At 43.7% G+C, this 207,922-nt stretch overlaps 3 protein-coding genes across 4 annotated transcripts; 2 read left to right on the forward strand and 1 right to left on the reverse strand.

The window, feature by feature from the left end:
* The first annotated feature begins 22,971 nt into the window (after nucleotides 1-22,971).
* NWD2 (NACHT and WD repeat domain containing 2) lies at nucleotides 22,972-80,870 on the forward strand. Of its 2 annotated transcripts, none has more exons than XM_083630046.1 (7): nucleotides 22,972-24,550; nucleotides 52,217-52,305; nucleotides 57,836-57,938; nucleotides 67,262-67,465; nucleotides 71,122-71,266; nucleotides 72,007-72,596; nucleotides 75,462-80,870. In XM_083630046.1, the coding sequence occupies exons 4-7, from the start codon at nucleotides 67,328-67,330 to the stop codon at nucleotides 79,398-79,400; spliced, it is 4,812 nt and encodes a 1,603-aa protein (XP_083486172.1). In that variant the 5' UTR covers nucleotides 22,972-24,550; nucleotides 52,217-52,305; nucleotides 57,836-57,938; nucleotides 67,262-67,327; the 3' UTR covers nucleotides 79,401-80,870. The 2 variants fall into 2 exon arrangements, with proteins under 2 accessions (XP_083486172.1, XP_083486171.1); XM_083630045.1 differs by having other exon boundaries at nucleotides 24,245-24,550; nucleotides 57,836-57,952.
* An 8,843-nt stretch (nucleotides 80,871-89,713) lies between these two features.
* Nucleotides 89,714-150,792, forward strand: PGCKA1 (PDCD10 and GCKIII kinases associated 1). The gene is made up of 4 exons (XM_083630766.1): nucleotides 89,714-89,908; nucleotides 139,476-139,533; nucleotides 144,645-144,699; nucleotides 145,761-150,792. Exons 3-4 carry the CDS (start codon nucleotides 144,668-144,670, stop codon nucleotides 146,674-146,676), a joined length of 948 nt encoding a protein of 315 aa, XP_083486892.1. The 5' UTR covers nucleotides 89,714-89,908; nucleotides 139,476-139,533; nucleotides 144,645-144,667; the 3' UTR covers nucleotides 146,677-150,792.
* A 4,989-nt stretch (nucleotides 150,793-155,781) lies between these two features.
* Nucleotides 155,782-180,978, reverse strand: RELL1 (RELT like 1). The gene is made up of 7 exons (XM_083630767.1): nucleotides 180,748-180,978; nucleotides 166,781-167,008; nucleotides 165,708-165,779; nucleotides 165,006-165,063; nucleotides 163,533-163,772; nucleotides 160,987-161,243; nucleotides 155,782-159,943 (listed from the first exon to the last, which is right to left on the reverse strand). The coding sequence occupies exons 1-6, from the start codon at nucleotides 180,836-180,838 to the stop codon at nucleotides 161,024-161,026; spliced, it is 909 nt and encodes a 302-aa protein (XP_083486893.1). The 5' UTR covers nucleotides 180,839-180,978; the 3' UTR covers nucleotides 155,782-159,943; nucleotides 160,987-161,023.
* Between the last annotated feature and the right edge of the window lie 26,944 nt (nucleotides 180,979-207,922).

Below are 207,922 nucleotides of genomic sequence, written 5' to 3' on the forward strand. Positions count from 1 at the left end.
GGAAAAAATTATTCTGTATCGCTTACCAACTGCACACAAAGCTTGGTGACTGAGAATTAGGAATGAGCAAATAAGTCCTTCTGCTGAGGTAGTGTGAATTATCATTTCTAGATCAGTGATCTCTGGTATCCAGCTCAAGACAAGGCCCTACCTCTGCAAGACAAGCTTTAGTCTGTCTTGATCCATTGTGATATGATGGCCCCAGCAAGAGGAAGACTGGTAGGTGCTGGAATAGACTGGAAGCATAAGGTGAGGAAAATCAGGACCCTGGACAAGGACTGAGTTGCTGGTTTGGGACCACAAGTAGCACACCTGCAGCTGAGGGTCTAGAAAAGTTGGTTATCAGTGGTACAAACAATAACACATCCCCAATGGGTTTGCCTGTCTCAGACTGAAGTTATCATGGTTAACTTGATTTATGCCTCAGGATATCAGTCTCTGAGATTCAAGCATCTTTTCAATATGTGTTGCTGAAAAGCATGCATCAAAAGAGCAGCACCTGGTAGCACTGGGTGGAAGATGTAAATAAAGAAGCAAAATAAACAGGTGGGAAACAATCTGAAGTGCTTTCATGTACAGAAATGTTTCGGCATCAGTTGAAGGTGAATAGAGATGAATGATTAATAGTGAAATCATTTGCATGTCTGACCAGAAGAAAGTCCCACTGAAGTCAATGGGGCTTACTTCCAGTATGAGAAGGGTTACAAACATTACTGGGTGAACTGGAGGGTAGAAAAAGTTTACATGTATGCTGTGCTATTTTTCTGGGGTGACACAGGGGTACGCATACCCCTAAACATTTTGTGAATCTAAGTTTGGCCTCATTGTGGGGCAGTATTTCCATATCAGTAAGAAAATGAGCCCCTTCATGAATCACTGCCTTGCCATGGCGAAGGGGCTTGAATAACTCAGAGAAGCTATGAGCTATGCCGTGCAGGGCCACCCAAGATGGACAGGTCATAGTGGAGAGTTTTGACCAAACGTGATCCACCTGGATAAGGAACCGGCAAGCCACTGTAGTATCCCTGCCAAGAAAACTCCATGGACAAAGACAACAGGCATATAAAAGTTATGACGCTGGATGATGAGCCCCTCAGGTCAGAAGGTGTCCAACATGCTACTGAGGAAGAGCGGAGGACAAGTACAAGTAGATTCAGAGCTGATGAAGCGGCTGGGCCAAAGCCGAAAGGTCGCTCAGTTGCGGATATACCTGGAAGCGAAAGGAAAGTCCAATGCTGTAAAGAAAAATATTGCATAGGAACCTGGAATGTAAGAACCATGAACCTTGGTAAGTTGGATGTGGTCAGAAGACAGGAATGCCTGGCGTGCTCTGGTCCATGGGGTCACAAAGAGTCGGACACGACTAAATGACTAAACAACAACAAAAGGAAAATGAGAGTACCCCTAAACATTATTATTTTTTAGGGGAAAACGCACTGCACATATGCTTTGACATGTCAAAGACAAGTAGGCATGTTCCAGCTCAACGCTTCCTAGAATTCTAGCAGAGTCAGTTCACACATGTATGTTTATAGTTTTAGGCTGAAATCTTAACAGTTACATGAGTGTAAGCCCCACTGGATTCGGTAGTGCTGAATGCTGAGCAAACATGATTGGATTCCCCGTTATTGGCTGTAACATCAAAAGATGACTTGCATGTGTGAATGCGACAAATCATCGTGGATAGAATTGTGCTATCGCCTATTGTCACTCAAACTCCTTGCTGTTTGATGTTGACAGTTAACAAGAAAAAAAGAAGATGCATGAGTCTCTTTTGAGTTCAGTACTTTTCTCCCACCACCTGTCCTCTCAAATTTCTGAAAAAAACTTCAAATATGCAAAGCTTTCGTAAACAACCTGATGGTAGCTTTTGAATTTTAACCATCTCCCTCTGAAGTTGTCCCTGACACAATCTCTTCTTGCTTCCTAAGAAGAGGTAACTAATCTGGACATTGACATTTTACCCACAGGGGCTCGGATAAAAACTGGAATGCAAGATCTGACTACTACAAGTATGCTGGCAAGTGTTTCCTCCAGTATTCTTTATTAATAATAACATATTTATTGTGCACAAAATAAGATGTGCTTTTTTCAGAATTCGGACTGGAGGCACTTCTACCTTTGACAAGATTTATTTTAGGGTCAAACTCGACAAGATGGCAATCAAGCAATTGGCAATTGTGTATGTAAATTAAATTACATACAAATGCGGGACATGGGTGGCGCTGTGGGTTAAACCACAGAGCCTAGGACTTGCCGATCAGAAGGTCGGCGGTTCAAATCCCCACAACAGGGTGAACTCCCATTGCTCGGCCCCAGCTCCTGCCAACCTAGCAGTTCAAAAGCACATCAAAGTGCAAGTAGATAAATAGGTACCGCTCCAGCGGGAAGATAAACGGCGTTTCTGTGCGCTGCTCTGGTTCACCAGAAGCGGCTTAGTCCTGCTGGCCACATGACCTGGAAGCTGTACGCCGGCTCCCTCGGCCAATAAAGCGAGATGAGCGCCGCAACCCCAGAGTCGGTCACGACTGGACCTAATGGTCAGGGGTCCCTTTACCTTTACGTTTTACATACAAATGCAGAGGGTAAACCAGATTGGGCCCCTGGCAAGGGAGGCAGGGAGATAGGTGGGGTTCCAATCTGGATTTGGGGAAGGCAATGACTGCAATTACACATTCTTTTTCAGTTGTTTGTTTTTTTTAGAATATACATATTTATCTGACTTTTTAATGGAATGATCCTTCATGTGGCTTACAACAGCCTGCCACAACACACACACTTGACCCAAACCCATACAACCCATTCTTATCTCCTTGGCAAACGGATGGGGCCAGAATGTTCTTTCCTTCTGCTCTTCAGTCCCAGGTCTACTGACAGTTGGAGCCAAGAGTCTTTTCTTGCAAAGGGAGGGAAACAAAACTCTCCATCTGCACCTTCTCTGTCTGATGAACAGTCACACTCTTTCTTCTTGGGAGGCAGAGGGTACAGACTAGCTGCTGCTGCTGCTGCTGCTACTACTACTACTGCGCTAGTGGACAGAGACAAAAGAGTTTAAAGGGTATAGGATTTCAGTTTGGATGATGGGAGCAAACGGGGAAATTGTCAGTTTTGCAAACTGGAGAGGGAGGGCCAGGGAGAAGAGGGTGGTTTCTTTTATGCAGTGCTTTTTTTCCCTGGGGGGCGCAGGGGTATGCATACGCCTAAACATTTTGGGAATCTATTTAAAAAAAATAGTTTCTTCTCTAGCATGGTGAATCATCAGTTCCGTTGAATAGCACAGTGAATCGTCAGTTCCGTTGCTACCCCCAAAGGCGGCCTCATTTCCTGTCACGGTGTTTCCTGAGTCTGAGATGGAAGCGAGCATTTAATGTGTGAAGTATGAATTGGAATCTAGCACGGTGACTAGTCAGTTTCGTTGTTACCACCTCTCATGGCAGCTTCATTTCCTTTCCCAGTGTTTCCTGAGCCTCAGACGGAAGCAAGCGTTCAATGTGTGAAGCATTTACTGTATTTATTTTTCCCGATTTGAACTATAAAATGGTGATTTTCTTGAGTCAAAATGAGAGTATCCCTAAACATTTTTAGAGGGGGGGGGAGCACTGGTTTTATGCTACAGAGAGAGTTAGACACAATGGAATTGCAGCCTGCAGTAATGGAAGGAACAGAACCCTCTTGGTATGTGAATGTTCTGCACTCTCTCCATCTAAGCTCAGGTTGTATGTATGTGTGTGTAAATAAACCATATATCATAAAGACACCACAGTCTCTGCTGTGCCTACTGTCCAAAAGGAAACACAGACCCTGGGTAAAGCCCTTCTGCAACCCCTGGACTCCCACAGCACTTGACGATTGGGGTGGCATGTAACACTATCTTGATGGATGCCCCACCTCAAGATCTCAATATTATTGCAGAAAACTTGGAGGAAAAGGAAAGAATGGTGACCATGCTCAGAAAGACCTCTTGTCAATCTAGGCCAACACCTCAAGGTTCCTGGGCCTGATTTAACATGTGGGGTTTTTGGGAGGAGGGTCACAAACCAAACGTCAGCTAACCCATTACAGTGGTACCTTGGTTCTCAAACGGCTTAGTTGACAAACAAATTGGCTCCTGAACACTGAAAACTCAGAAGTAAGTGTTCCGGTTTTGAAACGTTTTTTCGGAAGCCGAATGCCCAACGCAACTTCTGCTCGTGTGCAGGAAGCTCCTGCAGCCAATCGGAAGCCACGCCTTGGTTTTTGAATGGTTTGGGGATTCGAACAGAATGGATTGAATTCGAGAACCAAGGTTCCACTGTATTTTTAAAAAACCCACATAATCTGCTAGCAAGCCAGTAATATCTCATTTAAGTAGCTTCACCCGCTATTACTACAGACTTGCTGCATTTTAAGCATGCTGAGCTGCTCCCTGCTGCTGCGTGGGAAATTAGTAGGTAGATTTCTGGATTTAAAAATGGGTTCTCTTTTAAAGGGTGCTGCGGCATATCACAACATTCATGAAGACAAATCTTCTCAATTGGGAAACCTGCCCTTTCAATGGGCAGCTTGCCCAAGCAGAAAGCCTCCCTTATCAACTATAACTAATGGCTGCCTCTCTCACCTGTTCCCTTCAATTATTTAGGTGTCCCCAGCACTTAGATTGGCTTCCTGCTGACAGCATCCTGGAGCATGTCTATTAATCATTGACTGTCCTTGTGCTCCTTCTTCTTTTTCGCAATGGACTCAACCAAAAATAGAACATTATTTTTCCGTCCAGATGAACAAGTGACAGTTGTGTGCTTCAAGATTTCACACCTCCTCCAAAACAGGCGATCCATGAATACCCTAACAGGCATGTGCCATAATGTGAGCTGAATGTATATCAAACACAGTATGAGGCATGAACAAGATAATAAATACCTAGGACCTCTATAGCACACCTTGTTTCTGTACCCATTGTAGTATGTTTCCTAGATGACCGTTGTGGTCCCTTCCAACTCTGTGATCCTTTGATTCTATGATTCTACATACTGTAAACATTGAGGAGGTTGGCTGCAGTCAGTGGCATAGCACTGGGGGGGCACACAGGGGTGCAAAATTGTTAGGGGTGCAAAATTTCAACGTCAGGTGCTGCCTCAATGGAGAGATAGATGATAGATAGATAGATAGATAGATAGATAGATAGATAGATAGATAGATACCTGGCTGGCTCTTTGGCAATTCTCCCCCCAAACTTAAAACCTCGTCTGTATCAGCTACTCACAGTATACAACCATCAAGAAGCGTCTTGGTTCTCAAACGCCAAAAACCTGGAAGTTTGTGTTCCAGTTTTCAAACGTTTTTCGAAAGCTGAACGTCTGAGGCGGCTGTCGGCTATTGTTTCCAGGGCGCCTGCACCAATCAGAAGCTGCACCATAGTTTTCGAACATTTCGGAAGTCAAACGGACTTTCAGAATGGATTAAGTTAAGCTCTTTCGTGTTTGCTATTTGCGTTTTTGTTTTTGAGGCTTTTCAAGTTAATTTGTTTTTGTGACTGTGTGGAACCCAGTTCAGCTACTGATTGATTGTGTGACTGCATAAATGGATAAAAGCCCCCCCACCCCATCCAAACGATGACTATCATCAGTGCAATTTTTATCTTCTACAATACTGTCTTATTTATTTTATAGTACAGTACATTGATTATCGCTTTCATTTTATGGATCAATGGTCTCGTTAGATAGTAAAATTCATGTTAAATTGCTGTTTTAGGGGTTGTTTTTAAAAGCCTGGAACGGATTAATCCATTTTCCATTGCTTTCTGTGGGAAAGCGTGCCTTGGTTTTGGAATGCTTTGGTTTTGGAATGGACTTCCGGAACGGATTACGTTTGAGAACCAAGGTACCACTGCATATACAAAGAATCTAAGTTCATGAAAGCGTACAAGTTTGCTTTGGCCCAGTAAGGTCAATAAGGGAGGGCTATCTAGAATGAGAGAGCCAATTAGAGGGCAAGAAGCTCTATGTCCTGCCCACACCTTTTATGAGTGAGAGATACATGAAAGGTAATGTAAACACCCAACAGAGTTTGGGGGTTCAGGTGTGTGGGCATGCAGTACTGGGGTGGGGGTGAAGAGAGCCACTTCTTTTTTTTTTATAAATATTTATTGAATTTTCCAATTTTATACAAACACAAAAAGAAAAAGAAAAAGAAAAATATTAAAAACAAATCAATTTCAATAACAGTTTTTCAATAACATGTTTCTTTGACTTCCTCATACCTCCCCTTCTTGTTTTCTAGTTCAAATTGTTAATCCAGCAAATCCTAATCTCTTAACATTCCTTTTAACTAACACCTTATTTTCCAATCAACTTTTTAAATTTTATGACTTAAACAATATTAATCCCAGTTATTTTTATCATAACAGCTAGAGACCACATAAGTTCAATCCAGCATCTTTCAGAGTTCATTAATTTTGTAGTATTTCTGTAAATAGTCCTTAAATTTCTTCCAATCTTCTTCTGCCGACTCTTCTCCCTGGTCGCGGATTCTGCCGGTCATTTCTGCCAGTCCTATACAGTCAATCAACTTCATCTGCCATTCTTCCAGAGTGGGTAAATCTTGCGTCTTCCAGTGCTTTGCTATAAGTATTCTTGCTGCCGTTGTAGCATACATAAAGAAAGTTCTGTCCTTCTTTGGCACCAAATGGCCTACTATGCCCAGGAGAAAGGCCTCTGGTTTCTTCAAGAAGGTATACTTAAATACCTTTTTCATTTCATTATAAATCATTTCCCAGAAAGCCTTAATCTTTGGGCACGTCCACCAAAGGTGAAAGAATGTGCCTTCAACCTCCTTACATTTCCAGCATTTATTATCAGGCAAATGGTATATTTTTGCAAGCTTGACTGGTGTCATGTACCACCTATATATCATTTTCATAATATTCTCTCTTAAGGCATTACATGCCGTAAATTTCATACCGGTGAAAGAGAACCACTTCTTATGAAGGTGCAAAGTCTGAGGTGAGGTGCGCATGCATATATATATATATATATATATATATATATATATATATATCCAAAATTGGAATAATGTGAGGCTACTAAGAATACAGTGGTACCTAGGGTTACAGACATTTTGGGATACAGACGCTTCGGGTTACAAACTCCACTAACCAGGAAGTGGTTGCTCCAGGTTAAGAACTTTGCCCCAGGATAAGAACAGAAATCACGCGCCGGCAGCACAGCGGCAGCAGGAGGCCCCATTAGCGAAAGCACACTTCAGGTTAAGAACCGTTTTAGGTTAAGAACAGACCTCTGGAATGAATTAAGATACCACTGTAGAAGAAACATATGGATAAGTTGCCTGGAATGTACCTGACAGGCAAAAAAAAAAGTTACTCAAAGAAGAAGGCCAGCATTCCATCTGAAATGAAGAAAATTCTTTAAAAACAGGAACAGAATCTCATGGCACCTTGAAAACGAGTTTCGCTGTGGCATACATTTAAAAGCAAGAGTGAATCACCTTTTCTCAGAACTTCCGGAGACAATGTCAACCTGATCCAGAGATTTATGCCTAGAGGGATTTTGCAAAATTATTTTTCCAGGAATCTGGGCACTTTCAGACAAACGTTAAGTGCTACATTTCTTTAAAAACCACAAGCATTTAATATTAAAATACATGTTCCATAGCACAGCTTTCTTACATAAATTATGTGTTTTAGAATAAATGTTGAAAGTGACTCTTTGCATAGTTTGAAAATACCCGTTTTAGTCCCTTCTCCACCAGGGAAAATTGCTTTTTAAAAGCACATTCCCTTACCTCCAACAATTATCCCCAGCAGCTACCTGGAGGTCATATTGGAGCTACCTAGAGATCAGAACATCAACTGCCTTTTATTTCATTGCTTTCTTTAGTTATAAACTGTTATTAACACTCACAACCTCCAAGCCAGGGGTGAGAAGCCTCTGGTCCTTCAGATGCTGTTGGACTCCAACTCCCATCCTCCATAGCAGTTGGGTACCACACAAAACAAAAAATTTAAATTAGCAGCCAGTGTCTAGGAAAGCTTTGGTAAACATGTACGTTTTTAAAGAGGCATTTAACGCGCATTAGTGTATCTGCCTCGTCAATTGCTTAAGGGAGGGCATTCCAGATTTTGACACAAGAAGTAAAATATAATCCTCCTCCTGACTCATACATTTGGAAAAATGGAGTTCATGAACTGTGCCCCAAGGAGATGGTCCAAGGAGGAAAACGAGGTGTCCAAACATCTCCAGCAATGACCCAGAACAAGATATGAAGGTCTTGTTCTTCAGACTCACTTTTTCAATTCCCTCACATTTCACTCTTGTAGTAGCACCAGAGCTGAAAATCTTTCAAGGCTGATTCCAGATTCAAGGGGATAATGGCATGAACCACCATTGTGCCTCCCCCCATGTTGGTGACTGACTCTCCATTCTGGTTCTTATTTAACTAGATGTTAAGAGAGAGGCAGGACATACCTGAGGAGAGGGATGATGGAAGCAATGATAGTGGCATTCTTCTGAGGAGCACCTGTGGTGGACCTGCACCTGCCTGAGGATGCTGAGGAACCACCATTGCTGATGCCACAAGAGATGCTGTGATCTCTTTTCTGGGACACTGCTGAGCACAGCGTGGTCACCTCTATAATTGTCAACGTTCTTACCCACTTTTCAGTTAAACTGCATAATTGTACGCCGACAGCATGTTTGCGTTTGAATCAAGCAGCCTCTGATTTCATGTAAACAGCTTAGAAGCCCATCTTGGCAATTAAACAGTATATAAATTAAATTGTAATAATGTTACATGTGTCAGAATAATACAGTTATAGTGCTGAAACCCAATTTAAAGTGTTTTTTAAAATCACACGATACAGGATACGTTTCTGTAAAATGTTCTATTATTAATAACTGGAGCAACATTTTGTGTGATCTCAGAAGTAGTTAACAAGCCACTTACAGAGATAAATGTTTCATTTGCAAAAAAAAACCACTTTTGGATTTTGTTCTCCCCTGCAGTTTCCTGCCATTTTGTAGGGATGTTTCCAGCTCACAGCTACAATGTCTTAACCTTGCAATGACAGCCGTGCAACCTTAGCTATTTGCTCAATGGATTATCTGGCAGAGAGCAGTGTCTGAGCAGTTTGGCTGGCCTCCTTCCTTGAAGATTAAACAAACAGTCACTTTGACATCCATCCCCCTCCAACATTTCATGGATGAATATAGGAACATTTGTATCTTTGTAACACCTATTCTCATACTAAAATCACTACTGAGGGACCCTCCAATTACACACTGAGGCTGTTTTCTGCTTGCTTTATCCTTCTTTGTTATTCTACCTTGTAATATCCTGTCCTGCTCTGACTTAGAGGTTCTGTTAGTTGTTGTTGTTTAGTCGTTTAGTCGTGTCCGACTCTTCGTGACCCCATGGACCAGAGCATGCCAGACCCTCCAAATTGCCTCCTGCAGTTTGGTCAAACTCATGTTGGTAGCTTTGAGAACACTGTCCGACCATCTCGTCCTCTGTCGACCCCTTTTCCTTGTGCCCTCCATCTTTCCCAACATCAGGGTCTTTTCCAGGGAGTCTTCTCTTCTCATGAGGTGGCCAAAGTATTGGAGCCTCAGCTTCAGGATTTATCCTTCCAGTGAGCACTCAGGGCTGATTTCCTGCAGAATGGATAGGTTTGATCTTCTTGCCATCCATGGGACTCTCAAGAGTCTCCTCCAGCACCATAATTCAAAAGCATCAATTTTTCGGTGATCAGCCTTCTTTATGGTCCAGCTCTCACTTCCATACATCACTACTGGGAAAACCATAGCTTTAACTATACGGACCTTTATTGGCAAGGTGATGTCTCTGCTTTTTAAGACACTGTCTTAAAAAGCAGATTTGTCATTGCTTTTCTCCCAAGAAGCAGGCGTCTTTTAATTTCGTGACCGCTGTCACCATCTGCAGTGATCATGGGGTTCTGTAGTAAAGAGACCGTAATCACTTCCTAAGAAAATTTCAAAGTTAACCTGATTTGAACTCCCCAAAGCACCTTGAACTATACTAGTCTAGCATAGCTACCTTGTGGGGAAAACTGATTAAAAGTGTCATTATTTATAAGTTGAAGGAGCTGGGTATGTTTAGTCTGGTAAACAGGAGACTCAGAGGCAGTGGCGTAGCGTGGGGGGCGCAGGGGGGCCCGGCCGCACCGGGCACAACATCTGGGGGTTAGGGTTAGGGGCGCAAATCCATGGGTTAGGGGGTGCAAATCCACGGGTTAGGGGGCGCAAATTACTTGCCTTGCCCCGGGTGCTGACAACCCACGCTACGCCACTGCTCAGAGGAAACAGAACAGTCATCTTCAAATATCTTAAGGGCTGTCAAATGGAAGATGGAACTAGCTTGTTTTCTCCTGCTCTGTAGGATGGGACATGAATCAATGGCTTCAAGTTACAAAAAAGGAGATTCTGACTAAACATCAGGAAGAATGTTCTGACAGTAAGAGCTGTTCAGCAGTGGAAGAAACTCTCACAAGAGATGGTGGGTTCTCCTTCCCTGGAGGATGGATGGCCATCTGTCATGTATGATCTAGCTGAGATTCCGGCATTGCAGTGAGTTGACTAACGGACTCTCAGGATCCCTTTTAACTCTTCATTTCTGTGATTCCTAACAGCACAGAGCTGAATCTTTCTGGTCTTTGGAATTGGGTAGTCTCCATGAACCAATCTCATGCCCAGTGTCAATTTTACAGCTCTAAAGTCTACTATCCTCCCTGAATCTGACAGTGAAAGAAGCCAGGAAGTGATTCCTCCATACCTCTGGACTGTTTCTGCCTACATGAACCTTCTACTTTTCCTGGCATGTGCCAGATTGACATCTGTTGCAGGTATGACATCGCCAGTAGCACTAGAACAGGCATGTCCAAAGTCTGTTTCAGGGGTTTAATCCAGCCCCTGTAGCAGTTTATTTCCTGAGATAAAATCCTAAAAAAACCTCAACAACTCCAACCCTAAAAGAAGCTCAACAACTTCAATTCTAAAAAAAAAAAAGTCAACAAAGTTGTCTGGGCGGCCCTTTGGTAATACAGTGGTACCTCGGGTTAAGTACTTAATTCGTTCCGGAGGTCCGTACATAACCTGAAACTGTTCTTAACCTGAAGCACCACTTTAGCTAATGGGGTCTCCTGCTGCCGCCGCGCCGCCAAAGCACGATTTCTGTTCTTATCCTGAAGCAAAGTTCTTAACCTGAAGCACTATTTCTGGGTTAGCGGAGTCTGTAACCTGAAGCGTATGTAACCTGAAGCGTATGTAACCGGAGGTATCACTGTAGTAATAATAATAATAATAATAATAATAATAATAATAATAATAATAATTTATTATTTGTACCCTGCCCATCTGGCTGGGATTCCCCAGCCACTCTGGGCGGCTTCCAACAAAGATTAAAAATACATTAAAATGGTTGACCCCCACGGCCCTTCACTTCATCAAATCTGGCCCTCTTTGAAAAAAGTTTGGACACCACTGCACTAGAACACCAGCACCCCATATCTTCCGTCACTGGGCCCTAGTAGAGATCAGTGCAAATCTCCACTCTGGATCTTCAGAACGAGGAAGCACTAGTGAATCATGAATCCCTTGCTGGAAACCATTGTAATTCAGCCCTCAGCCTTGTCTAGGTACCAAAAACAAAGGAAGTTTTACTTGAGAAATAAGGTGGTGAAGCAAAAAATGAGAGGCGAAAGGTTCTGTACACACTTCCTCTGATGAATCATTCCATATTCAAGAACTTTCTGGTTTAGTCTGTAAAACTAATATAAGGGAAAGGAAGCATGAGAACAAATTCATTAATCTCTTTGAAGGATTGAGAGGACCATCGCATAAAGGACTATAAATAATAAAAGCCAGAGGTACCGATCAACAACAGAGGTAGCTGAACAGAGGGAGGGAGGCAGTGTAAAGTTCTGGTTCCTCACAGTAAAAGCTGGATTCATCCCAGCTATACATAGAATGTCTGATGAGGGGCTCGTAAGTTAGCTCAATAAAAATATCACTTTACATAAGTTGTCTTCTTCAGAGATACTGAAACAGTTTAAACTGATCTTTTTATATTCCCTTTTTTTGTTATAAATGGCCCCAGGGAACTCATGGTAAAGGGTGGGTGGCTAAGAAATCATACAAATAAATACACAGTGCAAACCAGAGGGGCAAATGGCTCTTTCCTGAGGTTTGGCTGCCAACGATGAATGGAAACACTGCAAAGAGGCATTTGGCATTGCCATATGCTGTAACCTTCAAGATCAGCCTCTGAAATACAGCTCAGTCCAGCCTGAAAGAGAAGTACCTGACTGGTCCAAAATGTCAACATGCCAGCCATGCTCTAGTTCCTTCACCTATAGTACCCGGAACCAATCTGTAGCCTAAGAGGAGTGGCCATGGGTTTCTCCACTTCCGTATAAGACATCAGTTGCTGAGACATGTTCCATTATCTTCTCCCCAGGTTCTTTTCCCAGAGCACCAGTGATCTCAGTTCCATCAAGAACTACAGGTAATGGCATTGATCCACTAAAAAGGACTGAGTTGAGGCAGACCTGAAATTATTGCTGGCTTTTATATTTTCAAAGGGAGAATGTCCATGTGTCTCTGAACATCTATCATAAAAACAGAGGTAGGGCAACTCATCCATTTTGAAGGAAATCAGCCCTGAGTGCTCACTGGAAGGACAGATCCTGAAGCTGAGGCTCCAATACTTTGGCCACCTCATGAGAAGAGAAGACTCCCTGGAAAAGACCCTGATGTTGGAAAAGATGGAGGGCACAAGGAGAAGGGAATGACAGGACGAGATGGTTGGACAGTGTTCTTGAAGCTACCAGCATGAGTTTGACCAAACTGCGGGAGGCAGTGGAAGACAGGAGTGCCTGGCGTGCTCTGGTCCAGGGGGGTCACAAAGAGTCGGACACGACTAAACGACTAAACAACAACAAATTGATTTCTGGGGTAGGGGAACGACTTCATGTTTATAGCTCTACAATCAACAAACAGCAGCAAAGGGCAACTCAAACTGAGACCTGAGTAAGGGAGCAGAATGGGTTTGACCTGACAGCTCTGCCCACCTGGATATTGGATAAAGACCAGATATAGCATTGGTAAACCTGTGGCCCTCCAGACATTGCTGGACTTACAATTTGCATTATCCCTGACCACTGGCCGTCCTGGCTAGATGTGACGAGAGTTAGAAGCATTAGAATTGTAGAGCTGGAAGGGATCTCAAGAGTCATCTAGTCCAATGTCAACTAAAGTTGTAGCCTAATAACATCTAGAAGGCCACAGATTAGCAACTCTTGATGAGGAACACAGCCTCAGAGCTAGCCCTGTAGAAGGCAAGCTGTAGAACAGACTTCTCCAAACATCATGTCTGCCTTCTCAGGTGAAACTGGCTGAACCTTATCCAAGCAAATGTATGCGCACATGAAACAAAATAAAAAAATTCCTTCCAGTAGCACCTTAGAGACCAACTAAGTTTATTATGTGCACATGTTTAGTTATATTTATATGAATCTATCTTCTGACAACCTTGTGTCAACTAGTTCCCCAATCCCAAAATATTCCTATTCATTTCAGAGGTAATAATTGCACATCTTAAAAAGCAGAGACATCACCTTGCCAACAAAGGTCCGTATCGTTAAAGCTATGTTTTCCCAGTAGTGATGTATGGAAGTGAGAGCTGGACCATAAAGAAGGCTGATCGCCGAAGAATTGATGCTTTTGAATTATGGTGCTGGAGGAGACTCTTGAGATTGCAAGAAGATCAAACCTCTCCATTCTTAAGGAAATCAGCCCTGAGTGCTCACTGGAAGGACAGATCCTGAAGCTGAGGCTCCAATACTTTGGCCACCTCATGAGAAGAGAAGACTCCCTGGAAAAGGCCCTGATGTTGGGAAAGATGGAGGGCACAAGGAGAAGGGGACGACAGAGGACGAGATGGTTGGACAGCGTTCTTGAAGCTGCCAGCATGAGTTTGACCAAACTGCGGGAGGCAGTGGAAGACAGAAGTGCCTGGCGTGCTCTGGTTCAGGGGGTCACAAAGAGTCGGACGCGACTAAACGACTAAACAACAACAACAACAAATTGCACATGGTCTGAGAAACTGCATGCAGTGCAGAGTATGATCTCTATTGCAATGATTTGAGCAGAAAGCTGGATAATGTTGTTCCCTTCCTGAAGCAAGCTTTTTGCTGTTAAATCCAAAAGATATGCATTTGTGAAATACACCATTGAATGTGGATAGACTTCTAGCTTATTCGTCATATCCAGGCTTCCCTTTGGGGGAAGTGGAAACTCTTTCCAGATGTCTTGAGCAAGTGAGCCAAGCCATGTGCTATGCTAGAAGGCAAATGGTTGATTCAGTGTTTTTTCCTATCCTAGTCCTCCCTTCATCACATTTCAGAGCACAACTCTGGCACAGCCACGCTTGCAGAACATATCCAAGACGGCATTTAGTAAGGCAGTGCAGCATGCTCCATCAGCTTACAGAAATCTCTATTAGGTACAGTAGACTTGAGCCAGAAATCCTACTGATTATTATTTCTGCCACAGGGGGAAAAGACAACCTAGAATCACACAGTGAAATTCCTAGTTGATTGCAAGGATTGTCTCTGAGATTAAGTGCTTTGTTCCAGATCTGGAACAGGTGTAGAGGCTTTTTGGCACATCTGCAGCAGCAAGTCACGAGATGGGCAATGAAAAAGGATAACCTAAACACACAGCTAAATGAGTGTAAAAATACTGGCAGCTGTTACATTGGATTCCCCAACTGATTTCACGAACCTTAGCAGATCTGGAGAAGCTACCCTAGAAATGAGCAGGACATTTTCGATGAAGATGACACTTCTCTGAACATCTTTGCAGGGGTGTCCACAGAAACTATCATGAGATATTAACATGGTTCTTTATCCACCTTTTATTTATAGTCTAGCCTGTTGACTTGGAGGTAAATCCCCTTTAGTGAATCTTATTCCCAAATAAATGTGCATAAGGATTGCAACCTCAGCAAAATGGTAGAACGGTTAATTTAACAGTGATATAATTGTATATATGTGCATAGATTTTTAAAATATGTATATAGTTTTAATTCTATCAATGTTTACTTGTTTTTAATTATTGTTTTTCCCCATGTTTTTAGCAGTTCTTACTTTTATCTGTAAGCTGCCTTGAATCCCTTCAGGAAAAAAGGCCAGGTATAAATAAAGGCAGGCTAATAATAAAAATAACAATAACAATAATACTGACCTGTATTTTTTTAAGTGTGCGCTTTGAATTCTGCTCATAAGCTTATTAACTGAATACTATTTTGTCTTAAGTACGTATCACAATCCAAAACCATATTTGTGTCGGGGTGCCATTTGTTTTAAATGAGCACCCTTCTTCTTCAAGTAAAGATGTTTAGGATTGCAGCTCTAAATTACCAAATGTACAGAAGGTGCAGCTCAGTTAAACTAGAGGAAAATGCTGATGATATTCTCCATAACAGATGGTCTTCTCTTAGCTTGACTGCAGGCATGTTATGTGCTCTGTGGATCTAGCATCTTCCTAATTGCCATTTCAAATTCTGTTGTAAGATTACTTGCCATAACAATTTTCTTCAAGAGCGGGGACAAAGCAAGATTGAATGAAGTGCATGAGAACATTTTCGTGAGCTTCCTTTCCCTGGTTTTATATCCTAACTGAGCTCTGATTCCCTATTGTGCCACCTTAGATAATCTGCGTGGTCTGGGTCAAAGTCCTACCTTTGCCATGGACTCAGTAAGTCACTTCCTCTAAACATCAATTTTCCCTTCTGTAAAATGGGAATAGTAACCTGAACCAGGAGGGGGGGGGACATGTGATGCAAAGGCTATAAACCAGGGGTCAGCTAACTTTTTCAGCAAGGGGCCGGTCCAATGTCCCTCAGACCTTGTGGGGGGCCGGACTATATTTTTTTTTGGGGGGGGGGGGAATGAACGAATTCCTATGCCCCACAAATAACCCAGAGATGCATTTTAAATAAAAGCACACATTCTACTCATGTAAAAACATGCTGATCCCCGGACCGTCCGCGGGCTGGATTTAGAAGGCGATTGGGCCGGATCCGGCCCCCAGGCCTTAGTTTGCCTACCCATGCTATAAACTGTAGCTATAAACCATAGCTACGGCCCAGGGGCCGGATCTAACCCAACTGCCTTTAGGATCCAGCCCGCGGACGGTCCGTGGGGGATTCTGATTGTTCGGGCTGCGCCATCCCCCCCCCCCCCACCACGGTGGCGCCTCCTCCCTCCCTCCTCCTGGATTCTCCCCGCCCTGCCTAGAGTAGGAAGGGGGCTGGGCTTTGTTGAGTCGCTGTTGACTGAGCGCCATTTTATGCAGCCCCTCTCCGGAGTCAGCCTTCTCGCACTGCTCATCATCCTGCCGCTTGCAAGGCACAGGTAAGCAACCACGGGGCCTCGGCCGGTGCTGTGGAGAACGGAGGGGAGAGTTGGTGGGTTTCCCCCCAAAAAAAAATAGTCTGGCCCCCCACAGGTTCTGAGGGACAGTGGACCAGCCCCCTGCAGAAAATTTGCTGACCCCTGCTATAAACTATGGGGACTTCTCCTACTGGCACAGGAAGCAAAGGACTTTTGCTTATTCCTCCTCCCTCTGCTACCTCCTCACACACTGTTCAGTAGCTACTGGGGTAGGGTGGGAAATTGGTTAAATTTCTGAACCATTGCATTACCTCCAGCAGGGGGGATTTGAGGGGCAAAAGGGGATTGATGGCTTTGGTACCACTTTTGCCCCTACCCACTGGGCTGCCAAGTTGTTGCAAGGTTCTGTGACATCATGAGAGCTTGGCAGCTCAAATCATAGCTGTCAACTTTTCCCTTTTCTTGGACAATCAGACCAGAAATTATTGAAAGAATGGGGATGTGTTAAAGAGTATATGAAAAAGCACTGTTCTGGAGTAAGCATTTTGGTATGTAATGAATGATGCTTTACAGGGTTAAAGAAAAAGAAAAATGCCGTTAAAAAATATCAAGATAGAAGTAATCTACATTAGACACAACCATTTAGAAAGAGTAAAATTTTTGAGGTCTTAGAACAAAGGAAGGAAGTCAATATGTGTATATGTATGTAATGACTAGATTAGAATGAAGATATGGTTTTATTTATAGATGTGTGCCTTTTCTTTTGTTTTTTGTTTTCTTTTTTGTGGGTTCTGTTTTTCTTTCTTGTTTGTATAGTATTATTTTGGATTCAATGTTTGTAATTTTTGTTGTAATTCTGCACTGAAAAGAAAATTTTAAAAAAGAAAAACTTTTCCCTTTTCTCGTGAGGAATCCTATTCGGAATAAGGGAATTTCCCTTTAAAAAAGGGAAACATTGACAGCTATGGCTCAAATCCCGTAAGACCTGAGATTTCAGGATCTCGCGAGATTTGTGGAACCCTCTAGAAGGGGCCTGCACACATAATACCTCAAAACTACTACCCATTTGATTGCCTCCCATTTTTACTGCCACCATTCCATCCAATTAATCCAGAAATAGAATTAAGTTTTTGGCACTGCATGCCATCCCCATCGTTGCCTTTCTCCAACAGGAATCCCCTGCTGGATAATAATAATAATAAAGTTTCCATGGACAGAAAGAGCCTTTCCATTTGCAGAAGGTGAAGCCTAGATCCAACTCAATAATACCTTTTCTTGAACACAAATATTTAGAAATTTGAGAAACGGCATTTGTATTAAAGCCATAGAAACATTTTAAAGCAGGAGGGGGATAAGGATAAAAATGCTTACATATCTAGACTACAAATGGTTCCTTACCTAAGGAGTTAACAATCTAGGGCAAGATTCAGTTCTTTAAAATCCCTTTGATTTAAATGACGGCTATTCAAGCTCTCAACGAGATCCTTAAATGCTTAACTTTGGCTGGATCATATCTAAATTTGGCATTGGGGAAGACAACCGATGTAGGAGGGGGAAGGGGGGAATGACTAAAAAGAAAACAGAGAAGGGGGAGGAATGGACAAAGCACCAGTAACAAGGGATGGATGCGAACAATATTGATATGATTTAAACACCTATGTTTAGAATTTGAGGAAAACATGGTGAGCTTTTACTTATCTAGCTTCGAAGGGAGCTGAGAATTTTAGACCCCCGCATTTCTTCCTTTCCTCCTTTTTTTGAAAAGGAAAAACAACTCCGTTTGACATTTTACCAACACTTCTGCAGTTACAGAAGATACGGCAGATTTTCTTTAAAGCTGAAGATGAAATAACATTGCTTGTACCACTGCCAGCTGGCAGACCATACTAGAACTTAGAAATGAAAGGGGGAATATTTCTGCATTTGCATTTCAGCAGCAGTAGCAAAGAGAAGTTCTGTAGTGCTTCTTTCTTGGGTTTGGTCTGTTTCCTAATATGAAATAATTCAAATATTAGATCTGAAATGTTGTCGTGCTTCATGACTTCATAGGAATATTTTTCACACATCTCTTGCACAAGTGTTGTTGTTTTTTAATTGTTTTGTTATTATGTTTATGTTGTTGTTGTTTAGTCGTTTAGTCGTGTCCGACTCTTCGTGACCCCATGGACCAGAACACGCCAGGCATTCCTGTCTTCCACTGCCTCCTGCAGTTTGGTCAAACTCATGCTGGTAGCTTCGAAAACACTATCCAACCATCTCATCCTCTGTCGTCCCCTTCTCCTTGTGCCCTCCATCTTTCCCAACATTAGGGTCTTTTCCAGGGAGTCTTCTCTTCTCATGAGGTGGCCAAAGTATTGGAGCCTCAGCTTCACGATCTGTCCTTCCAGTGAGCACTCAGGGCTGATTTCCTTCAGAATGGATACGTTTGATCTTCTTGCAGTCCATGGGACTCTCAAGAGTCTCCTCCAGCACCATAATTCAAAAGCATCAATTCTTCGGCGATCAGCCTTCTTTATGGTCCAGCTCTCACTTCCATACATCACTACTAGGAAAACCATAGCTTTTACTATACTGACCTTTGTTGGCAAGGTGATGTCTCTGCTTTTTAAGATGCTGTCTAGGTTTGTCATTGCTTTTCTCCCAAGAAGCAGGTGTCTTTTAATTTCGTGGCTGCTGTCACCATCTGCAGTGATCATGGAGCCCAAGAAAGTAAAATCTCTCACTGCCTCCATTTCTTCCCCTTCTATTTACCAGGAGGTGATGGGACCAGTGGCCATGATCTTCGTTTTTTTGATGTTGAGCTTCAGACCATATTTTACGCTCTCCTCTTTCACTCTCATTAAAAGGTTCTTTAATTCCTCCTCACTTTCTGCCATCAAAGTTGTGTCATCTGCGTATCTGCATATCTGAGGTTGTTGATATTATGTTTATACCCCATCCTAACCCATGGGCTCAGCACAGGTCATGGTAATTTTACCAAAGTTACCACTGCTCCTGGAGGGCTAACAATTTAAGGGAACGTTCCCACCTTTGGCATTCAATGGGTCTACAGTCGAACACTGCAGTTGAGCGCTATCTGTACTGCCATGTCAGCGAGAAGGCAGCTGAATTGGCAGGGCAGAAACGAAGCACTTTACTGTTGGAACCATTTTCTACTGTTTTAGAGTCTAAGTTCAAATGCTTTGTAAGTAATGGGTATGGATTGTTTTATTATTATTTATTTATTACATAATCTACATTTATATCCCAACCTTTCCACCTAGGAGCTCAAGGGGGTCTGTCCGCATGGTTCTCCTCCTTCCCATTTTATAATCACAACGACCCTGGGAGGTAGGTTAGGCTGAGAGTGAGTGACTGGCCCAAGGTCACCCAGTTAGCTTCATGGCTGAGTAGGGATTCGAACTCAGATCTCCCATGTCCTAAAATGACATGCTAACCACTACAGCAGGGGTCAGCAACCTTTTTCAGCCTTGGGCTGGTCCACCGTCCCTCAGACCATGAAGTGGGCTGGACTATATTTTGAAAAGGAAAAAAAAATGAACGAATTCCCCTCACCCTGAGGGGGTGGAGTCACGCTCTGTTGTTTTATCCAATACCTAAGCCAATACCTCTCATACGCTGTAATCAATAAAGTTGTGACCTTTTTTAGCCCATTAACCTAATATACCGTGTCCATGTGTCTTTCTTATCCTCAAGCAGGTGGCAGGTCCTCAAATCCCAAAGCACAGCCCCTTTTCACTGCTCTTGTGTAACTGCAGCTTGCCTTTCATTCTGAGCCGCCTTGGAAGAAAAAGATAATGCTCTGCAAATACATCTTCAGGTACAATAATATGACATGTAGCTGAATTATGTGTTTTCATTGTTTCAAGAAGCTGCTGTTAGGTAAGGCAGAACACACTAGGAAAATGACTTGTTGCTGACAAGATGTTTCAGCAGCAGCTGAATGCAACTACCCAGTAAGATGAGGAGGGGGGAAATGAACAGCATCATTAGAGTAACTACTATCTCATTGTGTGCCTTAGATCTGCAAAGCTAAGCAAAGGTCAGCCGTGCTTCATTCACCGGTTCATCAGAAGTGTTTTTTCCCTCCATTTCATACAAGGCCACAAAGGGAGTGACAGTAGCTCTCTCTAAAAGACAGGGGACCTAAAGGCCACATCTAAACTACGTAATCCATTATTAATCATTTACTGAGGTTTCCAAAATACAAAATAAAATCCAAAACCTGTGTGGATTCTATGTATGCTGGGAAGACTGCTATGCTACACTTTATAGGCATTAATAATATCAAATAACACCAGTACCAAGCCACTCCACTTTCAAGGACATATTATAAAACATTTAACAACGTTTATCAATAGATGCATATATGGTGGGAGTAAATGTTTATATTCTAATGGTTGTTAATGTTGTTCTAGTGGATTGTCTTGAATTAATATCTTTTACACTGCCTTGGTAACTTCTGGTTTATAAATAATGTTAATCAGCAAATAATATGTGTTTATAGCAAAGTATAAAGTCAATGGAGTTAAATAAAAGAAGAGAACGACAAAAAGGATGGGAGAAGCTGCTTGGTTGTGTCCCTTTATCATCTTTAATACATGCCTAGATTTGAAGAAATGTATCTTCTGGTTTGTTTCTTGAACACTACCTGCTACCTGGCTGAATGGTTTGTCATCTGTTTCAGCCATAAATAAAACGATGGTGTAGACTTGGATTTCTAACTGCTAGGATTACTGTATGACTTCAACCTTTACTATCCATCATCTACACTGTTCTAACATTAAGATCCATGTGCCATGCAAGTTCAAGTTTCAAAAGAACAATGATAATACAATGAGCTGTTTAATATATGTCTACCGAGGCTTTTAAAAATATATTTAAATATCTCCTTAGAAGAGAAAAGTAATCTTGAAGCACTTTATATGAATACCTGTATGATATGTATCTCCAATAATAAGACTGATACTTCCAGGTAAGGGTCCACAGGACGGACATATAACATTTGCCTAACCTTTCCAGTGTTCAAGTCTGAAGTATGGGATTTAATATGGGATTGGGAGGAATTGAGAGCCCTTCTACTGCAGACTGTATGTTTTAGCTGCATTGTGATCTTAGCCCAACCCTACCTTCTGTGTCTTACCCTGCTATAAACTGAATGCAAAAAGGGCTTCTAGGTTTGCATAGGGCCATAAGAAATTATGAAGAGCCCTGCTAGATCAGGCCAGCATCTCATTGAGCCCAGCATCCTGGTTACACCATGGCCAAACAGATGCCTATGGGAAGCCCGCAAGCCGGGCGTGAGCAGGGGCCGACTTGGGTCTTTCAGATTTCAGCAGCACTCTGTGCAAGGCCAAAATTCACACCCCATACACACACCTCGCCTTCTGTTCTGCTCAGTTCACTATGTCATAGTTGTGATGCCCTGCAGTGTGCCCAGTGTGGTGAAACTGGTCACGCTGCCCTAAATTGCACCTCTGGTGTGAGAAGAAGAAGAAGAGTTTGGATCTGTGGGGTAAACCACAGAGCCTAGGACTTGCCGATCAGAAGGTCGGCAGTTCGAATCCCCACGACGGGGTGAGTTCCTGTTGCTCGGTCCCTGCTCCTGCCAACCTAGCAGTTCGAAAGCACGTCAAAGTGCAAGTAGATAAATAGGTACCACTCTGGCGGGAAGGTAAATGGTGTTTCTGTGCGCTGCTCTGGTTTGCCAGAAGGGGCTTAGTCACGCTGGCCACATGACCCGGAAACTGTACGCCGGCTCCCTCGGCCAATAAAGCGAGATGAACGCCGCAACCCCAGAGTCGGTCACGACTGGACCTAATGGTCAGGGGTCCCTTTACCCTTTAAGGAGTCTCAAAGCAGCTAACATTCTCCTTTCCCCTCCTCCCCCACAACAAACACTCTGTGAGGTGAGTGGGGCTGAGAGACTTCAAAGAAGTGTGACTAGCCCAAGGTCACCCAGCGGCTGCATGTGGAGGAGCGGAGACGCGAACCCAGTTCACCAGATTACGAGTCTACCGCTCTTAACCACTACACCACACTGGCTCTCAAGCCCAGCAGCATTTTCTCCACTTGTGATTCAGCCATCTCTGTGGCGCAATAGGTCAGTGCGTCTGGCTGTTAACCAGAAGGCTGGTGATTAGAGCCCACCCAGGGATGGCTGTGGGCAGGTTTCCTGCATTGCAGGGGGCTGGCACAGATGGCCCTCCCTTCAAACTCTATGCAAGGGTGCCAAGTGGAATAAGTGGGGGGGCAGGTAAATCGCACCCCACATAATCAATCACAATATGCAATGCACACACACACCATTGGAATGGCAATGACCATCAGCTTGGGGTGGGGGCTCAGCCCTCTCAAATATTTTATTGAGGGGAACTTCAGCTCCTAGGAGTTGACTGCTATGAAATTTCTAGCAGATTCAAGGAGATCACCCACAACTTTCACCTTTGGAAGTTTGGGTTTCTTGAAAGCCCAAAGTGCTCCCGAAAGCAGCTGAGCAACTGCAAAGGCTGCGTGATGCTCCTCTGCACCCACTTCCTTACCCTGCCCGTGCCCAGCTGATCTGATGCCAGAGCTCACAGTCTCTCTCTTGCCTCCAGGGGAAACACTCAAGCCCTGCAGACGATTCCAGATCGGCGCCCCCCTTCTTCTCGCAGCGGATCATCCGGGCCAGGCTCTCCTCGCCGCGGTCTTTTCCTGGCACGCTTTGCGACTGGGGGCCGGGCAGGCGCCTCCGCCCCCTGGAGGAAGCGCAGGGGTGTTTCTCTGCGTATGGACTTGTGTCTCGGCAATAGGAGGCTGGCAAGGCGGCGGCGGCGGCTGTCTGAGCCCGGCCAGACATCATCAACCTTTCTGCATATTTCATTGGAGCTGCTCGCCGGGACACCGGGACACTGACCGCTGCAAAGCAGCTCGCCGGCTTCCATTGTGCGCGCCGCTTCCTTCCCGTCTGCTGCTTTGACGCTTCAAAGCGGGCTTTTCTCTCGCTTGAATACCTAACCTTTGCTGCTTTCCGCGCGCTCGCCGTGCCCTTGCAACAAAACATCCAAGGGGGTTCTCTGAACTCTTTCCTCCTCCCCTTCTTTTCTTTTCTTCCCCCCATTTGGAGCGCCCGAACCGTGCAGGACTATAAAAATATCTCGTTTGCAGGAGAGAGATTGCACGAGCAACTTCGACGAGAAGACGACTTGGAGGAGAGAGAGAAGAGTTGCAAAAGGAAAGCTCAGCCGGAGCTTGCTGGCTGGCTTGCCTGCCTGCCTGCCTGCCTGCCTGGCGATTTCGAAGTGGCATTGCAATTCAGCCAAACGATTTCGCAGCCTTCCCAACGGCTCGGCGCCGAGAGGGAAACCGCAGCAGCGGCTAGCGCCTGATCCAAACATCTCCTTTTTTTGCTTGTGCGTTTTTGCGCGCGAGAAGAGACTGGCGTCGTCTGTCGAAGCGCCGCTTGCATTGACCTAGAGCAAGAGTTGCAAGACTTGAGCGGCCTTGGAAGAGCAGCGAGCGCGGCGGGGTCGAGCAGGGAACCGGCCCCGGCGTGGCCCTGACATTGCAGCGCGCCCCTGCCGGCCGGGCAGCTCCTCCTATCCCCCGCGCCTCGACGACGCGCCCCAGCGTTTGGCCCGGGGCGCAAACTTTTCCTCTCCGGCCGAGAGCGCTGCGCTCTTGCTTCTCCCGAAGCCGCCGCCGCCGCAGCGCCGCCTGAAAGCTCCCCTCTTCCCGGTCGCCCCGTGACCTCCCGCCGCCCCCGCCGCGGCTGGCCCCCGAGGGGAGCTGGCGGCGGTGCGGCGGCGGGCTGACGAGGACCCGCATGGCCGGAGAGCGCCGACGGCGGTGGTGAGCCGGGCGGGCTGCGGAGGAAGAAGAAGAAGAGGCGAGCGCCCTGAGGGAAGCTGCGGCCGCCGCTTCCTTCGCCCTTCCGCGAAAGGACGGCCGGGAAAGGAGGACGGCGAGGCGGAGGAGGAGGAGGAGGTGGAGGAAGAGAGACGGCGACGGCGATGTGGCCGGGCGGCGCGGCCGGCAAGCTGCCCTGCCCGCGGGACTCGGCGCTGCGCAGGGCGGCGTTCTCCGGGAACCTCTCGGCGCTGCCCTTGCACTTGGCGCCCAGCGGGAGAAGCGTCAGGGTTTTCATCAGCGCCAATCCCGAAGGTAAGCTTGCGCGTCCCCGAGGGGCTCGGAAGTCTTGGCTGCAGCCCCGTCCACCGTCCCTTTTTACCTCTGAGCGGATGCTCCGCGCTTGGCGGAAGGCTTAGCGTGGCCCAGGCGCGTGGGCCGCCTCGCGGGGCTGCTGGGCGCGCTCTGGATGCCCCGGAGCCGAGCCTGGAGATGATGATTATGACATCATCATCATCATCATTATTATTATTATTATTATTATTATTATTATTACTTACTACTGCACCGCCCATCTGGCTGGGTTTCCCCAGCCACTCTGGGCCACACTCAACAGAAAATTAAAAGCACAATAAAACATCAAACATTAAAAACTTCCCTAAACAGGGCTGCCTTCAGATGTTTTCTAAAAGTCAGCTAGTTGTTTATTTCCTTGACATCTGATGAGAGGGTGCTCCACAGGGTGGGTGCCACCACCGAGAAGGCCCTCTGCCTGGCTCCCTATAACCTCGCTTCTCGCAGCAAGGGAACCTCCAGAAGGCCCTCGGCGCTGGACCTCAGTGTCCTGGCTGAATGATGGGAGTGGAGATGCTCCTTCAGGTATACTGGGCCGAGGCTGTTTAGGGCTTCAAAGGTCAGCACCAACACTTTGAATTGTGCTCGGAAACGTACTGGGAGCCAATGTAGGTCTTTTAGGACCGGTGTTGTATGGTCTCGGCGGCCGCTCCCAGTCCCCAGTCTAGCTGCCGCATTCTGGATTAGTTGCAATTTCCGGATCACCTTCAAAGGTAGCCCCACGTAGAGCGCATTGCAGTAGTCCAAGCGGGAGATAACTAGAGCATGCACCACTCTGGCGAGGCAGTCCGCGGGCAGGTAGGGTCTCAGCCTGCGTACCAGATGGAGCTGGTAGACAGCTGCCCTGGACGCAGAATTGACCTGCGCCTCCATAGACAGCTGTGAGTCCAAAATGATTCCCAGGCTGTTCACCTGGTCCTTCAGGGGCACAGTTACCCCACAGTTACTTCAGAGCGGCCTGCTCTGCGCTTGGTGGGGGGCTTCACACAGCCCAGACGCATGCGTCACCCCTCAGGGTTGCTGGGCATGCGCTCTGGACACCCGAGAGCTGAGCCTTGAGAGGCCGCTGTGCCTCTAACAGCCCACATGGCGACGTTTTGTCCCACGTGCTGCTTTGGTTGGGGGTAGGGGCTGGATGGAATGCTGGCCTCTGTCACGAGATCAGCTTCCTGTCCTGACATATAATAATAAATAATAATAATTTATTATTTGTACCCCACCCATCTGGCTGGGTTGCCCCAGCCACTCTGGGCGGCTTCCGACAAAATATTAAAAATACAATAAAACATCAGACATTAAAAACTTCCCTAAACAGGGCTGCCACTGGCCTCATCGATATTGCCCAACATGTGGACAGCAGGGGATAAAACAATGGTGTGAAGCTAGAGCAGGGATTCCCAAACTTGGGTCTCCAGCTGTTTTTGGACTACAATTCCCCTTATCTCTGACCACTTTTGCTTTTTTGGGGGGGGGGGGAGATAAACTTCCAACTAGTTTTATTATTTATTTGTGTGTCCGTGGACTACCACGTTTCAGCTTTCTGGGTGGCCTACAAGTGTTTTCCCCCATTTTGGGGTAAGCCTCTAGCCTCCCCCCTTCTAGGGAAAGGGAACGTCTCCTTTTCAAATTGTTTTTATTAAAGATTTTCTGGGGTTATAAAAGCAGTACTTCTCTCTCTCTCTCTCTCTCTCTCTCTCTCTCTCTCTCACACACACACACACACACACACACACACACACATATATATATATATATATAAGTTTAGTGGTACTTTCATTTTGGCTCAAGAAAATCACCATTTTATAGTTCAAATCGGGGGAAATAAATACAGTAAATGGACAAAAGTACAAAGATTCACAAAAATGTTTAGGGGTATGCGTACCCCTGCGTCCTCCCCAGAAAAAAGCACTGTATAAAAGTACATGCACTGTCTCAATTTTCAGATCATACAGTCCTCTCTACAGATCAGTTATATTCGATGTTGTATGCAGTATAAGGTTGGGGGATAAGAGAGGTGGGGGGGTGAGAGATAAAGGGGGTAGTAAACTTTTTATCTTTTACCTAATATATATGTGAGGTTTTTGTGGGTAGGTGAACTCATCCGGGTGTCCTTTTTATTGTGCCTTCATGTTGTTGGGGGGGGTGTTGGAAGGGACCACAAGCATCATCTAGTCCAACCCCTTGCAATGCAGGAATCTTTTACCCAGCCTGTGACTCGAACCCACAACCCTGAAATTAAAAGTCTCATGCTCTTCCAACTGAGCTATTCCACTTACGGTACTTTGTTTGCTATCGTTGCACATCCTATAACTTCCTGCTAAAATCCTGTAACTTTTTATAGCACAAATCTTCCAGTTTATTCCCCCCCCCCTCCTGCTTTTATTGCGCTATAGTGCAAGAGTGCCCCTCCAGATGGCAATAATGTGACAACAGAACAACTAATAAAGTGGAATGGATGTGTGGATTGCGCTATTATTGCACCAATGACATCTTGTAGAATACACCTGGCCCAAAAAAACAGTCTGGAGGGGCCTTTAGACTTTTTGTGTAATCCTAGTGTTGTGTTTGTACTTGAACGCCTGGCCTGGAATCACCCTAATCATTTCGCTCCTTGCCCTTCATTTCTAATCTGCACATTTCCCCCTTTCAAACTTCTAGTAAAATGGGGGGGGGGGAAATCCCTTGGACTGTGCATGGCCCAAATTTGAAGGGTCTAGCTAACCTGAAAGAACCTTTGCAATTAAAGTGCCATTAAGTCAGTCAGTAAGTGAGGCAATCATTAGATTTAGAGCGGGTTGCCACTTGGGACTTGTATAGTATTTAAAGGGAAATAGCTTGCCTTACAATTCCACTTCGTTATGTATGTCAGTGAGTACCTTCTAAAGTTAGAATCCAATAGACTTCATTTGGCAGTTTATGGTATTTATTCTGTGTGGACATGCATATTAGTATAGATTTGTGGAGCACTCCGGCACGTGAGTGTCATATTTAAACGGGCAGATTAGGTCAGTTTTGAAATCCTTTCCGAACCTATGTAGAAGACAAACTCCATTAAACGCTTCTTCGTCAGTTTCCTTCGGGGATAGACACTCCGCTATTCCCCATCCCCATTTTACTTCAGCCTTGGCTGATAAAGCACACTAAATAAGGAAATATCCTAATCAATCTGGTGGCCTTGCTAGCAGGAGACCTCCTCACTTGCCTGCCTTTTTATTGCCATGCTCATTTTCCTAGTTTGAGACAAAAGCACAGCTAAAAACTGGGACCTTGGTGGCTGCAGTACATGGTGTCCCAGGGAGCACTGGTGCCTAGCCTATTACTTACAGGAAGAGTAGTGGGGAATAAGAGGAAGATGCTTGCAGTCTCTCTTGATGAACCTCCTCAGTTCTAGTATGTGGAACATCTGTGCATTTAGCTGCAGCCACGTGTGTTTGTGTGTGTGTGTTCTTCCTTGTAATAGTTACTGCCTCTGAAGCAGCCCCCAGTGCTGAGTTGAGTTAGCACTCTCATGACCCTCCCTCGCTGCTCATTCCTGCACAGCAAACTGCACTTGCCCAAGAACGCTCTTCCATAAAGCCGTTGAAGGTATAGGAGCCCTGTCCTGCTTTGCATCTGTTCATCCGTAAGGTAGAGACGGAAAAATAGTTCCAAAATGTGAGTCCTGTGCTGCCGGGTCAGCTCAGGTTACAAGTGGTTCTGCATTCTGAAAAAAAAGATGACTCTTAGATTGGTTAACGTGGTTCTCAACCTGTGGGTCCCCAAGATGTTGTTGGACTACAACTCTCATCATCCCTGACCACTGGTCATGCTGGCTAGGAATGATGGGAGTTGTAGTCCAACAACATCTGTTGGACCCACAGGTTGAGGAAGACTGAAGGGTGGCAAACCGTGGCCCATTAGGCTGAGTCCAGCCTGCCAAACCACTACAAGTGGCCCGACAGCTGCCAGTGATTTGAATCACCATCACAGCACCAGGCTGAAAAAGAAGTTTAAAGTTCTCCTCTCAACATTATGAAGGAAGCATTGCCCCATTGAATTGCTAGGATGATGGGAGGGGCACTTTGAATCTTCACTGTAGCGGGGGAAAGTGTTGTGTGTGCGAGTGAGTTGATGTGTGTTTGAAGATAGGAGTGTGAGAAAGTGAGTTTTCCTTCATCTATGTGTGGTGTGTGTGTATATTGTGAATTTGTGGTGTATATCTCTGTGTGTACACAACCACTTTGGCCATGATCACTCTTGTTCCCATGCTGGCAAAAAGCTTTCGGATGACTGGCCAACTTGAGCCCAATCCTTTAAAAAGGTAGCAGCAACCCCGCTTTAGTTGATTACCAGTTACGCTGATTAAAGGTTGCCACTCTAGAAAGCAGTTGTAGATGAAGGCATATAAAAATATTGTTATTTTGGTTACTTTATTTATTGGTGACCTTTTGCTTGTAATAGCTCCCAAGCTCACAATGAAAACAATTCACAAAGTAGTCCAAATCTGAGGAAATAAATCCACTCGTCAAGAAGCCTGCCCAATTTGCAAATTACATACCAGTTTGCACTATTAGTCAAATTCGAATGTGATGCATTTTCCTAGCTGGATAGAACTTTCATTGTAACCCACATATGGGCCATTATTTCTGCAATTGCATATTCCATCATATATTTTGCTACATGAGCTATCAGCCAAATATGTAACACACAGGAATTGGGGCAGAATTTCTTACACAGAGGTAATATCTAGGTAAGGAATTTATGAATCTGCCATATACATCCCTGTTTCAGGTATAATGCTAAACCATAAAAGGCTGCAATGAGGAAGTTCAAAGCATCCACTTCCTGTTTTTCACTAACTTCAGTTTCCTGGTACATCACACAGACTGTGATTAGTTTAAACCATATCTCAAACTATGGTTTATGAACCTGGCTTGTTAATGAACTATAATTTAAACCAGTGCTTTTCAGACTTCAGGCTTGTGGGATCTACAATGTGTTTTTCCTAGAAACCAGGGCCAGGTGCAACATGGTGGCTCATGGGCTGGAATTGTCTGACATAAATCATACACTGGAATAACCTGAAGATATGAGTACATATCTACATCTTCGTACAGATCAGGGGTTTGGAATACAAAACTTTGTGCCAACAATATATGCACAAAGACCTGGTCAAAGGCAAATGATTTATATTCATATTTTACAGGAGAGGAACACAGAGACTAAGAAGTGACTAGCCCGAGGTCATTAAAGACAGGGAGATAAAATTTTACTTGCTATGGTTAAATTATTGGGAGTCAGAAACCCTTGCTGATCTACTGTAAGTCATCCAGAGAACTACCATTAGAACCTTGTCTATGTTTTGCCTTCCACTAGTTTAGACTAGCCATAGTTGGCACCATTTTTAGACACAATAAACAATCGTTAGTGAAAGGCAGGAAATGGATGCTTCCAAACCCTCACAGCCAAGGGGAGTGTATGAGCCCAAGGTTAATGCCCACTCATTCATAATTTAGTGTTATGTCAAAATCGGCCACTGAGCCAAACCACTGATACAGCTACTCATTAACTATTTTGGTTGGCTGTGGCTGTCTCAAGGCCACAGGCAGTCCTGCTTCTTGTGGTCCTCTAACTGGAGGTAACAGGGATTGAATTTGGAACCTTCTGCATATAAAACGTGTTATGTGTCAGAGCTGTTCCCTCTCTGCAATCAGGATTCAAACCTATGACTTGTGGCACATTTTCAAAGTGAAAGCCCTGTGCTTTTCACATAGCGCTATGCCTTCATCAGGATCTTTGATTTCATCAGTCAAAATATATATCAATAGTGCAAACAATAACTGAATATAACACTTAAAGTGATAAAGCAATAGGCAAGGATAGCAAAGATCCTAAGATTTAATGGCTGTCATGCAGTTATTCTGCATACACAAATTTAGGAGGAATTTCCATTGTACATGCATAAGTCAAGGACAAAGATAACCAAGTTATCTTGTCAACTCACTTAGACAATTTCATTGTCGGCCATCAGTGTTTGGGAATCCTAATTCTGGAATTGCTAATTACAAAACTTTCTAAACATTTAGGGAGGTGTTCATGTCCAATTTGGATAGGGTATATACCAATTAAACCAAATCATTTATATTCATATGATAGGTCTACAAGAGAAACTACTGAATACTTGTAGACTTGATATATTTGGATGCAGTGTATACCGTATTTTTCGCTCGATAACACGCACCTGACCATAACACGCACATAGTTTTTAGAGGAGGAAAACAAGAAAAAAAAATTCTGAATGAAACAGTGGATGTATCATTTTTGTGCTTCATGCTGCGGCCACAGACATGTGATTTGACGGTGAGTTTGGGGTAGCCCAATGCAAAGATCCCGAGGATCCATGTGGATCCATGCTTTGTAACCACGTTTTTGCACCATTGCAGCCCCAGGCAACAGTGGGTGCGTGATTTTTTTGGTGCAGGCTGTAGCCATGGACATGCTATGTGATCTGAGGGTGAATTTGGGGTGACCCAATGCAAAGATCCTGAGGATCCATCTGGATCCATGCTTTGTAACCACGTTTTTGCACCATTGCAGCCCCAGGCAACAGTGGGTGCGTGATTTTTTTGGTGCAGGCTGTAGCCATGGACATGCTATGTGATCTGATGGTGAATTTGGGGTGACCCAATGCAAAGATCCTGAGGATCCATGTGGATCCATGCTTTGTAACCACGTTTTTGCACCATTGCAGCCCCAGGAAACAGTGGGTGCATGATTTTTTTGGTGCAGGCTGTAGCCATGGACATGCTATGTGATCTGATGGTGAATTTGGGGTGACCCAATGCAAAGATCCTGAGGATCCATGTGGATCCGTGCTTTGTAACCATGTTTTTGCAGCATTGCAGCCCTGTTTTTGCATCAGATCATTGCTATGTGATCTGATGGTGAATTTGGGGTGACTCAATGCAAAGATCCTGAGGATCCATGTGGATCCGTGATTGGAACCACGTTTTAAGTAGGGAGGGAAGGAAAAACATAGAAGCGACAAGGAGAGGGGTGTGCAGAGAAGCAGCTGGCTAAGAATGCAGGAGAGGGGTTTTACCGGAGGGAGGAAAGGAAGGCAAAAGTCCCCCCCCCCCCACAAGCCAACCAGCTCTCTCTCTCCCCCCCCCCCAACCTGCATGTTGCCTTCGAGTCCCAGACGCACGGAGAGGAATCTGTTTTCCACTCTGCTTGCCTGGAGGGGAGGGGTTTTCTCTGCTCTTTGTTCCGTCTGAGCAAACACAGTAAGGAAACAGAAGCCGGTGGGCAGTAAGACCCTGAGGCAGAATGCAGGAAAGCCGCAGCTTCCTCTTTCCTCCCTTCTCCGGACGATTTGATATTTGCCTGCTTTTTGCCTTCACTCACGCTTCTCAGCTCCAGGGACCACACATTCGCTCTATAACACGCACAGACATTTCCCCTTACTTTTTAGGAGAAAAAATCTGCGTGTAATAGAGGGGAAAATACGGTATGTCAGCACAATTACGTATTCACTAGTTTAGCGTGCATTAGACAAGCTGCTTGTTGCCATTTTCATTTGCAAGCTACTTCAGAATAATCAGCAATGAATTAGTTTTAAAAGCAGGCAGTTAGTTTCAATCCAGCCAAAGTCAGTCTCAGCTGAAATCGACGAGACTTGAGTTAGGCTGCAAGCTTGTTCATATGGATTTGGGAATTAGACAGAATAAGTATTTAGTACCAAGCAGACACGCATAGAATTAGGCTGGAGGTCGCAAGTAACTTGTACCCCCCAAAAAGCTCAATAGTGAAAACAATAACTGCAGGAACTTAAAATGATAAAGCAATCTGTCATTGTTGGCAAAGATCCAAAGATTTATTGACTGTAAGGCTGCAGTCCTTTATAGGGCAGTGAGAACTGCAGCCTGATTCTATGTAGATTTACTTGGAAGTAAGTCTTCACTTAATTCAACAACCTCAGATATGCAGATGACACAACCTTGATGGCAGAAAGTGAGGAGGAATTAAAGAACCTTTTAGTGAGGGTGAAAGAGGAGAGCGCAAAATATGGTGTGAAGCTCAACATAAAAAAAAGAAGATCATGGCCATCTTAAAAAGCAGAGACATCACCTTGCCAACAAAGGTCTGTATAGTAAAAGCTATGGTTTTCCCAGTAGTAATGTATGGAAGTGGAAGTGAGAGCTGGACCATAAATAAGGCTGATCGCCGAAGAATTGATGCTTTTGAATTATGGTGCTGCAGGAGACTCTTGAGAGTCCCATGGACTGCAAGAAGATCAAACCTATCCATTCTGAAGGAAATCAGCCCTGAGTGCTCACTGGAAGGACAGATCGTGAAGCTGAGGCTCCAATACTTTGACCACCTCATGAGAAGAGAAGACTCCTTGGAAAAGACCCTGATGTTGGGAAAGATGGAGGGCACAAGGAGAAGGGGACGACAGAGGACGAGATGGTTGGATAGTGTTCTCGAAGCTACCAGCATGAGTTTGACCAAACTGCGGGAGGCAGTGGAAGACAGAAGTGCCTGGCGTGCTCTGGTCCATGGGGTCATGAAGAGTTGGACACGACTAAAGGACTAAACAACAACATGTGAGCCAGAAACTTTGTTCAGGCTCATCCACATATGTAGCTCCTAAGCATGGTTTAGTGTTGTGTGAGAATGTAGCTGCTATACTGCCTACTGTGCTCAGTAATTTGCATAAAATTGGAGGACAGTATTCTAATGGAGTTTAGGGATACTGTGTTTTGAACGTTTTTATGAATGAGCTTAGCAAACGTGACTGCTTTGCTTTGATCCAACAGTGCATGTTTAGTGTTGTGTATTTAAATTGCTTAATGTAAATGAGATCTGAACTGGAGCTTTGCATACTGAAGAAGTGCTGGAAAAGCGATAAATAACAATTTGAAGATCAAGCTTGTGCGTTGTTAATCATGTCTTAAGTTAGACATTGCTTTCACGCTTCGGCTCAATTAGCATTTGGTCCTCATCTTTTCACATGCAAATTGTGGTGAAATATTTATTAGGGAGCGTCACAAAAGATTCAAGTCGTAATAATAAATGGCATAGTTTAGGTTATGCAGCTAGGAGGGAAATGTTTCAATCAATATTTTGAGAGCACAAGAGTATGTTTCATTGCCTAATGGAACAGAACACAACATTGTCTCTGAGTAATCAGAAACAAGCATTAAATATGCAAATTCCTTTTTTGGCCTTTAAACAAAACAAAAAAAGTTCTTTCTTCAGTGAATATATATCATAAAGACCATTCCAGACCTGAAACATGGAATACACTTTTAAAAATTACAATATATATCCTCCTTTCTCTTCCTTCTGTCTGAATTTTCTTCTCATGCATGCATGCACACACACACACACACACACACATTTCTGCTACACCTGCTGAAATTCCTTCCTCACATCTATTAGAGTTGCAGGAGCCAGGTCCTCTTCTGCAGCTGACCACCCTACAGATTCTGGTCCCTGAGGCAGTGAGAAGCCCATTTCAGCCCTGGGACAGTTGCTGGCACATCCTCACACGGCAAGTCCTTCTGCACTCTCTGAAGTTTAATTGTAGCCATACCATCTGCACAAAGGGATAGCAGCGCCCTTCCAGACAATAGGAAATAGAGCAGGAACAAGTGACAGTGGCCTTTTGTCCTTCAGATGGCACACACCGTTCTCACTGGCTGACTTGCTCTCCAGAAGCAAACTTAAGCACACCTTCCAGGGAGTAAGTCCCATTGCACAGTATAGACCAACAAGGAGGAGTAAATATTACCAGTGCTCCATAAAACTAGCTCAAGGATGCTAAGTATTAATGTTTTTCTTCACTTCTATTAATGCTTAGGCACAGCACAGGCACTGTAATTTTTAAAAAAAATCCTTCACCATAGGAGAGGCTGCAGTCCTAAGAAATATGTCTTCTTGCACTGAACAGGACTTCTTAATAAGCATTCTTCAGAACTTACTGAAATCCGAGGTCAGCAGTACCACCCACTTTTTGCATCTCCCACTGCACACATTTTGTGGATATTAACGATGATAAAAGTGCCATTTGGAACCACAGTTATAATTGCCTTTCCAGCTTGTTGTGGCAGATCAGTGTTTCAGCAATGCTAAAGAACCCTTGCATTTAGAGGGGTGTGTACATTCAGAATCAAGAAAGAACATGGCGTAATGGGGAAAGGGTTCATTGGACAAAGTGCTGTGTATCACTTAACCTCTGACCTTGCAGGGCGAATTTTAAAAAAGCCATTAAAAAAAGTAATCTTATATGCTTTCTTAAGAAAAGCAGATTTTAAAATTTCAACTTGTAGAAAGTGTCTCTTTTTCAAAACAACCTGCTCGTACTGTTTGACTCTTTCTGGCACTTGTAAGTCTTCCTTACTTAAGGTTGCCATCAACTTGTCTTGAGAAAATCTCTGTGACTTCAATATTTGCATGACTGACAGAAATTCAACATGTGTGTCATCTCCCATCTCTGTGTCAGGAAACACTGCACTTATTCCATTTCTGCCTGTCAGTTATATGCTAAAGATTCCGAATTTCTGTTGGAAGAAGAAAAGTGGCAATCCTACTTCAGATTAACATGATGTTAACCTTTGAGGGGGAATATATTATTCACATCTTTAAATGTGTTTACCTCCTTACGGCGAGAGGCAGAAGGCTGCTGTGGTTTTGACTACAGCGTTCCTTAGATCCACCTATTTCATATATTTTTCTTAATTCCCAAGTGCAGGTTTCTACACTCCCACATGATGGAAGATACAAAACTGACAGTTGCTTTGTTTCCAGATTCTTGTAGCTCTCTCCCTGGGGTTTTTGAGAAATACAAGCACAGTCTCCAGGTACTTTTGAAGTATAAACACAAACAGCACCTGCCTGGATCTGTATTGATCTGAAGCGACAGAGAAAGCACTGCCAATCTTTCTTTACACAGAGAGGTAATGATTTTGTGCCCCTCAGTAATCCCCTCAACACAAAAGCCCCAGCTTTTAATGGGAAGACATAATGTATAGGGAGCAAAAGAGGCACATCCTCTTCTGGCAGATCATAACAAACAGCCAGTTTCCCCATAGTCTACAACAGAGTGCCCTTTCTGCCGAATAGTTGGCCCACTTTTGGCCCAATTAATGAGGATTTCCTGGACCTGTTCATCCTTAAACATCCATGTGTAGTGGCACAGTGGGTTTCGTTCATCATAACTGCATGCACAGCTGCATGTAAGAGCAACAAAACATAAATAAACCTCACAAATAAGGCAACTGACATTGCAGAGAGAAGAATTCCATTCCTTTTGTAGTGGCTGCTTCAGCAAAGCAACTTTTATTTATTTCCTTATTAAATCCCCAACAGCCATATGCTAAGCTGTTAACAAATATTTTATGTTTAGATGCAACATGGAGATCTTTACTATCTTGCTGGCTTTCTTAGAACACAAATTAATAAGTAGGACATGGAGACAAGGTCGTATAAAATTGTTCTAGTCATGCTTCTTTGAGTTATTGAGGGTGGGATATCTCACTCATCGTTGTTGGTGGGTTATAAACATATAAAACCATAGCATATCATAAATAATACAGTGATACGCTAGAAGAGCAGATAAGCACACCTGAAAAATTCATACTAAAGCCAACAGATACTGTTGTCTGTTCCCTAAAAATACATCATATACATCACATAAAAGCTTGCCAAAATAAGTAGGACTCCAGCTGGTTCTGTGCAATAGGGTTCCAGCCTACGCTGAAGCCTACTTGCATTGAGGACTTTGCACATGGGATTCACCAATGCAGACATCCATGGTAAAGCATGGACAGCAGGTGTGTGGAAGGCATACAGTGCCAGGGCCGAGCCAGTGGCATTGTCCCACTGCCTCTTTGTATATGTACAGCCCCTTCATGCGCTTGACATGAAGGGAACGTCAGCCGTGGGCATTTGGAACCTATTGCACAATTCTTCAGATCCCAATCTGTCTGGTGGTGGTGGTGGTGGTGGTGTTGGCATCGGCATCCATCTGCCTCAAAAGACAGTAGAGTGCATCTCTGGGGGTGAAGTCAAACTGCTGTGTTAGCAGTACTGAAGTTACCTCCCCATGGTACAAGGCTGGGCAGTATGTATGGAGGTCCTGGGCTGATGTGGTCCAAAGGAAAGCAGAGCAATATGTTTGGCACCAACTTGGCTGCAGTAGTCATCAGAAGGATGTATACAAGGTGCCATCCAACCATCTCAGGGACGCCACTCCAGTTTTGTGTAGGGTTTACTCCTTAGCCTTTTTTCTTCCCAGTATATCCCGCATAGCAGCAGAGGTTTAGGATCAGAGTTTTCCTTCTCCTAGGTGGACTACCTTCCCCGGCTGATGATCTGCCCCTCACTTTCCTGTACAGCTTTCAGAAACCCCCTTCTTGACCATTGGGCCCCCTATTAGTCTTATCTGGTCAACCCACAAGAGCCTGTCTTTGTATGCAGGGGAATTCCCTAACTCACCGAGGGTTTGAGACCCATTGGCTACCCTCACCTGGTTTAGCCAGCCAATTGAAGCCATTTCCTGGGATGTGGCCACTGTCGAATGCTGACAGCTTCTTGGAGCCACAGGTGGGAGTTGAGTGCAGGGTGGGACCAAAGCATTGCTGTCAACTTTTCCCTTTCCTTGCAAGGAATCCTATTCGGAATAAGGGAATTTCCCTTAAAAAATGGGAAACATTGACAGCTATGGACCAAAGGTGGACAAACTACTCCAGAAGAAACACAGCATGTCCCCCACCAGAGATACTACTATCCTTTCTCTAACAACCCCCCACCTGTTATTTACCGTATTTTTTGCTCCATAAGACTCACTTTTTCCCTCCTAAAAAGTAAGGGGGAATGTGTGTGCGTCTTATGGAGCGAATGCAGGCTGTGCAGCTATCCCAGAAGCCAGAACAGCGAGAGGAATTGCTGCTTTCACTGCGCAGCGATCCCTCTTGCTGTTCTGGCCTCTGAGATTCAGAATATTTTTCCCTTGGTTTTCCTCCTCCAAAAACTAGGTGCGTCTTGTGGTCTGGTGCGTCTTATAGAGCGAAAAATACGGTAGATAGTTTTATGCTGCTTTTCGCCTAAACTGGTTACCATTTGCCATGAATAGCATGTAATAAATCCACAAACAATTGTCTACAAACAATTCTTGCTTGTGTATTGTATGTTGTTAGCTTGGCATCATTGCTGACATGTGCCTTTGCACCCATATATTGTTGGAATCTGGTTGTGGGTGCACACAAGCATATGATTTGAGCACCAGGATTTTCAGTTTGAAATGAAAGACATTTCCTTTGTTGATTTTAATTTCATAAAATTAAAGTGCCCAGCAGATACACTTCTGATAAAAAAGGCTTCTGGGGGAAAACGTGATCATTGTATAGGTCCCTGTAAGCATTATTTTTAGTGGTGGCAGAAGAATTAGCACATGTCATGTTATGACTTCCCTAATAGCATTGGAGTAGCTCAAGATGCTTTGGTGCTTATAATCTAGGTTACAGGGAAAAGTTTGATGATTTCAGCCAGAATAATAATCGAGGAATATTTTTAGAACTTGGAGCATTTTCCTTAATGTAAGCAGAGTTTAAGATAGCTACTTTATCCTCTTTTCTGGGGATTTAATTAAGGGAGGATAACAGAGGATCAGATCGGAGGGCAGAGTCAGTCATGCTTAAATTCAAATAAATCTAGAATAACTCATACAAGCATAAAGTTGGAAAGGACTTCATGGGTCATTTAGTTCTGTTTACTGCAACTTGAGTCATCAGCCATTGTGCCCAATTATTGACTTACGTATGTGGGCCTCATAAGTGATGTTGGTGGTCATCACTGGGCATCCTGGGGGTGGGGCGGAGTACCTGCAATTTACATTGCTAGTGATTGCTTCAGAAAAGAGATGGCCTTGCTTCCTGATGTACCCCTGGCATCAACACATCCAACTCCTATCACAGTGCACTCTTAAACTACCCATTATCATTTCCTGGCCCTTGCATGCCTTCTTTGTGTCTTCCTCAAATCACTCCTTAAAACTCTCTCGGCGGTTCGAATCTCCGCGACGGGGTGAGCTCCCGTTGCTCGGTCACTGCTCATGCCAACCTAGCAGTTTGAAAGCATGTCAAAGTGCAAGTAGATAAATAGGTACCGCTCCGGCGGGAAGGTAGACGGCGTTTCCGTGTGCTGCTCTGGTTTGCCAGAAGCGGCTTAGTCATGCTGGCCACATGACCCGGAAGCTGTACGCCGGCTCCCTCGGCCAATAAAGCGAGATGAGCGCCGCAACCCCAGAGTCATTCACGACTGGTCCTAATGGTCAGGGGTCCCTTTACCTTTACCTTTAACCAATCTACAATATTAAAAGCAACTCCAGGGGACATCAGTAATAGGGCTACAGAGAATGGAAATGGGCTTTTAGCCCTTTGTCTATGATATCTTCCCTTTGGAAATCACACATCAAACTGCTAACAGCACCCATAGCGGTTTCCTCCAAGGGCTTGTAGTTGTGGTTATTAATAATGATATTTAATAATAATATTAATAGGAATTCTTCCTCACCTTTCACTATAAATAAAAAAATGCCTTAAATCAGCCTTAAAAAAAAAAAAAATACCACCAAGCAGAAAAATGGGGTGGGTCCTTAAGTATCTCTCATGTGTCAAAAGCCACCTGGCACAAGGAGAAGATTTGGAGTGAGTCTCACTGAAGTCAAACAGACTTGCTTCTGAGTAGACATGGTTAGGGATGCCTTGTGAGCGTGAGATTGCATTGGTGTAGCAGCTAGTTTGGCACCCAGTTTGTTATTAACTCCTGGAGCAAGTAGCAAACAAGCATAAAAACATGTAACTTTTCATCCTGTTATGTTTAGCGTTTTGTTTCTATATATTGAAAGGTACCTTTTAACATTGTTAATGAAGAATTTATTAATGCTACATAGTATCTGTGGACTTGTAGAATTATTTTTTAAAGATGTGGTTTAAGGGAATGGCATATGGAGTTGGTGTCTTTTAAGTGTGCAAAATGAAAATCAGGAAGGACTGAAAAAAACACTATAGTTAAGAGCCTCCAAGCAAACCAAAATATGAAGCGATGGTTTAAAGCTGGTTTCCAGGTCCTGGTTTGTTTGGAAGCTATTAGCTATCACTCCTGGTTCAAACATAGCAGGAAGATATGATATTTTGCTGTATTAAGCTAAGATTTGGTGGACTATGGCCACTATGGTGTTTTGTTTTGTTTTAAGTCATGCTTACGACAAACAAGTTTGGTATTTTTTATACATTTATAATCGGCTAATTCAGTACAGTCGTACCTTGGAAGTCAAATGGAATCTGTTCTGGAAGTCTGTTTGACTTCCAAAGCGTTTGGAAACCAAAGCGCGGCTTCTGATTGGCTGCAAGAAGCTCCTGCAGCCAATCAGAAGCCCCATCAGACGTTCGACTTCCAAAAGAACATTCAAAAACTGGAACACTCACTTTTGGGTTTCAATTGTTCGGGAGCCAAAATGTCTGAGAACTAGGCTGTTCGAAAACCAAGGTACAGCTGTACATGGTATTTGAGGCTGCGATCCTTAAGACTGGTTAGAGTTGTGCTGCAAGTGCGTCTTCCGGAATGTAGGCATAATTACTTTTTATTAACGAAGCAGGGATTTGGCCATCTCCAATGGCCTAACTGAACATCCCAACCACCACGGCAGTAGGTTTTGTTCAGTTAGGCTGCTCAAGGGTCCCCAATTCATGTTTGGAGCAAGCAACCTGATACTTTGTTGTTGTTGTTTAGTCATTTAGTCGTGTCCGACTCTTCGTGACCCCATGGACCAGAGCACACCAGGCACCCCTGTCTTCCACTGCCTCCCGCAGTTTGGTCAAACTCATGCTGGTAGCTTCGAGAACACTGTCCAACCATCTTGTCCTCTGTTGTCCCCTTCTCCTTGTGCCCTCCATCTTTCCCAACATCAGGGTCTTTTCCAGGGAGTCTTCTCTTCTCATGAGGTGGCCAAAGTATTGGAGCCTCAGCTTCACAATCTGTCCTTCCAGTGAGCACTCAGGGCTGATTTCCTTCAGAATGGATAGGTTTGATCTTCTTGCCGTCCATGGGACTCTCAAGAGTCTCCTCCAGCACCATAATTCAAAAGCATCAATTCTTCGGCAATCAGCCTTCTTTATGGTCCAGCTCTCACTTCCATACATCACTACTGGGAAAAACCTGATACTTACCCAACTTTATTTTTTGTTGTACGTAGCAAATATACAGTTGGTTTCTTATGTGCCTGATATGCAGCATTATGAAAATGAAAAGATAGACAGACATAAAATTGAGGGAATTAAACCGGTACACTTTACCGACAGTGGCACATTGTGAAACTAGGAGTCTACTAAAAAAAGGCACTGTAATTAGGTCATCCCTGAACTGAAGCAGGGGCTTGCAACTCTTAAGGTATTATCTTCCCTCTGAGCACTTTTCACAACTACATTTACTGACTGTATTTAGCATTTCATGTGCTTTCTCATATGTTGCTCATTTTAAAAAGTGTGCAGTGGACTCCTGCTGCCACAGAGATTACTTTACCAAATTATGTACTTTTCTGAAACTTGTTGCATATGGAGGAAAACCTGGGTGAAACAATAGATGGTCAAAAACCGGGTGAAACCAAAAAGCCTATACTTTGTGTCAAGCCCATAAAATGATGCTTATAACTTTCCTGATGCAGAAAAGGATATTGTATTGCAGGCACAGCCTCGCATGTATGTAGTAATTGTCTTGGCCATGACTGCAGCCTGGAGGCCAATATTATTCAGCAACCGTAACCCCCATCCAGGTCCTTGAGTGGGAATATATTTGACAGCAAGGTCAGCTTCCTTGTGAGGAGAGAACACTGGAGATCTATTACGTGTTTGTCATATTTGCAAATGTCATATATTTACAAATATGTAGATGAAGTAGAAGGGACGCGGGTGGCGAAGGGACGCAGGTGGTGCTGTGGGTTAAACCACAGATCCTAGGACTTGCCGATCAGAAGGTCAGTGGTTCGAATCCCCGCAATGGGGTGAGCTCCTGTTGCTCGGTCCCTGCTCCTGCCAACCTAGCAGTTCGAAAGCACGTCAAGTGCAAGTAGATAAATAGGTACTGCTCCGGCGGGAAGGTAAATGGCATTTACGTGCACTGCTCTGGTTCGCCAGAAGCAGCTTAGTCATGCTGGCCACATGACCCGGAAGCTGTACGCTGGCTCCCTCAGCCAATAAAGCGAGATGAGCGCTGCAACCCCAGAGTTGGTCACAACTGCACCTAATGGTCAGGGGTCCCTTTACCTAGATGAAGTAGAAAGCAAGCGGACACACAAACAGGCATTGTTAGTCCTAAAGCAGTGTCAGATCCGATATGCGACAGCACAGTTTGAACCTCCCCAAAGTTGCATCTTGTCAGCTAGCTCCAGCAGCCCAAAGTACTTTATTATTGTCATTTATTTATTTATTATGGCCCTTTATATAATGCCATTCAACAATCTGCATTAACAAAAATAATATAAATAAAATCAATATTTTTAAATAAAATAAAATTAATATGATTAATATATTAGCATGCCTTCATTCCTGAGGGAATCCTTTCCCTAACCTTCATATGCACACCTTAGCGTGAACCTTGAGCTCTTTGAAGAAAAGTCTACAAGGACCACAATTACCGCAATCAAAATTAATTTGTAAAAACAAGTACTCCTTGTACTCAGAATATGTTTCCTGGGTGATTTATAAAAGGAAAAGAAATGTGTGACAACAACATAACGATAATCAGAAGTAGTATTGCGGTTAAAAAGTAGATGAATGCAACGAACCAAATCTATTGAATTAACGAGACACGATGTATTTGTATTTAAAATACAGAAGGGTTTTATTTTGAAACCTGAAAGACTGCATAGCATAAGTGTAATGCTTTTGTTATTATTCATTAATATTCTGCCAGCCCTCTCTCTTTCTTTGCACCAGTAAGCCAGACAATCTGAGCATGTAATAAAATGCAGGTGACTGATATAAAATTTGTAGATCATGAGGTAGTTGGTGGCTTTCTCACTGCACCCGGCCTTAATGTACGTAACAATGTTTTCTGAAGCATTTTGGAATGGTTCCGTTTGAATAGGGTGTTGTGCAAGGTGTCATTTGTTTTCTTCCTGTGACATCACAAATATCTGGTTCACAAGACTCTTAAAAAATATTTCTTGTTAAAGAATGAATGTGAGCAAGCCAAACACACAAACAGAATACATCTCCTTTTACATTATTTTCAAAGGGAAGGGCAAAACTGGTGAGTGAACCCATGTTTGATATTCTCATATGACATGTTCCAGGCAAGGTGGAATTATACTCTAGGTGAAAATCCCATTGTGAGCACTTTTAAAATCCCAAATCACTATGGGTATATTTAGTAATCTGCCACTCCAAACATTAATCTGTGCCTGGGTTTCTGCTCAGGAAAGGAAAGTTTGCACAGGAAGTGAATTCCTGAGGATAAGCAGCTTTCATATTCTAAAAGCAACCTTTTTGGTGAGTCAAGTGCACCTTCAAGTGGGGAAAACATCTGTTAGTTACTAGAGGTTTGGGGAAACACTTAGCTAAAACAGCAATGTACCGTATTTTTCGCTCTATAAGACGCACCAGACCACAAGACGCACCTAGTTTTTGGAGGAGGAAAACAAGAAAAAAAATATTCTGAATCTCAGAAGCCAGAACAGCAAGAGGGATCGCTGCGCAGCGAAAGCAGTGATCCCTCTTGCTGTTCTGGCTTCTGGGATAGCTGCGCAGCCTGCATTCGCTCCTTAAGACGCACACACATTTCCCCTTACTTTTTCGGAGGGAAAAAGTGAGTCTTATAGAGCAAAAAATACAGTATTCTCTTCCATGGTGAGTAAGGTTATCAAAAATGTTATAATTGATTCTCTAACGTCTCTAGAATAAAGAGGAGGGAGAAAGACAGACATCCTTTAGATTCCATTGAGTTCTGTTTATTATTATCAGGTTGAGGCCAACACAATTGCGAGTCCATGTGCTAACCCCCTGGCCCGGGAGCCACAACAACAAGTGTATGGGATCAAATTAGGCCAAAACTTTCAGATGTAGAAAACCTTGGCTTAGTAATAATAATAATAATAATTTATTATTTATACCCCGCCCACCTGGCTGGGCTTCCCCAGCCACTCTGGGCGGCTTGCAAAAAAAATATTAAAATACTGTAATGCATCAAACATTAAAAGCTTCCCTAAACAGGGCTGCCTTCAGATGTCTTCTAAAAGTCTGGTAGTTGTTCTTCTCTTTGACATCTGGTGGGAGGGCGTTCCACAGGGAGGGCGCCACTACATAGAAGGCCCTCTGCCTGGTTCCCTGTAACTTGGCTTCTTGCAGTGAGGGAACCGCCAGAAGGCCCTCGGAGCCGGACCTCAGTGTCCGGGTAGAACGATGGGGGTGGAGACGCTCCTTCAGATATACTAGTCCTTCAGATATACTGAGGCATTGGGCGACATCCCTCTCAGTCCCGGTTGGGTCTGGGGATGCACAGGGCAGACAGGTGTTGTGAAGGGGAGTGTAAAATGAGAATTTACGCAGTGTGCCCCCCACTTCACCTAATGTAGGGAGTTTGACATTATGTTCTAGGCCAGTGACTCCCGCAATCAACCCTTTAATGGGCCCTGCATACGCCGCCACATACGCCCCCCCCCCATTCTGAAGATAGACTATAGGATTCTATCCAAGGCCTAAAAACCACCAAAGTTGTGACAATTGCTACGGGCAAGGCAAAACCTGCAGAGCAGGGAATATTCCTTCCCGGCTCTGGGAAAAGGCAACCATCATGCGACCCTAGCAATGCCCATGGACCTGAAAAGGAAAAGATTAGCCTGCAAGAAAACCACATTAAAATTAGAGGAAGGGGTGGGTGTATGATGCTCCAGAGACCAAATGGAGAGATGGTCGGCTGGAGCCCAGCAGTATTTGGTCTTTGCTCCTCCCCCCAGCTGGCCGCCAATTGGGTAGCTGGGGAGGGGGCAGAGCAACAGCCAGCAATTAAAGGGGGGGGGAAGCCCACTCACGGTCGCAAACCCTGCCCCCTGCTTCGATGAGTGAGCGGTAATTACTTTCAGAAAGTCTGTTATGAGTGTGTACCTGGACTCGCATGTACACAGCCAGCACTATTGTATGTTCATATACACAGTGCTGAGAGGTTGAGGATCTTTTGCTGGAGTTATCGCTTGTGCTTGTTTTGGATGTGTTTTAATCTATGCCCACAAGAAGCTCTTGCACAAAGAAAGCTTGTTTATTATAGGAAACAGGAGTGACGGAATATATAAAAATGCTGCTATGGACAGCAAAGTTACAATATAAGCAGGTTTTGTTGTTGTTGTTTAGTCGTTTAGTCGTGTCTGACTGTTCGTGACCCCATGGACCAGAGCACACCAGGCACTCCTGTCTTCCACTGCCTCCTGCAGTTTGGTCAGACTCATGTTTGTAGCTTCAAGAACACTGTCCAACCATCTCGTCCTCTGTCATCCCCTTCCCCTTGTGCCCTCCATCTATCCCAACATCAGGGTCTTTTCCAGGGAGTCTTCTCTTCTCATGAGGTGGCCAAAGTATTGGAGCCTCAGCTTCAGGATCTGTCCTTCCAGTGAGCGCCCAGGGCTGATTTCCTTCAGAATGGAGAGGTTTGATCTTCTTGCAGTCCATGGGACTCTCAAGAGTCTCCTCCAGCACCATAATTCAAAAGCATCAATTCTTCGGCGATCAGCCTTCTTTATGGTCCAGCTCTCACTTTCATACATCACTACTGGGAAAACCATAGCTTTAACTATATGGACCTTTGTCGGCAAAGTGATGTCTCTGCTTTTTAAGATGCTGTCTAGTTTTGTCATTGCTTTTCTCCCAAGAAGCAGGCGTCTTTTAATTTCATGGCTGCTGTCACCATCTGCAGTGATCATGGAGCCCAAGAAAGTAAAATCTCTCACTGCCTCCATTTCTTCCCCTTCTATTTGCCAGGAGGTGATGGAACCAGTGGCCATGATCTTAGCAGATTACAATACATACGCGCCTTAATTAAAGAGCAAAGGATGCCATAACTTTTCTAAAAGGTCTACAGATACGTGACCATAGACTAGAACTAGAGATAAATGTGGGGAGGAAAGTATACCTGTCCTTAAAGCAAAACAGAAGTATCCTGAGTCCTGGGGAGCCCAGGTTAAATTCCGTCCTGTTGGAGCTATGAGAGCCAACTCACCTTTGAATCTACTGTATTTTTCCGTGTATAAGACTTGGTTATTTTTTCCTTTAAAAAAAGTCAAAAATTAGGGGGCATTTTATACTCTGGGCCATCTTCCCCCATTTTCTTAAATCTGAGTCCCCAAAAATAGGAGGCATCTTATACATGGGGGCATCTTATAGATGGAAAAATACGGTAATTTATATATATACTGGGTCTTCAACCAGGCACCTCTTGAGCAATGTGAAACATCAACCCCTGTGATTGCCAAGCAATCACAGTATGGTGAACTGTGGGGTCATCACCTAGGCCTCCAGCTCAGACTATTTTACTTGTTTGAAGGTAGCATACATCTGAAGATAGCTGGGAGGAGGAAAAGAAAGCCTGGAAGAACAGTGAAAAGAGAAGAAAAACCCACCCATGTACATCTCCCCTATGAAGTTTTTCCATATCTGTGACTTCCAATTGCAAGTGCTCTACATTTACAGATCGGCTCAAAATGGCGAAAGAAAGCTTTGCCAAAGCCTTAGATGGAGTTTGGACTTGGAGCTCAAGGATCTCCTGAAGGAAGGATGCTATACCTAAAAAAAAAGCAGTATTCTCTATACAATGTTAGCTCCTACAATTTCAGCATCTCTAATGTCGGGAAAGGGGGTTGAGAGATTCAGATGAAAGAGTGTGTAGAAATTCAGATAGCTGTGATTATTGGGGCATTATATGCAGAGACAACATTGCCATAACACTAGAAGACTGACAGCTTTATTTTCCTCGGTGGTGTTCAAAAGCTTTTTGTAACATGAGCAGCACACAGTGATTCAAAGCAATTTCTCTGAAAGAAATGCTGCTTAGTGGGAATTATTTGTTGCTGGATATTGTTGTGTGTGATTGAAATGTCACTCCCTGCCCCCTATACTTAACAACAGATTCAAGCCGATCTTTCCCAGTTACAAACAGCAGTGGACTGAATAGAGCATACACAACATGATATACTAATGAATGTAATTGGTGATCTATTTACTGACCTATTTATTCCTAGTTTTTCTTAGTTGCCCTTCACCTTAAGGTCCCAGGGTGGGTTCCATGAAGTAAAACTCAACCGTGAAATAATGCATAATGAACAAATCATAAAACCAGCAATAAAAACATGAAGCATAAACTGTAACTGATAACACCGTTTACAGGGAGGTCAGTGAAAAACTCACACTACACTTTTAAAGGCCAGGGTACAGTGGTACCTTGGTTCTTGGAGCTAATCCGTTCCAGGATTAATCCATTTGACTCCCGAAACCGTTCAAAAACCAAGATGCGCCTTCCAATTGGCTGCAGGAGCTTCCTGCACTCAAGCGGAAGCCGTGTTGGATGTTCAGCTTCTGAAAAATGTTCACAAACTGGAACACACCCTTCCGGGTTTGCAGAGTTCGGGAGCCGATTTGTTTGGCAACGAAGCCATTCGGGAACCAAGGTTCCACTGTATATAAAAAGAAGGCCCTGCCATGAGCTACTGCCCCCTGAGACATCTAAGGATGGCAGCACTGTCAGCAGGGCCTTTGCTGATCTCAGTACGACAACTGGCACGAGAGGAGAGGAGATGCTCCTTCAGATATTTGAGCCCCAGGCTGCTTATGACTTCATGCATTAACATAGACACCTTGAATTGGGCTCAGAAGCAATGCAGATGCTTCAGGTGTAATAGGAGTTTTTACAAGCATGGCGGACTTCGTTCTGGCTGCTTCATTCTGCACCATTTACAGCCTCCATGCTATTTATATGCCACTTACAATTGTAATCATCTCTAAGCTGCACGCAACAAACGTAGCAAATGCAATAAGGATAAAATCAATTAAAAACTACCCATAAAATCATAAATGACTTCAAATGCCTGCTGAAATTACTGATTTGTTGGGGGGGGGGGGACTTGTTATATTAATGAATGAATGAATGGGCAAGGGCGAATTTGGCATAGATAGATAGATGATAGATAGATAGATGATAGATAGATAGATAGATAGATAGATGATAGATAGATAGATAGATAGATAGATAGATGATAGATAGATAGATAGAGATAGATGATAGATAGATGATAGATAGATAGATAGATGATAGATAGATAGATAGATAGATAGATAGATGATAGATAGATAGATAGATGATAGATAGATAGATAGATAGATAGATAGATAGATAGATAGATGATAGATAGATAGATAGATAGAGATAGATGATAGATAGATGATAGATAGATAGATAGATGATAGATAGATAGATAGATAGATAGATAGATAGATAGAGATAGATAGATAGATAGATAGATAGATAGATAGATAGATAGATTGTGAGCAGCCTGCCTGCAGCATTGAGGACTGGGTAAGACTGATAACTGCGTGCTTCATTTTGCCAGTCTGTCATTCAAAATGGAGCCGGGACTGAACTAGGCTGCCACTAGCTGTGTAGCCCTTTTGTGAGTTCTGTTTTTGTGTTTCATCTCCTGTTGCTCGTGAGAAAGGCTATATTTTAATCCTTGCCTCTTAAGCGCAACGAGACAAACAGTGCAGTGTTTAGGTTGGTGGGAAGGTTGAACACAGGCAAAAAATAATGTCACAGGATCTTAAAAGCAGTAGTGTTGAGAATGAGTGGCCAGAAGCAAAAGTAGACAAGGACTTGTTCACTTTTAATAGGTGCACAGAAGAGGAGGCATTACAAGCTGCATCTGCTGAAATTCTCCCTTCTGCTTCTGCTCTATTTTTTGCATCTGCTATATTGTCATCTCTGATATAGTCCCTGCGCAAACATGTCATACTAAAGATTTTCAGCAGCTCAACCAGCCCTGTAGCTGTGCTTTTTTTAAACAGCAGATGACCTCCCAGAATTAGGTGGAGAAACATTATCGTTTGCTAATTGGTGCACATCACACTGCTGTTAAAGCTCCAACAGGAAGGGCCATTTTAAACTTGTACGATTGTTCTGTTACTCTGAAAAAAAACCTGTTATCTGTACACATTCTTATGTGACTTGAGACTTCAAAGACACTAAAAGATTCTTGGCACATAATTCTTTTTTTTTTTTTTTTACAAACAGGCTCCCATGCCCACTAACACGCAGATTTCAGAATGCCTAATTAACGTGGTACAAAAATAACTTGTGGTCCATTTCTATTTTGGCAGCAGGAAAAGGACATTTAAGTATGTATTTTCCTCTGCAGAAGGCTGGCGTTTGAAAACCTCCCTTCTGGCACAGCTCTTTCTTGTTTTATTTTAGAGTGAGCTAATCCCACAGACTTCTTATCATGAAAAGTCAGTTTAGATTTGTATGTAATTAAACCAGGTTATCTGTCATGCAACCTAATTAGTTCGTTCCATCTTAATTATGTGTCATTTCCTTGCCAAGCTCAGAAGCACCAGACCCTGGAAAGACAGGAGGGTGTGCAGGAATTTTTAACATACATACATACAAGAATTGTTAACACACTCTCTTTAAGCAGGAAGAGTTATTCTGCCTTTTAAGTGGTTTGCAGAATAAACACATGAGCAAAAGTGCCAATCCATAGCTGGTCCCTGCTTTAAGCACCAATATTCCCTTGCATTGGCTTTAATTGAAGTTGGCAACAGAGTGGCTCTTCCTCTGCAGGTGTGGCTGGAGCCAAGTCCACAAATGATTTTCTTGTGGTGAGATGATTCTTCTTGCAGGGGGTTGGACTAGATGACCCTCAGGTTCCCTTCCAAATCTATAATTTTATGATTCTATGGTGGCAGGTAATTGACAGGTGGGTAGTCCCATTCACCCATCAAAATCATCTGCAGGAGTGAAGATCTTGCCTTCTTTTTTTAAAAAAAAAATAATATTTATTAAAGGTTTAAAAATTACAGAAAAAATAAGAAAGAAAAAAATGAAAAGTTAAACAAAACAAAACAATACCTTACAATACATAGAAAAAAAACAAAAAACAATACAGCAAAACAAAAAGAAAAACAAAAACAATTAAAAGCACATCCAATATTTCCATATCTTTGTCTTTCATTTACTTGTTTCATCGACCTCCTCGCACCTCCCTTTTTTGTATTGTAATTCAATTAGCTATTTCAGCAAATCCTTTCCATCTTTCTCAATTTTTGTTCTATAATTTATCTTAACACAATCTAACCTTAATTTTTCCACTTTGGCCCATTAACAATCTATTTTTACTTAATTCTTTATAACATTTCTGCTAAAGCCATATAACTTCATTCCAGCATCCTTCTAACATTCATTAATTTTGCAGTATTTCTGTAAATAAACTTTAAATTTTTTCCAATCTTCTTCCACCAACTCTTCTCCCTGGTCTCGGATTCTGCCAGTCATTTCCGCCAGTTCCATGTAGTCCATCACCTTCATCTGCCATTCTTCCCGGGTGGGTAGATCTTGTGTCTTCCAATGCTTTGCGATAAGTATTCTTGCTGCTGTTGTAGCATACATAAAGAAAATTCTATCCTTCTTTGCCTTCTGCTTGATTCCGTTCTCGACTATTGTTTCAATCTATTTCAAGAGTACATGCTTAGCTTGGCCCACTATGAGGTCATAAGAAGAAACAAAGGATTTGCCGCTTGCATTTCTGTCCAGATGAACCACTTAAGCTTAAGCTTGTTCAACCGCTTCCACTCCAAAACCTTCTCTGGATAATTGATTGTTGCTGGAATAAGTCTGATTGTGGATTATTGGACGGTTCAAAACATTTTATCATTATTTATTTATGATCACTGTATCATTCTGATACACATTTGAGCTGACTGGCATATCTAGTTTTCTATTTTAGATGTCTCAGTGTGAGTGATGCTAGAGCAGGCATAGGTAAACTCAGCCCTCCAGATGTTTTGGGACTACAACTCCCATCATCCCTAGCTAACAGGGCCAGTGGTCGGGGATGATGGGAGTTGTAGTCCCAAAACATCTGGAGGGCCGAGTTTGCCTATGCCTGTCCTAGAGTCTAGCAAAGGGTATTTGCTAAGGATTTTGTCAGCCTAGGTAACCTTCACTTTCTCTTTCAGTTAAATGTAAAAATCTCCCATTCTTAAAATATTTTGTTTTTTTTATGAATATTTATTAGATTTTCCAATTTTACACAAACACAAAAAAAGAAAAAGAAAAATATTAAAAACAAGTCAATTTCAGTAACATTTTTTCAATAACATGTTTCTTTGACTTCCTCATACCTCCCCTTCTTGTTTTCTAGTTCAACTTGTTAATCCAGCAAATCCTAATCTCTTAACATTCCTTATTAAAATAACACCTTATTTTCCACTCAACTTTTTAAATTTGATGACTTAAACAATTTTAATCCCTATTATCTTTATCATAACAGCTAGAGACCACAAAAGTTCAATCCAACATCTTTTCAGAGTTCATTAATTTTGTAGTATTTCTGTAAATAGTCCTTAAATTTCTTCCAATCTTCTTCTGCCAACTCTTCTCCCTGGTTGCGGATTCTGCCGGTCATTTCTGCCAGTCCCATACAGTCAATCAGCTTCATCTGCCATTCTTCCAGAGTGGGTAGATCTTGAGTCTTCCAGTGCCCATTCTTAAAATATTTTGAAGTAGTTACTGAGAAAGACTGAATCTACTTTTATTGTGCTACGGTGAGCTACCGTGGTAGTTTGACACACTACTCATAGCAAACTCAAGTCTGGTGCTAAGAATGCCCTTAACAGGGCTACAGCCAATTCTGATGCATTAATGTTTATATGTGTATCATACCTTAGTTTTCAAACTCAGGTTTGTCCCCAGCTTACATTTGCAAGAGTATACAGTGGTACCTCGGGTTACATATGCCTCAGGTTACATACGCTTCAGGTTACAGACTCCGCCAACCCAGAAATAGTACCTCAGGTTAAGAACTTTGCTTCAGGATGCGAACAGAAATCGTGCTCCGGCGGTGCAGCAGCAGCAGGAGGCCCCATTAGCTAAAGTGGTGCTTCAGGTTAAGAACAGTTTCAGGTTAAGAACGGACCTCCGGAACAAATTAAGTATTTATCCCGAGGTACCACTGTACTTATAAAAAATGTTTATTAACCGTAACTGCTGGGCTGCTGCAAGCCTTTGGAATGTCTCTTCTTCCTTGCTAACTGTAATAATAATAATAATAATAATAATAATAATAATAATAATAATAATAATAATGTATTATACACAACAGCTCAAGGTTGAATTATTGGAGTGAGTGTTAAATTAAATATTGGTAAATGTCACAACAAGCATTTTGGCTCAACAAGATATTCCCTAGAGCATCGAATTCAGATTGCTGCATTAAGCTTGCGCTCACAGCTTTTAAGATTAGTGTTCTTTCCTGCATGAAACTACAGCGCTATTTAAGTCCACAGTTGTCACAACTATTGTTAACAAGCCTCGTTTCTTTGTTGCCTGCAGATACAGTAGCAGAAAGAAGTGCATTACGAGAACATGTGTATCCTAAACTACGAGAATTCTGCAGGGAAAACTACGGACTTGAATTTCAGGTAGCATTTTCCTCATTAAATATTTAAGTTGTGATGCACATGCAGGGAATCTTTTAGATTGATGCTGTACGGTGGACCTTAAGGTATCATTCTATGCAGAATTTGTTTAAAAAAATTAAAGGGGGTGTGATCATTCCACACGCAGGTGCAGCTACACTTGTGGGAAGGATCAGCTTGAGCTCATTGCAACCCTCTCTTCTCCTTCTCCTCCCTGGCTGACTCTTTGCTACAGATATACAGTGGTAGCTCGGGTTACATACGCTTCAGGTTACAGACTCCGCTAACCCAGAAATATTACCTCGGGTTAAGAACGTTGCTTCAGGATGAGAACAGAAATCGTGCTCCGGCGGCGAGGCAGCAGCAGGAGGCCCCATTAGCTAAAATGGTGCTTCAGGTTAAGAACAGTTTCAGGTTAAGTACGGACCTCCGGAACGAATTAAGAACGTAACCAGAGGTACCACTGTAGTTCCTTGGCTGTCTATTGTCTCCACAGGCTTGGTATCTTGTCATCAGTTTGAAAACTGAAATATACTCAGAGTCGCAAAGTGATTTCATGCTCTTTATTCAGCTCATAGTGGTGAGGAGGAATGAATGAATGTCCCCTCAAAGTATCTGCTTTATATACATTATTTACACAATGGGCTGCACATGATTGGCTAATTCCGGAATTCTACTGTAAGCCAATCAGGTTGTGGATTCACTTCTATCTGGAGCATGATTGGATGGTTCCTGCCAACCAATCATACTGCTGCATTGTTCTAGGACCAATCAGACTGCTGCATTCTGAATCCTATTGTTCTAGGACCAATCAGACTGCTGCCTTTTGGATCCTATTGTTCTAGGACCAATCAGACTGCTGCAGTTTGGATCCTATTCAACTCAGTACATAACAAAAACCCAGAACATTCAGCTGATCAGCCATAAGGAGCAAATGATTTTAATTCAGATGCTTCTCAGCTCCTGTTGGTTTTCCCCACAACATTAACATCGTAGGGCTGTGACACAGAAGCATCAGCTTTGCATAATTTTTAACGAACGAGGAACACGCACACAAAATGGGACTAGGTTCTTACGTTGTACAACAGAATGTGTGCATACCTAATCAGGCATCCAAGTTTTGCTGCTCAGTGGCCAAAAATACTGAATTGCAATGATGTGATTATGCTTGGCACATGGAAACCAGAACTGGGACAGTAGTATGCCAACTTACGCTGAAGGGCAGGCTTTTCGTTTGCAAGTTCCTCTCTTTTTAAAGGTCAACGAATTGCCTTTCAGTTGCACATTGTGTGAATACTGATGTTAAGTAGTCGTTGGTTTGGGGATGATTTTTGTTGCTGTTATTGTTACTTTACACCCTCCCTTCTCACTTGATAATGTAAAGGATTAGTGCAGTTACGTGTGTCTGATGCTATAGTTTGTGGCATTTATACATACCACCTATTTTTTCAGCTTCTTAGACATGGTTATATTATTGGATTCAGAAACATTAGCAAATTTGAATATTAAGAGGAAATCCCATCACCCATTACTGGAAGAAGTTCCCAATATAGCGACAGTAAAAATCCAGAGGTTTGCTGCCTTCAAGGGCAAAAGGGGGAAATCTGCACTTTTGACTTACACGTTTAGTACCTGTTTTCAGTGCCAGATGCCAGTGACAAGCAACAGAGCTTAGCTTTTATCGCCGTGCCCTGTTTGGGAACTCCCAGAGGCATCTGGCTGGCTATTAATGGAAAACCAGAATACATGGCCCCTCAATCTGATCCAAGAAGAGAATTGTTGTGTTTTTAATATTGGTACCTTCAGAGGCTTCCATACCATAAGGTTTTATTTCCACAAGCCTTGACTAGATCCCTTATTTGGGGGATTAGCCTGCAAACTATGTTCAATAGAAAGGAAATCCTAAATAAATCCTAGCATTATTTCAATAGGTCCTACGCTACATTAAGATACTGGTAATAGAGTTCCTTATCAGGCATGCCATTTCGAAAAAAAGGTTAGTCCCCCAACCTCTCACAATCTCTGCTTTCCTTCTTTAAATTACACATCCTTGAGATAATTAAAAGAGCTGTTTAATTCAAACCTTTCTGAATCCAAGAGTTAGCACATTGGCAGAAGCTTGTGATGCGCAATAGATGTTGAAGAATACAATAGTAGGCCATATTCAGCCAGAAAAAAATAAATAGCAGTAGTGGGGATGTAAATATAAACAAGAAAGATGTTCAAGTGCCTGTGCTGTTAAGAAGACCATGATCTTTAGCAAAACTGTTCTGCAGTCCTTATGCTATCCAGCATAAGGACACGCATACCCAATGCAGAAGCTATCATTCTGGCGATAGTATGCAAATCTTTGCAACTAATTCAAGGAGCAATCTGTGCACACTTAGTAGGATGCAAGCCCCACTGTATTCCATGGCATGTCTTCCAAATAAACTTGCACAGGATCCCCCCTTTTGGTAACTAAAAATTATTTAACTACAGTTGCTATGTTTTAACTTCTGGGAAGACTGGAGAAGCAGTAACATGGGCTATCCCTATTCTCTCATTCCTGCAAGAGTTGAAGACCCTCTCTATTTCAGTGACTGCTTCCCATGGTCGATAGCAACTGACAGAGCAATCCTTTACTTTCATCATAAGGAGACTGGAAATAGAGTTGCGATTTTATATTGTAAACACTGCCCTCAGATGAAGGATGGTATAGAAATTTAATAAACGGTAATGGTGATGATGATTGTGAATTCATCTCATAATGTAGTTTTTCAAGGTTTTGAAGGATGCAGTCCTTTAAGGGTACATCCCGTGGACTTAACTTCTGACTAAGCAGGCATAGGACTGTACTGTTGTTGTTGTTTAGTCGTTTAGTCGTGTCTGACTCTTCGTGACCCAATGGACCAGAGCACGCCAGGCACTCCTGTCTTCCACTGCCTCCCGCAGTTTGTTCAGACTCATGTTTGTAGCTTCGAAGACACTATCCAACCATCTCGTCCTCTGTCGTCCCCTTCTCCTTGTGCCCTCCATCTTTCCCAACATCAGGGTCTTTTCCAGGGAGTCTTCTCTTCTCATGAGGTGGCCAAAGTATTGGAGCCTCAGCTTCACGATCTGTCGGAGTTTCATTCCAGGCATCTGGAGCATATAGCAGACCAAAAAGTTTGTAGCGTGCAGCTTTTCTCCTGTTATGACTCATTTCATAGCACATTGTTGGCACCAGACAAACGATGAGCTGATAATAGCAGCTGCAACACCCCCTCTCAGAGCACTCCACATGCAGTCTCCTCTCCTGTTCCCACACCTTCCCTTGTTCCTCCTGTTGCACAGTCCTAGCCCCCACACCCTGCAAATATCCCCCATACTTCATCATGGGGAAAGGTTTTGGGGTTTTTTAGCTGATCTCCGCCTTTGGGCCCTAATGTGTAAATTTGATGTCAGAATTTGCAGGCACAGGGGAAACGGTGCAGTTCAGCAGCAGCAAATACAGTGGTACCTCTGGTTACGTACTTAATTCATTCCGGAGGTCCATTCTTAACCTGAAACTGTTCTTAACCTGAGGTACCACTTTAGCTAATGGGGCCTCCCACTGCTGCCGCATGATTTCTGTTCTCCTGCTGAAGCAAAGTTCTTAACCGGAGGTACTATTTCTCGGTTAGCAGAGTCTGTAACCTGAAGCGTATGTAACCTGAGGTACCACTGTATAGGCAAAACATACTGCCCGAAATTATTTTGCCAGTCTTTGCTCCTTTAAACACGGCAGTGTCCCTCTTTTCCATCTGAGCTAAATTATGAAGGGAAGTGATGCCACACTGTCTCACTTAATCGCTTTAAATAAATATAACAGCTCCCCCCCCCGCACAAACACACACGTACACTAACTTGCATCTTATTAACATTATTCAAATTAGATCCTTAGGCAAAATCGAAAGTCTAAACAGCAAGCCATCTGTCATTTTATATTCACTGGGACTATTGCTTCCAAAACAACAAAATATTAAATGGGGGAGGGCGGGGAATGGCATTATGGGGGTCTGAGTTGTAGTGGTTTGTCTTCTATGGAAGGTATAGTGGATGTTTCAAACCTGGCTTCTTTTTATTTTCCTTTGCTACGTTCATTTGTTTGTTCTTCCTTTTTAACTTTTGAGCCGCCTGCCGAAAGTGAGCAAGGCTGTTTCTTTCTTCTCAAACTGCTGGCCTTAAATGTAGAGACAGATTTGAGGCTGATCTTTCCCCAGAGTGATGGAATCCACACTCAAACCTGCCCCCAAATTCTGGACCTAACCAACACTAGCTCTATGGTTCCACCCAATGAACCCACATCAAGATCAGGCCCCAGAAAACACCAAACATTTTAAAAAATAATATTTCAAGACCTGAATGGCATATGCAAAATGTCATACAAAAGAACTTTTTCTCTCATGGGCACTTGGGATACTGAGAAACTTTATCTTTTTTCTTTCTTTTTTCATTTAAAAAGATTCTATTTTTTTAAAATGCTTTTTATTGAGTTTTCATTTTAAATACACCAACACCAACAAACAAAAACCTCAAGTCTTATTACATACATCCTACTTTATGCTCCATAGAGCAGTTGACTTCCCTCCTTCCCTTCCGCAAGTTTTCTTATTCCAATCTTTAATTCACAGTTTCATTAGTTAAAGATTACACCACGACATAAGATTTCATTCAGTCCTGCTAACGTCTTCAAATTTCTACAGTTCTCGCTTATATAAACCATAAATTTACTCCATTCTTTTTGGTACTTCGTCTCCTCCTGACTGCGAATTCTGTGTGTCAATTTTGCCATTTCAGCGTATTCGACCAACTTTGTCTGCCATTCCCTTACAGTTGGTATCTCCTGTGTTTTCCACTTCTGGTCTATCAAAACTCTAGCTGCTGTCATCGCGTACAGATATAATCTTTGGTCTGTCTTCTTAATATCCTCTCCCATCAAACATAGCAATAATTCTTCCGGCTTTTTTGGAAAAGTATATTTAAACATCTTTTTTAATTCATTATAGATCAATTCCCAAAACTCAATTCCCAAAAATTTGTTACATGACCACCACATGTGGTAAAAATCGCTGTCCTTTTCTTTGCATTTCCAGCAGGTTTTGCTACTTGTCCTGTACATTTTTGCTAATTTGGTGGGAGTAAGATACCAGCTCATTTTAAAAGATTCTAGCCCTCATAGTTATAAATGGTTGCTGGTGGCAATCAAGGCTCTGTACAGGGAAATAGCTTCAGTCTCTAGGATTCTGGGACGGCCCCCCAAATTGTTCTTGTTCTGTGCCGCTGGGGGCATAGCTGTCAACGTTTCCCTTTTTTAAAGTGAAATTCCCTTATTCCGAATAGGATTCCTCGCAAGAAAAGGGAAAAGTTGACAGCTGTGGCTGGGGGTCCCCTACCACCCAAGATTAAAAGAGGGCTCAAGCTCAGACAAGTAAACAAAGTCAACACCAAATCTCTGGTTGCTTCATTGTTATATGTTGGAATGTTAAATTGTGAAGCGTATTAACAACCACATTGTTTGTTGGATTTCCAGGTCATTGACCTATACTGGGGCGTGGAACCGGAAGAATGGGACAGACCAGAGTTGCAGAAAACTCGTATGAGGCTCCTAGAAGATTGCTTGAAAACATCTGCAGGTCCATGTTTTGTTGTGGGTATAAAAATAATGCTTTATCTAATTAACCTACAAGCCATAGTGTGGTTATAGATGCTTTCCTAAGGACATACCTTTAACAAACAACCTAATAGTTCACTTTATTTTAACCTCACTCTGCAGGCACTACAGAGTGCCTATATATCAGCAACTCTTCCAATAACCTCATGATGTAACTGACACCCCTGTGAAAATTAGTTATGTAAATTATGGTGCACAGGAGCTGATCTCAATCTTTGCTGCTTCATTGGAGGGAGTATATATTTTACGTAAAGCTTGCAGATTTGTTTTTAGAGCAACTTTTTCAGGTTTTGGATGGGGGTGAAACAGGGGTAGCCAGTCCTACAGATCTTGGCTGGACTTCAGCCTCCATCAGCCCCAGCCAAGATGGCCAGGGGTGAGGAATGATGGGAGTTGTAATCTGACAGCCTCTGGAAGACACCACACCAGCCACCACCACAATATTGCGGTAACCCACAAACAGATGCAGCAGAATAGCAAATTTTCAGCAGCAGAAGTCTTGCTGTGCTGTAACAAATTTGATACTTGGCCTTGCTGGCTGGGGCTGACGGTAGTTCGATTCCAACTGACACATGTTTCTCATCCCTGCTCTCGATGGGGTCTGTATCATCTGTAATCGCCACCAGCTGTATCTTCTTGTTCTCCTCCAGGGTTGCAATTGCATTGATGCCTGCTCTGAGCCCAGGAGCCCTCTGGGTAGAAGCATCTTTGCAGCATTTTGCTCCACTCAGGCCAGAATCATCTTCTCTTGCTTTGTCTCAGGCCTGTATTTGTGGGCCAGTTTCAGAAGCCAAGAACCTTGTGGGAGCTATTAACTGCCAGGGGCACCTTCAGACTTTTGCAGAGGATGGCTCCCTGGTCAGACCTAACAAGACCATTTCCCAAAGTGGGTCAGATCCAGTTCATTCATTTTCAGCTTTGTATTCTTGTTAATAATAATAATAATAATAATTTATTTATATCCTGCCCTCCCCAGCCGAAGCTGGGCTCAGAGCAGCTAACAACAGTAAAATAATACATGATTCTAAAATCGATTCATTCTAAAATCAGTTCAAATCAAATGAATGGCAACCATCAGGCTAGAGTTCTGTGAGGATTACCAAAGGAGGGGGTCAGGCTGTGTCTTGGCCAAAGGCCTGGTGGAACAGCTCTGTCTTGCAGGCCCTGCGGAAAGATGTCAAATCCCGCAGGGCCCTAGTCTCTTGTGACAGAGCGTTCCACCAGATCAGGGCCACAACCGAAAAAGCCCTGGCTCTGGTTGAGGCCAGCCTAACCTCCCTGTGGCTCGGGACCTCCAAGATGTTTTTGTTTGAAGACCGGAAGGTCCTCCGTGGGACATACCAGGAGAGGCGGTCCCGTAGGTACAAGGGTCCTAGGCTGCATAGGACTTCAGAGGTTAAAACCAGCACCTTAAATCTGATCCTGTTCTCCACCGGGAGCCAGTGCAGCTGGTATAGCACTGGGTGAATGTGATCTCACAGTGAGGACCCCGTAAGGAGTCTCGCCGCGGCATTCTGCACCCGCTGGAGTTTCTGGGTCAGTCTCAAGGGCAGCCCCACGTAGAGTGAGTTACAATAATCAAATCTGGAGGTGACCGTTGCGTGGATCACAGTGGCTAGGTCAGGGCGAGAGAGGTAAGGAGCCAACTGCTTAGCTTGGCAGAGATGAAAAAATGTCGCCTTTGTTATAGCTGCAATCTGCGCCTCCATGGAAAGGGGGGGTGTTGAAGATTACACCCAAACTCTTAACGGACGGTGCTGGCACTAATTGCACCCTCGCAAGAGATGGGAGTTGATGCCAAAGATCTTGGGCCTTTTCTCAAAGAGTGTGTTGACGGCCCTCATGGTCTCCTGCTTCTTGACCACAGCAGGAGCTGGGGCCACCTTCTTTGCCTTGGCCTGTTTTCTCCCTATGGCAGCTTGATGAGGGACGAAATCTGGCAGGTGAACATACTACAGGTGAACCTAATGGGAGTGTCAGGAAATAAGCAGGAGGTGTGTAAAAATTACCATAGTGATTGTGTTTGTGGCAGTGAATTTTTACCAGAAACACTGTATGTATCAAGAAGGAGATCAGGGGGAAAGGGGGCTGGGAAAATAGGTGCTGTGAGAAATGAGGCGAGGAGAGAGAGAAAGAAATGAGCAGATAAGCAAAGAGAGAAGGGGGAAGAGAGAGAGAGAGGCAGGCAAGAAGTTGGTGGAGGGAGAGAGAGAAATATACAAATAAACAATAAATCAAAATGGATAAACTAAATATTCTGGTAATTGTCACCCATGGTTTGCTCACATGCATACAATAGCTGAAAATTTGCTGTTTCATATGCTGCAGGCCTGTGGCTTTTAGAGATATATGCTTTTAATATTAGAGGGAGAAAGAGTAACCTGTTTTTTGTGGGAAGTTCAAGAACCATATTGGCTTTTTATTGTTTGAAGATGACCATCAATAGGAGTATATTAAAACTGCCAAATATAGCATAGGCTTCTTAGCCAGTGAGTTATCTTAAACAAGACAACTTCGCTAAGATTTTTGTGTGGCCATAAAGAGTTTCACCACAATTTCAGATCTGAAGGGGAAATGTAGAAATTGCCTTTGTCACTTGTTGGTGGTTTTTTGTGTTATGCAGACTTATGTTTGCTTTTAATTGCTGGTTATGCTAATGCATTCAAAGAAGTTGAGCTGTAGCTCATTTCTAACAATTTTCCAATCACAACTTAGAATTTTAATGCTCAGAGCGCAGAGATTAGCAGAGTGCTGAATCACAGTGGTTGTTAAAAGAACAATTCCATTCATAGATTATCCCATCTCAAGAAGTATTTGGAACAGGCTCAGTTTTGTGGAGATACTTTCATATTTTTTCCTTGTTGGATCTGTTAATGGGCATCCTAGATTACAAAGTTATAAGCAACAGATTCGTTTCATTAAAAAAAAAAGTGGAGAAATTGGAGGAAGAATTGTAGTACGGGACACTGATAAGCACTTAATATAGCTTTGTGTGAGTTTTCTTTTCTTTAAGGCTCTGTACCAAAGAATAGCAGGGAATAATAGGAAAGTAATAGAAGACATTTCTCCATTCATGTTTGTTGTGTCTTCTCTATTCATAGCAGCAAATTCAGCAAAGCAATTGGGTGGCAGGGGGCGGGTAGCAGCAACTTCCCTGCAGATATGTGTGCAACTAACCCAGAGATTCCCTGACCTCATGCCATCCCAATGAATGCAACACCAATTCAGTGGATTGACTTTTTCTTTCACAACACATTCAACAATCATGAGCTGCTTGTATAGCTCACCTCCATCTTTGAAACGTATTGTGATCGGCATGGCTGATGGTTGATTGTTAGATGCCAATACCATCTTCTGCAGTTAGGCAGCCACCTTGGAGCTTTGGACCAGCAACGTTGGCGAGAAAATTGCATTACCATTGCTGTTTGATCCATTTGCTTCTTTACTGCCTATAATTTTAACTTTGCTGGTAGGCATTTCTTTCCTCAATGAGGCTACCGTAAAGGTAAAGGGACCCCTGACCGTTAGGTCCAGTCGCGGACGACTCTGGGGTTGCAGTGCTCATCTCGCTTTACTGGCCGGGGGAGCTTCCAGTACAGCTTCCAGGTTATGTGGCCAGCATGACTAAGGCACTTCTGGCAAACCAGAGCAGCGCACGGAAACGCCGTTTACCTTCCCGCCGGAGCGGTACCTATTTCTCTATTTGCACTTTGATGTGCTTTCGAACTGCTAGGTTGGCAGGAGCAGGGACCAAGCAACAGGAGCTCACCCCGTCGCGGGGATTCGAACCACCGACCTTCTGATCGGCAAGCCCTAGGCTCTGTGGTTTAGACCACAGCGCCACCCACGTCCCAAAGGCTACCATAAAGGGTAAAGGGAACCCTGACCATTAGGTCCAGTCGTGACCGACTCTGGGATTGCACGCTCATCTTGTTCTATAGGCCGAGGGAGCCGGCATTTGTCCGCAGACTGCTTCCGGGTCATGTGGCTAGCATGACTAAGCCGCTTCTGGCGAACCAGAGCAGCGCATGGAAACGCCGTTTACCTTCCCGCCGGAGTGTTCCCTATTTATCTACTTGCACATGACGTGCTTTCGAACTGCTAGGTTAGCAGGAGCAGGGACCGAGCAACAGGAGCACACCCCGTCACGGGGATTCGAACCACCAACCTTCTGATCGGCAAGGCTACCATAGCTCTGCTCAAATGGAGTAGTCATTTCCTACAAGCTTTTGGTCACACTGCTGTTGAGAGGCTAATCTCTTTATGAGCCAGGTTTTTGTATAGCATCACGTGCTCTTCCAGCATCGCAATTTCAGTTTGTGCAGAAGTCGTCGTTCTCTCCCACACACAGATACCAGTATGTCACAAGGACACACTGATGCTTCCATTCTTCTTTGTAGCAGAAAGGTCGATGCCTAGCCATCCCTCACTTTGATCAAATGTCATTTCAAAAGATGAAGGCAAAATATTATTATTTTCAGGCCACATGTGCCTGAATTTTCAGAGAAACAAAACATGATTAAACAGAGAAACACCGAGCACTATTTTCTCATCTTTTGGTCTGACAGCCAAGAGGCAGAAAAGTATTGCTTAAGGGCCATGATGTCCTGTTATTCAAAGCCTCTCTTTAGCATTGGCTTGGATACTAACAGTGAACCCTAAATAAAAGGGAACTGAACTGAGAGCTGTTGATCCTTCAACCCCTTGATTGCCAGGATTGCTTGTGCTGGTTTGGGCAGGAGGCAGAGTCAGTGCAGCTGTTTTCCGAATCATGACCATTGTTTGTTCCAGACTATGACAAAGCAGAAATATACACTGGTGTGTTTTGTTTTTTAGGGAGGGGAGCTGAAAAATTAAAAGTCAAAAATTGAATTTCTGTAAAACCATTACTATTACTTATAAACTGCTAAATGATGTTCTGAATGCTAAACAATGAAAATGAAAATAAATCCCTGCTAGCTGGTTGCAGTGGAACAGACAAGAAACAAAAGGAATAGAAAAGGGAAGAGTGGGGGATCTGCATTGTGTTCTCAACAGACTCTAGATACTTGTAAAATTTGGTCACTGTGCGTAATGTTCTCCAAGTTCAGCTTGTTAAAATCCAAAACTTTTCTTCTTCTTCTAAACAAATCTTTGGCAGTATTTGAAACATCTGCTTTTGCTACAGGTGGTTTCAAACCAGCTAAGAAAATACCTTTTATTTCCTCAAGTTTTTCAATGGCTAGAGAATGTACTTTTCTTTTTAACATGTTGATTCTATGTGTTATTTGCATATTCCATCCTGCTTTTGTAAACCACTCTAGAAGCTGCGCAAGGGTGGCCTATAAAGCTTATATTATAAACCTTCTATAAGAAAAACTACTTCAGTAGTTCAGTGGGAACATTTTCCCATGATGTTTATGTTTTTAAAATTAGTGTGGTAGTGGATGGAATGTTCAAATCCCTACTCCATCATGAAACTTAGTAGTTGAATTTGGACTGATGACGTTCGCCCACAATAACCCACCTCATAAGTTGTGTTGGAATTTCTTGAAGGAATGCTGAGATAAAAATATAATAAATTGGTTTAAAAAGAAAGAAACTCATTTCCTTTTCACCTCAATAACTCAGTTGCTGAGATAAATAAGAATTTGTAATTATTTGCATAACAGCTTTTAGACATTCCTACTGTCTTTGAATATGATTTTTTTCTTTTTAATTTCTAAAAATCAACTAGTTCTAATAGAATGCCATCTAGTGGCTCAATATGATATGCTAGTTCCATGTGTGATTGCTGGAATTTTTAAAATTTGTTTAAGGGCCAATCTGCTCATTATGTTAAATACTGGAAATGTATACTCGATTCTGACCAAACTAAGCCTCCTGATGTATATTTTGCTCTATACACTTCCAGAGTTAACGCTAAATACATTACTTCTGGTAAATGATCCACCATAGCGGCTAGAGGGCTGTGAAAATTTGTGTCCCAGGCTCTTTAGACTCTACCTATGTACTATCTGAAACCAAAGGGTTGTCAGATTTGAAATATCTGGCTCTCCTTACACCGCTATTCTTACTACTGAATCCTGCATGTTTACGCAGAAGTAAGTGCCACTGACTTGGTGGCAGTTACTCAATAAAAAGAAATTCTACGTGGGATTGTTTCCATTATTTTTATAAATTACTTTTCCGTGCGTGACTGGAAGATTTGAACCTTATTCTGCTCTGGTTTCACTTCGCTGTCAGGAACATTTGTGGCAGGTTTTATTTTGGGAGCTAAGTTGTTTGTAGTCCCACTTTCCCCTTTGATTACGCTCATTAATAATCAACTGTACAGGAATCAAGTCAAGAGGGGCTACTATTATCTGCGTATAAATTAGGAAGATAATCTACCTCAAAGTCTGTAGAGTATGTGTGGTGCTTTTCATCAACATCATGACTCACCCGGGATATTAAAGCACCTCAGGATGAAAAGCCTTCTTGGGGCTCATCCAGACTACCTATTTATTGAGCATTCCTTTGGAATTGTTTGTGGGGAAGTTACATTGCAAAGAGCATGCATCCTGATTTACTGTATTTTTTGCTCTATAAGACTCACTTTTTCCCTCCTAAAAAGTATGGGGAAATGTGTGTGCGTCTTACGGAGCAAATTCAGGCTGCGCAGCTATCCCAGAAGCCAGAACAGCAAGAGGGATTGCTGCTTTCACTTCGCAGTGATCCCTCTTGCTGTTCTGGCTTCTGAGATTCAGAATATTTTTTTTCTTGTTTTCCTCCTCCAAAAACTAAACGCGTCTTGTGGTCTGGTGCGTCTTATAGAGCGAAAAATGCGGTACTTGTGGAGTATCTGTGTGTTTCCCTGTCACTTTCCTAACCACAAAAAGTCGATTATTATTTTTTAAGTGTATTTTTTGTTCTGCGGCAACAGAGCACCTTAATCCATCTTAATTCACAAATTTCCTGGTTATACCCTTGAATCCCTTCCCCAAAATACTGACAATCTGGAAGCGCCTTCAGATTCCACTTCTATTGTCATTTCAAGCTCCCCAGTAATTTAGCTTTAATTGCTTTGAACAATGGTTTTCAGCTTAAAATCTTAGCACTTTAAATTATTTCAGTTTGACTTTTCCAGAAGACAAAGAGGCACTTTTCAGAAATCCTTGCGAATTCAACTTTTATGTATTCACTGTGTTGTTTAATAGTGCCTTTTAAAATGTAAGTAGATAGGTAAGTAGATTTAGTAGTTATTAGCTTTGGCTGTTTAAGTCAGAAGTACCTGCTTCCCATTACTTGCCATTTTCCCAACTAACCAAAAGTCTGTGATTTTAAGCGGCAGACAGAAATTCAAATGGCGCCAGGTTGCAGGGGGTAGGTAAAAATACAGTGGCGTGGTTTAAAGCAAGCTATGGGGCTTATGGGAACAAGCAATGTGCTAACGCACAGTGCTTAAAAGTTCCCACAGCACCCACTTTCTCTGCTACCAAAACAAACCAGAGGATGGCTTCCATGTCATTTGAGCTCAGGCGCATGGCTTGCTTCCTCCAAACATACCTGTCAGTTGCTCGAGAGTAACCAGGCAGGACTCTGACCTGTTTTTTACAGGCTTTATTTCGGTGCAAACTATTTACAGTGAAGAGCATCAAAAGTTCATGTCTGGCTCAATCGCTAGCAGAATCCGGGAGTGGTCTGTTCTTGAACCTCCCCCAACATAAAAGTTTCATCACCCCCAGCCTTTGCCGCCCCTCCTTGCGCCTCAAACTACTGCGCATGACGGGCAATGGCAGGGGTGTGCTTCCCGCCTCTCTGGCTTGCTCAGTCGCGGTGTTAAGGCTCTTTCTAGCATCCTCTGGTTCCTGCCCCTCTTCTCCACTGGAGGTGGGGCTTTCCTCCTCGCTGGAAGAGGAACTGGTTCGCAAGATTTCCAGAGGCTCCCTGTAACACAACTCCCCCTCTGTCTCTCGCCTCTGAGCCGATGGCAGTTCCCTGACAATACCACAGATGGTAAGCAAGGTTTGTTCGTAGCTTACCACCTGTGGTTTGGAGAAAACAAAGCATGATCCCAGGTTTGGACAGCATGACAATCATCTTCTAGCCTGTTTCATCTGTGATGTAGCAGAACTAGAAGAGGAGCACTGTGGGAGCTTTAGAGAAGTGTGGGAATTTCAGTGTGGGAACTTCATCACACAGCTTGTTCGTTTTAAGCCATGGTTTGTTTTAAATTATTATCTAGTGTGATGTGACCTAGTATTGAAGGTGCGCGAGAGAATCACCAGTTACCTACCTTCGTTATGTAGAAAAATTGTCCTGTAAAGCTTCCCTTCTTGGTCTCTTCTTACCACACGCAAGCAGCCCAATTGCTATTTACAACACTGCTTTAAACGATAGCAACAGTCTGTTATTAAATTTTATTGATACATCTTTACTGCAGGGAGGGAGGAGGACCAACAACCAAAGAGAAGCAAAGTAGCAGCACACTCACGTTGTGCCATGGTTTGTTCATTCTAGCCATGGTTTAGTTTAGCATAATGTGCAAACCAGGCCTGTATCTGTCAGTTTGCATGAACATGATGCCGAGTTCCCCAAAAAATAGACCAGAGGAAATTGTACTTCATCCAGCAGAGCTTTACTTGCTACTGAAGGCAAATGAGCATAATGGTCACAAATCCAATACATTCAGGATTGCAACAATCCAGTGGTACCTCAGGTTAAGTACTTAATTCATTCCAGAGGTCCGTACTTAACCTGAAATTGTTCTTAACCTGAAGCACCATTTTAGCTAATGGGGCCTCCTGCTGCTGCCGCACCGCTGGAGCACAATTTCTGTTCTCATCCTGAAGCAAAGTTCTTAACCTGAAGCACTATTTCTGGGTTATCGGAATCTGTAACCTGAAGCATATGTAACCCGAGGTACCACTGTACAGTGGACACTCGGGTTGCGAATGTGATCCATGCGAGATGCACGTTTGCAACCCGCAGCGCATGCGCAAGGTGAAATTTAGCACTTCTGCACATGTGTGACCCCCGAAACCCGGAAGTAACCCGTTCTGGTACTTCCGGGTTTCGGTGGGTCCATAACTTGAAAAAACACAACCTGAAGCGTCTGTAACCCGAGGTATAACTGCACTTATAATAAGACTAAACCTTAACACTATAGCATACAGAACAGAACACCACAAAGCGTTTTTTCCTCCCCAATGGGCAACAGTATCTTCATAGCAAGCAAGACTTGCACAAACTAGGTAACTCAGACATCCTTTAATATGTCTTTAGCTTTGTTACTAAACTCTACTTTGTCTTGCACATCCACAGGGCCTTTTGGGAGAAAAATATGGAAGCATCCGAATCCCAGGAGAAGTGGAAGCATCTGAATTTGAAATGATTCTGGATGCTGCTATCGAGGCAAAGCTGGAAACAAAGATTTTGGAAGAGTGGTATTGCAGAGACGAGAACTCCGTGCCACCGATGTATTACCTCAAACCAAAATTTGAAATGCCAAGGAACAATCCCAACATGGTAAATCGCCTTCCTGAAATGTATTGGTTTTCATTTGTTTCATAGTCATTGGATGTCATAGTTGACTATAGTTAACAATTTACCACAGTTATGGAGATGACCTCTGCTTTACTTATTCCCCGGTGTGAGCAGGAGGAACAAACTGCATGGCTTAGTATTGCTTCCAAACTAGGGATCGTCTATTTTGCTCCAAACAATTCACAATGTGTGAAGCAAGGTGAAATATACTCAGAATCGAGAGTGGATTTCATGCTCTTTATTCAGCTCATAGTGGTGAGGAGGAATGGAAGTTCCCCCACAATATCTGCTTTATATAGATTATTTACACAATGGGCTGCACGTGATTGGCTAATTCCGGAATTCTCCTGTAGGCCAATCAGGTTGTGGATTCACTTCCACCTGGAGCTGGATTGGGTGGCTCCTGCGGACCAATCATACTGCTGCATTGTTCTAGGACCAATCAGACTGCTGCATTCTGAATCCTATTGTTCTAAGACCAATCAAACTGCTGCATTTTGGATCCTATTCAACTCAGTACATAACACAAGGTTTGGCCTATGACTTAGCAATCATATTTTTTTTCATAGAATCATAGAATTGTGGAGTTGGAAGGGACCAGGAGGTTTGCCGTGTTATGCGAACTCTGCAAATCTCTTCAAGAATCTGTTGGAATTGTAGGAGTGCAAGGAAACTAGAGGTCTCTAACAGAACTCGCAACATCCTACAGTTCTCAGGTTTTCATTGAGAAAGTTGTGGCAGTTACCGTATTTGTCGCTCTATAGGACACACTTTTTCCCCTCCAAAAATGAAGGGGAAATGTGTGTGCATCCTATGGAGCGAATGCAGGCTCCTTGGCTTCAGCGATAGCAATGCGAAGCCTCGGAAGCGCAGAGGGAGAGCTCCCCCTGTGTTTCGGAGGCTTCGCGTTGCTTTTGCTGAAGCCCCCGGAGCGCAGAACTGCTGCTGTGCTCCGGGGGCTTCAGGCAGCTATCCACAAGCCTTCAGAGTGAATTCCCCCACCTCATAGAAAAGCCCGCAGGAGCCGCGCAGCCTTTAAAGAGCGTGCCGCTCTTGGGGGCTTTTCCCCAAGGAGGGAGAAGGGACTGACTGGCTGAGTCAGTCCCTTCTCCCTCCTGTGGGCTTTTGCGGGAGATGGGGGAATTCCCCCACCTCCCGCAAAAGCAGGGAGAAGGTCTGGGAGAAGCGCACAGGCTGCGTGCAGCCTGTCCGCTGCTCCCAGAGCTGGGGGGGGGGAATCATATTTTTTTCCTTGATTTCCCCTCTGAAAACTAGGTGCGCCCTATGGTCAGGTGCGCCTATGGAGCGAAAAATACGGCAAATTGGTAAACTTACTGTGTAGACTTATGCTTAAACAGACCTCTCAAAGGCCCTTCTGTTATCACGATCTAGCTTCTATTACTGTTACATCTCCATCTTATTCCTCCATCTGTTTCTGCATCGGTTCGCTGGCCAGGAGCTGTGAGTGCAGTTCAACAGCCCAAGTCAGACCACCCTTGAATAAAAAGTTCAAACACTGCACTGGTTTGAAGAGATAGGGAGACATTCATACCTAGCGGCTGTTGAGCAAAATAAATCGTTGATTGCAATCCAGCTCTCAGCTGGCAAGAGTCCATAGCACACACAGAAACATGCACACCATCCCGGGGTTGGCATTCTTCCTGGCACTCAGCAGAGCAGCCAACGTTTCATGAGAATGAATTATCCTCTTATTCAGCTACAGAGTCAAGATACATTTGTAAAGCAGAACGGGATCCCTCCCTAAAGTTGTCCACAGCTCCTAGCAGAGTTGAAATCTGTAAACTAATAGGTTCAAAGGGCGATAACACTGTGCCAAACTAAATCCCCTTGAACTTCAAACTGATTTCAAACTTGTTCAGTTGTTAGACAAAGACAAAAGCAGCTTTCTTTTATATTTTTTTCGTTTTATCCATGAATGACTGTATTGAAACAAGAGTTAACCTGGTTAAGTTTGATTAATACGGAGATGTCAGGCTTTTGAGCTGCTCAGCGGCGCCAAGTATAGGGGGTGGAGGAGGCTTCAGTTCCCCCAATATTTTGGGGCAGAGAGCAGCAGCACCTCAATATTTAGGGGGCCACCACCCACCAGACGCCCCAGCTTCCACCTGGCAGCCCAGGAGCCAGGTGGTGGCTGGGACAAACAAGCACAGAGGTTGCCCTCTGCCACAATCATCTGGGTGGCATCACATGACGCATCATGTGCCATGTCATGTGACACGTCACCTGACCGCACCCCCTCAATGTGGGGGGCAAGTTGGCGCCCCTGGAGCTGCTACAGGAGATTTAAGGTCTGAAACAGAAGCCCAGTACACGGAGGCCTCTGATTCTTTTTCAGGCATAGAGAGTACAGGGATGCTGCACAATTTATGAATTGGACTCCTTGATATAACAACTAGGATTACGATTTTTATATCTTTTATGGGGGGGTCATATTTGACCTCCTGACCTGAGGTTCCCCACATCTGTTATTTTGGACTTATAAATTTTGTTGCTTTAAAAAAAGAAGAAGAATGTTACAGCTATGTTTGTTACTGGTTTTTTATCCAGATGTTTTATTCTTTTTCACATTTCTTAAGTTTGCTGAAATTGTGCATTACTTTGCAATCCCCCTTGAAGTCTGTGCTGAATATAGATGTATTTTGAATAACACTGTATGACATTAGATACATAAACTAGCCAGATATAAGGGTTTTTATGCAATGTTGATTTTAATGTGCGAGATAGAAGACTGGGTTTTCACTCCTTCCATTAAAACAGTGTTATTGTGCAATTTTATGATAATACGTGGTAGTAATTTATTGTGTGCTGTTAAGCCTCACACACCTATCACTCTCTAATCATAAGTCTTGCTCAAATTTGCATGTACATAACTCGGTTTCTGTACATTGATTGATCTATGTGTGCAGCAGAATAGATAGGGCCACTTCAAACCCAAAGTGGCTGAGGGAGAAATTTGCATTGCTTTTCTGAAAACAGAAAACTCCCACAGCAGGGAATGGGCTAACCTAGAACATTTCCCCCTGCTTTGTTAGCCTTTATTTTCTGTAATTTTTTAATGTGAGAGAGTCTTCAATGTGTGTGGACAGAAGTGGGACTGTTACCCCTTTCACCTCATGCTGAGCTAGAATTCTGAACTGGAAGTGTGTGTAGACTCAGCTTTGATAAACAGCAGCTAAATGTATGAACTGACTCCATTGAAATGCACTGCATATCAGGTGACATGAAGTAGCATGAAAGTTCTGCCTGAAATATTATATCACAGTTCTCTCTAGAGTATCTGATACCCAATTATAACATTCAGTTTGTCACTTGATGTTGCAGTAATCTTGTTAGGGATATGGATGTACAGACCAGCTCTGTAATGAGACTTTCCTTATTTTCAGTAGGTGTTATACTCCTCATTACCTATCCTTCATGGTGTAAGCCCCATCTATTCCAGGCATTCCTGGAAATAAGGAAAAATGAGAAATGTCTGACTATGGGGGAACTTCGTCTTTGCTATGTTATTTTAGCTATTGTTGCCTGATCTCTTAAATGCAACCCTGGTGGTTGGTGAAGAAATCGATGCTGGCATCTACATCTTTAATTAACTATTTGTTTTTGTTGTTGTTTTAAAGATGGAAGCATCTTCGAACCCTGTCAGTGACAGCAAATGGCAGGAGATATCAGAAGAGATTAAGATGATGATTAAGACAGCTGTGAAGATGCTTTATGAAAAGGGGAAAATGAAACACAGTCAAGCAAAGAGATATCTTTCCTCTGGTAAACATTGAATTCAGGCATGCAGGGTACAGATGGCCATACATATATTTCTGTGATCAGCCAAGTACATGCAAAAAAGGAAACATTTTCCTTTTATTTTGATTGTAATAGGTAAAGGTAAAGGGACCCCTGACCATTAGGTCCAGTCGTGGCCAACTCTGGGGTTGCGGCGCTCATCTCGCTTTATTGGCCGAGGGAGCCGGCGTACAGCTTCCGGGTCATGTGGCCAGCATGACTAAGCCACTTCTGGCGAACCAGAGCAGCACACAGAAACGCTGCTTACCTTCCCACCGGAGCGCTACCTATTTATCTACTTGCACTTTGATGTGCTTTCAAACTGCTAGGTTGGCAGGGACCGAGCAACAGGAGCTCACCCCGTCACAGGGATTCGAACCGCTGACCTTCTGATCAGCAAGTCTTAGGCTCTGTGGTTTAACCCACAGCGCCACCCGTGTCCCTTGACTGTAATAATTGTGTGTAGTTATTAATTGACTATGACCATGCCTAGCTTCTGTCTCTTGGTCATGGCGCTGAGCGACCAAGAGACAGAGAAGGCAATGCAGAGAATACAAAGTGCATCGATTCCTCCCTTGTGGAACCTTGTCACCAGCAACAGAATATAAGGGAAGGGTTGGAGGAAGCTTAGGTGGTCTGCTTCAGTGTTGAATGCGACCGAGCACTTTTCATTCTGTTTTGCTGGGACTTTAGATTTCCTCTTTGCTCTTTTGTTCCCCTCCCAGCTATCGAAGATGAATTTGATTTCGCCTTAGGAAAACAAACTCCAGCTTTCCTGAAGAAGTGCGTTTGCTACATTCGGAAGATTGCAAACATAGAACGTTTTGTTAAAGTTCCCGAGATGGAGAAATACATGGACGTGTTTCATACGGGCGGAAAGTTTCTGCGGGACCCGGAAGCGCTGGAGAAACTCATCAAACTCAGGGATGAATTTGTTCCTACCATTGTTGCTTCATCGAATTTGAGAGTCTACACCTCTGTCACTCATTGCGACATCAAACATGGTTACACCCAAGAAGTGGAGAACCACTATATTGAAGGGCTTGGCAAACAGTTCTATGAAGACATGGTGGATATAATCCAGGCAACCGTGCAACAGAATTTTGACATAGAGACAGACTGGCTGTATGATGAAGTCCTTCAACATTCCTCACTATGTAGAACCTACTCGTCATTCTATGAGTACAGATGTGATGCTAGGAATATTATGCACAAATACATTCTACCTAGGAAAATGGGCCACATTAACCCTCTTGTCATATATGGAGGACCATGCACTGGAAAAACATTTTTATTAGCGGAAGTGGCAAAGAAGGTAAAACACACGCAAACACCTATGTGTATTTATTTTGCTGCTGTAAATTTAACAGCAAAAATACTATGTTTTAATTTGTGTACATCTATAAACCCATATTTTTATGACAAGCTATCATTATAGATGCTCCTAAAGACTCCCACTGTGTTTCCTATTCTTAGAGCAGATTGGTACAAAAATTGCAGCTGCATAAATTCGTCAATTTCCTATGCGTCTTTTTCCTATGCTCTGAAGTTCTGAGGGTGGGTGGATTATTTTAGTGACCACATTCTTCATTTTGCTAAAAAATAAAAGTATGTTTTGTAAAGACATATTTGCTTTCTTTACATCTTTTTGAAGAAGGGGTACATTTCATCCCATATATAATATCCAGCAGTTTGGCAAATTGCCCTTCTTTTAATACTATTCTTTCTGCACCAAGAAACCCCTGAGTATGTGCTCATCTGGCACAGAAAATTCTTGAGCGTGTTCTAGGACCCCCAGTCAGTTCACATAAAGTAATATGCTGGCTTCTTATGCCTTAACATTGTGAACTGAACGTTTACCTAGGAATATCCAACTGTCCACCATGGCTTTCATTGAAATTGTTTTTCAGGAAAACCTATGGGCCATTATTTTTCTCATCACTGAGAAACCCCCCTGATTTTCTATTGCAGGCATTAAAATTGCTGGCATGCTGTGATCCATCAATTTCTTGTGAGGGAGATGCATGTATAGACTTCCTCCGCTGTTGAACTGAGTACCTGCTCAGGCCACAGCAGATAAGAAAAAATAAAATCCAGCTAGGCAGCCATACACTCACTTCATTAAATGTGCAAGAATTACACTTCCATTGCAAACAGTATTGCTCTTGAATTGTTAGCAGCACATTTAATGACTTGCCATATGCAACAGTGATAGAAGACTGGTTCCCATGCAACATTTGTCACTGTGGACAGGCTCCTGAAATCATTCTGGTGGAATGGTTAGCATTGGGGGCAGGTAGTGTTTCAGGGAAAATATATAGGTAAAAACATAATGTTTTTATCTGTATTGTATCTTTAGATTTATTGTTGTTTAATTCTAAATGGTTTTATTTCTTCTTATGAGCCACCCTAAGGGGTTTGGGGTTTTTTTTGCCACAGGGCAACCTATAAATACTGTTAAGAAGTACCGTATTTTTTGCTCTATAAGACTCACTTTTCCCCTCCTAAAAAGTAAGGGGAAATGTGTGTGCGTCTTATGGAGCAAATGCAGGCTGCGCAGCTATCCCAGAAGCCAGAACAGCAAGAGGGATTGCTGCTTTCACTGCGCAGCGATCCCTCTTGCTGTTCTGGCTTCTGAGATTCAGAATAGTTTTTTTCTTGTTTTCCTCCTCTAAAAACTAGGTGCGTCTTGTGGTCTGGTGCGTCTTATAGAGCGAAAAATACAGTAAATGCTAGTCAATTGTGTGGTGGAAGTAGCACCACAAAGTGATTTTCCTTCTCAGCTTTCCTGACCTAAAATAACCTTGCACAATATAGTAAAGTCGAGGCTTTATGGAAATCATTTTGTAGCACATAAGGATATTTTTCCCATTTTTTATAATGTGAAATTTGAGGAAGGTGAATCTTCCACCCCAGAAATAACCACATACCTTAACTCTAATGTTCTACCACCACTTGGTTATCTTTCCTAAAAATTATATATATCTGCATGAGTAAATGGATCCAACCCACTATTTTCAACATGACTACTTCAGTAGGATCCATGTAGAACCTGCCATTCAGTGAAGCCCTAAGGTCCTGCTTAGTTGCTACAATTTACACTGGCCAAACATGAATTCATACAAAGGTCTTGTATAGAATGTCCAGAAAAAATTAATACATCTCTGACTTTCCCATTTATTAAAAAGAGAATAAAAGAGAAAGCCACATGATGTAATTAATTAGCAATAGCGACCTGCAGACTTATACAATAATCCTTGCAATATTGCGGTCGCTCATTTGAGTATCACAGAATAGAATAATAATCGGGTTTGCAGTCTCCAGCACCCAACTTTGTTCACCTGCTCAGTGGGCCAGCCAAATGGTGGGTTATGGCTTCCAAAGTTATCGGTAGGGAAAGTAAGAAGGTGCTGACAAGGTTGAAGTACTAGGGACAGAGCCATGACACGCTTGGTAGTTAGCTGTGTAGCATCTACTTCCATAGTAGAGTGGAAAACCCCAACACAGACTTACAGCATACCTTGAATCAAAAGTAAGTCCTTCTAAATTCACTGAGGCCCACTCCCAGGCAAATAGGGTTAGGATTGCAACCTAAGGGTGGAGCGTTTCCACAGCCATCGTTCACTCCAGACACTGAGGTCCTGCTCTGAGAGCTTTCTGGCGGTTCCCTCACTGTGAGAAGTGAGGTTACGGAACCAGGCAGAGGGCCTTCTCAGTAGTGGCGCCTGCCCTGTGGAACACCCTCCCACCAGATGTCAAGGAAATAAATAACTAGCTGACTTTTAGAAGACATCTGAAGGCAGCCCTGTTTAGGGAAGTTTTTAATGTTTGAAGTTTTATTCTGTTTTTAGTCCTCTGTTGGGAGCCGCCCAGAGTGACTGGGGAAACCCAGCCAGATGGGCGGGGTGTAAATAATAAAATTAGTAGTAGTAGTAGCCAACTAAGTCATACTCAGAACAGATCCATTTGAATCAATGGGCTTAAGTTAGTCATTGACTTCACTGGATGAATATGATTTAGTTGGATATTACCCTTCAATCTGTACTACTTTATATTTGTTCATAAAACAGAGTGGACCTGCTTTATGTCTGTCACATTTTTATTGTTCTTTCTTTATTGTTTGATTTGCATTAGCTCTGCTAGTCCACATATTAATCTATTTATACTTCTGCATTTGTAGGCTCATGCTTGGCTAAAGGAAGAAATGGGACCAGAATCTGACCCTGTGGTAGTTATAAGGTTTTTGGGATCCACAGAGATGAGTACAGATCTTAGGAACCTCCTTCAAAGTATTTGTGAGCAGTTAGCAATTAACTACCGATGCCTCGTACAAAGCTACCCCAAAAAAATCCACGACCTTCGGGACTTGTTTATAAACCTTTTGAATGAGTCTTCATTTCATAGACCTCTGGTTCTGATATTCGATGCTCTAGAGCAGCTTTCGGATAACGATGATGCTAGAAAGTTATGGTGGCTCCCTGTTCATCTGCCCCGTTCGGTCCGAATCATTTTGTCAACACTGCCGAACAAACATGGAATACTGCAAAAACTGAGGTGCCTTATACACGACGATGATAACTATATTGAATTGACTCCTAGGGACAGGAAGATGTGTAGTCAAGTTCTCAAGCAGCAGCTGCTCCAAGTCAAGAGAAAAGTAACATCAGGCCAACAAATTTATGTCAACGAAGCTTTTTCCAAATGCACACTGCCCATGTTTGTAAATCTAACCTTCCGAGAAGTCCGAAACTGGAGATCTCACAAGGATGTTGATGAGTCTTCTCTCTGTGTTACTGTTCACGATAGCATAGAGCAGATGTTCTGGTCTCTAGAGACCAGCTGTGGGCCAAGGCTTTTGTCACGAGCCCTTGGCTACATCACCATGGCAAAATCTGGTCTGAGTGAAATGGAACTGGAAGACATTTTAGCACTTGACAACACAGTTATGTTTGAATTAAATGAAAGCATCAGGCAACACAACCCTCTGAGGGTACCTTACATCTACATTGCAAAGCTGAAAGAAGGACTAACGGGATACCTGATAGAAAGGCAAGTAAAAAACGTTACGCTACTAGTTTGGGCAAACAGGCACCTGCAACTTATAGCCCAAAAGATGTATCTTCACAACGAAGAAGACGTTCACGAAATGCATACCGTGATGGCAGAGTATTTTCTGGGTGTTTGGTCAGGAGGCAGAAGGAAATCTCTTTACAGTGAAGATCAATATCTGAATGGTTGCCTTGACAGCGACAGCCGGAGCATGAATGATGACGAGAGGCACATCATGGACCAGACAAATTTCGATAGGCAGTCACCTGATCAGCCTTGGGTATTCCAGTGCAACCCTTTGGAGCCTGACATCTTTTTTGTCAACCACAGGAAAATGACAGAGCTTCTGCACCACCTCACACGATGTGGGAAAACAGATGACATGTTGTACGGTGTCATTATGAACTTCAGTTGGCTGTACACCATGATCAAAATTGGGCAGTTTGACAAAGCCCTCTCTGATGTGGAGTTGGCCTATAACTACTCACAAGAAAAAGAGCTGAAGTTCCTTGCAACCACGCTCCGTGCTATAAAATACAAAGTGATGAAATACCCAGGGACTCTCTCCGCTGAATTGCAACAGAGGCTTCTCCCAGTTGCGAGCTCCTTGCCGAAACTGAGGCAGCTTCTTCTGGAATGTGACAAAGATGGCCCTAAATATTGCTCCATTGTTCCATTGCATTCCTCTATGGATGTGACTTACAGCCCCGAGAGATTGCCTTTGTCCTCCAGTTGCACTCAAGTGACAGAAATCCTGCCCACTTTTAATCCAAATACGGTCATTGTGGCTCTAGAAAACGGCTCCATCAGTACCTGGGATGTGGAGACCCGCCAGCTACTGAGGCAAATTACAACAGCTCAGTCAGTGATATTGGGCATGAAGCTTACAAGTGATGAAAAATACCTTGTGGTGGCCACAACAAAGAACACGCTCTTGATTTATGACAACCTAAATTCCTGCCTTCTGTCTGAGGTAGAGATTAAGGGATCAAAACACGGTGGGATTGGTGTAGGTTCTAGTTTTATAAATGGATTTACGTTGTCAGTAAACCATGCACTGTCTTGGCTGGAAGCTAGCAAAGATGTTACGGTGATCGATCTACTTTATGGCTGGCCACTTTATCAGTTCCATTGCTGGTATGAAGTGACTTGTGTCCAGTGTTCCCCAGATGGAATGTATGCTTTCTGCGGACAGTACTTGAATACAGCGTCTATATTCCATTTAGGTAGCGGGGACAAGCTGGCCACTGTGACCTCTGAGTTTTCCGGTGGCTTTGTCAAGTTCCTTCTTGTCCTAGATACAGCTCAAGAAATGGTGATGGTGGACAGCGAAGGTGGTCTTTCGATTTGGAACACGGAGGATGTCGCCAACCCCCAGCTAACAGATGACTTTGATTGCAAGAGAGGGGACAGTGACTTTGTCAGCTTTGAACTGGCTGAAGATCAAAGTGCAATTTTAATATGTAAGGCCCTCAATATAGAACTTCTTGACACAGCCATGTGGAAAATAGTTGAAAAGTTTAGAGCGAAACATAACGAGCGATTTGTATCAGCTGTACTGTCCAAAAATGGTGACTGTATTGTTGCTTCCATTGAAAATACCTCTGCCATTTTTGTTTGGAGGAGAGACACGGGGCAGTGCATGGCCAGCTTACAGGAAATCTCAGGAAACATAGTCAGATTAATTAAATCCAACCATCATAACATGCTGCTATCCTTATCTACCAGTGGTGTCCTTTCTGTATGGGATATAGATATCATAACTGCTATGTCCAACATTGACAAAACAGGCAAGCCAATTCAAAGATTGGTATTGTCTGCTCGGGGTGAAGTGATTTATACACTCGATGGGTCTGAAACTATACATAAGTGGAATTTTGGCACGGGGTTCATTGAAGCTGTATTTAAGCATGAAAGCATTGTTGAAAACTGTGTGCTGACTTCCACTGGTGATCTGATGATTACTTCTGATGATAAATGCAGCCAGTATGTATGGCACACTGGTTCGGGTGAAAATCTGTTCCGTATCAACGGACAAAAGATATGTCAGCTCTTGATAACACACAACGATCAGTTTGTCGTCTCCCTCTGTGAGCAAAACGCATCAAGAGTTTGGAGACTAGCAACAGGCCACAGAGTTTGCAATATTCTTGTAGCCTTACAGAATGCATTTATAACTACCGCTAACACATTTGTAGTTGGAATGACAAAAAATAAAGTCTTGGCAGTGAGTTTGTGGACAGGGAGTATAACCAAGAAGTTCTGTTGCGATGATGGCATTGCCATCGTCGATATTAAACTGATCCCAGATTGCCCCGATATTGTAGTCTTCATAACATCTACTGAAACTGTAAACATCTGGAGTCTTACTGAAGAAGTAATTTGTAGACGTGTGCAACTGCCCAACACTTTCTTGAAGACTTTGGAAGATTTTGAAATATCACCCAATGGAAAACTGGGCATCATATCCCGCGGCGATGAGAATATCAACGTCCTTGATCTTCACAGTGGCAAACTTCGCGTTGTCCATGCTTCCGGTATCATCTGGAGGCAGAAGCTGTCTCGGGATGGCCGCTACCTTGTATACATTTGTTTTCGCACTGGTGAAGAGGATGATGATAATGGTGCAATCTCTATCTTGATTGTAATGAGACTAGCAGATGGCAAAAACATTGGTGCTTGTTCCCTTTACAAAACACCAACTTTCCTTGCTCTTTCCCAGAGGCATTTGAACATCATTGTAGGTTTTGATGATGGAAGCATAGGCACTTATACTGTAGTGGATCGAGTGGATGCAGCGCTGAAAATTAAAATTGCTACTTCAAATAGCCGACAGATTTTCAGCAATGCAACACAAGTGATTAGACCGAAGTGTCACAATTATAATTTCAAGGTGACGGCAGACTGTATATGGAGGGAGTCTACAGAGGTGTTTGCAAGGGACAGTCCTATCACGGTGACAGACCCCGAGGCAGGTGAGGCAACTCCAACCAAAAAACACAACTATTGCTATGACAAAGTGTGCTCTGCCATAGATTGCAGGAGCCACGGGTTCACCCCTGACAATTGATCATAAATTAATAAGAAACTAGTTCAACAAATCTCTGCTTCTCCCATTTATATTTTACTACCAACAAATCAGGAAAGAGCAAATTTAAAGCAAGTTTAATTAGTGGCTGCAGAGTTTAGAAAAAAATGTTCAGATATAAGGCTTCCTGCAATGCCTTGAGTGAAAATTTCTAGCAATATCATTTATTATGCCAACCTAAAATGTTGGAGGAAGAAAATGTTGTAAAGCTTTCTAACAAGAAATGAAACTACATTTCATATTGGAATGAGGTGGTTCAAAAAATTTTAAATCCAGGTGGGCATAAGCCTAAATCTCTGGCTACTTCGAATTACTATCATGTGCAAAAAAAAAAAAAAAAAAGAATTTTATCCTTCTGATGGTGCAAATGACAATGTCACATGTCAGTCCGGATGCATTCTGTAAGCTTTTGAAATAGTAGCTATTTGTATTATGGGGGGAAATGGGGGCAAGCACAGTTCAGTCAGTAAACAGAACTCCAGGGTCTTGCTGATTTCATTCGGGTCAAATGCTTCATAGCAATTGCTCGCACTAAAATCAGTGAGACTTCACTTTGCTTGGATTGCGCCCATTGTACAGAAAGAACAGAGAAGCTGAGCATTGTGTCCAGTACTAGTAATACACACAGTAAACCCATTAAAACTAATGGACGTAGGTCCATTAATTTCAGTGGGTCTGCTCTGAGTACAACTTTGGTTGGCTACAACCCTGATAACCTACAGATCAAAAATAGGCACATGTAACACAACAAATCAGTCATAATAACAAACTGAAAGTTACAAAATTTCTACGTTTGGACTTCTATTCAAGTTTTTCTATTACAAATCATAGGAACTGCTAGATCATGTAAGAAAGGAACTTTACTCCTGAAATTGTGTTGTTTTCTGTCTCTTTCACACTGTATTTTAGTACTGTGTATAAAATAACATTTTCAACGAAAAAGGGCATTAAGAGTCAAACCCACCCACCCTGTTCCATTATATCTTTTGCTGTCAAAAAAAATGGTATCATTAGTTCTGTTGTCCCAAATACTCCTTGCAGAAGTCTGAACAGGAAGCATTCAGAAATGCTGTGTGTGTCGCTCTTGATTCTCGTAGTGTTTGCCTTACTATCATTCCTGTTCTTCCCTGTGTGAAACACAGATCAGATGACCAAATACTCTGGGACTCACATTGCGCTTCTGTATGTGCTGGGGGGGGGGCGAGATTCTGGCTGCCCCAAAGGGGTCTTTCCTGTTCGACTTTCTAATGAATTTCTTACTTCTATATAGAGTATTTATGCCTCTTCACTTCCTGCTGTAGGACTGTTCATGGCCTTTTTATAGAACTTTATCAATTTCAAGGCAGAAGTTGTGGGGATTCCCTTCTTTTTTTCTGATTGCTTGGCTCACTCAGTTGAACCCAGAAATGAGCTACATACATTCTGACGCCCCAATCCACAGCTCTATTAAGGGGAAAGTACCGTATTTTTTGCTCTATAAGACTCACTTTTTCCCTCCTAAAAAGTAAGGGGAAATGTGTGTGTGTCTTATGGAGCGAATGCAGGCTGCGCAGCTATCCCAGAAGCCAGAACAGCAAGAGGCATTGCTGCTTTCGCTGCACAGCGATCCCTCTTGTTCTGACTTCTGAGATTCAGAATATTTTTTTTCTTGTTTTCCTCCTCCAAAAACTAGGTGCGTCTTATGGTCTGGTACATCTTATAGAGCGAAAAATACAGTGCTTGGAAGGTAGTGGCCAATTTTTCACACTTCTTATGGGAGATGCAAACTACATGAGCTGCCTAAGCCTGAATGGCTTGTGTATGTGCTTGTGTGAGAGAGTGGGGGCCTCATCGAGGCCTAATCACAGCTCATATGTATTTTAAAGTGTGAGAGCTAAATAGCACACGCATGAGCCATTCCTGCCAGGCAGCATTTTGTAGTAGAATATCCATCTCTAAATATCAAATAACCCAGCCCTGGGTGTTGAGTCCCACATTTGTGTCAAAACAAAAAAAAATTTTCCTTCCAGTAGCACCTTAAAGACCAACTAAGTTAGTTCTTGGTGTGAGCTTTCGTGTGCATGCACACTTCTTCAGATACACTGAAGAACTTTCGTGCATGCACACGAAAGCTCACACCAAGAACTAACTTAGTTGGTCTTTAAGGTGCTACTGGAAGGAAAAAAAAATTTTGTTTTGACTATGGCAGACCAACACGGCTACCTATCTGTAACATTTGTGTCACTAATTGACTACAACCACAGATTCATCACAGGCAGACCATTTGTGTCTCCCACTCAACGACAACTCAGACTCAGTATTTTTCAATCCAGATACTTCACACATTCCACCGAGATTCATCAAGTGCTGAATTGTCAAGTGACGCGGGGTCAGACAGTGTACATGCAAGTGAGAACCAGCCCAACGATTTTGCTGCAAGTGCTTATATGATAAGCAATAACACCAGCACAATGTTCAGCAAACTGAAACACAGAGTTAGCATTACAGGGGCATTGAGTTGGTGTAAGCAGCAGATCAATGGAGCCAAGAATTTAGGATCAGGGTGTCTGTTGTAGGCAGTTTAATGGAGCTGTGGAATGGTGAGAGGTTTGTTTTCCTTACTGCTTATCTTAAATGTGGCATGTCCTTGGCACACGTTTCAAAGGATGTGAATGAAACTGATTTGCTTGTATTCTTAGATGTTGAAAATTGAACTCTGGCACTACTCGAGAGTAGGGTACCTGTTTGTTTAGGCTGGAGTCTGCCCTAATTACATATAAAGTGGCTTGATTTTTTCATTTATTAAAAAAGGGAAAAGGTTTCAGGAGTGGAGGTGCTAAACCTTTGCTCCCAACAACTATTTCTCCAGTGTCAATTCTTTCCCTTAACTGGGCTCTTAATGCCAGTCAAGATACAAACACCTTTGGCAAAAGAGGTTAACTATAGGTGCATCCCCAATAATATGCCCGTTGGCTTTAAAATTTGGACACACGCAAGCCACGCTTTATGCATGTTTGGGACAGACCCGAGTTGAAACAGATGGGTCTGCCACTATCACTTCTGTTTTGAGTCTTAGTGACCAAATTTCCAGGAAACAAATCCCTAAACTAGGGAATAACTACAGTGTGTGACTATTCTATGTAAAAGCCAATCTAGTGTATATATATATATATATATATCAAGTGACTTGAATGATTTTCCTAACTTGTTTGCAACCAATAGATCATATTGAATGTTTTTATGTAAACTTTGTATCGTTGGGGAAGAACTACCCAATCAGAGATTTATATTTTCATAAATGTTAAATTTAGTTAAATTTTGTTACAGAGTTGTTTAAATTAGAAATCTATTGCTGTCTTCAAACAATATACAGTCTTGTGTATGCATTGTTTGTATGAATAAATATAAACTACATAATGAAACTAGGGCGCGATTTCTACCTTGTTTATTTCGCAAAAGCAAATTTCCTCCTGGTGTCGGTCCAGATGAGTAGCACAGTGCAAATGGAATTTCAAAGTTCTCTGCCGGTGCCCCACAGCTTTGCTGACCAGTGGCAATGAGCAGTAATCATCACTTAGTCTGAATAAAATCCCATTCCCAAGGCTTTGTAACTTGCTAAAATCATGGTAAGGCGTGAAATCAAATGGAAGGATTTTCAGAGAGCTGAGGAGCACAGTTCCCAATGATACTCATTGAGTTCTGTAAGACAGAGAGCTACAGCTGGTTAGATTGTAGATGGAGGAGGTACACTTGCTCCTCTTAAAAACCTGGAACACTGATTCAAGGTTAAGGTGAAGCTAAGCCCCCGCCTCATGGACTATACAACTTTTATTCTTCCTGATCTAGCTACATTACTTTTCCGAGATAAATTAATGGCCGCCAGTTCCTCCTATAGAAAAAAAAGTACTTCACTTAAGGACTGCAGTGGAAGGATGAATCTGCCCACTGAGTATTACACTACAGTGGTACCTCTGGATGCGAACGGGATCTGGTCCAGAGCCCCTTCACATCCAGAAGCAAACGCAACCTGCGTCTGCGCGTGCATAGGTCACAATTCACCACTTCTGCACATGCGCATGATGTCATTTTGACTGTATGCGCGAGCAGTGAAACTCTGAAGTAATGCGCTCCGTAACTTCTGGGTCGCCACAGCACACAACCCGAAAATACTTATCCCAAAGCTACTTCAACCCGAGGTATGACTGTAAAATGATCAGCTGTTCCCTGATAAAGATCTCTCTGGAAATCATATATACCTGGCTGGACATGTTGCAAATATAATAGCAATACATGGTTTTTGTACAGCGAGCCTTTTCCTTAACTTTTCAAAGCATTTCACATATGCGGTCACGAAAATACCCTGTAAGAAGAAGAAGAGTTTGGAAGAGTTTGGATTTGATATCCCGCCTTTCACTCCCCTTCAGGAGTCTCAAAGCGGCTAACATTCTCCTTTCCCTTCCTCCCCCACAACAAACACACTGTGAGGTGAGTGAGGCTGAGAGACTTCAGAGAAGTGTGACTGGCCCAAGGTCACCCAGCAGCTGCATGTGGAGGAGCGGAGACGCGAACCCGGTTCCCCAGATTACGTGACTACCGCTCTTAACCACTACACCACACTGGCTCTAAAAGAAAGCCTTGTTCTGTTGTGCCCATATTAGCAACAGCTAGTTGTGACTTGGGGGTGTTAGGGGAGAGTTAGTACCTCTGGTGGGGGACACATCGTGCTTCTGGGGTAGTTAGTCCACCTTGGGTCTGCACCTTGCAGTCAGATCTCACCTGTGGCTCCTAGAAGGTGTCGGTGTACAACAGTGGCCACAACACGGGAACAGTTTCAACTGGTTGGCCAAACCAGGTGAGGGTAGCCGATGGGTCTCAAACCCTCAATGAGTTACAGGCTTCCTCTGCATGCAAAGACAGGCTCCAACAGATTGAACAGACGTGGCCAATAGTGGGTCCAACAGTCAAGAAGGTGGTTTCTGCACATGGTGTAGAGGGAAGTGAGGGGCAGATGGGGCTCATCAACCTGGGAAGGTAGCCCTTCTTGGAAAAGGAAAACGCTGGTCCTAAACTTCTGCTACCTTGTGGTATATCTTCAGGAGAAGGAAAGACTTCTTGTTGTTTAGTCGTTTAGTTGTGTCCGACTCTTCGTGGCCCCATGGACCAGAGCACGCCAGGCACTCCTGTCTTCCACTGCCTCCCGCAATTTGGTCAAACTCATGCTGGTAGCTTCGAGAACACTGTCCCACCATCTCGTCCTCTGTCGTCCCCTTCTCCTTGTGCCCTCCATCTTTCCCAACATCAGGGTCTTTTCCAGGGAGTCTTCTCTTCTCATGAGGTCGCCAAAGTATTGGAGCCTCAGCTTCAGGATCTGTCCTTCCAGTGAGCACTCAGGGCTGATTTCCTTAAGAATGGAGAGGTTTGATCTTCATGCAGTCCATGGGACTCTCAAGAGTCTCCTCCAGCACCATAATTCAAAAGCATCAATTATTCGGTGATCGGCCTTCTTTACGGTCCAGCTCTCACTTCCATATATCACTACTGGGAAAGCTATAGCTTTAACTATACGGGCCTTTGTTGGCAAGGTGATGTCTCTGCTTTTTAAGATGCTGTCTAGGTTTGTCATTGCTGAAGGAAAGACTACACAGATCCAGAGTGGAGTCCCTAAGACCGTTGGATAGTGTCTTGTTTGTATTCCTCCTTGTAGGCCAAGAGGTCTTGTCATCTGGGCAACCCAGGACCCCCATAGACACTGCCCAGGCTTGCACCCTGGAGATAGCACTTCAGTGCTGCCAACACAGAGGTTTGACTTCACCCCCGGAGGCGCACTCCATTGTCTTTTGAGACAGACGGATGCCAACAACATGTGGTGGCTTGGCTAAGGCCACCAGAGAATTGATGTGAACTTCGCAACTCGCAAATGGAACCACTGCAAACGTTCCTGGACTACAGATTGCAAAACGGTGGGTTGCAGTAGAGAAATGGGTCTTGGTAGACTTAAGCCCAGGCTGACAGCAATGCTTAGCAGGAGGGAAAGCAGAAGAAATTGTGGGGAAGTCACATGTCAAGAGTTCTACTGCCATGAGATATAGTGAAGATGTGGGTCACACCAAGCAGAGGCAAGAAGCTTGCCCTCCACCTTTGGAATGCATTTGCTATTGTGGCCACAATAATAATTTCGTTCTCCAATTCGTATGGAGGGTTTGGGATTAATAATTTTGGAGGAAAGGTAAACAGCTGTATATTGCAGCTAGATGGCGCAGTTGACTTGTTTTCCCCTCTCTGAACACCTGTCATGGCATATTCACTGAAGACACAAGTAAAAGGGCACTGCTTACCTGCCATTGAAGTCAGTGTCCAAACTCACAATCACTATAGCAAGTTGGGTCTGCCCTTGAAATATTCTATACAGTCATACCTTGGTTTTCAAACAGCTTAGTTCTCGAAGGTTTTGGCACCCGAACGCCACAAACCCGGAAGTGATTGTTCCTGTTTTTGAACGGATTTTGGAAGCCAAACGTCTGACGCAGCTTCCGATTGGTTGCAGGAGCTTCCTGCAGCCAATCAGAACTGCGCTTTGGTTTCTGAACGTTTTGGAAGTCAAACGGACTTACGGAACAGATTCCAAGGTACGACTGTATATCCATATGGAGATGGGGAGAACCAGATATCAAATCCTACTCAGCCTTTATCACTGCCAATAAAAACAGCCACGTGCAAGAGTAAATTTTAATAGCTTTTTTATTTTCCACAGTTTGGCATGATAGCCATTCCCTTAATTCATCAAGGATGTAGTCAGTGGAGTTTGGAGAACTAGAAACATGAATTCTCATAGCCAGGGCCAGCCAACCCATGAAATAACTGCCTCAGGTGGCAGGATCCACAGAGGCAGCAGATCCCAATGTAGATCCCCTTGTTTCTGATGTCAATCTTCACTCACTCCTTCTTCGGCGGAGAGAGGGGCACCATTTTGTGGTACTCCTCAAGCGCCAAAATGTCTTGAGTCAGCCCTGCTCATAGCTAAATTACTTACAGTATATTCCCTATTATCCTAGAGGCTGTATGCAGATAACACTCCTTTATTCATCCTCATGGGGGAAAAACATTGACTAGTTGCTGCTATTCCAACTTTACAACGAGAAGCTCAGTGAATGAGCCAGCTTTCCGAAAGCAACTTCTGGTGCCATTTACCAGAACCATACCTTGTTATGCCAGAGATTTCCAAACTTCCTTTCTATGAATATTATTTCCATTTTTTTCTGCAAAGGAACATTTATGGATGATTCTGGACTATATTCTAGGGCAGGGGTTAGCAAACTTTTTCAGCAGGGGGCCAGTCCACTGTCCCTCAGACCTTGTGGGGGCGGCAGACTATATTCTTTTTGAGGGGAGGGGAAATGAACGAATTCCTATGCTCCACAAATAACCCAGGGATGCATTTAAATAAAAGCACACATTCTACTCATGTAAAAACACCAGGCAGGCCCCACAAATAACCCAGAGATGTGTTTTAAATAAAAGGACACATTCTACTCATGTAAAAACATGCTGATTCCTGGACCGTCCGTGGGCCGGATTTAGAAGGCAATTGGGCCAGATCTGCCCCACCCCCCCAGGCCTTAGTTTGCCTACCCATGGCTTATGCAAAGGAGCATTCTGCTCAATGTAGGCTTAACATTTGCATTATTACCTAAATTAAAACAACAGCTGCTTTTTTAAAACCCATGAGGGTAGAAGTTCCTTAGCCTACAGCAATGGAAATAAAGAATGGCTCTGTGATTTGCAATTCTGTATCCCAGAAGCCCTTTCTTACTCCACACTCGCAGTCTTCATTTTCTTTTCTCTCTCTCTCTCTATATATATAAAAAAATAATATTTTTATTGGTTTTCATTATAACAAACATAACAATAAACATTAAGAAATAAACAAATTAAACAACTGTATCATTTTGCATAATGTTTGTACATTCAATACAGTACCGAAATATGGGATTTCTCCAATCCCCCGACTTCCCTCTACCCCCTCCATTATTTCATGGTTAAATCGCGCGTGTCCAAATCATATTTCCATCCATTCATATCTATTTTTATCTATTATGATAGTATTGCAAGTGTTTTTTAGAATCCTGCTGATGTATTTACTTGTATACCATGCTTTGTCATATATGCAATAAAAGTTCCCCATTCATTTTTAAATTTGTTAGCAATCCTGATTTCTAAGTCTACCAGTTAGTTTGGCCATCTCTGCATATTCCATTAACTTAATTTGCCCAAAAAAATGTGGGAATTTTCCCCTCTTTCCAGCATTGGACTATCAATATTTGTGCGGCTGTAGTCAAATAGATGAAAATATTTTTATTTATTTGTATTTCTCTTCCTATAATTCCTAATAGGAGGGCTTCTGGTTTTTTAACGAAGGTTATTTTAAACATTTTCTTCAGTTCATTATGTATAATTTCCCCCCAAAAAATTATACCTTAGCACTGCCACCACATATGATAAAATGTACCTTCTACTTCTTTACATTTCCAACATTTCTTATCTTCTGATTTATACATTTGCGATAACTTGACTGGTGGTAAGTACCACCTATACATCATTTTCAGTCTTCATTTTCTTCCGTCTGTACAGTGAAGGAGCTCTCATGCCGTCTGCCAAAACCAGCACCCAAATTTTGGCAACTCGTCGTGCAGAACTCTTGTGTGCCAAAAGGGTGCACAGGAACACCTCAGGCAACCGAGTTCCTTGTGTGACGTGTGCACCTTGCTTCCTTCAATTGTATCTCTTTGAAGCTACAGCCCTTACCTGGAAGGAGGTATGTGACTGAAACCAATGGCACATAATTAGCAGATTAATCATTGCTAGGCTCAAGGCTGTGAAAGCCAGTCTTTGCTTCTCATAGGCTTGCCAGCTCTTCAATCACCTCTGTAGCTATGTCTTTAATAGCAATTTGATGTGCAGATCATAGAGTTGGAAGGGACCCCAAGGGCCATCCAGTCCAACCCTCTGCAATGGAGGAATCCCAACTGAAGCATCCATGACAGATGGCCATCCAACCTCTGCTTAAAAACCTCCAAGGAAGGAGAGTCCGCCACCTCCCGAGGGAGACCCTTCCACCATCGAACAACCCTTATTGTCAGAAAGTTTTTCCTGATGTTGAGTCGGAATCTCCTTTCTGGTAACTTGAAGCCATTGGTTCGAGGCCTACCCTGCAGAGCAGGAGAAAACAAACTAGCTCTGTCTTCCATGTGACAGCCCTTGAGTTATTCACATGTGGTTACGTGTATACAGTGGTACCTCGGGTTACAGAAGCTTCAGGTTACATACCCTTCAGGTTACATACGCTTCAGGTTACAGACTCCGCTAACCCAGAAATAGTACCTCAGGTTAAGAACTTTGCTTCAGGATGAGAATAGAAATCGTGCTCTAGCAGCGCGGCGGCAGCAGGAGGCCCCATTAGCTAAAATGGTGCTTCAGGTTAAGAACAGTTTCAGGTTAAGAACGGACCTCCGGAACGAATTAAGTACTTAACCAGAGGTACCACTGTACAGTGGTACCTCGGGTTAAGAACTTTGCTTCAGAATGAGAACAGAAATCGCGCGGCGGTGGCACAGCAGCAGCAGGAGGCCCCATTAGCTAAAGTGGTGCTTCAGGTTAAGAACACTTGCAGGTTAAGAACGGACCTCCGGAACGAATTAAGTTCTTAACCAGAGGTACCACTGTACTATGGTTTTCTGCCCCTCGGGTTGCTGATAACAGTCACAAGTCCAGGCTGGTGTTTTGTTTTGGTCACCTGACAACCCTACTTGCTGCTGGTAGAAATAACACACTCCAAAGGCATTTCTTGTCCCAGGGTCTCCTCATGTAAACAATGCCGGTGGTATTCTTTGGAAGGGGAATATCCAATAGAGACTTCTGACATTGCTCTCCAGTGCTACACCTGTCTGCTCAGGTGTCCCCTTGGGTGGAAAGGAGATCATGGGGAGCTTTTATTTCCATAGAGCGCTGCCAAGAGTAGTGGTGTTTCCAGTTCCTGAGCGCAATTCACCCAGCAGGAAGAGAGCTGTCGATTTTGTGACTTCCAGAGGGGGGAAATTACCGAAAAGACACAAAAGCACGGTCACAAGAACCTTGCTCGGATTGCTACAGAAATAGCCATTGTGTAGTAAAGCCATCACGTGAGCTGCTGGATGTTTGTTTGCCCTCCCCCCCCCTCCACCCTGCAGGAGCAATGAAGTTTGGCAGGTTTCCTAGCTTGCAGGTAAAGGGTTACAGAGTCTAGGAAGTATTAAATGCAAACTTTAAAGGCTTTTATTTTCATCTTCCGTCACATGACTCCTGGGTGCCCAATGACACTCGCGACAGTGTCTCTCATTAGGAGGTCATGCAAACTCCCGCCTGCTAAAGGAGGCATTTGTTACATGTTTAGCATTCAAATGCAGAAGCCGGGCTTAAGCTATGGGAGATCCTAATCAGGAGCCAGCTCCGTTTCCCCAACAGCGCAGAAGCTGCAGGTAAGCGAAGCTCTTCTCTCTTTCAAAACTTCTGCCACTTTCCCTGCGAGGCTTTTGAAACTGAGACACCTGGCATAATGTTCTGTGTTGTAGCAGAAGGACTGTGATGCTACTTTCGGATAGAAACCTATTAAGAGTTTCACCTGTTGCTGCAAGAAGCACTCTTGGGTTCTACTTTAAAACCAGCAAGTACGTTCCTCTAGCCATCAGTGGCTCCAGACTTCTGAAAACTTCTCGTTTGTGCATTTCTTCAACAGATGGGTTGAGGTTGAACGGTGATGCTGACAGGTGTTTATCGTGGGAACAGGGCTACTCGTGCATGAAAGGCTTTTTACAGCACCCACACAATATTGAAAGCATCAAGTGCCAGCCTATATTTCCTGTCCCCACTCCCTGGCAATTTAATCCAGATTTACCCTTGGGGTGAGATCTCGTAAAGTGGGGGGACTGTCTGTTGTCAGAGACCTCTGTGTGATACTACCAGTTTGCAAATTAAGCCCCAGATCTGGAGCTGAATATCAGGTTGACAGACTCCTGACTTTAAATTGTAACATGCATGGGGATGGGCAGCAATTGTTGGGAATTGCTTGGGGGGGAAATAATATATATTTGGCACATGTCTCTCGAAAGTTTGTGATATGTTTTGTGTGAAAAGTGGCTTCGCCTATTGATTTCAAATTCCATGAAATTCAAGAGAATTCTTCTTACAATTGAAAAAGAAGTGAATGCATTAAATGCACATTTGCAAACTTGTGTGTGATAACAGATACAGTGGTACCTCGGGTTAAATACTTAATTTGTTCCGGAGGTCCGTACTTAACCTGAAACTGTTCCGTACTTAACCTGAAACTGTCCGTACTTAACCTGAAACGTAACCTGAAGCACCACTTTAGCTAATGGGGCCTCCTGCTGCCGCCACGCCGCCGGAGCACGATTTCTGTTCTCATCTTGAAGCAAAGTTCTTAACCTGAAGCACTATTTCTGGGTTAGCGGAGTCGGTAACCTGAAGCATATGTAACCTGAAGCATATGTAACCCAAGATACCACTGTATACAGATGAGGATCTCTGATGAGTGTGTGTTTGGCAGGGAACGTGGGCAAAAACATCTCGCATAAGAAGCTAGTGGCTGGGGGTGTAAATGGGATTTTAAGGAAGGCAAGTGAATAATGATAGAGTCTGAAAAAATAGCATGCTTCTGATTCTAAATCAGGTAGATGTACGAATGTGAACTTAGGCAATAATTGTCTTGAGTTGCTGCTGTCAAGTTCTACATGTCCGATGAAAGAAGGACAATGGCGGGAGAAAGGGAGATTCTCCCACCTCCTCCACCGGTGATTTCCATTTGATGTAACTTGGTGTCTTTTAGGAGACTGTTTTTGTTACGACCACTTTGGGAATGGAAAAAATGACACCTAACAGCACACAACCCATAGCCAAGATCTGCTGGCAAGATCAAGCCTGGAACAGACAGAGATGTGGGCTGAGCTCAGCTGAGGCCACATTGGCAGAACTCGCTCAACCCAGCTGAACCAGGTCTATACTGGCTCAGCCAGCTTAAGCCAGTGAAACTTACGCTGGAGTAAGTCCCCCAAAAGTGTGGTTTGGGGTATAGCAGGGGCAGGCTGGGCAAGGAGAGACTTACAACTACAGTCATACCTTGGTTTTCGAACAGCTTAGTTCTCGAACGTTTTGGCTCCCGAACGCCACCAACTCGGAAGTGACTGTTCCAGTTTGCGAACTATTTTTGGAAGCTGAACATCTGATGGGGCTTACGCGGCTTCTGAAGCTCCTGCAGCTAATCGGAAGCCATGCTTCAGTTTCCGAATGTTTTGGAAGTCGAACGGATTTCCAGAACAGTTTCCGTTCGACTTCCAAGGTACGACTGTATTCCAAACCTCTTTTAGCTCAGTCATGTGACATAGCAACCAAGAGTAGACTTCAGTAATCTTTTGTGATATGGCGCCCTATGTGAGGCCAAAATTTGGCGCCCCCAAATGGATCTTCTCAATTATGGATCTTCTCAATTTGGCACCCTGTTGGCTCTGTGCAGTTTAGGGGCAAATCCACCCATAGCGTCTGCCCTAAATCAGACACAACTGGTAAATTAACCAAATTTACATTGGCAAACAAAGTGCTGTAAGTCAAGTTCTATTGTAATGGCTTGTTTTCTTTCTGCCAGACTTGAGCCACCTCAGCTGTCAGTTGTCTCAATCCTGAATAGAGTTTGGAATAGGATGAATTTATGTTAGCATAAATTCCACTGGCTTCCTATACAGTACTTAGGATTGCTCTGAAACACACTTATTATGGCATAAGCTTTCACGAACTAGCATTGTCCTTTAGACATAAACCAATGAAAGTATGTGGTATATAATAAAAGTATTAGTATTTAAGATGTTGCCAGACTCTTAGTTCTGTTGCAGGGGAAAAAACAGTCACCTTTCTCCTTCAGGACAGTTCTGTTTTGGGAGTGAGCGGCCTATAAATCTAATGCTATGATTGTTCTAGAACACAATGCTGTTTTGCTGTGCTCAACTCACTGATCTTGTTAGTTGCTGTGTCTGACAATCCTGGTATCTATTTTTCTATCAGTTATTTCCATTGGGGATTTAAAGAGACTTTGTGCACATATTGTACAGCCTTGTAGATGTTTGCATTAAACATTTGAGGTGTCCCCTCGAAAAATTAGCTACAGTGTGTTACATACTGTAACTCATGCATTTGTAGTGGCTCTGGTGTGCATCTTAGAGAACTTTGCAAAACTCTAAAAAGAAAGTGTTGCTGTCTGAATTTAATAAACAATATGGGCATGCTGACTGCAGACCAATCAGTTAATCTCCTGGATCATTGATCTGAATCAGAAACCCTAGTATTACTGATTATTTTTATTTTTAAAGGGAGGGGTATCCAGTCATGAGGGACGTGGGTGGCGCTGTGGGTTAAACCACAGAGCCTAGGGCTTGCCGATCAGAAGGTCAGCGGTTCGAATCCCCACAGCGGGGTGAGCTCCCATTGCTCGGCCCCTGCTCCTACCAACCTAGCAGTTCGAAAGCACGTCAAAGTACAAGTAGATAAATAGGTACCGCTCCGGCGGGAAGGTAAACGGTGTTTCCATGCGCTGCTCTGGTTGGCCAGAAGCGGCTTAGTCATGCTGGCCACATGACCCGGAAGCTGTACGCCGGCTCCCTCGGTCAATAAAGCGAGATGAGCGCCGCAACCCCAGAGTCGTCCACGAGTGGACCTAATGGTCAGGAGTCCCTTTACCTAACTACATTAGAAATTTGCTTGGAACTTGCAGTTGTTTCAGAGTCATTAATTAATGCCAATATTAGTGAGCTTATTTCACCAATGCTGAAGGAACTGAGTTTCAAAGTGCTGGTCTTGTCCGTCAAAGCCCTATATTGCTTGGGCTCTGCATATCTTGTGAGATGTCTACTCCAACCTTCTGAGGTCTACAGGGGAAGCCCCTGATGTAGGGCAGAGCCTTCTCGATGGTGGCACCACTTTTTGGTACTAAGGAAAGAAAACAGGAGAGGAAGCTGGCAATCTACTCAAATCTAGGGCATGCTATGGATGAAGCCTTGACTTTGGAGTGATCTTGACTGCAGTTGTTGGCAGAACTGATGGTGTATCGTGGAATCAGTTTCAGCTTAGACTGGAACTATTAAATGGTATCAAACACAGTGGTATCTCAGGTTAAGTACTTAATTCGTTCCGGAGGTCTGTTCTTAACCTGAAACTGTGCTTAACCTGAAGCACCACTTTAGCTAATGGGGCCTCCTGCTGCTGCCGCGCCACCGGAGCACGATTTCTGTACTCATCCTGAAGCAAAGTTCTTAACCAAAAGCACTATTTATGGGTTAGCAGAGTCTGTAACCTGAAGCGTATGTAACCTGAGGTACCACTGTACAGTCATGCCTCAGGTTACAGACGCTTCAGGTTGCGTTTTTTTTGGTTACGGACGCGCCAAAACCCAGAAGTACCAGAATGGGTTACTTCCGGGTTTTGGCAGTCGTGCATGCGCAGAAGCGCTAAATCACACTTTGCGCATGTGCAGAAGCGCCGAATCGCAACCTGCACATGCACAGACGCGGCGCTGCAGGTTGCGAACTCTGCAGGTTGCAAATGTGCCTCCCGCACAGATCACTTTAAGGGAGGGTGGTGGTGCGGGTTGTGACAGAAAAACAGATCTATCAAAATCTGTTTTGCATGATACTGAAGTGGTATCTCTGTCTTCATAGTCTCTGAACACCAGATACAGGGAATAAATATCAGAATGGGGTTGTTGTCTTTTCTATGGCCTATTTGTAAGGTATTTGGAACCATGTGGCTAGCCACTGAATGCCAGGCGAAATGAACTCTCAGTCAGTTCTTACGTTCTTGGAACTTATAGATGTTTCCCACTGAAAAGTAAGGGACAAGAAGTGCTTAGCTCAATGGCCCCTATACATATATATATCTATTTAAGGAAATACAGACGATTGCTGCTACTGTTTGCTTGCTACGTCGCCAGTGTGGGGAGGGAGTGGCCACCAAGCTCTTTTATTGTGCCTTCACTTTTATTTTAAATAACGACTGTACATAGTGGCTGGGTGGGTCCTGGACATCCAGCATTGTAAGATACTCAAAGGTAAATGTGAGAGAGATGTTTAGTGACGTCATATGTTCCTGGAACACTTTAAAAGAGAATAGCAAATATTTGGTCAGGGAGGTAAATACAACTGTTCAATGTCTTTGGCACAACACCAATAAACCATTCCTAAGCGAATCTTGTCTTAGTCTGGATTTCATACCCACATTATTCAGAAGTGGGAAACAGAGCTTAGTGTAAACTGGCTTTTTATAAATCGTCTCCAACGTATATTGGAATACAGTGGTCCCTCGGGTTATAGACGCTTCAGATTACAGATGCTTCAGGTTACAGACTCTGTTAACCCAGAAATAGTACCTCGGGTTAAGAACTTTGCTTCAAGATGAGAACAGATATCGTCCTCCGGTGGCTAAAGTGGTACCTCAGGTTAAGAACAGTTTCAGGTTAAGAACGGATCTCCGGAACGAATTAAGTTCTTAACCTGAGGTACCACTGTAGTCCTTTTGGACACTATCTCTAAAGCGTTATGAAAATATTAAATGCATATTATCCAGAAGTGCTCTTCCTGTACTTGTAACTCTCCTTTTCTCCCTGCCTGAGGGCTTCCTTGCACATTGCAGAAATCACTTTTCCACTTCCTATGCATTTACAGTAATTTTCTCTGCACCAGCAAAACTTTTTTGAGTCCCTGCTGAAGGCATTTAAACATGCCTACCCAGATGTTTAGAAAGTTTGTAGGAGATTTAATTTGTTTTAGTCTATTTTATTGCCGTTTTAACCTTCTGCATGTTATCAATTATGGTTGTCAATTTTTTAGCAGTTATTTTTATTTTGTAAACTGCTCTGAGGTTTTTCTAAAAGCAAGCGGTACATAAATTTTGTGAAATAAATGAATAGCATCTCCTGCTCTGGCTTTCGGAGCAAAGTGTGTTGATAAACTGACCATAATGGTGTGTGGGTGCTGCTTTTAACTTACCAAGATTTAATAAAATGCCTAATCCCACAATGAAATTGCTTGTGCTTATTATAGCACAAGGGTGGCCAACTCCCAAGAGACTGTGATCTACTTGCAGAGTTAAGAGCCAGTGATCTACCTGTGATCTACCACAGACATCCAGTGATCTACCAGTAGATCACGATCTACCTGTTGGACGTGCCCGTTATAGCACAATTGCAATTCAAACACATTTTACTGTCTGTTGTGGAAAGTAGCCAGTGTGCTGTCATTCTGTAGCCATTGAATGTTGTTCATTGCATTATTTATTGTGGTTCACCTGCCCTTAGGATTTTATCCTTAGAAATAAAAGGTGTATACCCCACCCCCAAACCTCAGAGTGCTAATACCTTCCTCCTAGACAAAGGTGGTACTGGTGACTTGGTTACACTTGCATGAGCAAAGGAATGCTTAGAACTGGAACTACAGCAAATTACAGTGATGAATTTGGCACTTTAGCGCCAACAAATGCTGGTCCAAAATCTTTTCCCTGAGGCAGCCGCTTCACGCTGCCTCTTTACACAGGAATTCCCTTGATCTCTCAACCTGAGCCTCCTGGTCCACTCGCTGTGTTGTTTTAAGTGGATTGCCTTTTGATCTGTTTCACTGATGGATGTTTTTATTTTGATATTCGCATAACTGGTTTATACTACGTAGACTGCTTAACAAGGCTATTTTGGCAATCAAGTGGTAAAGGGGACCCCTGACCATTAGGTCCAGTCATGACCAACTCTGGGGTTGCGGCGCTCATCTCACTTTATTGGCCGAGGGAGCCGGCATACAGCTTCCGGGTCATGTGGCCAGCATGACTAAGCCACTTCTTGCAAACCAGAGCAGCTCATGGAAACGCCGTTTACCTTCCCGCCGGAGCAGTACCTATTTATCTACTTGCACTTTGACGTGCTTTCGAACTGCTAGGTTGGCAGGAGCAGGGACCGAGCAACGGGAGCTCACCCCGTCGCGGGGATTTGAACCGCCAACCTTCTGATCGGCAAGTCCTAGGCTCTGTGGTTTAACCCACAGAGCCACCCGGATCCTTTGCAAGTGGTACATATGTACAAAAAGGGTTCCTTGGAGTTGGCTGTGCTATGAAAGTTTTGCAGATTGTCTAATTCAGGGGTCAGCAAACTTTTTCAGCAGGGGGCCGGTCCACTGTCCCTCAGACCTTGTGGGGGGCCGAACTACCGGTATATTTTGAAGAAAAAAGAACGTATTCCTATGCCCCACAAATAACCCAGGGATGCATTTTAAATAAAAGCACACATTCTACTCATGTAAAAACACCATGCAGGCCCTACAAATCACCCAGAGATGTATTTTAAATAAAATACATTCTACTCATGTAAAAACACGCTGATTCCCAGACCATCCAAGGGCTGGATTGAGAAGGCGATTGGGCTGGATCCAGCCCCCAGGCCTTAGTTTGCCTACCCATGGTCTAATTCCCCGCTTTCATCACAACTGTGATTTTCACATTAGTCTGACTATCTGTGATTGTTATTCTCCTACAGACTGTGGTGAGTCAAAAAGCAGCCTTTTCATAGAATCATAGAGTTGGAAGGGATCACGAGGGTCATCTAGTCCAACCCTCTGCAATGCAGGTATCTTTTGGCCAGTTTGAGACTTGAACCCACAGCCCTGAGATTAAAAGGCTCATGCTCTACCGACTGAGCTCTCTCTTTTAACAAGTTAATTTTCCCACTACCATAATTTATGGCAGGAGGGAAATCTAAATGATCTGTTGCTGTCGTCCCTGACAATTGTTTCCATTGTGACTCACGCATCACCCGTTCCATTTCACACGGTCATAAATTCCAGAAACGTTCATCTGTGTGCAAAATCAAAGAAGGGTTTAAAAAGTTCTATATAGGCCAAGTAGGTGCTACGGAAAAATTAGCGTTCAATCTTAAATACAGTCAAGGGGCAATTCTCTGTTGCCCCAGAGTGCGGGTCTGGATCTAATGGGCTTAAGTTACAGGAGGGTCGGTTCAGGTTCAACATGCAGAGAAAAATGCTGTTTGCAATAAAAAATCATCAATCTTTATTACGGTCCAGAGACCCAACAAATCATTACAAAGCAATACACAATTCATACAGCCTACCTCCAGGTTAAGCAAGCATATTGTTTAGAATATAGGGATCATTTGTTCTTGCAACCACCAATAGAAACTTTGCCACTGCTAATGTTCTAGCATTTGTCCGGTCTTCCAATAGAAACCTGACATAGTGAGCCTCTGATTTTCCTGGGAAAGGTACCAGCAAGGATAGTATCAGTTCAGCCCTGGCTTGGTCATATTTTGCACAATGCAACAAAATATATTTTATGGAATCGAAGTCTTGAGCACACAAGCAAAGTCTGTCCTGTTAGGGAACTCCTCTCAACCTGCCGTCCGACACTGCAGAAGGAAAGACATTTAGTCTGGCTTTGGTGAAAAGCCTTCGATAGTTTGGTACTGTCAGGTTTTTAATGTAAGATGTTAACTTAAAGACATGCCCATATGGTATACACAACAAAAAATTGTGTGATAGGAACCTGCTACCCAGAGGACACACAGGTACGTGTACACAAGCAATCTTCCTTTTCAGGCTTTCTACTTTATATACAAAAGGTAGGCACAATGATGTCACCCGTATGAGGAAAGGAGGAACTTGTGGCATGCTATCTTCAGTTAATTATTTCTATAAATATAAATCTACTGCCCAAATTCATTGGACTCTGGTTGACTCTTAAACAAGTTTTAATCGATTAGCCGAGCCCTTTAAACATTGCAATCTTAATGTTTCTAAGTTTGAATCATCCGAGGGTGCCTTTCGTCTGCCACTGTTTTTTTTCTGGGCGAAGGCTCCGTACATTTAGCACTCCTGGCAGATGTACAACAGGGGCAGCATTTTCCTATCGCTGTGTGCTGAGGGAACCCTACACCCACTGATGGCAGAAGTTATTGTGCAGTAGTTAAAGGCACGAGGCTTGGAGAAAGAATTGCATGGCCAGACCCTCCAGCATTTCTCTCATGAAAATTTTGTTGTTCTTTAGTTGTTTAGTCGTGTCCGACTCTTCGTGACCCCCTGGACCAGAGCACGCCAGGCACTCCTGTCTTCCACTGCCTCTTGCAGTTTGGTCAAACTCATGCTGGTAGCTTCGAGAACACTGTCCAACCATCTCGTCCTCTGTCGTCCCCTTCTCCTTGTGCCCTCCATCTTTCCCAACATCAGGGTCTTTTCCAGGGAGTCTTCTCTTCTCATGAGGTGGCCATAGTATTGGAGCCTCAGCTTCAGGATCTGTCTTTCCAGTGAGCACTCAGGGCTGATTTCCTTAAGAATGGAGAGGTTTGATCTTCTTGCAGTCCATGGGACTCTCAAGAGTCTCCTCCAGTATAGACATCACTACCGGGAAAACCATAGCTTTTACTATACAGACCTTTGTTGGCAAGGTGATGTCTATACTTTTTAATATGCTGTCTAGGTTTGTCATTGCTTTTCTCCCAAAAAGCAGGCGTCTTTTAATTTCGTGGCTGCTGTCACCATCTGCAGTGATCATGGAGTCCAAGAAAGTAAAATCTCTCACTGCCTCCATTTCTTCCCCTTCTATTTGCCAGGAGGTGATGGGCCCAGTGGCCATGAGCTTCGTTTTTTTGATGTTGAGCTTCAGATCATATTTTGCGCTCTCCTACAACAACAACAACTTTATTATTTATACTCCATCCATCTGACTGGGTTATCTCAGCCACTCTGGGCAGCTTCCAACATAATAAAAACATAACAAAACATTAAACTTTTTTAAAATTAAAAACCTTCCCTATACAGAGCTGCCTTCAGATGTCTTCTAAAGGTGGTATAGATACTTATCTCCTTGGCTCAGGGGGGTCACATAACTCCATTCCCTCCAACATTTTTTCGATGAAAATAGGAACACCTTAAGCAAAAGTGGGACATTCTGGAATCAAATCAGAAACTGGGATGGCTTCTGTAAGTCCGGGGCCATCCTGGGAAAATAGGGACACTAGGAGAGTCTGCATGACAGGCTGGCTAATGGTGTAACTGGTTTTAAATGGTTGAAGCAAGTTAATACAGTCATACCTCGGGTTGAAATAGCTTCGGGTTGAGCGTTTTCGGGTTGCGCTCCGCGGCTACCTGGAAGTAATGGAACATGTTACTTCCGGGTTTCGCCACTTGCGCATGCGCAGACGCTAAAAATGATGTCACACACATGTGCGGAAGTGGTGAATCGCAACCCGTAGACGTGGGTTGCGTTCGCTTCAGGATGCGAACGGGGCTCCGGAATGGATCCCATTCACATCCAGAGGTACCACTGTAAAAGGAATTAATTAAAATGAGGCAGACTCTACACACTGAGTGACTGCAGTCGTAAGCAATTAAATGGATTAGGAATGTCTGCCAAAGCCCAAAATCCCTTTGCTTAAAGAGATGTTTGTGGTACCTGTGGTTGGTAAGAAGGATTTTGTGTTCTTTTCTTGACCTGCTATATGCCCTTAGCGGTTCTTATTTCCTCCCTGCTCAGTGACATCAGCTTAATGCCCACCTAGCAATGGTTTTCTCCCGTAACACCACACACCTGTCACATTTTAAAAGCCAAACAACAAATGTAACACCGTACACCCCTGCAAGTGAACTGCATGGTCGGAGACAATGTGATAATTAACAAAGAATAGCTTCTTACTGCCGGAATACCAAAGCAGAAAACAAAAGCTGAGCAGATTACCCAGCAGTACTTTTTCCTGGTTGCAAGTTGATGATTAAGAGCAAAGCAAGCACTTTGTTTTCGTTCTGGCAGAGTTCCTTTAACAGTTGCCTGACAGGTAGAAATTCAGTAAGGCGATTCTTTACCTGTCATTGTATTCCCATGCCAGGTAAGACTGCACCTGTAGTGTACGTCTTTTGTGTTTTGCTTGCCATTCAGCTATTAAAGGCACAGGAGTCCAGCAGGAAAGCTGGCGACCATTCAGAGCTAGCAGCGTTCAAAACTCCCATTGTTCTACACACGTTTTGTGACAGGGAATTTGATGAATGCGAGCAGTTTCTGAGCTCTGGGAGCAGTACTGCGCACCTAAGATTTCAGATTAAAACTGCCACTGCTGGAATGAAAGGAGGACCTTTTTCTGCCTCTCCACTTCCAGCCACTCTCTGAGGACTGGAGAAGGGACCCTCATAAGAATATTAGGGGGGCGGGCAGGGGAAGTAAGGCTTTGTTTTTTGCAGTCTTCAGATGAGGACTTGACCATGTTAAAAATGAATATAAGCCTTTAGCTGCAGTTCATTCATTTTCAGCTTTGTATTCTTGTTATAAAAAAGCGCGCCTAGACATTCTGTTGTTGCGCCCATAACCTAGGTTTAAGGTGCCATATAGCTCCTAGCTTTCATATCTCAGTTTCTAACACTGAGGGCTAGTATATTTAGAGTGGTTTTGCTTCCTTTTTTCCTCACCTGCTTTCGGCATTACATCTCCCATTTTAATATTAAATTTATTTAGGAAGTATTTCAATACTACTATTTTAGAACTGTTATATGATTGTGAATCACGTTCCTGCGAATTACAGTTCAGTTTTAGTTCCATATTCAAACTGTTCAGCCACTGCACTGACAGGATGCTTAACTAGATGGGGCCTTCTAGCAGGCTCCTCTTACGTAATTCTACAAAAGAGTACAGCGGTACCTCTACTTACGAACTTAATTCGAGAAGGCTACCATATTTAATCACCAAGAAAGCCATTTCCATTTGTTGTTGCTGTTTAGTCGTTTAGTCATGTCTGACTCTTCGTGACCCCATGGACCAGAGCACGCCAGGCACTCCTGTCTTCCACTGCCTCCCGCAGTTTGGTCAAACTCATGCTGGTAGCTTCGAGAACACTGTCCAACCTCTCGTCCTCTGCCGTCCCCTTCCCCTTCTCTTTCCCAACATCAGGGTCTTTTCCAGGGAGTCTTCTCTTCTCATGAGGTGGCCAAAGTATTGGAGCCTCAGCTTCATGATCTGTCCTTCCAGTGAGCACTCAGGGCTGATTTCCTTCAGAATGGATAGGCTTGATCTTCTTGCAGTCCATGGGACTCTCAAGAGTCTCCTCCAGCACCATAATTCAAAAGCATCAATTCTTCGGTGATCAGCCTTCTTTATGGTCCAGCTCTCACTTCCATACATCACTACATTTCCAGTTACCACCTGCCTAATGTCAGGTGGTGGGAAAACCTCAGTGAGAGCATCCTTCATCCTTCTCTGAGTTTGGGCAGACAGTCACGTTTTTCTACAAGGCCCCTGTGCCTTTTTAGCAAGTGCGTAACAAGCTGAAATTGAACAGGCAAAGCTGTTTCATCCTGGGGAAACCCTTTCCTCCATGAGACGTAGGTCATCATGCCATCTTTTTGCCCCTTGGTCTGCTGTACTTTTTAGGTTCCTAAGAAAACCAAAGAAGCTGTGAAGTCAATGCTGTTTCCATTTCTAGAGCTCCACTCAGCAGAGTTCTTTCATGGAAAACTGGATTTGGGCCTAATCGTCCTTCATGATCATAGCACTGATTATAGAATTGAGTGCTACAATACATCTATAAAGGAAAAGCCAAATATGGTGCCCTGGATTTCAAAGTTTTGCTGGATAAATAAACTTCACTTCTACTGTCTGAAAGAGGTTATTGTCTCTCTAAAACTTAAAAAAGTCCTTGTTATCAGCATGTATTTTTGGTTTGCCTCCTCTGGGTGTGGCATGGAAAAGACAATATTTGCCTGCCTTGTGGTTCTATTCTTTTCATGCTTGCATGTTGTATTCTCTTGCCCCACACCCCCAAATTGACCAGATGGATTTATGTCAGGCTTTTGTTTCAGTTGTCAGAATACAGTGGTACCTCGAGTTGCATACGCTTCAGGTTACAGACTCTGCTAACCCAGAAATAGTGCTTCAGGTTAAGAACTTTGCTTCAGGATGAGAACAGAAATCGTGCTCTGGCGGCGTGGCAGCAGCAGGAGGCCCCATTAGCTAAAGTGGTGCTTCAGGTTAAGAACAGTTTCAGGTTAAGAACGGACCTCCAGAATGAATTAAGTACTTAACCTGAGGTACCACTGTACATGGAACTGTTGATACATACATATATATATATATATATATATATATACATATATATATACATATATATATGCATTGTAAAGTTTTGTAAATATTAATAAATTTACCAAATTAGCATATGCAAATTTTATGCAAAACTGGGTTCCCTCCCCCCCCCCTTTTATGTTGCAATTCCTCTTTTTCAGTAACGCAGAATTGGGTACCACTTATTTTTTTCAGGCTTATCCACACAAGAATTTGGTGTGGGTTTGAAATTGCAGGTGCCTTGTTAAGGTGGAACATTCTCCACATGGGCGTTCATCCCCATCCACAGTGGCAAATTTAAATATATGTGCTCTTTTTCTTTTTCTCTCTCTGGGTTGCAACCCTGTTTCAACACAGGAATTATCTGAGCGAATGAGCATTCAACAAAATAATCGTTTTAAAAAACAGAATCTATCTCCTCTTTGCCCTTGTGTCACACATTTCGGAGCAAGAAATGGCAGGCTTGGAAACCTATAATGCATCATGTTGTGACAAGGAAGAAACATCACAGTGAAGGCTGGGTTTATTCCCTCCCATTTGCCTATAAAACAAGCTTCCAACAAAGCAACTTAAAACAATATAATCCTGAGACTAAAGTTACAGTTGCGTCGCTTGAAAAATGAAACTTCCTCCCAACCTTTGGTCTAGAATGGCATATCATAGATCATTTGTTTGCATGTCCTGGAAAGTGTCATTAAGGCGCATAATTATCATATGCACCCTAAGGTGAAATAATGTGGTATCTATATAAGTAAAGGTAAAGGTAAAGGGACCCCTGACCATTAGGTCCAGTCGTGACTGACTCTGGGGTTGCGGCGCTCATCTCGTTTTATTGGCCGAGGGAGCCGGCGTACAGCTTCCGGGTCATGTGGCCAGCATGACTAAGCCACTTCTGGCGAACCAGAGCAGCGCACGGAAACGCCATTTACCTTCCTGCCGGAGTGGTACCTATTTATCTACTTGCACTTTGACGTGCTTTCGAACTGCTAGGTTGGCAGGAACAGGGACCAAGCAACGGGAGCTCACCCCATCGTGGGGATTCGAACCGCCGACCTTCTGATCGGCAAGTCCTAGGCTCTTGTGGTTTAACCCACAGCGCCACCCGCGTCCCTCTATATAAGTAAGTGAAGCTATTACACGCAGTGATGGAAGTGGAGAGGAGCTTCCATACCTTGGAAGTCGAACGGAATCCATTCTGGAAGTCCATTCGACTTCCAAAACGTTTGGAAACCAAAGTATGGCTTCTCCTCCTGCAGCCAATCGGAAGCTGCGGAAGCCCAGTCCAACTTCCAAAAATAGTTCACAAACCGGAACCGTCACTTCCGGGTTTGTGGCTTTCGGTAGCCAAAACGTTTGAGAACTAAGTTGTTCGAAAACCAAGGTATAGATGAATGTCTTGAAAGGGTAGCAAATTCTTTGTTGCTTACTAACTGTGGTTGCCTTCTTAACAGCAGGTAGTGGGGAGAAGTATTTGAGTTATTTTTCTGCCTCAGAAGCCAAAATAACCCTGTTGACCTTGGATAATATGCGCCTTGACTTGGCACCATTTTGTCCTTTGCCTCAGGCAGCAAAATGTCTTGAGCCAACCCTCCTCATTGTTTTGAGGCAACCTGCTGTTAAAGGCTCAACTGGGAGAAAAACAAGAGGAGTGGAATAAAGAATAAGGGAGAGTATTTCCTTGTGTATACAAGCCACTCCTGTTCATTGGCACCGTGAAGTTAAAAAACAAGATCTCATTGGAAAAGTTTACATACTACTTCTGAGCATGTGGCATCACAAACTGCCCTCGCTAGGGGCTGGAGCCTCACTTTTTGTTGGTAACTTTAGGTGAACAGAGAGCCTATTCTTCTTGAGAGGGAAAAATGGATTAAATGGCTAGTTGGCTGGACTCCAGACAATGCTAAATCTCTTAAAGGAACAAATGTTTTCTTCAGCTTTTAAGCATTGTTCCACTGCAGGACTGCAAAAGACTGTAAATAACATTAAGATAAAGAAATCAAACACCTTTCCATTCAATAGCAGGATAGAAATAGAAACTGTGCTTCACATTATAGTCTTTCCCCTGTATATATGGATTGCAACCTGCCCCTTGGGTCAATTAATTGGCTTTGCAATTCACTAAGACACAATTGCTTGGATTTGAACATTTTACTCCAAATGGTTGTGGCTTTATAAGAATGCAAGTCCTCCTGTCACATCTCTTATAAATGTGTCAAGGAAATTCTTTTTGAGAGAGATAAATCAATTGGGGGAAAGTATCTTAGGTCTGAGATACAGATTAAATTATACGTTCTACACAGTTGTTGAACCCTGTCTTTTTGAACGTGATGTTGGACTGGGAATAGACCGATTTGAAACAATTTTCGTGAGAAAAGTATTGAGAGACCACAATCTCATACCTTCCAACATTTATCCAATGAAAATTACCTCACGATGTACAAGGGAAGGGAATGAAATAAAGTTTTTAGCTGTAAGCTAACTTGAGTCCCTGTCATGGAAAATGGCAGGGAAGAAGAAGGAGGAGGAGGAGGAGGAGGAGGAGGAGGAGGAGGAGGAGGAGGAGGAGAAGCAACTGTGAGAATGATCAGGAACATACCAGAAAGTAAATCCTATTGAACTCAGTGGGACTTAGTTCTAAGGGAAAAAATGTTTAGGGATTGCAATGTAAGACTGCACAATCTTTACCCAGTTACAGTACCTGGGAGTAAGCTCCATTGAATACAGTGGGACTTACCGTATTTTTCGCCCTATAGGACGCACTTTTTCCCCTCCAAAAATGAAGGGGAAATGTATGTGCGTCCTATGGGGCGAATACAGGCTTTCGCTGAAGCCTGGAGAGCGAGAGGGGTCGGTGCGCACCGACCCCTCTCACTCTCCAGGCTTCAGGAAGCTCTGTGCGACCCTCGGGAGCCTGGCACGAAGCCGCGCCGGGCTTCAGAAGGTTGCGCAGAGCTGCCTGTGCTCCCGGGCTCCGCGCAGTTCTGCGCAACCCTCGAGAGCCCGGCGGGAAGGCGCGCCGGGCCCCCAAAGGTTGCGCAGAGCTGCCTGCATTCCGAAGCCTCGGGCGCGCTGAAGAGCGCACTGAGCTTCGCACAGCTCTCCGCAAGCCTGGGGAGACCGGCGCAGCTCCCTAGGCTTGCGGATAGCAGGCTGTTCTGGGGGCTGGGGTCAGGGAAAGCTCGGGCTTCCCCCGCACCAGCCCCGTGCCTGGGGGGGAAATAATTTTTTTTCTTTATTCCCCCCCCCAAAAAAAAAACTAGGTGCGTCCTATAGGGCAGTGCGTCCTATGGGGCGAAAAATACGGTACTTCTCAGTAGACAGTGTAAGCCTCCATTTACAATAAAGGAATAAACACTCCACATGTTTCCTTAAAAATGGCTGGCAGCTGAAGCATTGCAGTGACATTTTCCTTCAAAATTATAGGAAGGGCTTCGTACGCTTTCAGGAATTTTATTTTCAGTATAAACAGAACTCAGTTTCTTGCACCTACACACACACACAACCACTTTTAATTGTTCTCCAAGATATAGAGGGAAGGAAAAAGAGAAGCCGGGACGTTCTGAGATCAAATCAGAAACTGGGGTGGCTTCTGTATTTTTGGGACTGTTCCTGGAAAATAGGGACATCTGGAGGGTATGCAATCTTTCTTTTCATGCTGAACAGTTGCTGGTGTGTAGACGGACTGGATGCGTAGGGATTGTGCCAAATGGAGAAGGAACTGGAAAGTCTTGTGTGTATCCCAAAGCACCAGTCTGTAACGTCCCCTAGGCCAGAGTGATCCATTGTGAGCTCTTCTTGGCCTTTGTGTTAGATGGTAAGGTAAAAAGGTAAAGGACCCTGGACAGTTTAGTCCAGTCAAAGGCGACTATGGGGTTGCGGTGCTAATCTGGCTTTCAGGCCGAGGGAGCCGGCATTTGTCCACAGACAGCTTTCCAGGTCATGTAGCCAGCAGGACTAAACCGCTTCTTGCGCAATGGGGCACCGTAACGGAAACCAGAGCACACAGAAATGCTGTTTACCTTCCCACCACAGCGGTACGTATTTATCTACTCGTACTGGTGTGCTTTTGAACTGCTAGGTTGGCAGGAGCTGGGTCAGAGCAATGGGAGCTCACTTCATTGCAGGGATTCGAACCACCAACCTTCCAACTGGCAAGCCCAAGAGGCTTAGTGGTTTAGACCACAGCACCACCCGCATCCCTAGATGGTAGGCTCAATGGATCATGGACTCATCTTGGATATTCACATTGCAAAGCACTTGTACACTGTGTAAAAAGAATTTAATTGCAGAGTGTGAGCAAGAACCAGGCTTTGTTAACAATGCAGCACTTGGACATGTCTTCAGTACTTGTCTTTATCTTACCTGATAGCCAATAACTCTGTCACTGTTTTCCTGCTCTGCAGAGGAATGGCCTAAAGCAGCAATTTGCCTGAGGCCATCCAACAGGAAAATAGCTAAGTCACAGATCTGAACCCAAGTTGAGGGTGAATGTTGTGTCCTCGGGGCCATTATTGGTTCCATGCCTTGTGCCCTTTAGTGGAAAGATACAGCTGAAGTTATCCTGCTGTTGTTGCCATTGTTTTAAACTATCCTGCCCATTTTTTCCTTAGCATAAGAAGCGATAAGTTTAGAGCAGGTGGAACTAAGTGTTCACAGTGCGTTCCAGTGAACCCCAGAAATATTTTCATTTCTGTTTACCTTCCAGCTTTGAGAGTTGATAGTAAATGACAGTACTCTCTCAAGTTTTGCAATCTGTCACACTGAAAATGCAATCTCAGCTGTTATCTCTGTCTCCTTAGAAAATAACAAAAAGTACTGTTTTCTTCTCTAACACTCACTGCCTCCATCTATATATCCTATTTAGTTTTTAGGGAGTTAGGATTATTTCTCCCCTTTCAAAATCCTGTTTAAGTCTCTTAAAGCATGTCTCATGATGTTTGGGTCTGCAAATCATTAGTTCTGCAAACTGCATGGCAAATCCCTTCCCCCGAATTTTGTTCTAGTCTGATGTGGAGAAGATGCTGAAAAATTGAAAATACTCATTTCATGTTCCTAACACAAGTTAAAACTGAATTATTCTAAACCTTCAATTTGCAATAGGTGCAGATAATCTCCTAGCAGTTGAGAGCTAAACCAAGGACAGTGGTACCTCTGGTTATGAACTTAAGTCATTCCGTAGGTCCACTCTTAACCTGAAACCATTCTTAACCTGAGGTACCACTTTAGCTAATGGGGCCTCCTACTGCCGCCGTGCCGCCACCGCGTGATTTCTGTTCTCATCCTGAGGTAAAGTTCTTAACCTGAGGTATTACTTCCAGGTTAGCAGAGTCTGTAACCCGAAGTGTTTGTAACCCAAGGTACCACTGTAAAGAGCTAGTATGGTTGCATTCTGTTCTATAAAGACCCTAGATGCATGACTCTTTGCTCTCAAATACAATGAAGTTCATCACAGATATTTCTTTGACTAAAGCAGTTTTATTTAGTCTCTCTTTCTGTTAAGTTAAGCTTTCATGGCATACCGTTTTGCTATAAGAGCAAAAGAGGGAATAAATAAAATTAAATGTCAATTTAACAAGTTGCAACTTGAATTGAATTGAATTGTTATGTATTCAGTGGTCTGTGTTTGCCTGAGCTTGAGTCTGGAGCCTCTGGACTAAGGAATCTGAGCCCCTGTGTTCTGATTCATGATATCCAATCACAGAACATTTCAGGATTTGGGCCTCTGCCATTGGCCCTTAAACTCTGACTTATGATTCACAGCTTGGAAGTTTGGACAGCCAATCACGTTGGGAGTGGGAGTGGCCCAGGCCTTCAGAAATGTATATAAGCAGTTGCTTTGCCCCTGTTTTCCAGTTCTGTTTGTTCAATAAAGATTCTTGCTGTTATCACTGTGTCTTGCCTTATGGGAACCCACCTACACTTCATAAATAATCAACAAAACCAGGCCTTATTTACTCTGCTGCTGAGGGTATAAAAAAGGCCCGGTTCACTATCCTGCTGACCCTTGAACTCTGTTGAACACTGGCCCATTTTTATTCTAACAACCTAATGAGATAGGCTAGATTGAGATGGATTTGATGATGTACAGCTGAATGTGTGTGGAACCAGCTCCACTGAAAAGCATTACTTTGGAGATGATGCAAGATGCAGGCTCTGTTCTATGACCTTTCACCATTCACACATGCAATCCATCGCATTAAGTCGCAGTGATCAAATAGTGTATACACACATGTGAACAAGACCTTGGTCTTATGAAGAGGTCTTTTGGTTGACTGACCCATTGAGGATCATGAGTAGTTTTGTAATATCGGAAGAATCAGGAAACATACAATATCTGTTTACTAAATGCTCCCTCTGATAGGCCTGGCTCCCTGAGGCACAGTGTGTGTTAATCAGTGTTTTACTCAAGAGCCACAGCCAAAGCAGTAATAATTATTCAGTGAAATGCGTGATTACCATCACAAATGCTTTCATTCCTAATTATTGCTATTATATTCATGAGTCGGAAACTGAGGCGACTTCTAGGGAAGCAGCACGCAAAAGGTTACATGGGAATCTATGCAGAGAATTAAGCTACACACCACCACCTCTCCCACAATGCACTATGTGTGCTATACTTTTCCTACTATAGTGGAACCTTGGTTCCCAAACAGCTTAGATGCTGAACAAATCGGCTCCCGAACGCTGCAAACCTGGAAGTAATTGTTCCAGTTTGCGAACGTTTTTCAGAAGCCAAACGTCCGGCACAGCTTCTGCGGCTTCCGATTGGCTACAGGAGCTTCCTGCAGCCAATCAGAAGCCACGCCTTGGTTCTCGAACCGTTTTGGGAGTCAAACTGACTTCCAGGGCGGATAAATTTTGGGAAAGTGTGTTCTCCTTTATAGAGAGCATGTGTTGCGGTGGGGTCTGACAGGCCACCCCTCTGTTGCTGGGCAGGTTAGTATGGATGACCATCCACAGTGATTGGGCAGTTGGGTTACTGGGCAAATGTTGGTGTTGCCATTTAGGGGGATGGGCCAAAGGTTATAAAATCAAGTCACGCAGCACTGACCGGGCTCTTTTGCTGCATGCATCGGATCACCCGCCCACCCTCCCTAATCTTGGGCTATTGTGTTGACCTTGCTATGCCTGTCATGAGGTTGTCTGCTTTTGGGACAGGGGCCTGGTAGGAATTTTGTCCATTTGGCTGATTGGCTGGTGCCATTTGGTTTTTGCCTACTGTGTAGCAAATCGTCACAACTTGTAAGATTGCGGTTAGGCATTGGTTAAAATTGGTTGGTGGAGGGGATGTGGTTGGCTGTGCCTGCCCCTCTAATGCTTCTGCTGCAAGGGAATTCCGTTAAAGGAATCTAGGGGCTTGCCATTCTTTTGTCCGTACCCCTGAATGGGGCTTAGGGCCACACAAGCCCCCGGGAGCATGCGGGGGGAGGGGCGATGAGGGTCTGGTGCCCGGCTCCATGCTCTCCCCAATATTGTTTTCCCTTATTGGCTTTCGCTGGAATCCGGAAGTCAGTTCTGTCCCTGGGCGTGGGGACAGATAGTCATAACCAATGCCTAAGCAACCACTCACATTTATGTATTTTGGCCAAAATTATGCCAGAAACCTTAAACAAAAATTATACCAAAAACCTTAAACAAAAATTATGCCAAAAACCTTAAACAAAAATTATGTGTGAATTATGTGTGCAGGCATAGATATATTTCTTGCTGTCTTGCTGTCTCTAGAAGGGTCTGTTCTCTCAAAGCCAAGTCTGAAGAGGCAGCTGGATTCCCAAAACCCAACATTCTCTTCCACTTGCAATGGATTGACTTGCTCTATATTCAAAAGACCACTTGCTGTTAGCATCAGTCTGTCTCAGAGGTAAAATCAAACCATTGTGGGGTTGCAGTGCCTGCTGTGGCTGTAGAGACCGATAACAGGAGAGACATGTTTTGTTGCAGCTGGGGCAGATGAAGGCGATTCTTCTCTCTCTGCTCCTCCCAGTTCTTCCTTCCTTCCATTCCTCCTCTGATCATTGCTGCAGATGCACAACCTGACTGTCTGTCTCCAGGTGTTGTAATCACCTGCAAGGGCTACACGGTCGATGTTGCCAGCCTTTGTGTAATGTTTGCAGACATCTTTATAACACAGAGTTGGTCTGCCAGGGGGACTAGTGCCCATAGAGCATGTCCTTAAGCATCCTGCCATCTCCTATTCTGCAGACAGGACCAAGATAGCATAGACATCTCTGACACAGGAGTGCGAAGCTGCTGCAAATGCAGTGGTTGTTTAGACGTTTAGTCGTGTCCGACTCTTCGTGACCCCCTGGACCAGAGCACGCCAGGCACTTCTGTCTTCCACTGCCTCTTGCAGTTTGGTCAAACTCATGCTGGTAGCTTCAAGAACACTGTCCAACCATCTCATCCTCTGTCGTCCCCTTCTCCTTGTGTCCTTTCCCAACATCAGGGTCTTTTCCAGGGAGTCTTCTCTTCTCATGAGGTGGCCAAAGTATTGGAGCCTCAGCTTCAGGATCTGTCCTTCCAGTGAGCACTCAGGGCTGATTTCCTTAAGAATGGAGAGGTTTGATCTTCTTGCAGTCCATGGGACTCTCAAGAGTCTCCTCCAGCACCATAATTCAAAAGCATCAATTCTTCGGCGATCAGCCTTCTTTATGGTCCAGCTCTCACTTCCATACATCACTACTGGGAAAACCATAGCTTTAACTATATGGACCTTTGTTGGTAAGGTGATGTCTCTGCTTATTAAGATGCTGTCTAGGTTTGTCATTGCTTTTCTCCCAAGAAGCAGGCGTCTTTTAATTTCGGGGCTGCTGTCACCATCTGCAGTGATCATGGAGCCCAAGAAAGTAAAATCTCTCACTGCCTCCATTTCTTCCCCTTCTATTTGCCAGGAGGTGATGGGACCAGTGGCCATGATCTTCGTTTTTTTGATGTTGAGCTTCAGACCATATTAATGCAAATGCAGTACAGAGTCTCAAATCTTTGTTTGAGACTCTTCCCTTCAATGTATGTTCACCACACTACCTGTCCTTGATAAAAGGCGGGTTGTGGCATTAACAAATCCTTATAGTAATATCCTTTTGGTTACTGTAATGTCCTCTGTAGAAGTAAACAGTAGCTTTCTAAAACTGAAATCGATTGTCCCAACAATGTGTGATAATTACAGAGCGCGAGAAAAGTTTCTAGTGTAGGTGGCTGCCACATGTCACAGCACTGACATTTCCTCCTGGTGTAGTTTCGCAAACCTATTTATCACTTGCAACATCAAATGATGGCTTGCACTTTTGAATAGGATACATCAGGTGTCACTCACAAGATGGTGTGTCTGTGTTGCTTCACATCACCTGAAATCCAAAACTTTTGAGCAGGAACATTCCACACATGCATTCTTTTAAAAAACTGAGTCTACAGCTTTCAATCTACACTCTATGTAGATAAACCGAGTGGTGTACCTAGATGTGTGAACCTATATGGCTTTATTCAACTTCTTTCCTCTTTGGCGATCACTCATAGCTGAGTAAGATTGTCTTCCATAAACACAGTTTTAACAGTGAGTCCGTAAGTGACTGTGGAGACCAATTCTGGATCCACACGTCCTTCTACAGTGGGGACATAGGTTTCCGGGCAGGAGTTGAACATGATGAGGGTTTACCAAGTGTGTCTTCCCCTTAGCACGTTTCTCCCTTTCCTCCTGAGTTTGAGCATCTTCAAAGCCCATGACACCTTTGGTAAAGGCTGTTCTCCAATTGGAGCGCTCGCAGGCCAGTGTTTCCCAGTTGTCGGTACTACATTTTTTAAGATTTGCCTTGAGAGAGTCTTTCAACTACAGTGGTACCTCGGGTTAAGTACTTAATTCGTTCCTGAAACTGTTCTTAACCTGAAGCACCACTTTTGCTAATGGGGCCTCCTGCTGCTGCCACGCCGCCGGAGCACGATTTCTGTTCTCATCCTGAAGCAAAGTTCTTAACCTGAAGCACTATTTCTGGGTTAGTGGAGTCTGTAACCTGAAGCGTATGTAATCCAAGGTACCACTGTACCTTGTTCCCAGCACTAGTGCAATAGAGCTTCCATCACACACACCCTTTGAAACCTCCAGATGTGCTCTGGCGGGGTCAAGAGAGCCCCAAAGCAGCATGCAGGGGCAAGAGAGGGGAATTTGTTCCAGTCGAGCAAGCAGAAATGCTTCTGCTGAAAGCACAATCTCCTTAGAGCTACTTTGAATTGCACCCTTAATCTCCAGAATATTCACGGAAGGTGGAGACAGGAAGTTCTTCCAACAAAGGAACTTCAAAGAGACGATACGAAACCAAATACCAAATACCTCGCCCCTGCTGAAGTATTAATTATGATTGATATGACTTTATTTAATTGTGAGCTCTTAATAATACAGGAGCAGCGACAAAACGAGAATCCGATCCAAGCACAAGTTGCCCACGCCCCAAATAACTCTCCACTTTAGGATAATGACAAGGTACAAAGAGCGACTTGAGACAAACAGGTGAGAATCACATGGAAGGAGGTTAAAGGGACGATAATTTATTCTCTGCTGTTTACACAATGAGGACACCACCTTCGTCAGTTGGGCCTGCAGCTGTTTCCTTCAGATTGCATCTCCAGGAGAGTGGAGAGAGAGAGAGAGAGAGAGAGAGAGAGAGAGAGAGAGAGAGAGACTTCACCCTTGGAATGCAGCCGGACTTGCTAAGCAATTGAGACAATTAGAGAGGGAAAACACTTGCCTGTCATGAACAGCAGCTCTGACTCCAGTAACCACGTAACTTCAGACTAAGGTACACAGCTTTTACCAAGCCCCTATGAGCTAGCATACCATGCCCTCCAACATTTCTCCAGTGAAAAGAGGGACAGCCTATTTCATAATCCTAATCCTAATAATTTCATTATTTGTACCCCATCCGTCTGAATGGGTTGCCTCAGCCACTCTGGGTGGCTTCCAACATATATAAAAACATAATAAAACATTAAACTTTTTTTAAAAAAACACCCTTCCCTATACAGTGGTACCTCGGGTTACATGCGCTTCAGATTACAGACTCCGCTAACCCAGAAATAGTACCTCAGGTTAAGAACTTTGCTTCAGGATGAGAACAGAAATCGTGCTCTGGCGGCGCGGCGGCAGCGGGAGGCCCCATTAGCTAAAATGGTGCTTCAGGTTAAGAACAGTTTCAGGTTAAGAACGGAGCTCCGGAATGAATTAAGTTCTTAACCCGAGGTACCACTGTACAGGGCTGCCTTCAGATGTCTTCTAAAAGTTGCATACTTACTTATCTCCTTGGCTCAGGGCTTGCATAACTCAATGTCGTGCAATATTCCTCCAGTGAAAATAGGGATGTCGTAAGGAAAAGCGGGACATTCCAGGATCAAATCAGAAACCAAGGCGGCTTCTGTAAATCCAGGACTGTCCCTGGAAAATAGGGACACTTGGAGGGTCTGGCATACTTTTCTAAGTTAAAATTTTGAAGCACACTTCAGTCATATGCCCTGAAAGACTTGTTTTGGGGAGTATAAACACACTCAGAAGAGCTGCCCCCATGTTTCTGCAGGGATCCCTGTTCTGGGTGTGCCTGCTGACTAGTAAAGGTAAATGGACCCCTGACCATTAGGTCCAGTTGTGACCGACTCTGGGGTTGTGGTGCTCATCTCGCTTTATTGGCCAAGGGAGCCGGCGTACAGCTTCCGGGTCATGTGGCCAGCATGACTAAGCGGCTTCTGGCGAACCAGAGCAGCACACGGAAACGCCGTTTACCTTCCCTCTGGAGCGGTACCTATTTATCTACTTGCACTTTGACGTGCTTTCGGACTGCTAGGTTGGCAGGAGCAGGGACCGAGCAACGGGAGCTCACCCCGTCACGGGGATTCGAACCGCCGACCTTCTGATCGGCAAGTCCTAGGCTCTGTGGTTTAAGTCTAAAACTTTCGGTAAACGATGGGCAGGCATTCTTCTTTGATGTCGGGTCATCTCTACACCGGAAGCGATCGAATGATTCACTGTCACATGCAGAGATGCAGCAGGATTTCAGAGCCAGATTGGAAGGAGAGGAAGGGATGTAGAGTTCAGTGCATGGCATCAACACCAGTACATGGTCCAAAAATCGGTATAAGGCAGCTTCCTATTTTCCAAGGAAGCAAGGCCAGAGAATTCATTTGTGTAAAGGTGCAGCAGACAAGTGTCTCTGTAGGTCAGTACCTTGGGCTCAGAGAAGCTCTGACGTTATTTATTTCCCTGACAGAGCCGGCTCAGCCATTAGGGAGACTGAGGAGGCTGTTCAGGCCCCATCGCCAATGCAGAAGTGGTGCCAATATTGGCCAAAATCACGTGAGATCTTGCAAAGTGGGCAAGACCTTGCGAGATGTCATCATCATCACCATCATCATCATATATTGATTTATACCTCACCCATCTGGTTGGTCTCCCCAACCACTCTGGGCAGCTCCCAACAGAATATTAAAAATACAATAAAACATCAAACATTAAAAACTTCCCTAAACAGGGCTGCCTTCAGATGTCTTCTAAAAGTCAGATCGTTGTTTATTTCCTTGACATCTGATGGGAGGGCATTCCACGGGGCAGGCACCACTACCGAGAAGGCCCTCTGCCTGGTTCTCTGTAGCCTCACTTGTCACAATGAGGGAATTGCCAGAAGGCCCTCGGAGCTGAATGATGGAGGTAGAGATGCTCCTTCAGGTATACTGAGCCGAGGCCGTTTAGGGCTTTAAAGGTCAGCACCAGCACTTTGAATTGTGCTTGGAAACGTACAGGGAGCCAATGTAGGTATTTCACGACTGGTGTTATATGGTCTCGAGCAAGATCTCGGCCAAAATTAGCGCGCTTCTCCACTAGTGGCAGAGGTGGCAGGCAGGGAAGTGGGGACAAACAGCAGCAGGTGAGCCAGGACAGGACAATGGACACTTCCCATTTCAACTGGTGGCAAAACAGGATGCTCCGACCCTGATTCCTGATTTGACCCTGCCCCGACTTAGCATGTATAATTGAGAGTTACTATCAATGGAAAGAACCCTTTTGGTAGTTCCTCCATCAGAACCTGGGGGTGGGGTGCCCTGTAAGAGGGCATTTACTGTGCAGATTCTTAAGTTGTGAGACTCCCCACAGAAGGGCAACTGGAAACTTCACGATATGATTTTCAGTGAACATTGATTACACACCTTTCTTTCTTTCTTCCTTTCTTCCTTTCTTCCTTTCCTTTCCTTTTATATATATATATTATTAAATTTTCTAAATTACATTTCAAAATATTCACTTAAACAACCTTAAATCAATGACTTCCCTTCTTCTCTTTCCAAGGTTCATTTTGCATACCATACATCCCTGCATATTTTACATGAACTAAACTGTTCCACTGTTGTTACATCCATCAAAACTTATTTACACTGCTGGATTTATCTTAATGCTACCAGCGTTTTTAAATGAACGCAATATTCACCCATATGTTCAGTAAACATTTTCCAGTCTTCTTTAAACACATTCTTCTTGTTCTCTTATTCTATAAATTAGATCCGCAAGCTGCACGTATTCCATCAGTTTAAGTTGACACTCTTCTTTGGTTGGGACCTCGCTCATTTTCCATTTTGGGGCTAACAAAACACGGGCCGCAGTAGTAGCGTACATAAATGGTCTTTTTTGACACCCGGGAATTTCCCTCTGAATTATCCCCAACAAAAAGGACTCTGGTTTTTTTGGAAAGGTACTTTTAAGCATTTTTTTCCATTCATTATATATCATTTCCCAATACTTTTTACCCTTTTATAAGTCCACCACATATGATAAAACATACCCTCAACCTTGTTACATCTCCAGCACAACACACCTCTTTCTCCTGAATTTTGATGTGTGCAGTGTATAGTTTTAAGATCCACTCTGTTTTTGTGATTGTAAGTTAGAATCATAGAATTGTAAATCGTACAAGTCCAAACCTCTGGAATGCAGGAAATGTTGTGTTTTGATTGTTGTAACCTGACCTATGACTTTAGGGTGAAGGCTGGGTAATAAATTAAAACAGCAGCCACAACAACAACAACTGTTGCAAAGCAACTGTGCAGAATTTTTTTTAATAAAAATGTGGAAATGTTTATTTTTAAATGCTACTTGATAAGCCAGCGTGGGAAAAACCACACTGCCTTGATGCCCTTTTAAGCCCTCTAAGCTAGAAGTTTTCCGGATGCTTGGCAACACTAATGAGGAGAACTTTGAACAAACACTCTTAAACTAAGCAATATAGAGAAGCTTATTTAATGGCAATATTTTGTGTGGTGGGCTTTTTAAAAAAAAAATACCCGTGAAGTTTACACAAAGCCATACTTAATTCTGAGTGAAAGCAAACATTTAAACTTCAATGGCTTTGGTCTAGGATACCTTAGGGATTAAGGGACGCAGGTGGTGCTGTGGGTTAAACCACAGAGCCCAGGACTTGCTGATGGGAAGGTCGGCGGTTCGAATCCCCGTGACGGGGTGAGCTCCCGTTGCTTGGTCCCTGCTCCTGCCAACCTAGTCGAAAGCACATCAAAGTGCAATTAGATAAATAGGTACCGCTCCGGCGGGAAGGTAAACGGCGTTTCTGTGCGCTGCTCTGGTTCGCCAGAAGCGGCTTAGTCATGCTGGCCACATGACCTGGAAGCTGTACACCGGCTCCCTCGGCCAGTAAAGCGAGATGAGCGCTGCAACCCCAGAGTTGGTCACGACTGGACCTAATGGTCAGGGGTCCCTTTACCTTTACCTTAGGGATTCTCCCCCCCCCCCAATACTATCCTGTTTCCTAAGATCAGAAGAAGAAATCTGCCTCCATGTTCTTCCTAGAGTGAAAGGGTGCGTAAGAGTCTGAGACTTTTCTCGGTGACTTTACCCATGTTATAGGACATCTTGTTACATGAAATGTGGTCCCCCCCCCCACCTCACACTCTTTTACACGTCACTGAAGACCTTTCCATTCCAGCAGGCTTTTACTTTATGAGGCAGATAGCATTTTATGAGCTTTATTTTAACTGTTGACCTTTATCTTTTCTGTGCAATTGTTTCATATATTTTTTAAAAGAAATGTTAATGTTTGATGTTGCAAGCTGCCCCGAGTGGTCCGTTTACACCAGCAGGGCAGGAAAGAAAAGGTTCAATAGCTGTTGCTTTAGCCACAGTGCAGAGAATACTACCTACATGCAAATATTAATTTATTCATCCACAAGGGGTAGGGGAAGGTTATTTTAAATGTATGCTGACTAGTACTGACATGGAAACATTGTTTTTTGAAAGCAGTTCAAATAGTAAAACAAAGAGCAACATTTGTCCCCACTACAGTGGTGGTTTATTTGTTTGTTTAACAAAATCAGTAATAGTAGTAGTAGTAGTAGCAGTAGTAATAATAATAATAATAATAATAATAATAATAATAATAAATTTAAAGGTTCTGCAAAACAATGCACAAAAAGCATGAAATTCCCATGCAGAAACAAGGAACTTGTTATTTATTATAATAAAAAGCCAGTGTGATATCTTTGCAAAGAAATGCTAAAGCTCCAAGTCTCCACTCAGTCACCCCAGCAATGATATTTTTTAAGAGAACAGAAATTAGACTTTTTTCCCTTCCCTATATGTTGCTCTATACAAACCCATGGTGCTTCCTCCTTTTATAACTGGGCCAGTTCATTTTTTCACACACAGGAAAAAACTTCACTATAGGGGGGACGATTATATATTTAGAGGGCTGCTGCAAGAATTACTAAATCAATTGATGTAAAGCACTTCAGGATTTGAAGATTGCTACATAAAATCTGAGCAGTTTATGATCAGTGTTAAAACATACCTAGCAAGTGTTCAAGACCATGGGACAACATAGTGTATTAACAGTCATTTGTCTTTTTCACTTAGAGTCTGTTATGGGAGTGGGAGATAGCGGCTTCTTCAAAACTATTATATTTTTTCCACATTGCACTTCCAAAAGAAATAACTATCCCCACAGCTGCGAGATGTATTGTGGATTGTTTAATAAAATCTCCATGGAACACATGTGCAAGCTCCGATCTTGCAACATCTTGGTGCCCAAAATAAATTTCCTTACCATAGCAAGCAAACTTTCAACACTTATGTATGCTGGTGTTTTGTTTTGTTTTTCCTTTTGAAATGCAGCTGCAATAGAAGCTAGCAATTGAGACCTTGTGCCTTTCTACTAGTCAGCATAATGCACCCTCCCCAAAAAATTCATTGCAAAATTCTGACCTTACATTCTGAAAGGTGAACTGTTCACATGCTGAACCAAAATAGAGTACCGTATTTTTCACTCTATAAGACACACCAGACCACAAGACGCGCTTAGTTTTTGGAGGAGGAAAACAAGAAAAAAAATATTCTGCATCTCAGAAGCCAGAACAGCAAGAGGGATCGCTATGCAGTGAAAGCAGCAATCCCTCTTGCTGTTCTGGCTTCTGGGATCGCTGCGCAGCCTGCATTCACTCCATAAGACGCACACACATTTCCCCTTACTTTTTAGGAGGGAAAAAGTGAGTTTCATAGAGCAAAAAATACGGTACATCTTAGGGTCCTTCATAAATACAGTTTCCTCACCCACAGAAGCAAACCAATTTGATTATGCTTTCTTGTAATTTCTTGGGAATTACATAAATATCTGCAGAACCTCATTTACAACTCGCCCTGCTGTTGTCAGAAACGAATATGACCTTATCTCAAAAAGGAGACAAATAAAAGGTAGATAGATGGTACTATAATGGTAAAGACTTTGAGCCCCACTTTGGGTGAAAGATTCCTGCCTTTCAGGGGGTTGGACTAGATGACTCATGTGGTCCCTTCCAACTCTACAATTCTTTGATCCTGTACATGGAGGAGCTAATCCAGAGGATGTGGAAATTATTGCATTCTATTGTCAAACCTTGGTTGTCGAACGTAATCCGTTCCAGAAGCCCGTTCGGTTTCCGAAATGTTCAACAACCGAGGCATGGCTTCTGATTGGCTGCAGGAACTTCCTGCACTCAAGCGGAAGCCACATTGGACGTTCAGCTTCCAAAAAATGTTAAAAAACCGGAACACTTACTTCCGGGTTTTTGGCGTTCAGGAGCCGAAACATTCCAAAATGGAGGCGTTTGGGAACCGAGGTTTGACTGTACCTGGTTCATGACAAAGTAGACATTTGATCCAAGGACACTAATATGTAGCTTAGCCACAACTTGTGGCACTTGTCACCTCGAGTGATTTCTCATTGTTTCAGTGCTTAGGAAATTCAGCAATGGCAATCGTAGATGGGAGATCCACCACTTTCTAGTTCCAAGCTGGAATTAATGGAACTAATTCAACAGAAAGAATTCTACACTGCTATCAGCCACAAGTCACTCAGTTGAAGGTGCTCTACACATGTTATCATGAGTGAAGTGGTCCTCCCTCCTGTACTTTGCTCATGTAAACCTGCATGCATGCAACCTGTCCACATCTTTAGAGAATGCCTTTGCCGAAGTCATATGCCTTTTCACAACTTATGCAGAACACACATACGGAGCAGGAATAAGAACAGATATATCTGAACAATTCAAAGTGTTGGTGCTGACCTTTAAAGCCCTAAATGGCCTTGGCCCAGTATACCTGAAGGAGCGTCTCCACCTCCATCATTCAGCCCGGACACTGAGGTTCAGCTCCGAGGGCCTTCTGGTGGTTCCCTCCCTGCGAGAAGCAAGGTTACAGGGAACCAGGTAGAGGGCCTTCTTGGTAATGGCACCCGCCCTGTGGAACGCTAACCCATCAGATGTCAAGGAAATAAACAACCACCTGACTTTTAGAAGACATCTGAAGGCAGCCCTGTTTAGGGAAGTTTTAATGTTTGATGTTTTATTCTGTTTTTAGTCTTCTGTTGGGAGCCGCCCAGAGTGGCTGGAGAAACCCAGCCAGATGGGTGGGGTATAAATAACAAAGTAACAGTAGTAGTAGTAGTAGTAGTAGTAGTAGTAGTAGTAGTATAATTCCATTACTATGAATACGTGTGAAGTTGCCTCTGGCTGCTTTGCCGGAAAAGGGAATTTCATCTGCTGTAATGAGGCATTTCCTGCCAGCCTAGCAGTTTGAAAGCACGTCAAAGTGCAAGTAGATAAATAGGTACTGTTCCGGCGGTGTTATGTACTGAGTTGAATAGGATCCAAACTGAGCAGTCTGATTGGTCCTAGAAAAATAGAATCCAAAAGGCAGCAGTCCGATTGGTCCTAGAACAATAGGATTCAGAATGCAGCAGTCTGATTGGTCCTAGAACAATGCAGCAGTATGATTGGTTGGCAGGAACCACCCAATCATGCTCCAGATAGAAGTGAATCCACAACCTGATTGGCTTACAGTAGAATTCCGGAATTAGCCAATCATGTGCAGCCCATTGTGTAAATAATGTATATAAAGCAGATACTTTGAGGGGACTTGGATTCATTCCTCCTCACCACTATGAGCTGAATAAAGAGCATGAAATCACTTTGCGACTCTGAGTATATTTCAGGCGGGAAGGTAAATGGCCTTTCCGTGCGCTGCTCTGGTTCACCAGAAGCGGCTTAGTCATGCTGGCCACATAACCCGGAAGCTGTACGCCGGCTCCCTCAGCCAATAAAGCGAGATGAGCGCCGCAACCCCAGAGTCGGCCACGACTGGACCTAATGGTCAGGGGTCCCTTTACCTTTACCTAATGAGGCATTAGTCTCCTGTTCTTTCCAACACTGAAACATAAATTATCAACGCTGGAATGTGATTTAGATACCCAAGATTGTCCTCTGGTCACACCAGTGGCGTAGCGTGGGGGGTGCAGGGGGGGCCGGCTGCACCGAGCGCAACATCTGGGGGTTAGGGTAAGGGGGCGCAAATTAACGCTTTAGGGGGCGCAAATTACTTGCCTTGCCCCGGGTGCTGACAACCCACGCTACGCCACTGGGTCACACTAAGCCCCTCGAAGACAAATATTCTTTCCTCGATTCTCTAAATGCTGCTCTTATTTCTGTGCCACTATTACACAGACTGTTTCCACAACTAGCTGTGGGGTTCTATTCCTCACCAACAGCAGTAGAAACTGATCGCTGAGGAGAAAAGTGGAGCAAAGAGCAAGTGCAACATCCTGTTCCTTGCAGTCCACAGGACTACAGCCTAGTCTCTGTGACCTGCTCACTGCCTGCATCTTCAGCAACTATCAGGTGGCTCCCTGTCTGTGTACACAGCTATTATAGCTGCTTTGCGATAGACAAGTATTCATCCAGTTCTGAAAGGGGATGGAACTGGGCCAGGCAGCAACTATCCCTGTCAGGCAAGAGGAGCCAAATGGTGAAAGCAGTTTGACCAGCTTGACGTGTTTTTTATGCTTTTAGCTCCGGGGAATAAGTTCCAACTGCGCCTGTTCCTGCCTCTATCTGAATGTCACATGTGGGGACAAGATGCTTCGATTCATAAAATAGTACCCAAAAGGATCAGAATACAGTGGTACCTCGGGTTAAGAACTTAATTCATTCTGGAAGTCCGTTCTTAACCTGAAACTGTTCTTAACCTGAGGTACCACTTTAGCTAATGGGGCCTCCCACTGCCGCCGCACGATTTCTGTTCTCATCCTGAAGCAAAGTTCTTAACCCAAGGTACTATTTCTGGGTTAGCGGTGTCTGTAACCTAAAGCGTCTGTAACCTGAAGCGTCTGTAACCCGAGGTACCACTGTACAGCAGGCTTGGGTTAATAGCCCTTGGCTGTAAATTGGTCTGGCATATTCTTCTCACAGTCTTGTCGTTAATCTTCAGGAAATACTCTGTGTGTTTTATGACAAAGCAATTCCTGTCCTGCTGCCCCCCTCATCTCCAGTTCTTCAGCTCCAGCTTTTCTGATTTGATGAGAGCTATCTGGGAGAGCTTTTTAAAAATGTTAACAAGCTAAAGAGAGGACTCTGTTTCTGAAATATACTCGGAGTCGAGAGTGGATTTCATGCTCTTTATTCAGCTCATAGTGGTGAGGAGGAATGGAAGTTCCCCCAGAATGTCTGCTTTCTATACATTATTTACACAATGGGCCCCACGTGATTGGCTAATTCCAGGAATCTCCTGTAGGCCAATCAGGTTGCGGATTCACCCTCCACCTGGAGCTGGATTGGGTGGCTCCTGTGGACCAATCAGACCGCTGCATTCTGGGTCCTATTGTTCTAGGACCAATCAGACTGCTTCATTCTAAATCCTATTGTTCTAGGACCAATCAGACTCCTATATTCTGAATCCTATTGTTCTAGGACCAATCAGACTGCTGCATTTTGGATCCTATTCAACTCAGTACATAACAGTTTCTCATTTATCTACCTCAGGAGACACCAGCAGCATGGTTCACATGTGCCTCCAGAGGTCTTCTCCAGAAACCACAAACCCTCCTTTCCCTGATGAAATTAGGCAACAAATGCTTGTTGCAGCCATTTAATATATGATATTTTAAGATGATATGCAATAATGACAGTGTTACAAATACGTATTATACGCAGATATGCTGATCAGAGGGCTAGTTTGGCTCTGGCTGGCTGTCAGGTGTTTACCTAGTGGCATACCTGGGATGCAGGTGGCACTGTGGTCTAAACCACTGAGCCTCTTGGGCTTGCCGATCAGAAGGTCGGTGGTTTGAATCCCCGCTACAGGGTGAGCTCCCATTGCTCTGTCCCAGCTCCTGCCAACCTAGCAGTTCGAAAGCACACCAGTGCAAGTAGATAAATAGGTACCACTCTGGCAGGAAGGTAAATGGCATTTCCGAGCACTCTGGCTTCCACCACGGTGTTCCGTTGCGCCATAAGTGGTTTAGTCCTGCTGGCCACATGACCCGGAAAGCTGTCTGCAGATAAACACCGGCTCCCTTTGCCTGAAAGTGAGATGAGCGCCACAACCCCATAGTCGCCTTTGACTGGACTTAACCGTCCAGGGGTCCTTTACCTTTACCTTTTACTGGTGCCTGGGGTTCCTACCACGTTATGTGTGAAACGTGTTTGGAGGAATCAGAGAATTGTAGACCATGAGAGCATCTAGTGCAACCCCCAGCAATGCAGTAATCTTTTACCCTTTGAACCCATGACCATGACATTGAGTTCCTTGCTCTCAGGACTGAGCTATAAAAGCTGATGTATAACTAACCCTCCCACAATGTGAGCAATTAAAATGCAATACTGCAAGCAAAGTGTAAATAGAAAATGGATTGTTGCCACAATTGGTTAAAGTACAGCCCCTCTGCTTTTATGCAGAATTGTTTTATTCCTGCTTTTGGTTTCAATGTATGATGCTGATATTAGATAGGGATGCGGGTGGCGCTGTGGCCTAAACCACTGAGCCACTTAGGCTTGCTGATCAGAAGGTTGGCGGTTCGAATCCCCATAACAGAGTGAGCTCCCTTTGCTCTGTCCCAGCTTCTGCCAACCTAGCAGTTCGAAAGCACACCAGTACAAGTAGATAAATAGGTACCACTACAGCGGGAAGGTAAACGGTGTTTCCGTGCACTCTGGTTTCTGTCACGGTGCCCCATTGCGCCAGAAACGGTTTAGTCATGCTGGTCACATGACCCAGAAAGCTGTCTGCGGACAAACGCCGGCTGCCTTGGCCTGAAAGCGAGATGAGTGCCAGAACCCCATAGTCGCCTTTGACTGGACTTAACTGTCCAGGGGTCCTTGACCTTTACCTTTCCTTTACCTTTTTACCTTATGAAGCTGATTTTAGTAATTTGAATGGCACTTACTATATTTTATTTCTTTTTGTAAGCTGCTTTGAGTTTTATTTTAAAAGTGGGGTATAAATTTTTGAAGTGCGCGCACAAACACACATAACATCAGGGATGAAAAGGTTAAGCTCTGTATTATTCCTCCTTGATCCTTACCTCAAAGGGATTCTGGTATGCTACTTGGTTGCAGAAAAGCACAAGCTGGTTTCATGTAACTGTGCATAACAAAAGAGCCCCAGTCTGGGGCCAGACTTCCTTAAGAAAAGCATTCCTTTAGGAAAGCAGGGAAATCGTTCTATAGCCTGCAAGAGAAGAGAGACCAACTTGAGCAATCCAAAACACTGGGATTTGATCCTAGGTGAAAATTCAACGCATCAGTGTACATCCAAGTCTTCCCTGCCCCAGAGACTGCAAAGGGTCAAACGCCAAGTCAACTGCGCCTTTGATGACAACAATTTTAGTTCATTCCTATGCTTTGAGGGGAGGCTGGGACATGAGCTTTAGTGCAGTGCAGCTCAGGAAAGTGCCAAAGCTGGCTTAGCATTTTTCATTGAGATTTTAACCATGTGACAAGGAGAGAACATATTATTCAGGAACAAAATGGAAGATTATAGCAAGTGCTAGGAACTGCCATCAACTAGAATTCCGTTTTTTTTAATATATAATCCTCATAGAAAGGTGCAGAAAAATCTCGGCAGTTTACAACACACACGCCATACATCTTCTCAAACCATTGACAGTTCCCACCAAAGATCTAGAGCAGGGTTTCTTCAGCTGTTTTTGGACTACACTTCTCATCATCCCTGACCACTGGTCCTGCTAGCTGGGGATAATGGGAGTTGTAGTCCGAAAACAGCTGGAGTCCCAAGTTTAAGAAACCCTGATCTAGAGCATGTGCTCATAATACATAGTATACCATATTTTTTGCTCCAAAAGACGCACTTTTTTCCTCCTATAAAGTAAGGGGAAATGTGAGTGCGTCTTATGGAGTGAATGGCGCTGTGCAGAGAGGTAGAGCTGCGCAGTGCCCCTTCAGCAAAGCGGGAGGAGGAACGGAGCCCCTTCTGTTCCTCCTCCCGCTTCGCTGAAGGGGCGCTGCACAGCTCTCCCTATCTGCGCAGCACCTCTCCATGAAGGCAGGGTGAGCCTTCATCCCGCTGCCTGAGAGAGGCTGCGTACGGCTATCCTATAAGCCAGGACAGCAAGAGGGATCGCTACACAGCAATCCCACTTGCTGTCCTGGCTTCTGCCTTAGCCCCGCGCAGCCTCTTCCGGGCAGGGGGAGCCTTGGCGCACTTATTCCAGAAGCCAGAACAGCCACACGGTATCCCAGAAGCCAGATCCCTCTTGCTGTTCTGGCTTCTGGGATTCAAAATATTTTTTCCCTTGTTTTCCTCCCCCCAAAACTAGATGCGTCCTATCGTCTGGTGTGTCCTATAGAGCGAAAAATACAGTAATCTACCTGCCCATCACACACCACATGCCCCCTAGGCCCTTCTCCACACGGCTTTGCATGCACAATTTTTTTTCTCCCAGGAACTCTGTAAACCTTAGGTTTTCTGCCTGTCACTTCCAGAGCATGTGTCTGGCATGCTGTTTGCTGGGTCAACACATTGCACAGGCCTGCCTTGCAGCATTCTAGCAAGGTAGATCAGGATCATCATTGCTTCAGTGCAGATATGAGGCTGAGATAATAGTGGCTGGTGCAAGGCTACCTGGTCCAATATGGCTGAATTGAGATCTGAACAGGGGTGTATTTGGGTAATATTTTGTCATATGGTGCCCTGTGTGAGGCCAAAATCTGGCGTCCCCAAATGGATCTTCTCAGTGCTATTTTTCTAGAAAAAGAGGTGCCATGAATGCCTCCCTTGTTCTCTTATAATGGAAATGGTGCCCACCTGAGAGGTGAGTTCCACTGTGTTCCAGCTGGAGGAAAAACCTGGATCTTCTCAATTATTGATCTTCTCAATTTTGAGTCCCCTTGGCTTGGCACGCTGTGCAGGGGAACGGCCCACACTGCCTGAAATCCAACGCTGATCTGAACTTTAAATTTCCCTGGTCATGTGTTCTCAACATCAAGTCAGCAGCCGCACTACTGATTTCAGCCAAGACAATGGACATCAAACATCTGTCAAAGGTCTTGGGCCTCTGCATGTCGGCCACTCATGTCACGCCTTGGTCAAGACGCCATACCAGAGTTCTTCAGTGGTTTCTGCTGCCCCACCAGTAGGCAATTACTCACAACCAGCGAAGACTGCTCAAAATGCATTGTGAGTGTCTCTGGGACTTTTGTCATTCGCAGTGGTTGTAGGAAAAATAATCCCACCCATGCAGTGATCAAATGATGGAAAAGGCTTTCGACATGGTAACATAGGCAGATCCATGGTCCATGTGGTCTTAACACATGCACTGCAGCAGCAGCCAACATGGTGCTCGTCTAGGGCTTGTTGAACTCCCATAATTCCTGGCCGCTGGCTATGCACACTGGGGGTGATGGGAGATGTAGTCCACAAACAACTGGGGGAGCCCATGTCGGTTACTCCAGAGTCTTCAGACTCTTCAGAGTCGTAAAAAGTGAAGATGGAAAGGGTCCATTCTGCATAAAGTCAGCCGGCCTCTATTCTGAAAGTCATTCCATTTTAAACCTATGCATGTGGGGGGGATGATGCGTGAAAGGCTCGCCTGCATTACTCAGATAAAAAATGTTCTGTTATTACTTTATATATTGCAGATATAGATCTTTACATTCATGCCAGGAGTAAGCTATGGTTCAAATTAAGCTGCAGTGAAACCTGTCAACATATAATCTAAAGAACATGCAGTGAGTGAGAAGGGGCAGAAATTTCCTCAAGTGTGATCTTGAGGCCAATGTGCCCCCCTCAAAAAAAGGATGCATAATTTCTGAGCATGTTTATTCTACTCAAATGTTTGTTGTCCCAACTCTGCTCTGTTGTCTAGCACCAGCGCTTTTGCCAGTCAGCAAATGATCTGGTGAGCTTCCTGTTTTTCAGACGTGTAACTTCCACATAGTGCAATATTTAGGACAAGAGATTGTGACTCAACAATTTTCGGTGGCTGGCGTATAGTATTTGCTGTGACTCTATGTCATTTGCCAACAAGTGATGAATGGAAGATCTTCTGTTGTGGGTTTTGTAACACCAGCTACGAAAGAACATTTCTACCAATGAAAATGATTCACCTTAAGGCAAACCTGTTACCTTCCACATGTTGCAGAACTCCAAATCCCATCATCCAACTCCAGTCTATAGGCCATACTGCCTAAGAGTAATGGGAGTTGGAGTTGAACAACACCTACATTTTCCCATTCTTTCTATAAAGAAGAGTCTTCTAGGAGGCTGTTATGTACTGAGTTGAAATGCAGCAGTCTGATTGGTCCTAGAACAATAGGATTCAGAATGAAGCAGTCTGATTGGTCCTAGAACAATAGGATTCAGAATGCAGCAGCCTGATTGGTCCTAGAATAATATGCTCCAGAATGCAGCAGTCTGATTGGTTCTAGAACAATATGCTCCAGAATGCAGAAGTCTGATTGGTCCACAGGAGCCACCCAATCCAGCTCCAGGTGGAAGTGAATCCGCGACCTGGTTGGCCTACAGGAGAATCCCGGAATTAGCCAATCACGTGGGGCCCTTTGTGTCAATAATGTATATAAAGCAGACATTCCAGGGGAACTTCCTTTCCTCCTCACCACTATGAGCTGAATTCCACTCTCGACTCTGAGTATATTTCAGAGGCATTCAGACTTATAAATATTTTTCTCTTTCATTGACAATGTGGGGTGAGTTTTATGTATTATAATGTGTTGTGCCTCACCTTTCTGGCTCATACGGGGCCTCCAGGGCTCATAAGCATGTCAGAATAAAATAATGAGGATCAGAAGGTGGAAACAAATTTCCAACACAGTATCACAACAAGGCAACACACCTACACATTCTCAGGACACCTGTTTAACGGAGAGATTGATCAACACTGTTTCCCCTGTTACCTGAAGATTATTCTTTACACCCTGAGTAATCCTAAATGTTCTTATATCTGTAGGGGGCAGAGAACTCTTGTGTTAGGCCTTCAGCAGACTCTCCAAGTCTCCCTATTTTCCAGGGACAGTCCCAGATTTACAGAAGCCATCCCAGTTTCTGATTTGATCCAGGAATATCCCGCTGTTAATTAGGACGTCCTTATTTTCATCAGAGAAATGTTGGAAGATATGAAGTTAATCTGACCCCCAAGCCACCTGAAGGCAGCCATGTATAGGAAAGGTTTTTTAATGTTTAGTGTTTTATTATGTTTTTATAGATGTTGGAAGCTGCCCAGAGTGGCTGGGGCAACCCAGTCAGATGGGTGGGGTGTAAATAATAATAATAGAAGCAATAATAATATGTCCTTTTTCATCGGAGAAAAGTTGGAGGGGATGCTTCAGTTCTCTGACATGAACGATTGAGTTCCCGGTCAGTCACTTGTCTGTGGAATATTTGCTTGAAGGAAGGAAGAGCACTGGGCTGTAATGAAACTGAAAGAACATATTTCATATTTTATCTTTTATTTTATCAGCAGGGGTAGTTTGTGTCTATAGCTTGCAGGAAGCAATATTCAACATAATGGGTATGCCTTAAGACAACAATAGCTTTTCTAGATAACTCTGAACTTGTCAAAATGGCCCAAGGCTATTCTTATCAGCTTCCTGGAAGAACATCAAGGAGTACTGGCAAGATTAGGACTTTGGGAGATATTGTAGATATTGTAGCCTTTTAATCAAAACTGGTTGTGCAGTTGCATATTACGGACTTAGCTTAGTTATAATCTTTTAAAGCTCTTAGAACCATCTCCTCCATATGATCCTACCAGGTCCCATCACACATAATTGATCACAAGATGTGGTGCACACAAACCATTTGAATGGCAATGCCCATCAACTTTGGGGGGACCTGGCACCCTCAAATATTTGGGGGCTGAAGGGACCTCAGCCCCTAGGAACTTGCTTCGATCCACACTGCCCAGGCTTGTGCGTGAGGTGGCAGTTATGAGTTAATCGGGTCCTCCCTTAAAGAGGGCATGTGTTGCGGTGAGACCTGGACAACCGACACCCTGTGTTGTGGGTGGGTACGTCTGGATAGCCACAACACCCGATTGGTAGGTCCCTTGATGCAGGGTTCAATCAGGCCAATGGGACGCCAGCTAAACGGATCAAGGGACCTATATATACCTATGCACATGACCCAGAGCTTCCTCATTCGGTTTGTGCATCGGAACACCCACCCACCTTTCCCTATATTTAGGGCTGTGCGCTCAACCTTGCTGTGCCGTCGTGTGTCGTCTGTCGTTGGGAAAGGGGCACGGCAGGAATTTTCCCCACTTGGCTGATTGGCTGGTGCCATTTGGGTTTCGCCTGCCGCGTAGCAAATCATCACAACTTGTAAGGTTGCGAATAGGCTCTGGTTCAGGTGATAGGGATGGGAGAATGCTCTTGCCATCCCTATGTGAAGGGTATTCCATTAAAGGAATCCAGGGACTCGATGGTTTGGTCAACCCCTGAGAGGGGGTTGTGCCCTTGCCTGAGTCCAGGGGGACATTTGGGTGGTGGAGATAGCCTGTTCCCGGCTTTCCGCTTATCCAGGTGTTCACCCTAGGCTGACCTATGCTGGTGCCCTGGGTCAGCACTACCTGCAACGGTGCAGGGAGCTAGTAAAACCAGAGCCTATGCAACTATTCACTTTTGTATCAATCCAGTATATTTTCTTTTAATTGTCAAATGATTCTATGATTGCGAATGATTGTGGCAGCCTTTGGCCATGTGCAATAAAACTGACTGACTGACTAAAGTTGTGGCCTAAATTCTGCCAAAAACCAAACCAAAATTTGAGTCTTGTCTGAATGTATTTAGGGGGGAGGTTTCTGGGTCTGAACACACAATTAAGCCCTCTGTGCAAATGTTTCAATGGAGGAAATGGCAGATACGAAGGACCCACTGACGGGCCCCTGCTGTCAGTGGGCCCTGGCAGGATATTAGCTTGCAGTGACAGTGTACCAAGCAATGTTTGGTACTCAGGTCTAGCTGATCTCTTAATTTCCCATAATGCCCCAGAATGATGCTAGGTTTAAAGGTCTCAACACGCAAAAGGTCTCTGCAGCTACAGCAGGTGCTGTGATTTTCCAGAGGTTTGACTTCACCCCCAGAGGCACACTCCATTGTCTCCGGAGACAGACTCACGCCAACAATAACAACAACCAATCCTTTGTCACACAAGGATCTTCTTGTGTAGGCATCACTAAGATTCCTTACGTCTGAAATTATATTGTCAGAAGGCGACAAGCGTAATAATCATCTGATTATTTTGCTACCTTTATCCCGAATTTTTTTTTTTTAAGGACGATATGAAGCCAGAAGTAGTGAGGCTGACCCAACAGGTTCAGAACAATGCTTCCTGTGTGTTTGTGTGCGGTGAGAGTTGTTGCTTGGAAATCCTGACAGTGATTAGCCTCTGGTACAAAGCTGTGGTGCTTTCAGATGGCAGCCAAATGGGAGCTCCAGTACTGGAAATGTGGCAGAAAATCCATCAAAGAACAAGTGTCCCAGCACAGGAGTTTGGTGTAAGTCATGGCGGAAATGAAGATGTTCTGAACTGCCTCCTGCCGTCACATGTTGGCTTGGTCTTATGGGAGTTGTAGTATAATCAACTGGAGGACACCAGGAGGGCTTTAAAGGCTCTGTCATCTGGTGGTGGTTTTGATTTGAAAACAAAAACAACCCGCACTACACCTTGGAAGCTAATACCAGTTTGCCGACATTGTAAATATTTTGGTTTGCTGGTTTTTAAAAATAAATCTTTTTTTTTTCTTTTTGCGTGTTCAGACCCAGAAACCTCCCCTCTAAATAAATTCACACAAGACTCAAATTTTGGATTTGGTTTTTGGCAGAATTTAGGCCACAGCTTTATTGATTACAGCAAGTGACTGGTTGTATCGGCTCTGGTTCGACTAGCTCCCTGCCATGCAGGTAGCGCTGACCCAGGGTTCCAGCATAGGTCAGCCTAGGGTGAACACCTGGATAAGGGGAAAGCCAGTAACGGGCTAACTCCGCCACCCAAATGTCCCCCTGGACTCAGGCATGGGCACAACCCCCTCTCAGGGGTTGACCAAACCATTGAGTCCCTGGATTCCTTTAATGGAATACCCTTCACATAGGGATGGCGAGACCATTCTCCCATCCCTATCACCTGAACCAGAGCCTATCCACAACCTTACAAGTTGTGACAATTTGCTACACGGCAGGCGAAACCCAAATGGCAACAGCCAAAAATCCAAGTGGGGAAAATTCCTGCCATGCCCCTGTCCCAGCGACAAACAGCACACGACGGCATAACAAGGTCAAGCACAAGGCCCTAAAAGTAGGGAGAGGTGGGCGGGTGTTCCGATGCACGCACCAAAAGAGGAAGCTCTGGGTCACGTGCATGGGCATTAATAGGTCCCTCGAACTGTTTAGACTGCATCCTATTGGCCAGATTGCACCCAGCTTCGAGGGACCTACCAATCGGGTGTTGTGGCTGTCCAAACGTACCCACCCACAACACAGGGTGTCGGTTGTCCAGGTCTCACTGCAATATGTGCCCGATTTACCATGCATTTATGATATTTTTAATTTGTAAACCGTGTTGTGACCATTTGGTAAATGTGGAAGTGTAATCTCTAAACACAGAAATAAAATGGGTGCTGGAGTCAAGAAGCAACAACCCTCCTCTTGAAAGTAAACTTCTAGATACCAGCATTGCAAGTTGAAACCTGCAGAACGCAACCTCATGCTGTATGCACACTGATCAAATTTTTAATAGGTGTCCCAACATCTTCACAAAATGTGACATAGAGAGCATGTTACCAAGGACAACTTCCAGAAAATAGAGACTCCCCAATAGTTAATAGGGTCAGTGGGGGCCCTGTGGTCTAAATCATGGGTAGGCAAACTAAGGCCTGGGGGCCAGATCCGGCCCAATCGCCTTCTAAATCCGGCCCGTGGATGGTCTGGGAATCAGCGTGTTTTTACATGTATAGAATGTGTCCTTTAATTTTAAATGCATTTCTGGGTTATTTGTGGGGCCTGCCTGTTGTTTTTACATGAGTAGAATGTGTGCTTTTATTTAAAATGCATCTCTGGGTTATTTGTGGGGCATAGGAATTCATTCATATATATTTTTCAAAATATAGTCCACCTCCCACACAAGGTCTGAGGGATAGTGGACCGGCCCCCTGCTAAAAAAGTTTGCTGACCCCTCCACTGAGCCTCTTGGGCTTGCCGGTCAGAAGGTTGGTGGTTCAAATTCGCCCGGCGGGGGGAGCTCCTGTTGCCCTGTCCCAGCTTCTGCCAACCAACAGTTCGAAAGCACACCAGTGCAAGTAGATAAATAGGTACCACTGCGGTGGGAAGGGAAACAGCATTTCCATGTGCTCTGGTTTCCGTCACAGTGTCCCATTGCTCCAGAAGTGGTTTAGTCATGCTGGCCACATGACCTGGAAAGCTGTCTGTGGACAAACGCCGGCTCCCTCGGCCTACAAGCGAAATGAGTGCCACAACTCCATAGTCGCCTTTGACTGGACTTAACCATCCAGGGGTCCTTTTTTATTTATTTACCTTTATATTGTCAGGGGTGTTGATTCAGCCTGCCATGGGATAATATAATAATTAAGCCATCCAATAAGCTGCCCAGGCCAGGAGACCAATATTATGAGGAAGCATCAATTAATCTCACATGGTCCATGAGCTGTGCCCCAGAAACCCTTGGGGTTAAGCAGAGGTTGCTGAACCCTAATTCCCAGGGCAACTGTTTGCAACTGTTGTACTAGATCTGAATATGCCTGTCATTTCCTGTAACTCTGTAGTTGCTGGAAGAAGCACCCTAAGTAGTCAACAGTACAAAATCCTCTCATTAGTTGATGAAGATGGTTGTTGTGTGCTTATGAGTCCAGGGAGTAGAATACGTGATTATATATATTTCCCACCACTGGAACCTCAGACTAATTATTTGTCTGAGTGGGAGAGAACAATAGCACCTGAAGGTCAATTCTCTCCTTCTGCTGGGAAAAAAATCCATTCCTGACACCCTTCTATTTCTAAACAAAATCAGATTAGAAATTGATCTTGTTTATATTAATTCTGGTTCACCAGAAGCGGCTTAGTCATGCTGGCCACATGACCCGGAAGCTGTACACCAGCTCCCTCGGCCAATAAAGCAAGATGAGCGCCGCAACCCCAGAGTCAGTCACGACTGGACCTAATGGTCAGGGGTCCCTTTAAAGGTAAAGGTAAAGGTACCCCTGCCCATACGGGCCAGTCTTGACAGACTCTAGGGTTGTGCGCTCATCTCACTCTAGAGGCCGGGAGCCAGCGCTGTCCGCAGACACTTCCGGGTCACGTGGCCAGCGTGACGAAGCTGCTCCGGCGAACTGGCACCAGAGCAGCACACGGAAATGCCGTTTACCTTCCCGCTATAAAGCGGTACCTATTTATCTACTTGCACTTAAGGGTGCTTTCGAACTGCTAGGTGGGCAGGAGCTGGGACCGAAAGACGGGAGCTCACCCCGCCGCGGGGATTCGAACCGCCGACCATGCGATCGGCAAGTCCTAGGCACTGAGGTTTTACCCACAGTGCCACCTCTACCTTTATATTAATTATTTATCCATGAGCTAAAAACTGACCCTGTTGCATGCTGAACATCACGCTGCATTTGCTTCTGTTCAGTAACCTCTAGGACAATCTGTATTTCTCTGTTACAGTTCCATGGTGCTTCAAAAATGCAAATAAAGACAGTATTCTGTTGATAATACAAACAGCAGAGTCCAAATAGAATCTATCTCATTTGCCTATTTACAGCAGGATTAGAAAGCTGGAAAGAGCAGGGGTACCTCAGACTGGAGCCATTAGCAGGAAGGCTGTGTAGTGTAGCCAAGGAAACCTGGGTTCAAATCCTGCTCCATTATGAAGTTCACTGAGATCATCTCTCGGGATTTTCGTCACTGGCCTGAGGAGGTTGGAGGAGAAATGGGATGTATATGTAATAAATAAAACAGTTGCTAGAACTGGAGGGTGAAGAATCAAGGCATATTTTATTCCTCTAAGACAGTGGGATGGAAAATTGGATGGTCCACACCATCCACCATTGCTGAAATAAGGAGAACCATGTCCTATTTCATACTGTCGAGCCTACTATGGCCATAGCCACACACCATCTAATATCTGAGATACTATGGTTGCCTCTGTTGTACAAAGAGTTGGTGATAACATTCTGTTATGTACTGAAGTTCTCACCTTGGGCCAGCAGGGGGATACTGTAGATAGTTATGCAAATGAAGGATCGAAAGTGACGTTCAGTGATTGGATAGTTTTAGAAAGTTGCTACAGTAACGTTGTACTGGAGCTCTATATAAGCAGGCTGACTGAGCCCTTCAGCTCAGTTCTGTCCTGGCCTGTGAATAAACAAGAGCTGTTTGAAGAATCGCTGTGTCGTCTGATATGTTCACCCACAACTTAACACATTCATATTTTTTATTTTTTAAGTTATGTTGCCAGTGGAACCATTCTTTGCAAAGAATAATTATTATTATTTCAGAACCTACAGTGAAATCCTAACCATGTCTACTCAGATGTAAATCCTACTGAATTCAGTGGGGCTTACTCCCAGATTAAGTGGGGTTAGGAGTGCCGCTCTAGCCATTTAAAGGAAAACACCAACATTAGTAAGCAACACTAGCTCCCAAAGTGGGGTGGGGAGACAGGCATAGGCAAACTCGGCCCTCCAGATGTTTTGGGACTACAATTCCCATCATCCCTGACCACTGGTCCTGTTAGCTAGGGATGATGGGAGTTGTAGTCCCAAAACATCTAGAGGGCCAAGTTTGCCTATGCCTGATATAGGGATATAAACATATAAGGAGTAGCAGAAGTAGCTTATTTTGGTTTCCTCTGTCACTTAAAGTTGCGGGGTGGTGTGTGTTGATGTTCCCATGTTCTTATTTTTTAAGTTACCCTGGTCATCCTTTCTCAAGCGTGTGTGTGTGTATAATTTTTATTAAATTTTCTGTTTTACAATTTAAAATACTTATTTTACATCCTGAAGATATCAATGACTTCCCTTCTTCTCTTTCCATGGTTCATTTTACATATCATAAATCCCTGCATATTTTACAAAAATGATACCATTCAGTCTTCCATTACTGCATCCATCAAAACTTGTTTACACTGTTGAATTTATCTTAATACTGCCAGCGTTTTCCCCTGTTCACAATTATTTCCCATATATTCAATAAACGTTTTCCAATCTTCTTTAAACGTATGTTCTTCTTGTTCTCTTATTCTATATGTTAAGTCTGCAAGTTGTGCATATTCGGTCAACTTACGTAAGTTGCCATTCTTCTTTAGTTGGGATCTTGCTCTTTTTCCATTTGTGGGCTAACAAAACGTGGGCCGCAGTAGTAGCATACATAAATAACCTTTTCTGACACCTGGGAATTTCAGTCTGAAGTGTTTAAAGCTGGGGTTGCAGCTGGAAAATGATAAGACTTCCTCAAGCTGAATGTTGAACTGCCCTGTATGGGAATCCTGTGCAAACCAAGCAGATTACGAAATCTATGTTCTTTCCTGCGCCTTCGAGAGATTCCTTCTGCTGCATATTTCTGCAATAGATGGAGCGTTCGCTACCCGGAGGGGGGAAACTCACCAATCAGCTGCTAACACTCAGGTTGCAACATGGCAGCCCAATGCTCTGTTGCCCTGCCACTGGCTTCAGATGGCGTCAAGCTGAGCTAGCAGAGGAAGAATTTATTCGTATAGACAGGTTGTCCTGAACCCTTAACCAAGCTGTCATACTCATGGACCCAAGTCATCTGACAGCCTGTTCTAGGACGTCCTGAATATTGCAAAGGCTTTTGAACGAGGAGAGGAAAGGCAGAAAAGGCTTTAAGACTGTACTCCAGTTACCTGGGAGTAAGCCCCACTGAACTGCTTAGTCGAACTGCACAAGATTGCACCACAAGCGTTAACCGTATTAACAGCATGAAGTGCGTGCAGAAAATACCATTTTTTTTATTTTGGGATCTGTGATGATTTGAGGCCAAGTAGTTCTTGAAGCCATCGTCAGGCTTCTTGTGTAGGATGGCTTTTTGTGAAAAGCATCGTTACATGTGCTTTGCTGAGGGGGGGCAGCTGTAAGTGGGCTGTCCACGTTGTAATGGGAAATGCAGTGTTGATAATAGCGCATGAGTGGAGTTGCTGGTTCTCACAGCCGCCCTTTGACATATATATTGCAATGTGGATATTTTTGCACTTTTACCCAAGCCACACCATTGCCCCAAAAACCATGGTTAAAAACACACATATTAAAAACTCTGTGAAAAGGGCTTGCTGATCAGAAGGTCAGCGGTTCGAATCCCCGCAACGGGGTGAGCTTCCGTTGCTCAGTCCCTACTCCTGCCAACCTAGCAGTTCAAAAGCACGTCAAAAGTGCAAGTAGATAAATAGGTACCACTCCAGCGGGAAGATAAACGGCGTTTCCGTGCGTTGCTCTGGTTCACCAGAAGCGGCTTAGTCATGCTGGCCACATGACCCGGAAGCTGTACGCTGGCTCCCTCGGCCAATAAAGCGAGATGAGCACCGCAACCCCAGAGTCGGCCACGACTGGACCTAATGGTCAGGGGTCCCTTTACCTTTTACAGTCATACCTCAGAAGTCGAACAGAATCCGTTCCGGAAGTCCGTTCCACTTCCGAAACGTTTGAAAACCAAAGTGCGGTTTCCGACTGGCTGCAGGAAGCTCCTGCAGCCAATCGGAAGCCACGGAAGCCCCATCAGACATTTGGCTTCCGAAAGAACATACGAAAACCAGAACACTCACTTCCGGTTTTCGATCATTCGGGAGCCGGAACGTTTGTCTCCCAAGGCGTTCAGGAGCCCGAGGTACTTATTTAGAAAAACACCAACCTTACTCTGATAAATGCTCATAAGGCCTGCAAGTGCTCCCATTTTTATTTTGCAGTTCCTGAGATAAGGCTCTCCGATGAACAAAACAGCGATGAAAAACAGGTTAGCTGAACAAAAAAGCAGCGCATGAGTCCATTAGCACTTGCAGTTCTGAGGTGAAACGATACGACAGCAGTATATTGGTGCTGTCAGCCCCTAGGAATGCTAGTCAAACAGGCTGTGCTGCTGGCACAGCTATGGTTCACCTCCAAACTGGCTCTGTGTTGCACGGTCCGGTCATGTATTTTTGGAGCTTTGATGCAATGTTGATGACCACCCTTGGTCTACATAGACCACATGCCTGAGCTTCCAGCAGTCACAGTGACTTTTGAGTGACTACTGTTGTTTTTTTCAAACTGTGTTTGAGGTGACCCTGGGGCCCGTAGGAGCTCATCGCTGAGAAGATTGGTCATGGCAGAAAAAGCTTCCTCTCCAAAGACCAGTAGGAAAAAGACAGACACGGAACTGAGAAATTGCACAAAACAAATGAAATACCGTGAAAATCCCTGAAACGAGAAGTAATCGACTAGAAATATTATCTTATGAAAATAAACTAAATAATAAAAATCAAAGAGTTTAAAGGAAAAATAAGATAGAACAAAGCCTTAATGGGATGCTGGCTACAAACCTCGTTTCACTGAACTCTTCAGTTTCCTCAGAAGGAAATAGAAAAATCATAAACCTTAAATGACCAAAATTCACAAGATGGGGGTAGAACTCCCAAAAATTCTGAAGTATTTATAATCCTGGGTCAACAAAAAGGTTTGTAAATTCAGTATTAGAAATTGTACCTTTGAGTCCTCAATCCTTTATTGCTGCGCTTTGCTTCACCTAGGTCGACCCAGGGCTCATTTCCTTATGAATGAAGAGGTTTGATCTTCTTGCAGTCCATGGGACTCTAAAGAGTCTCCTCCAGCACCAGAATTCAAAAGCATCAATTCTTCAGCGATCAGCCTTCTTTATGGTCCAGCTCTCACTTCCATACATCACTACTGGGAAAACCATAGCTTTTACTATACAGACCTTTGTCGGCAAGGTGATGTCTCTGCTTTTAAAGATGCTGTCTAGGTTTGCCATCGCCTTTCTCCCAAGGAGCAGGCATCTTTTAATTTCGTGACTGCTGTCACCATCTACAGTGATCATGGAGGCCAAGAAAGTAAAATCTCTCACTGCCTCCATTTCTTCCCCTTCTATTTGCCAGGAGGTGATGGGACCAGTGGCCATGATCTTCGTTTTTTTTATGTTGAGCTTCAGATGTTGAGCTTTGCACTCTCCTCTTTCACCCTCATTAAAAGGTTTTTTAATTTCTGCTCACTTTCTGCCATCAAGGTTGTGTCATCTGCATATCTGAGGTTGTTGATATTTCTTCCGGCAATCTTAATTCTGGTTTGGGATTCATCCAGCCCAGCCTTTCGCATGATGAATTCTGCATTTCCCATGATGAACTGGTTTTTGCCTACCATGTAGCAAATTGTCACAACTTTGTGAGGTTGGCGGTTAGGCATTGATTCATTCTTTGGTGGAAGGGATTATGGATTGGCTGTGCCTGCCCCTCATTTTTGTTGCTGCTGCTAGGGAATTCCATTAAAGGAATCCAGGGGCTCGATTTGCTCTGTCCGATCCCCTCTCAGGGGTAGGGCCAGGCCAGAGTTCCTGGGACCGTCTGGGGTGAACTAAGAGGCGGAAATCTGCCTCTGTGCTCCCCCAGTATGTTTTCCCTTACTGACCTCTGGAGGTTCCAGTTGTCAGTCCTGTTCCTGCTGGTGCAGGATCAGGTAGTCTGAACCCATGGCTAAGCAACCACTCACATGCTGTAAACAATAAAGTTGTGGCCAAATTAATGCCAAAAATCTTAAACAAATATTCTGCCTCCTGTGTGATTTATTTTGGAGGGGATTTGGGGGTCTTCATGCGCAACTTCTGGTCTAGCGCAGCAGGGCTCAGGAACTGGGCAATGCTGAAAATCTGACCTGCACTTGCCAGGTGTAGCACAGAGGAATCTAAAAATCTTGGAATATGTGGGCAGACTTCAATAGACATAGAATAACTTCGTTTTTGTGACTTGCTACTGTGCCCTGGCACGTAGTTTGGGATCTTGCATGAGGGTGACCGTATGCCTACAGCAGATGGGTATCTACTAATCAAATCACATCACTGTCATTTCAGATGCCTCTGCTCAGCCAGAAGTTAAAATCATGGTCCTTCAACTCTCACTGATTTATTGGTAAGTAGGATATTAAATTACATCTGCCGGTGGCCCCGCACAAAGTGTGTGTTTTGTTTACAATTCCAGCTGTCCCTCTTGTTTGATGCCTTGCTGAAATAATGTTTGTCTCCTCCTCTGAGGCACTAGTCTTGAGCTCTTCCCAAATTCCTGCTATTTTGGAGGCGGGGGGAGAGAATTAAATCACATACCAGGAAATTGAAGTGGTGCAGCTACAGCTGTTTCTGGTGCTGTTGTGCAGCAAACCCACTTCCCCTAAAAATCAGGGCAATGTGACAGGAAAATGCAGAGGAAAGTGATGAATAGCAATTGTCCAATGTAACGGTGTCTAAACTCTATGCAAACTAATTAGATGAATGCTCAAAAAAAGAGCTGGCGTTGTCTAAACTTCCCGCAACGTTTTGTGCAAACAAATTGGGATGAATGCTCAATAAAGGGGTTGTCTTAAAAGTGAACTATGTCTGGTTGAAGGAGATCAACAGTAAAGACCAAATAGTAAAGGAACTGGCCTCTAAGACCCTCAGATTAGAGCGTTTTTAGGGCAGCCGCTGATTTCAGGGAGAAAAATTTGAGAAGTAACAGGAAAGGTCAAAACCATGCACCTCTTCAAAGACCAAAGCTAGCTAACTAAAGAGAAAATGTATGAAGATTTCCCCAGAAAGCAGTTCTGTGGATCAAAAACCACTTCTCAACCTACCTAGTTGCAGAGAAAAGTAGACTCCAGGGCTGTGAAAACTCTCTACCTTTCACATTCTTTCCCTCAAAAAAACCCCGGGTGCCACGGTTTACCTCTCACTGAGTTAAAATTCTCAGTGACAGTGCCCAGAATTCTTTGAGGGCAAGAATGTGCCTCCAAGGCATAGCCTCAGTGTAAAATAATAGTGATAGCTTCTTCCCTGAGCAGAGGAAATACCGTATTTTTCGCCCTATAGGACGCACTTTTTCCCCTCCAAAAATGAAGGGGAAATGTGTGTGCGTCCTATGGGGTGAATGCAGGCTTCGCGGACCTCTCCGCAAGCAGCGGGAGCACTCCTGCTGCTTGTGGAGAGTTGCCTGCATGCTGAAGCCTGCGCGCGCTGAGCTCAGTGCGTCCAGGCTTCGCGGACCTCTCAGCAAGCAGCGGGAGCCAGCGCTGGGCTCCCACGGCTTGCAGAGAGCTGCCTGTTTGGGGGCTGGGGTCGGGGGAAGCTCGGGCTTCCCCCGCCCCAGCCCCGCGCCTGGGGGGGAAATAATTTTTTTCCCTTTATTTCCCCCCCAAAAAAACTAGGTGCGCCTTATGGGACGGTGCGTCCTATAGGGCGAAAAATACGGTAGCTATTAAGTCTGTGGTGTAAATATGTCCATAGATTTTCAGGCTCCATGGTAGACACTGTAGCCCCACTGGCTAGAGACAGGTCACCTCTCCAGATGAGTGGAATGAGGAATAAAGCAAATGTATGTTTGTGAACAACACAGAGCTTATCTGGGATTTTTTTGGTCAGCCAAAGGTTCGAAGCAGTAGGCCAAAGGTGGTCCAGGGACGGCCATGTCACCTAGACACATCTTTGATGCAAAGACGATCTGGCTTTTGTTAGCTTTTCGGTGGGAATAAAAGTGGGTCAACCAGCCGCTCTGTGAAAGATTAACTTATATGCAAACATGGTTTTGGTTACTCAGAAATCCGAGTATTCAAGGAAAAGGCTTACAAAAATATAAAAAAGAAAAATCCAGCTCCTTTAAAAAATCCAAAAAAATAAACCCTTAGTTCTGAACACCTGACAGAATTACATGTTTTCAAAATGTTCTCAGGGAAATTTGAAGAGCTTTCCAAGTTTGGAGGGTTATTTCATTTCCGACAAAAAGCCACGAAGTGCTAAGAAGCGGTTCGTGCCGGTATTTCAGATTTGAATTCTGCTCTTTCGTACCAACCTGGGTTAAAATTTGAACCAGTCCCCATACCTGCATTTGCCACGCTCCCTCTCTGATTTCTATCTTCACAGGTTGTGGTTGTGCGGATAAACAGGCCTTCGCCACATAAAGCGAAGAGCAGCTTTTTAATGAGAGTGGGCGAACGTTCCTAATGGTTGCTGAGGTGATGTAATTAGCATGCATGTAATTACAGAAGTCTGAATGTGCATCTCCCTACTCCCACCTCGCTTTTCAGGAAGAACTTCTATTTAATTTGAACTCCGGCTTCAGGGCTTGTTTGCAAGGTGGCGCTGGTTAATATTTAACCAAGGAAATACTCTCCATTTTCAGTTTTCTCCCACTGCACAACAAGAAAACACCTTTGCTCTTCATCTCCTACTTGACCCTTGCAATATTGCGGGAATCAGCATGTTTTTACATGAGTAGAATGTGTCCTTTTATTTAAAATGCATCTCTGGGTTATTTGTGGGGCATAGGAATTTGTTCTTTTTCTTCCTTCCAAAATATAGTCCGGCCCCCTACAAGGTCTGAGGGACAGTGGACTGGCCACCTGCTGAAAACGTTTGCTGACCCCTGGACCAGCTTGTCAAGGGATTTCCTGATTGTGCTCACATATTATTGCTTCCCTAGATTTTTATCTCAGAAATCTTTGAAACCCACTGTGGGGCTATGTTATCCTATTTCCCACCTTCATCAACACCCTTCTTTTATATATATATTTATTTATTATTTTCTTGCATGTCTATTCCGCCTTTCTTCCATCATGGAACCCAAAGGGGCATCCATGTAGTTTTAGAAGACATCTGAAGGCAGCCCTTTTTAGGGAAGCTTTTAATGTTTAGTAAAGGTAAAGGTAAAGGGACCCCTGACCATTAGGTCCAGTCGTGACCGACTCTGGGGTTGCGGCGCTCATCTCGCTTTATTGGCCGAGGGAGCCGGCATACAGCTTCCGGGTCATGTGGCCAGCATGACTAAGCCGCTTCTGGCGAACCAGAACAGCACACGGAAATGCCATTTACCTTCCCGCCAGAGCGGTACCTATTTATCTACTTGCACTTTGAGGTGCTTTCGAACTGCTAGGTTGGCAGGAGCAGGGACTGAGCAATGGGAGCTCACCCCATCGCAGGGATTCGAACCGCCAACCTTCTAATCAGCAAGTCCTAGGCTCTGTGGTTTAACCACAGCGCCACCTGCGTCCCTTTAATGTTTAATAGGTTATTGTATTTTAATATTCTGTTGGAAGCTGCCCAGAGTGACTGGGGAAACCCAGCCAGATGGGCGGGGTATAAATAATAAATTATTATTAATAATTATTATAGTTTCCAGAAGGTCTCCCATCCAAACACTGAGCAGACCCTCGCACTCCTTAGCTTCAGCAATGTGGTGGCCTCGTGCCTTTTCATCAACTATAAGCGCAACGTACACTTGCAAATTACATTTTCTACAGTTTCGAGCCTTTATAAAAGCTGTGGCCCTAGCTGTCTTGCCAAAGGCAAGGTGGTTCTTTTAAAATGAGATTCAGAAGCAAAACAAAATACACAAGTGAGTGAGAAGATTAAAGATGTTATTCTAAAGCAGCAAGCGATGTACAGTGGTACCTCGGGTTAAGAACTTAATTCGTTCTGGAGGTCCGTTCTTAACCTGAAACTGTTCTTAACCTGAAGCACCACTTTAGCCAATGGGGCCTCCCGCTGCCGCCGCGCCGCCAGAGCATGATTTCTGTTCTCATCCTGAAGCAAAGTTCTTAACCCGAGGTACTATTTCTGGGTTAGCAGGGTCTGTAACCTGAAGCGTCTGTAACCTGAAGCGTATGTAACCTGAGGTACCACTGTATACATACAGTCCTCAAGAAGCAGCGAAGTGACTCCCCCAGGTAGCCTCAGTTTGCACGGCCCTGCGACCAAGCAGTCTTTGCAAAAGCTTCCAAGAAATTCTGCCCAAACCGTCTGGTTTTATGCCTCACTTTCTCAAAACAACGTCCAACATCAAAGAAGGTACCCAGCATTATCCTCCCAACTGATTAAGGCAGCTGTGTGTGGGACTTCCCTTCCTCCCAACTGCTCTCAGGACATTAAAGACTGTTTTCACACCATCAAAAAACTTAACAAGAGGGAGGGAGGGTGAAGGAACAGAGGGAGGAAGGGCTCCCTGTCAGATCACTAGCTCCTCAGTACATTTTCTCTTCCGGAAGCATTTCCCATAACCTAGCCAATTTTACCATCGTGCTTTGTCAATGGGACAAGTTGAAATCAATGGGACTTCGCTTGAGTGCTGTTGGTTGACTGTCCTATTGATTTCAGCTGGACTTAAATTCAGCTGATTGGTCCAGTGCGACTGCCAGCGTGGAAATCATTCCCCAAATATGTCCATATTCAACTGCCACTGCAAGGAGTGGGGCAGATACGTTATGTTAAAAGAGCAGTAGCTCCCTGTTTGTGGAATGCTCTCCCAGGGAGGTTTGCCTGGCACGTTTATTGTGCACTTTTAGGCGCCAGGCAAAAATGTTCCTCTTCAACCAGGCCTTTGGTTGATCAACATCTGGTACGTGGGTGGCGCTGTGGTCTAAACCACAGAGCCTAGGGCTTGCTGATCAGAAGGTCAGCGGTTCAAATCCCCGCGATGGGGTGAGCTCCCGTTGCTTGGTCCCCGCTCCTGCCAACCTAGCAGTTTGAAAGCACGTCAAAGTGCAAGTAGATAAATAGGTGCCACTCCAGTGGGAAGGTAAACGGCGTTTCCGTGCGCTGCTCTGGTTCGCCAGAAGCGGCTTAGTCATGCTGGCTACATGACCCAGAAGCTGTACGCCGGCTCCCTTGGCCAATAAAGCGAGATGAGCACCACAACCCCAGAGTCGTCCATGGCTGGACTTAACAGTCAGGGGTCCCTTTACCCTTTTAAATGTGATGTGGGAGTCGGTGGGGAGAGGGGGATATTGGCTTGTTTTTGTTCTTGTTTTTAGTCTGTATTTTGTTTTGTTTTTAACTTGTATTTTTATGTTGTGAGCCGCCCTGAGATCTATGGATAGAGGGCATTATACAGACTTAATAAATAATAATAAATTAATATTACTATTTTATAATCTATAATCCAACAATCCCATTCAAAAATAAGGAGTCAGCTATTGCTGCTTCTTTTTGCAACATTTCACATCCTGCATGAAATACCTGATTTCTCATGTCCACTCTGCCTGTTTTCTGTCTTTTCAGATAATTAACAAAGAAGAATCCAGATGGGGTGCAGGTGCTGTAAAATGATACAAAGGTACAGGCAGACTGAGGCTGGATCTATACAGATATAAAAAATGCTATGGGGAGAAAAGATTGTGGGGGGGGGAGCTGCCAAGGCAATACTGTATGCCAGGCATCCCCAAACTCTGCCCTCCAGGTGTTTTGGGACTACAACTCCCATCATCCCTAGCTAACAGGACCAGTGGTCAGGGATGATGGGAATTGTAGTCCCAAAATATCTGGAGGGCTGAGTTTGGGATGCTTGCTGTATTTCATTGACTTTGGATTCCTCTCTACAGTGCCATCTAGTGTCACATTTTTATAATGCATTTTTAATGTTATACATTGACCTTTGTAGCTGAGTCCTGAGTGTCATTTGGGGTAGGGCGAAAATGATAATAGTTATATATCTGTAAGGATATCTCTGAAGCTGCACCAATGTTGCTGCACTCCGGATCCCATCAGCCCCAGCCAGCATGGCCAATGGTGAGAGGTGAATAGATATGTGGAACAGCAGCATCTAGAGGGCCTGGGATTCCTAGCATTATTTTAAGCTACCGTATTTTTTGCTCTATAAGACGCACCAGACCACAAGACACACCTAGTTTTTGGAGGAGGAAAACAAGAAAAAATATATTCTGAATCTCAGAAGCCAGAACAGCAAGAGGGGTCGCTGCGCAGTGAAAGCAGCAATCCCTCTTGCTGTTCTGGCTTCTGGGATAGCTGCACAGCCTGCATTCGCTCCATAAGACGCACACACATTTCCCCTTACTTTTTAGGAGGGAAAAAGTGAGTCTTATAGAGCAAAAAATACGGTTTATATCTGTAAGGATATCTCTGAAGCTGCACCAATGTTGCTGCACTCCGGATCCCATCAGCCCCAGCCAGCATGACCAATGGTGAGAGGTGAATAGAGATGTGGAACAGCAGCATCTAGAGGGCCTGGGATTCCCTACCATTATTTTAAGCTACGGTAAAAATTGGTGGCATTTCTGAAACTTTCAACAAAGACTGCATGTTTGGAGCACGAAACTGACCCTTTTTTTATTTATCACGAAAAGAAAATGCTAACTGCTGCTCTTAACCTTTTTCTAGTTACATCTTTGAACCCCAAGACGTGCCAACATCCGGGTACATCAATGAAATAAACAACTTCAAGTCCGACGAGCAAGACGGAGGCAAATTCAAATGCAAGCAGAACAACGACATCCAAGTACACAAAAACGAGCTGCAGACCGGGGAATTACAAACAGCAGCAAACAGGCACAAATTAAACAACAATAAAGAGGCCGTTCTGAACCACAGAGGCGGCGCTCTTCGTGATGAAGGACTTGGGAATCTTGCCGAAAAGTGCCATTTCAATGTGAATGGGATCCATTCCCATTCTGGTGCGAACCTTCATCCCAATCCCAGCACAAACCGAAACAGAGAGATCAGCACGCACACCTGCTCTGCTCAGCGAGCCGGTTTTTCAGCCCAAGGGTTGCCTCAGCCAAGCACACGCAATAACCATGAGATTCTGGAAACTGAAGTTCTCGCAAAGGCATCTTCAGAAAAAAGAAGTTCCCTATATGAGGAATCTCAGAGCGCTCCAGGAAATGACACACACCTGCCAGGACCCACTGATCCCCCCAATGGCGGCTACGCTGGAAAACAGAGAGCTGCGGGAAATGAGAGTCCATCAAATAACCACATACATACAGGCCAAAACACAGAACACACCATGTTAAGCAGTCAGCAGGACCTGCCATTAGGTGAGTCTAAAAGCTGGGATTCAACAGACAAAGCCTGTAGAACAGGCCAGCCAAAGGTGTGTTTCAAGGACAATGTAACCGACAGCATCCCGTCTCCAAGGACCAAGTCAGATGCGGTGCGAGAAGCTAGATTTGATTGCCATAATGACATTAATGGAGAACTGGAGGAGGAGGTTGATGCCGAAGTAGCAGAGGCTCTCGCAGCCCTGGAGGCTGCTACGGCAGGAGAAGATTTTGAGGAGGAAGAGGACTATTAGGTGACAACCAAGACGCCAGTAATAAGCCTCGCTTCTGGGGCTGCATGAAATGCTGTGTTTCCAAGGCTTGCCACTGCAGGTGTAAGCCTTTGCCCAGGACTCCCACAAATAGCAGAGCGGGATATATCACTAGGCCAGGTGAGCTAACAAGAGCAGCCAGTGTTGTGCCCGGTGCATTGCACCTAAGCTGATATATCACAATTAACATCAGCCGGTCTAATGCTTACGTACCAGCCCACCTGCACCATGAGGTACCTGCTACTGCCAGCCAAAGCAGTCTCTCTTGTTTGCCAACATGACCACTCTGGCTGCTATGAACGCAGCCAAGAATAGTTACCAAATATGTCCCACTCTAGGGAGAATATTGCCCTCTGGGTCAAGTTTGCTTCCAACTGGAGGAAAAGGAGGAAATATTTGGTTAAGGAAAGCCCCAAGCTTCCCTGTAGTCCAGTCACCAGGGAGTAATATTGATCTCTCAAAGAAGGTTTGTCCTTTTCTTGATCTACCAGGGCTTACACGCTAGGCTGTGCAAAATGTCTCAAAGCAAACCTGGAAAGTGGCACTTTTAAACAGAGCTCACCCAAAACTGCTGCTCTGTGTGAGATTTTTCAGCAGTGCCAAACGTGCCTCGCCTTTTTGACATCCTTCTCGTGCTCCAGGTGAAAATGTTTGTTTGCTTGTTTACGAGGACCTGAGTGACATCACCAGACAGACAAACCTAATTGAATGCGCCGGTTTATGGTGTCATCACACTCGCTGTTCAGTCACTAATGATTAACTCACGAAAGCTGGAAGCAGCCGCAACCAGGGTGCTCAAACGCATCAGGTATATAAATGGATATTTGCACGGTCTAAGGCTGCCTTCATATGATAGTTTATTCCACTGCCCTGACCTTTCCCTAACTGTTAATTTACACATTATATTTGAGCTTTCGTGTGATGTAAAAGCCACTTCTGGAGAACCAACAGAATATGGTACATGTTTAGTGCCCATTTCTGTGTTACTTGATTCCAGAAAAAAATACGTTTGAGGCCCCTTAACCTGGAAAATTGCAAGAGTAAAGTGACAAAACTTGGGCTGGTATACAGCTTTTTCCAGCTGTTGTCAAAGAGGCATCATGGGGGAACAAAAGCACACATGTGGAAAGGCTGAGGGGAGTAGTGGCATTGTCCAAAAATATTCGTTGTTGTGCCACAGTATGTTCACTGGTGTGAATGAAATTTAGCGTGACAGTCGAAGAGCCACAGTTCCATAACATAACAGGTACTGCAATGTGAAAGGAACATTCGAAAATAGGACACAAGTGCTAGCATTATAATCAGGAAAACTAATACAATATTCCCCACATCCGAATGCACGCAGAGCTTGCTTTGGGGAAACTTCTGCCACAGTGAAATAGTAGATGCTTCGCTGATTGCCGCACAAAAATCAGGGCTGGAGACATTTAGCTCTGTTCCAGTGCCATGTATTTCCCCCTTATAAAAGTACTTAAAAAAAAAAAAATCTTGATTAAACATTTATCTTGAACCACTGCCTACACATTCCCATTTGGTATCAAAGTATCAATCCAAGCTAATTATGCGCTACAAAAGTTCCACCCAATTGCAGCCTCCTTTCTGCTGATTTCTAATGGCACTTCCCATGCTGTTGGGAATGCGTCTTCGTGCGGCAGCAAGTGCCACTGAGCCACTGAGTTTCCTTAGGGCTAAGGATGACAAGTGTTAATTCTCAGCAATGCCAGAAACGAGCATTCCAGCAAGCTCACGAGATCCGCCCTGTGGAATGAAACAGCACGAGACCGAGGTATTTTCATGTGGCGGTCGGAAGTGCGATTAAGTGCAAATTAACACGAAACTCAAAATGTCAGATGGCTGCGAGCACAGGGCAGGTTTGCGCATGCATTTTGATTTCCGGTGTCCTTATCGCTCAGTGCGCTCACGGTGGAATGCCTCAAAGGACTCCGTCCGAGAGCATCATTTGGGACAATTTGAAAGCTCTGCCTCCGGTGTGTGTTTGAACATTCACACATGCAACTGTACTGATAGCAGCAAGCTGCAGAATCACGGTGCCTGTTGACCACAGGTGCTGCTAAGAACCGTATTTTAGCTCTATAAGATGCACCAGACCACAAGACGCACCTAGTTTTTGGAGGAGGAAAACAAGAAAAAAAATATTCTGAATCTCAGAAGCCAGAACAGCAAGAGGGATCGCTGCGCAGTGAAAGCAGCAATTCCTCTTGCTGTTCTGGCTTCTGGGATAGCTGCACAGGCTGCATTCGCCCCATAAGACGCACACACATTTCCCCTTACTTTTTAGGAGGGAAAAAGTGAGTCTTATAGAGCAAAAAATACAGTACTTAAAAGTCTTGGGATGGAGCTGTATGACACAGCTCCTCAAAGAATTTGTATATGCTAATTTATATGTATAGATGACTGGGGGATTAAATGGCAGGTGACTGGAATCTCACCTAGGCACCCTATAAGCAAATGTTTTAAATTGAGTTTTAAAGAGGGTGGGTGGAAGGGATAGATTATCTGGGGCCCACCACAAAAGACCTGTTCCTCAGATCTCATTGGGCCACCCCCTATCAGAGCCCCTGTTGTCAATTGCAGAAACATTCCCAGAAAAGCATTTTTAGACACCTGCTTTTATTGAAATTTAAATATAACACGACAAACAGAAACAAACATTTCAGTAAAGCAAGAATCAATGGAGGACAAGAATTTGGCACTTGTACACATTTTATTGTAATTGACACATCTCAGGATATTTTCCGCTGGGCAATCCTTAGAATGCTTTCCTGTGCCTCCCCAATCTGAAATAGTCCTGTTTAGGGCCAACTAAAATGCATTATTTTTAACAACAACAATAAGAATTTATTATTTATACTCCGCCCATCTGGCCAGGTTTCCCCAGGCACTCTGGGCGGCTCCCAACAGAATATTAAAAGCACGATAAAAGATCAAACATTAAAAGCTTCCCTAAACAGGGCTGCCTTCCGATGTCTTCTAAAGGTCAGATAATTGCTTATTTCCTTGACATCTGATGGGAGGGCATTCCACAGGGAGGGCGCCACTACTGAGAAGGCCCTCTGCCTGGTTCCCTGCAACCTCACATCTTGCAGTGAGGGAACCACCAGAAGGCCCTCAGTGTCTGGGCTGAACGATGGGGGTGGCCGAGGCCATTTAGGGCTCTAAAAGTCAGCGCCAACCAATTGTTCTCGGAAACGTACTGGGAGCCAATGTAGATCTTTTAGGACCGGTGTTATATGGTCCTGGCAGCTGCTCCCAGTCACCAATTTGGCAGCCGCATTCTGGATTAGTTGTAGTTTCCAAGTCACCTTCAAAGGTAGCCCCATATAGAGCACATTGCAGTAGTCCAAGCAGAAGATAACTAGAACATGCAGCTACTCACCTGGTCCTTTAGATCTACATTTTTCCTGTTCAGAACCAGGAAATATCCCTATCCCCTGGAAACATTGCTTCTGTTTTGTCAGGGTTCAATCTCAACCTGTTGACCACCACCCAGTTTTTAAAACTTCCAGAGGTTTAGGCATGTTAGTCTCTGTGTAGCAACAATCCTATAGAAAGGGTCTGGGGGCCATTTTGAAGATGAACCAATTTATTGTGGCACCAGCTTGCGTCTGGGCTAAGGGAAGAATGGTAAGCAATAAGGTTAGAAGCCGAGAGACAAAGATAAAGCCGATTTGTCTGAACTCTCCTGCTGCCTGATTTTCCCGGTTTCTCTCCCTCCTCCCTCCATGGTTTCTGCATCAAAATGGGGGTTGCTGACCAGCAAATTAAGCGAGTAGGCAAGGACAAGAGGGGTGTCCCAATGAAAGCAGCCTCCAAAACAGTACAATGAGGATTCATGAGGAAATGAACCAGTTTTCCTATGACAGTTTGAGTAGAGCCATAGAAACCTGGTCCCAAATTTAATTTACTGATATTTGAGAAACACTTGGCATACCGGAAAATATTTCTTCTTTAACTATTGGCCAGATATTCCCTGGAATTTCAAACTACTGTATTTAACCTCATTTCGTTAGCTCTGATTTTGTATTTGTCAAGAAAATCTACTGTAAACTTTTAATAAATTGTTTTAAATATAAATAAGAGATATCAGTTGACTTTTATCTTAAAGCCTCTCTTTTTCCCCTAAAATGTCCTTGTATGTGTGTGTGTTTCACCCCCATACTCCCCCAATCTATTTTATTGATTGAGAATGTGAAGACCAAACACTTTCATGACTGAACAAGGATTTGAATACAGATCTCTCACGTACTTTGATGGCGCTGTATCAGACAATGTAGTTGTTTTGCCAGCAGCAGCGATTTCACAAATGACTGCCTTTTCTCTGCTTTAATTACTCCTTGCACCCCATCTTCCCCATACATGAAAAAGGGGAACAGACAATAAATGCAGGGGGGCAGTATAAGAAAGGACAGGGGGGAGGCCAAGATTACTACTGTTTCCTAAAACAGCCCAGTCATCCAGCATTCCTTCAAAGCGCTCTCCTACACTCTAGGAAAAGCAATGTAGGAAAATGTTTTTGCGGTTCAATGCTACGAAAAAGGAAAATGGATAAAAACACCTGGTATTTTTGCATGCTCTACACAAGTTAATACAGTTGCCCAAACTCCAGATCATTTTTCTCCCAGCAGGTGTACAGCAGAGCCATCTGCAGGACTGAATAATTACTGCAGCTATTATCACATCTGGAATAATTCTAATGTGGTAGCGGTGAATCGTTTATTAAAGCAAGAGCCAGGGCTACCAGCTGGGATTAATTACTTTTAAAAGGTTCGTTAAAAAGCAAACGGTAGCTGTGCTGGTTCACAGGGAGGCAAAAAAAAAAAAAAAACCCTCCAAAATCCAACCAAAATGTCACAAAAGTGCATCTACAGCTATTGTGCATGAACAACACTTCCTTTGCCTTTGAACACTGGAAATAGAAATAATGAGGCATTGTTGTGAAAATGGGACTTTTAACCTTCTGAAGGCAGAAGCAGCAACTGGAACATTTTTTTTAATGATTACCAAAGTTTATTGATTGCTATTAAATATAACTACAGTCGTACCTTGGAAGCTGAACGGAATCCGTTCCGGAAGTCCGTTCGAATTCCAAAACATTCGGAAACCAAAGCGCAGCTTCTGATAGGCTGCAGGAATGTCCTGCAGCCAATCGGAAGCCGTAGAAGCCCTGTCAGACATTCGGCTTCCAAAAAGAGTTCAAAAACCAGAACACTCACTTCCGGGTTTCGATCGTTCATGAGCCGAAACGTTTGAGTACCAAGGTGTTCGACAACCAAGGTACGACTGTACATTTAAAGCGCATTTGAAGCACTTTCTTCCCTTCAAAAAAATCCTGGGCACTGAAATTTCCACTCACAGAGTTACCGTTCCCCGCCATCCTTTAAAAACTACAGTGCCCAGAATTCTTGGGGTGGGAGAAGAATGTGCTTTGGAAGTTCTTTGTAGTGTGTACACAGACTCAGGCTTCCAATTTAATATGAGATCCAGGAACGAAATGTAAAAAACTTTGCAAATAATAAGGAATCGTGTTTATTCAGGACCAGGTATGTGTCAGTTATTATTATTTCTTTGAATGCCAATTTCAGTTTTGTTTTTGTTTTTTTACTGATCTTTTTGCTAAAGCAGACTGTATCTGTGGCATGGGCCAATTTCGAAGAGGAAAGGTTAAACAGGTCAGCGTAGGGTCTCTCTATGTAATAGATGAAGACAGAAGAAACGTTAAAAATGGATCACAAAGAAAGTAGCAGAAGAACATTTCAATCCTGTGAGACTCACTCCAACATTAAGATCACTGTATTTAAAATAGAAAGTGACCTTAAGGTCAGAGAGAGAGGGAGAGAGGGGGAATCAGTCCCACAGGACTGAAGTGTTCCTTTGCTATTTCTCTTATTTTTAATGCCTGGTCTAAATCTATCCATTACACAGCATAGGGACTCCAGCTTGGCCCATGCAACATTTTGTCTTCCAAATTGCGTCATGACAAAATATGCAGCCTGCTTCAGCCAAAAGACTGCATTCGGGAAGAAAAGCTGGTGGTAATCATCATTTCCCAGAATTAGCCTTCTTCATGCGCACCTTAGCATACGAAGTGGTATGGTTGGAGTTCATCAGCAGTTTTAATTGAACTTGCATGGTTTCCTGCGAATGCAACCCATTTGAAAGGTGACTCTAATCTGGTGTGGATGTAACATTTGTTCCCCTTCACTCTCAAGCATGCCATGGCAGCGACAGTTGTCACTTCTTCTTTTATATATATAATTTTTATTAAATTTTCTGTTTTAGAATTTAAAATACTCATTTTACATCCTTAAGATATCAATTACTTCTCTTCTTCTCTTTCCATGGTTCATTTTACATATCATAAACCCCTGCATATTTTACAAAAACTATACCATCCCGTATGCCATTATTGCATCCATCAAAACTTGTTTACACTGAATTTATCTTAATGCTGCCAGCATTTTCAGCGATACACAATTATTTCCCATATATTCAATAAACGTTTTCCAGTCTTCTCTAAACGTATGTTCTTCTTGTTCTCTTATTCTCTCTGTTAAGGCTGCGAGTTGTGCATATTAACTTAAGCTGCCATTCTTCTTTGGTTGGGACCTCGCTCGTTTTCCATTTGGGGGCTAACGAAACAGGGGCCATAGTAGCAGCATACATAAATAACCTTTTTTGACACCTGGGAATTTAAGTCTGAATTATCCCCAACAGAAAGGACCCTGTTTTTTGGGGGGAAAGTACTCGATGGTTGTCACTTCTTTCTGATTCCCCAACAGATGGTGGTATGGGGATATATAATTTCTGACCATGGAGGTGCCATTTAGCTGTCCTTGCTACCCTACAGATTCTAATTCTGATTATACTATCTGAGTGTCAAATATGTAGTCAGTGTAGCATCATGCACACAAGAGAGAGATGTATTAGCAGGCCTGGGAGAACTTCGAGGTTTGCAAAGTACAAGAAAATATTTAGGGGAGTGAAGACGCTCAGGAGAAAAAAACCAGCAATGGATCAGTGAATACTGATTATGGGCATTGGGTACATAATGCTGAATAACGGTAAGGGCGAGGAAACTGAAAACTGGAGGACAGAGGGGTAATGAAATACAGTAGTACCTCGGCTCCCAAATGACTGAAAACGCAGAAGTGAGTGTTCCGGTTTTTGAACATTTTTTTGGAAGCTGAACGTCCGGCACGGCTTCCGCTATTGTTTCCAGCATGCCTGTGCAATCGGAAACCAATTGGAAGCCGCGCCTTGGTTTCCGAACATTTCAGAAGTCAAATGGACTTTCGGAATGGATTCTGTCCGACTTCTGAGGTACAACGGTATAATAATAATTTTATTATTTGTACCCTGCAAATGTAAAGGAGAACTGTGATAAGGAAATGGAGTTTAAGAAAGATTTTGAACTCCTTGATAAAAATTCCAAATAGGGAACAGAAGTCACCGAAGAATAGTAAAAATAAGGAAAAGTGATGAGCTGAGCACCTCTGAGAAAAGTGTTTGCAAGTGCTTTCATAACTACAAAGTGTGGAAGGCCGTCTGAAAGACAACGAAGTTTGTACCACCAAAGAAGAGAGACCAGCCTCAATGAAACATTTTCGTTCCAATTCTAGTCGTGAAGGTCCAACTACACTGGATCTGGATGGAGAAGCTGATCGTGCGACAACAGGTTGTGTTGAGGAGGTAGAGGCCGCAGATTAGTCGCTGCCAGACAGGTCAGGATGGGAAAAACCAAAGCCTCCGAGACCAAAAGATGCTACTAGTAGGTCTTCTTCCCTTTTCTCCCTCAGCTTCTTCAGGATGTGGGGAGAAGAGGGAAAGAAGGAAGAGCATAAAGATTTCCTAGAGGCCACAGTGCTGTGAGAGAGTCGACTGCTTCTGCTACTGGAACAGTGTGCTTAGATACTTAGCAGTTCATGAGAGACATGAAGACACCGGCTTAATTTTCTAGGCACAGTCCATTTTTGCTAGCATTTACCCAATGCTGCTAAGCTTTGGGAGCAAATGAGAGCACAAAAATGAGGCTTGCTTCTCAGCTTTGCAGGACGTGGGGCGGGAGGCAGTGGGAAGACAAAGAATTGAAGCCAAATTTCTTCCAGCCTGGGTTGGAAAGAAGAGAGGAAAATCTGAGGAATCTTTGTGCTTTTTTTTTTGTATTTTACATAAAGCAAACAAGTGGGAAGGCAAAAGCTGATAAGAAAACAAAATGGTGGGAAGGAGCCAGGGACTAAAGGAGAAAAAGGAACAAAAAGGCAGAAAAAAGTACCGTATTTTTTGCTCTATAAGACTCACTTTTTCACTCCTAAAAAGTAAGGGGAAATGTGTGTGTGTCTTATGGAGCGAATGCAGGCTGCACAGCTATCCCAGAAGCCAGAACAGCAAGAGGGATCTCTGCTTTCACTGCTCAGCGATCCCTCTTGCTGTTCTGGCTTCTGAGATTCAGAATATTTTTTTTCTTGTTTTCCTCCTCCCAAAACTAGGTGCGTCTTGTGGTCTGGTGCGTCTTATAGAGCGAAAAATACGGTATCCTCTATCGGCCTTTGGGTGTCTTGGGGACATTTTCAAACCACCACAAAAAACAAAACCACAGTAAAAAGGACAACTTTGAAGCAACACACTAGCAGGGAATGGAAGCCACTAAGCTAAAAGCAGAAACAGACTGGATTGCAAGGCCTCAGAAGTCTCATCAAAGTCAAACAGCAATTTCTGCCTCAGACCTTAGGAGGAGCTCAACTCCCATCTGATCTCATATTTCAGCCTCATTTGTTCAGTGTGCAGTTTCTATTCATTTGCTACATTAACAAGATCCATCATGCTTAATCCTGCCACACATTCATTCATTTAGAAAGGCAATGCCTGAAATGTGCGTTTTTATGTCCTGCTGCTTTGATCAATTCCCAACCCCCGTCTTTTCTGTTTAAATTAAAGTTGTACTAGGGGTTTTCTTTGGCTCAGTTAAAAAACACTTAGGCCAGGCCTTGCTTTTCCAGGAATTTAAAAAGTCAACATCTTATTGGAAAGCAAATGACGTCTGACTTGAAAAAAAGCAACAGGAGAACATTTTTTTAAAGCGTTTTGTATTTTTATTGTTCAAGTAGTACAAAATCTATATACTAACCTTATTGTTAAAATACATTTAACACAATGTGAAAAGCGAGCTTCAGCCTTACTATGTCAGTCCATATATCATACAATCATAATGATAGAGTTTCATGGGTTATAAGACAGTTCTGCAACACTCTTGTTCAAGCATAGCAGACACCACAGCCGCAATCCAAATATTTTTGTCAACTTCAGCAAATATACATACACACACAAGAGCATGAACAAACATTTCCCCACTAAACAGATCCTCAATGCAGTCTGCTCTAGGCCCAACCAATCACAAACCTGAATTAGGCATGGCAAAACTATTTGATTCAGTTCGCATTTAAAGGCAAATAAAGAGAATTCACATTTCCCGAAACGCTATGTGAACTGCCATCTTTCAAAATTCACACCTTTCCAGAATTGGCAAAGCAGTTCTCCAGCCAAGTAATGTGTACAAAAATGCATGTTGCGGGGATACAATTGTGAAAATGAGCAAAAATGCGTTATGTCAGGGAATATGTAAATATAAGGAAAACGTGGCTCACAAAAATATGTATATTAGGCAAAATCGCATACATACATGTAGGAAAAATTCACACTAAAATGCTGGTGAATTTTCAGAATTCTTAAAAAAAATATTATTGCAAACTGATGTAGAGAACTGAATTTAAGACTGGTAAAATGAGAAAGTGAAGCAGATTCACCAATCCCTTATCTGGAATCAGACCCTTCTGAAGAGGCATTGGATGAATCAGGTGTTAGATGCAAAAGTTCCCCTTCAGAGGTAGGATTGCATCCTGTTTCCACATGTAGATTAGGCTCCAGAATTGGGGGTTCACATTTTTTTTTGCATACCTAACACAATTGTTAAGCACAATAGCATTTTAAAATACCTTCCATTAAAATTGCAGGACTGTTATGGATGTAGTGCTTTCAGAAGGTGAAATGTTTTCTCAGCAACCCTTATTCACCTCTACTGGCCATTTTTTTAAAAAAAAATTAGCAATTTATGATACAGTGGTACCTCGGCTGTCGAACGTAATCCGTTCTGGAAGACCATTCGACAACTGAGGCACAATGGGCTATCAGCAAGTTCAATGGGGAAAATTGGGAAACACGCCTCGGAAGCCGTTCAAAAACGGAAGGAATTACTTCCGGGTTCTCGGTGTTCGGGTTCTGAATTGTTCGGCTTCCGAAATGCTCAAAAACCGAGGTTCCACTGTACTGAGACAAAGTGATCCTACCCAACCAGGAATCACATAAGCCAAAATCCTAGGCCACCCTTACAATGGTGTAGCATCTGTTGCTAACATCCAGGGTGGCGCCAGCCCTTGCCACCAACACTGCTGGAGCAATCCCACCCCCAGCGGAACAAAGTAGGGCCACGCTGAGCCGCCTGGGCAAGGAGGAGCCTGACCAGGCCACAGGTGGGGTCACCTGGTCATGCCTGCCCAAAAACTGTGCACCTGGCGGCCCCCTGGCACCCCCACACTACACCCTGATCCTTAACTCCTATGGGTAAAAGGTAAAGGGACCCCTGACCATTAAGTCCAGTCGCGGACGACTCTGGGGTTGCGGCGCTCATCTCGCTTAACTGGCCAAGGGAGCCATTGTTTGTCCTTAGACAGCTTCCGGGTCATGTGGCCAGCATGACTAAGCCGCTTCTGGTGAACCAGAGCAGCGCACGGAAACGCTGTTTACCTTCCCGGCAGAGCGAGACCTATTTATCTACTTGCACTTGACATGCTTTTGAACTGCTAGGTTGGCAGGAGCTGGGACCGAGCAACGGGAGCTCACTCCATCGTGGGGTTTTGAACCGACGACCTTACGATTGGCAAGCCCTAGGCTCAGTGGTTTAGACCACAGCGCCACCCGCGTCAACTCCCATGGGTAGGTGTGACTAATTCATCATACCCTCCATTTTTAAAGAGATGGGTTTGGTTCCTCGTGTAGCCCAAAGGACACCGTCTACGCATGAGAAGGAACTATGGAGCAAGTTTCACAGAACTATGATAAACAATCGCTTTCTTTGGATTTGCACCATAATTATTATGACAATGCAAGGTCACTATGCCACACTGTCAATCTTAGGTATGCGACAACATCAAAAAGCCAATTTGGGGTAAGGGGTATTCTTCATTCCCTCATTCATGGGCAAACGTTTTCTGCAAAAAGTGCTTTCCTCCTCCTGTTCGGCTCAGTCCTAGACAAATGTACTGGATATCTGGCAAGGGGTCTGTTTATTTAACCAAGTCATACCTAATTTTAAGGGAGCTATCACAATACAGTGCAACCTACATTTTCGTCTACTTCGAAGCCATTACTGTTAAGGGTTGCTGTTGTTATGATAAAATTTCAGGTTTATGAAGCCCACAGAACTTGTATTATGCTTATGTGAATAAGGCTTTTGGGTTTGTTTGTTTTTTGTTTTTGCTATTTTATTTTAAACCTTAAATGGAGGGACTAAAACTACATGCAGCATTTTCAAAACAGGCTTTGGTTTGTTTTATTTTACCTTATTTATTAAATTTATATACCACCCTTCACCCATAGAGCTGGTGGTGGCTCACAACAGAAAAATACAAGATAAAAAACACAAAACGCGTAATAAAAACAAGAACGAAAATGAAACAATAACCCCCTCCCTGAAACACATTTATAGGGTTTAGCCCTGGTTAAAGTTGAAGATTACTTCTCACACCTTTTATATGAGCCCATTTCCACTGTGCTACAAATATATTTTTTGATGTGCATGAATAATCAATTTCAGCTAGTAGATCCTAATTTAAACTACATAGAGGTAGGGAAAGTGCTCCCCAAAAAACAGAAATCTCTGAATTACAAACTCCTACTTTTGCTTGGTTCAAGCTGACAAGATTTTATTTACTGTTAGAGTGGACAGCTTCCTAATCTGGGCATCTTTATAAAATTAGTTATGTATATACAGCAAATCTGTTGCAAAGAAAAGAGTGAGGGTTTTTTTTTTTAAACTCTGATAGTCTAATCAGATAATGCCCTACCACTATCACGAAAAATATTCCTCACAGTTTAGAGGCCATTTGGCAATGAACGGTAGCAGCTTCTCTGAAACATGCCACTAGTGGAGAATTTCAGAAGGTTCATTGCCTTCAAAGTTTGCCTTGAAAAGCACCATCAACCAAAAGTAAAAATATTTCTCTCTATATATATTTGTTTATTTGTTTCATAAAATTCATACGCTGCTTGATTATACAAAAACCTCATAGCGGTTTACACAAAAAAACATAAAATTATCAATAAAAAAATTGACAATAATTTAAGGCCAATGCATGCAGAAAGTCATCAACTGCCTCCGCAGTAATTCAATCACAAATCTGCAGGAGCAGAATATGGTGTTTTGGGGTTCAAGATTTAATACAACATCTATCAAGGTTCATGACCAAAACAGGTTTGTTAGAGATCGTAGAGCGGGCTTTCTCCACCTCGGCCCTCCAGCTGTTTTGGGACTACAACGCCCATCATCCCTGACCCCTGGTCCTGCTAGCTAGGGATCATGGGACTTGTAGGCCAAAAACATCTGGAGGGCCGAGGTTGAGGAAGCCTGTCGTAAAGGTTGCTTTGAGCACAAAAACGGTAAATGTGTAAGTATACTGAGAAAATACAATTAAGCAATGCTTAATTTAGCAATCATTGGCATTTAGCAATAAATGCAAAATATAGCTCGACTTTGGTCACCTCCCTTACAGAAACAGCCAATGTATCAGACTTTGCTCCTTGGTACATCAAACACACGACAACACATTTTAACATTGCACTATGGCAGCAGAGGCATCTTGGCAAACTGATTATTGTTTGTCATTTCTAAGAAGGATTTCATTCAGTTCAACTTTATTCGAAGTGGAAAAACATAATGTTTTATAAATATAAAAATTGATGACTGTGTGCTCCAGTAACTTGTCAAATAACTAAACTGTCCTTAAAATTTTAGTTACTAGAGCACTTAAAATACCTGGGACCAAAACCTGCATGGATTCAGTCACAAAAATTATGCGCAGCGCTAGTGCATTTATATACTTCTCTTCAGAGACGTCAGTGTCCCAGTTTTGAATTTTCCCCAAAGCTATTGTGTGTGCTTTTCCTCAAAAGCCTCCATCTGCAAGAGAAGAGAAACAGAAACGTGCCTCACTTTAAGGGACAAACGGCCATTTTCCAATGTGCATCTCTTTGGCAGAGGGCCTTCTTGGTGGTGGTGCCTGCCTTGTGGAACGCCCTCCCATCAGATGTCAAGGAAATAAACAACTATCTGACTTTTAGAAGACATCTGAAGGCAGCCCTGTTCAGGGAAGTTTTTAATGTTTGATGTTTTATTCTGTTTAATATTCTGCTGTGAGCCGCCCAGAGTGGACAGAAACCCAGCCAGTTGGGCACGGAATAAATAATTTGTTGTTGTTGTTGTTGTTCCCTTAATATTAAACTTGGCCCAATAACTTTGATCATCGTACAAAGCATCAATATTCTGCAGTTCAGTGCTCACATTTTCAAGGGACACTTACTCAGAGTAGACCCACTGAAATTAATGAACATGACTACGCTAGGTCCATTCATTCCAACAGGTCTGCTCTGAATCAAAGTGATAATGCCACCCATTATCTCCATGCATATCCACAGACAGAACGTTAATAAAGGTAAAGGGACCCCTGACCATTAGGTCCAGTCATGACCGACTCTGGGGCTGCGGCGCTCATCTCGCTTTATTGGCCGAGGGAGCCGGCGTAAAGCTTCAGGGTCATGTGGCCAGCATAAGTAAGCCGCTTCTGGCAAACCAGAGCAGCGCACGGAAATGCCGTTTACCTTCCCGCCGGAGCGGTACCTATTGATCTACTTGCATTTTGACGTGCTTTCAAACTGCTAGGTTGGCAGGAGCAGGGACCAAGCAATGGGAGCTCACCCCGTCACGGGGATTCGAACCACCGACCTTCTGATCGGCAATTCCTAGGCTTAACCCTAGGTTTAACCCACAGCGCCACCCACATCCCAGAACGTTAATACCTAGAGACAAAAGACGTTTTTGGAGTTTATGTAATGATATTATCCCTCACAGACCTGAATTTTGTCAGAAACATTGCAATCTTGCGTTTTATAAACCCACCTACAAATTATTTAAAGTCCTACGTTCAGAACTGACAACATACTGACCTCTGCTTGGACTCCCATCACTTTCTGGGTCCAGCTGTCATGCTGAGCCGGATCTCGATCTATCCTCTTGCTTGGCAGGTGTGCGCGGCTGATCATCTGGTACCTGTTTGGCAGCAGGTGTGACTGGCGCCTCTTTCGAGGCTTCTTTGACAGGGGTAGCCGGCATTTCACCATTGACACTTTCGACGCCACTGACAGACATCAAGTTCTTACGTTCCTTGGAAGCAGATTTGTGTTCCACCTTTGTGACTCTAAACCTGTAGGGACAAAGCTGAGCTATTAAAGCAATCCAGCATTTCACTACCGCCTCTGCAAAATTAGGAAAGGTTTATCTAAATTTACAATTGTATTAGTTTTGAAATGACTGAGGGGCTTATTGCTTTGAAAGATGTCTTGATGATATTGCTGGGAGACTGTTTTGGGGGGACAGGGGGCGGACGGGTGGGGGGGACTCCCTGGTCCTGAATCGGGCAACTGTGCCCTTGAAGGAGCAGGTACGCAGCCTGGGAGTCATTTTGGACTCACAGCTGTCCATGGAGGCACAGGTCAATTCTGTGTCCAGGGCAGCTGTCTACCAGCTCCATCTGGTACACAGGCTGAGACCCTACCTGCCTGCGGACTGTCTTGCCAGAGTGGTGCATGCTCTGGTTATCTCCCGCCTGGACTAATGCAATGCGCTCTACATGGGGCTACCTTTGAAGGTGACCCAGAAACTACAACTAATACAGAATGCGGCAGCTTGACTGGTGACTGGAAGCGGCCGCCGAGACCACATAACACCGGTCTTGAAAGACCTACATTGGCTCCCAGTACGTTTCCGAGCACAATTCAAAGTGTTGGTGCTGACCTTCAAAGCACTAAACGGCCTCGGCCCAGTATACCTGAAGGAGCATCTCCACCCCCATCCTTCAGCCCGGACACTGAGGTCCAGCACCGAGTGTCTTCTGGTGGTTCCCTCACTGCGAGAAGCGAAGGTAAAGGGAACCAAGCAGAGGGCCTACTCGGTAGTGGTGCCCGCCCTGTGGAACGCCCTGTGGAAATAAACAACTATTGGACATTTAGAAGACATCTGAAGGCAGCCCTGTTTAGGGAAGTTTTTGATGTTTGATATTTTATTGTGTTTTTAATTTTTTGTTGGAAGTTGCCCAGAGTGGCTGGGGAAACCCAACCAGATGGGTGGGGTATAAATAATAAATTATTATTATTATTGTTATTATTATTAACTATCTAAACGATATGTGGAGAAGTAGGCGGTTAGAAATTATGGCTGCGCTTCAATTACAAATTCTAGAAGAGTAACTATGTTGACAAACTAATGGATGCTCTTTTAAGAATTTGTCCCACTAGAGCAGAGTCTCAAACATTCTACTGCTATGGTAGTTCTGAACACAATTCAACTGTTTTAATTCCCTAAATATTATTCCCCCACCTCTCTTTTGCACTTTAGTCACTGTTCTTACCAGCACTACAAACATGGGACTTCATCAGAATATAGATTGTAAGCCTAGAGCTTACCAACCACGCAGAAACAAATGTGTTATAACACACCTACAAATTTGTCTTTGGCTTTTTCCTGTACAGCACTTGCAGCAAGGGGTCTTGAGTCCTCTTTCAGTTTTGAAGCGGGCACGCCCAGCCCGACAGAGTCAGGATGCCCTAGAGTTCCCTGCACCAACGCAAAAACCTACGGGGAAACTTCTCCGTTCGCATGGAGCTTCCAAACTCATTTTCTGCACCAGTTCGTCCTCGAAAGAACCACAGACAAAAGGAACGATATTCCAGCTGCTGTGCATCTGGGATTACAAAGGGCTAGGCCTGCACAGAAAAGAAGCTGGCCAATTTCTGCTGAAGAGATAGACTGGCCTGTTTCACATTGTAGCTGAACTAAACTAGACGTAGGGTTGCCTTATCCTGAAGAGCAAAAAAGAGGACAGCTTGAGGCCTCTTTCCCCAGCTCGGGTTGGCAGAAGCCATGCCTGAGCCCACACCCAACAAACAAACAAACAACACCCCAAATGTTCAAGTTAGAAGGAGAAAGTGTGATGGACCTTTAATACCAAAATCCCAGACATTTCCTTTAAAATGTAAAAATCCCCCCCCTCCAGATGGGAATGCCCCCCAAAAAAGAGGGCATGTCTGAGATTTCCCAGATGTATGGCAACCCTAAACTAGAGTTTAAATGTGAAGGTGCACTACGATCACGCACGCCACCAAAACTGCGAATCCACCACAGTACTGAGAATCAAGAAGAGTTTGGATGAAGAGTTTGGATTTGATATCCCACTTTATCACTACCCGAAGGAGTCTCAAAGCGGCTAACATTCTCCTTTCCCTTCCTCCCCCACAACAAATACTCTGTGAGGTGAGTGGGGCTGAGAGACTTCAGAGAAGTGTGATAGCCCAAGGTCACCCAGCAGCTGCATGTGGAGGAGCGGAGACGCGAACCCGGTTCCCCAGATTACGAGTCTACCGCTCTTAACCACTACGCCACACTGGCTCTAGTCAAGTCATGGTTTCACCTAAAATGAAATTATAAATGGGCACACCTTCCAACAGACAACACTGTCACCTCCCCATGCCGGGCTCTTCTTGGTTCTTTGGCTTTTTTAGCTGGACTGAACAGGTGCCACCTCTTCTGATTGCAGCGGTTACAGTCACCCGTTCCGGCAATTCCACCAACCGTATGCAAATGGCGGCCTCGGCAAGTGTGTTTCAGCTGAGGACCTCCAGACGATGAGGGAGACACTGGACTTGTTGGACTGCCTGGCGTAGTCGGACTAGTAGGGCTATATTTAAAGAGCAAAAAACACAAACGTTACAGGACAGAAATGTAGTGTGGAATGGTGGTGGACATGTGGTGGACCTCCATGCACACTGCCCAGGTTTGTGCTCTCTCGAGGCAGAAGGATGCTAACAATGGTCAAGTACTGCTGAACTATGTATGGAAGTGAGAGCTGAACCATAAAGAAGGCTGATCGCCAAAGAATTGATACTTTTGATTTATGGTGCTGGAAGAGACTCTTGAGAGTCCCATGGACTGCAAGATGATCAAGCCTATCCATTCAGAAGGAAATCAGCCCTGAGTGCTCACTGGAAGGACAGATCCTGAAGCCGAGGCTCCAATACTTTGGCCACCTGAGAAGAGAAGACTCCCTGGAAAAGACCCTGATGTTGGGAAAGATGGAGGGCACAAGGAGAAGGGGACGACAGAGGATGAGATGGTTGGACTTTGTTCTCGGAGCTACCAGCATGAGTTTGACCAAACTGCGGGAGGCAGTGGAAGACAGGAGTGCCTGGCGTGCTCTGGTCCATGGGGTCACGAAGAGTCAGACACGACTAAACAACAACAATCTACAGTGCCGCTTGTACACATTCATCACCTTTTAGAAAAATATAACAACAATAAAAAATCTCTATTTAAAAGAGGAGAAAAACAATGCCAGCCGTGGAGGGCCGGTGCTGTCACAAGCACAAGTCAATCCACAGCTGGCTTCTCAACAAACTTGCAATGCCAATTTCTCCTGAGCAAGACCCTGGAGGGAAAATGGTTTGAACAGTGAGTCGGCTTCCAGAACAACTCTCCCCCATCAAATGTTTGTGTCTGTACAGAGCCTAAGTTCAAGTATGTGTAACCAGAAATATTCTTTCACCTTACCTATGTTTCCTTGCCTCCTCATGCTCTCTCCTGCTCCACTAGATGTTTAAATTGTTAAAGTTCGCCAGAGAACTTACCTTGATGATGCAATTATAGGTCCATGCATATGTGCGAGCATATTTCTTATCTCACACGGACAGGATTTTTGTAAAAAGATGCCGCTATCTCTAGCTTAATGTAACATGCACCCAACTTTTAAAGACACGTACATGAAACTTTAAGAACTTCACTATTACAGTACAATCTGTCTGAGAAAGCCTGCATTTGCAAACTTCAAACAAACCACCTTCTGCAACAACCTCAAAAACCACTAACATCTTGTCTCCACTGAATGTGGAGCATAAAATAAAAAAAAAGGTTTTACCTTTCAGGATCATATACAGAGTTATCTGCCACCATGGCCTTCAGAACATCAGCGTTAGCTGCAAGAATGACATAAATAAGAAACACTTAACATTTTGGAGTTGATCTCTTTGAACATGGTTGGCCTAACTTGGACATTACGCACACTTATATCAATAAGATAACATGCCGCAAATAACTTTCGTTCTACTCCTGACCCCAAAGCAGTTTGAATCCTTGGGGAAATATCTCTTTGGCATGTATGAATGAGAAAGTGTATACAATGCGTGCTGTGAATTAAAAGTCCTAAATTAAATGTCTTCACTACTTCCAAAGGTTGCATATTGGCGGTGAGAAGAGGCAATTCAAAAAGTGGGAGGGGGTCTCTCCCCCCCCTTTGCCCCCATCATTCCTCCTCTCTCTCATTTACACATATATCTTGAAGCCATTTTGATTGAGAAAAGCATTGGAGAGAAAAAAATGATTGCCAGGGGGTGATCTTTGTGGATCTAGCAGCATATGGTGCGGGGTGGTTCATAAATATTCCTCCCCCTTCCTTCTGGCTGCTGATACATGCCTAACTGATGCCTCCAATTGGAGCCAAAGGAAGCTTAATAAAAATGAGCCTAAATTCTGCAGATGTGAGGCATAGTGAGGAAGGGAGGCCGTGGGCCAGAGGTTCCTCATGACCTGCACATATTTTTTAAATAGCCGTATTGCATACCTTCATTTTTCATAATGTAGTCAACTATTTTCCCCACGGTGTCACCATTATCATTCGTACTTTCGTTCAGCTCTGGAAAGAGAAAGAAAGATTTGGCTTGTGGGCTGGATAAATAACCAACCAGGACTGGAGATGTAAAGAATCTGGTAAAGTTAAAGCTATGGTAGCTGGGGTGGGGAGCAATGTCTCCCTGAGCGGGGAGGAATAGAAAAATTGCAACAATGCCATGTTTTCCTCCTTATCAAACCTTACTTTGCTGCTTTATCATAAGATGCACTGTTTTTTACCATTTGACATATTGATGAAATTTACTCAGAGTGAAAGGTACGACTACTTTTATTGCCTAAAAATAAAATGTATGCACATAACTTTTTTAATAACTGAAGTCTTGCTTTCCCAGTGTGATGGATACGGCCTGTTTTTGTGGACAATTCTGTGAAGTTCAGGTGTAATGCTTATCAGTTCTGGCCTTGGATCATGTTCAGCAATACAGAAGTCGAACGGAATCCGTTCTGGAAGTCCGTTCAACTTCCAAAACGTTTGGAAACCAAGGCACGGCTTCCGATTGGTTTCCGATTGTGCAGGTGTGCCAGAAACAACAGTAGAAGCCAGTTCAGTAGAAGCCACGCCGGACGTTTGGTTTCTGAAACAAGTTCAAAAACCAGAACATGCACTTCCAGTTTTCGATCTTTCGGGAGCCAGAACGTTCGACTCCCAAGGCGTTCAGGAGCAGAGGTACAACTGTAATACCTTTAGCCGGGAAACAGTTATGGTAAATTAGTAAACTATACAGGTATCATATTATGAAAATCACAGGCCCTGGGCCAAAACCTTGCTAACCTGCTGAATGATCTGGCTGTGGTCATCAGGGAAATAAATAAATCAATTGCAAGGTTAAGTTCAGTTTTGCAAGTTTCCAAGGTCCACCTGAACAGAGCTTAGAGACCACCAGTGGTATACAGATCATAGTTTGAGAGCCTCTGATCCAAGCACTATAAAAATGGGGTTAATGCTTGCTGTTCCTTATTTCCCTATTAGCACAGACACCAGTCTTTTAAATCATTCTCGCCTACCTATCTTTTCCCCAAGCTGCTCCTCCTCTTGCTCAGATTCTGTTGTACAGCGATATCCTTTTTTCTTTAGCATATGGCAGATGAAAACCCCCAGGAGTCCCATGAGGAAAAAGACAGGAATCAGGAAATATGCAATATATTCGGGGTGCTGCCCGTTTCCTGACGATCCACTTTCAGGTTTATTTGCAACATCATCGGCGCTATGGCTTGCCAAGGTACGAGGGCCCCCTATGAAAGCAAGGGGTGAGAAAGACTACAAAATTAGTGAGATTTGTACAGCAATGCTGATATTTTATGCTTTCTACTGCCCTTCCCAGTCCAGAAACTAAATGTTCCCCAAAAGCAAGGCACCAGATGAGCAAAGCCTTGATACTGTAGCCAAGTATGTATTTCATTTTGATGGCAAGTAAAACTGAATTCTATAATGCAATTGTTTAAATTACTTTAATTTAGCTGTTCTGCTTAAGTATAATTACAGAGTTAACAACATAATTATAAATTTGATTTATCCACGGCATTGCAGTATTATGTGTTACAACGTTTTGTTATTTTTATGCATTAAAAGAACGAATTCATCAACAAGAAGTGGGCCTTGCTCGTGGAAATATATAATCAAACCTATTGACTCAATTCATACAATCACACCATACCACTTTGTCAAAAGTGGCCGGCAATGGTTCGCAGCTCTGTATGACAACCAGCACCAGAAAACCTTGCAAAAACCATTGTCACAGCCATGCCTCTGTCTCCAAAGGCACCATGGAAACAGGAGTGAAACTAAGAAAGCCAAGTGCTGAGAAGAATTGAAATGAAAGCAGACAAGCAGCTGTAAATCAGTTTGCTTATTCCAAATGCTAAAAAAGAAAGAAAATTGAGCCTGTACAAAGCCTCTGAGTGCTTCAGAAATGCCCAGAATGTAGTACGCAGTATTTCAAGTTATACCAGACTATCTTTGTACACAAAGAGAAAATGTGACATTTTAAGCAAAACTGGAATGGTTCACACCTTCTTTGAATTCTTCTCTTATTCTAGAAGGAAGCTAAGCTGTAGCCCTTTCTACTTTACACCTCCACTTAATTTCTAACACCCTAATATTTAATCATGCCTTCCTGACAAAACCACAGTACCAGCAGAGACACTTACTTACACAGAGCTTCTAAGGGTAAAGCCCAAGCAATATTTATAAATTCCCAATTTCTGAAAAAAACGTGACTTCCTGCTGAATATTCAGCATTGCTTCCAATGTTTGGGATAGATCAAACGGTCTGTTCGCAGGTGGGCAGAAATTCATACCTATGGTTCATCTGCAATGTGCTAATTATGAGAGCTGCCAGAGTTCACACCAATTCCTAGACAAAACTGTGGTTTTGATGTGTAGCTTCCATTTTCCCCCCTCCTTGGGTTCCTCTCTCTTTTTGACAAACAGAATCACATAAGGAATCCAACAGCGTAGTCAATCACATCAGAGACAGTTCAGCAGTTGTTGTTGTTGTCGTTTAGTTGTTTAGTCGCTTAGTCGTGTCCAACTCTTCGTGACCCCCTGGACCAGAGCACGCCAGGCACTCCTGCCTTCCACTGCCTCCCGCAGTTTGGTCAAACTCATGTTCCTAGCTTCGAGAACACTATCCAACCATCTCATCCTCTGTTGTCCCCTTCTCCTTGTGCCCTCCATCTTTCCCAACATCAGGGTCTTTTCCAGGGAGTCTTCTCTTCTCATGAGGTGGCCAAAGTATTGGAGCCTCAGCTTCAGGATCTGTCCTTCCAGTGAGCACTCAGGGCTGATTTCCTTCTGAATGGATAGGCTTGATCATCTTGCAGTCCATGGGACTCTCAAGAGTCTCTTCCAGCACCATAAATCAAAAGTATCAATTCTTTGGCGATCAGCCTTCTTTATGGTCCAGCTCTCACTTCCATACATAGTTCAGCAGTACTTGACCTTTGTTAGCATCCTTCTGCCTCGAGAGAGCACAAACCTGGGCAGTGTGCATGGAAGTCCTGGGCTGCCCAGGTGACAAAACCCCCCTCTCAGCCTCTCTGATGTGGTCCAAAGGAAAACAAAGCAATACATTTGGCACCAGCTTGGCTGCAGGAGTTGCCAAAAGGAGGCATACAAAGTGCCATCCAACGATTCCAATCTGGATTTGTGCAGGATTTACTCCTTGGCCTTTTCTTCTCCTTAAGATGTCCCGCAAGGCAGTGGAGGTTTAGAATCAGAATTTTCCTTCTCAAAGATGGGCTACATTCCCAGGTTGATGAGCCCCATCTGCCCCTCACTTCCCTCTGCAGCACATGCAGAAACTGCCTTATGAACCATTGAATCGGCTATTGGTCCCATCCGCTCAATCTGCCAGAGGTTGGCTTTGCATACAGAGGAATTCCCTAACTCACCAAGCATTTGAGACCCATTGGCTACCTTCATCCGGTTTAGATAGTCAAAGTCATTTCCCAGAGTGTGGCTGCTGTCACATGCTGACAGCTTTTAGGAGCTACAGGTGAGAACTGAGTGGAGTACAAAGGTGGACAAACAGAAGGAGAATGTGGTCTCTAGCTGTTATGATAAAAAGAAATGGGATAAATATTGTTTAAGTTATAAAAATTTTTTAAAAAGCTGATTGGAAAATAAGGTGTTAGTTAAAAGGAATGTTAAGAGATTAGGATTTGCTGGATAATCATTTTGAACTAGAAAACAAGAAGGGGAGGTATGAGGAAGTCAAAGAAACATGTTATTGAAAAATTGATATGGAAATTGATTTGTTTTTAATATTTTTCTTTTTCTTTTTCTTTTTTGTTTGTATAAAATTGAAAAATTGAATAAATATTTATTAAAAAAAAAACAGAAGGAGAATGACGTGTCCCCCAACAGAGGTACAGTGGTACCTCGGGTTACAGACACTTCAGGTTACAGATGCTTCAGGTTACAGACTCTGCTAACCCAGAAACAGTACCTCGGGTTAAGAACTTTGCTTCAGGATGAGAACAAAAATCACGTGGTGGCAGCGGGAGGCCCCATTAGCTAAAGTGGTACCTCAGGTTAAGAACAGTTTCAGGTTAAGAACAGACCTCCAGAATGAATTACATTCTTAACCCGAGGTACCACTATACTAGGTAAGGTAAAGGTAAAGGACCCCTGAACGGTTAAGTCCAGCCAAAGGCGACTATGGGGTTGCGGCGCTCATCTTGCTTTCAGGCCGAGGGAGCCAGCATTTGTCCACAGACCAATTTCCAGGTCATGTTGGCCAGCATGACTAAACTGCTTCTGGCGCAGCAGAACACCATGGTGGAAACTAGAGCTCACAGAAATGCCGTTTACCTTCCTGCCGCAGCGGTACCTATTTATCTACTTGCACTTTTTGGTGTGCTTTTGAACTGCTAGGTTGGCAGGAGCTGAGACAGAGCAACGGGAGCTCACCCCGTCACGGGGATTCGAACTGCCAACCTTCTGATCAGCAAGCCCAAGAGGCTCAGTTGTTTAGACCACAGAGCCACACGCGTCCCTCTAATATTACTTCCTCTTCCCTAATAACCCATACATCCTGGAGGTTCATATACCCCATCAGATATATGCCTAGGGTGGAGCAGAGGTGTAACAAAACAGATGTTTATATTGAAGTACAGTGATACCTCGGGTTACATACGCTTCAGGTTACAGATGCTTCAGGTTACAGACTCCGCTAACCCAGAAATAGTACCTATGGGTTAAGAACTTTGCTTCAGGATGAGAACAGAAATCGTTCTTTGGCGGCAGCAGGAGGCCCCATTAGCTAAAGTAGTGCTTCAGGTTAAGAACAGTTTCAGGTTAAGAACGGACCTCCGTAACGAATTAAGTACTTAACCCGAGGTACCACTGTATAGCCAAGAGGGGACAGTTCTCTTGACTGACTGACTGACTGACTATAATTGCAAAAATGAGACTTTCTGCACCACCACTGACTATAATTGCAAAAAGGAGACTTTCTGCACCACCACTGACTATAATTGCAAAAATGAGACTTTCTGCAGCACCAAGTATCTTTATTTTTCTACTAAAATATGAAGAAACTGCTCTCAGAGACCCAAGTTGACGAGGAGCAAACTAAATTAGACAGGTGATTAAAATCAGCCAGATTTTCATGCTGATAACCCACAAGTCTGTCTGTGCAAGCTGGCTAAAGTTAGACCTTTCTATCAGGAGGAAGTTCCACTCTAAGTAAAGGCACAAGGCTTTCCGCTCTTTAACAGCAGTAATGATGTCATTTCATCTTCCTAATCTAGCCCTTTAGGAAGCTTGGAGGCAGAAAACAAAAAGCTGGCAGACAAACGGCAAGAAATGTTTTCCACAGGGTGAGAAAAATGATCCTGATAAGTTCATAAGTTCTGTCACAAAAGCAACAAGAGTGAATAGCTGCTAGATACGTGTTTGTGTATTACTTTAAGGAAGTCAGTGGATTAAGCAGTTTTTAGCTGATTAACTACCTTCGTAGTTTGATCCTGCTGGGTACTGTTTCTCCAGCATGTCACCCAGGCAGTGGCAAAGCAGAACCCTCCAGCTAGCAGGATTGAACCCTCTGCTCATCAGCTGTTGAGCAGAGGGTTCAATCCTGCTAGCCCTGATCCTTCTGTACTTCCCTGTGGGGAACAAGCAATGCCTCCCCTTATCACCACCATCAGATGTTGGCCCACAGGGGTGGGTGGAGATAATAATCTGACCCACTGGACGATAGGAGTTCATCATTCCTGCCTTATGGACTAGATTCTGAATACCAGATTATCTCCCAGTTTCCTGGAACAATTGTCCTTCTGTAATTCACAGCTGACTTCATTTTATTTTTGACTGATCAAATGCCCAACCTTGCATGCGCTCTACAGCAGCTGGTGCTTACAAAAACTGAAGCAGTTTGCTGAGTGGCCTCTATGCTCCTATCAATTTACAAATTTTAACTTTGATGTTTACTGGCATTTTTATTTGTATATTTTCTTTTGTGCTCCAAATTTAACCAAATCGGTTGAAATCATGCATAAGCAGTATTGAGAAATCTGAGAGGGATAAAAAACAATAAAATCAGAGAAGCCATCTTGGTCCAATAGTGTGTGGTGAATATCTTTAGGAGGACCAACTTTATTTATTTATTTTTTTAAAAAAACAGACTATGGTTAGCGAGTTTTGAATTCACCAAAGCTCATCAGGATAGATGAAAAATATTGGGACATGAAAGAACTCTCACTTCTTTGTGAATTTTCAGGTCAACCCTGATAAATACAGCTTTTGGACTTTACAAAGATAGTTGGTGAAATTGATCTTGTCTTTACTAACAGAACAGCAAAATATAAGACGTATCATGCTGCTTCTGTTCCTGCTGAATTCGCTATTCAACGCTCAGCAAAGCTGATCTTTCTCTTCCAAAAAAACCCCCAAGATTCACTAAACACCAGACAGAAACAGAAGCTGCATTGTGGCTCCTTTTTAAAAAAATATAGCTGAGCACCTTGGAGAGGGAGTTATGTGAATATAAAAAGTGTAAGTGGCCTATTTTACAGGGTGCCAATAAGGTATTAAGTACAGTGGTATCTTGGGTTAAGAACTTAATTTGTTCCGGAGGTCCGTTCTTAATCTGAAACTGTTCTTAACCTGAAGCACCACTTTAGCTAATGGGGCCTCCTGCTGCTGCTGCGCCACCGGAGCACAATTTCTGTTCTCATCCTGAAGCAAAGTTCTTAACCCGAGGTACTATTTCTGGGTTAGTGGAGTCTGTAACCTGAAGCATCTGTAACCCAAGGTACCACTGCACATGCCAAGAAAACTATGACTACATCTGATGTAACACTAGTAATACATGATGGGAGAAGAGGCCTGGGGGTTAATCTGGTGAACCGGGTTTGCTTCCCCGCTCCTCCACATGCAGCTGCTGGGTGACCTTGGGCCAGTCACACTTCTTTGAAGTCTCTCAGCCCCACTCACCTCACAGAGAGTTTGGTGTGGGGAAGGAAGGGAAAGGAGAATGTTAGCCGCTTTGAGACTCCTTTAGGGGAGTGAAAGGCAGGGTATCAAGTCCAAACTCTTCTCTCTCTCTCTCGCTCTCTCAGAGTCCAGACTAACTTTGATTTTGGAACAGACTTCCAGAACCGATTAAGTTTGAGAACCAAGGTACCACTGTAACCCACAACCACCAGAGGGCACCAGGTTGACACAGGCAAGAGAATTTTTGAGAGCAATTTTCCTAAAAGCCAAAGTGTTCAATCTAATAGAATCAAAACAGTCACGCTCGGATTGTAGCACTTTAAATTGCAGGTGATGGATTTTTTTTATATAAAAAAAACTTCGCAATTAAAAAAAAAAACACATCTCAGCACCAGGTAAAGCTAAATTCCAGTAAATGATACATTCATCTCCCCTAGTGCCAAGATTTGCAGAAATCAGTCTGATGTTTAGAGAAAGCAAATCTTTGAACTTATTTAGATTTCCCTTCTCACACAAACATAAACCAACCATAAAATCACAACTCTCTTTGAAGTTCATCTTGCATCCTTTAGCTAGCCCAAAGGGGATTAAGTAATACATCTGTATGGTTAGTTAAGGATCAGGAAGTGATGGCCAAGAAAAGAAAAGCTGTAACGTGAGTCTCAAAAGGCAATTGTAATCAAGTTATCCATACTTGACTTCACGATTAAAATGGACCCAACCTCCCTTATGTAGCTATCCATTCAAATTCTCTTCTGTCCTTTGCCTCCACAGAAATGTGCTGCTTTCTCCTGCTGTCTCAACTTTTTCTCTCCCTGTTAGCTGTTCTCTCCCTGCAATGTAGCTTCTACCATTCACAGAAAGCACTAACCATTTTCTCACTGGTAAATCCAAGGGTCTCTGCAGCCTATGGCCTCCTCCTCCTGCTGCTTCCAGAACTCTCTGCTGCCTTTGATAATCGATCAAAGTTATCATTTGCCTAACTCTCTTTGTTCCCTAGGTCTTCATGATACTATCCTTCATTAATTTTATTTCTGTGCAATCAATTCTTTTAACGCTGCCACAAGTGAAAAGGCCAAGCCTGTTTTTTTTTCCTCCCCTCGTTCCAGCCGCCAGGTCTATTCAAAATTCAGCTACCGTAATCACTCGCCTCAGCCGCTATTCCAACCACAATTGTTCTACACAAGCACCTGCACTAATACCCTGTTCACTCCCAGATCCAGCACAGGCACTTCATTTATAGTTTCACGGTTCTTCAAAGCTTTCCATTAACCTGATTATCTCTTTGCTTTTATATCCTAGAATCATAGAATCATAGAGTTGGAAGAGACCACAAGGGCCATCGAGTCCAACCCCCTGCCAAGCAGGAAACACCATCAGAGCACTCCTGACATATGGTTGTCAAGCCTCTGCTTAAAGTCCTCCAAAGAAGGAGACTCCACCACACTCCTTGCCAGCAAATTCCACTGTCGAACAGCTCTTACTGTCAGGAAGTTCTTCCTAATGTTTAGGTGGAATCTTCTTTCCTGTAGTTTGGATCCATTGCTCCGTGTCCGCTTCTCTGGAGCAGCAGAAAACAACCTTTCTCCCTCCTCTATGTGACATCCTTTTATATATTTGAACATGGCTATCATATCACCCCTTAACCTCCTCTTCTCCAGGCTAAACATGCCCAGCTCCCTTAGCCGTTCCTCATAAGGCATCGTTTCCAGGCCTTTGACCATTTTGGTTGCCCTCCTCTGGACACGTTCCAGTTTGTCAGTGTCCTTCTTGAACTGTGGTGCCCAGAACTGGACACAGTACTCCAGGTGAGGTCTGACCAGAGCAGAATACAGTGGCACTATTACTTCCCTTGATCTAGATGCTATACTCCTATTGATGCAGCCCAGAATTGCATTGGCTTTTTTAGCTGCCGCGTCACACTGTTGGCTCATGTCAAGTTTGTGGTCAACCAAGACTCCTAGATCCTTTTCACATGTACTGCTCTCAAGCCAGGTGTCACCCATCTTGTATTTGTGCCTCTCATTTTTTTTGCCCAAGTGCAATACTTTACATCCCTGTCCAGAAAGTCTCCCAGCAACTGAATTAAATGCGCACTCACCATGTTTATCCCACCTACCATTTCCATCACCTTCCTTGGTTCTTTTCCCACGGTAAAATTTTAAACTGTAAGCTCCTCAGGGCAGGGACCTGTCATCAAATAGTTTGTATATACTGTACTGTTTTTAACACTTGATTGGGAGCCGCCCAGAGTGGCTGGGGAAACTCAGCCAGATGGGCGGGGTATAAATAATAAATTTATTATTATTATTATTATTATTATTATTATTATTATTATTATTATTGTAAAGCACCATGCCCAACGGGTGATCGAAAGGATCCCTTCCTCTGACATAAGAAGACTTCCACTGGAAGGAGGGAACTTTTGGATCCAACTCATTGCTTTCCCCTCCCCAAAAAAAGAAACTGTAATTATTTAAAGGTTTTTAAACAATAACACAATTCAAACCCAACACATTTACAATATGATTTGAAAGGTGATATACATACAAATGTGTAAGGTATTTTCCTGTTACAATGATCACCACACAACACAATCCACAGGTAAATTCACATTCACACCCACCCACGTTCCCCCATGATGTGGTACAGAGAGGTGAGGATCCACACGATTATCCATATAGTTTATAAAAGTGGAACAGAGCTTATCAAGCCTGTCCTAATAAACCCATTGATGGCAATATATTAGAACCATCAACTTATAAGCATGCATGAAATTTCAGGTGAACAAAGCAAGCCAGTGGGCATAATATATGACTAGACTTGTCCACTAAAAAAACCTCAAATCAGCTTTTTGTAGAATTACAACGTAGAGCGCTTAATCATAAACTGACACATATTTTCTGGCATGTGCCCCATTAATAACCTTGCAAATCAAGCTGTTCCTAATTTTCCATGTCCTCTTATTATTGAAAGAAAGCCTCCAATTTTTTTTAAAAAATATTGTTTGCCAATAGTTTTTTTTTTTTTTTAATCACATAATGGATAGTTTCCCATCTTAAAACATCCTGTTCCAGCACAATACATAAATCTGTCATGCACATGCAATAGTTTTATGGGACCAAAAAATAAATTCTCCATGACGAGGATTCTTTACAGAAGTTTCAATGACGTAGCTTTTAACAAATGCAAAAAGAATGCGCCACACATTCCCCTCCCCCACTGCTGCTGAGATGCACTCCTTTGCGACAAAGTACCTAATGAAAAAATAAATTAATGAGCATACTGTAGATTGATGCAAAATGTGTACATAGAAGAACAACAAGTTCCTATTTAAACATGTGTCAGTTTCAGCAGCCATATGCATAACATACTAATTGTGGGCCAATCATTTATTGCTTTGTTTAAATCCTGCTCTTCTTTCAAACGTAACAAAATTCTGGTTACAACAACGAAAAGAGCACGTTATGAAATATATCAACCCTGCAGAATATCATTAGATCAAACTGTGCCAAGAAAACTTAAGAGCAAAGCTGGAGGCTACAAAAGACAGAAGCATTTTTCAGCGCCTCAGTCTTGAATATAAAGGAGTAGAAAACTGAAATGAACCTTGAGAATCACACATTGGCTTGTTAGAAATTACTGGTGTTCGCTTTCAAAGGGCAAAACTCTATTTTGACACCAAGCAAAGCAGTCAGTATGTAGTTTCCATGTTTATCTAAGGAAAACAAGGCCTGGTTTATCCCCACCACCAGTTACTGCTTCTCATTCAACCTCACCTGTCCCAGAAATATTTCTAATTCATGGTTAGGAGAACCAGAGAGGGTACGCCCAATGCTATCCTTCTTGCTATAACTATTAAGTGCCACACTTTTTATTCCAATCAACTTTCATTAGGCTGGAGAATGGAAACAGAATCATTTTCCTGATCGTTGTTCCAAGAACCCTCAACACCTTCCTGGAATAAAAAAAAGGTAAAGGAATATGTATATTCCTGGAATATACAGATTCGTTCCAAGGGCTTGTCTAGTCACTTTCCCAGGAAAACCTACTGTTTCCACCAAATCAGAACAAACGGCAACAGTGATGTTCAAAATTAGCCAGGCGCAGGCATGTTTTGTGACTGGCAGGAGTCCAATTGCAACCACGTGGAGATTTTTCTGGATGCCAGGATGGCGACTGACATCTCTGGCTGGCTGGCTGGCCGGCCCCTCCAGCTTTCTTAAGCAGGTAATCAGAAGAGCTTATTTATTGATTTATATCCCATATATACAGTCCTTTTTCCCCCAGGGAGTACTCTAAGGGTATGAAGTACCGGCACATCTCCTTTTTTGTTGTCAAAAAGTGTGGCACTGTAACAACTTCATGGTGAGTACTAGCACCTATTTTACTAGGGGGGAAAGCACTGCATGGTTCACACCCTCCGCAGTTACACCCTACTACAACAACCCTGTGAGTTGCCAGTACTGTGACAGACCCAAGGTCAGACTAGGAGACTGTGACAGACCCAAGGTCATCCAGTGGGCTTCTTGACCAGGAGTCAGCAAACTTTTTCAGCGGGGGACCAGTCCACTGTCCCTCAGACCTTGTGGGGGCCAGGACTATATTTTGAAGGGGAAAAATGAACTAATTCCTATGCCCCACAAATAACAGAGAATTGCATTTTAAATAAAAGCACACATTCTACTTATGTAAAAACACCAGGCAGGCCCCACAAACTACCCAGAGGTGCATTTTGAATAAAAGGACACATTCTACTCTTGTAAAAACAAGCCAATTCCCGGACCGTCCGCGGGCCGGATTTAGAAGGCGATTGGGCCGGATCTGGCCTCCGGGCCTTAGTTTGCCTACCCACATTCTTGACTGAATGCGGATTTGAACCCTGATCTCCCAGGTCTGAGTCCAGCCCTCTAACCACTACACCACACTGGCTTCCTGGAGTACTTCTGCTACGGGGCAACTCTATAAATTAATTAGGTAAATAAATATGGGGAAAGCCAAATGCCACTTAGAGAAAGATCTAAAATATTTTCATTGAAATAATTTCCATTGTAACTTTGTTTTATTTGCGATTGTTTTGTTTGATGTTTTGATGTGTTGCAAACTGCTTTGAGACTTTTTTTCTTTAAAATATAAAGTGGTATAGAAAATAATAATAATGTGATTATATAGCCAAAATAAGGCAAGGAGCTTTCAGCATGACTGAGAGAGCCCAAGTCATTGCAGAAATAGAAATGATTTCAGGGAAAAAACCCTAAATTGGGAGAAAACCAAACAACGACTGAGCATGCTCAGAATTGTCAAGTGTCTGTTGTGAGGACTAAAAATAGAAAAACTGGGTTTGGGGGAGAAATATAATGCAGTGCCCTGAAAAAAGGCCAGGCTGGCAGGCAAACTTCAAACTGCAACATTCTGTGGCAGATCAGATCCCTCATACAGAATCATCTAATCAATGAATTGTAGAACTGGAAGGGACCACAAAGGTCATCTACTCAAAACTCCCTGCAATGCAGGAATCTTCGGCCCAATTTGGGGCCCAATTTGGGGCTCAAACCCACAACTGAGCTATTAGATGAAGCCGCCTTTTCAGTTAAATACATTTGAGACAACTGTAGCAGACTTTTAAAAAGAAACTTTAGTCTAAAGATGTATGTGCCAGCTACATGCATACATAAAACATAAGCTCCTTCTTTTAAAGTACAGGAAATGTCTTCATGTCAATACAGTCGTATGAGATACCCACAAGAAAAGCATGAGCTCCAGTTTAATCACTTTTTAACAATTTGTGCGATCCCTGACCAAATCAGTCCACAGAAAAAGTTTTGCAGATTTCCAATAACAACTTCCAATGTAACTCAGCCAATGAACAGTTTCATTTTCAAAACCCAACACAGTTTCAGCCCATATGTAGGCTCTCATTGCACGGTCTGCGTACTACAAGTAGATAGCTCAGGGAAGCTCAAACTACTGGGGGTGGGGGAAGTAAGGGAGATGGTAGAGAAGGAGCAGCTGTACATGAGACAATTTAATAGTGTTTGGGTTTTAATGCAAGTATTCCAAGGCCAGATTTCCTTATTCCAACAACCAGTGTTGTGTCTAAGATCCAGAACAGGGAATTAGCAGATTGCAAGAGAGAGAGAGAGAGAGAGAGAGAGAAACAGAGACTACCCTTGATTTTCAGCAACATAGTACACTATAAGCAAATCACAAAAAGTATTCGCTAAATTAACCCATCCCCAAAAAACTAATTAACCAATGAACGTAACCGTTTTAATCCTCCATAACACAACACCAATGAGTCACAGTTCTATGATCTATTGCTGTTATAGGAAAGAATGACAGTTATGAAAGCAGACAGATTCCAACCATCGTGACTTAGTATCCTGTAAAATAGAGAACTTGAAAAGGTGATAGAGGGCAGAAATGAATTAAAAATACTAAAGGAGGGACACACTAATGGCTACTTTTTACTTTATACTAACATAGATTATCTGCCACCATTTACCAACCCAATTCTGCAGCTGCTTCACTGAACTATCTTTCCATCACAGCTCCATATACAAATATATTGATAAACATAATGAAATTTACAACTATTAACTACCCTTCAAAGTACGTTCACAAAGGTGGTTAACACATAAAATAAAGCAGCTATGTAATTTCTTTTTAGTTATCTTGAACATGCACTAGTGGGGCACAATTAAGTGGACTGAACTTTTGACTGAGGAAAAGTCAACGGAGGCATTGCAAAAAAAAAAATCCTGTATGTTAAGGAATCAGCATGCAATCTGAGTGACAGTCTTCCCAAATGCAGCAATCTGTTTCATTGCACTCAGTTGGAACTTCCTTGCATACAGAAAAATGCATACATGTGGTACTGTTGCAGAGAAGTGATTTACACATAATTTACACTCTAGTATTCCTACAAATAAGTGTCTCCCGTGGAGGAATCTTGTAACGTGGGCTCACAGTGGCATCTGGCACTATTTCACTGTAAATCTGGTAATAAGATGAGGATAACTGAAATTATTCAGAAGTAATTACACAGCAAGAAACAGCAGAGAAACAGCAGAAGGATTGCAATAGGGGGCTGGGGAAAGAAGACACCAAAGTGCTATTTCTGGATGGATAATTTCTTTGGAACAAAGCTTTAGGTGAAGCCAGTGATTGGTTGCAAAAAGAATGAAAAATGCAACGACCTGTGAGGCACAGTCTACTATCAATTTTGCCGATTGTTCTGTATATATCGCCTTGACTCCTTTTATGAAGTGAGGCAGAGTCGACCGGTCTCAAAGTCTTAATCCTAGAGAGTGCAAGAACAGCTGTGGTTATCTGGAAAAAGCCTAGCGGCTCTTTGCACATGCCCTGAAGCACAGTTTCACAGCTGAGCTGGCTGGGAGTCAAAATAGCCTCTGGAAATGAACTTGAACTCAGCGGCCGAAGCCAGATGTTGTCCTTTTGCACAACGGAGGTTGTAACAAGCCTTGGAGATCATGTATTTACTTTCTGGCTGAGGAAGAACGATTATGGGGAAAGGAATAAAAAAACCCTATAAAGAAAAAGACTGAACTAGAATCGGACGTGCAATTTAGAACACACACACACACACAACTGCCCCATTGCTGTGGGTTTGACAGCAGCTGAGATCCACCTAAGGGATAAGCTTCTGCTTGCTAATCTGCCAGGAAAAGCTTAGTTTCTGCATAACAGGATGGCCCAGTTGGGAAAATTAAAAACAAAAAAGGTGGCGCCAACCTTAAGCAAGGAGTGTGAGAGAGAAGCAAGGGAGCGGGGCTGGAGGGAGGGAGGGCTTCAAAAGTCAGGCGGGAGTGAAAATAAAAAATTAATCAACAGCAAGTTGGGAAGTGCTGGAAAAAAGCAGACGAATAACGGAAAATCATGGGGAAGAGAGAGAGATAAGCCCCCACGATGGAGGGCAAAAGACAACTGCACCCCAGTGTTTCCCCTCCCCATCCCAAAATGCAAAATATAAAGTCTGCGCCCAGAAGGAGGAAGCCTTTTCCGCACCCACCGGGAGCCGAGCGGTTGCCCGCCTGGGCGGACGCGGCTTGGAAGAAAGCAGCCGGGTAGGCGGGCGTCGCGGCCGGTCCTTGAGGAGCCATCCCTGGGCGAAGAGACCACCCGCGTCCCGGGACACTGGGGCGCCTGGGCTGCTGGGGCGTCTGCGGCGCGCGCAGGAAATCTCCCCCAGTCCTCCCGGGCGCGGCTCTGGCCTCGAGGCTCCGCCCACCTCTTCTCCATTCCTCCTGGGGGGGGGAGGAGAGCGACTGAGCATGCGCGGTGGCGGCGCCGCTCTTCGGCAAGGCTGAGGGGAAGGCGGAGTTTCACTGTGGAAAAGGCAGCTGGAGGCGAGCAGCCTGCTTTTACCTCAGTCGGGCGCTGTCCAGTCAGGCGCTCTCGCGCCACGAGGCAGCAGCGCCCAGCGAGCAAAGTCCCAGTCAGTTACTTTGCTCTAGTTATGAGTGCAGTAAATGTAACACTAAAGCACTTTCTGGGGAGCAGGGGTATCAACTTTAATAAAATATTTGGGGGGGGGCTGGTAACAGTCTGTGACGACGTTTTACAAACTTCAGTATCTCCTACCTGCATTGTATGTATTTAATCTGCAACTGCAAGTACACAGAGAAAAAATTATATGTTAGTTCATACTTCAAATGGAGTGTCTTGTGTAGTTTTTTATAGGAAGGAAAAGAGGACTAATTTAAAGAGTCAAACAACCCAGGGCTGCTTTCCACATGCTCTGCAAATGGAAACTAGTGTCTAATTCACATTTTTCAAAACGTATTTTTATTAAAGATTTCTTGGTTTACAAAAGTATGGGCAATGGCTCTTTTTTTCACGTTACATTTTTCTACAGATGGGTTTCATTTGTTATGCTCCAAAATCCAACTATTCTGTTCAGCAGCCATATGAGAAATATGCAAAATAACTAAGCAAGTATTAGAAGTCACCCCAGAACTGGCCCTACTAAACATCTTCCAAGATCATAATGTCCACTCGCATCACAAAGAGCTAATTCACATTTTTGAGTGGCAGGTCAGCAAATCCCGTTTCACCTCAAGCAGTGAAACAGGACATGCTGCACTTGCGCCTCAAACTCCACACTGAAACGTTAAGAAACTCTCAAGTCATTGATGAAAGTTCTACAGTTTGTTGAGCTTTTTGGGGGGGAAATTTCAAAGATCCAGCCAATTTTCGAAATTCCACCAGGACCCTAATTCCATGGCATCCCTACGTCTATTGACCTCAAAGGGCTTTGCTTTAGGAAAGCTGCTAAGGTGGCTTTGATGTGGCTGGTGAGGAAGAAGAGGAAGAAGAGGAGGAAAAATAAGGGGTTGAGGTGGAAAAGAAAATATGTTGCTGGCAAAAGAGTGTGTCTGCAATCAAGGTTTTGTCCTTTGGGGGATCTAAGTAGTGATGGTGAGCAGAAAACTTATCTCACTCGAGACAAATGCATGGCACTGTAGGCATGTTCATCTCTCACATTTGACAGCCCAGTGTGATGCCTAGTTAGATGGGGATGAAGCCATTGAAATCACAGGGGGAGATTTCATATCATACAGCCTCTTTTGAAGCTCAAGACTTTTCCAGAGAGGCAGGCATAATATTCACCTATGAAACATCAATTTAGATAACTGTTTCTGTTCTAGTGCTTCCCCCTTCTCTCAACAAACAAATAAAACTACTTTGCTGGGGTCTCCATGAAAAGCCTGCAGAGTCCAGACATATAATATTATTTATTTGTTTATAAGCATATTCATAAGCCACTGTGTCATAAGAAATATAGCAAAGTGGTTAACAGCAATTAAATATAAAACGGTACAATAAAAACCATTAAAAGCTATAAACAGGCATCGGTTAACTGTTGTAGAAGGATTGCCTCCATAGGCCTGGCAGAATAGAAAAGGCTTTTGGCAGGCATTTAAAAGTTGGCATAGAAGAGACCCGCTGAATCTCTATTGGCACAGTATTCCACAGGACTGGGCCAATGTCGCCAAAGGCTCCATTTCTTGTTTTTTTGGTCAAATGAGCCTCACCAAGTTGGGGAACAACCAGTGGCACTCCTGCAGATAATCTCAGTAATCAAGCTGGAGCCACGTTCAGCCCTTTGGCCTCAGGGTCCCCACCCCTGCTAATTGGTTGCAGGTTAGTGAAATTTACATTACTGTATATACAAGGATAGGGACATGGGTGGCGCTGTGGGTTAAACCACAGAGCCTAGGACTTGCCGATCAGAAGGTCGGCGGTTCGAATCCCCACAACGGGGTGAGCTCCCGTTACTCAGTCCCTGCTCCTGCCAACCTAGCAGTTCGAAAGTGCAAGTAGATAAAGAGGTACCACTCCGGCGGGAAGGTAAACGGCGTTTCCATGTGCTGCTCTGGTTTGCCAGATGTGGCTTAGTCATGCTGGCCACATGACCCGGAAGCTGTACGCCGGCTCCCTCGGCCAGTAAAATGAGATGAGCGCTGCAACCCCAGAGTCGGCCACGACTGGACCTAATGGTCAGGGGTTCCTTTACCTTTACCTATATACATGGGTGGCCCATCCTGTTTTGCCACCAGAGTAGAAATGGGAATCGCTGCCTTATATTCCCCCTGCCACTGCCCACCATCATGCCCCCACGCTCACCAAACTCAGCACCAGTTGGGGTGCTCCTCAAAGTGTTGGCACTCAGCTTCTCTTCAGGACGGGGAGTGGGCGGGCGCCGATCAGCAACATGGCATGCAGGAGCACCCCAGCTCTCATTGAACTTGGCGGGAGCTGGGGCGCTTCTCAAACCCACTTGGCTTTTCCCCCAGAGGCAAAGAAGATGAGTGACAATACCGCACACCAGAATGCCTCCCTCTCGCTGGTGATGGAAATGGTGGAACACTGCCTCTTGCAAATCTAGTGGGTGCTTCACCCTGCCTCATGGGCAGGCCGGCTCTGCATATATATTGTATTTGTTTACAAAGCCCTGAGCAACTTGGGAAAGGGTAGTAAACTGTCTGTTCTTTCTCCTAACTGTTATAAGGAAAAAAACTGCTCCTTTCCCCTTATGCGGTAACCTGGAGACTTCAGGTCAGCCCCAAAGGTCTAGCAACTCTTGGTAGCACGCAGTACTGACCAGTGAGGAAGGTGAAACAGACTTGTAAGTGACAATTTTTCTGATAGCCTCATGCTGCATACCAACCAGTCTGGAACAGTACCAATAGCTAACATTGTTTATATCATTAGAAACCACAAAGTATAGATCAACGGAAATGGAAGAGGAAAGAGAAGGATTATTTGTACTCAAAAACTATCATTATCTGTTCTGAAAATCATGTAATTAAGTTCTGCATTGCTGGTAAGAAAACGGATGAGCAACCTTACATTGCAACCTTTAAAAGCAACTGTTAGGTGGATATAATTCTCGGTGTTACCAACGGAATCATCCATATGTCAGATTGGCTTAAAAGGGAGCCATTGCAGTGGTTATATACATTTTTATTATTTTATTAATTGTTATATTTTTATACCGCCCTCCGTCCAAGGATCACAGAGCGGTTTAAAATATAAAAAGCTTATTTCAAGTATATTTGAAATAAATTAGTTTATTTAGTTCCATCATGCCCAGGGATATAATTGTGTTTCAGGGTGGATTTTAAAATATTGAGGGGAAATATTGTCGCGGTGGGAAAAGCTGGCTTTGGAGCTTAGGAACTTTGCTTCCCTACTCACCAATGAAAATCACTAGTTGACTGTAAGCAAATTGCCTTCCTTAGCTTAACTTAGCCTCTCACAGCTTTGTTGCGATGAGCGAAAAGTAGTGGGAGCAATCTAAACAAAGAGCTGTGGGGAGGTACGAACAGCAGATATACTGTCCTGCATTATGAACGCATCAAATGCCTTTAAGAATGGACCCTTATTTGAAAGGAGAAACAATTCAAATCTCTTGTTAACAGTTTACCATCCCCCGAGATGATAATAGGGTCTAATAGGTCCAATTAACCACATAATCCAGAGCGTGACTCTAATCTTTTTCTGCCTCTTTGCATCCAGGGTCACGCTGCCTACCACCATAGAAATTGGCTGGAACGGTAATAGAGGAAGAATCAGCTATTGTCCCCAGGCAGGAAATTTTCCGGGAAATGGTACTAAACACCAAACAAATGCATTTGTGTTTCAAACAGCATGACTAAACCGCAGCACCTTTTATTCCACCGCCACTGAATAGACACCATATGAAATGTGCTTTGTTGTTCTGAGGCAGCTTTAAATATTTTATTTAGGTGATAATTCAAAAAATAGAACATGGTCTCATTGCGAGCAAGTGTCAACATAAGCAGTTGATTAGGAGAACTATGAGCTTATTCCCAATTCTTCCTTAAATTCCTAATCCAGTTTTTGTCCCTTTTTCGATTAGAAATGCAGACCTTCCAAGTCTTGGAATGTCCTACTTTTCCTTAGGACGTCCCTATTTTCATCTGAGAAATATTGGAGGGTATCTTCATCCCTACATTTACAATTCAGTAAATTGGGATGGGAGTTTACTCTTTAGAGATACTTGTACAACAAGCTAATGTTGGCTTTATACCATTTTAAATGACTTGGCTTCAGCATTCTGGGTATTGTAATTTGAAGAGCATGCTGACAAAGCTCAATTCAAGATCCCTAGCCTCCTCACAGAACTGCACTTCTCAAAGCTCCCAAGAGAGAGGTGGTGACTACTAAAATTAGTAGTCAAGGGGAAATTATATTCTCTAGAATGCCTAAAGGTCATAGATGGAGCCTTGATGTTAAAATAAATACATCCGTTCCAATACGCACATTTTTGAATAGCTATCTTCATGAACATACATGCTCTGCGTGTTGGCAAATTGCAAATTGGGCCAATCTGAAGCAGTCTTCCTGCACAGTTAAATGTCAAGAAAATGCTCATTCAGCTCTCAGGAGGGGAGAAGACATAAATATCTATATTGCCATCTTTTTTGGTTATGCAGTGTATTCTTGTTTTGAGTGTTTTTTCCTACATCTATTTGCTAGTAATCTGGAGTTTTCCCCTCCATATTCATAGAAACGTTGTTTAGAGTATAGAATGTTGATCATTATTTTGTTGATTTCCAGGGAGTCCAGTTCTCTCCCTTTTTGTTCTCTAAGTTTGAGGAGTTTTTTAGATCCTGTTTGTTTGTAGCGTGATGAGAGGGCTGTGATGTCTGGCCCTACTAAACATCTTCCAAGACAACAATGCCCATTTACACCACAAAGAACTCATAACCCACCACTTTCAGCAGCCAGAAACACCATAACCAGACACTGGAGAGACCTGTCAGGAGTAAGCATGGGCCAATGGTACCAAATAGTATGGGAAACAGCCCTACTAGAAAAATTAACCAATAAACTGAAACTAACACGGGGACAAACAGAAGAAGACACCTTTACCCTGGTATGGTTCCCCTTTATCACATACACAGCCCAACAAGACAATGGCAATAATCCACCAACAGCATACAAATCAATATGGCTAACCTGATCCAAAACACTCACCCACCCCACTCACACACTAAAACAAAGATCACCACAGCCAATCACAAACAACCAACCACACCCTAGGCCAACCCCAACCTCTCTCACCACCAAAGGAACACAAGTGAACAGCACAAGCAACGCTGACACCAAACCCTACATACATTAAGCATAATAGAAACATCGCCACCCGACCCCAACCCCACCCATCTTCCCCCCCACACCTCTTTTTTTCTCTCCCCCTAATGTCTCAACAAATGAAATGGATTTGTAAAAATGTTACATGGAAAAAATACGAGAGACATTACACATATTTCTGTAAAACAAGAAAATATTTAATAAAAAAAACCTTAAAAAACATAAATATCTATAAAAAGTAGGAAGATCAGCTGGAATAGTTGCACAGAGGAGGGGAAAATTTCAGGTGTTCTATGTCATGCAAATATCTGTTAAAATTCTCTCCTCTATTACATCTATTAGAGGCAAAGGAACCCTGTTCCCTCTTTGCATCTGACCACTCTAAAAAGCCAAAGAAAATCAGAGTGCCAAACTAAAAATGATTCCACAGGTCCAATCACTGTAGGAAATACTTTGCAAATAGTAGGAACTGTGAGTGAAAGACCCTGAGGCATATGTAGCCCTTTGGTTTTGTTCCCTGAGAGAAGACTGTGAACCTCGTTAATAGTGTTCGTTAGCTTGTGATCCAACAAGTAGGCCAAAGTGTTTTATCCATAATATATGTTTAAGTGAATCATTAACTTTTTTCTGTAGTCATAAAGAACAGCAGCACATAGGAAAAGATGCAAGCCCTTCATTTATGAAGTTTGCTGGTTTGCTTCAGCCCATGCACAGAAGGAATGCAGTTCTGCTATGAACAGGCATCAGTTTGCTTACTTTATCCAATCGTAAAACCTCCAGCATTCTGGTTATGTTTGATCTCACTGTTTCTTAGATGTATGTGAGATTTGGCATGGTGCAATGAGGGAAACTGAAACTCTTTTTCAAACTCTCTGTAAATGAAGGGTATTTCAAACAGCACTTGAAAGGTAACTTCCTATGCAGAAATGCAAAATTAGCTAGGTCAAAGACTTGCATGTTGTTCCAACACTGAAAATGTATTTTCCCTGGGATGCATAAAGGTCATGCATTTGCACAGAGCCTTGTTGCCAAGATAAAAACATCCCCATCAATATACACATTTTTGAATAGCTATCTTCATTAACATAAACAGTAACGGTTATGTTTAAATCTTTGTGTGTTGACGCATCCCTTCGGTAGTTTTGGACTTTTACAAAGACAATTTACGAAGGAGTTACATTCTTTTCTTTTAAATTTTTTTTATTTTATTTAATTAATAATTAATCATACATAAATAAGCATAAAAATGTGCACACCACCCACCAAGACCATGCCATTGTAACTATCCAACCTCCCAAAATTTTAACACCTCTTGCGCTGGTTTAACCCCTTTTCATTTTGACAAATTCTACAAACACCCTCCATATCTCTTCAAAATTATTTTTCCTACATATTCCCCATCTTACCTTAATGGCACATGTTAATTTATCATTAATAGTTATATCCCAAATCTCTTTGTACCATTCTCCCATTTTATATTCTGCTTTGCCCCTTCCACTTTCTAGCTATAATAACTCGTGCGGCTGTCAATAAATTTGTGAGCAAGTCCTTCGTAGCCTGCGAATCTTCCACCCCTTCGGAAATTGATAATAGTGCTACCTCTGGGCTTTTGGTCAGCTTTAACCCAGTGATTTCTGTTATCTCCTTAAACACCCTTTGCAATAAAAAATTTAAAAAGTACATATTTACACCCCTAGTTACATTCTAAGGCACCATGCATTTAAGGGAAATCATGTCTATTGGGAAAACCATTGAAAAAGCCTGCAAAAACCCTCGAGGACCTTCTTGAGTCAACTTGGATGTTTGTCCTCATCTGCAGAATCACTTTTCTGCAATATTGCAGCCACAGCTGGATTTCCTTTCAAGGTGCTGATCCTTGGTTTGCCTTTTGCTTTGCCTTGCCTTGCCTTGCCTAGGAAACAGGAAATATTGTCCTCCCCTTGCTTAAGCCATCACCTCTCCTCAGTCGTGGGCATCCCTGTGGATCGCAATAAAGGTAAAGGTAAAGGGACCCCTGACCATTAGGTCCAGTCGTGACCAACTCTGGGGATGTGGCACTCATCTCGCTTTATTGGCCAAGGAAGCTTTTGGGTCATGTGACTAAGCCGCTTCTGGCAAACCAGAGCAGCACATGGAAATACCGTTTACCTTCCCGCCTGAGTGGTACCTACTTATCTACTTGCACTTTGATGTGCTTTCGAACTGCTAGGTTGGCAGGAGCTGGGACCAAGCAACGGGAGCTCACCCCATCATGGGGATTCGAACCGCTGACCTGCTGATCGGCAAGTCCTAGGCTCTGTGGTTTAACCCACAGCGCCACCTGTGTAATAGATAATATTTTAATCTGTTGGATGTAGTCCCTTGTCACAATAAATCTTTTGTTGAGAGTGTCCCAAGTATTTTTGTTGCAAGCTACTAATTTAGCTACCCTTCTTTAATTCTGACTTCCCTTTCCTGCTTCAGGATGAAGGGATTTACCAGTTCATAATGAGAACTGGATTTCTGCCATGATCGTGGATCTATGCCACAGAATGGGAACATCGAAAGGAAGACTACTGGCCTGTGCAATTTACATTCCAATTCGTTTTATTAAAAGTACACCATGGACACTCTGAAAAAGTTTCCCTACAGCTCCGAATGTGCCTTTACATGAAAATTTTAATGCAAAATTCTTGGAATGTTCCGTCCTGTTCCATTCGTCCTTCATGGTGTGCGTCTAGTGAACTCGCAGCAGCAAGAGACGACACATCCCAAATGAGAGATCAAGATTTGTGGCTGGTTTTAGTTTCATTGGAAGTCACAGGGGATGCATCTGCTATCACTAGCTATAAAGCTCATCAGACATTTGGTCCATGATCTGAACTTAGGGCCAGTTCATAGCAGGAAAAGGAGACCCTTGTGATTTATAGGATCTATTTCTTTTGATCCATCCCTTAATGTACCTCAAGTTATACCACAGGGTACTATAAGCAGTGGATTTTGTATGCAGAAACACTTGATAAAATAGTCAAGGGTTTGTCGTCTAGCAGTTCTGATTAAGTTGACGCACATATTTTTGCAGAGAAACCTATATAATTATTCCATGCTGACTTAGGGCCATAACCTCCTGGCAGGTTTTCCTGCCTAAGCCCCACTGAAGTAAATCCCACTGAGCTGTGTCCTTCTACAGCTCCCATTAATGTCAATGGTCTTTTTGTTTTTCTATAGGAGAGCTTCCAAGGAGGCAGTGCCCTTGTTCTTTAAAATTCATGCTGCATGAAGCGCTACTCCTGCATGAATCTACACTGGCAGAACACTTTGTTGTGAACCTGGAGTCGTTGTGCACAGGCAAAGTTAACATGATTACAGTGGTACCTCAGGTTAAGTACTTAATTCGTTCCGGAGATCTGTTCTTAACCTGAAACTGTTCTTAACCTGAAGCACCACTTTAGCTAATGGGGCCTCCTGCTGCCGCCGCGCTGCCAGAGCATGATTTCTGTTCTCATCCTGAAGCAAAGTTCTTAACCTGAAGCACTATTTCTGGGTTAGCGGAGTCTGTAACCTGAAGCGTATGTAACCTGAAGCGTATGTAACCCGAGGTACCACTGTACTGAGGAGACCTGAGTTATATATGATGTGAGCCATGGGGAAAGCACTCACCCAAACATGACTTATCAGGATGGAATGAGATTACGACATCTAGTTAACATATCAGCAATCAGCAACCCTAAAAAGTAGGCGAGAGTGGCATGGCGATGGGCCAACACACATGGTGAGTGTGTTTCAATGAGACAGGCACATGTGCGGTACTTAGAAGGTATGTGCTGTACTTCTGTCATATGTTGCAGGACTCAGCTGCCTTTCCAAAAATAGAAATAAAAATAAAAATATGCTTTTTGGATCATTGCAGTTGTCCTCTCCTGTTATGCAATGCCATGATGCATTAATGGTGCTGTGATTCAAACTATACTAATACCCCTCAACTGTCCTGATTTAACTAGGACATCCCAAAAGATGCCTTGTCCCAGTTTTCTTCTGGGAGATGTTGGAGGGCATGTCATGTTGGAAGTACAGTGGTACCTTGAGTTACAAACACCTCAGGTTACAAACGCTTCAGGTTATAAACTCTGCTAACCTGGAAGAGTTACCTCGAGTTGAGAACTTTGCCCCAGGATGAGAACAGAAATCATGTGCTGGCGGTGCCGTGGCAGGAAGAGGCCCCATTAGAAAAGCACGCCTCTAGTTAAGAACAATTTCAGGTTAAGAACGGACCTCCGGAACAAATTAAGTTCGTAACTAGAGGTACCACTATATTTTGCAATCGTAGTCCCTTGTCAAGGCTCTGCCAAGGCTTTGGGAAAGCTGTTCCTCCCCAGTTGCAGTGAGAGCAGAGAAAACAAGGAGAGTCCTTTTTAATGAGTTTCATTCAATCCATATAGCGAGAGACAAAAGAACGCAACAAGCCTTAACATGGCATTGATCCAAACTGGGCTCCTCCCTGCTCCTCCCTAGGAAGAACATATTCCTCTACGGTGGCTGCTTGTGGCCAAATGTCTCTGATTCCATTGTTCCTGCACCCTTAATGAACGCCAAGTTCTGGGAGAAGGGGGATCAGAAACACTCCCCAGTGATGATGTGTCAGCTGGTTGCTCTATCACAATCCCCCCCCCCTTCTTCTAACACTTCCAACTATTTTGTTCGTCTCTCTCTGAGATGTGTCCTTGCTCAAACCCCTGCTGTAATTCAATGCTGCGTTCTCCTCCTGCCGTGTCAGGAGAAGTTGTGTGTGTGTGTGTGATCTCCACCACTCCTCATCCGTCTCGCCCTCTTGAGTCCAATCCCTGACATCCCTAGGTAGACCGGTGAATTGAGTTTCTGTAGCTGTCAACTTACAGATTTGAAAATAAGGGACCAGCAACCTCGAAAATAAGGGATCAGCAGCCAAAATAAGGGATTTTCCAAGCACAGGTATGTTCAGCTTCTGAGCCCCTCCGAGCCAAAGGCAGAAAGCCCAGCCAGCAGCCAAACGAAGCCTCAAGCGGTGGTTCCCACAGCACAGCAACCCAGCAAAGGGGATGCAGCAAGGAAAACCACCGTCACCTCTCCGCTGCAAAGTGCTGAGCAAAGGCGAGTCCCCAGGCAACACAGCCGATTTGATCAGCACAAGGCATGCAAGCTCCACCCCCAGTCGTTCTTAGACTCCTTATTGGGTGAGCAACGCAGCCAAGCAACACAGTTGGAGCCTCCCTCCTCCCTGGCCGGCAGGGAGGGAGGAAGAGGAGCTGCTTCCTTTGAAACCCGGGAAATTTAAGGGACATCATCAATAAGGGACAGCAGCGGGACACGGTGCTGGGATAAGAGAGTTTCCCGCCAAATAAGGGACAGTTGACAGCTATGAGTGCTAGTGATAGGGACTTGTACTGCCAGGCACCTTTCATGGCCCACACTCCAGCACGGGGAGGGATTGTTGACCACCAAAGATTGCTGGCGCTCCCTCACAAATCTTCTCCCTATTCCTCATAGTCTCATTGCCCCAGCCATCGATGTTCATGCCTTCTCCAAGCGGCATAGCCCTGTCTACTTACTTGCATTGCCCCGTTTTATAAGGGGTAGGTGTGTAACTGCTGCACACATACACATATGCACAATCACACACGCAAAATTTTGTAGCATCTAGTGTTCCTCATTAGGACCCCGGAGATCCGATCCTATTTGCCCTTCCTGATTTTCTACCCATGCAACAGTCAGTCAGCATTCTGTCTCCACTGAGCATGTTCAGGCCTCATTTGGCCTGTTTTAGTGGTCCCTCTCATGTTAAGGTTTTTCATCTTCTTTAAAATGTGTACAGTGGTACCTCGGGTTAAGTACTTAATTCATTCCGGAGGTCCGTTCTTAACCTGAAACTGTTCTTAACCTGAAGCACCACTTTAGCTAATGGGGCCTCCTGCTGCTGCCGCTGCGCCGCCGGAGCATGATTTCTGTTCTCATCCAGAAGCAAAGTTCTTAACCCGAGGTACTATTTCTGGGTTAGCAGAGTCTGTAACCTGAAGCATCTGTAATCTGAAGCGTATGTAACCCGAGGTACCACTGTACTTATGCAAATCTCGGGATTCTGACTGCTTAAGGATTTAGACTCTCAAATAATTAATTCGCTCTTAGTATAAAGGATCTATTATAAGCAATTTTCCTGAGATGCGGCGGTTATGTTCGTCATCCTTCTATTTCAGGTAATCAGCTTTTTCTCCATGTAACGGAAGAGACTTAAATTGCCTCCTTCAAGATGGCATTTCCATGAGAGCTATGTTAGAATGCCCAGTAAACAGGAAGCGTACAGCACGGTGTGAGGAGTAAATGTTCAGTTCACCGCTATGTGATTATGACATTCCTCACAGCCTTCCTGGAAGACAAGTGTTTACATACTTACGATAGACTGCACATGGAAGTTGTGACAAGGTTCAGGAGAACTCTGGATGTGAGAACACTCAGTTTAAACAACTTTCTTGGCTGCAATTTTTATATTCCAATAAATGTAAAGCCTGCAGCTGATCTCTGCAGATAATCAGGGCGAATGCTTAGCACTGTGAACGGATTTATAAGAAGAGATACTGGGAGTTTCTAGACCTTTTTATTGAGCATTCATTCTGGTTTTTTCTGCGGGGAGGCTAGAAAACTTTGCATCAAAGCTAGTTTTACCTCACGGTTTACAGTGACGTTTCCTGTCACTTTCCTGCAGGAAGTTCCTGCAGCCAATTGGAAGCCCCATCAGATGTTCGGCTTCTAAAAAGAGTTCACACTCACTTCTGGGTTTGTGGCATTCGGGAGCCAAAACGTTCGGCTCACAAGCCGTTCGAGAACCAAGGTACGACTGTACAGTCATACCTCGGGTTGCAGACACTTCAGGTTGCACGTTTTCAGGATATGGACGCGCCGAAACCTGGAAGTACCAGAACGGGTTACTTCCAGGTTTCGGCACTCGCGCATGCGCAGAAGCGCTAAATTGCGGTTTTCACATGCACAGAAGCGCCAAATTGCAACCCACACGTGCGCAGATGCGGCGCTGCGTGTTGTGGATGCTGTGGGTAGCGAACGTGCCTCCCACACAGATCACATTCGCAACCCGAGCGTCCACTGTATTTTAAAATGTTAGGTATCTTCTGAAGGCACTCTGCTAGGCGTACAGTAGCTTCCAGAAGAGCTTTCCTTTATGGCTCACATTCCTAAGCATTGCTTTCGTTCTGTAATGTTTTTTTATTTTTCAATGAATCCAAAATGAAGCACGTCCTCTCATTTTATCGTTTATCGTTATTTGAAATGTATCCATCCGGGGTAGCCAAGAGCAGTCTGTTTGGAGGGCTTGCATCCATCAATACCAACTATATTATTACAGCAGACATCGAAAAAACAAGCATTTGACGAAGTGCAATGGTTCAGTGGTTTCGTGGCATCCATGCAGCTGACTTGGCACATTCCTTCAAAGCAGCATCATGTCTGGCTTAGGCACGCTTTCAATTACAAAACGGGATTTGCCCAGAATTCTGCCCCAGAAGCATCACTGCTTGAATACTTTGGAACATTTTTGCACAAGTAAGAAATTAAAATAAAATAAAAACCCGGGGGGGGGGGAGGAGCTCTTCAAAAACAATCCAGTGAGTACTGAGCATGTGCAGTGGGCACGCAATGCTGAGAGTCTGTAGGAAGTTGGGGAATAGATTATCCGGAGAGAAGGTGTGGCTGATCCATTTGCCGCAGCTGGAATCCTGAAGGGGAACATTCCACACTGCAACATTCTGCCGCAGCTCCCACTGTACAGTGGTACCTCGGGTTACATACGCTTCAGGTTACATACGCTTCAGTTTACAGACTCCACTAACCCAGAAATAGTGCTTCAGGTTAAGAACTTTGCTTCAGGATAAGAACAGAAATCGGGCTCCGGCGGCGCGGCAGCAGCAGCAGGCCTCATTAGCTAAAGTGGTGCTTCAGGTTAAGAACAGTTTCAGGTTAAGAACGGACCTCCAGAACGAATTAAGTACTTAACCCGAGGTACCACTGTATGTCTAAGGTCCCAGGTGCACTCTTTCTCTCTCTCTTTTTAATTATTTAAATTTTATTAATATTTTCCACACAACAACAACAACACAAAAAATATCGAAAAATAACAAGAAACAAAGAAACCAACATAACCAAAAAAACCCACAAATCCATATCTTACAAGTTAATAATATAAACACTAAAAAGAAAAACAAACATTGACTTCCACCAATCCCACACCACCTCCTTTACCTCTCATTGTGTCTTTCTGTTTTCCTGATCATCTCTATCCTAGCATCTAGATATAAATCCCTCTTTCTTATCCTTTCACTTTACAAGGTTATTTCATTTAAACACTCCCATTCCTTTTTCACTTCACTTTTGGGTTTTTGTCTTATTATATCTGTCAATTTGGCTAATTCTAAGTACTCTGAAAGCTTACATAACCATTCTCCCCTAGTGGGTAACCGATTCCCTTTCCAATACTTAGCCATCAGGATTCTTGCTGCAGACATTCCCAGGTGACTCTTACATCTCCAGTTGAAAGGACTGGGTGGGGGACATTCCGTTGATGAAATAAATTCTACTTATTGGCAATGTGGGACAGCCCGAGTTACTGTTATTTCCTGGTACAGGGGCACAAAAGATATTTAGCCATGGCAAAATGCATAAGTCACTGGCAGATTTTCAAGTTTCTTGGGATAGGTATTTCAAATCTAGGACAGATCTTGGGTTTTTTGGGTAATGAAAACGGACCCATGTGTAATCAATAGCCAATCCTAAATACTAATTTTATTTCGCAAGACCACGCAATTCCTCTAGAAGGAAAAGTTAGAATATTTGGGGGGGGGTTCAGTTTAAGAAAAAAACAAAGAGAGGGACATGATAACTCTTCGCAAAATATTTTGTGCATAACCGGTTCAGTGGGTTTTGCTTCTCATGTTATTGGTTCCAAAGAACCAGCACTTCAAAAAGTTTTAGATGTCTTCTTTTTTAAAAAAAGGAAGCTATTTAAATCTTCCTTGGAGGACATGTGACGTTGAAAAAAGAGTTTTCTGTGAATGGCATGGGGGGAGGGTTTAATCTGGTAACAAAGTATATTTATCATAGGAAGTTTTCATAATTACTGTTTCAATTTTGTATTTACAAAATCCTTCTCAATGAGAGGCAACAAGGCACAAAAGAGGAAACTTTGCATTAAATATTTTCTTGTTTTTCTTTGAACTCAGAAAAAGCTGGAATGCACATACAGAATGCCAAAAGAAGAGAACGACAATTTTGACCATCTTGCTTTTAGAAACAAAAACTAGTTGGTGGAACAAACCACTATTACTTTGTATGGCTTTATGACGAATCAGTGGGGCAGTGGAGATACTAATCATTCTGTTCTTACAGTGGCCAACCGGATGCCTATGGAAAGTAGGGCTGATCAATATATCATCCAATACCGGTTTGAATTTTGCATCGTGGTAATTGTTTCAAAATATTTGAGCTGGCAATATATCATGAATCGCAATGTGTGTAAGGGCTAGGCGATATCTGGTTTTCAACATCGCGATAACTCACCAGCTAAACACTGCAATGTTATCAGCAGCTGAACCTCACAATATCACCAGCTAAACATTGCAATCTACCACAATGTCTGAAATAAGGATGGAACTATTCAGAGGCAAACAGGACAATGTCCAGGCAACTGCTACTACTTGTTGTTGTTGTTTAGCCGTTTAGTCGTGTCTGACTCTTCGTGACCCCCTGGACCAGAGCACGCCAGGCACTCCTGTCTTTCACTGCCTCCTGCAGTTTGGTCAAACTCATGCTGGTAGCTTCAAGAACACTGTCCAACCATCTCGTCCTCTGTCGTCCCCTTCTCCTTGTGCCCTCCATCTTTCCCAACATCAGGGTCTTTTCCAGGGAGTCTTCTCTTCTCATTAAACATTAAAAGCGTCCGTAAACCGGGCTGCCTTCAGATGTCTTCTATAAGTCTGGTAGTTGTTTTTCTCTTTGACATCTGGTGGGAGGGCGTTCCATAGGGCAGGCACCACCACCAAGAAGGCCCTCTGCCTGGTTCCCTGTAACTTGGCTTCTCGCAGCGAGGGAACTGCCAGAAGGCCCTTGGCGCTGGACCTCAGTGTCCGGGCAGAACGATGAGGTGGAGATATATGCTGTGTGAAGGAAAAGAATATGGTGTCCTCTCCTAGCACTAAGAGCAAGATCAGCATGTGCTATTAGCTTTCTGCTTGTGCTTTGTACCTCACCAACAAGCTGCCAGGATCTTTGGTATTTCAGCTGTTCTGATCTCCCAGAGCAGCAGTGATGGGAAATATGTTGTTATGGCTTCTGGCTAGCCATTCCAAATCTCTTCGCAATGGAATGTAATTGTTAGGCTTTCTGAAAGCTGGGGGATTTCGCACACAGAGGGTGATGCCAGCTCGAGAGATGGTAGCATCTCTCTCACTGGCGGGAGAAGACAGGTGAAGGATGATTGCAGATTGTTTGAAAACTGTGGCTTGTGCAGAATTCAGCAGACAGATTTTTGACTGAGACCAGACGGTCTCTAAGCATAACACTGATTCTGGCCCAACTGCATTGGCTACTGATTAGTTTTGAGACTCAGTTCATAATGCTGCTTTTGATTTATAAAGCCTTATGTGACTCATAGCCCCATTGCCTCTGTTTCTAGTCTACGTCACTTTCGCTTGTATTCATTCATCGGTCCATTTCATCCACTACCACATTAATCTGCCATTTCTTCAACCAAATCTGCATGAAAATCCACATTTAAAAATCTATTTAAATGCATGTTTCTGAACATCTTTTCTCCAAACAATTTTCTCCCAAAATGTGTATTTTTAAATATGTTTTCTTCTCAAAATTTTCATGTTTAAATGCATATTAATTAATACTCTCTTTGTTAGCCATGAACAGCATCGTAACATTCAGAGAAGTGCAAACTTTTGATTGAAAAGTTTGTTGCAATTCAGACTTACTAAAGGACCAAGAAGGAAAATGGAAGCTAAAAGAGTACGAGGAAATAAAAGACCATTTTTAGAGTTGGCTACATTACAGGCAATTACATGAGATATACAAAGAAGACAGTGAGAAAGGATTTAGTTATTCCTAGATTTCAAAAGGAAGTTATAGAAGGGAAAGTGAAGCTGCTGAAAGGCGCATATAGTATTTTGTTAGAATAGGAAACAAAAGATGAGGAGGTGAAATCGGTCATGATCAAATGGGCACAAGATATAGGGCATAATATACAATTTGAAGATTGGGAAAATCTGCGGAGAATGGATTTAAAATGTACAGACTGTTCCCTTTTGAAAGAAAACTATATGAAAATGATGTATAGATGTATATAACTCCAGTACAGATTGCAAGAATGTATAAAACTGGGTCAAATGTATGTTGGAAGTGTAAAGGGGGGAAAAGGGACATTTTATCATATGTGATGGGAATGTGGAAAAATTAAAAAATTATGGGAAATGACATATAATGAGTTGAAGAAAGTGTTTAAATTAACATTTGTAAAAAAAACAGAGGCATTTTTGTTAGGGATTGTAGGAAAAGACCTGCCAAGGAAAATAAAGAATTTATTTATGTATGCGACAACGGCAGCAAGAGGAAACCCCGACAAAAGAACAATGGTAAGAGAAATTGATGGATTATGAAGAACTGGCGAAATTGACATACAAACTGTGAGACAAGGACAACTGTGACTTTAAAAAAAAATGGGAACTTTTTACAAACTACTTAAAAAAACAACAAAATGAACTGGACTCCTTGGCAGGTTTTGAATAAACATACACAAATTTATTGACTGTTAATATGATAGATAGACAATTTAAGGATCTTTACAATTTTACAATATGCAGAGAACAACATGTGCTGAAAAATCAGAGAGAGGAACTGAGGGAAGTCTTGGAGGGGAGGGAGGGTTCTTTTTTGGGGAGGGGGAGGGGGAAATTGGGGGGATGATGAAGATGATATGTTATGATAATTTGTTATATTGAAATTATTAATAAAAATTATTTTAAAAAAGAAAAGTTTGTTGCAATTCACATACTATTCTGGGGTTGCAGAGCAGGATAGTTTACAAAGACTGAATTTCTCATGCTTTCCTAGTGAGAGCACCACACTTTCTATCTACAAAGCACAGAAAGCTAGGATCCATGTGTGGGAAGACTAATCTTGCTAATTATTGAGTGACACAATAAAGATCTGTGTGATGCTTAGGCTGGATTGTATCCTGTCTTGTATTATTTGCCAGGCAGTTTGTGCACTTTGGATATAGTCTTTATATAATTAACACACTCGGGTGGCGCTGAAGGGACGCGGATGGTGCTGTGGGTTAAACCACAGAGCCGAGGACTTGCCGATCAGAAGGTCGGTGGTTCGAATCCCCGCGACAGGGTGGGCTCCCGTTGCTCGGTCCCTGCTTCTGCCAACCTAGCAGTTCGAAAGCACGTCAAAGTGCAAGTAGATAAATAGGTACCACTCCAGCGGGAAGGTAAACGGTGTTTCCATGCACTGCTCTGGTTCGCCAGAAGCGGCTTAGTCATGCTGGCCACATGACCCGGAAGCTGTACGCCGGCTCCCTTGGCCAATAAAGCGAGATGAGCACTGCAACCCCAGAGTCGGTCACAACTGGACCTAATGGTCAGGGGTCCCTTTACCTTTACAGTCATGGTATAGACTTTGGTCACTTGATTACCCCTAGCGGTGATTTTTTTATTATTATTATTGCAGGTGTGTACTGTAATTTGTACAGGTCAACTCCACTTTTGGTCACTTTCAAACATTTCTATACTGCCCTTCAATTCAAAATTTGCATGGAAGTGTGGTGGAAGATTAATCAGAGATTAAAAGGCTGAGTAAATAAAAATGTATTGGACCAGATGCCTAAAGGAAAGTTCTGTTGTACAAGTAGAAATTATTGTGTTGACAGGACAGGTTAGTTGGATACCTCCCCAAATATTTATTTTCCATCAGCTGGAGACATTCTAGAGAGATATCAATCTATAAACTATGATTGTTATTATGGATTGAGTTCAAGATACAAACACAGTAGTATGCAGTCTTAAAACTAGTTCCCAGAGTGAAAATATTTGATTCCATCATGTCTTCTCCCATCCTGCTCTGGCTCCACACAAAAAAGGAAAAATATAGGAATGTCCACGTTGCCTCTACAGTTAAAATTCCCCTTAATTAATTGAAAATAAGTATGTGGGGGAAGTCCTTGATTATAATGCTTGCTGTCTGGACAGTGTTGTGTGGTCTATAATTTGCTAACTTAATCCAGGCTCCGAGGCAATTTAGCATATTATTGACTTCCACGACAGCATGTTAAGGCGTGTGTGTATAGGGAGGAGCAGAAAAGAGCAGTTCCGTTTGGTGGTTGTTAAGGCATTCGGGCAGACAGTTTTAATTCCAGTGGGAATGTCAGATTCCAGAATACAGATGCCAAAATTCTGCACATTTGCTATTCACCTCAAGCAGAAAACTGGCAATGTATCTATCTGCGTGTGTTTAAAAGCCTATCATCTGCACAATGGTGCAGTTGGCAAATCATTGGAGCCACCTCACATACTGGGGCAAGATATTTGCCAAAGACTTCTAATAACAGAGTATCCCCAATTGCCAACAGGAGTGTTCCTGTTCAAAGGTCTGGACGAGGAGCACAGTTTAGACTTGTTGTTTTCGTTGCTGTGGAGGATTGCTTTGTTCCATTTAAATCCAGCCTTTCTTGGTTAGGCTATGGGTGTGTGACTGACCCAAGACTACTCAATGAAGTTCATGGCTGAATGGGATGTTGGAACTTGGGTCTCCCGGGTCCTGCTCTTATAGTATACTCTAACAATTGCATCATGCTGATGCAGTGGTAGCTCAGGTTAAGTACTTAATTCGTTCCGGAGGTCCATACTTAACCTGAAACTGTTCTTAACCTGAAGCACCACTTTAGCTAATGGGGCCTCCTGCTGCTGCTGCGCCGCCAGAGCACGATTTCTGTTCTCATCCTGAAGCAAAGTTCTTAACCTGAAGCACTATTTCTGGGTTAGCGGAGTGTGCAACCTGAAGCGTATGTAACCTGAAGCGTATGTAACCCGAGGTACCACTGTACTTTTTGTGTTATGCTGACAATTTTTCTCTTTTCCACCCTGCCGAAAACTTTCCCCGCTAGGCTATAAAATGCTAAAAGGTGGCGCTGTGGTTTTGTCAACGACTGGCCGGAGCCCCGCTGAACTACTAATGGGTCGGCGCCTTGCAATCAGATTGGACCGCCTTCATCCCGATAGAGCTCAGGATGAGGTAGTGGTGGGGGAAGGCAGGAACCCCCGGACCTTCAAGGCCCAGGACCCAGTGTATGCAAATAATTTTGGGGCAGGCCCTGCATGGGTACCTGCCACAGTCACCAGGGTCACTGGCCCCATGTCGTACGAGGTGCTAACAGATGGGGGGCAATGCTGGCGCCGCCACTGCGACCAGATACGGCGACGATTCCCGGGAGAAAACCAGGAGGAGGACAGGTCAGGGAACAGTGGGGCAGTGAGGCCCATAGAGCAGCAGGGGCAAGCAGGAGAGGCAGAAGCAGTAAATACAGAGAGGCCCCGTGAGGCCAAAAGGACACCGGAACCAGAACCACGACTGAGCGAGCCGGTTGCGCCAGACAAAACAGCCCTATCACAGCCAGCATCCTTGGAACACGAGCCAGAACCTGAACCCCGGACCAGGGAACACCCCAGGCCGCAACGCACACGTAGGCTGCCGGCGTACCTTGAGGACTATGAATGCGACCTCCCAGGCAGGACTGGAACTTAGAGGGGAGGGGTGTTATGTACTGAGTTGAATAGGATCCAAACTGCAGCAGTCTGATTGGTCCTAGAACAATAGGATCCAAAAGGCAGCAGTCCGATTGGTCCTAGAACAATAGGATTCAGAATGCAGCAGTCTGATTGGTCCTAGAACAATGCAGCAGTATGATTGGTTGGCAGGAACCACCCAATCATGCTCTAGATAGAAGTGAATCCACAACCTGATTGGCTTACAGTAGAATTCCGGAATTAGCCAATCATGTGCAGCCCATTGTGTAAATAATGTATATAAAGCAGATACTTTGAGGGGACATTCATTCATTCCTCCTCACCACTATGAGCTGAATAAAAAGCATGAAATCACTTTGCGACTCTGAGTATATTTCAGGTTTAAACCACTGAGCCCTTTGGGCTTGCTGATCAGAAGGTCGGTGGTTTGAATTCCCATGACGGGGTGAGCTCCTGTTGCTCTGTCCCAGCTCCTGCCAACCTAGCAGTTCGAAAGCATGCCAGTGCAAGTAGATAGATAGGTACCACTGTGGCAGGAAGGTAAACAGCGTTTCCATGTGCTCTGGTTTCCATCACGGTGTTCCGTTGCGCCATAAGCGGTTTAGTCATGCTGGCCACATGACCTGGAAAGCTGTCTGTGGACAAACGCCGGCTCCCTCAGCCTGAAAGTGAGATGAGCATCACAACCCCATAGTCACCTTTGACTGGACTTAACCGTCCAGGGGTCCTTTACCTTTTACCTTCATGTTGCAAGCTGCCACCCAGCCAATGGCAGGGGGTAATGTAAATTACATGTCTGCATACTCAAAAATATCTGTTTTGATGAGTGTTCAGATCAGTGAGGACACAAACTGAAATGGTGCACACAGTGATAGGAGATAGTTTAGCAAGCTGCAAAAACTGCTCTGAGAGTGTTCTCGCTGAGACTGCTGTACATTCACACTGAGATATCACAACAAAGGAAAGCAAAGTGATGTTCTGGGGTGGTGACTCAGTTGCAAAACTCCCTGGGGATACCTCAAAGCCTGAGAGACCTTTCAGAAAAATCAATGACTAGCTCACTTCTGCAAGTAATTATTTGCATGGCTTATCGAGTTCCACGTGCAACATAGCAACAGAAGAAGGGACTTGGGTGGAATTGCAGCTCCTCCTTCAGGATTAAAAGAATAATAATCACATAATCTGATTTTCCTGCACATGAGATGCAATTTCTTTGAAGTTCTGTGCTCTAGCCAATCCCATGAGCAGCTATTTCTGTGGGTAACCAAAGTGTTCTGAACCAGTACTGATTGTTAATTTTCCCACATGGCCTTTTGAACCTGTGTATTGCTGTTTCAAGGGACGCGGGTGGCGCTGTGGGTTAAACCACAGAGCCTAGGACTTGATGATCAGAAGGTCGGTGGTTTGAATCCCTGCGACAGGGTGAGCTCCTGTTGTTTAACCCACAGCGCCACCCGCATCCCTATAAGCTGTATTTACCATGACTTAATTACTTGGAAGCTTTTGAAAGTGAACAAAATGCCTTTGTTTTCTCTGGGGACTTGTTTCTGATTGCACACAATTTTGTAACGTATAGCTATCCTAAGCTGTCTTGAAATCCATGGAATTCCTCACTGGGTAACTGTGGTGTGCCAATATTTGAAAGCAAAAGGTCCTCAAACTGTGAGCTTTATACCAGCAGAGGGCACCCTTGAGTACAAAAATCAACTTTTGATTGCTAGGAAAAAGGAAAGCTTAAAATATCATTGACAAAGGAGCGAGCTGCTGGGCAGAACCAGCGCAGTGAATAATGAAGAGGTCCTAGTGGAACTACCAACTTGGGACCAATGGGTTTACACCTGCAAGCAGCTGATCCTGATCTAGTTCCTAAATCTGGGTAACTTTTTACAGTGGTACCTCAGCTTACAGACGCTTCAGGTTACAGACTCCACCAATCCAGAAATAGTACCCCAGGTTAAGAACTTTGCTTCAGGATGAGAACAGAAATCACGCGGCGGCGGCAGCAGGAGGCCCCATTAGCTAAAGTGGTACCTCAGTTACCACTTTAAGAATAGTTTCAGGTTAAGAATGGACCTCCAGAACGAATTAAGTTCTTAATCCGAAGTACCACTGTACTGACCTGCTCTCAAACTGTTTTGCCTCCAGACCATCACCTCTGCCCCGACCTTCCATTCCAGCAGATGTTTCAGTGCTGCCCTACCTGTTATCAGAGGTGTGACTCCAAAAGGGGCATTTGCTAATGGGAGATTGGAGGATGGATCAGTGATGCTTAAGCCCTCCTGAAGCCTCCAATTCTCCTTTGCGCAGTCCATTTGCTCCTCTGACAGGCCTAGCTGAGGAGGCAGGAGCTCAGTTAAAACAGGATAGGGGAGATTTGCGAGTGGGAGAAGGATGAATCACTCTCAGCTGTCTAGTCCCCCTAGAAGTGACCGTACCTGCTCCAGCACTCGACTCATGTGTTATATGCATTCTAAGGTCTTAAATATAATGTTCATAAATGTGCAAGGCAAACACATGCATAAGTATATAAGCCGCATGTCTGAAATAGTTCAGCAGAACAACCCTGAAGCCATTTTGACTCTCCCAAATTGACGCTCAAATATTTCTCTGCAAGGGGGAAGGAAATGGGATAAGTCTCCCATTTCCTCCCTTTTCAAATACAGTGGTACCTCGGGTTAAGTACTTAATTCGATCCGGAGGTCCGTTCTTAACCTGAAACTGTTCTTAACCTGAAGCACCACTTTAGCTAATGGGGCCTCCTGCTGCCGCCGTGCCTCCAGAGCCCAATTTCTGTTCTCATCCTGAAGCAAAGTTCTTAACCTGAAGCACTATTTCTGGGTTAGCGGAGTCTGTAACCTGAAGCATATGTAACCCGAGGTACCACTGTGCAGTCTGATAAGTATCTGTTGAGCACACTTATCAATACGCATAAGAGATTCAGGAACTACCGTACTTTTCCATTGATAAGGCACCTCCATGTACAATGGTACCTCAGGTTACATACGCTTCAGGTTACATACGCTTCAGGTTACAGACTCCGCTAACCCAGAAATAGTGCTTCAGGTTAAGAACTTTGCTTCAGGATGAGAACAGAAATTGGGCTCCGGCGGCATGGCGGCAGCAGGAGGCCCCATTAGCTAAAGTGCTACGAATTAAGTACTTAACCCGAGGTACCACTGTATAAGTGGGGAGACTCAAATTTAAGAAAATGGGGGGAAATGGCACAGACTTGTTGAGCTTTTTGGGGGGGGATTACCCAGGGTTGTTGAGCTTCTTTTAGGGGGGATTGCCAACTACCGGAGTGTGAGCCAATCAACACCACCCATTGACGCAGCGACCAATAACACGCACAATAGCCACTGACAGCCATGGCAGCAACCAATCAAACCAATCAAACTATCCATGTATAAGACAACCCCCACTTTTTAGCATGATTTTTAAAGAAAAAAACATAGTCTTATACAGTGGAACCAGTGGCGTAGCGTGAGGGGTGCAGGGGGGGCCGGCCGCACCGGGCGCAACATCTGGGGGTTAGGGTTAGGGGGCGCAAATCCACGGGTTAGGGGTGCAAATTACTTGCCTTGCCCCGGGTTCTGACAACCCACGCTACGCCACTGAGTGGAACCTCAGGTTATGTACCATCCTCCTTACAAATGCTTTGGGTAACAAGCTCTGCTAACCCGGAAGTAGATGCTCCTGGTTGCAAACTTTGCCCCGGGATGTGAGCGGAAGTCGCGCGCCGGCGGCAGCGGGAGGCCCCATTAGCGAAAGCACGCCTCATGTTAAGAACTGTTTCGGGTTAAGAACGGACCTCCAGAACAAATTAAGTTCATAACCGGAGGCACCGCTGTACACAGAAAAGTACAGTAAGTATTTACCATCTCAAAGGAATGACCAGGCTACCCAGAAAATGCAACCAAGTAGGGTGTTATCAGGTACCTTGGCAGACAGGAGAGAAGCAACACTCTCAAATTTCTGCTGTAGACCGCCTCCTTCTGTGATGTATGTATGATGTTTTTTGGGGGGTGGTCTTGGGCTGCAGGGTGGCCAATTTCAAAAGTCTATACAGTGGTACCTCGGGTTATGTACGCTTCAGGTTACATACACTTCAGGTTACAGACTCCGCTAACCCAGAAATATTATCTCGGGTTAAGAACTTTGCTTCAGGATGAGAACAGAAATCGTGCTCCAGCGGCGCGGCAGCAGCAGGAGGCCCCATTAGCTAAAGTGGTGCTTCAGCTTAAGAACAGTTTCAGGTTAAGAACAGACCTCCGGAACGAATTAAGTACTTAACCTGAGGTACCACTGTATAGGGGCTTGCACACCATTGTTTGGGGTTCTCCTCCTTCCTGGTGAGCCTCTGTTATTTTCTCCTACCAATAGGGAACCCACTTAAGGATTCTATACGGGCTCTGGAACACTCCATAAGAGAAAGTGAGCAGTTTTTTCTTATGCAATGTCTGTGACTCTTATTGGTGCAGCAGGCAACAAGCTAGCCGTGCAGGAAGCCAGAGGTCTCCGCACATATCCCTCTACACACAACTGAGTCCAGACAAGCAAGAGAAATGATCACAGTTCATCCACCCAGGCAAAACCACCAAAGGAAGTCACAGCTGATGCGGGTCTGTAGCTTGCAAAGGGCATTTGTCCTAGCCAGAGTGAGGTGCTCAACTTTTCCCACCCTGATGTACATTTATTTAACCCAATTTATATACGTAATGAAAAAGCAATTTACAAATTAGTTTATAAATAATGATAAAAACACTTTCAAAATTAGCAGACAATAAAATGATCACAATTTATGCCCCACGGAGAGCCTGAAGGTCCATAAATAGCAACACCCTAGAGGTCCCGGGCCCTAAGGAAGTTAGATTAGCTTCAACCAGAGCCAGGGCCTTCTCAACACTGGCTCCGGCCTGGTGGAACGCTCTATCTCATGAGACCAGGGCCCTGCAGGATCTGATTTATTTCCGCAGGGCCTGTAAGACAGAGTTGTTCCACCTGGCCTTTGGCTTGGAGCCAATTTGATTCCCTCCCCCTCTTTCTTTTTTCTTTTCCTTTCTCCTCCTGTGATGAGGCTGCGTTTTAATATTTTAATATTATTTTAATAAAAAAAAAAACCAAAACAAATATACATAATGGAATTACAGGTCTGGGTAGGCTTGTCTGAAGAAAAAATGTTTTAGATGCACCCCTAATGCCAGCTTATTCACTGATACAGGTTTACTATCATTGAGCTTGGTATGTTAAAAAAAAAAAAGACTAATAAAAATAGTTGGTTTGGTTTTTTTAAAGCAGCTAGGCCAGTGTTTTAAGTGTTACATTAAGAGGCCTGAGCAGTTTTAATGCTGTGCTGCTGCTGTGCCAGTTTACTAGTCTTATACCTTTTTATTGGGCCATCAGCGGAAGCAAGCAGGTTATGAAAGAACTTCTGCCACTAGTTTTCTTTTGTATGCAACAGTAGGTCTATGAACTCTGAGAGTTGCAGATTTTTAAAGGAAGAAACTCGTACCAACATCACAGGACGGCTAGTCATTGATGTGTGTCGCAAAACTCTTATTTTTCAAGCCTGAGAAAAAAGGCTAAAGCCAAACCCATTTTCAAAAGATCACAGATTAAAGATACCAGATTTGGTGATTGCAGGAGCGTTTCTCAAGCTCTGGTGTGCAGGGTATCTAAACATCAAAGTCCATGAACCAGATAGGATCTTGAGACAAATGGAACCCTCCCCTGCCATGACCTGATTTGGTTGAATACCTCCTGCCTGAGGAACCTCAATGATTTACTTTGGACTGTGGGGTTGGGCTATGCCTTCCCCATTCTCCGAAAGCTATTGCTTTGTTTGATAGGATGGGGTGATAAATAGCCTTCTCTGCTGCTTTCTTCTTTTCTTTTCTTTTCTTTTCTTTTTTGCATTTTATTTATTTATTAACATTCTTATATTACATTGGTAAACATTGTCATATTACATTACAGGACTTACTATAATATAATTTCCAACATGTATACAAAAATCATATACAAATTTTATATACCTAAAAAGAAAATGAAAAAAAAAAAAAGACGGAAAGAACAAAGAAAAACAAAACAAAACAAAAATTTCCAAAAATCATATACCGTACATGCCAACACACAAGACTTCCTGTCTTTCCCATTGTATATTCCTTTTTTACAAATGAATGCACTCTTATTATTGCATATTTCTTTACATATTATCTAATACATTCCTATATTAAGAAGAGCTTTGGAGAATTTGGAGAATATCAAGAAGAGCTTTGGATTATCTATGAGGATGATGATAATGCAAAGCAGATTGTCTAATCCTGTGCTATGGACACCCCTAGACTTGGGAGTCTTCTACTGCATTTCAAGGGATGCTGGGATTGTCTCCCTTTGGAAATGGGGCTGAATGAAGAAAGATCCGGTATAGAAACATGAGCTCCAAAAGGGAAGATTCACCTGCAGACGGAACAGCAGGTGCTTCAAAGTTCTGAAGAAACATGGGGCGGCAGTTGGGCCCAGGGTCAAGGTGGGTGGGTTGCCATGGTAACAATGGCCTGCCCTCCTTTGTGACATCACCGGCTTCTCCCTTAAAAGCCACCAACTACAGGTGTCCATTGTGGGTTTGTGAGGAGAGGCGGAGAGAGGTGTGTAGGTGCGGTGAGCGGTAAGAGAGGAAGCAGAGGATTTGGATTTTCTTCTGATTTTGACTGCTTAAAGAGGAGGCGGAACCAG

This window comes from Podarcis filfolensis (genome assembly GCF_964270895.1).
Source record: "Podarcis filfolensis genome assembly, chromosome: 9".
Classification (NCBI taxonomy): Eukaryota; Metazoa; Chordata; class Lepidosauria; order Squamata; family Lacertidae; genus Podarcis; species Podarcis filfolensis.

Excerpts from the sequence above, each read along its gene's own strand:
- PGCKA1 (XM_083630766.1), top strand. The coding sequence starts at position 144,668 with ATGGGGTGCAGGTGCTGTAAAATGATACAAAG. Across the intron at positions 144,700-145,760 it reads TGCTGTAAAATGATACAAAG|TTACATCTTTGAACCCCAAG; the intron begins GTACAGGCAGAC and ends ACCTTTTTCTAG.
- NWD2 (XM_083630045.1), top strand. The coding sequence starts at position 24,400 with ATGTGGCCGGGCGGCGCGGCCGGCAAGCTGCCCTGCCCGCGGGACTCG. Across the intron at positions 52,306-57,835 it reads ACTACGGACTTGAATTTCAG|GTCATTGACCTATACTGGGG; the intron begins GTAGCATTTTCC and ends TTGGATTTCCAG. Across the intron at positions 57,953-67,261 it reads CTGCAGGTCCATGTTTTGTT|GGCCTTTTGGGAGAAAAATA; the intron begins GTGGGTATAAAA and ends GCACATCCACAG.
- RELL1 (XM_083630767.1), bottom strand. The coding sequence starts at position 180,838 with ATGGCTCCTCAAGGACCGGCCGCGACGCCCGCCTACCCGGCTGCTTTC. Across the intron at positions 165,780-166,780 it reads GCAGCTTGGGGAAAAGATAG|AGCTGAACGAAAGTACGAAT; the intron begins GTAGGCGAGAAT and ends TTCTCTTTCCAG. Across the intron at positions 163,773-165,005 it reads TCTGTATATGATCCTGAAAG|CCCTACTAGTCCGACTACGC; the intron begins GTAAAACCTTTT and ends CTTTAAATATAG.